Here is a 288358-nt window from a genome sequence, read left to right as displayed (position 1 = left end):
AGGTCACAGCTCCATGAGCTGCAGACAGCTGGCTGTGATCAGATACCTTGCATGTGACTCATACACACAGCACACACACAGAGCCTGCAGGAGGTGTGGAGGGGACATGCATAACTTCTCCCTATAACAGCAGAGGCAGTGCATTCCTCCCTGGCTCGACAAGGCTTGACAAAGAAAAGAAGATATATTACAGAGACAGTGAAACTAGAAAAGGCTGCAGTTATCCAGAGCACATTAGAGCAGGTATAGGAACTTATAGGATACAAGAAATAAGGCAGAAAATGTTGTTACAGAGTCTCTTTAACACACAGGACTAGGGGAACACAGGAGGGGGATGGTAATACATAGTGCTCTATTCACAAAACTTCTCATAAATTACTTATTTATCACTAATTGATAAAAATAACCTTTCGTCACACAAGCAAAATAATCGCTCAAAGTAAGTTGTTACTGATTAACTTAATTTCAATATTATTTTTCTTGTATTAATTATATTGTATTTTTGCTATTTGGGAGCTTAAAAAAGTAACATACGTAAGGTGAAAACAGGAAAAAGGTGAAAAAGCTTTGTGAATCATGCCTATCAAACGAGGCACAAAGGGGGTCAGAAGTAGGCACAGTGGGACAGAGGGAGGCACAGAGGGACGCATACAGAACCGGATCATCCACAAGGCAACTTAAGAATAGTGCATAGTTACATAGTTATTTGGGTTCAAAAAAGACATACGTCCATCGAGTTCAACCAGAGAATAAAGTATAACACAAGCCTGCACCCTCACATATCTCTGTTGATCCAGAGGCTTAGGGCACAGAGAGAGTCTAGGGGCCCGGTTTATGCTAACCCCCAATAAATCTTGCCAGAAAAGCTAGGTGGACATCAAGGTTGGGCACAAATTTGTTGCTTGCCTAGGGCACCATTTCACTTTAAACCATCTCTGGATACACAGGGGGCAGAGGTGGCACAAGGAGACAAAAGGAGGCACAAAGAGAGACAGAAAGAGGCACAGAGGGACTGAGGGATACATGGGGGGCAGGGATGGCACAGGGGGACTTAAAGAGACTCTGAAGCCTCCCTAAAATGAGGTTTTTATTTTAAAAACCTCATTAACATTATTGTCTCTCTTAAAAAGCCACAGAACCGCTGCTGAAAGCCCCCTCGATCACCCCAAACTCAAGGGAGTACACGGCAGGCAAAATCCACTACTTTTTTGGTCGTGGATTTTGCTGCCGCCTCTATGCACGTCAATCAGCGCGTATCTCTGTCTCTTCCCTGCCCCTCTCAGTGAAGGAAGACTGAGAGGGGCGGGGGAGAGGCGGCGATCCGTGCTGATTGAAGCGCATAGAGGCAGAGCTGCACTGCCTCTATGCGGCAGGAGCCCGCGATTGTACCCCGTGAGTTTGGGGTGATCGAGGGGGTTTTCAGCCGCGGTGCTACGGCGTTTTGGGAGGGACAATAATGGTAATGAGGTTTTTAAAATAAAAACCTCATTTTAGGGAGACTTCAGAGTCTCTTTAACCTCCCTGCCGTTCTGATTACATGCGGCGCACGGCCGTGGGAGGTTTTTTTTTTTTTTGCTGTTTCTTTTTTTTTAGCATGTAGCTAGTCTAGCGCTAACTACATGCTTCCCCCCTCCCTTCGCTATCCCGCCCACCCCTCCGATCCCCGCCGGCGCAAATACCCAACAGTTCTGAACGGGATTTCCTGTATGGGCTTCCCCGTCGCCATGGCGACGATCGGACTGACGTCATCAACGTCATTAACATCATGATGTCAGAGGGAGTCCCGATCCACCCCATAGCGCAGCCTGGCGCTGATTGGCCAGGCTGCGCAAGGGGTCTGCGGGGGGGGGGGGGCGGCCTCTTTCGCAGCGGGTAGCGGCGGATCAGTAGCGAGCGGAACAAACATGCAGCTAGCAAAGTGCTAGCTGCGTGTTTGAAAAAAAATTATGCAAATCGGCCTACCAGGGCCTGAGGAATCCTCTGCGGCGGCTTACCCCGAGCTCAGCTCGGGATAACCAGCAAGGAGGTTAAGGTGGCACAAGTAGACAGAAGAAGGCACAAGGAGACAAAAGGGGGTACAAACACTAGTGGGGGCATGGCTTAGTTTGGGAGGCATGGCTTAGTAGAGATGGCTCGATCCTCCGATTTTAGGTTCGCGAACCTCGAATGCGAACTTCCGCAAAAATTCGTATTCACGCGAACTTCGCGAACCGCAATAGACTTCAATGGGGAGGCAAACTTTGAAAACTACAAACATTTATGCTGGCAACAAAAGTGATGGAAAAGACGTTTCAAGGGGTCTAACACTTGGAGTTTTGCATGGTGGCGTGGGATACACGCCAAAAGTCCCAGGGAAAAATCTGGATTTGACGCACAGCAGCGTTTTAAGGGCAGAAATCACATTGCAATGCTAAATTGGAGGCATAAAGTGCTTTAAAACATCTTGCATGTGTATACATCAATCAGGTAGTGTAATTAGTGTACTGCTTCACACTGACACACCAAACTCACTGTGTAACGCACCGCAAACAGCTGTTTGTGTAGTGATGGCCTTGCTGGACTGGTGCGCACCATGGCGAGAGTGCAGGCCATGGCGGTTTTCAAGCCCATATGGTCGACGGGCTGAGGTAGCTCAATGATAGTACAACAATGACTGTCCAGCTGATCGAATTTGGTCTTTCCACAATGAAGCAACAACCTTATTATCTTGGGTGTGCCCCTCCCCAAACACTCATATAGCCGGCGGTCATTGCTTCATTGTGATACGCAAGCCCCTTCACCGTGGCAAGGTAATGATCACGAATGGGAATTGACACATGTACATGCCTTTTGTTTTGTTATTGCAACCGCAGTGCAGGCAGAAAAATTAGGCAGGCTTGTATATGCACCAGAAAAAATTGTTATTGTTTTTGTTAGCGGCCGCTGCTAGCAGCGGCCTTAAAAATTCAGGAATCCACCTGGAGTCCTGGACCCTGTTGGTGGTGGCGGAGAAGGCAGTCAAGCGGCCTGCGGGCAGAGATGCTGTGTGGGGACTGGGGACCGACTTAGTCTTGAGGCAGGCAGTCAGACGGCATGCAGGCAGAGATGCTGTGTGTGGGGACTGACTTAGTCTACAGGCAGTCCTGACCGTGCTTTGCAGACCACGTGGTCAGATGGACCCTTGACCCAACGCTGTGTGCCAGAGATGATACCACTTGCCTTTCAACATCACGGTACAGTTTGGGTATCGCCTTTTTTGAGAAATAATTGCGGCCTGGTATCTTCCACTGTGGTGTGTGGCTTTGCTTTTGTGTGCTGCTTTTCCTCAGGTGATCATCCCATTGCAGTTTGTGCTTTGTCATCATGTGCCTTCTTAAGGAAGTTGATCCTACGCGGGTCTTGATCTTTCCACGGCTCAATGTCTGGTGGCAGAGAGTACAGATGGCATTGTTTTCATCTGAGTCAGATACTCCAAAAAATTTCCACACCGCTGAGCCCTGGGATGATGGCACTTTGGTGGTGGCGGCCGACTGAGTGTTAAGTGGGGTGCCAGAATCAGAGCAGGAGGAGGAAGATATGTGATGGTTCCATGCGGAAGCTGAGGAAGATGAGGTGTTCTGTGTTAAATAGTCAATTACGTCCTGACAGTCTTGGAGGTTGATGGCCCGTGCCTTCTGAACACTGTACTTTGGTCCAGGGCCGCACAATATCACGACAGCATGACCTCGAACAGACCTGCCGGGTGGCCTGCCTCTGGCTCTGTATTACAAATGTGCAGCTGTCACACACACAGTTACCGTGAACAGGTATGCAGTGACTGCTATATAATATAACACTGCGTGCTGTGATGCAGGTGCACTAAACAGGTATGCAGTGACTGGTATCAATACAATGTGCAGCTGCCTGTCACACACATCGGTACCGTCAACAGGTATGCACGGTCGGACTGGTATTACAAAAGTGCATCTGTCACACACGTGCAGTGAAAAGGGAGTCACTGAATGTGCTGGAACTTGCACAGTATAGGAATTAGCAAGGGCCAGCTGCGACAGACTGACAGGGCTGTATATGCAAGTGTCAGTGGGCCACACACACAAAAAAAAAACAGATCACAAGAACAACATTAGCTCTCAAAAGAGCAGGAGGAGGAAGATATGTCACGGTTCCGTGCGGTAGCTGAGGAAGATGAGGTGTTCTGTGTTAACCACCTTAGCGGTATGGACGAGCTCAGCTCGTCCATTACCGCCAGAGGGTGCCGCTCAGGCCCTGCTGGGCCGATTTTCATGAAATAAAGAGCAGCACACGCAGCCGGCACTTTGCCAGCCCCGTGTGCTGCCCGATCGCCGCCGCTCTGCCGCGAGCAGCGGCGAAAGAGGGTCCCCCCAGCCGCCTGAGCCCTGCGCAGCCGGAACAAATAGTTCCGGCCAGCGCTAAGGGCTGGATCGGAGGCGGCTGACGTCAGGACGTCGGCTGACGTCCATGACGTCACTCCGCTCGTCGCCATGGCGACCGGAGAAGCCAAACACGGAAGGCTGCTCATTGCGGCCTTCCGTGTTACTTTTGGCCGCCGGAGGCGATCAGAAGAACGCCTCCGGAGCGCCATCTAGTGGGCTTTCATGCAGCCAACTTTAAGTTGGCTGCATGAAATAGTTTTTTTTTTATTTAAAAAAAACCCTCATGCAGCCGCCCTGGTGATCTTAATAGAACGCCAGGGTGGTTAAATAGTCAACTACGTCCTGACAATCTTGGAGGTTGATGGCCCGAGCCTTCTGAACACTGTACTTTGGTCCAGGGCCGCACAATATCACGACAGCATGACCTCGAACAGACCTGCCGGGTGGCCTGCCTCTGGCTCTGTATTACAAATGTGCAGCCGTTACACACACAGTTACCGTGAACAGGTATGCAGTGACTGCTATATAATAAAACACTGCGTGCTGTGACGCAGGTGCACTGAACAGGTATGCAGTGACTGGTATCAATACAATGTGCAGCTGCCTGTCACACACATCAGTACCGTGAACAGGTATGCACGGTCGGACTGGTATTACAAAAGTGCATCTGTCACACACGTGCAGTGAAAAGGTAGTCACTGAATGTGCTGGAACTTGCACAGTATAGGAATTAGCAAGGGCCAGCTGCGACTGACTGACAGGGCTGTATATGCAAGTGTCAGTGGGCCACACACACACAAAAAAAAACAGATCACAAGAACATCATTAGCTCTCAAAAGAGCTGTTGTGGGGTGCTTTTTAGCAATAAGTATCAGCAAGGAGCAAGCTAACAAGTCTAACTTTAGTCTAACTAAGCTTTCCCTATGTGTCTGCAGCAAACTCTCCCTTTTCTAATTACTGCAGCAACACCGAGTGAGGAAAATGGCCGATGCATCTGCCTTATATAAGGGGGGAGGGGGGCTCCAGGAGGGAGTTTAGCCTGATTGGCTACCATGTGTCTGCTGACTGTGATGTAAAGGGTCAAAGTTGAGCCTAATGATGTAGTATAGGGGCGGGTCAAACTCGCCATAAAGTTCGCGTTTCGATGCAAACGCGAACCAGTGATGTTCGTGCGAATAAGTTCGCGGTCGAACCATTCGGGCCATCTCTATGGTTTAGTTCTGGAAAGGGGCTTAATCAGGGGCATGACGCTCCCCAGGATCAATGGCACTCCAGGCAGTGGCCTGTAATGCCTATGCCTAAAGAGGTCCCTGATTGTCGATAGCAGCAATCATTCACTGTTGCGCACTATGCATGCGCACGTTCGTGGTGGTGGCTTTTAGTGCTGGACGTGAGTCCCTGGAAAGTTTAGAGGAGCTAGTTTGGATGTGAGACTCATGTCCAGGAACCATAAGTGGTTAAAGAGAATATGAAAATGATCTCCTAGGATATAACTCAGGAGAAAAAGTGAATTGCATATGGGACCCCCATATGCAATTCACTATTTCTCTAGATTTTTCTCCTAGGAGAAAATCCAGGAGAAAAAGTGAACTGCATATTTACATATTAGAGTAGGTTGTAAGTTGTGATAATATCACCTAGGAGAAAATGTAGGCAAAAAAAAGAATTAAATAAGGGCCCTTCTGCCAAGCCAGTCATAGACCAGCAACTTTATGAAAAGTGTATTACCTGGGCTAAGTAGAAAACAGGCTGGACTGTTGCACAGTGGTCCAAAGCACTGTTTTCAGTACATTTCATTTGGAACTCAAGGAGGTCTCAGACTCTGGAGGAAGACTGGAGAGGCACACAATACAAGTTGACTGAGGTTCCGTGTGAAATTTCCACAGTCAGTGATGATTTGGGAAGTCATCTGCGGGTGCTGGACCACTTTACTTTACCAAGTCCAATTCAGTGCAGCCATCTGCCAGGCAATTTTAGACCTCTGCTGACAAGCTTTATGGAGATGCTAATCTAATTTTCCAGCAGGATTGGCACCTGCCCATAAAGCCAAAAACACCAATACCTGCTTTAATAACCTTGGTATCACTGTGGTTGATTAGCCAGCATACTCACCTGACCTAAATCCCATTGAGAATCTGTTTTTTTTGTTATCAAATCATTCTGCGCTTCCATAACACCTCAGCAGTGCCGTAGGCTAATCGCCTCCATGCCATGCCACACAGTAGCAGTAATTCATGCAAAAGTATCCCTGACCAAATATTGAGTGCTTTACATGGACATACTTTTCAGTAAGCCAACATTTTCGTATTTCAAACCTTTTCTCTTTATTGGTCTTATGTAATGTTGCCTGTAGACCAGTTTTACTTCTTGAATTATTTTCGATGATATTCTAATTTATTGAGATGCTCTAATATATACCGTGTATACACACACACACACACACACGTGTATTTTTTAAAGGTTAGTATGCTGTTGCATATCTTTTAGAGCAGAGAGGACGTTCTGAGTTCAGGTCCGCTTTAAGGGAGTAAAAATGGCTCCATACTGTACGGACACAAGGGTACATATGCAATTCACTTTTTCTCCTAGGTCAGGGGTCGGGAACCTATGGCTCGCGAGCCATATATGGCTCTTTTCATGCCCGCATATGGCTCTCTGGCTCGTTAAAAGACGTGTGACAGAGCGGCCAGAGAGCCTGTGTTTACTTATGAAATCTGCGCCGCCGCCCCCTTCTTCCATGCCTGGTCTTTATATTTATGTGTGCCTCCTTCATCGGCACCGCCTCCCGCGCCAGAATTCCGCCTTTTCTGCCCGTCTGCCCGATCTCCTCCGAGATGATGCTGGCGCTGCCTTTAAAAGTGATGTCACACGTTACGTGTGACAAGTAGACGTCGGCGCAGCCAGCGGGAACAGAGGCTGCTTGGCGGGGGGGGCGGGAGGAGCCGACCGAGGACATGCGACCCAGAGGCAGCCGCACCCATAGCTACGCAGCCAGCCACCACTGCCTCCGGAGCGTGTACTAAGCCAGCAGCAGCGAGTGAGAGCCTGCCGGACTGCCGCCGTGGTCACTCCAGGTCCAGGAGGTCACTCCAGTCCACTCTCCTCTGGTAAGTTTATTTGTGAGGAAATCTTCTGCCAATTAGATTGTGGGGAAATCTGCCAATGACATTGCATTTGTGGGGAAATCTGCCAATGACATTGCATTTGTGAGGAAATCTGCCAATGACATTGCATTTGTGGGGAAATCTGCCAATGACATTGCATTTGTGGGGACATCTGCCAATGACATTGCATTTGTGGGGACATCTGCCAATGACATTGCATTTGTGGGGACATCTGCCAATGACATTGCATTTGTGGGGACATCTGCCAATGACATTGCATTTGTGGGGACATCTGCCAATTGATTGCATTTGTGGGGACATCTGCCAATTGATTGCATTTGTGGGGACATCTGCCAATTGATTGCATTTGTGGGGACATCTGCCAATTGATTGCATTTGTGGGGACATCTGCCAATCGATTGCATTTGTGGGGACATCTGCCAATGAGATTGTATTTGTATATTTAATAATGGTATGCAGTTGCTAACCATTAGCAACAGCATAACAATGTTATTAAAAAGAATGCAGACACTTATTGTACTTTAAAAGTGTTTGTTTTGCATAAAATGTACACATTACCTTGTATTTAGTTTTAAACATATTGTATGGCTCTCACAGATTTTCATTTTAAAATATGTCGTGTTTATGGCTCTCTCGGCCAAAAAGGTTCCCTACCCCTGTCCTAGGTGATATTTTCAAACAGTGTCATAAAATGCTTTTTAAACTACCAGCAAGCAAGAAAATACGCAAAATAATAATTGTGATGCTGTGTGCTTTTTCACCATCTGTTGGGTACTTTTTCAATTGTAAAATTCTGAAAACTTATTTTAAGAGAAGATGATGATTATCTCCTAGGCGAAAACTTAGGAGCAAAAATTGAATTGAATCATATGGCCCCTTGTCATAAAATGCCTTTTAGGCAAGCAAGAACATACTCAAAATAATTTTGATGGCACTTTTTCACCAACTTTTGGGTACGTTTTCAATTATAAAATGCTGAAAATTTATTTTAAAGCGAAGATAAAAATGATCTCCTTGGAGATAATTCAGGAGAAAAAGTTAATTGCATATGGGCCGAGGAGGCAGAAAGGAGCTTGGCTGAGGAGTCGGTAGGTGCCCTCCCCGTCGCACTCCCAGCCTGGGCCAAGCATGCGTGACGATACATGACTCAGTCAGGCTTTCGGGCTGAATTGCTGGGTAGACGGCAAAGGACGAGTGGCCTTAAGGGGGCTTAAGGAAACCCCCGGTAAGTATGGAACCTGAGGCGCTTCTTGTCTCAGGTTCCCTTCAAGGGTACTATTCTTCTACTCACCCTGCCTGCTCTGTTGTGCTCTGTGCCATCGGTCTTCCTCCCCTCTGCATAGCAACAGAACGTGTCATAGGTCTCTAAAGGCTAGGGACGTGTCTGTACAGGCTTGGCCCCAAACTGTCGCCCAAGGGATCGAGGCTCAGTCTCTCACAGGTGACAATCCTTGCAAATGCTAGATCGGAGTCGCCCCGCTCATTAGGGGCACACTGCAGTGTACAAGCACTGTAGGGACATGAAAAATATTTGTATGCCACAACTCTCCAAGACCTAAATCAATCTAAACTAACTAGTGATATCCCGAATGATCTCCTGCCCAACAACTAAAACAATAACCACAGAAAAAAAACAAGCATGGAGTATCCCCGTGGCTTGACATACAGTCAAAATATATAGCACATAAACATCAATTCACAATTATTATTAATTGATTTATAAAGCGCCGACATATTCCGTGGCAGTCAAATATATGCATGATTTTATCAAAACATACAAATACATGCATAAAAGCACCACTGGTGTTACTCTTATAACAGACCTATTAGTCTAACTTTGCATGATCAAACATAAATTTCATTGAGCAAGCAAAAAAAAACACATAAAAATATGTTGTTCTGTTGGGTGAGATACATGTGAAAACAACCAGGGGCAGACTCAAACACAATCCAGTCCCAAGGAAAGGGAGACTCCAAACCGCAGCGTCAGTTTGGTAAACAAAATAAGAGATGGTATGTGGGTTTTCCGCCTGATTTGGTTCAATCGAATTCCAATGCCCAATCGCAGCAGACGCACGCTTGTGTTGGAATGTGCCAAATGAATGGCAAGTCCAATCACAGCAGATATGTGTTTTCAATGTAATAGTGGTGGCTGCCCAATCACAGCATCCCTCTCTGCTGACATCTGTGGCCAGTGGCCTAATGTGACCCACAATATAATTGCAGAGTATCTGTTCTGTGTACAGAACCCACCACAACTGCAGTTCGGCGTTCAAAGGCAAAGATGATTCAGCAGCATGTGGTTGTCCTTGGTCATCCACCAGAGCATACAAAACAGCCACCTTTTCATTTTAATTTGCAGCCAGGGCCAGTTATAATTTTTACAAAACTGATTGAAGCAGAATTGTTCTTTTTAGGTTTGGAATCTGTATTCAGTTTGAGGAGCAAGGACTGACCAGAAATGCCTATCTTTCTGCATGAGTAATTTCAAAGGTCCATAAAAAGAAAAAGCTGTTTAAGCAAGAAACAAAACGGAGGTGACCCTGGTCTTTTTTAAAGGAGCACAGGCTGAAGCCGATAACAGAGGACAGGCAGATGACAGAGGAGACCAAAGCCTCATACACACATACAAAGCATGTTGCCTGCAAGGACCAGATCCCTCTGACAACCTTTCAAGGGCGAGACTGTACAGACATGCCTCTAGGCTGCAGGCTAGCGGCATGTTCTGTTGCTATGCAGGGAGGAGGACTGGCAGATGCGTCATGAATCCCACACGTGGGAGCCAGGTGAATGGGGAAAACCATGCTCTCAGCCAGCGCTCAACATATTACACGTTGGAAAATACATGTGCTAAAACAGAAACCCATGAGATAGTGTGAATAAGGCCTAAAACAGCAATCTTAAGCTTCACTATACTTTTTTTTTATCACCTTAGAGACAATCATTTGTAATTGTATTGATTCGAAACCTCGCCTTAATAAAAGTGTCCTGTGAAGCTGTTGAATATTGTTGATGATATTGTTAGAGATCCACTGATTGGAACACCAATAACCTACCACTATGCTTAGGCCTCTTTCAGACAGGCAACTGGCAGGCGATGAATTCACCACCTGTCAGCTGCTCTCCTGCACTGGCTGGGCTCTTGCTAGCGCTTGGTACCGGCGCTGGACAGGTGACCTCCCATAGAGCCACATCTGAGCACGGTCCTCCGCTGCCGGGTAACACCACTGAGTGCCAGCACCTGACATGTGGTGTTACTACCGCGAATTACACTGGCGGGCAGCAGATGAACTGCTTAGCAAGCGCATTGTTCAGCCTCCCATTTAAAAGGCTTTAGGCTATAGTGGTCCACATGGTAGAGCACCAACTTTTGTTATCCCTAGCAGCATTTTTTTTATTGTTCCCAAACAGTCACCTGGCTGACACGATCATTAACCACTTCCCAACTGAGGGGTTTTACCCCCTGACCACCAGAGCAATTTTCACCTTTCAGCGCTCCTTCCATTCATTCGTCTATAACTTTATCATTACTTATCGCAATGAAATGAACTATATCTTGTTTTTTTTCGCCACCAATTAGGCTTTCTTTAGGTGGGACATTATGCCAAGAATTATTTTATTCTAAATGTGTTTTAATGGGAAAATAGGAAAAAACGTGGGAAAAAAATTATTGTTTTTCAGTTTTTGGCCTTTATAGTTTTTAAATAATGCATGCTACTGTAATTAAAACCCATGAAATGTATTTGCCCTTTTGTCCCGGTTATAAAACCATTTAAATTATGTCCCTATCACAATGTTTGGCGCCAATATTTTAATTGGAAATAAAAGGTGCATTTTTTTCAGTTTTGCGTCCATCCCTAATTACAAGCCCATAGTTTATAAAGTAACAGTGTTATACCCTCTTGACATAAATATTTAAAAAGTTCAGTCCCTAAGGTAACTATTTATGTATTTTTTTTAATTGTAATTTTTTTTTTTTAATTACAAGAAAAAAAAAATTGGGCAGTGTGGCAGGTAAAGGGTTAATTTTGTGTGTTAAACTAATTTATTTCTATGTGAAAAATGCTTTGGATGTAGTTTTACTATTTGGCCACAAGATGGCCACAGTAACATTTTGTTTATGCGACCTGCAAGCGTCCGGAAGGACGCTTGCAGGAAGTAGAAAGAGGCTGAGAACTTTTTTTTTTTTCCACAATGGTTGCACTGCTCAGCCGAGCGGCAGCGGATCATTGCGGGGCTGAGATCAACGAACGGGAATGGATTTTCCCGTTCATTGATCTCCGGGCGAGCGGGCGGCGGCGTGTTTACTAGCGGCGGGTGGTGTGTTTACGAGCGGGAGCGCGGACAGCGGCGGGAGCGCGGAAAGTACGTATTTCTCCGTCCCTGGGGGTTAAAGGATGGAAAAAGGGACGGAGAAATACGTACACGCGGGGGTAAAGTGGTTAACAATCATTTCCAGTTCACTTATTGAGTGTCATAATTTCAGGATTGACTAAAAATAATTTCTAATAATAGTAGACTGACTAATAATGGTAGAATGTCGACAGTCACATGGAAAGCAATACTGATCCATCTCTGTGACTAGGGATACATTGTAATGACTGTACGGATCTTTACCATCAGATTGAGCAATAGTTTAAAGGTCTCATGAACCTTTTGCCTCCCCCAACATTATGAAAAAGAATGTAAACGACATACATTTTGCAAGCAAAGTACTAATAATACATTCATAAGTTGTATACAGAAATAATGTAGTTTTTCAAGATAAATCTATAAAGGATACACAAATTATTACCAAGCCAGATACACCTCACTGGGCCAGATTCACTGAAGGCACATAGCAAACCCTCCCTATAACTGTTATGACGGGTATGTAGCCACTTTATGAAAACATTATTCTGTTTATGTACAACCTGGGTCTTTATGGGTCAGATTACTGTCCTGGAAATCCAGAAGAAATGCAACATTCAATACAGACCATGTATAAAACAATTACTTAATTAACACATTAATAATAACACCTGCCATATCATTGTTATGTTATTCAGGCTTACCTTGCTATGCTAATCAGCAGTGCCCATTTAGGTGATAAAATCATTATCCATCCCTTTCTTAAAGTGTACCTGAGACTAAAGGAAGAAAAACATTTATACTACTTTCGTCTCAGGTTTTCTTTATTGGAACTAGTAGATGTGTATAAGAATTCCATAAATCACTGTGTGCTAAGCATAGTTCTGTGGTGCCCCCTCCTACAGGTGTCACCCTAGGCATCTGCTTGAGGTGCCTATGCCTGAAAACAGCCATGGTTTAATTTTTTTCCTACTTGAAGAATAGATATTGGTCACTCTGACATTTTTGGATGATCCCTAATGTACTCCCCCACAGCATGTTGTCCCACACCCTTATCTTTTCCTTAGAAAACAATATCGTTGCACGGTTAAGCAAGCCACATACATGCATAGGGATCATGTGTCAGATATAATGATTGTAATGACGTTGTAAATTTTATGACTGCTGATGGCTTATGAGTTTATGGCTTATGTGAGTTTAGACAAACTCGTCGGAGGACATTGTATTACTTATGTTATTTCCACATGTGATTTCTTATAAACATGACTCATCTCATGTCTTTTCCTTCTGCTTTTCACGTTTCACACAAGCGCTAAGTCACTATGCCAGTTTCTAAGTCACTATTAGTGATGGGCCGAAAATCAAATTTTGGGTTCGTGACTTTTCGAATATGAATTTCCACAAAAATTTGCGAATCTGCTATTTGCAGCGGGCTCCAAACACTTAAATGGCAGGCGAATGGCGACTGAATCTAGCAGTTAATAACAAAGCCCCCTTACATGCTAGAAACGCCAAATATTCTGGGTATGTGGAGGGGCAATAAAAATGTTTTTTTTTTTTTCAAAAAGACTTTATAGTTTTTGAGAAAATTGATTTTAACCACTTGAGGACCCACCCTTTACCCCCCCTTAAGGACCAGCGCTGTTTTAGCTGATCTGTGCAGGGTGGGCTCTGCAGCCCCCAGCACAGATCAGGGTGCAGGCAGAGTGACCAGATCGCTCCCCTTTTTTCCCCACTAGGGGGATGATGTGCTGGGGGGGTCTGATCGCTCCTGCCTGCCGGGTGTTGCGGGGGGGGGGGGGGGGGCACCTCAAAGCCCCCCTCCGCGGCGAAATCCTCCCCCTCCCTCTCCTACCTGGGCCCCCCCCCCCCCCCCCTGGTGACCGGGCTGCACAGGACGCAATCCGTCCTGTGCAGCCAGTGACAGGCTGTCCCCTGTCACATGGCGGCGATCCCCGGCCGCTGATTGGCCGGGGATCGCCGATCTGCCTTACGGCGCTGCTGCGCAGCAGCGCCGTACAATGTAAACAAAGCGGATTATTTCCGCTTGTGTTTACATTTAGCCTGCGAGCCGCCATCGGCGGCCCGCAGGCTATTCACGGAGCCCCCCGCCGTGAATTGACAGGAAGCAGCCGCTCGCGAGAGCGGCTGCTTCCTGATTAATCAGCCTGCAGCTGGCGACGCAATACTGCGTCGCTGGTCCTGCAGCTGCCACTTTGCCGACGCACGGTATAAGCGTGCGGTCGGCAAGTGGTTAAAGCTCTCCTTCTGAGTGTGGGAAATGTTTAAACGCCTGCTGACATTAGAGGTTAATAGCAAAGCTCCATTAGGTACTAGGAACACCAAATTTGCAGGCAATGTTAAGAAGAACAGTGGGAACAAGGCCTTATAGTTTTTGAGAAAGTCGATGTTAAAGTAAAAAAGTTGCTATGTAAATGCAGTAAAATGACAGATAATGTATTAACATCTACATAAATGTATATATTTTTTTAATATTCTGTGTGAAATTAAAAAAAAAAAGACGTGGGGGCCCCCCCTCCTGAGCCTCTTCAACCTCTTGTACCCCATGCATGCTGGGATAGTCAGAAAGCGGAGCCCTGGCCGCATGGGGCTTCACACCCTAGCTATACCAGCCTGCATGGTCCATGGTATGGAGGGGCTTTGCTGCCCCTCCCCGCCTCCCCAGAGTTCTTGTCCAATCCATGGAGAAGAGGCTCTTCCCCTTCTCCATTGCCCCAGGAGGAGGTGAGGGGTGACAACGCCCAGGGTGTTCACGGTGACATCTGGGAGTCCCCTTTAAGAAGTGAACCCCCAGATGCCCGCCTCTATAGGGGTACAAAGTACTCCTTACTCATTTCCACAAAGAGTTAAATGAAATAAAAACACAACAGAAAGTATTTTATTAATCCTAATTAACCATAAATACTTACCTGTACCCACTATTATCACCCAATATCCTCGGTAATCTCCCACTCCAATATCCTCTATGTTGCGAGCTTGATTAAAGATCAAAGACACGCACCCGCCGCCACTCCCGCTGTCTCTAGCTGTACAATGTATAGCTAGAGCTCAAAAGCATCTTTACATTTTGGCACAGATGCTCCCCATTGGTCTAATAACAGACCAATGGGGAGCCTTGGAGCCAAAATTCAAATATGCTTTTGTGCTTTAGCTATATAACGTATAACTAAAGCAGCTCCGTCTCCGAAGCTTCGGCTCCGCTCCCCGCCTAGCGCATCTATATCGCTCACCCACCATCACCCTGGAGCACCCATAGCACCTTGATATCATTCCTTTTGTACCCACTGTTCCTATTCACATATCCTGCAAATTTGGTGTTTCTAGCACAAAAGGGGGCTTTGCTATTAGCCGCTAAAGTCAGCGGCCGTTCACCTGCCATTAAAGTCTATAGGAAAAATGTGAAAACGATTTTTTTTTTTTTTGAATTGCCTTAAACGCAAATTTTGAATACCCCTTGTTTGCTGCAAACTATTTGCCGGCAGAACCGTTCGGCCCATCTCTAGTCACTATGCCAGTTTCTACACTTCCTCACCAGAGATGATCAATGGGATGCTAATTTTTCCATCTTAAAAATATATATAAATGAAGCATGGACTTGCATTGCATTTGCAACCCAAAAACAGCATTTAATTCAAAATCTCTATTGCTTATTCAATCTTTATTAATGCCATCAATTTTACATTCTGTCTTCAGGGCTAGTTCACAGTACTCAGTTGCTTTGCAGAATAATTCTGCATGTCAGTTCACTGCCCATACAATTTTTTGGGCCCGTTCACAGTACTGCGTTGTAATTGATTGTGTTATTTTAACTTGTTGCATGCAGGCTTTGTATTTGTCTATGTCCAGTCGCCATTGCAGTTCACACTCATTGTAACGCATGCAACTGTCCACTGTGAACCTAGCCTAAGATGTAAACAGCTAGAAGGATATAAAAAAGCATTAGTTTTGCAGGAATCATAAAACAGTTACTAGAAAGATGTCTTTATAAAACATGGTGGATAGTTTGAATCAAACGGAGACATGCATTTGCTCTTGTTCTGAAGTTAGGGCCCTTTTCATGACAACTTGTTAGTCGAGGCCAGAGCAGCTCTGCCAAACGTATCTTTTCTTTGCATTCCCCTCTACTATAGTGCTATTGCAGAGGGGAGTGAGAATAAAGGATACGTGTGGCCAGAGCCGCGCAGGCATTGTGGCCCGGCAGCGAAGCCGAAAGTAGCTGGCGGCGGTAGAACGGTGGCTCGTGGAGGACCGGCGCGGGACAAGACTGCTGCTGGAGGCTGTAAGCCCCAGGTAAGTGAAACAGTGTGTTTGATAGGTATCTACAGTTCCCCTTTAACTGTTTGCCACCATGGCCTAAAAACATAAAATGTGTGCCCACACCCACAATTGAGTTCCACCCATGAAATCCTTAAATGTGTGCTGCTGACTCTGCCCCCTGTCCGTCCAAAACTTGGTGTGCCCAGATTTTTGGGGGCTTTTGTCTGTAAAAAAAATAATCAGAAATTAGGTTGGCAACCCTGCTCTGGAGGCAATCAGTAACATGACTATGTACTCTGTAAAGTCCTGCAGAAGATGTGAATGCTATATAAATATATAATAATCTGGTAGGACATTAGACTAGGACTATGGTAGGGATTAGATTGTGAGCTCATCTGAGGACAGTCAGTGACATGACTATGTACTCTGCGGAAGATATCAGTGCTATGTAAATACTAAAGAATTACTATATAAATACTAAAGAATAATAATAATAATGCCCAGAGCTTAGCTCCACCCTCAACTCAACTTAAAAGTGCGCTTCTGATTCTGCCCCCGTCCGTCCAAAACTTTGTCCTGCTTTTTTGGGTCTTTTGTCTGTCAAAAATTAGAAATTAGGTTGGCAACCCTGGTTGTGTTCTCATGATTTCTCCCCCAGCCAGCCAGGTAGGAGCTGAACTCTACTCTGCAGCCAAGTGGGATCTGATGACACAGGATCCCTGTGTGAGGGGGACATAATGCAGATCCCTGACAGCCAGGCAGGGCTGCATATCATTAATATGTATTTATATAGCTTTGACCTCTTCTGCAGCACTTTCCAGAGTACATAGTCATGTCACTGGCTGTCCTCAGAGGAGCTCACAATCTAATCCTACTATAGTCATAGTCTAATGTCCTACCATATTATTATTATTATTATGTATTTATATATCACTAACCTATTCTGCTGCACTTCACAGAGCACATTGTCCTGTCACCGACTGTCCTCAGAGGAGCTCACAATCTAATCCTGTCATAGTCTAATATCCTATCATATTATGCATTTATACAACACTAACATCTTCTGCAGCACTTTACAGAGTACATAGTCATGTCACTGACTGTCCTCAGGGGAGCTCACAATCTAATCTTACCATAGTAATACTCTAATGTCCTACCATATTATTATTATGTATTTGTATAGCACTGACATCTTCTGCAGCACTTTACAGAGTACATGGTCATGTCACTGACTGTCCTCAGAGGAGCTCATGATCTAATCCATGTCATATGTATGATAACTAGGACATTTCTGTATATTGAAAGAGGAGACTCTATGCAAAGTTTTGCAGGGCAGCTGAGTTTCTGAATTACAATGCTGCTATGTACATTTGGCCCTGTCCATAATACCGGTCCAAATATGACCACACCCACCTTCAGATGCATGGTCACGCCCCTTTTTCACCACAGTCATGGGATGTGTGGGCCCCAGGTTGAAATTTTTCTGGTGGGCCCCCAGTGTCCCAGTCCGACCCTAGGGAGTGGTGAATGTCAGGTCATATATGTGATGATGGGGCTATGGCACTAATGTCCCATTCACACTAAGATACTTTTCTGGGAATTTACAGAGCTTTGCTGAATGCCAGCGAACAGAGAAGATCTATGACAAAGTTTCCCCCAGGAAGCATTCACACTATAATTGTGATGTATGTAAAATCAAATGCACTGCATACATTATTTTGGGATCGTTTGCAATGCGATTTTTTTTTTTTTTTTGGACGAGTTGTCTCGCGTTTCTTGAACGAGTTATCTCGCTCCTCCCACCAGCACCCAGCATTATGCTGACCTCTCCCCACCCAGCGTGATCCACTCCCACCCCACCCAGTGTGACCCTGTCTCTCCGTTCAGCGTTTCCTTACTTTCGCACCCAGCAGCACCCAGTGTGACCTTACTTCCCCACCCGGCTACTTTTTCATGCCTCCCGGCTGGAAAATATTTGTGGGGAGAACACTGCACAGTATCCCCACTCGGCATCACACTATCCCCACCCAGCACCCTCACATTACACACAATAAGCCAGCATTGCATTATCCCCACCCAGCACCACATTATCGCCACCCAGCCGTCATTGCATTATCCTCACTCAGTTTGCACTATCCCCTGCCAGCATTGCATTATCCCCACCCAGCATTACATTATCTCCACTTAGCACCCTCAGCCACAGATTAGATTATGGCTCATTGATACAGGAATTGAGTTCTGGGTGTGCTTGTCAAAAGTTTGGCCATGGAAACAGAAATTGTGTGCTTCGCATGAGGCCCAGGGATTCTTTATTCCTATTCCTAAAAGCATCTAGACCCCGTTTTTAAAACCTATTCAGGATAATACTCTTTTCATTCATTTCATGATTATTATTAGTATTTTTCTATTCAGCATATGTCATGTGACACAGAGATCTGAATGTTAGGCGCTATGGCCCGATTCATAATGCTTTACCGCATGTGGTAATGGCGAAATCATCAGCTGATGTTACTAAACCTTTTTTAAAGTGTCAATTTATAAAGGCGAGGAAGGAAGGTAGAGGACCGCTCACCCCAGAAAGAGCAGTGCCAGACCAGGATAGCTAGTCCTAGGGTATGCTTGAAAACGAAAGAAGGTCCGCACGATGCTCCTAAAATCCTATGTCTTTATTCATGGACGTATCCAAAAGGTCAACACATATCACCAGCTGACATGTTTCGGACCTACTGGTCCTTATTCATAGACCTATGAATGCAGCTATGAATAAGGACCAGTAGGTCCGAAACATGTCAGCTGGTGATGTGTTGACCTTTTGGATACGTCCATGAATAAAGACATAGGATTTTAGGAGCATCGTGCGGACCTTCTTTCGTTTTCAATTCATAAAGGCTGTTGCAGCATGGTAAGCAGAAATTACCAAGCAGTGAGGTAAATTACCGACTTGTGCGGTAAATACCTCAACACGTATCAGTAAATGTCAATTCATAAAGATTACAGCATGTGCTAAAGCCAAGTTTGGTATTTAAGACCAGTTCTGATTAGAGATGGCCCAAACCTCCGATTTTCGGTTCACGAACCGCGAACGCCCGCAAAAGTTCGGTTTGCGCGAACTTTCGTGAACCGCAATAGACTTCAATGGGGAGGCGAACTTTGAAAACTAGAAACACTTATGCTGGCCAGAAAAGTGATGGAAAAGATGTTTCAAGGGGTTTAACATCTGAATTTTTACATGGATGAGTGGGATAGACACCAAAAGTCCCAGGGAAAAATCTGGATTTGACGCAAAGCAGCGTTTTAAGGGCAGAAATCACATTGAATGCTAAATTGGAGGCCTAAAGTGCTGTAAAACATCTTGCATGTGTATACATCAATCAGGGAGTGTAATTAGAGTACAGCTTCACACTTGACACACCAAACTCACTGTGTAACGCACTGCAAATAGCTGTTTGTGTTGTGACGGCCATGCTGGACTGGTGCGCGCTATGGCGAGATTGCTTTTTCTCAGTGATATCAGTAATGTCTGACTGCCTTATCAACTTTTGATGGTTCTTTCTCTACCATTGTTAAAGCTTACGTCTATTTTTTTTAAAATTACATTTTCTGCTTGCTGTTCAGTACATTCAACGAGAATCTATTTTGGAGGGCAAGTCTGCCATTGTGACCACGGGTAATGGCCGGGGAATCAGGATTCGATTCTGATTCAGAGTGGGAGTCTGAGAACCGGCTACCACCCCCACACATCCAAGGACCCATTTGCTGTATAAGTAATGTACCTGCCCTGACCGTGCTTTGCAGACCAGGCATCTGTGGTCAGATGGACCCTTGACCCAGCGCAAGACGAACCAAATCGAAAGCATTTGCCAAGAATGTGTTATGGAGTGCAAGTATGCCATTCATTCAACTGTGTGAAACTTTCAATGGTACTTTCTCAGTACCATGGTGACCACTGGTAATGGCCGCGGAATCCTGGTTCGATTCCAGTCCGGAGTGGGAGCCTAAGAAACAGCTACCACAACCACACATCCAAGGAAGGCAGCAGGCACGCTGTGGGCAAAGGAGCAGGAACGGCTACCACCACACATCCAAGGAAGGCAGCAGGCACGCTGTGGACAAATTAGCAGGAACAGCTACCGCACATCCAAGGAAGGCGGCAGGCATGGCATGCACGTCCCAAAGTAGTGACCAAAAATAGCAATACAGGAGGACTTTCGAGGCCCTGCTGTATATGAGATGAATCAACTTTAAATCCTTTAAAGAGAACCCGAGGTGTGTTTAAAGAATGTTATCTGCATACAGAGGCTGGATCTGCCTATACAGCCCAGCCTCTGTTGCTATCCCAAACCCCACTAAGGTCCCCCTGCACTCTGCAATCCCTCATAAATCACAGCCGTGCTGTGAGGCTGTGTTTACATCTGTAGTGTCAGTCTCAGCTGCTCCCCCGCCTCCTGCATAGCTCCGGTCCCTGCCGCTGTCCCTTCCCTCCAATCAGCAGGGAGGGAAGGGATGCAGGCGGGGACTGGAGTTCTGCAGGAGGCGGGGAGAGCAGCAGACTGACACTATAGAGATAAACACAGCCAGCTCTGACAAGCTGTTTGTCAGCAGCGTGGCTGTGATTTATGAGGGATTGCAGAGTGCAGGGGGACCTTAGGGGGGTTTGGCATAGCAACAGAGGCTGGGCTGTATAGGCAGATCCAGCCTCTGTATGCAGATAATATTCTTCAAACCCACCTCGGGTTCTCTTTAACGAGAATCTGTTATGGAGGGCAAGTCTGCCATACATTCAAGTGAAAGGTATGCACTGACTGTCAGGTATAATACAATATGCAGTGAAAGGTATGCAGTGACTGCAAATAGCTGTTTGTGTTGTGACGGCCGTGCTGGGGTGGTGCGCACCATGACGAGAGTGCAGGTGATGGCGGCTTTCCAGCCCATATGGTCGCCGGGCTGAGGTAGCTGAATGACAGAACAGTGAATGTCCAGCTGATCAAATTTCGTCTGTCCACAATGAAGCAACGATCTTATTATCGTGGGTGTGCCACCCCCCGAGACACTCGTATAGTCGGTGGTCATTGCTTCATTGTGATACTCAAGCCCCTTCACCGCGGCAAGGTAATGATCACGAAGGGGAATTGGCACATGTACATGCCTTTTATTTTGTTGTTGCAGCTGCAGTGCAGGCAGAAAAATTAGGCAGGCATGTACACACACCAGAAAATATATTATAGCGGCCGCTGCTAGCAGGCAGAAATGCTGTGTGGGGAGCGACTTAGTCTTGGGGCAGGCAGTCACAGGACGTGCAGGCAGAGATGCTGTGTGTGGGGACTGACTTAGTCTTCGGGCGGGCAGTAGCCCTCAAGGATCCATGCCTCATTCATTTTGATAAAGGTGAGGTACTGAACACTTTTGTGACTTAGGCGACTTCTCTTCTCAGTGACAATGCCTCCAGCTGCGCTGAAGGTCCTTTCTGACAGGAGGCATGGCAAGACAGAAGTTGGATGGCAAATTGGGACAGCTCTGGCCACAGGTCAAGCCCACGCACCCAGTAGTCCAAGGGTTCATCGCTGCTCACAGTGTCTACATCCACACTTAAGGCCAGGTAGTCGGCTACCTGCCGGTCCAGGCGTTGGTGGAGGGTGGATCCGGAAGGGCTAAGGCGAGGCGTTGGACTAAAGAATGTCCGCATGTCCGACATCACCATGAGATTGCTGGAGCATCCTGTCCTTGCCTGCGTGGACATGGGAGAAGGATTACTGGCAGTGGTACCTTTATTGCGCTGTGCTGTGACATCACCCTTAAACACATTGTAAAGCATAGTTGCCAGTTTGTTCTGCAAGTGCTGCATCCTTTCTGCCTTCTGGTGATTTGGAAACATCTCCACCACTTTGTGCCTATACCGAGGGTCTAGTAGCGTGGCCATCCAGTACAGCTCATTCCCCTTAAGTTTTTTTTATATGGGGGTCCCTCAACAGGCTGGACAGCATGAAAGACGCCATCTGCACAAATTTGGATGCCGACGTACTATCCATCTCCTCTTGTTCTTCCTCAGTGACGTCAGGTAAGTCGTCGTCCTCCTCCCCCCAGGCACGAATAATACCACAGGAATGTTGAGCAACACAAGCCCCCTGCGACGCCTGCTGTGGTTGTTCTACTGCCGCCGCCTCCTCCTCCTCCAAAGAAACACCTTCCTCATCATCCGAGTCTGACTCCTCTTCCCCACACGACTCTTCCTCCTCCTCCCCCCTCTGTGCTGCCGTAGGTGTTGAGGAAACATCTGGGCCTGATGAGAATTGATCCCACAACGCTTCCTCCTGTAACTGTTCCTGTTCACGCTCCTCCACAGCTTGATCCACCACTCTACGCACGGCACGCTCCATGCATTTCTCATGTGTCCAGTTCTTGGGCCAGAACATCCCCATCTCCCCAGAGTGTGTCCTTCCACTGTAGTTGTAGAGGTACTGGGTGATGGCTTTCTCCTGTTCTAGCAAGCGAGAGAACATAAGGAGGGTCGAATTCCAGCGAGTCGGGCTATCGCAAATCAGGCATCTCACCGGCAACTTGTTTCTCCACTGAATACCGGCAAAGTTTGCCATGGCCGTGTAAGACTGCCTGAAATGCCCACACACCTTCCTGTCCTGCTTCAGGACGTTCTATAAGCCTGGGTACTTTGACAGAAATCTTTGATTGACTAGATTCAGCAAATGTGCCATGCAGGGTACATGTGTCAGCTTTCCCAAATTCAAAGCGGAAATGAGATTGCTGCCATTGTCACACACCACGTTGCCAAACTACAGCTGGTGTGGGGTCAGCCACTGATCCACCTGTTTGTTAAGAGCAGCCAGGAGAGCTGCTCCAATGTGACTCTCCGCTTTGAGCCAAGACATGTCTAAGATGGCGTGACACCGTCGTACCTGGCATGCAGCATAGACCCTGGGGAGCTGGGGCTGTGTAGCTGTAGAGGAGATTGCAGCACCAGTAGAGTTGAAATGCCACTCAGCCAAGAAGGAGGAGGATGACGACAGTGAAGAGGATGTAGCAGGAGGAGAGGAGGTGGCAGGAGGCCTGCCTGCAAGCCATGGAGGTGTCACAAGTTGGTCTGCTGCACAGCCACGTACTCCCTGCTTGTGAGCAGTCACCAGGTTGACCCAATGGGCTGTGTAAGTAATGTACCTGCCCTGACCATGCATCCGTGGTCAGGTGGACCCTTGACCCAACGCTGTGTGCCAGAGATGACACCACTTGCCTCTCAACTTCACGGTACAGTTTGGGTATCGCCTTTTTAAAGAAATAATTGCGGCCTGGCATCTTCCACTGCGGTGTCCCAATGGCCACAAATTTACGGAAAGCCTCAGAGTCCACCGGCTGGTATGGTAACAGCTGGCGAGCTAACAGTTCCGCCAAGCCAGCTGTCAGGCAAGGGGGTGACTGGCAGAAATTGGCTTCTTCCGCTCAAAGATTTCCTTCACAGACATCTTGCTGCTGTGGGCAGAGGAGCAGGAACCGCTCAAGGTCAGAGGCGGAGTGGAGGAGGGTGGCTGTGAAGGTGCAAGGGAGAAAGCGTCTGAAGATGCTGCGTCTGAAGGAGGAAGAGGAGAAGGAGGGTGGCTTTTCTTTTGTGTGCTGCTTTTCCTCTGGTGCTCTTCCCATTGCAGTTTGTGCTTTTTCTGCATGTGCCTTCGTAAGGCAGTTGTCCCTACGTGGGTGTTGGCCTTTCCACGGCTCAATTTGAGAGAACAGATGGCATTGCTCTTATCTAAAGGCAGACACAATAAAAAAAAATTCCAAACTGCTGAGCCCCCCTGGGGTGATGGCACTATGGTGGCATCAGCAGCTGACATTGAAGGGCATGTTGGCTGGCTGTCCAAAGGTGGCGATACATGGCGCCGGACACTGCCACCAGCTGTTTTTGACGACGAGCTCACCCTGCTTCTTTCAGGAACTCGTCTCCTCCTACTCTTCTCTGACTCCCCCTCTGAACTGTCCCCCTGTTCATCTCCTCTATTGGGAACCCACGTAGCATCCGTATCGTCATAATCATCATAATCCTGCCCAGCTTCACTTGCCTCAGACACCTCATAAACTGCACCAACAGCAGGTACTTCATCATTTCTCCTCCTCACATGTTACGTCCATAGTGTCGCCTAACTCAGACATATGAGGTGGTGTAACTTGCTTAACGCCTTCATCTTGTTGTTGCAGTAGTGGCTGTGAATCAGTTATTTCCCCACCAAATAACTCCTACGAAGTGCCAAATGCAGCGGATGTGGTGCTTGTAGTAGCGCTGGTGGCTGCGGAAGATGAGGTGTTCTTTGTTAAATAGTCAACCACGTCCTGACAATCTTGGGAGTTGATGGGACGTGCCTTCTTCTGAGCACTGTACTTTGGGCCAGGGCCGCACGAAATCACATCAGCACGACTTCGCACAGACCTGCCGGGTGGCCTTCCTCTGGGAATGCCTCTACCTCTGCCTCTACCTGTTTTGTCCATACCGGGGGGGATGAAGTGAAAGGTATGCACTGACTTGACTAATACAATGTGCAGTCACACAGGTGCAGTTAACAGTTATGCACGGAGTGGTATATTACACTGCGTGCACTCACGTAGGTAGGTGGGTGCACTGAACACAACAGGTAGGTATATGCAGTGATGGGTATTACAAATGTGCACCTGTCACACACACGTACCGTGAACAGGTTCAGTGACTGGTGGTATTAAATATCACACTGCGTGCGCTCACGAAGGTAGGTGGGTGCACTGAACACAACAGGTAGGTATATGCAGTTAAAAATGGAAAACAAACAAAAAGGAGCGCTCCGTAGTGCATTAACGTTATTTATTCCTCAAGCACGCAAAGATATAAAAACACGCGTTTCGGCGTATCCACGCCTTTGTCAAGACACTTGACAAAGGCGTGGATACGCCGAAACGTGTTGTGTAGTCACTGCATACGGGCATCAGAGGGAAGGCACCCATTGTCCATCACCAGCTGGGACACCCATCCACTGCAGGCCGCAGAGGAGGAACAGGTTGCCACCCATGATTGTCCTATTGGGCTCTTGCCCATGATATGCTCATATCCTATTGGTTTCTAGTAAGTGTTTTTATATCTTTGCGTGCTTGAGGAATAAATAACGTTAATGCACTACGGAGCGCTCCTTTTTGTTTGTTTTCCATTTTTATAGTCATTCCTTCAGCCAGGACAAAGGAGCTGTTAATGGTTGCAATTTATACCCGGTCACGCCTGGTGAGATTAGCACATCACTTTTTTCCTGCTAGGTATATGCAGTGATGGGTATTACAAATGTGCACCTATCACACACACACACACAGGTACCGCTGTGAACAGGTGCAATGACTGGTGGTATTAACAATGCGAGCGCTCAAGTAGGTAGGTAGGTGCACTGAACAGTGAACAGGTGCAGTGATTGGGATGGGATTACAAATCTGCAGCTGCCTGTCACACACACACACAGGTAGTCACTGAATGTGCTGGGCCTGGCAGTGGCACAGTAGGAATTACCACCAAGGGGCCAAAGGCCAGCTGCGACTGACTGACAGGGCTGTATATAATGCAAGTGGGCCACAAAAAAAAAAAAAAAAAAAAATAGATCACAAGAACAAGATCAGCTTTCAAAAAACTGTTGAGGGGTGCTTTTTTAGCGATAAGAATCAGAAAGGAGCAAGCTAACAAGCCTACAAGAGGCTAACTAAGTTTTCCGTATAGCTCTCTCTGCACAGCCGCTCTCCCTTCGCTAATTACTGCAGGCACACGAGTGAGTCCAATGCCTGATGCTGCCTGCCTTTTATAAGGGGGGGTGGGGCTCCAGGAGGGAGTGTAGCCTGATTGGCTACAATGTGCCTGCTGATTGTGATGTAAAGGGTCAAAGTTGACCCTAATGATGCACTATGGGGGCAAATCGAACTTCCGGAAAAATTTGCGGTTCTCCGCGATCGCGAACCACGGAAGTTCGCCGGGAACCGTTCGGGCCATCTCTAGTTCTGATCTGTGGTAAACTAGCTTCAGCATGCAATAACACATGACAGACTGAAGCAGAGAGCCAATAGGAAGAGCTTCCTCCTCTTGCTACTCTCTATTGGTTCTGAAGTTCTCGGGAGGGCCAAGATTCTCTCTCCCCCAGGCAGCAGAGAAGAGAGCTGGCACAAAATAGATTTCGTTATATAGAAGAAAACAGGATGGCGTGGCACTTCTCCTTTAAGGGGTGCGTTGCTTCCAGTTTTGGTGCGAGTACGGTGTGCCCAAGGTGGTCAATATAATAGCTGACAGGCTATACTTTCATATGCTTATAGACAATTGCTTATGCAAGACGTGTGCTCCGCTCCACAATTTAGAAGGAAGAGGCTTGAACATTATGCATATAGAAACAGAAAGCGTGCATCTTCCGTCTTAAAGGAGTACTATCAAACTTTACCAATTTCTGTCTGTAGCATAAATCAAAATTGCAACAGCAGTCTGTGCGAAAACAGCAGATCTTTCTGCTGTGCAGTGTAGCTTTTTTTTTTAAATTTACCTTATTGACACACTGACGGCGACGGGGAATGGGGCAGCTCATTACATGAGAGGGGATTCCTTTTTTACAGTGCGGCAGTGCATTACTTTCATGTTCCCCCCCATGAGAGCGCACAACAGCGAGTGACCCGCCGAAGCCTGCTATGGGGAGCGAGAGACAACCGCTCTCGCTCCTATTCTGCCCAGCCAATCCGCCCCAGAGGGAGACTTCCGTGTGTCGTGCTGCCTATGCTACGCAACGGCAAGCATAAGCTGGAGGAGGGCGCGTCACTGCTCCTGAATGCATCAGAAGCAGGAGCCGATGGCGAAGGATCATGACGCGCCCTCCTCCAGCTTATGCTTGCCGTTGCGTAGCATAGGCAGCCCGACACACGGCAGATTGGCTGGGCACTGGGCAGAATAGGAGCGAGAGCGGTTGTCTCTCGCTCCTCATAGCATGCTTCGGCGGGTCACTCGCTGTATAGTGCGCTGTGATGTGGGGGGACATGAAAGTAGGATAATGCACTGCCGCACTATAGAAAAGGAATCCCCTCTCATGTAATGAGCTGCCCCATTCCCCGTTGCCGTCAGTGTGTCAGATGCGTCTATAAGGTAAATTTAAAAAAAAAAAGCTACACTGCACAGCAGAAAGATCTGCTGTTTTCGCACAGACTGCTGTTGCAATTTTGATTTATGCTACAGACAGAAATTGGTAAAAGTTTCATAGTACTCCTTTAAGCATATAGATTTATTGTCAATGTTAAACATCAAACTTGGATTCCGTGCATGGCATATTCCATAACTGCATACAAAGTTTGCAAAGTATAGCGCATATATAGTACCTTGTGGTTCCTTGTGTGGGCCTGTCAGCATGGGAGGTGGGAGTGAGGGACTGATGTGGGCCTAGCGACGGCCGTTTCGCGTCCTCCTGGACGCTTGGTCACGCCGTGTTCCACTGCAAGCCGGCGCCGCCCCGCCACCGCATACATACGGGAAGACCCGCCTCCACCGTGGCGTCACAGCGCCGGCTGTGATTGGGGCTCAAGTTTCCACCAATAGGAGAGCCGGAGGAGCTACACTATGCGGACGGTGCCCGGCAAGGACCAATACAAGCGGACAAACAGTCGCATAAACACACGTCATTACTGACGCGTCTCATGCGGCTCGCCTCCAGCGCCTGCATACATTGACCCATAATTTTTGGGTTGAGCGGCATTAATTGGGGTACCGATATATGAGAAAATGGGGTGTTGCAGGGTTTGTGCCGAGGCTAGTACTAATTGTTAGTATTAGGCATAAGTATTCTTCTGATGAGCGCTGTATATGATTGTTCAGTCAGTATATGTATATCCATTGGTTTACACTTGAGTATAATTTATGTGTACGTCTGAGACGGCCAGTGTTGGCCGGTATACCTTCCCCCTGTCCCCTTCTCCATTTCGCTTTTTTTGTCTGCTTGAAGCTAAAGGCCACACAAATAGATGTAACTGTCCAAAGAAATAACGAATGCAATTGTAAAGGTCCTGCTCCACAGTCCCAGTAATTAATTTTAATGGTGTGCCACATGATGCACTATCACTAATTTTATTTTTCCACCGGTGGATGAGCTAGAGGCGCCTACCTAACGGTGACAGAAATATATGTGCCAGTTGTTGGCGATGTGCCGGCTGAGGAAAGGACATACAGCGTTGGCGCTCTCTACTGGTGATATTTCATCCTGTGCGCGAGTCCTCCAGCGGAGCGTGCGATGTATGCAGGCGCTGGAGGCGAGCCGCATGAGACGCGTCAGTAATGACGTGTGTTTATGCGACTGTTTGTCCGCTTGTATTGGTCCTTGCCGGGCACCGTCCGCATAGTGTAGCTCCTCCGGCTCTCCTATTGGTGGAAACTTGAGCCCCAATCACAGCCGGCGCTGTGACGCCACGGTGGAGGCGGGTCTTTCCGTATGTATGCGGTGGCGGGGCGGCGCCGGCTTGCAGTGGAACACGGCGTGACCAAGCGTCCAGGAGGACGCGAAACGGCCGTCGCTAGGCCCACATCAGTCCCTCACTCCCACCTCCCATGCTGACAGGCCCACACAAGGAACCACAAGGTACTATATATGCGCTATACTTTGCAAACTTTGTATGCAGTTATGGAATATGCCATGCACGGAATCCAAGTTTGATGTTTAACATTGACAATAAATCTATATGCTTAAGACGGAAGATGCACGCTTTCTGTTTCTATATGCATAACAAAATAGATTTCCCCTGCAGCCCTTTAGACAGTAATCCAATTTAGCCTGTCTGATTCCCCCCATCTGTGACTAATCAGGAGTGTAATTTGATCTCTCAGCTGTTTAAGCTGGCTGCCTTAGAGCAGCTACTTTGTAAACAGGATGTTAACATTGTCTGCTTCCATGAAAGAAGGAAGTAGACATACTATAGATTTATTGCAGGATTTGCATCAGCTGTAACAAAGTAATGTTTTTCTTTAAAGGTTATTATGCTGCTGCTTATCTTTTAGAGCAGAGAGGAAGTTCTAGGTTCAGGTTTACTTTAAGGCAAATAAAAAAACAGCTTCTTGCAGACCCCTGAGTCGTCTTGTGCCCACAACGTTGGTCCGAGTCCCTCCGGCAAGCAGCAGTAACCCCCTCAATGCAATGCTGGCCGGCCACGCGCCTCCTCACTGAACCTGGGAGCGTCCTGCGCAGTACATGAAAAACGCTAGTGCACATGCGCAGAACAAATCCTGGAAGCAGGAGTGCGATCAGGGTGTGTGTGGCTCGGGCCATGCTAGTGCAGTTGCTGCTGTCTGATGGGGGGCACCGCTACTAGCTGGAGGGAGTCGGACTGCTGATGTGGGCACAGGATGACTCTCTAGGGGGCTGCAATAAGCCCTAGGTAAATTAAACTCATTTTTGTTTTGTTTGACCTAAGTCTCCCTTTAAAGAGAATCTGTATTGTTAAAATCGCACAAAAGTAAACATACCAGTGCGTTAGGGGACATCTCCTATTACCCTCTGTCACAATTTCGCCGCTCCTCGCCGCATTAAAAGTGGTTAAAAACAGTTTTAAAAAGTTTGTTTATAAACAAACAAAATGGCCACCAAAACAGGAAGTAGGTTGATGTACAGTATGTCCACACATAGAAAATACATTCATACACAAGCAGGATGTATACAGCCTTCCTTTTGTATCTCAAGAGATCATTATACACAGGCAGTGTGCATAGAGGGGCCAGGAGGGGGGAGATGCATCACAGAACCACAACACTGAAGAACTTGGCAGCCTTCCAGACACAGGCTGACAAGTCTGACAAGAGAGAGATAAGTTGATTTATTACAGAGATGGTGATAGTACAAAGTGCTGCAGTAAGCCAGAACACATTAGAATAGCTTTTGGAACTTGTAGGATGATAAAAAACAGGATGTAATTTTTGTTACGGAGTCTCTTTAAGAAAGACTAATATAAGATTTAGAGGGACTAGAAGGGGACATATAAATCTAAAGGGATGACAGGGATGCCTCTTACTATTAAAAGCTGTAAAGCTGTCACAGCACATAAGTGGGAGAACATCACATCACAGTAGCAGAACAGAGACATTTTCCACAGCTTTCTATTTACTTTGTGAATTGAATACATGTTTTTCTGTAAATTACCGAACTTCATGAATTGAAGCATGCCATGTCTTCAGAAAGGTTGGGAGCCACTAAAATACAGTACTTTAAGAGCCTGTTGTGAAAACTCTACTGCTGTTTTTGAAATCAAACATATTGAGGGTTGTTTCACACTGGGGCGGTGCGGTCATTTTACTGCACCACACCGCAGATCAATGAGGACTTTCATACTGAGCCAGTGTGGCGCGATACGATGGAACATCCCAACGCTTGGACAAACCTATGTTACCGTGCAGTTGTGTAGCAAGCTGCGGCGACGAGCGGTGGACTGGAAGTAATGTAAGTCTATGGCGACCAGTGATGAGCTCCGGATCAAATCCGAATGGGTTTCATCCTCCTAATTAGTGTAGCTGAGCGGGTGTGTGGGGTTAAACTTACCCAGCAGCCTTCTTCTTTACCCATCCCACGCTGCGCTCCAAGCCGCATCACGTGACTACTACTACGCTTCCTCCTTCAACCCGGAAGGAGGAAGTGTTTGTAGTAACGTGACAGCGGTTTGAAACTCAGCGTGGGACGCGCCGTGTTGGGCGGGTTAAAGAAGGCTGCTGGGTAAGTTTAACCCCCCGCACGCACCGCTCAAGTGCACTAATTAAAGAGGGTGAAATCCAAATGAAACGCATTCGGAATTCATCCGAAGCTCATCCCTAATGGCGACGCAGGGGTTCTTGAAAAAGATGGTGCAGCCGTAGAAACATATTTTTACAATACACTTCCGTGCACTTCCGTATTTCCGAAAACAGGAATTAAGCGCAAGCGAGCGCCACTTCCTGTTTGGATGTCCACCAGAAGTGGATTAACGCCAATCAACAGTCTGAAACCTGCCAGATACAAATGATATTTATACTGAATCTGTATTGTAACTCAATGACATCAGTCCAGCATTGAAAGGGTTAAATTCTTTGACCAATGACCACTGCTTTCACTTTCCTTCTAAAGGGGTTTTCTTGTTATTTTCGCAATGTATGAAAATAGACTTCTGATTTGCAGCCTTCAGGATCCCTCTTTTCTGTAGATGCTGGTGATCAGAAAGCCCTGTGGTGTGAAACAGCCTTTATCTTCAGTGACGCGAAGATTTTCCCCAAAACTCTTGTCTGTAGGACTACAGGAATGTCGTGTGCTGCTGAGTCACTATCTTCTGACACCAGGGAAACTCCCACCAGGGCGTGACGTAAACTTATTCCTACGGGTTTATCGTTGAAGTGACGTTGCAGTGAACTAGGGCAGTTCAGTTCAGGAAGAGCTCTTATCTACTTCAGGGAGAAGTTTTGCCAGTTGAATAAACGCTCCAAACTTTTCCAAACCATCTGCTTTTGAAGGACAGAAAGAAGAGACAGTAGACAAGGCAAGTAATGCAGATCACCTCACCTATATACCTAGATTATACATAAATAATCTTTACCTATATAGTGCTGATTCTTTTCCACTGCGATCTTTACAGGAAACTGAATGGATCACGTTAGTCTGTATCTGAAAAAGAGCTCACTATCCCAAAAACACTTTGGGGTTGGAATCATAAAATGGATCCCTTGTATTTTCCTACTGTGTTTTTTTTCCACCATAGCTACAGTAAAAAATAGCTTTTAGAATTACTTTTGGTACATAAGTTTGCTGGTACACGCATGGCAGCAACGGATAGGTTAATTCCTAGCTACGTAACATTGGACTTTGGAATTCCCACCCTTCTCATCCTGTTTTTTTTTTTTTTCTGTCACTCTGCATGGACGAGTCTACTGGTTTTCCTTTTTTGCTTACTATATATTTTGTATGTTTTTCTTTTATTTACCTGAGCACCATTCCCCTCCCCTCCATAACTCTGTTATTTACTGTTCCTAATAATAAATACTCACCTGAAGATGTAGGAAAATGGATCACAGTGATGTCACTCGATGACAAGCGTTCTCTGATTCAGTTTCCTGCGTGCGGGGACATGCAAAAGCACATTTTGTGGGGGGGGGGGGGGGGCGGGAGGGGAGTCGTGGATCTTTAAGATCCGCTGTGCCGGTCATTATCGCCAGACATTGCAAAGCGTCATTCACCTAATCACGCACTCCTACCCACATTTTGAGATTGCAGAAATGATTGCTTGTCATGTAAAAAACAAAAAAACGCTGTTTGTTGGAAGAATCGCACACAAAATAGTGACCTGTGTACGACTCTTCAGAGTCTGCTACTCAGCAGTCGGGTTGGGGATAGTGGGCTTTGGATCGATTCTGCAGCTTAAAGTGGACCTGAACTCAGAACGTTCTCTCTGCTACAAACCCTAAAATAAATCTGCACTGTTTCTACTTCCTGATTCATGGAAGCAGACATCTTGTTTACAGCCTGTGCTTTCAAATGAGCTTATCTGCCATTGACAGTCATGTGACACAGGGGGAGAGATCAAGTTACAATTAGTGATTAGACACAAATGAGGGGGAATTAGACAGGTTAAACTCTCTAAATATATACAGGGTGCATTTATCTCTGTTTTCCTTCTGTCCTGTGCTATACGCTAGCTACATGCAATACGCTAGCTTTTGTCCTGTACTATATGCAATACGCTAGCTTTTGTCCTGTACTATACGCAATACGCTAGCTACAGCAAGAACAACATTTTTTTTTTTTTTTTTTAAACGGTAATGCATACTTATGTTCGCATTATCCAGAACGCCAGGGAGGTTCATGCCCCTAGAGACCAGCCATGTGATAGCAGGTTCTGTTTTTTTTTTTTTTGTATCATGCTGTTAGGCCCAGTGCTCACCAAAAACCTCTAGCAGATCTGCAAAACGCTAGAGGTTTTTGAAGCAGATTTCAGAGCGATTCTAGGCATGTTTAGAGAGGTTTTCTAAACACGCCTAGCGATTTTTGGAGTGTTTTTGTGTAGCAGATTTCATATATTGTTACAGTAAACTGTTACTGAACAGCTACTGTAACAAAAACGCCTAGAAAACCGCTCTGATCTAGCGTTTTTCAGAGCTGCTTTCCACTTTCCTATACGTTAACATTGAGGCAGAAACACCTCAGTAATCAAAAAAATGCTGCAGCCCCTGAGTTTGCGTTTGTGGAAAAAACGAGCCGCTCTGGTGTGCACCATCTCATTCACTTTCATTAGCCAAGCGGTTTTACCCCTGCAAGTGTTTTAAAAAACGCTCCAGAACCGCTCTGTTGTGCAGCAGCCCTTAATTTTGCACAGCCTGCTGGAGTTTTTTTTCTGAGTGATGGTTCATATTGATGCATGTTGGTGTAATACGTTTGGTGCAGTTTGCTTTCAGTACATTGTATTGCACACCCCATTCCCAATCGCTTTGAGTCCTATGAGAAAAGCGCTATAGAAATGTTATTGTTATTTGCCACTAAGTATACCTATAATAAAAACAGACATGATAATTGGAGAAAGTAGGCAGCCATTTATTGGGGAAACCAAGTATAACTATGCTTTTATTAATTTGAGCCATCAATTTAAGCACAAGCTTCTTTAATAATGTTTAATAATAAGGTACTTTTCCGTTAGCCGGGCGCATCTACTAGGTGGCGTTAATTACTATTTCCCCTCCAGGCCGCCATGGATAGTAGGGAAAGATGGAATTCTGGTGGAGTTTTATCGCCACCTAGTGGATGAGCCCGGCTAACGGAAAAGTACCAATAATAATAACCATCATCATCACCATTAATAATATCATCAAACACAAATGTCCGCTCACCCAATGAAACACGAATCCCCAATAATTGGCCAGCGACAAGGGGGGGGGGGGGGGTGTTGAATCATTCTTCTTCACGGGCTCCCAGTGACTTCACCTGCCAGGCTCAAATCTTCAGCACCTGCATGGATTGGCTGCTGCCTAAAGCCCGCCAAACCTCCAGCCAATTAGCTGCCGATCTGCTTCTTTCTCCCCAGCTACCTGGAGAACACACCTGCACCTGTAATTAGAAGAGGCGAGATCCAGCACCAAGGAATATTAACCCTTAGCGGAAGGGGCGGCAATTCCATGTGCTGACAGGTTTACCACCTGTCCCCTTACATGATATTGCACATCCCATTCCCTACTTATCACTAATTATACCTATAATAAAGACAGACACGATAATTGGAGAAAAGCTGTGGTTGTTTATTGGGGAAACCAAGTATAACCATTATTTTATTAATTTGAACCATCAATTTAAGCACACAATTGCTTAACCCCCTTGGTGTTATGATTCTATCCGGATTTTAGGGTCTAAAAGTGGTGGAATTTTTTTTTGCATGCTTTTAGATCCTAAACCTCGAAAAACCATGCTGCTAGGGAGTTCTGCAGCAGTCTCTGCACTCACTCACCACCGAGATCCAGCGCTGCAGTTTTCTCTCCGTCCTCTGGGTGGGGCTGTAACCCTATAGTGAGATTGTCCAATGGAGGACAGATTAACTCCATCTCACTGTACAACCCATGTCCATACCCTCCAATTCAATGTGGCGAATGGACATGCCACCCACTTCTTTCAAAACTTTCACCATGAATCTATTAATTTTCTTCTGTCCAAATACTGTCCGAATTCTGTCCTTACATTTTAAACTCTGGTTGAGCCACAAACGCCTTGGGACCAACTTGGAAATCTGATGTATATCCAATCTCATTCTGTCATCAGCTCAATTGTCTTCTACTTTCCAATATAATTTTCGCCAATGTGAATCAGCAGAAGACCGGCCAATAGTGTAACCTATCACAAATTAAAGGAATAAGGCCAGCGGAGGCCATGCGGACCTTGCCAAAAAACCTGGCATGCTTCCAAATCCAGGAACTGGTTCTCTGTATATGGCCTATTCTTGGCTCTTCTCTGTGCCCAGTAAATAAAGGAGTGACCTACTATCCAAATAATAGATCTACGACCTGAAACAAACGTTAAAGCGGATCCGAGATGAAAAACTAACTATAGCAAGTAACTTGTCTATATATCTTATCTAAAATTAAGATAGTTTGCACAGCAAATCTAGCTGCAAACAGTTTCAACAGTTTATGATTATTTCTTCCTGTTCAACAATGAGGGCAGCTATGTTTAGCTTGTCACATTACACAAGCAAGCTGATAGCATCTCCAACCCTCAGGTCAGCCTGTAACAAATTCACTCCCTTTCCTCCCCTCTGCCTCTGAATTCTCTGGCTAGTAACCTCCTCCTCTTCCTGCCCAGACTGAGCTCCCATAAGCCCTTGCTACATGGCTTATGTAGTGTCAATGCACAAAAGGAGCTGTGGGCGAGGCTTGTTTAGTTTTATAGAGAATTAGAGTATTAAAACAAGAAAAAAAGTATTTGGCATGAGGAATGCCCTATAAACTATATGACAAGAACCCAACTATGCAGTGAGTAAAAGTTTATCTCGGATCCACTTTAGGCCTCTTGCACACTGCACGCGATTCCGATTTTTAATCAGTTTTTACATCCGATTCAGATTCTGATTTGCAGTTTGTTCCCTGCACACTGCAAATCGGAATCTGAATCAGATGTAAAAACTGATTAAAAAGCGGAATCTGAATCTGAATCGCGTGCAGTGTGCAAGAGGCCTTAAAGGGGTTCTGTGGATCAGATAAAAGATCAAAAACTGACACTTACTTGGAGCTGGGAAACAAATCGACTCAGCAATTGCCCCCAATGTTAAAACTCCTCTGGCCATCTGGTCAGTCTTAGGCCTGGAACCCACTAGAGTGGGGTTATTTTTTAGCGTTTAGGGAACGCTTTCAATTGCTAGCGATTTCCCTAAACGCTCGGCCAATGCAAATGGATGGGACAGATTCCACTAGAGCAATTGCGATTAAGGAAATCGCAATTGCAGGGCATGCAGCATTTTGCAATCATCGCTTGCAAAACGCTATCACAAATCGCTAGTGATTGCGATAGCGCTTTGTGCTTTTTAGTGGGTTCCAGGCCTTAGACTTCCTGCTAAAACTTCAATCCTACCTTCAAACACCTTGATATCTTCCACTAAGTGCTGCATCCGCCCTCTTATTCACCACTACCAGCTTTGAAATTCTGAATGCTCCAAAAAAGCTAAAACAAATACTGCTCTCGTAAACATCCGAGCAGACTGAACCCAAAACAGCTATAATGTCCTGAAGAAGTTTAAATGATACATGCCTCCTATCATCCAGTCTTTGCGACTCTACTCTGTTCCTTCATGAACTGCCTCACAGGAGGGTATGAACTGCTAGTGGTAACCTGGGCTAAGCATCTAAAAAAATGACATCCCCGCCTAGGCCTTTGCAATTTTATTACATGAAAACCCCAATTCAATCCCCCTGACAAATGCCAGAAACCGCTTCAGCCCACAGGGTAAATTATAGTATTTCCATGTGTGCTCTGAAGCCGATCTCCTCTCCATATCATTATTGAAACAGGCAGCATTCTGCTTCTTGTCTCGCCTTGGGAGCCAGCGACCTGAAGGAGTCCCACTATTGGTGAGATAGGGAATCCGCAATTAAATTATTTTTACCTGAGAGATAAGAGGCCTTAATATTAAACTTTAAACATATCAATACTAAGTGCCTCAACAATCTAACTACTACCTCCGATTTTGCAGATAAAGAATTCACAGCGTACATCACACCTTTATTATCCTTTTGTAATTGAATTTGTTTATTAGCAAACTCCCCCAGATTACTAACGATACCACCACCACCGGAAACAATTTGAGTAGCAATATATTCCTGGTGACACCTCTCTCCACCCAGGATACATGCCCTGACTCCGCCGACCATCGTCCTTGCCAATAAGCCCCATAGCCTACAGCATCAGTGAAAAATTCTATATCAGTATCTAATACAAATTTTTGCTGCCACATTGATCTTCCATTATAACATGACTAGAATATGTACCATAGAAGGAAATCCTCCTTTACATCTCTACCCATCTGCATGTGCAATCTTGGGGACTTCGTACCTGCAGTGATTTTAGCCAACCTCCTAGAAAAGACTCTGCCCATTGGTATGATTCTTGATTCAAATGCCAGGTTCCCCAGCAAGGGTTGAATTTCCTTCACTGTGGCTTTTCAAAGACTTAATACAATTGATCTTTTGCTCTGACAAACTAAACAACATTCCTTCAGTGTCGATAGTAATGCCCAGAAATTCAAGCGAAGTTGTGAGGTACACTGTCTTTTCCCCTGCTAGGGGAACCCAAACTCGATCATCGTATCCACAAAAATATCCAAAAATATCTGACACGCCTGAGAGCTGTCTGCCTGGGCCTATTAACAAAGAAAATCATCCAAATAATGAACTAATACTCCCTCCTCAGCTGTCTGGGATACCACCCATTCTAGGAATGTAGAAAAAGATTCAAAATAAAAAGAAAGAAACATCCCATGGGCAAATAGCGGTCAATTTTTTTTTTTCAACAAAAACCAAATTGATTGAAACCTTCCAAACAAATGGGAAGCAACCTAAATGCGGATAGAATATCTGTTTTCGCTAATAATGCATTCTTACCAAACCTGCGAATAGTCTCAAGGGTATGCTCGAAAGTGAAACAGAAGTCAAACTTTTATCAACACTATCATTTAGGGAGGCATCCTTCGGAAATGAAAGGTGATGTATTAAACTAAATTCGTTTGGAGTTTCCTTGGGAACAACTCCTAATGGGGAAATGCGAAAATTAACAAACGAAGGGGACTCAAAGGACCTGGCTACTTGACCTGATTACAGCTCCTTACGACTCTTTATTTCCGCTGCATGCGGATAACGTTCCACCGATTTCAGATGCCTTACTATCGAACAACCCTGACCCACATATGGAGGGACATTAACAACCCTGACCTATATATGGAGGGAAATTTAAAACCTTTCGAAAAACCTTCAATTAGTAGCTGACTGGTATCCAGCCTTGGATATATTCTTAACCAGGGAAGCATTGTTTGCAGCATCACTGGGGTCTGTGCTCTTCCCGAAACAGCTCCTTAGTTGAGTTTTGCCCTTGAAGACCTGCTTAAAGCATCTTGAAGCAGAATGCACACCACCACAGAAGTCACACTCATGCTTATAACGTCAGTTATTTTGGAATTTACACTGGCCTTCGTTGAAGGCAAAGCAAAGACCCCTGTGAAAGGAACCTCCTTGTGGCGATGCATTCTGCTTTGCAGTGGGCATCACAGCAGGAATCACTCTCTTCCTCTCTGAGAAAGCATAAAACCCATCCACAAATCAATGATCTCCAACCTAACGATGGGTGCACTGCTAATTTCTGGCAGAAGGTATAAATAACCAGGCCAAGCCAAGGAATGACACTCACCAAGCAGGACAGGTTCTCTTACTTCCTTCCTAGGCTCCAGAGACACCTGCCGACTAGGACCCGCTTGCTCTTCCATCCTGTGTGGCTTCAGTGAAGGTGATGCCCGAGGCATTCCTGGCTGGACTCTGCTGCCCTTCGCTCTCGCTTTCTTGGTATTTGGCTGAGGTGGAGGCGGAAAGAAAACCCTTCTTGCCTTCCTGGGGCGTTTGCATAGCCCAGCCCTAGGCAAACTCCGGCCCCCGGGCTGGATCTGGCCTGCGTGCACTGTTACCCCGGCTCGCCGATAGGTGGTTGGATTCCCCTCCCTGTCCCGCGTTGCGTCTCCATGGCAACAGGATGTCACATTACGTGACGTCAGGAAGCACCAGCCTATTACATGCTGGCAGCCAACGTGTAATACGCTAGCAAGTTCTGACGTCACATCATGTGACGTCCTGTTGCCATGGAGACGCGATGTAGGACTTCCGTGAGTGAGTTTCAAATTCCCCGCTGCCCGCACACAATTTTACAGGGAAGGAAGGGGGGAGGAGGGGAATCCAGCCGCCTGTTGGCGGGCCGGTGTAACAGCGCACGCGGGTCGGATTCCCGCAATTGTACAGGGAGGGATGAGTGGAATTTTAAGAATGCGGCCCAAGTTGCGTAAACATTGCCCAGGCCTGGCCTAGCCCTTTTGCTCTCCTAGCTTCACCCGTCGTGTGCTGCTCACCGCCATGTGCCGCCTCCGCTACTTGCTTGTTGGCGCAGGACCTCCAGCCACTTCCCTCCTCCTCCTATGCCACGTGGCAAGATCCCGACTCCTGGCTGCAGCAACTCGCCCTCCTCCTCCGCTGCTCCGGATGGGCCTGCCACCGCTGCAACGTCACTGTCTTTTTTCACTGCTTTCTTCCTCACTGCCCTCATTCTTCACTGCTGCTGTACACCTGTCTCACTATCCTTCCTTTCCTCTCCTCTCTCTCTTCTTCAGGACAGACTTGGCGGGCATTTGATTCAAATTATCGCTGGAGAAGCGCTTGAGTGCCATGTACGGCAGCGGATGTCACCCTGGTTTTTTCTCCTGGGTCCTTTTCCTGGGTCCATTCTGACGGACCCCTTTAGCTATGCCTTTACTTTACTCTCTACTCTATGCCTTGTATATGCATTGTAACTATTGTATGTATATGTATGCACTGTGTATATACTGTATATCTACTGTACCTAATGTATGCTTACTGTACCACCACCGACCCTGTTTGTGCCCAAATCAATTACGGGTACAACTCACGTTGTACTTGGCGAAATAAATGATTCTGATTCTGATCCATCTTGGTAAGCATGAATCCTTCTTCACATGCTCCCAGTGATATCACCTGCCCGGCTTAAATCTTCAGCACCTGCCGTGAATTGGCTGCTGCCTCAAGCCCACCAAACCTCCCGGCCAATTAGCTCCCAATCTGCTTCTTTCTCCCCAGCTACCTGGAGAACACACCTGCACCTGCAATTAGAAGAAGGGAGATCCAGCACCAAGGAAGATTAACCCTTAACGTGAGGGGCGGCAATACATGTGCTGACAGGTTTACCACCTGTCCCTGTACAAATCATTTTGACTTGCTCAATCACTACTGCATTTTTTTACTGTGGTAGTGGGCTGTCATCTCTTACCTACCCTTTGGTGGGTGTTTTTTTTCTGTATATACTAAAGTGTCAATCATAGGATCAATGAGTTTGTATTTTTCCTGTTTTTTAAATCGGCACAGAGAGGATGAGAGGTATGCATGTAATGGAAGCAACAAAAACACTGCTCACACAAGACATCTGATTGTAGGGGATCTTATCACAGCAGAGGCCATCATAGTTCCAGACATTCAAGAAATAGATTTCGCTCCTGGCACCATACATCTAGATTAAGAGATCACACACCTCCCAACTTTTTGATATAAGAAAGAGGGACACTTAAGCCACACCCCAAGCATATGATGGGTGGAGGTTAGTTTTAGGTAGAGGATGGGTGGAGGCTAGAGTCAGGCAGAAGAGAGGTTAGGATAAGGATGCATACACACATAGCTGGCTGGCCTGTACAGGTGCTTGTCAGCAATGTTGCTGATGACTCATTCTGTTGGTATGCAGGGGGGTGGGGGGGGGCGGAGGGGCACGTGCGTAACATTACATGGGGGAGTAGCGCAGATAATGTGATCGGCTATCACAGGAGTTACTTCTTCCATAAGGCAGTACATAGGTGTTAGTATTAGGCAAAGGATGGGTGGAAGTTAGTTTTAGGCAAAGGATAGGTGGAGGTTAGTGTTAGGCAGAGGAGAGCTTAGTGTTACACAGAGGAGAGGGGATGTTAGTGTAAGGCAGAGGACAGGTGGAGGTTACAGGGAGTGCAGAATTATTAGGCAAGTTGTATTTTTGAGGAATAATTTTATTATTGAACAACAACCATGTTCTCAATGAACAAAAAAACCTCAATATCAAAGCTGAATATTTTTGAAAGTAGTTTTTAGTTTGTTTTTAGTTTTAGCTATTTAGGGGGATATCTGTGTGTGCAGGTGACTATTACTGTGCATGATTATTAGGCAACTTAACAAAAAACAAATATATACCCATTTCAATTATTTATTTACCAGTGAAACCAATATAACATCTCAACATTCACAAATATACATTTCTGACATTCAATAACAAAACAAAAACAAATCAGTGACCAATATAGCCACCTTTCTTTGCAAGGACACTCAAAAGCCTGCCATCCATGGATTCTGTCAGTGTTTTGATGTGTTCACCATCAACATTGTGTGCAGCAGCAACCACAGCCTCCCAGACACTGTTCAGAGAGGTGTACTGTTTTCCCTCCTTGTAAATCTCACATTTTATGATGGACCACAGGTTTTCAATGGGGTTCAGATTTGGTGAACAAGGAGGCCATGTCATTAGTTTTTCTTCTTTTATACCCTTTCTTGCCAGCCACGCTGTGGAGTACTTGGACGCGTGTGATGGAGCATTGTCCTGCATGAAAATCCTGTTTTTCTTGAAGGATGCAGACTTCTTCCTGTACCACTGCTTGAAGAAGGTGTCTTCCAGAAACTGGCAGTAGGACTGGGAGTTGAGCTCGACTCCATCCTCAACCCGAAAAGGCCCCACAAGCTCATCTTTGATGATACCAGCCCAAACCAGTACTCCACCTCCACCTTGCTGGCGTCTGAGTCGGACTGGAGCTCTCTGCCCTTTACCAATCCAGCCACGGGCCCATCCATCTGGTCCATCAAGACTCACTCTCATTTCATCAGTCCATAAAACCTTAGAAAAATCAGTCTTGAGATATTTCTTGGCCCAGTCTTGACGTTTTAGCTTGTGTGTCTTGTTCAGTGGTGGTCATCTTTCAGCCTTTCTTACCTTGGCCATGTCTCTGAGTATTGCACACCTTGTGCTTTTGGGCACTCCAGTGATGTTGCAGCTCTGAAATATGGCCAAACTGGTGGCAAGTGGCATCTTGACAGCTGCACGCTTGACTTTTCTCAGTTCATGGGCAGTTATTTTGCGCCTTGGTTTTTCCACACGCTTCTTGCGACCCTGTTGACTATTTTGAATGAAACGCTTGATTGTTCGATGATCACGCTTCAGAAGCTTTGCAATTTTAAGAGTGCTGCATCCCTTTGCAAGATATCTCACTATTTTTGACTTTTCTGAGCCTGTCAAGTCCTTCTTTTGACCCATTTTGCCAAAGGAAAGGAAGTTGCTTAATAATTATGCACACCTGATATAGGGTGTTAATGTCATTAGACTACACCCCTTCTCATTACAGAGATGCACATCACCTAATATGCTTAATTGGTAGTAGGCTTTCGAGCCTATACAGCTTGGAGTAAGACAACATGCATAAAGAGGATGATGTGGTCAAAATACTAATTTGCCTAATAATTCTGCACTCCCTGTAGTGTTAGGCATAGGAGAGCTTAGTGTTACACAGAGGAGAGGGGATGCTAGTGTAAGGCAGAGGACAGGTGGAGGTTAGTGTTAGGCATAGGAGAGCTTAGTCTTACACAGAGGAGAGGGGATGCTAGTGTAAGGCAGAGGACAGGTGAAGGTTAGTATTTGGCAGAGGAGAGGGGAGGTAAGTGTTTGGCAGAGGACAGGTGGAGGTTAGTATTTGGCAGAGGGGAGGTTAGTGTTGGGCAGAGGACAGGTGTGGAGGTTAGTGTTAAGCAAGTGCTGGCACAGCTCTTCTGATGATGTTCTCTCCCCGCTGCTAATAGCAGCAGTGACTATGTCCCTGTCCACCAGATCATTGTGTGCCTTGAGATCCAATGTATTGTGTGCAGATGGGATCAGCTGCCGGATCAATTGTTAGTGTGGCAGCAACCAAATAAGCTGTAAGGCTACTTTCACAGTGCTGCATTGTGGTGCGTTGCGTCAGACAGTATAATCCCATTGCTAATGCACTGACGTTTTATTGTAATAGTACTATTCACATTTAGTGCATTATCAGTGTGGTGCGATGGATCAGGCTGGCATAAGGCAGTGCATGCAGCAGGTAGAGTTGGAGGTTAGGTCTTGTTTTACCAGCTCTGTCACATTCTTCAGAGAACTATTACATACACAGAAGGAAGTAAGAGACACACTTTCACTTCCAGGAATAGCCATAGTTCATGTAGTCAGAAGGAGGACATGACAAGAGACGGTCACTACTCTGCCTTGAAGTAAAGATCCAAGGTACTGTTTACCAGTCTTGTGAGAAATATGGAGGGTAGTGTTCTTGATTTTCTTGTAGAAAATTCTAATGACCTGCCTGTCCTGTTGATCCTCTGACAACTAGAATCCTTAGTAAGGTATGCTGATTTGGTATTTTGACTTGTTGACCGGTAGTTCAGAAAGTATTAGAAACAAATGATCACCATTTTCAGCAACTGCAGGAGCACTTTAAGTCATAGTAGGGCAGCACCAGCTCCCAACTGTCCCTCTTTCGGAGCCATGCCCCACTGCCCCTCTTTCTTCCTCATTTGTCCCTCTTTTAGGACTGATGTACAGGTGTGTGTGTGTGTGTGTGTGTGTGTGTGTGTGTTTAGGGGAAAGATGAATGGGTGTAATGCTGGGTACACACGATTCAATTTCCTGTCTGATCGACAAGTAATCTGATGGGAAGTTGTATCGTGTGTACATGTCCAAACTGTTCCTGATCGATAATAGGAACAATTTCCCATTGATAACTTTGGAACATTGTTCCCGCTATCTATTAGAACAAGATCGGACATGTCGGAAATAATCGTCCGATTCCCATAGGTTACTAAGCATTACTTACACTGTGTGTGTGTGTGTGTGTGTGTGTGTGTGTATGCGTGGGTGGTAGGGTGAAACTTAATGTATGGGGGGGAGGGATGTAATTTACTGTGGGGAGGGGGGGATGAAGGGATGTAACTTAAAGCGGACCCAAACCAAACATTTTTTTTAATTAAAAATATTTAGTTACACCACTCTTGACACATACAAAGATAAATAAACAATCCTTCAAACCTATGAGCATTTCAGTGCATGCTTTTCACCCTTCTCTTAATAACTAGGGTTATACTGGGGCAGCCATTAGCGATTCCTCCATTGCCGGACACCATCTACTCCACCAGTTTGCCGGATTTTGTCCCGGCAATTTGAAAGGAAGGGAGGGGTTCCTCCAATAAATGTCAAATATTTTATATTTGTCATCATGCAGCTGAAAAAAGGCTGCTATTTATTATTATAGTTTAGAAAATAGATTTTTTTTCTGAAATCTTGTATTTTTAATTTGGGTCCAGTTTAAGGTGGTCGTGCATCTCTTGACTTGGATTGGCCCTCCAATTCGATAATTATAATGGAATGGTATGAAAATAGGTGCCGCCAAGTGCGCGCCCAATAGATGATGCGACCAATTTCAGGCCAAAATTTGGGCCAAAATTGGTCGCATGTATCGATCTGACATGCTGCAAGATGTCGGGCCCATTGTGGTCAATCAGGTGTGCGGCACTAACAGCGAGCAATATCGGGATGTGTGATGAAGGCGACGAAACCCTCGGCGCTGTTCCACCAGTGTATATATGTACATGTGTGCATGAATACATTATCTGTCCTGTATGGCGGTACCTATCAGTCTTCCGAATCCCCCGCTCTTCCATTAACGGAATACATGTGTACACCGGCAACGTGTATACTGCTAATGGAAGAGCAGCGGATTCAGAAGACAGATAGGCATCGCAACACAGGACAGGTAATGTATAAATGCACACATGTACATGCACATATATTCACTGGGGGAACAGCAACTTGTGCCTGGTACACACAACATTTTCCATCGGATCAACAGGAAACATCCCATTGTTTGATCATTTCCAGCGTGTCAGTACTGATCTCAAAAAACGATTCCTTTCTCTTGACCTCTTTTCCTCCTTCCCCCTTCCTTAGCTTCTCTCTCTGCTACCTTTTTCTTCTTTTCCTTTCTGACCCCTTTTTCTCCAACTTCCTCCCAAGGATACCTATGACCACAATCCTTCCTGTCCCGCCTGTTTATCGCTCGATGGCAGGCGTCCGGGAAGGTATTCATAAAATCTAACCCTGACCGGGCGCCCTCCTTCCCCAATCCCCAATTTTTCATCAGCAAGCCCCAGATAGCTGGACTTAGTCCTCTGTGGGCTCACAAAATTTTCCATCTGACAGTGGTATATGTACCTCAAGTTACTTTAATGTCTGCTATATTAAACTGCTGGTTATCTTGCCTGTCCCTCCCCACCAAGTTTAGCTACAAAGTAATGATACATGTATAAGCTATCCCCACTGTTTTTTCTATGTTATATGTATCTTCATGTACAATTTGAGTTGTTAAAAATTTAAAAATTTCAATAAAAAACTTTGAAAACAAAAAACGATTCCTTTCCTAATCAGAAGCAGATCAGATGTGACCAAGAGATCGATAGATCAATTGCCCATAGTGGAGCATTGCATTGATAAATGCAATGCTAGCGGTCTGATCGATGCTCCATAGATTTGTACTAAAATCTAGTAGAAATTGTAGGTAAAAATGAATTTGCCCTCCTGATTGCATCTCCTCCCCTCCTTCCAAGAAGCTGCCAGTGATGGTGGGGAATCAGTTGAGCCATCTGTATTAAAAGAGCACCTCCATAGACTTTAATGTTCTTTCTGCAAACATGGGTTACAAGGTGGTGAAAAGGGCGCCTGCGTTTTTTTCGGCTACAAGGTTTTCAATTTGGTTACAAAAGGGCGCCCCTTTGTAGCACATTTTTTTTATTCAAACACAAGTTTACGGGTACAAGCTTTTTGATTCTACTACAAAGGGGCGCCCGTTTGTAACCCATATTTTTAATTCGGCCACAAGATTTTCGGCTACAAGGTTTTTTGATTCTGCTACAAAAGGGCACCCCTTTGTAGCCCATATTTTGATTCAGCTACAAGGTTTGCGAACCTGTGTGAGAGTAGGGAGACGTTAGGTCATAGTAATCACCAGGGGGGTCTTAGGGTTAGGCACTGCCAGGGGGTGGGTTAGGCACTACCAGGGGAGGGTTTCTGTGTGAGAGTAGGGAGACGTTAGGTCATAGTAATCACCAGGGGGGTCTTAGGGTTAGGCACTGCCAGGGGGTGGGTTAGGCACTACCAGGGGAGGGTTTCTGTGTGAGAGTAGGGAGGAGTTAGGTCATAGTAATCACCGGGGGGGGTCTTAGGGTCAGGTACCACCGGGGGGGGGGGGGGTTAGGCTCCACCGGGGGGGGGTCTTAGTCTTAGGCACCACCAGGGGAGGGTTATGTGTGAGAGTAGGGAGAAGTTAGGTCATAGTAATCACCGGAGGGGAGGGGGGTCTTAGGGTTAGGCCCCACTGGGGGGGGGGGGGGTCCTGTGTGAGAGTAGGGAGAAGTTAGGTCATAAAATAATAATTAGGTGGCGCTTATGGATAAAAAACCTCACAAACAGAGAAATGAGAAAGGGATATCCTCCCTCCTCTACTGGTCTGCTGCTACCTCACTATGTTGGGGTACCCCTATCCCCAACTACACACACAAAGTTTTGCAATCAATAATGTGAGGAGCGCTGACACTTTCCACAGCAATTAACGTATCTTTTTATATTTAACTTTTTATTGATCAAAATAAAAATAAATGAATTAGAAAATGAATAAATTGAGTTGATAAAGATACATTTTTATTTTGATCAATAAAAAGTTAAATATAAAAAGATACGTTAATTGCTGTGGAAAGTGTCAGCGCTCCTCACATTATTGATTGCAGAAGTTAGGTCATAGTAATCACTTTTCTTGGCTATATCCAGAGCCTTTTTATAGCCCAACAAATTTTGCCTATAACCGCATCCTTTTTATAAACTAAAACTAGCTTTTCGGCTACACCAGGCACTCTTTACATAGTTACATAGTTATTTGGGTTGAAAAAAGACATACAGGTCCTTCTAAAAAAAATTAGCATAATGTGATAAAGTTAATTATTTTCTGTAATGTACTGATAAACTTTAGACTTTCATAGATTTTAGGTTCATTACACACAACTGAAGTAGTTCAAAGAATTTTATTGTTTTAATATTGATGATTTTGGCATACAGCTCATGAAAACCCACAATTCCTATCTCAAAAAATCATGAAAAGGTTCTCCAAACAAGCTATTAACCTAATCATCTGAATTAACTAATTAACTCTAAACACCTGCAAAAGATTCTTGAGGCTTTTAAAAACTCCCAGCCTGGTTCATTACTCAAAACTGCTATCATGGGTAAGACTGCCGACCTAACTGCTGTCCAGAAGGCCATTATTGACACCCTCAAGCAAGAGGGTAAGACACAGAAAGAAATTTCTGAACCAATAGGCTGTTCCCAGAGTGCTGTATAAAGGCACCTCAGTGGGAAGTCTGTGGGAAGGAAAAAGTGTGGCAGAAAACGCTGCACAACGAGAAGAGGTGACCGGACCCTGAGGAAGATTGTAGAGATGGACCGATTCCAGACCTTGGGGGACCTGTGGAAGCAGTGGACTGAGTCTGGAGTAGAAACATCCAGAGCCACCGTGTACAGGCGTGTACAGGCGTGTACAGGAAATGGGCTACAGGTGCCGCATTCCCCAGGGCAAGCCACTTTTGAACCAGAAACAGCGGCAGAAGCGCCTGACCTGTACTCGACACTGGACTTCAGGCATTTTGGCATTTCCCTCTCCCCAGTCTTCCTCCAGACTCTGGCACCTTGATTTCCAAATGACATGCAAATGTTGCTTTCATCCGAAAAAAGTACTTTGGACCACTGAGCAACAGTCCAGTGCTGCTTCTCTGTGGCCCAGGTCAGGTGCTTCTGCTGCTGTTTCTGGTTTAAAAGTGGCTTAACCTGGGGAATGCGGCACCTGTAGCCCATTTCCTGCACACACCTGTACACGGTGGCTCTGGATGTTTCTACTCCAGACTCAGTCCACTGCTTTCGCAGGTCCCCCAAGGTCTGATATCCTTCTCCACAATCTTCCTCAGGGTCCGGTCACCTCTTCTCGTTGTGAAGCGTTTTCTGCCACACTTTTTCCTTCCCAAAGACTTCCCATTGAGGTGCCTTAATACAGCACTCTGGGAACAGCCTATTGGTTCAGAAATTTCTTTCTGTGTCTTACCCTCTTGCTTGAGGGTATCAATGATGGCCTTCTGGACAGCAGTAAGGTCGGCAGTCTTACGAATGATTGCGGTTTTGAGTAATGAACCAGGCTGGGTGTTTTTAAAAGCCTCAGGAATCTTTTGCAGGTGTTTAGAGTTAATTAGTTGATTCAGATGATTAGGTTAATGGCTTGTTCAGAGAACCTTTTCATGATATGCTAATTTTTTTATAGGAATTTTGGGTTTTCATGAGCTGTATGCCAAAATCATCAATATTAAAACAATAAAAGGCTTTGAACTACTTCAGTTGTGCGTAATGAATCTAAAATATATGAACGTCTGTTTATCAGTACATTACAGAAAATAATTAACTTTATCACAATATGCTAATTTTTTAGAAGGACCTGTACATCCATCAAGTTCAACCAAAGAACAAAGTACAACACCAGCCTGCTCCCTCACATATCCCTGTTGAGCCAGAGGAAGGCGAAAAACCCTTATAAGGCATGGTCAAATTAGCAAATGGGAAAAAAATTCCTTCCTGACTCCAGATGGCAATCAGATAAAATCCCTGGATCAACATCACTGGGCATTACCTAGTAATTATAGCCATGGATGTCTTTCAATGCAAGGAAAGCATCTTAGCCCCCTTTAAATGCAGGTATAGAATTCTTAATCACCCTTACAGTAAAGAACCCTTTCCTAAATAAATGGCTGAAATGTTTTTCCTCCATGCGCAGATCATGTCTTTTAGTACTTTGTGAAGGCCTAGTGACAAAAAGCTCATCCGCCAAGCTTTTATATTACCCTCTGATGTATTTCTACATGTTAATTAGATCCCCTCTAAGGCGTCTTTTTATCTAAACTAAATAAACCCAGTTTATCTAACCTTTCTTGGTAAATGAGACCCTCCATCCCTCGTATCAGTTTTGTTGCTCGTCTCTGTACCTGCTCTAAAACTGCAATATCCTTCCTGTAATGTGGTGCCCAGAACTGAATTCCATATTCCAGATGTGGCCTTACTAGAGAGTTAAACAGGGGCAATATTATGTTAGCATCTCAAGTTTTTATTTCCCTTTTTAATGCAACCCAAAATGTTATTAGCTTTAGCTGCAGCGGCTTGGATTTGGATACGATTATTTAACTTGTTAATGAGTACTCCTAAATCCTTCTCCAAGTTTGATGTCCCCATCTGTATCTTGTTTATTTAGTATGGTGTTAAACCATTGGTGCGAGCAAAATGCATGACTTTACATTTTTAAACATTGAATTTCATATGCCATTTATGTGCCCATACAGCCATCCTATCCAGATCCTGTTGCAATATGTCACTATCTTCCTGAGAGTTGACGATTCTGCACAATTTTGTATCATCTGCAAAAATAGCAACATTGCTTTCTAATGCATCTACTAGATCGTTGATAAATAAATTGAAGAGCACTGGACCCAGTACAGACCCCTGTGGGACCCACTGCTAACAGTCACCCATTTTAAATAATATCCATTGACCTTAACTCTTTGTTTTTTGTCCATTAGCCAGGTCCCTATCCATGCACACCAGTCCTTGCATCCTCAACTTTTGCACCCGACTTTTGTGGGGAACAGTGTTGAATGCCTTTGCAAAGTCCAAGTATATCATATCTACAGCATTCCCAATATCCACATTAGCGTTCACTACCTCATAAAATCTGAGCATGTAAGTCAAACAGGACCTGTCTTTAGTAAACCCATGCTGATGCTGAAAAATAAGACTTAGTTTGCACACAACTGACAACAGGTCTATAGTTTCCCAGATTTGATTTTTTGCCCTTCTTAAATAATGGGAAAACGTGGGCTGCACGCCAATCTACCGGAACTCTGCCGGTTAAAAGACAGTCACAAAAGATAAGATACAGGTAGTCCCCGGTTAACGAACGAGATAGGGCGTGTAGGTTCGTTCTTAACCTGAATCTGTTCTTAAGTCGGAACAATGTGCTATCTCTGTCCCCTGGACCTCCTCTGTGCCCCCCTCTGTGTCACCTCTGCCCTTTGTGCCTGCTTATACAAATTTAAAAGCCATTTTTTCTTTGAATTTTTTAAAATCGATTTCTCAAAAACTACAAGTCCAATTTGAAAACATTTTTTGGGGCTTGTTCCCATGGAAACACTGAATCCATGCCGTTCTTATCGACAGGTCGTTTGTAAGTCGGGCGTTTGTAAGTCAGGGACTACCTGTAAAAGGGTTAATCGATAACGGAACTTAATTCCCTTAGGACCCGAGGATGTATGCCATCTGGGCCAGATGCCTTGTCTATTTTTAATTTATTTAGTCTTGCCTTCACTTCTTCCTGTGTTAAGTATTTCATATTACAATTGGAAGATTGAGACTCTTCTGCATCTGTAATTTGCAACAGTGATGTTTCCCTTGTGAAGACAGAAGCAAAGAAAGCATTTAATAACTCTGCCTTACCTTGGTCATCCACCATTGAGTTCCCACCCTGATGCTTTAGGAGTCAACCTTTCTTTTTTTAGAGTTGACTAGCTGATGACCCGGCGTTGCCCGGGTATGTATTTGGCAGGTGTTGTCTCTGCCCTCTTTTTCTAACCCTAACACACCAATACTCAATGACCAAGTTTTTGAGCTATTGGGTCTTTGGCATCAATTTGTATTTTCTCATTGAAAGGAACCAAATCTGATTGACTGTTCGCAGCTTCACCCCCATTTCTGAATTTGAACCCCAGTCACCCAATGACCGACTGTAGCAAGTTTGAAGCCTCTGCCGTTAACCGTGTAAAAATGGCAGCAGTTTAAATATTCCCCTTGAAAATTAATAGGGGAATTTTGATTGGCTGTTGTAGGCTCCACCCACTTTTCGGAATATGAATTCCAGTCACCCAGTGACCAACTGTGGTATGTTTGAGAACCCTGCGATTAACAGTGTCAGAATGGCTGAAGTTTACATTAAAAATGAATGGCTGGAATTTGATTGGCTGTTTTATGCTCCGCCCACTTTTCCTGGATTTGTAACTTCGATCACCAAGTGACCAACTGTGCCAAGTGTGGGGACTCCAACTTGATTACTGTGCGAATGGCTGCCTTTTACATTTTCCCATTGACATGGATGGGTGAAATCTGATTTGCTGTTCGTAGCTCCGCCCATGTGTGCACGGGAGGACGCGAGACCCCCAGAACATATCGTCCCAGGTAGTAAGGGATCTGTATACCAAGTTTTGCTCAAATCGGTCAGGGCGTTTTTGCGTGATCGCGGCACATGCATACACACATACATCCGATTTTATATATATAGATGTACTAATTTATTTCATTAGATTTGATATCCTTAGCGATTTGATTTTCAGCTTCAATCTTTGCCAGCCTTTGTAGCTGAATTTGGCATATGTGCTACACCATGGCGCCCTTTGTAGCCGAATTTTGTATATGGGCTACACCAGGCACCCTTTGTAGCCAAATCTGGCTGTTTTTGTCTATGTTACGGCCAGAACCCGAAGTCTGGCCACTTCGGGTTCTGGCCGGTCAAAACGAGAAGTGGCCGGCTGATGCGGCCAATGTGCAAAATGTACCCTTATTTCGGACTTTGGCCGGCCAGAACTCGTTGTGGCTGTATGTGGCCGGCCAAGTCCCGAAGTCCTGCTCCCTCGGTTCTCCCCCCCACTGCCTGCACTAATCAAACCTCAGATCAGGGCGACCGGACCGGAGAGGCGGAGAGAGGCAAAGCGCACAAGTCACCCGCAGGACGTGAACACTTCAGTGCGGAAGCGCCTGTCATTTGGCACTTCCGCATGTGAAGTGTACAGGTCCGGGCGGGTAGCGTGCGCGCTGCTCTGCCTCTCTCCGCTTCTCCCCGCCTCTTCGGTCGCCCTGATCTGAGGTCTGTGAGTAGTGCAGGCAACTCTCCCGGCCATGCAAAGCGCACACTAAAGGCGCCCCCCCAGCCAATCAAAGCACACAAAAAGCGCCCCCCCCCCCAGCCATGCAAAGCACCTCCCAGCAATGCAAGTGCCCAGTGAAGCCCCCCCAGCGATGCAAAGTGCGCAGCCCCCCCCCCCCCCAGCCATGCAAGCACCCCCAGCAATGCAAAGTTCCCAGTGAAGCCCCCCAGCCATGAAAATCACCTAGTGAAGCACCCCAGCCATGCAAAGTGCGCAGCCCCCCCCCCCCCCAGCCATGCAAAGCACCCAGCGAAGCCACCCCCCCAGCCATGCAAAGCACCTAGTGAAGCACCCCAGCCATGCAAAGTGCGCAGCCCCCCTACTTCCCCCCCCCCACGCTGCAAAGCGCCCAGGGAGCCCCCCCAGCCATGCAAAGCACCCCCAGCCATGCAAAGCACCCAGAAAAGCCCCCAGCCATGCAAAGCGCCCAGAGAAGCGCACCCAGCCATGACTAATCACCACTGTAATTTTATCTCTCCCCTGTGTCACTCGACTGCCACGGCAGAGCAGCTAATTTTAAAGCGCAGAATGATAACAAATTTGTCTGCTTCCGTTTTTTTTCCTGTGAAGGTTATTATGCTGTTGTGCATCTTTCAGAGCAGAGAGGAAGTTCCGAGTGCCATTCATAGTGACCGGACCCCCGCGATGTTCTGGGATTTGTGCATTTTGGACTTTGGCCGACTGACTTTGGCCGTTTCTAGAACTGGCCGGCCAATGTCAGAAATTCCCAGCATTTTGGACTTTGGCCGACGTCAAATCGGCCAGTTCTAGAAACGGCCGGCCAATTCTAGAATTGGCCGATTTCTGGTTTTGGCCGTAACATCTATATCAGGTGCCCTTTTTTTCCATGTACCATTTTGAAATGCAGGGGGGGGGGGGGGTAGTTCTAGTGCACAAAAAACAATTTCTATGGGGCCCAGTCCTTTGGTTTAGCAACTTTATCCTACTTTATCCTTTATCCTCCTGAGAAGGTTCAGCAAAATGGGAATTTATGTGGTCAGTGAACCACCTGACCAAGCATTCTTACTAATTGGGTGCCCCTAATTTTAGCAGGTCACTAAATATTGGGAGAATATACAACTATCAGATAACCCTCCTGGTGTCGACCTAGGCTTGGTCATCAACATCTGCCAGCAGAGCTGTGATTCATTTGTTAAAATCAAGTTTACTTCAACTGGGCCCCTTTTATGTTCTAGAAGTTGTTTTATCCCTCTTCCATGGCAGTTATTTGAGTGTCATAAGGTAATGCTGAGTTTGAGCACTAACCTTTCTGTTTTGTCTGATCAGTAGCTGACAAGATGGTTTCTGTCCCGGAGAACACAATGGATGAGATTCCATTGAAGGAGGAAGAGAACAGCATGGAGTACAGGTTGCTGATGGCCTATGCCCAGCGGGCTCTTCCCAAAAGCAAATTTGCCAGTGTGCAGGATCATATGCGGCCGCGAGAGAGTCACAAGGCTGTCAGCAAAGGGACTGAGAACAAAGCGGTGACAAATGGAGAGGTGCACAAAAAGAAAGCCAAAAGAAAGAACTGGCGAAAGCGACTGACACCAAAATGTCTACGATCACCAGAAAATGAAAGCATGATGGCCTCAGCATCTCTGAGAAACGGTTAGTAGTACTGAATGACTGTTAGGGCTCGTTCACACTAGGGGCGTTTTTGACCATTTTTTTTCAAAATCGCCCCGAAAGAGCTTGTGCAATGATTCTCTATGAGAAAGTTCACATCTGAGCCGCTCAGGTAAGCATTGCATGGCCCATTTTTGAGGCGATTCCGCCTCAATGGAGGGTATAGAAAAACGCGCACAAAATCGCCTTGAGCAGTGATTGCGTGAGCGGTTTTATTCTTTTCCAGAACAGGAAGTGAAAAAAACGCAATCGCTCTGCAAAAGCGCTTAGAAAGGTGCTTAACAAAAACGTCCAACTCACAGAAATCTAAAAAAAAAAAAGTGTCAAGCGCCCAACGTGGACGACCACGTGACCGGAACGCAATGGGAGCAAGGCCTAAAGCCTGGTAGACATGTTTAATTACGATTGGCCAATAACTGACCTATTTTACCACCTCCATGTAGTGTGAGTTTTTATCTACACAATCTGCTCATAGTATTCAATATCTGTTGACCCTCGTACTACATGAAGGTGGTAAAAGTGATTGGCCAATCATAATTGAAAGTGTGTACCAGGCTTTAAACAAAATTCTATGTTCACTGCTTACAGAAGATGCTATCAACTAGAGTTGGTCAGTGAGATGCTTATAATTTTGTCATGCATACAGATTTAATGCAAACTATATGCAGCTTGGAAGTTGGCCAATCAGAAGGAAGTGCATTTGACTGACTCAGTTCCTGGCTGCATACAGTGTGCAACAAGCAAGCAGTAATTATTTGCATACCATTGGCCATCTCTAATACCAACCATTATTTAGACGCACAGAATTTGCTTTACCAACATTCCTCTGAAGAGAAGATAGCTGGTCATTCAATCCTTGACTGGTGTTTATTATAATTTGTTTGCTATTTGCTTTGGAGTTTTCATCTGGACCACAGATACTTGTTGTGGTGCCGTACCTGCAGCATGATTCTTAGTTTATTACAAAAAGCCTAGTTAACTACCTTTTCAGCAGCCTTTGCTATGATTTGTTATGTGCAGGGTGGGAGGAGGTGGTTAGTGTGAGTGTAAAACTACCGATTTTGGAGTTAGTAAGGAACAGTCTTACCTCTGTATGGACACCAAAAACATACCGAGGTAAGACTGTTCTTTTTATCTACTCCAAAATTTGTAGTTTTACACTAACACTGGGGTGCCTCCTCCTACCTTGTAAAGTCTAGTCTCCCCTACTAGGGGTTATCTCTGCAACCAATATCCAGTGGTTCCAGTGTACCTTTTTGATTGGAGTGCAAGTCTGGAAGTGGACTTTCCATGCGATTGGTGAACATATTCTGCACATGCGCTAAACAGTAGTTGTCTAAAAGCAACCCGTTTTTTTTAAGAAGTATTATTGTGGATTTATTTTCCCTTTTGAGAAAATACTACACTATTGGCGCTCCTGGTTTGCTTGTGTGCCTTTTTTCTTTCTGGTCACTGAAGTTCCACGCTGACCTTGTCATATCAGACTCCCCCTTACTTATGATTCATATGGCTCGGGTGAGCTCCTGGTTTCTGTGCCTTTTTTTTTTTTCTCTTTCTAGTCACTGGAGTTCCACGTTGTCCTCGTCATATTGGACACCCCCTTACTTATGATTTGATATGGCTCGATTGAGGACTGAAAACTTGTTACCGATTTCACACAGCTTGTCTTGAGATCATTGTAGAAAAAAAAGTGATACTGCCTAAAATTTTTAGGGTCAGTTACAAAGGCCCCTATTACCACCACTGAAAGCGTAGCACGCGTTGCATAATTAGCGCGACCTGCGTTACCTAAGTAACAAGAGTGTTGCTATGATAACGCCTTATGGAACACAATATTATTGTTATCCATTTACATATTGGTGAACAATTCTTATCTCTAAAGCCTGGTACACACATCCAATTTTGATTGGCCAATGATTAACTGCAATCTTTTTATGGTATTCAAAAGCTGAATGTCTAATGTGTTTTAAACTGTCTAGGACCACTGTCAGTGGAAGCCAATTTACAATTACTCAAATTTTGGGGAGACATTGGAGGAAATCCATGCAAACTTGGGGATATCTTACAAACGCTATGCAGATAGTGTCCTGACAAGGATGCGAATCTGTGAGTCCAATGATATGAAGCCAGTGTCAGCCAGTATGTAACATGCATTGCATCATTCTTCACTGGGTACACATCGGGATTGAATGATTTTTAATACTAACCTTAATTTGCAATTACGTTTTTTGGAAAAGGTAAAGCAGATGTCACATTTTACAATAGCAAATAAATGTATTTTGCTATGACAGGGGAGAAACCAGTAGAGGAACGAGCCAGAACCATCGCTAGCACTTTACATGATATTGTGCAGAGGATCAAAAGGGCAGAAACGGAAGATGGTGGTTTCCGGGGGTTCACACGTATGCACAGCGTCCAGCCAGATGGAGGCAGCGGTAAGTAGAGGATTCTTTTCTGTTCTCAAATAAAATAAAAAATAGCTTTAATAGTTTGAACAAGATACATACAGCATTGCCAAAGCAAGATGAAATGGGGGACATGGAGTGAGGGTGAGTCCTGGGGTTTGGGGTAGAGGTACTGTGGGTAAGCAGTCTGTGGACATTTTTAGGTTTATAGTTCATTTATGCTCCTCACAGTCTGTGGCATGCTGTGGCATAGTGTGCAACGATTGTCACTCTGGATTCCTCTTCTCCCAGTAGAATGTAGTTTTCTCTTATTCTCTTGGTAATAGTTTCATCCTTGGCGGTAACCCCGAGTTAGGCTCAAGGTGGAACAAAAAAAGCTGGGAGCTGTAATCCTAATAAGGGTAGCCGCCTGGAGGTACGCAGAGACAGTGCAGTGTGTTGGTGTTTCAAGACCTTCTTCTTCTGGTCTTGGGAGGCTCTTGATCCCTTGGGTGAGATCAACGTTTGACGTCATGTTGACAGACACCAAACTCACTATAGGGGTAAATCACCACCCGGAGGACAGATGGAAAATTGCAGTGCTTGATCCCCGGAAGGCGAGTTCGTGCAGGGGCTGCTGCAGATCTCACTGCAGTATACACTTTGTTTTCCTGCTTAGAAGGGTCTAAAACTATGAAAAAATTGCAGCACTTTTATCTAAAATCCAGAAATAATCATACGGCCAGGGAGGTTAAAGAAAGTGTCTCTGGTGACAGTATATATAATTAAAATATATATATATAGCGGTGCTGCAAGAAGTGACTCTTCAGGCTCAGGCAATGGGCAGTGTGATAAATGCCCGAACCCATTGCAGTCAGTCAGAATATGTAGTTCACTTATTGACTACAGTAAATTGGATCTGATTGGTCATATTTGAGTTGCAAAATGTCTACATTGCACATATGTGTTTTATTTGTATGTAATTTTTGTGTATTTTCATCCCACAAAGTGTTGCATAAAGAGACAATTCTGAGTTTTGCACCTGCTGTGAATTGTTTTTCACTCCTTATTTTCCCAAGCCCAGCCTTTTACTTCCTGGAAACTGCTCAGCTCACCATACACCATGCCTACCAACTTTTTGAGATAAGAAAAAGGGACACTTAAGCCACACCCCTGCCACACCCTTAATCACACCCAAGCACACCCCTAGTCATGCATACCATAAAGATATTATAAGAAAAATATGTTGTTGTCATTCAAACACTGTTTTTTTCTGTCCTGGTTCATTTTCCTTTGTATTACAGTAGCAAGAAAAAGTATTTAAACCCTTTGTAATTATATGGATTACTGCACAAACTGGTCCTAAAATGTGATCTGATCTTCATCTAAGTCACAACAAGAGACACATCACATCAAAGTCTGCTTAAACTAATACCACACAAATAATTCAATGTTTCCATGTTTTTATTAAAAATTATCACACCATGTAAACATTCACAGTGCAGGTGGAAAAAGTATGTGTAGACTAATGACATCTCCAATAGCTAATTGGAGTGTGGTGTCAGCCAGCTGGAGTCTAACCAATGATATGAGATTGGAGGTGTTGGTTACAACTGCCCTGCCCTACAAACACATACACCAGTTGTATGCTTGGGTTTGTTGCTTGTTGGGTTTGCTTTTCCCAAGAAGCACTGCCTGATGTGAACTATGCCTCGCACAAAAGAGCTCTCAGAAGACCTACAATTTAAAAAGTGTTGACTTGTAAAGGGTTATAAAACTATCTCCAAAAGCCTTGCTGTTCATCAGTCCACAGTAAGACAAGTTGTCGATCAATGGAGAAAGTTCAGCATTGCTGCTACTCTCCCTGGGAGTGGCTATCCTGTAAAGATGACTGCAAGAGCACAGCACAAAATGCTCAATGAGGTGAAGAAGAATCCTAGAGTGTCAGTTAAAGCCTTCAAAAAGTCTCTGGCATATGCTAACATTCATGTTAGTAACTCTACTGTACGTAAAACACTAAACAAGAATGGAGTTCATGGGAGGATACCACAGAGGAAGCCACTGCTGTCCAAAATAAGATTGGAAGCTTTAAACGTGCAGCAAAAAGAGTATCTGGATGTTCCACAGCAGTACTGGCAAAATATTTAGTGAATAGATGAAAGAACTTGCTTCCAGGCCTCCACCCTCAGTCCCCCAAGATACCGAAATGCTGTCTTTTTTGCGCAGGAGAGCATAGTTTTCACACTTAAAGAGGAACTTCAGCTTAAACAAACATACTGTAGTTAAATTACATTAGTTATGTTAATTAAAATAGATAGGTAATATAATCTTTTACTCACTCTGTTTTAAAAGAACAGGCAAATGTTTGATTTCATGAGGGCAGCTATCTTCTTGGTTGAAAGGAGGTGACAGGGAGCATGAGACACAGTTCCAACTGCCCTGTATCCTGATCACCCCTCCCAGTTGCTAGGCAGCGTGAATAACAACATAGGAAATCCCATCATGCTTTGCACAGCATCAGGGAAAAAAAGCCCAGGCAGTTTTCTTTGATGGGTGGAGCTTAGCTAAAAATGCAGCTAAAAATGATGCTTTGGTAAGAAAAACAAAGTTCTAATGCTGTGAAACTGTTAAAGAAACGCCAAACCTTTTCAGTTCTGCTGAGTAGATTTTTAGTCCGGAGGTTCACTTTAAATGCAGTTCATACACTGATTTATTCATCTTCAGGGTCCAGTATATATACACCTTCAGACAAGCATATGCAAATACAGGCATTGTTTCCATTTACAACTTTCCCACAAGACAGTTTCAGGGAAGTACAACTTTCCCACAGGACAGTTTCAGGAAATCTTTAATCAATAAAAAAACATTTTAGCAGTGGGCAACCACTTCCCAGTTCCCCTAGCAGGGCAGCTGCATATACACCAGTGAGGTAGGCTAATTATAACATATTTACATGTGAGTTCATTTCCACTGCAGAAAATAAAATACCTATGTTACCACTTCCACTTTCCCTAGCAGGACAGCTGTGTATACCTATCAATAGGGTGTTATAGAGGATTATCTCCTGGTCCTTTGTAAATGATAATGGACATCTGTGTTACAATTCTGAGGTAATGAATGGATGAAAAGGCATTGGTGTTTGAACTGGGACATCTGTTCCCTGGAAAGAAGCATTCTTGATATGACATGATATACGATAAGGAGATGAATAATCAAAAACAATATATAACATTACAATAGATGAAACCAAAGTTGAGTTGTTTGGAAGAAACACACAACGCTATATGTGGATAAAAAGAGGCACAGCACACCAACATCAAAACTTCATCCCAACTGTGAAGTATGGTGGTGGGGGCATCATGGTTTGGGGCTGCTTTGCTGCATCAGGGCCTGGACGGATTGCTATCATCTAAGGAAAAATGAATTCCAAAGTTTATCAAGACATTTTGCAGGCTATCTATCCACCAGCTAAACACTCAGCAGGAGACTGGTGTTGCAACAGGACAACGACCCAAAGCATAGAAGTTAATCAACAATGGCTTAAACCAGTGATCTGCAAACTTGGCTCTCCAGCTGTTAAGGAACTACAAGTCCCAAAATGCATTTGCCTTTATGAATCTTTACTGTGGCTGTCAGACTCCCGCAATGCATTGTGGGACTTGTACAGCTGGAGAGCCAAGTTTGCAGAACATTGACTCAGGCTCAATGCACACCGAAACCGCTAGCAGATCCTCAAAACGCTAGAGGTTTTTGGAGCAGATTTCAGAGCGATTCTAGACATGTTTAGAGATGTTTTCTATATATACAAAAAGACTCGCACACCAGCATGAGATTCATCAAAATTATATTGTAAACATGAAAGCTGTTCATATACAAACAAGTGCAGATAATGCACTATGCACAAATAACATAAGTGTATTGGCAACAAGAGACCAAACCGGTCAAAAGAAATACAGCGTAATGGTATATGTCAGCAAAACATGAAGTAAATGACTGCACAAGCAGCAGTATTTACAATCATTGAACTGATTGCTTCATATAGGCTGTACATGCATACGGATTATATTTTGGTTATCCTGGGCTTGGCCAGGCCATGTTTCCCTTTTTCTTTCCCTTTTTTTAGACAAGGGCCCTGAATCACACTAGGTGATCAGCATTAGGGTGCATGTTGGTTGCATGAGTTGGTTACAGTGTGGTGGACGGCCGTCTTGTATGGGGTCTTGCTTTTAAATATATTGGCTTGTAGATTAATTGAATAAACTTTCATATTTTTATAAATTAATGTAGCTTATTCTGCTTCATTGTTGCACACACCTTGCTTCACCTTTTTCTCCTTACATTACGTGGCTTCTTGTTACAGTACCACCTAGTATGATGTGCTCTATTATACTTCCCCCACGATAGGGGAAAATGCCAAGGAACCCCTGCAGAGTCTTTAAAGAACCCTGGTTGAGAGAGCCTGGTTTACATGGTGTGTTAAAGAAAAACATGGAAAGAAACTGACTGTGATTGTCTGTTGCGACTTAGATGAAGATCAGATCACATTTTATGACCAATTTGTGCAGAAATCCATATAATTCCAAAGGGTTCTCATACTTTTTATTGCTACCGTAACTCTTGAAAATAAGAAATATATCAATTTAAAGAATGGGAATAAAGTTTAGAGTCAATTGAACGCATTATTCAGTAGAAAAACACATATTTACATAAATATGTACATCAGTCCTGAAAGAGGAACAGATGAGCAAGAAAGAGGGACTGAGTTCCCAAAGAGAAGTCCCTCCAAAAGAGGGACAGTTGGGAGCTATGCATACACACCGCTGTGCACCATCTCTCACTGCCACTGCGTTTTTACTCACTAACTTTTCCTTCCTTCGCAGATGAAGACGAGATAATAGCGAATATTGTCCAGATCCTCCGATCAACTGGAGACAAGCTGAATGATCAGGTGAGGAAGAAACTGTGCAGAAACTATAGACATCACTACAGATCACCAGATATTTGAGTCAGAAATGTTCCCTCTTGAATGGAGGAGTACTAGCCAGCCTAGCATGTAAAAACTCTGTGATACTAATGTATAGTATAACCCCCTCCCCTCCCCCCCCCCCCCCCCCCCCCCCCCCCGTCAGGTGCAGGGGCAAACCCAGGATTTTCAAGGGGGAGGGTTCCTGAAAGGTCACTCTCAGCCATGCACAATATGGTAGGACATTAGACTATGACTATGGTAGGGATTAGATTGTGAGCTCCTCTGAGGACAGTCAGTGACATGACTATGTACTCTGTAATGTGCTGCAAAGGATGCCTGTTTTATTCTAACTACTATTATGTATATATATATAGCACAATGTTGAAATGTTTTTTATTTTTTAAAGTGACACTAAAGGGAAGAAAAAAACTTGTGATATAATGAATTGTATGTGTAGTACGGATAATTAATAGAACATTAGTAGCAAAGAAAAGAGTCTTGTTTTTCTTTTTTCAGATCTATAACTTTTTTTTTATAACATTGCATCATTCTGTCATATTTGCAATTACAAGCCACATTCTGTATTTTAAACTATAAAACAAGCAGAGCTAATGACCCTTTCAACTTCCCTGCAGTAAAAATGTTATCTAAATCTGTCTCTGTATCTTTGATGTAAAAGTGCTACAGAAAACAGCACTATAGACGAGGGTTGGAGAGCTCAGAGAAGCTCTTTTGCATAGATAACTGAAGTTTCTTAACTCTTCCTGTACTGGAAACAATATGAGACCCAGACCTGTCCTAATAATAATGTTCTATTTCTCTGCTGTACTACACCTACAATTCATTAGATCATAAGTTTATTTTTACTTCAGATTAAGGGGGTGGAGGTGGGAGAGAGGTAGTGAGACAGAAGAGTGGGAGGAAGGGCTCAGACACACCAAAGAGGGTTTTGCAGGCTGTTTTTTTAACCACTGAAGTACCAGCGGTCTCTGCCCCCTTAAAGGGAACCTAAACTGAGAAGGATATGGATTTTTCCCTTTAAAATAATACTAGTTGCCTGACTCTCCTGCTGATCCGGTGTCTCTTTAATACTTTCAGCCACAGCCCCTGAACAAGCATACAGATCAAGTGCTTTGACTGAAGTCAGACTGGATTAGCTGCATGCTTGTTTCAGGCGTGTGATTCAGCCACCACTGTAGCCAAAGAGATCATCAGGACTGCCAGGCAACTGGTATTGTTTAAAAGGAAACATCCATATGCCTCTCAGTTTAGGTTCCCTTTAAGGACCAGAGACAATGACGGAATACCGACGTATCGCCGCATATACCCTCCACAACCGCCATATGCCGGGATCCTCAGGACATCCACACTGCCGTCTCTATGACAGCAGAGTCATGTGAGCCAGTCAGGAGCCGCTTTCATTGGCTCCTGACCGTGTCCATTTATGTAAGCCTGTGGGAGTTGCTGACATTGATAGACACGGCCAGGAGCCAATGAAATCGGCTCCTGACCGGCTCACGGGGCTCTGCAGTCATAGAGACAGGCAGAGCAAGTGACCTTCGACGGAACATGGCGGGGATTCAGTGGCGAGATTGGTGGGAGCGACAAACGGCGGCTGCGTGCCACGGGGGGGGGGGGGGGGGGGGGGGGGGGGCGTAGATTTCAACCACCTTGGTCCTTAAGTAGTTAAAAGCATCCATTGACTTACATTAAAATTGTAGCTGTGATCACGATTTTTTGAAAAATCGTGATCGACAATTTTGCCGCAGTTTTAATGTTAGCTAAAGGAGGCATTTTTTAAAAGAAGACCCACAAAACACTCTTTGGTGTGTCAGGGCCCAAAAACATAGAAGATAATAGGGGAAAGGTAGAGCGGGAAAAGTGGGGTAGACAGAGAGGACAGAGTTAATGGGGGGCAACACAGAAACAGGTGAGATACCTGATCAGGATTGCAATATTCTATTTTGTAGGGCCACAGATAGATAGAGATAATAAACAGAAAGGTTGTACTGTGGAGGCGAGAGAGGGTGAGAAAGTCATTGGAGATAGGGAGACACACACTTCAATGAGAAAGAGTTAATTGGATTTGAGAGGGCTATTACATGAGCAGCCCCAGACCAGGAACTATTCAGCTGGCTTATCGGTCCAGACCTCCATCAGTGCTTCTTCTATCACTACAGAAGTCGGCTGGTTGTAAGTATTGTTATCTGTACCCACTGGCCATTGCAGCATGTTCTGTTTGGCGTTACAGAAGCCAGTGAATGCAGATAAAGGTTAGGACAGCCAACATATTTAGGGAAGTGAAGCCTTCTGCAAGGTCCAGACTTCCTGCGTTACCAGCACACAGCAGGGTCACAGGGCTGTGTTCATATCTGGCTCTGTCAAGTTCCCCAGAGCCGCACCATGCTCTGTACACAGACTCCTGCTACAGCCACAGTCAACTGTAGCTGGGAAAGAAAGGGGGTGGGCTGCACATAGTGCAGGCAGCAGCATGGTGCTGTGAGCCGCAGGATGCCTGCAGACATCCTGGTGTCTCAAGCTGTGCCGGTCCCTTGGCACTGCAGCAGCCCTGGTCTGAGGGGGGATTCTGGCCACCATTAATCCCCCCCACCAAACTTGTCTATGACGTGATGTGTCATCACACTGTAGTGAACTTTGGGCACAAGACAGTGCTGCCCCCTTTACTGTACTATAATTAAGTTAATACCGAACCTGATAGTGGGTGATACAGTATTGTAGTGGATAGCAACTCTCACCTTGCAACATTGGGATCCCCAGTTCAAAGCTGGGCCAGGACACAATCCACATAGAGTTTGTGTGTTCATTCTGTGTCGCATGTGTTTCCTCCCACATCCCAAAAGCATATAGATGAGTATATTGGTTCACTCCCAACATTGGCCTTAGGGCTCTTTTACCCTAGGAGCTGATCCGTGCGTTTTGACAGATCGCTCCTAGGATGCAGTAAGCAAGGTAACATAAATCTATTGACTTTTATGTTACCATTCACATTACACAAGGCGTTCCAGAACGTTACGTTGTAATGCTTCTGGGAACTTTGATTGTCCGTCGCAAGCGTTTTCCTGTCTGGTGAATTAGAACTAGTGTCGCTAATCAGTGTCGTACTCCAACTTAACATCACGTGGCAGGTCATAACGCATGCACGAAATAGGGTTTGTGCATGCGCCTAGTGTGAAAGAGCCCTCAGACTATGGTATGGATATATGACTGTGTTAGAGATTAGCTCCTTTAGGGGACAGTCAATTGCATGACTATGTACTGCAGAAGATGTTGGCGCTGTATAGACCTGCAATAATAGTATTGCTGTGTCTATAGCACGGCCATGGCACATCCCTAGTGTGTACAAAACCTAAGCGGTAATATGTAGGTAAAATGAGGGATGGGTCATGCATGGGTGGGGTAGGGATTGGGGGATGGATGGTGCATGAATGGATGGGGAGGCATAGCAGATGGATGAGGGGGGGGGGGGGGATAGGGTATGGATGGGCGGGGATGGATAGCGGGTGGATGAGGAGGGGAGGGATGGGGTATGGATGGATGGGGGAGGGATAGCAGATGGATGGATGGATAGGAGGAGGTAAAAAGTGGATACATGGGGAAATGGATGAATAGATGGGAGGGGGATATGGCATGGATGGATAGGGGAGGAATATGGATGGATTGATGGTCTTTATCAAACAGTTTTGTTTCAATTCAGATTAATCAGGAAAAATCTCTTGTGGAGAAGATCCAAGATCTCTGGTCATACACTTTCTTCAAGAAGGTAGCAGACAGTTACCTGTCAGACGCCATCCCCACATCTGAGCCAGAGGAGGAGGAGCAGCAGACTGACAGAATTGCGCTGTGTGTTCATGCCACTGCTGCGCTCTCCACATTGGACAATCAGCCAATGAACAGAGTGTTGGGGTTTGGGGCCCGGTATCTCCAGGAGAACTACTCCCCTTGGGTGCAGAGCAAAGGAGGCTGGGTAAGTCCAAAATGAAAATGTGACTTTAATCTAATATTAGGAACTAGAGATGGTCAAAGAGATGCAAATACTTCTGGCTTGTATGCAAATACAGTATAATACGAATGTATGCAGGTTAGAGTTAGATAAATCAATCCTGTTGATTTTGATTGGCCCAGTTTCAAGCTGCTTACAATTTGGATGCATTTTTCATGCAATCCAAAACAGTTTTGCATCTCATTATCCTGGTCTACTAGAGATAAATTGCCTCACCTTTGTTACATAAAGGCACACTGCAGTAAGTGGAATATAGAGGCTGCCATATTTATTTACTTTTAGGCTGAGTTTGCACTATTGCAATTTGTGTTTCCCCATACGCAGATACAGATGTGATTTTACAGCCTATTGAAATCAATAGGCTGCATGTGGACTGGTGTGTGGAGGAAAAAAATGGATGGTCAGCAGCATAAAATGGCATCACACATGCAAATCTCCATAAGCTAGAGGGATTTGGATGTATTCTTGAATTACACATGATTTACTCTAGAATTCGAGTGCAACCTAGGCATGATCATGCTAGGCCCAAGCACAGTAGAACTTTAAGCTATCCAAAAAAAAGCTGATGCATGTTTTTAGAAACCTGCACAGTTGGGCGGCTCCTATCTGTCTCAATTTACAGAGGATCCCTCATACTTGCATTAGCACTGTGGCATTTCTGAGTGTGGGGGAGGCCTCTTTGGGGGTCTTCATGGGGCCTCGAGGGTGCTGGGTACCCCAAATTCTGACTGTAGACACACACTAGTGGCCTCTTGAAGCTGAAGGTTTTCTGTGGTGGTCAGCCCTTGGATCTCTGTGACCATAGCCCCTACTGACCCCAAACTTGGTGGGTAGATAGGAAACCCCCAAGCCACCTCTGTGCCTAATTGCAGACCCCTATCCCAGCTAGTTCTCCAGATAGATTTGTGCATCGTATATAAGTAACCAGCGGGGCTGAGGGTCTGTGATTCAGCACAGAGGAGAAGGGGGGGACAACCAATCACAGTGCTTGAATTTTAATCGCATTGTGCATGCTTGGAGAGCTCTGAGCTTCTGGGCAGCACAAGATCATCACTAGCACCCTACTTTGCATGTCTCAGAAATCAGCTGTTTAGGAGACCTAAAAGTTCTACTGCATTTGTGCAAAGTCAACATGAACCTAGCGTGATGACGCCTAGCTCGCGCTGACAATCTAGGGTATCTCTACATTACACCGACATGCCTTGCAGAAGTAAGCTTGCACAAGTGGTAAAAGAGCATTGGGCTTCTTTCACAATATATATGTTCTGAAAAATAGGCTCACAATATTCATGTAAAGTCGCTTTGCATGCTACTGCTGAGATGCAACTCACACAGTGCAGCCTACAGTTAGACTTTGCTTTTATTGTGCGGTAACACATTGCATGTTGTGCATTATTCTGACTGAAAAAATACAAGTATGGCCCATTGAAATATAATTGCATGGTGTTGTGATGCACCACGACGCAACAGACGTAGTGTGTACAGAGCCTAAGGGTCCTTTTACACTAAGTCTGTTGCATTGTGTCACAACAGACAATATCATCGCTGTGGGGCTTCCACATCTAGTGCATTGCGGTGGGTTCCGACATGCTGTGCGAGGGATACTTTTATTGTACTGTATGTCTTACTGTTTGGTTGCGCTGCAACGCTACCAAGCAGTGCAGTTTTTAAGCTCTATTGATTGGCTCTGGGAGACACCGCAGGCACATACAGATTTTCAAAGGTTTCATGCTGAAATTGATTGCATATATGTGTGTAGAGGGATTCAAGTAGATAGATCGCTCTCTGATCAGATAATGATCGGAAAGGGATCTATCTGTTGGCCATATCGGCCAGTGCATTGCCAGCTATACACACTGTGAAAAAGCATCATTCGAGCGCTGTGAGGAGATTTGGGCGCAGCCGGTGCCACCATAGGCCGTAATAAGAATTACGGTGTTATCAGCGCACAGTGAGTAACTTCCGCGCCGTCAGAAGTCGGAGCTGAAGTTGCTTCTAAAACACGAATTCGCCTTCCAGCAATAGCTGGATGCCGAATTACATTATTCCCCACTATCCACGTGGACCTAGAGGGGGTGTGCAACAGCAGGATAAGCCATACCAGCTGTATCCTGCGCCCACTTCATATGTATGTCCTTAATTGCCTGGCTGTCCTGTTGATCTCTTTGGCTGCAGTAGTGTCTGAATCCTACACCTGAAACAAGAATGTGGCCAATATGGCCAGACTTTAATCAGAGCACCTGATGTTAATACTTGTTATGGGTCTGTTACTAAAAGTATTAAAAGACAGTGAGAGGACTATGGAGGCTGCCATATGTATTACCTGCTAAAAATACCAGTTGCAAGACAGCCCTGCTGACTTATTTGGCTGCAGTATTGTCTGAATTACACCGGAAACAAGCATGTGGCTAATGTTGTCAGATCTGACAATGTCAGAATCACCTGATCTGCTGCATGCTTGTTCAGGGTCTATGGCTAAAAGTATTATAGGCAGATGATGAGCAGGATAGCCAGGCAACTGGTATTGCTTAAAAGTAAATATGGCAGCATCCATATCCCTCTTGCTACAGTTGTCCTTAAAAGGTGCTCATTAAAGGTACAATCTCCCTAACGATCAACCATATGAACGATCTGATCAAGTAGCGTTAGTGGTACCAACAATGAACGATCAATATATCAATTGTTCAATCAATCGGTTCTTTTGGAATGATCTTGCTGATTGAATTGTATAATATTTTTGGTCTCTGTATGCCCGAACGTAGGTTAATCAAATTGGTCGATCGCTGGGGAGATTTGGTACGTTAATTAACTTATTTAGTTTGTATGCATTTTGCTGAATAGCGGAAAACACAAGTGGTTTGCATATAATGTAAGTCTACAGGTCTCACAAAATCACATTGGTGTGCGATTCCCAGTGAGATGTTACTTGCTTTGCTTGGCAAGTTCCTTCTTCCTGCATACAATGCCTTCTTATTGAGCCACAAGAACACATGTGCTTCGCTTGCATTTTTGTAAAAAAAAAATAAAAAATAAATAAATGTAATAATAATAATTGTCATCGTAACATCACATCAGTAAGACCTCCTTTCAACAAACTGTTGAGCTGTGTGCTCAGCAAGCAGTTACCAGGCAGCAGTAAGCAGTTATCAGGCAGGAACAAGCAGTAGCAGTTACCAGACAGGAACAAGCAGTTACCAGGCAGGAACAAGCAGTTACCAGGCAGCAATAAGCAGTTACCAGGCAGCAGTAAGCAGTTACCAGGCAGCAGTAAGCAGTTACCAGGCAGCAGTAAGCAGTTACCAGGCAGCAGTAAGCAGTTACCAGGCAGCAGTAAGCAGTTACCAGGCAGCAATAAGCAGTTACCAGGCAGCAGTAAGCAGTTACCAGGCAGCAGTAAGCAGTTACCAGGCAGCAATGAGAGTTTGAGAGGCATTTCACTGCCTGTAAACAGTTCGTGGAAAAGAGGCCTAACACACAGAGATGACCGGTCAATGGATGCAAATACTTACAAATTAATACAGGATTATGCACATTTAAATGCAAATATCTGCAGCTTGATAATGGAGCAATCTTATATGCCAAGGTAGAAATCATTTGGTTTATTTTCAAGTGGTAAAAATTTGAAAACAAAATTTGCATAATCCTGCTAAACATTACTAAACAAAATTTACTAAACATTATTTTATTGACCATACCTAGTAGCAGACCTATTCAGACTTCCAAGTACACAACCCCCTTAGCATCACCCACAAAGGTGGTCTGACACTGCAGGCTGGGAAAGGGAATTACAATACAGTCAGAGAGAGAGGAGGGATTCATCCTGCAGTCTGCTAGACAAGCTTAGAACAATGGCTGGGAATTATCACACTGATTATAGTAAAAGGACTCAGAACCCCTCTCTGCTCTAAAAGATGCACAACAGCATAATAACTTTTAAACAAAAATGTCTGTTACGGCTGATACAAATCCTAAAGTAAATCTGTACTGTTTCTACTTCCTGCTTCAGACATATTGTTGACAGCCTGTGCTTTCAAATGAGCTTATCTACCATCTCTGCCGTGGCAGTCATGTGACGCAGGGGATAATCGGATTGCAAGTTGTGATTAGACACAGATGAGGGGGAATTAGGCTAAATTCTTTAAATACACACAGGGTGCATTACTCTGTTTTCCTCCTGTCCTGTGCAAAGAGTTCAGGTCCATTTTAAAAGCTGTGTGATATGTTGCCCGTTTAGATCTCTCCACAAGATGGCAGTATTTTACCATCTACTGAACTATAGTGTTCAGTACTGTACTAAAGATGATCACATTTTTCCTATTCAATTCAATTATTTTGCTGTTTTTATGCAGCATACCTTGCATCACAAACTGCAATAAATATAAGCATCTCAAAGATAATCTCTATTCAGTACCTCGCAGTATGGCATAATTCACTGCAGCCAAATAGATCAGCAGGTGCAAAGTTCCAAGGCAGCAGTTATAGGTATCCTATAACCTGAGAGATTCGCCGTTGCCAGGCCTTGACCGGATTGCTCCCACGGTCTCCGATACAGCCCAAAGTAATTGAAGAGGCAGAACACCACTGGCTGCACAGATGCGTGTATTGTGAAACAGAAGCACTACATGGTACAGATAAAAATCCTTCATTAGGCATGTGATGAAGGATTTTTATCTGTAACATGTACTGCTTCTGTTTCACAATACACGCATCTGCAGCCAGTGGTGTGCTGCCTTTATAATTACTTTAGGCTAAATAGATCAGCAGGGCTGCCAGGCAACTGGTATTGTTTAAAAGGAAAGAAATATGGCAGCCTCCAAATTCTTCTCACTTCAGTTGCCCTAATTAGAATGATTTGAAAAACAATCAATCAGTAGAAATACCTTATTGGTCCTGAGATTGGCCAGCCTGATTCAAGCTTAGGCAGAATGGATGTAAGAACTCAGATGATTGTGGTGAGTAGAAAAAACATCTCAGATTGCTCAACACATTTCACCACATTGGGTTCTGCTCTTATCAACCAAGAACAGAAAGCGGAGGCTGCAATGTGCAGAGGTTCACCAATATTGGCCAAACGTATAATTGGTAAGAATTTGGTGACAATCCATGCAACCAGCTTTGTGTCAGCAGTCCAGGTTAGTGGTAGAATGGGAGATTAGTACCATGAATGTGGAGTTGGTAAATCTGCAGGAACTGCAAGTTGCAATCATGGAGCAGAACCTCAACTGATTTTTTTCCATCACCTTGTGGAATCCATGCTACTACAATTTGGGTCATTCCTGAGAGCAAAAGGAGTGCTAGCTAGGATTACTACATTGTTCCTAATAAAGTGCTCAGCTGATGATTATATTTGTCACCCCCTTCAAAAGCCAATAATTACACTTACCGGTAATTGGATTTCTGTGTAGCCTCCAGGACGGGTGAACCATGAGATGGCCCCCCCCCCTGCCAAGGGGACAGGAAGCACAAGATACAATTAAATAGCCACATCCTCCTGCCTAGCCTCAGTGCATGGACTATTAACCTTGACTCAGTAGGATACTTACCGTTAGATTTGGGTGGGTATGTGCACCCATTGTGGAGGCTACGCAGAAGTCCAATTACTGGTAAGTGTAAATATTGGCTTCTGCTTGCCTCCACGCTGGGTGAACCATGAGAGTTAGACTATTACCTCTCTCAGGACAGGACCACCGCAGACAATACTTTGCAACCATTTCCCCAAGTCTTGGCGACTTGGTAAATCCAAACCGTAGTGCTTTATGAAGTTGTCATAAGAGGACCATGTGGCAGCCTTACAAATTTGGAGTACTGAGGCAGAATTCCTTTCTGCCCAGGAAGAGGAGACATCCCCAGTGGAGTGTGCTTTGACATTTACAGGAGCTGGCTTACCTGCCATTTCATAAGCTTTGCTTATACATAACTTTAACCAGTTACTGAGAGTACTCTTGGATGCTCTTAAACCTTTACAAGCTCCCTGAATCTGAACAAATAAATTATCCTCCCTTCTCCATTCAGCAGTTTTATCTAAATAAAACAGAATAATTTTCCTGACATCCAGGGAACTAAACGTCTCTTCTTTGCGGTTTGAAGGATTCAGACAAACAGAAGGGATAAAGATTTCCTTTTCTCTGTGGAAATCTGTGACATTTGGAGAAAAACTTGGAGGTAACTTAAAAGTGATTCTATCCGGCTGGATAGTCATAAATGGTGGCTTTATGTTTAACCACTTGAGGACCACAGTGTTAAACCCCCCTAAAGACCAGACCCATTTTAACTAAATGGGCCACTGCAGCTTTAAGGCTAAGCTGCAGGGCCGCACAACACAGCACACCAACAGAGCTCTGTTGGTGGGGTCTGATGCCCCCCCCCCTCCCCCAATGTGGTGTTTTTTTTAAATAAATATTTGTTCTTTTTTTAACCACTTCAGGACGAGAGCAATTTTCACATATCAGCGCTGATCCCATTCATTCACCAATAACTTTACACCTAAATGATCTATATAAATTAGGATAAATTAGGCTTTTAGCGTGTAATTTTGTTAAGTAATTACCTTATTTTCTATGCATTTTAAAGGGAAAATAAGGTAAAAAATAGAAAAGAAACACGATTTCTCCATTTACATGCAGTATAGCTTTAAATTAAACAGTGCTAACTATGAGTTAAACCCACACATTTTATTTGCTTATCCATCCTGGTTATTACAACATTTACATTAGGTTCCTAGTACAATGTATGATGACATTGTTGTATTTGGAAATAAAGGTGTCTTGTTTGTTTTTTGTTTTCTCATTGTACACTGATTACAAGACCCTATTTGCAAAAATATTAGTAATATACCCTCATGGCATACATACAGTATTCAAAAAAACAAGTTCCGAAGGTAAAAATATATTTTTTCTTTTATATTCTGTAACAGTTTTAATTTTACAAGTGTTATTTTGGTACAGAATATGCAAAAATGTATTTGCTTTTGATTTTAGTTTGTGACTAAAAAGAATACACAAGACATGGGCCTCAACCTTAAAACTCTTAAACTTTATTCTACTACCTATAACGGTTAAAATGTTGCCACATGTCTCTTGTAGTTTTCCTACAACTTTCCCAAGTGTGATCAAAATTTTAAAATGTACCTTTTCTGTTTTGATTGTGTCCCTACCTATTTTTTTATGTGACGTGGATCCAAGTTTTAAGACATTCCAAAATGTATTCTACAACTTGTCACGGTTAAAATGATACCACATGTGCCACATTTAGTAACAAACTGATGGCGCACTCTCCACAACTACACTGGACGTATATATACACGTCGTGTTCTCAGAGTGGTTAAAAAATGTTTTCAATATTTTTGTTTGCTGTTCCCCCGCTCCCTCCCCCTGCCAGCCAATCAGTGTGATCAGCTATCATAGGCTTCAAGGGGAACTGAAGTAAGAGGTATACGGAGGCCGCCATATTTATTTCCTTTTAATCAATACCAGTTGCCTGGCAGCCCTGCTGGTCTATTTCTCTGCAGTAGTATCTGAATAACACCAGAAACAAGCATGCAGCTAGTCTTGTCAGATCTGACTTTAAAGGATACCACAACTGACATGTGGCATAATGAGATAGACATGGGTATGTACAGTGCCTAGCACACAAATAACTATGCTGTGTTCCTTTTTTTCTTTCTCTGCCTGAAAGAGGTAAATATCAGGTATGTAAGTGGCTGACTCAGTCCTGACTCAGACAGTAAGTGACTACAGTGTGACCTTCACTGATAAGAAATTCCAACTATAAAACACTTTCCTAGAAGAAAATGGCTTCTGAGAACAAGAAAGAGATAAAAAAGGGGGAAATTCTTATCAGTGAGGGTCACACTGTAGTCACTTCCTGTCTGAGTCAGGACTGAGTCAGCCACTTACATACCTGATATTTACCTCTTTCAGGCAGAGAAAGAAAAAAAGGAACACAGCATAGTTATTTGTGTGCTAGGCACTGTACATACCCATGTCTATCTCATTATGCCACATGTCAGTTGTGGTATCCTTTAAAGTCTGTAACACCTGATCTGCTGCAAGCTTGTTTAGGGGCTATGGCTAATAGTATTAGAGGCAGAAGATCAGCAGGGCTGCCAGGCAACTGGTATTGCTTAAAGAGACTCTGTAACAAATGTTTCAGCCTTAGTTCTTCTATTCTATAAGTTCCTATGCCTGTTCTAATCTGCTCTGGCTTACTGCAGTCTTTCCTAACTGCACTGTCTCTGTAATAAATCAATGTATCTTTCCTCTGTCCTGTTTGTCGGGCTAAGGCTTGATTGTGTGGAATGTGCAGGGCTGCTTGTAATTGGTAGAAGCGATACACACCCTCTGCAGGCCCCCTGCACATTCTGAATGACTCACACACTATGCTTAGCTGAGCCTATTAGAAGCTGGTTAGTTTGTTTGTAAACACTGCCTAAAACTGTTAATTACAAGCCAGGATTGCAGCAGAGAGTGGCAGAAACAGCACAGAGGGGCACAGGAGAAAATAATGAATAGAATGGTATGCTTTTTATTGTAAGAATATTAGAGTACAGATTCTCTTTAAAGGGGAACTGAAGTTAGAGGTATATGGAGGCTGACATATTTATTTCCTTTTAATCAATACCAGTTGCCTGGCAGTCCTGCTGGTCTATTTCTCTGCAGTGGTCGCTGAATAACACCAGAAACAAGCATGCAGCCAATCTTGTCAGATCTGACTTTAAAGTCTAAAACACCTGATTTGCTGCATGCTTGTTCAGGGGCTATGGCTAATAGTATTAGAGGCAGAGCATCAGCAGGGCTGCCAGGAAACTGGTATTGCTTAACCACTTAACATCTCAGTCTTTTTCAGCTTATGCATCCGAGCAATGTTCACCTCCCATTCATTAGCCTATAACTTTATCACTACTTATCACAATGAACTGATCTATATCTTGTTTTTTCCGCCACCAATTAGGCTTTCTTTGGGGGGTACATTTTGCTAAGAGCCACTTTACTGTAAATGCATTTTTACAGGAAGAATAAGAAAAAAAATGAAAAAATTCATTATTTGTCAGTTTTCGGCCATTATAGTTTTAAAATAATACATGCCTCCATAATTAAAACCCACGTATTGTTATTGCCCATTTGTCACGGTTATTTCACCATTTCAATTATGTCCCTATCACAATGTATGGCGACAATATTTTATTTGGAAATAAAAGAGCATTTTTTCCGTTTTGCATACATCACTATTTACAAGCTTATAAAAAAAAAATAGAGAGAAATATTTCATCTTTACATAGATATTTAAAAAGTTTAGACCCTTTGGTAAATATTTGTTTTTTTTTTATAGTAATGTTTTTTTTGTTTTTTTTTTATTAAACATTTTATGTGGGCATTTTTGGGAGGGTGGGATATAAAAGTGTTTTATTTGGGGAAATATTGGTGTATTGTAATGTTTTTGGGAATTTACTTGTAGTTTTACTTTTTGGCCACAAGATGGCAATCTCGATTTTTTTTACATGACGTCACTCTAAGCGTACAATGTACGCTTAGGGCCCTTTTCCACTAGCAATCGCTAGCGTTCACGCTGAACGCTAGCGATTGCTGAATCGCAATTAGCGGCGATTCCCCGACGTTCGCGGCCGCGATTTTGCTATGCACTACATAGCAAAATCGCGGCAAAAGTCGCTCCGCGGCGCGATCGCGATCAAGTAAAAAACGAATCGCGGTAGTGGAAATGACCTACCGCGATTCCTATGTTAAAAAGCAAACCGTAGCGATTGTAAAATCGCTAGCGGTTTGCGTTTTTGCGATTCAGCCAGCGCAAACGCGCTGGTGGAAAAGGGCCCTTAGAGAGACACAGCTTCAGAAAGAGCGAAGCTTCCGAGAGAAGCTGTCGCTTTTTCAGCGGGGGAGAGGAATCAATGATCGGGCTCCATAGCCCGATAAATTGATTCCGTGGCTACTGACTCCGCGGCCGGGAGTGCGCGTGCACGCGATCGGCCGCGGGAGCGCGCCTGTCCTCCTTGACGTTTTTATACGTCAAGGAGGACAAAGTGGTTAAAAGGAAATAAACATGGCAGCCTCCATATACCTCTCTCTTCAGTTCCCCTTTCAGTTCACTCCCCAGTGTATGGAGGGGACAGCTGTGTCACACTGATCGTAGCGCTGTACTATAGGTAAAGACGGCGGTTTTGCCCGTCATACAGTCTCCCGAGCGGCAATCACCGCTCGGAGACTGAAGGCGGGGCAGAGCTCCGCCCCTCCTCGAGCACGAGATGCGCGTGCAGCCTGCGCGCGATCTCCTGCAGTAGCCAGCTCCAGGACCTAATGCCAATTGGCGTTAAGCGGTCCTGGGGCTGCTGCCGCTTTCACGCCCATTGGTGTGACGTGGTCGTTAGGTAGTTAAGGCTTGTATTTCCCCAATACGCCTGGCTGTAGCCACTGCTACAAGCAAACTTGTCTTTAGCGTTAAGTCCTTAATGGAAATGTGATCCATAGGCTTAAAGGGGAATGCGATAAGAGAATTTAGGACTAAATTCAAGTCCCAAGGCGGAACAGTTGGTTTCTTCAACACTATTTTCCTTTTAACCGCCTTGATAAATCTTTTAAAGTAGATCCGAGATGAACTGTTACTCATTGCATAATTGTGTTCCTTTCCTATTGTTTATAGGGCATTCCTCAAGCCAAATACTTTTTTGTTTTAATACTCCCTACTCCCCATAATTCCCTATAAACTAAACAAGCCTCACCCACAGCTTTTCAGAGAGCCTTGGCATTTTCAGATAGTAGCAAGGGCTCATGGGAGCTCAGTCTGGGCAGGAGGAGGGGGAGGTATTACTAGCCAGAGATTTCAGGCAAAGAGGAGGAGGGGGGATTAGATTTTTTTCACAGGCTGAGTGCTGAAGATGCAGCTAAGCTTGCCTGTGTGTAATGTTTACAAACAACATGGCTGCTGTCATTGTATCACAGGAAGAAATAATCATATTCTGTTGAAGCTGTTTGGAGCTAGATTTGCTGTGTAAACTATCTAAACTTTAGATAAGATAATAGACAAGTTACTTGTTATAGTTAGTTTTTCATCTCGGATCCGCTTTAATCAAAGAATTTGAAGTAAAAAGGGAAATCAAAGTATGCACCCAGGGCTGCTAACTGTACCTTAAAGAGAACCCGAGCTGGGTTTGAACATTGTGATCTGCATAGTGAGGCTGAATCTGCCTATACAGCCCAGCCTCTGTTGGTATTCCAAAGGTCCCCCTGCACTCTGCAATCCCTGATAAATCACAGCCGTGCTGTCGACACACAGCGTGTCGCAGCGGCTGTGTTTTTCTCTATAGTGTCAGGCTGCTGCTCTCCCCACCTCTTGCAGAACTCCGGTCCCCGCCTGCCTCCCTTCCCTCCTCGCTGATTAGAGGGAAGGGAGGGGGGGCAGGGACCGGAGCTCTGCAGGAGGCGGGGGAGCAGCCGAGACTGACACTACAGATGTAAACACAGCCACACAGCGCGGCTGTGATCTATGTCTGATTTCAGAGTGCAGGGGGACATTAGGGGGTTTTGGAATACCAACAGAGGCTGGGTTGTATAGGCAGATCCAGCCTCTGTATTCAGATCACATTCTTCAAACCCAGCTCGGGTTCTCTTTAAGGGTGTTCAATTTTAGACCCATATCCATCCCTTTCTGCAGGAAATCTAGAATATTTGGGATGGAAAACTTTACAAGATTTTCTGGAGTGTCTTTGTTGAATTCACAAAACACTTTCCAAATCCTGAGATAGTGGAAGTGAGAGGTTTCCTTGCATGAAGCAAGGTAGAGACCACTTTCTCAGATTGGCCTTGATTCAATAGTAAGCGCCCTTCAAAAGCCACGCCTTCAGGTTCAGACTGGCCACTGAGGGATGGTATACTTGTCCCTGATACAGCAGATCTTCCCTGATCGGCAGGACCATGGGTTCCTCTACTGCTAGGGAGAGTAACAGAGGATACCAAGGCCTTCTTGGCCAGTCTGGGGCAAGAAGAATTATTTTGGCCTGATCTTTGATCACTTTTTGTAGTACCCTCCCGATCATTAAGGGTGGGTGAACAAACGTTCTCTCCAGTCCTCAGTGAAGTATGAACGCATCTAGACAAATCGGAGAGCCTCTGGGATTGAAGGAGCATAATCTGGGAAGAAGTGCATTGTCCCAAGCAGCAAACAGGTCTATTGATGGAAGACCCCCACTTGCTGGAGATCATTAGAAAAACCTCTTTGTTTAGACACCAGTTGCTCTGATTTAGCTCCTGGCGGCTTAACCAATCCGCTAGAACATTGCCCTTTCCCTTGAGGTGAACTAACTTTAAGGAAAGAACTTTATCTCTGCAGATTTTCTGCTGAGCAGAGAACAGAGAGATTAGCAGAGGGCTGCGAGTCCCTCCTTGCTTGTTTATGTGAGTCACTGACGTCTGGTTGTCTGTGTGAACAATCACATTTTTGTTTACAAGCAGATTTTCCCATCTCTGTAGAGACTTCCAGATCGCCAAAAACTCTGTGATTGGATGAGGTGGTCTTTTCTATTGGAGACCACCTGCCTTGGATGCATTCTCGACCCAGATGAGCTCCCCATCCCCAGAGGCTCGCATCTGTCGTAATATTAACTGGATTTTGCGAGATCCAACTTACACCTTTTTGCAGGTTTTGACTGCAAGTCCACCAGTTCAGAGAATGAATCACTGGATCTAACAAATCGATCTTTTGATCTAGAAGGATCCTCCTGTCTGCCCGACCACTGACACAGTATTGTTAGTTGGAAGATTCTGTAGTTTACCTGAGCCAAGGCCACAGCTGGAATACATACTAAGAACTTGCCTAGGAGAAAACAGCTGGTCTTACTGTGACAGACTTTGCTCTCAGAAGTTCCTGAGTACAAGAGATCACTTGATCCACTTTCCTTTGTGGCAGACAGGAGATCTGGTTCACTGTGTCCAGTGACACCCCAAGAAATTATTTTCTCTGATCTGGTGTACTGCAAGGTTGGATTTCTTTAGATTCAAGATCCATCCCCAGGTCCTTCAGAACTGTCAGAACCATCTGAATATGCTCTTGGAGAGTATCCTTGGATTTTGCAGCTATCAGCAGATCGTCTAGGTATGGTACTAGAATGATCTTCTGCGTTCTCAGATGTGCTGCCACTGCTATCATGAAGTTTAAGATTCTGGGAGCACTTGAAATCCCAAAAGGGAGTGCCTTGAACTGCATGTGAAGGACCTGGGATCGAATGCAAACTGCTGCTCTCAGATATTTCCAGTGAGCCAGCAGAATGAGTACATGATAATATGCGTCCATAAGATCTATGATAGTTATGAAGTAATCCTTCCCCAGAAGCTGAATTGTGGAAGTAATTGATTCCATGCGAAACTTTTTGTGTTCAAAAACCGAAGACTTATAAACAGGCGAAACCCGCTGTTCAGCTTTGGAACCAGGAAAAGAGGAGTACAAACCCCTTCCTGGAATCTCTTCCACAGCCCCCTTCTGAAAAAGATTCTCCACAGCTTTTTCCATAGCAGACTGCTTCATTGGGGACTGCAAAAAACTTGTCACTCTAAACATTTTTGGAGGTTTCCTGTAAAATTGAATTCTGTACCTCTCCCTGATTGTCTTGCAAATGTATTTGCTTTTTGAATTTTTTTACCAAGCCGGGAAAAATGCTTTCAACCTGCCCCCCACCTGAACATAGTCATTGTTCAGTATTGGGTTGTTTTGGGGTATTTGAGGATTGTGGATTAACCACTTCCGGATACCGGGTGGTTTTGCTGATCGGTGCTGCGTGGGCTCTCCAGCCCGCAGCACCGATCAGCTAGCAGCCAGGCCGATCAGACTTCCCCCCTTTTTTCCCCACTAGGGGGATGTCCTGCTGGGGGGGTCTGATCGCCGCCGGCTGCTTGCGCTTGCGGGGGGGGCTCTCTTCAAAGCCCCCCTCCGCAGCGCTTCCTGGCCGCCTTCCCCTTCCCTCCCTCTACCTCCCCCTGTGAGCGGCGCAGGACGGAATTCCGTCCTGCGCCTGATGGGATAGGCTTCAGCCTATCAGGTGCCGGCGGTCCCCGGCCAATCAGAGGCCGGGGATCGCCGATCTCCGCCACGGCGCTGCTGCGCAGCAGCGCCGTACACATGTAAACACCGGGGAAGATCTTCCCCGTGTGTTTACATTTACCCTGCGAGCCACGATCGGCGGCTCGCAGGGTGTTCACGGAGACACCCTCCGTGAACTGACATGGAAAGCATGCAATCCACTTCAGGATTCAGGGGCGTAGTTAAGCGTACGCCGAATCCTGAAGTGGTTAAGGGCTCGTTTTCACTGTTGTGGTGCGGAATCGCCTGGATTCCACCGCAGAAGAAATCGCATGCGGCTGCGTTTCCGCATGCGGATTTAGCCGCGATTTCGCATGGCAAGGAGCCAGGCGAATTTAACCATGTCACTGCCTGAGTAAAGCTCCATAGCAAACCATGCGAAATCGGAGAAATCCGCATGACAAAGCCGCATGCGATTTCCCTATTAAATGCATTAGCGGTGATTCGCCCGCATTCCTCCCGCACGCGAAATCTGAAGGCTCTGCCGTGCAGATTTCTGCCGCACCGAAAAACGCTCCCGCCGCCGCACAAGTGGAAACTTGCCTCATCCACTTAAATTGACTATGCAAATCCGCATGCGGATTCGCTATAGTGGAAACGAGGCCTGAAGAGGAAGCCTTTGGTTTTAAGGCCTTTTTTTCTCCTGACAGATTTTATTCGGTTCTTTATTTCTATAATTTTTTTCTAGGACCCCGAAATCTCTTTCTGGGAGCCTGTTTTTTCTTTAAAGTATGAAAAGCCTTTTTCTTTTCAGCTGCCCTTTCTAGACCTTGCTCAAGGGCTGAACCAAACAACAGGTCTCCTTGAAACAGGAGGCCACAAAGTTTGACAGTTGCCATGTCACCTTCCCAATTCTTTAGCCATAAAAGTCGAACAGAATTGATCAAAGCTAGACTCCTAGAAGAAATTCTGACAGCCTCACTAGAAGCATCCGCATGGAACTTGGCGGATAATTTTAGGGTAGCAACTGGTAGGGAAATATTTTTAAGTGGAGCACAATCTTTCAAAGAGCCTGCATCTCCTGCAGCCACAGAATTAAACAACAAGCAGTGCAGGTGGCTGCTAAATTAGGAGATAATGAGGCAGAAATTCCCTCCCAGGCTTTTTTGAGCAGTCTCCATTTTCATATCTGAAATATCCTTTAATAATCCCGTATCCTCAAAGGGAATAGGTGAGTCTTTGGATAATTTTTGAAATGGCAGCATCAATTTTAGGGGATTTAGACCATTTGATTACCTCCTCCTCTTTAAAAGGATATCGCCTTTTAAAGGGAACCTTAACTGGTGGGAAAAAAAAAAATTCACTTACCTGGGGGCTTTCCCGACCCTCCTGCAGCCGTCCTGTGCCCGCGCCGGTCCTTCGGTGCCCTCCGGTCTCCCTCCGCGGGTAAGTTTCATTTTCGGACGACTGCCAGTCGTCCTCGGGCAAAGCGTCCTCTTCTTCCGCATTCCCCGTCGTAAAGAGCCATAAAGCGCGTCCGCATGACGCGTTCTGCGTCATGCGGACGCGCTTTACGGCTCTTTACGACGGGGAATGCGGAAGAAGACACTTTGCCCGAGAACGACTGGCAGTCCGAAAACGAAACTTAGCCGCGGAGGGAGACCGGAAGGCACCGAAGGACCGGCGCGGGCACAGGACGGCTGCAGGAGGCTCGGGAAAGCCCCCAGGTAAGTGAATTTTTTTTTCCCACCAGTTAAGGTTCCCTTTAAATGATTTTGAGAGAACAGCCCCTTATCTGGCTCTTTCCACTCACCAACAATTAAATCCACCATTGTTTTGTGCACTGGATAAACCACCTGTTTCTGAACAAGCTGTACTGAATACATATCATCCGGAATAGAAGCCGGTTTAGCGGTTTAGGCTCATCAATAGGCAGGGGCGGACTGGCCCGGGAGGACGGGGGGCGATCGCCCCCCCCCGGGCCGCCTCCTGTACTTTGCATCAGGGCCGATGCTTATGTTATAGAAGCAGCTCCCTCCCCCCGAACGCAGTGTTGCAACCGCCCGCTGTCTGGTGAGTTGGTCCCACAGCAGCACTTCAAGCTGCGGGACCTCGCTCCGGCTACAGATGCTGCTAGGCAACAGAGGTCCTGCCCCCTGCCAGCAGCGACAAACAGCCAGTGAGATGAGAGCAGCTCAAGCGCGTCATTTGAAGTGGCCGAGGCTGCTGGAGGATTCCAATCTTGCCTTGTGACAGGAAAGATGAAAACTTTCTCACTCATTCCCAGCCTCCTGCTTGAAGCTAGGACACTGATCACAAACAGAAACATCAGGTGCATACAGACCAGACAGATACTGGTTTTTGTAAGCGGACACATCCTTCCTATTTGTTTATTGTGCTTTGCAAAGGCCAGCTCTGATCACACTAGCCCTGCATTTCCCTGTCTCCTGTATACCTGTAACCCTTTCACTGCTGCCTGCTGGTGTTAGCTGATTTAGCTTTTTGCAGCACTGGTACTTTGTATCATGCATATTTATGTATTGTTGTACTTTGGCTGCACACTGATGTATTGTACTACCTCAATAGCACTAAGCACTTTACTTTTAAAGGACTTCCAAGGTAAAATATATAATCAGTTTTCTTACTCACCTGGGGCTTCTTACAGCCCTGAGCAGCTATCTAAGTCCATCGCCACAGCCCTGGTCCTTTGCTTTTTCCCTGCTGGCCTTCCACTGGCGGGTCAGTTCTTCTGCACCTGCCTGTGCATCCACGTCATCTGGCGCATAGTGCGCTTGCACATTAGTTGTGTACAAGTACAGTATATGCCAGATGATGTTGACGCACAAGAGCAGAAGAGCTGACCCCACTGGTGAAAGGCCAGCAGGGACAATGCAAAGGACCAGGGCTGTGGCGAGGGACTGAGACGGCTGCTCAGGGCTGGAAGAAGCCCCAGGTGAGTAAAAAAAAAATAGTATTTTTTACTTTGCGTCGGAAGTTCTTTAAAGGAAACCTTAAAGTGTACCTGTGTTGTGTATTTATACTTACCTGGGCCAGCCCCATGATGTGCTCCCTCGCTGTCCTCTCCGGTTGCTTTTTTGTCTTCTAATATTACACAACCCCACCCCCCAGTACTCTCGCCACTCACAGCCAGTCATGCGCTTCCGCACATGCCCTGCCACGCATGCACCAACGCTGCTCTCCTGTGCCCGGGAGTGCTCTGCGCCTGCACAGTATTACTCCCAGCTGTGGGAGCGGAATGGGGGGAGGGGGAAGAGGCGGTCATGCTGCACCTGTGCAGAAGAGTGCAGCCAGCCAGATTACCGTGGGGGACTACAAGACAACGGTGCGGGCAACCTCATGAGGCTGGAGGAAGCCCCATGTAGGTATAAATATACCACTTGTCAGGTTTACTTTAAAATAAACCTAATGTGGTCAGTGTAACTTACCTAGGGCTTCTTGTAGTCCTTCTGGTTCTGGTGATATCCATTCAGCAGCATAGGAAAACATGGGCATTACTTTGAAAATCAGTTTACTTTCAGTTATAACTGAGAACAACTGATTAGGTGGAAAAGGGGACTTAAAGAGAAACCGTAACCAAGAAGTGCACTTCATCCCAATCAGTAGCTGATACCTCCTTTCCCATGAGAAATCTTTTCCTTTTCACAAACGGATCATAAGAGGGCTCTGTATGGCTGATATTGTGCTGAAACCCCTCCCACAGGTACCTGTGAGGACCATAGTCCTGGCAGTTTCCTGTTTGTGAACCTTGTTGCATTGTGGGAAATAGCTGTTTGCAACTGCCAAAAAAGTAAGCAGCAGCTACTTCCACTGACATCACCTACCAGCAGTAAAAATGTCACCATGTAATACATGTCAGAATGTAAATCAGGGAGAGGAAAGATTTTACAATGGGCAAACACTGACTAAATCATTTATACATAATTATTGTAAACACAGGGGGGAACAAAAGTGACACGGGGACAAAAGAGATACAGGGGAACAGGTGACACAGCGGGACAACAGGCAGAAGGTTAACAGGTGACACAGGGGCACAAAAGAGACACAGATGTAACACAGAGGGGGACAAAAACGGCACAGGGGTAATAGGTGACTTAGAGGGGGACAGAAGAGGCACAGAAATGACAGTGTTCTAACTTAAGAACGAACCTACATTCCCTATCTCCTTCATTAACCGGGGTCTACCTGTATTTCACTAGCTTCTTTATTAGGCATGTCTTGCTAGTACTGAACATTTTTTTGCCATCAGAACTGCCTGAATATTTTATGGCATTCCTTAGAGTTTTTTGGTCCATACTGACATGATGGTGTCATGCAGTTGGCACCACCCACATACCATGGTCACGCCCATTTTGTCATTCGCCTCACTGTCATAGCCCCCCCCCCCAACTCCCCCCTCGGGCCTCTGGGTTGTGTTTTCCCCCCAGGCCAAAAGGTCCCAGTCCTCCCCTGTCAATAGGAATTCACTCTAACAACTCACTACACTGATCAGGTAGCAGTTTAAATTTTCCCCATTAGAGCGTCTGGGTGTCTCCTCTTCCAGAGCGGAAGAATCATCAACATGCTCTATTTCCTCTGAGGAGGAATCCACAACCCTTTGTGCCCCAAATACAGTAGTTAAAGTGATCTAAGCAGCTCCTGGCTTCAAATAGCTGAAAGGGCTGCCATGTTTCAGGAGTTCAGAACTCCTGCTGCTTTTACAATTATCCAGGCTAGGTGTGAAATTCTTCAAGTGTGTCTTATGTTTTCTGTTTGAAGTACAATGGGGAAGGCTCAGGGTTTGTTTGTGGTCAATTAAGTCTAATGAGGTGATTTCTTATCTGGCTTCCATCATCTGTAGCTCTGCGTCCGCAGTCTTTTCACGGACGCAAGAAGTGTGTATTTTAACCCTTAAATGTAAAAAAGATGAGGTAAAATGAAAGGTTTTTTTAATAAACCACATTTTTAGAATGCATTTTTAATTTCCTATAGAGCTGCACTGGGTGTTAAAAATGATGCTCGCTTCACTTTAAGTGTGTATCCAATATTGGTGGGACTACCTGAGGAGTGGTTGGTAAAGTAGGAGCTTCCTTTGCAGCCAAAAACCTCTCTGCTAATTGCTCCTGAAATTTAGATAACATATCATTAAACGTCATCCCTTTCATGTTTTACCACTTGCAGTACACAGGCATTGCACAGGGGTTTAGGATAGGAAGGAGCAAGCTTTTTCTGGCATATACCACATTCCCTTGTGGCTTTAAATGGCGTGGGGTTCTGAAACCGATAAGCAGAAAAAGAGCCCAAAAGCTTTAGCGTACAATCTGATAATAAAAGGCATTACCCCATAATACTGATTAAAAGACCGTACCTGGTCAGTAACAGCCTGAGTCAGTATCCCTGACCTGAGAGATATCCTCCATTGCAGATGGCAGAGGGAACACTGAATCCAGCACACTGCACTGCTGCGTCTATGCGATCAGGTAGACGTTTGCGGCGCTCCCACGAATCTCTATACAAATGTAATTATAATATTTTTCTGAACCACTGATACATCTTTAACTTTATTATAAGTTGCACTGTATGAATATAGCTGGAATCAATTTGTATTTCTTCATATTTTGCTTACATTTTGTATTTTACTTAATTTAAGGCATACTAGTGCAGCCACTAACATCAAATCTTGTCATTTCAGGAAAACATTATGTGTATCCAAGGTGAGGATGAGGTGGAATGAGGAAATGGTGACATGTTGGACTTGTGCGACTGTCAGGGAAGATACCGCCACGCCTTATGAGGCAAAGGGACAATGTGGGTGTAGAGGATCTTTTGATGAATAGAGCAGGACTCTTGCCTCAGACCTTGGGGCCATATACAGAGGAAGGTTTTCAGGCTGCTTATCTGTCATACTAGCAGAATGAGTGAAAATTACTTAATACTGTATAATGGTGTGAAACCATAAAATGGAGCATACAGTGATTTTTTTTTTTATTCGATTATAAAATGGTTTTAAAAATGTTTTGTAATCCTAAAAATAAATATGCCTGTCAAGGTGCTCAACGCTCAGCGATCATCTTAGAAGTGGCACTGAAACTTTGCCTGAAGTGAGGTTTGAACTCACAAAACACGTTGCCTAGTTCAAATACATTTTTTTTCCTGTTTCTAATGTTGGGCTCTGACACAGGAAAACTGGGTTCAAATCTTGGCTCTTCCTGTTCAGTAAGCCATAACCTATTCAGTGAGGAGTCATTGGGCTAGACTCCCTAAAACTGCCTACTGAGCTTGCCCTAGTGGCTGCAGCAGAAGTGCTTCAAAAAACAGGTCTTGATCCGAAGCTCAGGTTCAAAATAAGATACTTTAAAAGAACACATCCATGGAGCTAAAAAAAAAAAAAAAAAACCATGGCTTCCTCCAGCTGTCCTGTGCCCTCGCCACAGTTCTGCTCCCCGCAGTGGCCCAGGGTCCCCTCCGCCGCAAGGTGCCCACTGCGCCTGCACAAGCGGCTCTCAGAGTCGCACTGACATCTGGACTGTACTGCACAGGCGCAGTACAGCCTGGATAACATCTGTGCGACTCCTGGCGAGGTTGGCATGCACCAGAGGGTACCGGGAGCCACCAGATCTGTGGCAAGGTCACGGGATGGCTGCAAGGGGCTGGAGGAAGCCCAAGGTAATTAGATTTTTAATTTACCTGGGCCTTCCCTTTAAGGCTGTAAGAAATCTTTTAGAACAAAGAAGAAATGTTGAGTTTCAGACCACTTTAAGAGAGGGAAGCCTCAGGATTCTATTGAGGCTTCCCTCGCTACTCTGTTGTCCTGTCGCTAAGCACACCCCCACCGAAGATAAGCAACAAGGCATTGTCGCTAATCAGCGCAATAGCCAACTGAGTCTACCCACGCATGCGCAGTAAGCTGGAGCCGCAGGCTCTGTGAGGTAAAACAGACTCAGATATGGAAGCCTACACAGGGCTATTAACATTTGTGCTTAGGATTCAATACCCAACTAAACCCAAAATGGAATAAGGCAAATGTTCTAAGCAATCGTGTTGGTTAGTATACAGTAAAACTGTACTTCCTAAAGTTTACCATCACTGTGTATAATATAAATATAATTACAGTAGTAGGTTTCTTTTAGCAGCTCATGGTCTAATTGTTCACGGAAAATAGGAGAGCAATTCTGAGTCCTAATGAAGGCACATGAAGACACGATTTCTGCTTTTATGTAATGTATAGGATGAAATGCATCACTGTTCTTACTTGGAAAGTAACATGGTGGCACCAGACCTTGACAGACATGCCCACCAGCTGCTCCAGAGGGTTATGGCCCATACTCACGGGCAACTTTTTGGGCCTGTCGCCAGCACACGTGAGCGTGTGGGCGACAGCTCCTCGCCAGGTCCCTCCGCATACACACGCGGAAGAGGGACCAGCGGCGCGACGGAAGCTGTCGCCGATGTTCCTCCTCCTCCCCCCGCCGGAAGCTCCGTATTCCTCAATGGAGGTTGCTGTCGCTAGTCCGCGTACTCAGTTGAGCAGTCCAGTCACCTGGCGACATCAGTGACGAGCGACAGTTCGGGGTGCGCGCCCGTGCAACGGCGCATACTCATGGGCGACCTGTCGCCGCAACGACAATTGTAGCCCGTGAGTATGGGCCATTAGGATGAGCGCTCCACAAATCTGTCCCATTAAAAAGGTTTTCTGTCTATCGCTTTATGTCTATACACTGAAGCAAAATCATAGTTTTCTGGATATGTGTATTCAATTTGTAGTTTCATTGGGCTAGTTCACCATTCAGGACGGAATTAGTCACGACATGGTTTCACAAGCAGCAAACTTCCATCCCATAACAGCAAACATGATCTCTGACCTGACGTTAGCCGACATCAGCAGTCGCAAACCACCGTCTGCTGACATGTTTGTGGATGTAATCACCATGGCAAACAATATCCCTATTAGCCAGTTGACTACAGGTTGGAGATCACACTGGGGCATTGTGGGATGGAAGTCTGCTGCAGTGAATTCCATCCCAATTCACTATGTGAAAAGCAAACACGCCCACTGCTGGATTAATAAAATCAACACATTTTGTTTTAAGCTTTTGTTTTATTATAAAAATTAACTCTGTTACAATTCAGCTTACAGTAATAATGAAACTTTATACAAGGTCATTTAGATTTTGTTTTATTATACACAGCTTACAAAGTAAAGTCCATATTTTACAAAAAAAGAAATAATATAAAAAAGGACTATGAATGAGTGGCTCTGAGCTGACCAAATGTTGGCCAATAGCATAAAACAATAATACATCCTTGTGCAGGTCTGTTGTACCAGCAGCAGCAGGAGAGAGACAGGACAGAGCAGTGAAGCTGGGGACAGATGTAACAATCTTACAGGATCAGCACACTCCTATACAACTTTCACACGTACACACTCCGCATACGCTCCAATGAAGGTGTGCTACAGTCTATATGGCTGTTTCCCTGGTGGAGGGTGGCTTTTATGTACTCTGTCTGTAATACAAACTGAAGACAGGAAATGTTTGCACAGCGCCACCCTGTGGGCTGTGAATAAAGTTGAAGAGGAGAGCTACTGCATTGAGAACAGACTGGTATCTCTTAAAGTGGATCCAAGATAAACTTTTACTCATTGCATAATTGTGTTCCTTTCATATAGTTTTTAGGGCATTCCTCAAACCAAATACTTCTTTTGTTTTGTTTTAATACTCTAATTCCCTATAAACTAAACAAGCCCCGCCCACAGCTTTTCACAGTGCCTTGGCACTGTAGCAAGGGCTTATGAGAGCTCAGTCTGGGCAGGAGGTTGTTACTAGACAGATTTCAGAGGCAGAAGGGAGGAGAGGGGACAATTTACATATAGGCAAGCTGATAGCATCTCCAGCCCTTATGCTGGGGATACACGGTACAACCCGGCGGCTCGATTAGCCGCCGGATCGACTCCCGCCGCCGTCCGGATCGATTTCCGCTTGTCCCCGCGGGCGCTTCCTTATCTTCCGCTTGACTCCCAGCTATTGTCCGCCCACGGGGATCGAGCGGGTCATCGGACCTGTCAGGAAATTATCAATCAAGCCGCTGATGGCTGATAAGGGGGAAACCGTACCGAGCATCCCCAGCATTAGCCTGTGATAATGTGGCAAAGAACATGGCTGCCCTCATTGTATCACAGGAATAAATAATCATAAATGTTGAAGCGGTTTGCAGCTAGATATGCTGTAAACTTTAGATAAGATCTATAGACAAGTTAGTTTTTCATCTCGGATCTGCTTTAATATGCAACCACCACTTCTGCTTAAGGGGAAAAAACTGCACAGAAGAATGTAAAATACCAGAAACCCTGAGCACCAGCCTCAGGATTACCCAGCTACATTTTGAAGCTAATTAACTATATGGACTGAATTTTTAAAAATGGGTTTGTAATAGGAGGTAAAAGTCAGTACCCACTCTCACCTGGGTCATATCAGAACGGAGCTGACCAGGATAGGGCCAATGTGGATAGCATTATATATTGGCCTTTTATGTAGGGTTCAAATCCTGGCTCAAGCCATTACAAGGCTCTAATGCTCCTGATCACTGGCAGAGAGCAACCTAAGTGGCTGCAGGGCTTTGAGTCTGCCAGGAGGTATGTCTTGCCAAGTAAAAAAATGGAACTTTAACGATGCACTGTAGTAACATATAGTAGAAGTAAATTATTGAGAATACCCACTTTTATGGTAATTTTCCTGGTTTCGGCATCAGAAACACTTCCCACATCTATACATTGCTTTATATTTGAATGTAACCACACCCTCCTTGTGAGGCCCTTGGCTTATCAGTTATACTTTTTAACGGGTTTATCCGAAGCATTTCATCATTGGCAAGGGTACAAAGTTAGGATCACGTGACTTTCAGCTATGGAGGTGCTGGGAGGCAGACACTACCACACACCACAATGCAATTACATATAGTCTGTCTTCAAACAATACTTGGTGCCCAAAAAGTTTGCAAAATGCTAAAATGTCAGGAGTATAGAATGTTGGCAATAGAAGATCCATAAAAAAGTGTTCATCGCTTTTATATATGTGTCCATCATGAAATGAAAACCACTTATATGCTGGCATAAGCTGGGTGGAATGTTTCTACATATATATCAGCTGTATATGAGAAATAAAACCTGAAGAGAGTTAATTACAAGAGCTTTTTATACTAGTCCACAAGGCAAGCTTTAACCTCTTGCCGACCGCGTCACGCCGATGGGCGTGGCCGCAGCCCCAGGACCGCCTAACGCCGATTGGCGTAAAGTCCTGGGGCTCTGTTTTGCGCGCGCATCTCCTGCTTGAGGGGGGGGGGCGGAGCGCCACCCCGCTATTGCCGCTCGGGAGACTGTTAGACGGCGTGATCGCTGTCTATTTACATGGTGCAGCGCTGCGATCAGCAGCAGAGCTGCACTGGGGGACAGCCGGACAAGAGAGCAATCGGCTCTCATAGACAGAAGCCTATGACAGCCGATCGCCAAGCCCTGGCTGTGGGGAGGGTTAAACAACAATAGAAACAATAATATTTATTTAAAAAAAATAAACATGGGGGAGCGATCAGACCCCACCAACTGAGAGCGCTGTTGGTGGGGAGAAAAGGGGTGAAATCACTTGTGTGCTGTGTTGTGCGGCCCTGCAGCTCAACCTTAAAGCTACAGTGGACTATTTCACTAAAAATTGCCTGGTCACTAGGGGGATTTAGCACTGCAGTCGTCAAGAGGGTAAAAGCAGCAGCCCCCAATTTCTGCTGGCAGTGAGCACATAGCTCAAGACTGCCATGCAAATTTTTTTTTTTTTACCTCACAGTCATGGCATTATGTGCTCCTAGTAGTGTTCAAAGATAAATGTTAGTGTACTTTTATTTAAGTGTGTGATATTTGCCTCCATTTTGTAATACTGGCTTGTCAATGCCAAACAGTACCCTGTAAGCTGTTACTCTGTAGCAGTGTTTATACTGATAGTAACCAAGCTGCAGTGTGTACGGATTCCTGACGACCTATAAAAAAAAAAGTCCCCCTAATTGAAAGACCTTTCATTCTTCATTCTCACGCAGGTCTTAAACAAGAAGGAGTGAGTAATTTCTAATGTACACAATAGTAGTGTCAATAGTAGAAACATAAAATCTTAATAATGCAAGTGATAAACTGCATTACAGACCCATTTTAAGATATTTATCCACACAAAGTACTGTTTTGGTCTGCTAAAGGCTATATTCTGTATAATATACAGTTGTGTTCAATATTATTCAACCCCCACTGAAATTGAGTGTTTTGGCCAGTTTGACATTGATTTTGATCATTTCAGTCATCTTGTTTACAATTATATCAAAGAGGCACTTGTAAGTCAGACAAATAGAACATAACATTTATAATGAAATAACCACAAATGTCTTTTCTGTGCTCACATCATTATCAGTTTTATTCAACTACCAAATGACATTCATTCTTAGTACTTAGTACAACATCCTTTTCCAGTTAGAACGGCTTTTAAATGTGAAGAACCTCTGGTGGGAAAAGAAAGCAGTTGCAGTGCGCAAGCCTAAGGATGTGACTGAACTGGAGGCTTTTGCCCATGAAGAATGGGCTAAGATACCCACAGATCGCTGCAAGACACTTGTGGCAAGATATGCTTCACATTTAAAAGCTGTTATAACTGGAAAAGGAAGTTGTACTAAGAATGAATGTCACTTGGGGGTTGAATAAAACTGATAATGATGTGAGCACAGAAAGACATTTGTGGTTATTTCATTATAAATGTTATGTTACATTTGTCTGACTTACAAGTGCCTCTGATTTAATTGTAAACAAAATGACTGAAATGATCAAAATCAATGTCAAACTGGCCAAAACACTACATTTCAGTGGGCGTTCAATAATTTTGAACACAACTGTATGTGTCTGCGTAGCATACCTCTGTCCATTAAAAGTAAGTCTCTCAGTCAGAACCCACCCTATTATATCTGGCACTGGTTGTCCGTGTTATCAGTTGTTAAAAGCACAGAATAAAAAAACTGATACAAAATGTGGAGGGATCGACAGCTGCTGAACGCTCAAGAAAGCGCTAAAAATGACCAAGACAGAGTAGTTAAAGGCACTAAAATGACCAATACTCCGGCAATTTCTGATAAGGGGGATCATTAACCCAACTGGGCTGACACTGCACAGTGGATAGTGGGCTTAATTCTGTTCAGACAGAGGACTACAGGGACAACTGTTACAAAATTATTAAAAACTTCCGCAGTTGAAAATATACCTGGGGCTTCCTCCAGCCTCTTTGTCCTGATTGCTTCCGCAGCATCCTCTTCTTCCTCTCTGTTCGCCCGCTACTGGCCCTGGAAAATCTGTCAGTCGAGGCCAGTCAGTGCATGTACAGTCTGGCCAGGTGCACCCCCGTCGCCAGCAGCATTCTGCGCAGAACACTCCAGGCAACGTAAACACGGCGGGGCCACGCAGTTGGCCCCGAACTGGGGGACTTTCCTGGGTCAACTGCGGGCAGAGAGGACGTCATGGAGCGATCAGGCTGGAGGAAGCCCCAAGAATGAAGATTTTATTCCTAATCCCCCATCTCAGGTCGACTTTAAGGATAAAAAAAAAACTGTGAGCTACAAGTTCTAATACCCAATCCAATCTTGTTGCATTGAAGTAAACCTGTCATACGAGAAATGTGGGGCCACCATTTCTAACCGTTCTTTTGTAATAGTAGTGTTTGTCCCTTGAAGTGTGAGGAAAGGACGGTCAGGACATCTTATATGTATACTTGTTCCATTGTATTTATACTGACCAGTGTGCCAGTCAACGAATATTTCCAAAGTGGACACAATAGCCAGGATACTACAAAATTACACACATCTGGGAATAAAATACCACAGCCCCGGACAGGAACTGGTATTACAGAAAAAGGACATTATTCTCCATTTTGCCACAATGACATCCAATAACTTACTCTAAATGATTCTCACTTTAACCTGATTGTTCTTCAAATTGCTATGGATAAGTGCTCTCTTCTGCCGCCTGACACCGATTTCAACATACCGGTATGCTCCTTTAGGAAAATACAGGTCAGAGAGACACACGCCAAGATTCACCCCTGAATGTTTTCGTATGTATAAACAATATTCTGTTTTTTTTTGGGGGGGGGGGGGGGGGGGGGAAGAGAGATTTTAATGAATTATTTACGGAAAGACAAAAAAGGAGCAGTCAGAACATGGTTAATGAAGACAACACTTCCGCACAATTGTTTCTCAACTCCACTCACATGATACAATCATGATTTGGGGGTACCAAAGTAAAAATCTAAACTTTTTCCCCCTTTATTCCCACATATCCTTCATTTAATTTTCTTTATGCCTTGGGGTAGGGAACGGGAGGTATAATCTGGGCAAACTAGCCATATCCTTTAAACTGGTATATCTGTAGCATTCTAAGCTGGGAATATGAACTTACTGCCATTATGTGGATAGGAGCAGAGCTGGGTACACTAAGCATTCATCCCACGCAGTCCTGAAACATGCACAGACAGTCCACATCCTGCAAAGTACCTTCAACAGCCTCCATAAGCCCAACACTGCTAGACACACTATTCCTAACTCCTGTATCACGGCAACTGCAAGAACATACTGCAAGGATATATATGTGTGGAATACAAACATGAGGCTAGTAGGAAAAAAAAATTATACAATGTGTTTTTATAAATACAATACAATATCTACAGATTATGTGGTATAAAAACACTAAAATTCGTAGCTTCGGTAAACAGAAAATTATTTTTTCTTTTGGCTTCACCTGCCAGAAGATGACTGAGCAGAGCTCTCTGACTTGTGAAGGGTTAAAAAAAAACAACACAAAAACCAAACTACTTTGGTGAAGTAATGAGCGCAGGTGGATTGGAGCACCTTAGTCCTACATGCTGGTCCTAGTGGTTTTACCCAGCAGCAGTCTTTAATAAAGATCAGTGGTATGTTCCATTTACCTAACTGCAGAGCAGACATTGCAGGAAGTCTTCAACACTGCCATATAATAATGATCATCTTAAAATGGCTTCAAGAATATTATTTTCATATTCTTTAAAAAGCAGAAACAGATACACAATATCCTCCCTAACAAGCACTGTCGTGTGACAAAACCATTCTAGGATGCTGCAATCAGCAACACAATTAATATTGTCAGAGGATATTGTGCTTGCTTCACTCTGGCAAGTTCAATGTAAATCTTTTGATTCAGCAATGAAGTCTTGTAGTTTACAAAGTCAGTGACATGGCCCTGCCCAACGTCCAAATCTCTTCCTGTGTGACCAAGTGAGGAGGGTCGCCCAATAATTCCTGGTACACACTGGAGGCTTTGACTTCTCTAATGCAGCTAACAAGTGTTAAAATGGCATCAATTACTGCCATCCAGGCAGATGCAAACTGTAATTTTAATAATGAATGATTAATTGTGATAAGTATTTCTCCATTTGCATTGAACAGGAGAGCCTGACCATTTCAACATTGCACTGATTGTTTATAAATACAAACTTTTTTTTAATAGAATCTTACCTTCATTTGCAATTGTTTTCAAAACCTTGGATATAACCACTGCACAAAATTTGTGTCCAGCATTAGACCTTCCCCAGCCCCTTTCTGTCATTCACAATCAGTTAAGAGAATTTCTCCCGTCAGTAAATGTGCCTTTCTCATACTGGTGTGGATAACAGGAAGACGCATGGGTTATCCTGAAATCAGACATTTACAGTGGTTTGCAAAAGTATTCGGTCCCCTTGAAGTTTTCCACATTTTGTCATATTACTGCCACAAACATGAATCAATTTTATTGGAATTCCACATGAAAGACCAATACAAAGTAGTGTACATGTTAGAAGTGGAACAAAAATCATACATGATTCCAAACATTTTTTTACAAATAAATAACTGCAAAGTGGGGTGTGCATAATTATTCAGCCCCCTTTGATCTGAGTGCAGTCAGTTGTCCATAGACATTGCCTGATGCGTGCTAATGACTAAATAGAGTGCACCTGTATGTAATCCAATCTCAGTACAAATACAGCTGCTCTGACGGCCTCAGAGGTTGTCTAAGAGAATATTGGGAGCAACAACACCGTGAACTCCAAAAAACACACAAGACAGGTCAGGGATCAAGTTATTGAGAAATGTAAAGCAGGCTTAGGCTACAAAAAGATTTCCAAAGCCTTGAGCATCCCACGGAGCACTGTTCAAGCGATCATTCAGAAATGGGAGTATGGCACAATTGTAAACCTACCAAGACAAGGCCGTCCACCTAAACTCACAGACCGAACAAGGAGAGCGCTGATCAGAAATGCAGTCAAGAGGCCCATGGTGACTCTGGACGAGCTGCAGAGATCTACAGCTCAGGTGGGGGAATCTGTCCATTGGACAACTATTAGTCGTGCACTGCACAAAGTTGGCCTTTATGGAAGAGTGGCAAGAAGAAAGCCATTGTTAACAGAAAGCATTAGAAGTCCTGTTTGCAGTTTGCCATAAGCCATGTGGGGGACACAGCAAACATGTGGAAGAAGGTGCTCTGGTCAGATGAGACCAAAATGGAACTTTTTGGCCAAAATGCAAAACGCTATGTGTGGCGGAAAACTAACACTGCACATCACTCTGAACACACCATCCCCACTATCATATATGGTGGTGGCAGCATCATTCTCTGGGGATGCTTCTCTTCAGCAGGGGCAGGGAAGCTGGTCAGAGTTGATGGGATAAAGGGAGGGGGGACACCAAGAGCCCAATAGTGTGATATTGTATAGATGATAATTAATAATGAGTAATATAACAATTTAATACTCACAAACCAGGGTTACCATTAGGCAACCACTGTGAAGGCAGGTGGGGAGATTAACCTGACCCCACTCAGGATTAAAAGTCGCTCTCTGTAGATGGGAAGAAGATGGGTACAACCCTTCACCAAGGGTGGACTTAGCAATATGTAGAAGCTTTCCAGAGGCGTCAATAGAATAAAAGTCACTTAAACGAGCTTAAAACCGATGGGGCAGTGGTGGGCCTATCCCATCCATGCAGACAAAGCAAACAAAGGAAGGACTGTGGCATCAACAGTCAAACAACAATTTTATTTATACTCCACAGTAAAAATAGGCAACGCGTTTCACGTTTGAGCCCGTGAAACGCGTTGCCTATTTTTACTGTGGCGTATAAATAAAATTGTTGTTTGACTGTTGATGCCACAGTCCGTCCTTTGTTTGCTTTGTCTGCATGGATGGGATAGGCCCACCACTGCCCCATCGGTTTTAAGCTCGTTTAAGTGACTTATTCTATTGGCGCCTCTGGAAAGCTTCTACATAGAGTTGATGGGAAGATGGATGGATCCAAATACAGGTCAATCTTGGAAGAAAACCTCTTGGAGTCTGCAAAAGACTTGAGACTGGGGGGGAGGTTCACCTTTCAGCAGGACAATGACCCTAAACAAAGCCAGGGCAACAATGGAACGGTTTAAAACAAAACATACCCATGTGTTAGAATGGCCCAGTCAAAGTCCAGATCTAAATCCAAATCGAGAATCTGTGGCAAGAGCTGAAAACTGCTGTTCACAAACGCTGTCCATCTGATCTGACTGAGCTGGAGCTGTTTTGCAAAGAAGAATGGGCAAGGTTTTCAGTCTCTAGATGTGCAAAGCTGGTAGAGACATGCCCTAAAAGACTGGCAGCTGTAATTGCAGCAAAAGGTGGTTCTACAAAGTATTACCTCAGGGGGCTGAATAATTACGCACACCCCACTTTGCAGTTATTTAAAAAAAACAAAAACTGTTTGGAATCGTGTATGATTTTCGCTCCACTTCTCACGTGTACACCACTTTGTATTGGTCTTTCACGTGGAATTCCAATAAAATTGATTCAGGTTTGTGGCAGTAATGTGACAAAATGTGGAAAACTTCAAGGGGGCCGAATACTTTTGCAAACCACTGTATGACTGTTCAAGGGGAAATCCAAACTGGGGATCTTCCATCGTACACAAAAGTATCTGCTGTAAAGGTACACACAGGCACCTACCTGCACCTACACAAGACAGTGTCAGTTCATAAATACTGTAAACCCTGATGGATTTGCTTTAAGGAAACCTAAGAGGGTTTTAAATAAAATCATTTATACTTACTCCTGGGGCTACCTACATGCCCAAGCACGCGGGTGCCCTCCCCCATGTCCCGTGTTTAGCTCTAGTAAATTGTTCCACCGCACACTTCCGTCAGGGAGCCCACAGCCTGCACAGGGCTGGAGGAAGCCCCAGAAAGGTATAAATCATTCTGTTTAAACCCTCTCAGGTACACTAAGATTCTCACTCATGCTGAATAGGTATTCTCAGCAGGCCCAAGCCTCCCCCTCTAAGATGAGGGTACTAGCTGGCTGGATCTGTATACAAAAAGCACACATTTCAGTACCCATGATAAGAGTGCTGGCACTTCATGTTAGTAGGATGCACAAGTAACTGCACACAGCTTGGAAGTGTAATCCTTGACAAATCATTGTAGTGAACTCTGGCATTCTGCAACCTTGCAGAAAAATCACTTAAAAGCCATGAATAGAGATCTTAAAAACAATATAAAAAAAGCAAGCAGGCAATTGCTAAAAACAAAATTCAGGCACAGTACAGTAAAAACAACCCCCCAAAAAACAAAGCATTTGAATAAACCTTTTTGGCATTGATGGTCACTTCTTTTTTTGACTTGATGAACTGGGGGAAGGCAGTGAAAATGGCCAATGAAACACTATTTCTCTGCTTGCCTGTCTGCAGATATCAGACCCAAGAATTATTTGGGGGCATTTAAGGGCTCGTTTCCATTAAAGCTGCATTGCGCATCACTCCCGGCCGGCGAGGGAGGGGCTTAAGGGGGGAGGTTTGCAGGGGGTGGGCTTGCAATCTGATTCATTACTGAATGGGATCGCAGGCTGAAGCACACCCCCCCCCCCCCCCCAAATGCAGCACACCACGTGTGGCAATTTGGCGCTGAATCACCACCCATGCATGGAAACGGCAGACAGTGAAGTCTATGCGCTGTCTGCTGTCCTTGCGATCGCGTTTCCATAAGCGCACATGAAAGCGCGCTATATGGAAATAAGCTCTAGCTGTCAAGATAACGCATCACTACATGCATGAAACCGAAGTATGAACTTAGAGACACTGAAGTTTCGGGGTTTTTTTTACCTTATTTTGTTCTTCAGCAATACATTCTAAGTTGAATCGCCGCTGCACCCCCGCGGCAGAACGAGTTATTTATAGCCCTGCAATTGACCTGCAAAGTTCCACAACTTTGCACGTCTTAGATTTTGCTGCCTGGTAGAGGTAGAGCTTTGCCCAGTAGCTCTACCTCTTATACAGTCAATCTCCGCCTCTCCCCGCCCCTCGCAGTAAAAGAAGACTGACGGGACAAGGCGGAGATTGACTGGAGTAGAGGCAGAGCTACTGAGTACAGCTCTGCCTCAAACAGGAAAAAGAATAATGCAAGCCCTGGAACTCTTCAGGTCAATTTCAGGGCGATAAATAACTTGTTCTACCGCATGGATGCGGTGATTCAGCTTTGAAATTTATTGCTGAAGAAGGCTGAAGAACAAAAGGTAAAAAAACTAGATTTTATTGTATCTCTTTATGCCTCATACTTGAGATTAATGTTGCCCGACAGTGATTGAGAATCTCACTAACATTTTGTGGTTGAGGCTGTACAGACACATCGCTAGCCTGCAGGATAGTGATGCATTCTGTCGCAATAGAGGAAGAGGGGCACAGGGGGTAACAATGCAATAGAGCAGAGTTCAGGCGAGATAATCTGGACATGCCAGATCTTGACAGAGGCTTTTAGCAGCAGTCTCGCCCAAGTATAGTCTAGTGTGTGTAAGGATCTTAAAGGACATCCGAGGTGAAAAAAAATGATGAGAAACAATTGTATCTATCCTCCTCCTAAAAATGACTTTTTTAGCTATCCCACGGTTTTATTTTATACGTCAATCTAATTTTTAAGTGTTTACTGTTTCATGGCCTCTTCTCAATGACACATTAATTGAAGTATGCCAGAGTTAAAATCTATGAGCTATTGTCATTTTCTGCCAGGAATGTGTTGCATACATATTTTGTGGCTGGAATTCCTAATCAGTGAGTGTTACACTATAGTCCGCTTCGGTCCCGACCCGGACAGAAACTGTCACTTGCATACCTGATTTTTTTTTTTACTCTTTCAGGCAGATAAAGTAAAAAATGAACACAGACGTGTATGTACAGTGCCAATCACACACATAACTAGGCTATCTCATCATGTCACCTTGTGTGTCCTTTAAAGGGAAGATCCGGCAAGTAGTATATAGAGGCTGACATTTTCTTTTAAACACCAGTTGCGTGGCAGCCATGTTCATCTATTTGGCTGCAGTAGTGTTTGAATCCCACCATAAACAAGCCTGCAGCTTTGTTCATGAAGAGGTCATGACCAGAAGATGCTGGGTTGTTAAAGTTATTTTCCGGCTCTGTTGGAATGACTGTGGCTTGGATTGCATGTTAAGACTATAAGGGGCAGGTCACACACACCTAACACACAGCACCACTATGAATAATGTAGTGAAAGGCAAGGACAGCCTGTGGTGCAGGAAGTGGAACTTGTCTGAACTCCTGCCCAATTTCTTTTTTTTTTTATAGAAATTGCAAACTTTGCAACATCAGATCACTAGGAAAACACCTGTGCCTGGAGTAAAAAAAAAAACCTTTACTCACCCCATGTACAAGAAGTTTGCAAAGTCAGCTAACGCCATAAAGTTTCAAAGGTCATGCGTTTCAGCAATGCCAATAAATGGTATTTTACAGTTTTTCTTCTAAAGAAAATATTTTAAGGGTATTTTACTTTTTTTCCATCATTTTAATATTGTGCCTGGATTTTGATCAACCTTTGCCTGGAGCTGAACTTGATTGTATAAGCCTATTTGAGATCACTGCAGACCTCTTGACAATGGCTCCCACAGGGAAGGGAATTGTAGTCATCACAAACGGCCAATAAAAAAACCAGAGGCCACTTTCCTTACTGTCCAACCTCTTAGAACGTAAGGCGTACCCTCCAGAGGCCTGCTGTGTCCACCGAAGAACAACAGAAAAAAAAAAATCTCAGTTGAAGGATCTGCCACACCTGCTATGAAAATTCCATACGGATAATAAAGGGTGTTCACAGCTCCTTTATCTTTCTGTATGCTGGAAATGTCTAGACACTAAAAGGATGCCTAAGAATCCCATCTCATTAACCCTGGAGGTGCCAACGCCTGCTGCTCCAGGTACAGGAACATTACTGCCACGTGCTCAGACTGGGGTCTCCTTGTTACTTTCAGTCACTTGTCTTATTTGGCTTTAAAACTTCTTTGCTTCCTCGGCGTCTGTTTAAGGCATTGTGTGTGTTCAGTTTCCAAAAATAGATATTTATATATATATATATATTTGTACAATATACTGACTGAGCATTAATCCTTTATACAAAAAACTGTGAAAAGTGGGGGAATAAGCTGTGTGCAGGATTTTGGCACAGAAATGGAATGAGCTAAGAAAATATATAAATATCTTTTTTTTCTTAAATCTATGTACAAGTTCATCCAATGGCTGAACACCCAGCTTGCCTTGGAAGAAGGGTGGCTCTTAAAATTAAACTGTACATGGAGGTCTCAGCAGACCCCTCTCCACAGGGTTTCAGTATATACAGACTAGGATAGGTCAGGGCTCTCACGAAGAGTCTGTGCAAGGAGAGGGGGGTGGTGGGTATAAATGATGGGAGTAACTGCGTTCTGTGTAAGGCGAGGGCGGGCAGCTCTCTTCAGCAGACAAGTATTGGCTGCGTGGAGTTGGCGGTGGTGGAACCGGCTCAGAGTCATAGTTGAGATCACTGGTGTAGCCTTTGGCTGTTGCTGAGGTAAGACGATGGCTGGGTGTGTAGTCGCTGTCGCACACATCAGTACTGCATGGCGTGGTAGGAGGTGCAAAGTGCCGGTAGCTGTATGGCCTGTAACTACAGAGAAAAGGGAAAAAAGCTGACTAAATAAATTGATAGTGCCTCAATAAGCACAATGCCAAATACAATATACAAATACAATGTTGCAATATTAACCACTTCACCACTGAGGGGTTTTACCCCTTGAACACCAAAGCAATTTTCACCTTTCAGCGCTCCTTCCATTCATTCGTCTATAACTTTATTATTACTTATCGCAATGAAATGAACTATATCTTGTTTTTTTTTCACCACCAATTAGGCTTTCTTTAGATGGGACATTATGCCAAGAATTATTTTATTCTAAATGTGTTTTAATGGGAAAATAGGAAAAAAATGTGGGAAAAAAAATAATTTTTCAGTTTTCGGCCATTATAGTTTTTAAATAATGCATGCTACTGTAATTAAAACCCATGAAATGTATTTGCCTATTTGTCCCGGTTATAAAACCGTTAAAATTATGTCCCTATCACAATGTTTGGCGCCAATATTTTATTTGGAAAGAAAGGTGCATTTTTTTCAATTTTGCATCCATCCCTAATTACAAGCCCGTAGTTTATAAAGTAACAGTGTTATACCCTCTTGACATAAATATTTAAAAAAAGTTCAGTCCCTAAGGTAACTATTTATGGTTTTTTTTATTGTATTTTTTTTTTTTTAAATTACAAAAAAAAAATATTTGGGGAGTGTGGGAGGTAATGAGTTAATTTATTGTGTAAAACGAATGTATTTGTATATGTAAAATGCTTTAGGGTGTAGTTTTACTATTTGGCCACAAGATGGCCACAGTGAGTTTGTGTTCATGCGACCTGTAAGCGTCCGGAAGGACGCTTACAGGAAGCACTACGAGGCTGGGAAAATCACAATGATCGCGCTGTTTCTCATAGAAGCAGCAGATCATTGCGGGGGCTTAGATCAACGAACGGGAATGGATTTCCCCGTTGATTGATCTCCGGGCGAGCAGGCGGCGTGCACGAACGGCGGGAGCGCGGACAGCGGCGGTAGTGCAGGAGGTGCGGATTCCTCCGTCCCTTGATTTTTTTAGGGGGGGGGAGAAGGGACGGAGAAATTCGTACCGCGGGGGGTAAAGTGGTTAAAGAGAACCGAAAGCAATATGCGATCACTTTTGAAAAAAAACAAACACCTGGCTGTCAATTCTGGTCTTTTAGCATCAGGCAGGGAACACATTTAGGGCGTCAATTCATCAAAGGCTGTTCGATAAACAAAAACAAGTCGGCAAAATTCCGCAATCCGTATTTTAGACTTGTGTGCTAATTCATCTATATTTTAACAGGTGCGGTAGAAGTTCAGTAATTTACTGAAGCCCATTGTCTGTAACAGCAGAAGAGTGTGAGTTGTCTGTGTTACATGCAGTTCTCCATGCAGTGACAGCATTACAAGAGTAAAAGGCATTCCAACATCCCTTTAGATGTACATGTTTTGTTATACTGTTTGTTATACTGCCTCTGCTCACTTTGAATCTGTCCATTAGTCTTTCTTAAAATTGTATTTAATTACCACAGATTAGATGAACTTCGAGGAGACTTTACACATGTATATATAGCAGAAAGATTGAACCATCCGGCACTACATATAGAGGTTAAACATGCTTGTCATTTATTGTATCCATATTGTATCCATATACCTGTTCATGAAGACAGATCCATCAATTTTGTGCATACAATGACATACCCTTACTGTTCTTAGCTGTGGGGCGGTCCGCCTGACAGCTGTTTCGCTCAAAGATGAGCTTCTTCTGAGGCTCCGTGCGCACGGAGCCTCAGAAGAAGCTCAGAACCGCTGCTCCCACACTGCACTTCTTAGCTGTGGGGCAGTGTGGGAGCAGCAGTTCTGAGCTTCTTCTGAGGCTCCGTGCACACGGAGCCTCAGAAGAAGCTCATCTTTGAGCGAAACAGCTGTCAGGCGGACCGCCCCACAGCTGAGAACAGTAAGGGTATGTCGTATGCACAAAATTGATGGATCTGTCTGCATGAACAGGTATATGGATACAATATGGATACAATAAATGACAAGTATGTTTAACCTCTATATGTAGTGCCGGATGGTTCAATCTTTCTGCTATATATACATTTGATGTTCATTTCATCATCCTGAGCACACAGAAGGTTAATACCCTGATCCCTCTTGATCTAACTGTCACCTCTGTGTTTTGTCCCATGACTGCAGTGCCAGTCTATCTTTTTTTGATCAAGACTTTACACATGCCCTGCTTAACCACTGAAGGACTGCAGTCATAAAACCCCTTAAAGAGTAACTGTCAGGCTGCAAAAGCTAATTTAAACCTCTATTCTCCAGTGTTAAACAGTTTAGAAGGAAGCCAAAAAGGCAATACTGAAGTTAAAAATCTCTCTTACTATGATGTGTGCTGAACAGCAAGGCTCTTTATTCCCAAGCTCCTGAGGACGCAGGCCGAATAACAGATACTGCAAAGCATTCTGGGGCTGCCTCTTCTCCCCACTGCAGTACCTTGGGTCATCCCCCTTCATTTCCCTATCACGCCCTAAGGCTGCTTTCTCAGTGAGACGTTACAGGCTCATGTTACAGCAGCTTGTAACAGCAGCCTGAAAAATCACAGGGCATATGTTCCGTTAGAGTATACTGCATGAGTCCGCTATTGTTCCTAGCCACATGGCTAATTAATATTCACTGCACAGTAGTGTTGTCCATTAAGATCTTTTTTTGTGAGTGGAACCATCAGGAAGCAGGGAGGATATGACATCACAATTGGTTTCATAAAAGACAGACAAACATGGAACCTGCCATGAGCTGTCAGGAGCATCATTCTCTGCAAATCCTATATAAAAATTCTGTGAAATCCAAACGTGGACAGAGAAATGCATATGTAATGCAAGTACAGCCAATATTTAGCTACTGATATGTGTGTTTTTTTTCTCTGAGACCCTATACCTAACAGCTCCTCTTTAAGGACCAGACACTTTTTCCCATTCAGACCACTGCAGCTTTCACGGTTTATTGCTCGGTCATACAACCTACCACCTAAATGAATTTTACCTCCTTTTCTTGTCACTAATACAGCTTTCTTTTGGTGCTATTTGATTGCTGCTGTGATTTTTAGTTATTATATTCATAAAAAAAAAAAAACATGAATTTTGTAAAAAAAATGACTTTCTGTGCTGACATTTTTCAAATAAAGTAAGATTTTTATATACATTTTTGTCCAAATTTATTGTGCTACATGGCTTTGATAAAAAAAAAATCCAATAAGTGTAAATGTATTGGTTTGGGTAAAAGTTATAAAGTTTACAAACTACAGTGCAAAAAGTGAATTTTCCCATTTTGAAGCATCTCTGACTTTTCTGAGCACCTGTCATGTTTCATGAGGTGCTAAAATTCCAGGATAGTATAAATTCCCGCCAAATGACCCCATTTTGGAAAGAAGACATCCCAAAGTATTCACTACTAAGGCATGGTGAGTTCATAGAAGATTTTATTTTTTGTCACAAGTTAGTGGAAAATGACACTTTGTGACAAAAAAAAAAAAAAATTAAAAAAAGTTTCCATTTCTAACAAATGAAATCTGCCACGGACTCACCATGCCCCTCTCTGAATACTTTGGGTTGTCTACTTTCCAAAATGGGGTCATTTGTGGGGTGTGTTTACTGTCCTGGCATTTTGGGGGGTGCTAAATTGTAAGCACCCCTGTAAAGCCTAAAGGTGCTCATAGGACTTTGGGCCCCTTAGCGCACCTAGGCTGCAAAACAGTGTCACACATGTGGTATCGCCGTACTCAGGAGAAGTAGTATAATGGGTTTTGGGGTGTATTTTTACACATACCCATGCTGGGTGGGAGAAAGCTCTCCGTAAATGACTTTAGTATTTCACAGGTAATTTTGAGGCATTTGGTATCTAGACTACTCACGGTTTAGGGCCCCTAAAATGCCAGGGCAGTATAGGAACACCACAAGTGACCCCATTTTTGAAAGAAGACACCCCAAGGTATTCCGTTAGGTGTATGGTGAGTTCATAGAAGATTTTATTTTTTGTCACAAGTTAGGGGAAATTGATTTTTATTGTTTTTATCACAATGTGTCATTTTCCACTAACTTGTGACAAAATAAAATCTATGAATTCTCTATACACCTAATGGAATACCTTGGGGTGTCTTCTTTCTAAAATGGGGTCACTTGTGGGGTTCCTATAATGCCCTGGCATTTTAGGGGCCCTAAACTGTGAGTAGTCTAGATTTTTTACACACAATTGTCCATTTACAGAGATATTTCGCCCAACCAGCATGGGTATGTGTAAAAATACACCCCAAAACACATACTACTTCTCCTGAGTACGGCGATACCACATGTGACACTTTTTTGCACCCTAGGTGCGCTAAGGGGCCCAACGTCCTATTCACAGGTCATTTTGAGGCATTTGGTTTCTAGACTACTCACGGTTTAGGGCCCCTAAAATGCCAGGGCAGTATAGGAACCCCACAAGTGACCCCATTTTAGAAAGAAGAAACCCCAAGGTATTCCGTTAGGTGTATGGTGAGTTCATAGAAGATTTTATTTTTTTGTCACAAGTTAGTGGAAAATTACACTTTGTGAAAAAAAAACAATAAAAATCAATTTCCGCTAACTTTTGACAAAAAAATAAGATCTTCTATGAACTCACCATACACCTAACGGAATACCTTAGGGTGTCGTCTTTCTAAAATGGGGTCACTTGTGGGGTTCCTATACTGTCCTGGCATTTTAGGGGCCCAAAACCGTGAGGAGTGGACTGGAAACCAAATGCCCCAAAATGACTGTTCAGGGGTATAAGCATCTGCAAATTCTGATAACAGGTGGTCTATGAGGGGCCGAATTTTGTGGAATCGGTCATAAGCAGGGTGGCCTCTCAGATGACAGGTTGTATTGGCACTGAAGTGCAGGAAGCGCAGGATGTTCTCAAATCGTGACCTGGACATGGCAGCAGAGAACATGGGCATGTGATGTATTGGGTACGTAGACCAATAAGACCGCAATACATTCTTTTTGACTAGACCCATGTTAAGGAGAAGGCCCCAAAAAATATTACGTTCGAAAACTTGCAGTGGCTTCCACTGAAAAGGCTGGGCATAGTAGCTTCTTGGATTGGCATTTGCGTATTGTGGGGCATACCGGTTGGTCTCAGCCACAATTAAAGAGAGTCTGAAGCGAGAATAAATCTCGCTTCAGACCTCATAAATAGCAGGGGCACGTGTGCCCCTGCTAAAACGCCGCTATAGCGCGGCTTAACGGGGGTCCCTTCACCCCCAAATCCCCCTCGATACACCCGGGGAGCGCTTCCTGGTTGGGGCAGGGCTAACCGCCGCAGCCCTGCCCCACGCGCGTCTGTCAGCGCGTATCTCCGCCTCTCCCCCGCCCCTCTCAGTCTTCCTTCACTGAGAGGGGCGGGGGAGAGGCGGCGATGCGCCGCTGACAGACGCGACTGGAGGCAGGGCTGCAGCAGTTAGCCCTGCCTCCAGGAAGGGAAATTCTGCGACCTTTCTACGACACACTTTTGCGGGGGGTGGGTTGGGGGTGAAGGGACCCCCGTTTAGCCGCGGGATAGCGGCGTTTTAGCAGGGGCACACGTGCCCCTGCTATTTATGAGCTCTGAAGCGAGATTTATTCTCGCTTCAGAGTCTCTTTAAGTCGTACCGGCAGGGATCAGGGGAAAAAAATTCTGTCACTGCGGTGGGGCAGGTGAGTGTTTGTCAGGGTGATCAGAAGCCCACCGGGGGGCAGATTAGGGCCTGATCTGATGGATAGGAGTGCTAGGGGGTGACAGGAGGTGATTTATGGGTGTCTCAGTAGGTGATTAGAGGGGAGAATAGATGCAATCAATGCACTGGGGAGGTGATCAGAAGGGGGTCTGAGGGGGATCTGAGGGTTTGGCCGAGTGATCAGGAGCCCACACGGGGAAAATTAGGGCCTGATCTGATGGGTAGGTGTGCTAGGGGGTGACAAGAGGCGATTGATGGGTGTCTCAGGGTGTGAATAGATGCAAGCAATGCACTGGGGGAGGGGGGGAGATCGGGGGGGGGTTGAGGGCGAGCTGAGGGTGTGGGCGGGTCATTGGGTGCCCACAAGGGGCAGATGAGGGTCTGATCCGATGGATATGATGGGTAGCAGTGACAGGGGGTGATTGATGGGTGATCAGTGGGTGATTAGAGGGGAGAACAGATGTAAATAATGCACTGGGGAGGTGATCAGAGGGGGTCTGGGGGGCTAAGGGTGTGGGCGGGTGTTTGGGTGCCCTCAAGGGGCAGATTAGGGTCTGATCTGATGGGACGGGGTGACGGGGTGATTGATAGGTGAATACAGGGGAGAATCTATGCAAGCAATGCACTGACGAGTTGATCAGAGGGGGTCTGGGGGGGCTATCTGAGGGTGTGGGCGGGTGATTGGGTGCCCGTAAGGGGCAGAATAGGGTCTGATCTGATGGGCAGCAGTGACAGGGGGTGACGGGGTGATTGATAGGTGATCAGTAGGTGAATACAGGGGAGAATATATGCAAGCAATGCACTGACGCGTTGATCAGAGGGGGTCTGGGGGGGCTAGCTGAGGGTGTGGGCGGGTGATTGGGTGCCCGCAAGGGGCAGATTAGGGTCTGATCTGATGGGTAGCAGTGACAGGTGGTGATGGGGTGATTGATGGGTGATTAGCAGAGAGAGCAGATGTAAACAATGCACTTTTGGAGGTGATCTAAGGGTGGGTCTGCGGGCAATCTGAGGGTGATCAGGTGCCCACAAGGGGCAGGTTAGGGTCTGAGCTGATGGGTGGCAGTGACAGGTGGTGACAGGGTGATTGACCGGTGATCAGTGGGTGATTACAAGGAAGTGTAGATGTATACAGTACACAGGGGAGGGGAGGGGGCCTGGGGAGGATCTGAGGGTGTGGGGGGAATGATCAGGAGCCTCCAGGGGGCATGTTAGGACCTAATCAAAAAAATAGCGTTGACAGTGACAGGGAGTGATTGATGGGTGATTAGGGGGTGATTGGGTGCAAACAGGGGTCTGGAGTTGGGGTGGGGGGGGGGGGGGGGGAGTCTGAGGGGTGCTGTGGGCGATCGGGGGGGGGGGGGGGGGCAGATCAGTGTGCTTGGGTGCAGACAGGGAGGGCTGCAGCCTGCCCTGGTGGTCCCTCGATCACTGGGACCACCAGGGCAGGAGGCAGCCTGTATAATACGCTTTGTAAACATTACAAAGTATTATATGCATGTATTGCGGCAGACCGGGGGTTAATAACCCGCCGGGTTGACGTTGCGGGTGGGTGGAGCCTAATGCCAGCGGATGAGCGTGCATCTATGCGAGCGGTCCCAGGACCCAACGCCTGGCCGTACCACTTTGCCGCCACCCATAGGTAGTGGGCGGTCAGCAAGTGGTTAAATGATCTTCCCACTAGCTCCTCCTCATCTTTAAACAGTAAGGGCCCGTTCACACTGCACGCGTTTCCAGCCACGTTTTGGAAACGCGTGCAGGTGGCCAAAACGCACGACATCAGACATTGCATAGAGTGCAATGTCTGATGTTCACACTGCATGCGTTCCGGACCTGTGCGGTCCGGGAACGCATGCTGCACGCAGATTTTGCTAAAACGCGTGGCTGTCCCATTCACTTTTCAGTGATGGGATCAGCCCGCAACGCACACAAACGCGGATGGCCATGCGTTCGTACGCGTTGCGGTCCGCACGCATGGCCATCCGCATTTCTGATCTGAACGGGCCCTAAGCTAAGAGGTTAAACTGATGAAATTGTTCTGTGCTCTCTCTGCTGGCTGGGGGCAGGAAAGTTAGACCCGCCAGAGAAGCCTGCGGGTCCTATCAAAATGCATCATTGGGACTTGCAGGAGACAAGGGCTGTTTCGAATGGCTTCTGCTTTTGTGAATTCCACACTGATACAGACAGAGAAGAACTCTCTGTAATGGAACTGTGTTTTACCGCATGCTGTAACCTTGATGAATTACCCTTTACTGGGGTCGATTCATAAAGCATTACCGCATTTGGTAATGCAGAAAAAAAACTGACTTTACCGAGCACTGAGGAAAATGTCAATTCATAAAGGCTGTTACCGCATGAAAAGCTGAAATTACTGGGCAGTGAGGTAAATTACTCTAAAAATGTCAGTAAATATCAATCCATTAAGATTAGAAAACACGATTAGGATTAAAGGCACGAAACAATACAGTCTGGTTTGAAGCGAAAAGGAGTGCGAAGTCTATGCGGGACTGTGCTGGGAGCCGTGACTCACAAGCAGAAGCACTGAGATGTCCCCTCCAGGCAGCAGCAGAGCGGTAGGAACAAACCAGGCTTCTCCAGAATTCTTCCGGCTGTTTAACCTCTTGAGTTCTTGTGTGAATGATACGTAGGAGCTGGAGGTGAAAATCACCTAAGCCTCTTATATTGTAATGCTGTCTCTGCACGGTGAATAGCATGTAACAACACAGACAACTACTCTTCTGCTGTTACCAACAGTTGGGCTCCAGTAATTTACCACGCTTCTATCGCACCTGCGAAATTTTTTATGAATTAGCACACAAAAAAGTCTAAAATACTGAATGCTGTATTTTCCCGATCAGATATTTTTTTCGCACAGCCCTTTATGAATTGACCCCATATAGATTTATTGAGGTATTTATCGTACAAGTCGGTAATTTACCTCCCTGCTCGGTAATTTCAGTTTTTCATGCAGTAACAGCCTCGATGAATTGACACTTTCCCAAGTGCTCTGTAAAATCAGCTGTTTTCAGCATTACTGAATGTGGTAATATGCTTGATGAACTGACGCCTTAGCAGAATCACACGCGGTTCTGCTAAGGGCTCATTCACACTAGTTAGGCCTCTTTTCCACGAACTGAGCTGTGTGCTCAGCAAGCAGTTGCCAGGCAGCAGTGAGCAGTTGTGAGAGTTTGAGAGGCATTTCACTGCCTGTCAAGAAGTTCGTGGAAGAGAGGCCTTAGGGGGTTAAAATCCATTAAAATGCATGAATAAAAAACTAAATTTGGATTTTGAGTTGGGTGCATTTCGATGAGTTTTAATCACTCCTGACAAGTTGAAATGCACTTCACAGCAACTCAATGTTGTGGTATGAATGATAAAATGAAAGTCTATGGACTTTTTATGTTACCATTTAAAACGCACATAAACGCACACTATGTGCAGTGTGTCAAATTTCACATAGTGTGAATGAGCTCTGAGAATGTTTCCTGCCTCAGGGTCAGTAGTACCTGACATCAAACACTTGGAAAAAGCATGCAGCCAGTAGAGCCACAACACTTAATCTGCATACTCGTTCTAGGTCTGATTCAAAGCATTAAAGGGTAAGTGCACAGATAAAATATTAAAATTACATATTGCTCTATGTAGTAAAGACATTTTAGCTGGCTACTGATCACTGCTTCCCAGTATTTGTGCGTATTATCACTTTTTTTCTCATTCACTGCTTAACCCTAAACCACAATCTCTGACAATAAATAATTCCTGGTGCCCAACCCTAAACCAGCCCGACTATCTGCACACTACCTCCACATTAACCTTTTCCTAACCTCTGCCCAACCATAACCGTTTGACTATTTTTATATTTATTCTTTCTAAGTTTCAGAACACTTTTTTTAGATTAGTAGTACAGTGTCAAATAGGACCCATGATACAGTAGCAAAAGCATATTCTCATTTTAACAATGTAAAGACAAATGTGAAAGTTATGGTTACCAAAATATTCTAGCATCCTAGAAAATCTTATTACTAAGTCCTGTCGATTTTCACTAATTTTCGATTTTCATTCTAAATTGATAAGTATTTCTTAGTCCCATATATTTGTAATCCATTTACAGCATACATTATTCAAAATGTCCTAGCCTGACCCTAAGGCCTGGTTAACACATTAAAAAATGGTCCGTTCTCGGATCGGAAGGGAACGGATGCGAATGGATCCAATGTTAACCTATGGATCCGTTCACATGCACTCATCCCGCACGATCTGCTTAACGGACCGAAAGTTTCCTTCTGCAGCAATTTTTTCGGACCGCTGAGCCCAGCGGAACAGAAACGGATTGGGGGCAGTGAGACAGCAGAAACAGACGGTTCTATACAGTAAAATTCACTTTGCTGATGGGGGGCATTTTTCCCCTGATGTTGTGCAAAGCATGATGGGATTTCTAATGATGTTCTCCTGCTGTTTTGGCACAAATTAGTTTTTTTAATATTGAATTTGAGATTTGAAGCCTAGCGTGCACAGCTGGGTGGGGTGATCAGGACACAGGACAGTTGGAACTGTGTCTCATGCTCCCTGTCGCCTACTTTCAACCAAAAAGCTGGCTGCCCCCATGAAATCACAAACATTTGCCTGTTCTTTTAAAACAGGGTGGGTAAGTGATTAAATTACCTATTTTAATTAACATAACTAATGTAAATTAATGACAGTAGGTTTGTTTAGGCTGAAGTTCCCCTTTAACGCAAGTAAAAACTGGGCCTAACACTAGCCACTCTAAACCACTGCTAACCCCGATTTCCACCTCCCAATATATTCACCCCCAGTGCCAAATCCAAAAACTGAGGGCCAAATTCTTAAAAGTCACCGCTTTAGCTATCTATTTACATCTCATGACCAAACCAGCTTGTAAGCCGTTGGGCACCAGGCTACATCAGTGCCAGCATCAGGATTATTACAGCAAGTACAGAACAGAGCATGGCAACAGGTTCACATTAAATGCATGTGGTGGAAGGAAGTTGAATTATAGTCAAGTGACTTCTACCTCCACCATAACAAAGATAACCAAGAGGTCCTGCATAGGCCTCTCTGAAGGTCTGGCCAAGTAACACAAAGTCAGTCTACTGAGTAGAGGGGAGGAAAAAGCTCTGCCACCTGGACATTACCTGTATGATCTGTGCGTGGAAGGGCTATTGGACGAATACCCAAACTCCATGGTATAATGTGAGCGCTCTGTGGCAGGCGAAGGAGGCGGGTTTAGGATCTAAAATTTAAACAATAGATGTTAGTTCTGTGACCTCAGTATCAAAAGAAACCATGAATTCTTAAAGTGGAAAAAACTCACAGGAGGGAAGTAGGTGCCTTTAGTGCTGGAAGAACTGCTGGATGAAGCTCCGGTCACATGAGCCCGATCATATGGCGGCCCACTGCTTCCACCCATGATGCTCAGCGAGCTGATGACAGACTTGCCTCGTGACATGCCTGGGGAAGAGAATTAAAAGGCTCAGAAGATGGAGGAGGAGAAGTGGAATTGTCAGAAACGATATGGAGCAGCTGGGTGTTTAAAGGAAACATTCAGGGACAGGGATATCAGAATCAGAAGGAACCAATACCGACTAGTGAAGAAATGCTGATGACCTGGCTTTGGTGCGGATCTACTTTAACCACTTCCTGCAAATGGAGGATTATAAACATCCTATTTGTATATTTTTAGTGCAAATAAGGCATTTCTAAAAGTCAAACTATTCCAATAAACACACAAATGAGAAGCGCACACTAGCGTTTGAACCCTTCAACACATGGTATGAAGTGATTAATACTTTTCTTATACAGATCAGGGATACAAATGACTACTAGCTATTACCAAGTATGACTCAGATCTCACAGATACCAAAAGATTAGCACAGCAGTCGGGTAAATGGTATATTTTTTTAAAGGAAATGAAAAAAAAACAAAACAAAACCCGTAGCTCTCATATTTCCTCCAATTCAAGTTGTCCTTTAAAGGGATACTGTAGGGGGTCGGGGGAAAATGAGTTGAAGTTACCTGGGGCTTCTAATGGTCCCTCACAGACATCCTATGCCCACACAGCCACTCCCCAATGCTCCAGCCCCACCTCCGGTTCACTTCTGGAATTTCAGACTTTAAAGTCTGAAAACCACTGCGCCTGCGTTGCAGTGTCCTCGATCCCGCTGATGTCATCAAGAGCGCACGGCGCAGGCTCAGTATGGTCTGTGTCTGCGCAGTACACTCCTGGTGAAATCAGCGGGAGCGAGGACACGGGCATGCAGGCGCTGTGGTTTTCAGACTTTAAAGTCAAAAATTCCAGAAGTGAACTGGAGGCGGGGCCGGAGCATCGGTGAGTGGCTGCGCCAACACAGGATGTCTGCGGGGGACCATTAGAAGCCCCAGGTATGTTCAGCTCATTTTCCCCCGACCCCCCTACAGTATCCCTTTAACCGGTTCAGCACCGCAGTGCCGAAAATCCTCATGCATCCGAGCAACGTTCACCTCCCATTCATTCGCCAATAACTTTATTGCTACTTATCACAATGAATTGATCTATATCTTGTTTTTTCCGCCACTAATTAGGCTTTCTTTGGGTAGTACATTTTGCTAAGAATTATTTTTTTCTAAATCCATTTTAACAGGAAGATTAAGAAAGAAATGAAAAAAAATCTTTTCTCCGTTTTTGCCCATTATAGTTTGAAATTAATATGCGTTACTGTAATTAAAACTCATGTATTTTATTTGCCCATCTGTCCCGGTTATTACACCGTTTAAATGATGTCCCTATCACAATTTATGGCGCCGATATTTTATTTACAAATAAAGGTGCATTTTTTCAATTTGCATCCATCACTACTCATAAGCTTATAATTTAAAATAATATAATAGCATACTCTCTTGACATGCATATTTAAAAAGTTCAGACCCTTGGGTAACTATTTATGTTGTTTTTGGTTTTTGTGTTTTTTTTTTTATTTATTTTTTTTCCTTAAAAAATGTATGTGGGTAATTTTTAGTGTGGGAGGGAAACAGCCAATTTTAAATGTAAAAGATGATAATTGTTTATTGAAAATTGTATGTAGGTGCAGTTTACTATTTGGCCACAAGATGGCCACAGTCAAAAAAGTCCTGGATGCGAACGATCTCGCATCCAGGAACTAAAAACACAGGGAAGTTTCCAGGGGGCAGAAATACCGCGCTCTCTCAATAGAAAGCGTCGGTTTTTCTGCGGGGAAGGTAGATCGGTGAATGGGAATTATTTTCCCATTCACTGATCGGGGGGGCTAGCGGCGGAAGCGCACGCGGGAGTGCGCCCGATCGTGCGCACCATGCGGGGGCAGCAGCAGTGCCTATCTGGACGAGGAAGCTAGTCCAGATAGGCCGAACTGGTTAAAGCGAACCTTCCCTTTTGTTAGAAAATAGTTCAGCTTTAAAACTCCTGAAATAAGTTGCTAACATTTCAGCTTGCTTACTTTGTTATTATGCATATTAACCACTTAATGACAATCTGACTTATAAAAACGTCCTGCTAGAGCCTCGTAATGGCTCCAGGTCCAAGTCAGACAGTGCTGCTGCCGCCGTGCGCGCTCCCACGCGTGCACGTGCATCCACGTGCACGTGAAAATAGTGAAGAAAAAACACCAAAGAAAAAAACTAAACCTTTATTTCAAAATACTATATTGTCACTATACTTTGTACTAGGGACAATTAAAATGTTGCGATAACCAGAACAAATAGGCAGATAAAATGTGTGTGTTTTATGCACAGTAGCAGTGTTTAAAACTATAGGGGGTGACATTGGAGAAATAGTGTATTTTTTTATTTTTTTCTTTGTTATTCCCTTTAAAATGCATAGAAAATAAAGTAATTACTGAAAACAAATATAAACCCCCAAAAGCCCAATTGGTGGTGAAAAAAACAAGATATAGATCATTTCATTGTGATTAGTAGCGATTAAGCTATTGGCAAATGAAAAGGATGAGCACTGAAAGGTGAAAAATCTCTCTTGTCCGTTAGGGTAAAAACCACCTTGGGGTGAAGTGGTTAAACACAGGTAATTCCACAATGCTTCAGATTGGGAGTGTCAAATCAGCTTCCAGGCAGTCAAATTCATGTACGGCTAGGGAACTAATAGGTCACTGATAGGCTTCTGGTACGAAATAAATTTTAGCTTTTGCAGCTGCAGTGATTATATTTAAGGCCTGGTACACACCAAAAACCGCTAGCAGATCCGCAAAATGCTAGCAGATTTTGAAACACTCTTCTTTTTCTGTAGCGTTTCAGCTAGCATTTTGCGGTTTTGTGAAGCGTTTTTGGTGTAGTAGATTTCATGTATTGTTACAGTAAAGCTGTTACTGAACAGCTACTGTAACAAAAAACGCCTGGCAAACCGCTCTGAAGTGCTCTCAGAGCGGTTTGCGTTTTTCCTATACTTAACATTGAGGCAGAAACGCCTCCGCAATCCAAAATCTGCAGCAGCCCGGGAGTATGCGTTTCTGCAAAACGCCTCCCGCTCTGGTGTGCACCAGCCCACTGAAATACATTACTCAAGCGGATCCGCACCCGCAAGCGGATCGCAAACCGCAGCCGAAACGCTCTGGTGTGCACTAGGCCTAACACCCAATTCTACAATCAGAATAGGCTAAAATAAGTAAACTGCACCTTTAGCAACTGACTAGATTTGGAGTGAATGGAAAAGCATTAAAGCAACTAGAACACTCCAGGTGTCGAACTCCAGGCCTGGAGGTCCAGATCCATGCCAGCGTTTAGGACGGACTGACAGAGAGGAATGTGTCTTCCTGATGGACCACACCTTTCCTGATTCAGACCAATCAATTAATTTGAGCTGTGTCAAAAATGTGTGAGGACCTCAGCCCTTGAGTGAACCGGTTTGACATCCCTGAACTAGAGAAACAAGAGCAAAATGCACCATAGTAAACAAGTTATGGCTGGAGTTACACTTTAGAGTTTACTTTTTCTCAAGTGTATGCTTAGCTGGTCATGTGATTCTCCTCAAACCTGCAGCAGATGTAAATATCCCACCCCTTTCTCCCTTTAGCATCTCCTCAGTCGTGATTCTCAGCAGACCTGCAACATAGGTATAGGCCCCACTCCTTTTCCTCCCTCCCTCAGTGTCTATTGGCTGCTCAGCTGGTAATGAGATTTTCCTCACACCAGTAAGAATCTGCAAGTTTCCCTCACAGTGGACCACGTTGTAAGGCTTATTGTAAGCAGCTTACAGACACTAGTGTAAACACAGTGAACCAAAATACAAACATTGTTTGCAACTGTGGTGCATAAGAATTACATAATATAGAATAGCCCTGCTGCCAGTGTTTCAAACATGTTGCACCAGTGAGAAGTAGCATTTCCATTTAGGTCCGGTTCACACTTGCGTTGAAGTGAAACTAAATCTGATCACCGGTTGATCGAATCAGTTTTCACTCTGTTCAATCCGTTGCCACTCTGTTCCGCTGCTTCCATTCCACCCCCAAAGTGTATTTTTCTATTTGGAATGGTCCGTTTCTTCACTTGTGAGAAGAAACGTTCCGTTTTCTCATTGCCCCCAATGCAGCTTATGTTTCGCTGCGCTCATCGGTCCTGTAAAATTGGTGAAGCAGGAAACTTGTGGCCTGTTTAGCGGATCGTGCAGAATGGGTCAGTTCGAACAGATCCATAGGTTACCACTGGATCCATTCCCATCCATTACGATCCGTTCCCTTCCGATCCGGGAACGGACTGTAATGTGAACCGTGCCTAAGAAAAGGGTGGAAGAATTAGCATGTGCATGCACCTCTGCAGTGCTGTGTCCCAATACATCATTGTATAGGAAACCCTGGCAAAGAAGATGTTAAAGGAATGTTCTCAGGGAACAGAGCTCATCTCTGATCTCCCCACATTGTCCCCCAGAGCAGGGATGAAACATGAGCCCACATCTCACACAATAGGCTTCAGAGAGGGCCAGATGCCCTTTCATTGAAATCTGCAAAAGGATACTGACTACATCCTCACAGGAACGCCAGCGGCCAGAAAAGCCACAACAGAGTAAACATAACATCCACCCTCCTACCATTGAGAACGCTCAGACTAGATCCCTGTGTGCAAAGCTGTTCATGTAGGAGGGAAACCTTAACTATTTCTGAGGTGATCATACAGGACACTGCTGCATAGCACAAACATTTGAGGTAAACTGCAGCAATATTCCTATGCAGATATATGGTGGAATGGATCAGAGAAGCTCAAGAGATCAGCACTGTAAGCATTTAAAGAAGCAAGTTTTACTGTTTTGACTAATTTGCTATTCAGCTGTGCTGGTAAACCAGAGATAACCTGACACTCCCAAATGCTGTCCCAAAGGATGTAATTGAGGATTATGAGCATGAAAAGGACAATCCGCCCAAATCTGCTATTACACTTCACTGCAGACGCCAAACTATTATATTATTCATTTCTCTTAAAGCCCAACTTCAGTGAAAATGGCACTGGATATTGTGGAAGGAGGGTAGAACCCTTTTTGGTTATTAATTGGTCTGTGTGTTCTCACTGAGATTTTCCATCATTTCCTGTCCTTGGGACTTACACAGAAGTCAATGGCTGTTTTGTGAGCATTAGCAGTTCCAGGTGCAAGAAATGAGGGACCTTAACAAACCAGTGGGAAAGCAGCACCACATGTTATCTGTGTGTTGCATTGCATATGGTGAAGCATACAGTCATTGAAACGCATGCTTTGCTGTACACTGGCGTTATTCAGTTGTCAAACTGCAAGCATCATGACGCACTGAATTTCCAGTGTGAACCCAGACTTACCTTTTCTACATATACCTCCCCAAACCACAGAAAACTGACACACTGCGCTTGGAGAGGGGCTTTAAAGCGGACCTCAACTCAGAACTTCCTTTCTGCTCTAAAAGATACACAACAACATAACTTTAAAGCCAATGTGTACCGATTAAAAGAAAGATAAGTCAGATACTCACCTAAGGAGAGGGAAGGCTCGGTCCTAATGAGACTTTCCTCTCCTCTCCCGGTGCCCGGTCCCGCTCACGATCCCCTGTTGCAGTATTCGACCAGTTTGGTCAAATACTGCTGCTTCGAAAGTCTTCGGGAGCACTCGGGCTCCCGAAGACGGGCCGCTCCATATTGCGCATGCGCGAGTGCCCACTAAGATGCACTCGCGCGTGCGCTGTAAGGAGCGGCCTGTCTTCGGGAGCTCGAGTGCTCCCGAAGACTTCCGAAGTCCCCCGCGGCGGGGGATTTGAACGGAGGATCCACCGGGCACCAGGAGAGGAGAGGGAAAGCTCATTAGGACCGAGCCTTCCCTCTCCTTAGGTGAGTATCTGACTTTTCTTTTTTTTAATCGGTAACCATTCACTTTAACCACTTAAGGACCACAGGCTTACACCTCCCCTAGCGACAAGGATATTTTTTTACAATTCAGAGCTCTGCAGCTTTAAGGGTTTGTTCATACTAAAGGCGCTTTTGGGATATTTTTAAGCGCTGAAGATTTTGAAAATCGTCCTAAAAGCGATTGTGCAATGATTCCCTATGAGAGTGTTCACATCTGAGCGGTTTGATTCCGATCTGCTCACCAAAGTGCTACATGTACCATTTCTGGGGTGATTTGGCTCAATGGAAGGTATAGGGAAATCGCAAAATGCTTGAAAAAGCACTTTGCATATCGATTTCCCCAGCACTTTTCTGAATGAATACATTGTATTTATTCTTTTCCAAGTCAAAGAGTTCACTTCCTGACTTGCATCAGGAAGTGAAAAAACAAATCACTCTGCAAAAGCGCTTAGAAAAGTACTTTACAAAAAAAATAAAAATTGCAACACGCAGATAAGCACCAGAAAGCGCTAAAAATAATTGCCAAAACGCAATTTCGATTTTAGATGTGAACAAGGCTTAACAGTTCTGCAGGGCCATACAACTTAGCACACAAATGAATCTTGGTTCCTTTTTTGCCCACCAACAGAGCTTTCTGTTGGTGGGCTCTGATCGCTGCTGCCATATTTTGATTTTTAAAATTAATTTTATTTTTAATTAAAATACTGTATTTATCTTTAAATTTCCCAGCATCCCTCCCTCCCCCCGGAGAGCCAATCACGGAGATCCTTTCTCATAGGCATCAACCTATGAGAAGGAATCTGTTTCCTTGCCACTGGCGGGGACAGCTCAGTGACAGAGCTGTCCCCAGTACAGCGTTGCACTAGATCGCAGTGCTGTATAACTAAAAGAAATGGCCGTTTCTTTACAGTCTGCCAGCAATGATCGCCGTCACTCAGCGGGGATGCGTGCGCATTGACGCGCGTGATCCCCGCTGATCTCCTCCCCCAGGACTTGACACCAATAGGCGTTAGGCGGTCCCGGGGGAGCCACCTTGCGACCGCCAATTGGCATTAGGCGGTCATAAGGTGGTTAAAGGGAAGGTGGCGGAGCGGCGGCGAGGGCACCTCCTGCCTGCCACGGGCTTGAGGAAGCCCCAAGTAAGTGGAAATTGATTTTTATTTTTTCACCCCCCTCCCTGAACCTTCCCTTTAAAGAAAAACATGTTTGTTACAGCTGATACAAATCTGCACTGTTTCTACTTCCTGCTTGGAAGCAGACATATTCACATCCTGTGCTTTCAAATGAGCTTGTCTGCCGTAGCAGTCAGGCAACAGGGGTAAGATCAAATTACAACTTGTGATTAGACACACATTAGGGGGAATTAGACTAAAAACCCTAAATACATACAGGGTGCATTTCTCGTTTTCCTTCTGCCCTATGCAAGAGTTCAGGTCCACTTTAACTGGCAGAGTGCCAGATATGCAAACAAGAGTGTCCCAGCCAGAGGTGGTGGGGTCAAGGATGGCACGAGAAGCCTTTGGACCAGCCAGAGGCTTTCCTCTACATGGGTAAGTATCTTCTATATTTATATGTATACTTATGCCAGTTTAAGGACTCGTTCTGACTATACGCGCTGCCGTGCGCATTTTTGGCAGCACACATAGTGTGCGACACGCAAGAACAGTAGAAGGGCATGGAAAGCCCTTCTACCGATCCCATCATATGCACAGCGCAATGCGCTAATCGCACTGCTGCGTGCATTTTCAGGAATCACAGCGCAGATCCATTCACTGTAGTGAATGGGATCTAAAGCACATAGTAGCGCAGATGGCGTGCAATCGTACACGTTGCGTTACGATCGCACGGCCATCTTCGCTCAAATGATTTGAAAGAGGCCTAAGAGGTAAGAATAATAGATACAAGTGCAAACATTTATTGTTCCAGCTGCCTGGCTGAAAGGGAACCTGAAGCGAGTAAAATTATTTAAAACAAACACATGATGTACCTGTAAATGAATATTACATACTTACCTCACCGTCAGTTCCTCTCAGAAGCTCACCATTATCTTCCTATAGTAATCTCTTGCAGTTCTGACAATATTTTGTCAGAACTGAAATATACCATTTGCTGTCAGTTATATATCAGCAGCTGTCAGTTACAACTGAATGTGCAAGGTAATGTCCACATTTCCCTATGGCTCAAGCCAGTGATATTACAGTTTAACAGTGTGCTGACCAGGAAGCTGTTAGGCCATTAAGCCATTTTCAAAATGGAGGACTGAGAATTCCATTGATCACAGTGGACAAAAAGGATGCAGGAGAGCAGAAAGAGGTTGAGGAGTAGACTGCACAGGAGGTGAGTATGACCTGTGTATGATTATTTTGACTTGTTACTTTAAGTTCAAGTTCTCTTGAAGGTGGAAATGGAATCTAGAATATCTCAGTAAAGGATTTTAGTACAGCACTAACTTGCTGCTAAATGCTATACACAATGCGGTTTCAAAATCTTTACCAAGTTGTTTACCAAGACTAAAGACGCTTTCTTCCAGGAACCTTGTACCATTAAAGTGGATCCGACAAACTTTTACTTATTGCATAATTCATTGTGTTCCTTTCATATAATTTATGGGGCATTCCTCAAGCCAAATACTTTTTTTTTGTTTTGTTTATTCCCTATAAACTACAGCATCGCCCACAGCTCCTTTTGTGTCTTGGCAAGGGCTTATGGGAGCTCAGTCTGGGCAGGAGGAGGAGGAAGGTTACTAGCCATTGATTTCAGAGGCAACGGGGAGGAGGAGAGGGGACTGCATTTACACACAGGCAAGCTGATAGCATCTCCAGCCCTCAGCCTGTGACAATGTGACAAACAGAACATGGCTGCCCTCATTGTATCACAGGAATAAATAAACTTTTGAGGCTTTTTATGCAAAATATGCTGTGTAAACTATCTTAACTATAGATTAAATTCATAGACAAGTTACTTGTTATAGTTAGTTTTTCCATCTCAGATCCGCTTTAACCACTCTACCCCCGCCCGTACGAATTTCTCCATCCCTTTTTCCATCCTTTAACCCCCAGGGACGGAGAAATCCTTACTTTGCGCACTCCCGCCGCTGCCCGCGCTCCCGCTCGTAAACACGCCGTCTGCCGCTAGTAAACACGCCGCCGCCCGCTCGGAGATCAATGAACGGGAAAATCCATTCCCGTTCGTTGATCTAAGCCCCGCAATGATCCGCTGCTCTCCTATGGGCAGCGCGATCATTGTGAAAAAAAACTCACGTGTCCAGCCTCCTTATACTTTCTCCGAGTGTCCGGAAGGACGCTTGGAGGTCGCATTAGACAAAAAGTTACTGTTGCCATCTTGTGGCCAAATAGTAAAACTACACCCTAAAAAATTTTCAAACACAAATGAATTAGTTATACACAAAAAATTAACTCATTACCTCCCACACTCCCCAATTTTTTTTTTTTATTTTTTTTTTGTAGTAATGAAAAAAAAAAATTAAAAAATTTTCTATTAAAAAAAAATACATAAATAGTTACCTTAGGGACTGAACTTTTTAAATATTTATGTCAGGAGGGTACAACACTGTTACTTTATAAACTATGGGCTTGTAATTAGGGATGGACGCAAAACTGAAAAAATAAACCTTTATTTCCAAATAAAATATTGGCACCAAACATTGTGATAGGGACATAATTTAAATGGTTTCATAACCGGGACAAAGGGGCAAATAAATTTCATGGGTTTTAATTACAGTAGCATGCATTATTTAAAAACTATAATGGCCGAAAACTGAAAAATAATTAATTTTTTCCCACATTTTTCCTATTTTCCCATTAAAACACATTTAGAATAAAATAATTTTTGGCATAATGTCCCACCTAAAGAAAGCCTAATTGGTGGCAGAAAAAACAAGATATAGTTCATTTCATTGTGATAAGTAATAATAAAGTTATAGACGAATGAATGGAAGGAGCGCTGAAAGGTGAAAATTGCTCTGGTGCTCAGGGGGTAAAACCCCTCAGTGGTGAAGTGGTTAAACATTAATATTAACAAACAATAGAGAGCTCTCCTAGCATATATCAGTAGCTTTATGTAGGCATAACCAGGTGCTTGTGGTGACTGCAGCATTGTTTTAACACCTCATGCTCACTTAGAATAGACTCTTAGCTTGCCTGTAGATACCTGCGTGTTTCCAATGTCTAGAAATTTCCTTTCCCTCTTGATCTGAGGAGCCACTTGTACACACACAATAATGGTCAGACAGTAGATGTGTGTAATGTAGGCCCATAGTGCCACGTCTACTCACCTGGCAGTGATCCAGTAAGAGAGCTTGGGTGGGGGACATATCCCTGGGGCACAGAAGCTGGTCCATGTACAACATAGTCATTCGCCATGGTCTCTCCGTCTCCCTTCATGCGGGGGCACAGCACGCGCTGACAGACAAAATAAACTCCTCCCACCACAAAAACGGTGAGTATGACCCCGATGATAGAGCCAATGGTGTTGGTTGATGGTGGAGGTGGCTCCTCTGTGGGATCTAGGAAATTACAAAGGTCAGATTTAATATCAGATCATGAAGTAGTAATAATACTTCCAACCAAGCAACAACTACTGGTAAATTAACATGTATATAGCAATTGTGATCCTACAAAGAACTTAAAGTGAACCTCTGGACTAAAAATTTACTCAGCAGAACTGAAAAGGCTTGGTGTTTTCTTACCAAATCATCATTTTTAGCTAAGTTCCACCCATCAAAGAAAACTGCCTGGGCTTTTTTTCCCTGATGCTGTGCAAAGCATGATGGGATTTCCTATGTTATTCACGTTGCCTAGCAACTGGGAGGGGTGATCAGCACACAGGACAGTTGGAACTGTGTCTCACGCTCCCTGTCACCTGCTTTCAACCAAAAAGATCGCTGCCCTCATGAAATCAAACATTTGCCTGTTCTTTTAAAACTGGGTGGGTAAGAGATTATATTACCTATCTATTTTAATTAACATAACTAATGTAACTTAATGACAGTATGTTTGTTTCGGCTGAAGTTCTTCTTTAATATCTTGTGACCCTCCCACACCTGCTGCAATATAGACTGCACAGCACAAACAGGGATAACACTTTCTAAAGTCTACAATTATAAAGACCGAGTCACTTGCCCGCATTTTGCCTGCTCTTCAGTGTTTAAAGAGTACTCAAGCTGAAGCTCAGCTACAAAATCAGATACTTACCTTAAAGGAAATGCCCGAGCAAATGAAAAAAACGAAACAAACCCCAAAATATCTACTTACGCTAGTATTCCTCCAGCCCCTTTGCAGGAGTCATGTTTCACGCTGCAGCTCCGCTCTCAGGCGGCTTCTGCACCGCTATCAATCAAGTCCACATTGTCCAGAGTGAACTGTGCAGGCACAGAACTGCCTTTAAGAGTGGGAAGCAAACACTAGTGCACATGACAGGCACATGAGTGGGAAGCCTCAGGATCCTATTGAGGCTTCTCTCGCTATTCTGTTGTCCCTTGTTGCTGAGTGCGGCCCCCAGAAAGATTATCAATAAGGTATAGTCGCTAATCACATCGGGGCCGAACAGCTTCTCTCCCTGTATCATGGCCCCACAATAGCCGACAGAGCCCACAAGCACATGCGCAGTAAGCCAGAACTGCGGGCTCCAGGCCATGTTACTACACATGTGCAAGCGGGCTCAAGCGGCTTCTGTGCAGCCATGATCTAGGAAGAGGAGCCACGCAGCCCCGATATAGAGGGGGGCCATGCTCTGCAAAGGGGGGCTTCAAACGAGCGAGGGAAGCCTTGATAGGATTCTGAGGATTCCCTCTCTTCTGGGTACGTATCTGATTTTGAACCAGTCATACAAAACACCACAAGGTGTTTTGTTTTTCAACAAATTCGATATTCAATGCAGTATATTATACATTGAATCTACTGAAAATCTATGAAAACTATGGCATTTAGGATCAATATAACCACACCAGTCACCAGTACACAACGGAGGTTCACCTAGGTTTGTATTGCATCATACAGTTCAATGCTGGGAGCTGCAGCAGCAAGATGGAATGTAGACAAGATTTCTGTATAAGGGCTGGTTCACATTGGGGTGATTCTTCTGCACTTTGCTGATCGCCGCTGCTACAATGTATCCCTATGGATACATTCACACTGCAGCGGTTGCGACTTCGATTAATCGCAAACGCGCTGCATGCAGCGTTTTGGGGGCAAAAGTGCTGTGATTCCCGTTCTATTGAACGTGAATCAAAACCGCAAAGTGAGCAAGAACCGCAAGACTTTTTGTTAAAATTGCAATCCAAAAGCGATCGCGGGCTACCAGCGCTCTGAGCGCCAAATATGAACTAGCCCTAAGTCTGTAAGCAGGTCTTGAAGACTGAATCCCTACCTGATCCAGTAACATGATTAATTTTATACATTTTTATATAAAATGGTAAAAGCAGCAGATATTGTCCTGGGCGCAGTCCCACAAAACGCGTTGCCAGCGCTCATTAAAAATCATTAATCGTATGATAGCATCTTCATTTGAGGTAAGCCACTTCAACTTTTATTTTTAACTGGTTTTAACTTAGTTTAAAAGACCCTGGGCGCCTCTTTTCTCCTTGTGCCGCTCGCCCTCCTTTGGAGAGGTATACCACCTAGGTCTTATGTGGCATAGCCACCTCTAAAGCCCATAAGGTTCCTTTTTTTCACCAAGAGTACGACCGCACTTTGCTTGCCTAGACACCCGAGTGGAGTTGGGTTTATAGATCTTCACCTGTCTACAGCGGTTGGTTACCCTTCTGCAACCTTCCTTTGTGAGTACACATTTCTTTTTTGCTTAATCCTTTTCCTGTCGTGACTTACTGCCCCGTCGGGGCTCCGGTTGCCTCTGTTTTTCCCTCCAGGGGGTCATTTGACCACCCCCACATCTGCATCGTACAGTGATTACATTTTGTACACTACCAGCAGAACACAACACATGCTGTCAATGACCCATTTTTCTAGGTGACTCCAGCAGGCTGACTTGAGGTCAGAGAGGACAGCCCAATGACAGCATTAAACGAAATAGCCATAAAGGGGAAATGTAAAACACTTTTTAAAGGTATTGAACTAATGTTACTCCAGAATGTTCAACATAACTAGGATACTCATTATCTGAAGTTCACATATAAGTTCACTTACAGCAGCCCTGTTCATCAGAGCTGTCGCTGCAGTCTCGCTTGTGGTCACACCGCCTGTGCTTGCTGATGCACTGCCCACTGCTGCAGTGAAACTGCTCCGCTGTGCAGAGATCTAGGGACAATTAAAGGACAATTACAATTTCTGCCATCGCATACTCTAAACAAATTATTTTACAAGTAGGATGTTAGCCAATTAATTTAGGTTTTAAACTTGAAATAGATGCCAGAGATTTGTGTCTGAGAAGATCTAATGCCATATATAAAAAAAAAAATAGTTATTGGCCTGTAGAGCTTCTCATATGAGCAACCAGCAGATTTAGGCACCTTTTGCCATCAAGCTGTAATAGCTCCCAGGTAGCATGCTAGTGAAGGATTGTAAGCAATGCCTTGATGTGGCCAGGCTGTCTATTAATTAAAGACATACAAATGCATTTGGTTAAGATGAATTCACAGATAAAAGACAGATCTTTAGGGTTACATAACCCTGGAGACAACTGAAGGACAGGAAGTGAGTAGGGTATGGACAGTTTGTGTGCACATACCTTCACAGTTCTTCTCATCAGACTTGTCTTGGCAATTGACATCACCGTTACACCGGAGAGAAGAATCGATACATTTGCCGCTGGCACACGGATACTCGGTGTCAGAGCACTTGGGGCAGTTGTGTTCATCGCTGTTATCTACGCACTCTGTGAAGCCATCACAGCGCCACTCAGCTGGAATGCAATCTACCTCACCTGTATAGCAAGTGAACTGCTGCGGAGAGCATGTGGGGGGCTCTGCAAGAGAACACAAAGAACATTGTCTAGGAAGACTTATGGCTTATGAACATTCTAACAACAGTTACACATTTTTGGCTGCCTACCCGACCAACCATTCCCCTCTAGACTTGGAGGCTTAGTAAAAGCAGACCTGAACTGGGATGTTAAAAAAAAAAAAAGTTGAGTTATTTATCTGGGGCTTCTTCCAGGCCCCATAGTCTCCATTGTGCTGTGGCCAGTCTCTGGGTTGGAGACTTTAAATGGGGTGACAGCAGAACAACAGAAGGGACTTGGAGGTGACAGAGGCCTCAAAGACTACAGGGGGCTGAAAGAAGCCTCAGGGAACTAAAAGGCTACTTTTTAATTCCAGTTCAGGTGTGCTTTAAATGACACCTGAAGTGAGTGGGATATGGAAACTGCTGATTTCCTTTTGAAAAATCCCAATTACCTGGGAGCCCTGCTGATCCTTTTGGCTACAGTAATGTCTGAATCATACCGGAAACAAGCATGCAGCTGATCTTGTCAGATTTTACAAAACTGTCATAAACACTGATCTGCCGCATGCTTGTTCAGAGTCTACGGCTAAAAGTATTATCCCTCCTTAGCGGTAACCCTGAGTCAGGCCCGAGACGAAAATCTGCAGTTCTGAGCAGTAATCCAGAGTTAGATCCATTGGAAGTGTGGAATGTACAGGGCTGCGGCAGATGTATCTAGCAGTACGGTTTTTAGGGTCTGAAAGCTTGTGAAAAAATTGCACCGTTTTTGGGGAAAAAAAATATGGAAATCATACCCCCAGGGAGGTTAAAGACAGATTAGCAGGATAGTCAAGCAACTGGTATTACTTAAAGAGACTCTGTACTAAGAAAAAGCGCCCCTGGGGGGGGTACTCAACTCGGAAGGGGGAAGCCTCTGGATCCTATCGAGGCTTCCCCCATCCTCCTCCGTGGTGTTGCTGCAGCCCACTGAATGCAGAGCCGACAATTTGTCAGGCTGTGCAATATTTACCTTTTCTGGTTCCAGCAGGGGTGCCTTTGCGGCTCTCCGCTCGGAAATAGGCAGAAATAGCTGATCTCAGTCGGGTCCGCTCTACTGCGCAGGCAACTTGCAACTGCGCAGTAGAGAGGACCCAACTGGGATTGGCTATTTCCGCTTATTTTGGAGTAGAGCCGCTACTGCGCATGTGCTGGAGCCAGGAAGGTAAATATTTACATGGCCACCGTTCCTGGACCTGCAGTGAGACCATCGTGGGACAGAGGAAGCCTCGATAGGATCCAGATGCTCCCCCCTCCCGAGGTGAGTACCCCCCAGGGGCATTTTTTCTTAGTACAGATCCTCTTTAAAATCACATCAGGTTCCCTTTGATGTTCTATCCTAATCCCAGAGCTTGAAAGACTAGGTTATAGGATTCTGTATGTATATCCAAAAAATATTTGGATAATAGTGACAGATTTATCAAACTGGAAAAGAAGGTTAGTGCAAAACTAGAACAGACGTCTAAGATTCCAGTTTGTCACTGAGCACCTCTTCAACTTTTGCACCCTTTCTGAACCAGACTGAAGCCGATTTATTAAAACTATTGCTAAGGCAACCTGATGTTCAACACAAGTGGTAAAACAGTGTGGCATGGTGGCTAAAGACTTGTACACATACGAGATAAAACTCAGCCAAAGCACCTGATAAACTGTCACTGCTGCAAAGAATCTAGCGCAAGTACAGTGGCCCTCGATGCCATCTGACACATCCGTCAGCAACCAGCCAGGCAGATCGATTCACCTAGAGCAGTGTCCACCCTCTTTCCCCGGATGCCATGTGACATCACTCTGCTCCGTCCGCCTCTTTCACCTTCCATTGCACACAAGTAGATAGCCTACAGGCGTCTGTACAGCATCAGCCCTGCAATGTTGCCTGAAGGATCTGATCTTGATCCCTATCAGGCGACATGCTTCATACGTGCGCATGAGGCTTTACTTGTTACGCAGCTATTTGGGTTGAAAAAGAAGTCATACGTGTATCGAGTTCAATCAGAAAATAGAGTACAAAACTAGCCTGCATCCTCACATATCCCTGTTGTTCAGGAGGAAGGCGATAAACCCTTATAAGGCATGGTCCAATCAGTCTCAAAAGGGAAAAAAATTCCTTCCGGACTCAAAATGGCAGTAAGATAGAATCCCTGGATCAACACTACCAGGAATTGCCTGGTAATTATAGCCATGGATGTCTTTCATTGCAAGGATAGCATCTAAGCCCCCCTTAAATGCAGATATAGAATTTGCCATAACTACTTCTTGTGCATTCTACATTTTAATCACTCTTACTGTAAAGTACCCTTTCTTAAATAAATGGCTAAAACTTTTTTCCTCCATGCACAGATCATGTCCCCTAGACGTTTGCAAAAGCCTTGTTAGCTTTGTCGCTGTGCAATACTAATGTTTGAGGTTTTAAACCCGGGCCAGGACACTAACTACACAGAGTGCATATGATCTTCAAATGTTTACATAAGTTTCCGGTGAGTACTCGGGTTTAACCAATACTCACTGTGCTTGGAGCTAGGTCAAGCTGCAGATATTTTTAAAGTGACAAATATAAAATATGAAAAATCCCTTAATTTTTTTTATGAAGCATACATTTTCAACCAACAGTATAGAGCAAGTCCCAGAATTACGAACATCTGAAACAAACGACCCAACGATACACCATGATGACATCACATAGTTAGGGACCTCCCGGCTTTGTGCACCCTCAGCAATGTTCTTTCAGCATGCAGAGTACTTCCCACAGTGAAAGCAGCAGCAGTTATTTCACCTGCTCTCTGCACGGGCACCTCCATGATGAGCATTCTCCCCTCTCCCTCATGGCTTCCTTTAGTGCCGGCTTTTACAGATCACGCCATTTGCGACACCTGGCACAAGGAGAAAGCAGCGAGCGAGAGAGAAAAGCTCATCACGGAGGCGACTGCTCTCCGCCTCTGCAGGAGGCTTCTGAAGTTTTCAGGAGACCAAGTACTCCCGAAGACGGGCCGCTCTGTACTGTGCATGTGCAAGCACGCCCTCGCACACTAAAGCATTCGCAGTTCGAAGCCGCCAATCTTCGTTAGCACTCGGGCTCCCGATTCATCCCGCGGCTGGAGATTTGAACGGGGGAGCCAGTGCTGGAACAAGGCCAGACCTTGAACGAAACAGGAAAGCTCATTAGGACCCAGAGCCTAGAGGCCTGCAGCGGGTTGGGTACCCGCGGGTAACCCGAAATGCGGGTCGGGTTCGGGTACCCAAATCTTTTTAACCTGCGGGTAGCGAGTAGCGGTCTACGGGTAGTAAGGAGGGGAAGAAGCGCTAGAAGAGAACCCCCCTCCCTCCCTCACCTGGGTCATCTCCTCCAGCTCTCTCCCCCTCCAGAATACCGGCGGCGCTGTGGGCAGGCGGAGGATTACTCACCTTCTAACATCCTCGTTCCAAGTACTGGAGCGCTGCACTGGGGGCCAACTGTGCTGGCTGCACTGGGGGCCAACTGTGCTGGCTGCACTGGGGGCCAACTGTGCTGGCTGCACTGGGGGCCAACTGTGCTGGCTGCACTGGGGGCCAACTGTGCTGGCTGCACTGGGGGCCAACTGTGCTGGCTGCACTGGGGGCCAACTGTGCTGGCTGCACTGGGGGCCAACTGTGCTGGCTGCACTGGGGGCCAACTGTGCTGGCTGCACTGGGGGCCAACTGTGCTGGCTGCACTGGGGGCCAACTGTGCTGGCTGCACTGGGGGCCAACTGTGCTGGCTGCACTGGGGGCCAACTGTGCAAATGTGCATTTTAGAAGAACATTTTTAAAAGCGGGTCGGGTAGCGGGCCGGGTGTGGGTAGCGGTTCTGCAGGTGCGGGTCGGGTTGCGGGTATCAAATTCATCAGAAAGCGGGTCACGGGTCAGGTGCAGGTATGAAAAAGATGACCCGCGCAGGCCTCTACCAGAGCCTTCCCTCTCCTTAGGTAAGTTCTAAATTGACTTCAGATTCTCTAAGAACGGATTCAGATTAACGAACGAACCTACAGTCCCCCTATCTCGTTCATTAACCGGGGACTACCTGTATATCTCAACTAAGAAGATGTTACAGAGAAGCTAACTGATGGCAGTATATAAGAAATGAATGATTTATGAAATGACAGTGTCAAGTGTTAGGTCTCCCTTTATACAATGACATTCACTACTCATGTAGTCAGTAAAATGTCACGAAGTACACAGAATACAGACAATGAACATTATTCCAGGGAAAGGAGGAAGGATGTGATGAGGCAAGACAAGATGTGTGCGACTCAGAGAATGCAGGTCAGCATTTGTGGAGGTTGTATTTATGCAGTAAATGAAAACAATGACGTAAGCCTCATACACACACTAGAGGAAACTCTGCCAAGGTGGTCGATAACCACCTCTATAGTACCAAGAATCTGCAGCAGATGCCCGCTGGTGATTAGCTGTTATCTTGTGCACCGGGAAGAGAAAGCAGCAAGGCATGTGTGCCCTATACTGGATCTAGCACTTTGCCACAGTATTCAGCGGACCCAAAACACACTGCAGAATCTCTTCTGGGATGATAAAGCCAATATGTCATAGTATAGGACACTATTGTCAGGGCTGTGAATGGCCATATAAGGCAGCCAATTACAGACACAGGAAAAATGTCAATGCTTTGGGTTTCAAAAAGTTAGTTATCCCTTGAGCACCTCAGTTTGGCTCAGTTCACATCAGCTTTTAGCTGTGGATCCGGCCGTACGATTCCGGTTTCCGTAAAAATGCAGCAGGGCCCAATTTTCCGGACCGTTTCGCTCAGTGGAAAGGAAACGGAAGGTTTTGCAGCAAAATAGGAACCAATGAAAACAGACAGTTTACAGCTCACTGTAGAGGCCTGCGCGGGTCCACTTTTTCATACCTGCACCCGCTACCCGCACCCGACCCGCTTTCTGGTGAATTTGATACCCGCAACCCGACCCGCACCCACAGAACCGCTACCCGCTTTTTTACATTTTCTTCTAAAGTGCACATTTAAAGTAACATTGGGGAACTGTAGTTAATAAAACCTATTTTTATACACAAACCAAAGCTAAAGAAGGTTTACATGCTTGCTTTCACTACCCGCGACCTGCACCCGCAGACCGCTACCCGCAACCCTACTCGCACCTTAAATCAATTCGCATTTCGGGTTACCCGTGGGTACCCGACCCGCTGCAGGACTCTAGCTCACTGGCTGTAAAAACGGACCGTTTTCCAAGATCCAGATGGCTGGATCTGTACGGCCCGATCCAGGAAAAAACGCAGATGTGAACAGGGCCTAACACAGAGAGGCAGGGTTATTTCTACATAGTTCACATATCGAACATCAGAATGGATGTAATGGAGTACCGGTCACAAAGCTACAATGGGGATGGCCATTGCCTGAGCTGGCAAAATGTCACTGGCACAGAGCTAAAATGTTTGAAAGTAAGGATGTCTGACACATGCACATAAAGCAGGGAATTCAGTGAAAAAATTGAGTTGTCCTAGCTTAATTGTTAACAATTTATACAAAATTATCACTGCAGGTCTTCACTTGAGCCCAAATACTTGATATGGCAACAGAGGTGGTCAGTGTGATGCAAATTTTTAAACTTGCATACAAAATGGAATGCAGCTTAAAAGTAAGCCAATTAAATTTACTGATTGGCTTAATGCTAAGCTGCATACAATAAAATTAGTGTAATTTTTTTGCATGCAAGCTAGAACTATTTGCATCCCCAGAACTATCTCTATATGGCAAATAGCAGATACATCAGATTCATAGGTAACCATTTTATCTGGATGTGCCATAAAAGGAGGTCTCTTACCTCCACAGGAGAGCTCATCCTGGAGCAGCACAAGGTGCATGGGGCAAGAGCAGCGAGTTGTTCCATCTCCTTTCACAATACAAATATGTGAGCAACCGCCATTGTCCTGAGAGCAAGGGTGTTCCTCTGGAGAACAAAAGAGAAGGCATTAAAAGGGAAACTACAATCTTTGGCTGGTTTTAACAATGGGCAAAACAATGTACCTGCAAATTCATTCATACAGGGGCCCAATCCTGGACCTGTGCACAAAATGTAACTAAAGTGCCACACAGACTTGTGATTTGCCATACACACTTGCAACACACCAATAATGAAACTCCAAGCCCGTGACTTTGTACCTTGTACCTTGACTTTTCAAAATTGCAGATCTCCATGCATAGAAACTGTTACAATACAGATTGCCGTAACATCAAGCCTAAAATCCAAAAGTCAATTACTGCTTTTTGAAAGAAATGCTATGCTCTCTAATAGGTACAGACTAACCAGCAAGGTCATGGTGAACCAGAACTCATTGGAGTGTGTGAGGGGCTACAATGGTCCTAAAAGCCCCCTTACTAAAATAATCTAACATGCATACAGACTGTTTCGATTGTTTGATCTCCAATGAGTTCTGGGTCACCATGAGCTTGCTGGTTAGTCTGTACCTCTCGGTGTTACAAGCACTACTCCATAGAGCCAAATTAATCCATGCCATGCACTGATGAGGATCAAACAATCCGAAACAGTCTGTATGCATGCTGGATTATTATGGCTCTGTATAAATTAACAAGCGGACACATCATTGCATTCCAGCGGTTCTGGAGGTGTGTTTAGCTTTTAAGGGCAACAATGATGTGAAAAACTATTTGCCCCCTTCTTGATTTCTTATTCTTTTGCATGTTTGTCACACTTAAATGTTTCTGCTCATCAAAAACCGTTAACTATTAGTCAAAGATAGCATAATTGAACACAAAATGCAGTTTTAAATGATGGTTTTTATTATTTAGTGAGAAAAACTCCAAACTACTACATGACCCTGTGTGAAAAAGTGATTGCCCCTTTGTTAAAAAAATAACTTAACTGTGGTTTATCACACCAGAGTTCAATTTGTGTAGTCACCCACAGGCCTGATTACTGCCACACCTGTTTCAATCAAGAAATCACTTAAATAGGAGCTATCTGACACAGAGAAGTAGACCAAAAGCACCTCAAAAGCTAGATGACATGCCAAGATCCAAAGAAATTCAGGAACAAATGAGAGCAAAAGTAATTGAGATCTATCAGTCTGGTAAAGGTTATAAAGCCATTTCTAAAGCTTTGGGACTCCAGCGAACCATAGTGAGAGCCATTATCCACAAATGGCAAAAACATGGAACAGTAATGAACCTTCCCAGGAGTGGCCGGCCAACCAAAATTACCCCAAGAACGCAGAGAAAACTCATCCGAGAGGCCACAAAAGACCCCAGGACAACATCTAAAGAACTGCAGGCCTCACTTGCCTCAATTAAGGTCAGTGTTCACGATTCCACCATAAGAAAGACTGGGCAAAAACGGCCTGCATGGCAGAAATCCAGGGCGCAAACCACTTTTAAGCAAAACGAACATTAAGGCTCGTCTCAATTTTGCCAAAATGCATCTCAATGATTGCCAAGAAAATACCTTGTGGGCCGACGAGACAAAAGTTGAACTTTTTGGAAGGTGCGTGTCCCGTTATATCTGGCGTAGAAGTAACAGCATTTCCGCAAAAGAACATCATACCAACAGTAAAATATGGTGGTGGTAGTGTGATGATCTGGGGTTGTTTTGCTGCTTCAGGACCTGGAAGGCTTGCTGTGATAGATGGAACCATGAATTCTACTGTCTACCAAAAAATCCTGAAGGAGAATGTCCGACCATCTGTTCGTCAACTCAAGCTGAAGCGATCTTGGGTGCTGCAGCAGGACAATGACCCAAAACACACCAGCAAATCCACCTCTGAATGGCTGAAGAAAACAAAAAGAAGACTTTGGAGTAGCCTAGTCAAAGTCCTGACCTGAATCCTATTGAGATGTTGTGGCATGACCTTAAAAAGGCGGTTCATGCTAGAAAACCATCAAATAAAGCTGAATTACAACAATTCTGCAAAGATGAGTGGGCCAAAATTCCTCCAGAGCGCTGTAAAAGACTCATTGCAAGTTATCGCAAACGCTTGATTGCAGTTATTGCTGCTAAGGGTGGCCCAACCAGTTATTAGGTTCAGGGGGCAATTTCTTTTTCACACAGGGCCATGTAGGTTTTGAATTTTTTTTCTCACTAAATAATAAAAATCATCATTTAAAACTGCATTTTGTGTTCAATTATGTTATCTTTGACTAATAGTTAATGGTTTTTGATGAGCAGAAACATTTAAGTGTGATAAACATGCAAAAGAATAAGAAATCAGGAAGGGGGCAAATAGTTTTTCACATCACTGTATACAGCAGTGATGCACTGGGGACATCTCAAGCTCACTCCAACCTGAATTATTGCAAATTCTTTCTGTTCTAAGAAAGCAAACTTTTGTTTTCCATACCTCTCTAATAGGGATAGTCAATGAGGTGCAAATAAATTGAATGAAGCGGAGGTGGGATTTAATTATTTTTAAGATGCACACGTTTGCATAGTAAATTTGCATAACCCTGCATCATCTTGGAATTATCTGCATATCAACTCTAGAAAAAGCAGGTCAGAAAAAGGTCTCTTCTCTACTTGCTCTGCGTTACATACACCTGTTCAGCAGAAGGAGGGACCTGTATTGGCTTTCTTGTCCCTCATCTGCCCTGAATCGACTAAATTGGTGGCTTAAAAGAGCGGTTGAGGGAGGCACCCAGTGAGAGGATTCAAATGTATTTTGGAAACATAACCTATGTGTCCTTCATTAGGGGGTCTGCAAAAAGCTACTTGAGCACTATTCATGTCTGTAAATGTGAGTTATTTACGTGCATGGGGGGCGGTTGAGCATTTACCTATAAAACCTGGAAGCTGCCCATGCAGTTCAGGAGCTGGACAACAAGTGAATTATTGCTTAGGCACACACACAGGTCTGTGCAATCAGGCATGGCAAGTATACTTACTATATTCCTGCATGCTCAGCTCAGTCACCGCATGGATGTCAGTCAGGAATGGGATTCGTGCCTGGATTTTTGTGCGCCCCTCACGTTTTGTTTTTTCAATACGCTCTATCATCTGCTGCTGTCTGTCTATCCAGTACAGGTGATTGCCAAATACTGTGAGCCCCACTGGCTGCAAAACATTGGAGTCTTCAAGCACGATGCGGTTCCCACCTGATAAAATATTTGATGTATGTTACATGCAGCAGTAGACAAAACACAGAACATTAATATTGCTCTTTTCTCCTAGCAGACTCAAAGCACCAGAGCTGCAGCCACTAGGACATGCTATAGGCAGTACCAGAGTTAGGGAGTCTTGCCCAAGGTTAGGTGCTGGCTTACTGAACAGGAAGAGCCGAGATTCGAAGCCTGGTCGTGTCGGACCCCTTAGCCAGTACACTATCCAAACATGCAGCGGTAGATTAGTAAAACACTTCCAGCCTCCTCACAGAAGAGTACAGTGATAACTCAGTGTGCTGTTACTAATCACAATCCATTCAGCATGTCCAGACCAGTTTCCTGGAGCACCCAGAAGAAAGGTCAGGCTGGTGTGTTTGCTGTCCCAACGGGCTTGCCATCTGAATTAATGTGTACAAATCTGACTAGAGTTCAGCTTTAAATGGAAATATTCAGACATTCAATATGCAAACTCCAGTTTGGAAAAATCAAACAAAAGATGAATGTTCACAACAGATTACAGCCCCTTTCCTTATGATATAATTCTGCACGATTTTATTGCGATAGGTCAGGGCTAGCCTTTTCTTACCAGACAGATCACTGCTCTCAATCCGCCTTAAGTCTGAATCAGCCCAGAAAAGTTTCCCCAGCTTGTTGTCCAGAGCCAGGGCGATGGGTTTGCTGAGGCCAGTAAAGAACAGAGCTTCTCGCTCGGTCCCATCCAGTGCGGCCCTTTCTATTTTGGCCGACCGCTCCTGCAAGTTGGTGAAATACATATATCTGAAACGAGATGGCAAGTATTAGAGTTTCATTAAGTGTCCATGGATTAAATAACGATAACATTTATACAGATTGGTTGTCTTTCAGTAGTTAGCTGAAATGGTTCAACAACACAAGCAAATTTGTTTCTCTAGCCACAGTCTCCAGAGATATACACAGTGTTAAGAGGTGAGAAAAAAGAGGCGGCTGTGGGAATGCCTCCTTAACTTCCCAATATGGCAGCAGCTGTACTGTGGTTCACAAGACAACGTAGCACAGCCCAGAAACACCCAATGAGTCGATATTCATTTAACAGGGATATCTGACAGAAAGCTGGTTCATGGGGTGCACTCTTCTATTTCAATACAAGTACCCCCACCAAAAAATCCAGAAAAATTAAAAAACAAAACATTCTGTATTTAAGCAGTCTTACTGGCTACAAATTGCAGACCAAGTATGTGAGGGGGCCAGTGGCTTGACGATCGGTAGGTACTGCAAATGCGCTTGTAGCGTGCCCCGGGCCTTACACAACACAACGTGTCACAGTTGGATTGATATGGACAACTGCCGCTGTATTCCCCGCAGAAAGCGTCACTCTCTAACATAAGAGTGGTTCGGCAGTGAGCCCAGCAACCATGACCATACACTAGTTGCTGGTAAATTGTCAACCAAAGCCATCACAAAAGGAGATTTCAAGTGAATGTCATCTTAAAGTCTATAAAAAAACAAAAAACTCAAAAAAAAAACAAAAAAAAAAAGACTTTACCATTGCATCAAATTTTGCTTGACGTTCCACCTGAAATATTGAGTGCTTGAAAAAGTACAGCATGCTCCTCAGTACTTACCCCCTCTCTGGGTTAACAAGGATTGCCCTGGGCCGATCTTGTTCTCCTTTCAGGACCACACCCACAGCACGTCCATCCATACGGGTAACATTGATGACATTGGTAGCTTCACACGTCCAGTAGATGAAGCGGCTGTAGATGTCAATGCTCATATCATAAGGCTGCATGTCCAGGGTCGGGTTAGCGTTTGAGTTAGAGACCACAGTTACATTCTGCATAGAACAAACCAAAATTAAAATAGTTAAATTAACCTGCATATATGATTCATGCAAGCGAAAATGGAACGCCAAACAGACTTCAAAATATATTCTTGAAATGCCACCTACACAGGGCTGAAACATAGGACACAAGTAAAACTGTTATATTACTCTTAAAATAGAGCTGTCAAGTAGCATTTGCTACACACCGCTTCTTCCAAGTCCCGTTTCTCCCTGTAGAGCTCCCACACCCACTACTGCTCTGAGGAGATTACAGAGTTTCTCTAGTCAAAATATTTATTACAGCAGTAATATTTACGTGCACTGAGCATAACTTTTTTTTTTTTTTTTTTTTTTTTTTTTTTTAAGGTGGCTGGGACCCCCTGCTTTTGTAGCCCCCTTGTCGCTGTAAAGGTCGCCATCACTGGCCATACTGAAACCAGCTGTGAACGCGCTCCTTGCCGTAACGCATGCTGGGAACTGTAGTATGTAGGTAGGAGTACCTCCTCCGCAGGAAAGGTGGCCAGCTGTGGCTGACAACCTTCACAGGGGCTAGGGGTACATGATTAGCACATGATAGCTCTGCTGTTGGCTCTTTCTAAATACAATAAATGAATAATAATGATAGGTAAGGGTGGGGGAGGGGGGGCTCAGTGCCCTTTAAGAGGATCACAGTCATGCTGGAGAATAGTTTGCCTCCAAGAAATCAATATGTTGTCTCACCACACAGGAGCAGTAACTGGTGTTTTACTTGTGTCTCAGGACACTAAAGTATTCATTTCTGAATTCTATCTAATTTAGCCAGACTCCACCCACTAATCAGCAGAATACATTATCTGGAATGTTTATGCAATGCTCTAGGCACATCTCAAATAAAAAGGGAGCTGAATCCTACCCAGCAACATCTCCACTCATGTATTTTACTTCTGGGTGAACTCGATGGACGCATGTCTTTTTTTCAACCCAAATAACTATGTAACTTCCTTCTGTGACAAACTGCCTGTAGGAACTGAGGAAACCTCTGCATGATTGCCAGTGGATACAATTAAAATGCCAAGTGGGTATTATTTGAATATACAAGCACTTGCAATGCATTAGAGGATGTTTACTGGGGACTTTTTTTGGGGGTACATGGGACAACTTGGAACATATTTCATCTGCCATATGGAAAGTTTAGGGTTGGAAGTAATAAAAAAATGTGTTTATAATTCTGTAATAGTCATTTAGAAGTTTGCTTTAAGCTTCACTTCAAGGTCATACTGTTAGACATGAAATCATTTAGCCAGACCAAGGGGCTATGTGTGGTCATATGTGACCTCCATTACACAAGCTTATGGGAGTGTTACAAGCACATTTCTTGTATGGTTCTACTTCAGTTGAACTGCAAGTGTTTTTTGTTTTTTAATTTCTCTCAGTAATAATGGATCAATGAACAGACATAACACAAAACAAAGGATTATTCAATATATATCCGAGCTAATGTGATTTCAGCCCATCAGCAACTGATGTATAGTAGGGAGAGCCTCCACAGCACGGTTTCAATTCTTAATGAACAGTTAACTTTAAACAGTTTCATGTGAAGGCAACTGAAGGTTACAATTTTGATTGCCTTACTTGGCTGCCATCTTCCTGCGCCCGGCGAATTGTCTGCCGGGAATCAATCCAGTACAAATGCTTCTCCACGGGGTCATAGTCAATGGCACGCACATTGCGCAAGTTGTGAATTGGAAGAATGATGTCGGGACTCTGTTGCTCATCGATCACCATACGATTGATGGCATTTTTCTGACTGAAGAGCAGGAATGAACTGGGAGCTGCAAAAAATTGGAAGAGAGGGTTACGCAACTAGTGACTCAGTAGCGTTGCAATGACAGATGTCTGAATGAGTTACTTACGGCTGCAAGTCTTGTTGTCAGAATTCAGGGAAAAATGTACAGGACAGCCACAAGTGTATCCACTGACAGGAGTAGCCAGGCAAAGATGTGAGCAGTGGCCATTACTGGACGCACACTCATTCCAGCCAGACTGGCGAGAGGAATGGAATACCAAGATGTCCATAACATAGTCCAAGTGTCCTTGGATAATAGTTCGGTTCTGGCCGCTGGTTTTATTGGCTCTTTCAATACTTCTACGGCTCCAATCTGTCCAGTATATGAAGTCTTGGTACTGAGTGAGACCAAAAGGATGGGGTAGGTCATCAGCAATCACTTCCCGGTCTTGTCCTACATAAAAGAATGACAAACATGCATAAGCCTTATGAAAGTATAAGGGAATAAATGTTTTTATCAAAGAACCCAAGTGGGGAAGTGAAAACTGCATTAAAAAACTGGATATATTTTCATGTATTGATTTGTGAGCTTTAGCTAAACAATTATATTTAACATTAGCTAAATGTTAATTCAAATAAATTAGTAGAAATGAGCTGTTTTGTGAAAAGTACTTTCTGATAAATCTTACATGTATAATATGGCCATATAGAACCTCAGCCTGCCAGGATCATGAGGCTGAAGAGGTGACCTTTGGGGCCAGAACTATCAGTTTACTCGCTATAACTACACCTGGAATTCTCATTTTTGAGACATGCAAATAGGTGTTATGTCCAATATTTGAGGTACAATAAAAACCTTTAAGATCACAAAATCAAAACATTTTTAGGCAAGATCAAATTATGTCTTAAAAAGCAATAGCCATATGCACTTTGGGTCTACAGTATACAGCAGAATCTGAATGAAGAATTAAAAACAAACAACTGCAAGTGTTGATTCAGTAGAAGTTGTGACCTCGAGGTTTCTCATTGATAAAGTTACTGAATAATTAACATGCGTCCTCCAGTGACATGTGCATTGCGGAATGGAGATCTGTGCAAGCAGGAAAAGGTCCTTCAAACCCAGGCAAGAAGTGGATGGGTTCAAGAAGAGAACGATAGAAGGGAAGCTTTTATACAAAGCGGATCCGTTACTTAAAACAGCATGTTTAACATTTCCCCCTGCAGATAAATCCTTTTTGATGCAAATGAAGTAGTAGCGGCAAGTGGAGTTTGGCACCTGTCCACGGCACGGCTGACTTCCTCCACAGAAACATTCCAGCCGCAGGAAGACAGCAGCCTGACTGGCACAGCTGGGAGGCAGTTTATTCACCTGCAGTAATGGAGCTGGCTCGGGGCCCTGCCGACAGCTGCTCCCTCCACAGCCCCATTCACACACTGAGCTCTCTGCACTTCCTCTTGACAATCCCAGCATGGGAGGCCTGTGTCAGTCACTTATCAAGCTCCTACAACTCCTAGCAAGTCATTCCAAGCAAAGGTTGGTGAAATAGTCTCAGACTTGTTTCTTGGAAGCTGCAAGAGATGCAGGCCAAACAACTCTTACATACCTCTATTATAAAGTAAGTTAAATCCTGTAGTAGGTCAGGTTCTGGTCGCCAGCGGTGGGCTTTCGAGTCCAGGAGGATTCGAATTCGGAATTCTAATGACTTCAGATGTGACCAGAGGCAGCGGGGAGTTAACTTAACCAGAAGTCTTCGGGGATGCCTGCGTTCCATTAAGTGTCAAATGCGTAATGAAAGCAGTGTTCCATGACTCACTATCAAATTTATTTAAAAATTTAAAATTTTGAAATGAATGCCTATGACGCGTAATGGAGCACAGATGTCCCCGAAGACTTCTAGTCCAAAACCTATTGGTTCTGTCAGATTTCTACTACTTACTGTAAGTGACCGCAACATAGGAGAAAAGTAATTTATGGCTCATTTTACTCTGGAAGAAACGTACTTAACTGTATATGTTTACATAGATTAAAATTTTAAGATTTTCACAATAGAGGTCCTTTGATTACTTTATGGGCGAGTGGTTAAGTTGAGTGAAGTTTTGGATGCTAATTTTTTTAGTTCATAAAATGAGACACCTCTAACTCAAACAGGCGAGCCAGTCAGCAGACCAGAGCGTTTCAGACTTTTGCAGGCTATAGTGTGACGAACAAACCTTTTACAACAACAACAAAAAAAAAAGTATACATTACATACATTATTCCTATTCGATTCTTGATCCAATAATACTTCATGGAGTTCCTCTAAGTGCAAAGTAGGCCTTGGACTTTAAATATGCACAAGCTGGACTGCATGCCAGAACTTACCCATCATGTCAGATGACTCAATGAGGTTCGTATCCAGATCTGTCCAGTAAAGTCGTCTCTCAGCATAATCTATGGTCAGCCCATTGGCCCGTCCCACATTTGGCACCAGAGTAATCCGTTCTGTGCCATCCATAGCAGCTCTGTCTATCTTGGGCTTTCCTCCCCATTCTGTCCAGTACATAAACCTACAAAAAGCATTGAAACAGGTCACTGAGCAAACCATGATATGACTACAGAACAATTCAAGATCAACACCCAAAAAAAAAAAAAAAAAAAAAACTGCTCCCAGCCTCTGGTGATCAATAAAATGAATTCTGAACTCAAAGAGAAATGGAAGGGACCATTACAGATTTCCTTTTCAAAAATCTATGTGCCTGGGTTGTTGTGCTGATCCATCACTTTTTGGAAGCTGTACACAAGAATCAAAAATTGTAATGTAATGTTTTTTTGTTTTTTTTTTCAAAACAAACAAAACATGGCCTGCATATTCCACACACTTAAAGGGTACCTAAAGTAAAACGGCCCGAGTCCTGACTTGCACAGTTATTATCAGGGCTGTGGAGTCAGAGTTGGAGTCAGAGTCTAGGAGTCGGACCAATTTTAGGTACCCGGAGTCGGAGTCTGATTTCACAAACTGAGGAGTCAGATGATTTTGTACAAAATCCACAGCCCTGGTAAGAGACTAAGGAGTCTGAGTCATTTTGGGTACCCGGAGCCGGTGGTTTCATAAACTGAGAGGTCGGAAGATTTTTGTACCGACTCCACAGCCCTGGTTATTATTGATTTATAAAGCGCCAACATATTCGGTGGTGCTGTACAAAGAAAGAAACGAACATGGGGTACATAATACAGTTCATCTTTACTTGGGACAATGCGCTTATTCTGGAGCTGGTCCTCCAAGTGTACAAGTCTTTGCACATTTTAATATGCTGGACTGGGTACACCAAAATGCTTTGTTTAGATTTGTGGGGTGTTTTTCACCACTGCGGAAAGATTATCCTTGCTCCAATTCTGGAGACAGGGGCACAGAACAGGAAGTGAGATATTTCCTTAACAGGTGCCGAGACAGCAATGAAGTTCTAAACTTTCCCCACTATTTCCAAGGCTTCTGCCTATGTATTTAGAAGTCTCTGCAACAGCTCTTCTATATGTACCTAGATGTAACTGGAGATCCTCTACACTTTCCCCTGAGACTTTCCCTTCAATCCACAGGGCAGCTGAACGCTGACCTAGTTTACACGTGAGAAGGGAAAGGCGGAGAATGGAACTGCGCTGACACAGGAGCGTCTGGCTGAATGACGGGATAATATTTCAGGTCTGTGTTCCCAGAGAGGGTAATTATTGATAGCAGACCAGGACGCTGAGCGGATAATGTGCCTTTGTTATGGAGAACAGAGAGGGGGACAAAGAGCTACTGAGATCTGGAAAAATAGAGAAGATCTGCTATTTTTAAGGAATTTTCCATTTCCTTCTCAGGGTATAATATGATGAACACTTAACCCCTGGTTATACAGTGTGTATCCAGTCTAATTCTGAATTCAAACAAGGAATGGAACTGTGCATTATAACTGGTAAAAGTCAGATTTTTAGTGTTAAATAAAAGACCAGAAGATATTTGGGACTATGTGGGAAAACTGGTAGCGAAAGAAGTCCGGTTGTTATCTAGGTAAGGTTTATATTTATTTTTTAAACTGCAGCAGAAAATACAGTATTAGATTCAGTACTATTTTAATCTGTATTCTACCTATGGCATTCAGCGCTCCCCCATGTGTAGACAGTCACTCTGGTATCATAAAGCCAATTTTCTCACTTCATGTAGTATGAGAGCTTACCTATACAATCTATAGTATTCAAAATAAGATGGCCCTCTTGCTACATGGAGGTAATACAATTGGTCAATGACTGGCCAATCAAAAGAGCATGTGTGTATGCACCCTTAGACATGGTAAAGCTACATACTAACAAACTTAACGCCCCCCCAAAAAATTGTAATATCGTTTTGGGTGACTGTCTACTATATACAGGTGTCCCTGCAGTAAGATTATGCCACATAAGCCAAGTATGTTGATGGTGGTCTCGTGCTCGTCTAACAGAAATCCACCAAGCTGACTAATACCGTGTTTCCCTTAAAGTAAGGCATCCCCAGAGAATAAGCCCTAGCAGGAATCCCTAGCATGCTTGAAGTATAAGACATCCCCCGAATGTAAGCCCTAGCAGCAGCCCCACATGACACCAGCAAATCACGCTCAATACAAAGCCTGGACACAGGAGAGCAGCAGTGTAATGTGACTTCTAAAGTGCAGTATATGTGTCAGGCAATTTGTGTTTTTGTTGGAGCCAGCCCTCCTGATCTGTCGTGATAAGCAGCAGCAGCACTTCACTTCTTCTCATGACACACAGCTTATCCTATTATAGTTCTGGGAAGCCTAACAGAGTTCTCTGCCTGCAAGAAATAGATGCTTACCCACATGATCAGCAGAATCAATTTCTTCTATATAAGTGAGAGCCAATATCTGCAAACCACAAGCTCTGTGCATGCTGCTTGTGTTTCAGCATGGCATGCAGTACATACACTTTGTATAGGAAAACTACCAGTGTCCCCCCCCCCCCCCAAAAAAAAGTCATCCTTTGAAAATAAGCCCTAGCACACATTTTGGAGCAAAAATTAATATAAGACAGTGTCTTACTTTCAGGGAAACATGGTAGTTCCCTAAACACTACTACACTTCTCACAGGCATGAGGATATGATGCCTCCTAATCATGCCTCCCCGGTCTATAAAGCAGAACAGGTTGCACAGCCGAGAGACAAGCACCATGTGTTTACACTACAGCAAAACATTTTAAACCCAAAGGGATCAAGAACAATTATTTTTGGGCAACAGTTATCCAGCATCATTTTGCATCTCTAACAGCCATTTAAGTTTCTTGCTCATTCTTCTCGATTCCCCCTCCACAGGACAGTAGGTAGAAGCCCAGTGAGTGTCTGTGCACCACAACAGAACTGTCTTCCAGCCAATTATGAAATACTATTTTGTCTGAAAACTGCCAGTGTGTATGTGACATACATCTGTAAAAATGATACATAGATATTGCGTTACCTCTTAACGCAGAAACGTTGCGACTTTAATGTCGCATTAAAACGCAACGTCCCATTGTGAATACAGCCTAAATGAACATTTTTGCTCATTCACTCAAGCTGAATCGCTCCAAAAAAAATGCTACATGCAGCAGGTTTGCGATTTTAGAAAAATCACAACACTGCTATGGGAACACCCTCATATGGTTTCAGTAGCCAAGCGCTTTTCAAAGTGCTGGCGATCTGAAAACCGCTCAAAAGTGCCCTTGGCATGCACCAGCCCTAACATACATTCTCGTATCTCGTCACTCACCCCTCTGCTGGGTCCAGTGCAAGTGCCCGAGGGCTATCCAGATCTTTCCACACCAGTATCTGCCGATGCAGCCCATCCAGCTTGGAGACCTCAATGCGATTTGTACCGGTATCCGCCCAGTAAAGGTTCTTCCCCAACCAATCCACTGCCATGCCTTCTGGATAGTCCAAACCAAACTGGACCACATGTTCCATGGCGCTTCCGTTCATGAAGGCCCGGCTTATTGTCTGCAAAAGAAAAAAAATTAGAAAAAAATACACACAAAAGTGCTCAAGACAAGCTGTCTGATGCATAATAAAGAGGCAGCTGTGTTGAGGCTGGAGTGATATGCAGAGGGTCTGGGCGACAGTGGACTGATGTAGAGTTTCAAAGTGCATAAATATTCATTGATCACTGGCAGCATGTTTATAAAAAGTCACAATATAGCCGTGATAGGCATTTAATATAACTCAATTTTTCAGTTACTGCTGTGTTTCCATATTCATTAAGCGACGAACACTGCAGTCATGCAATTTACCTCTGTATTTTATTTGTGTTTGAAAGGCAAAGGTTTCTGTATTTTAGGCTTCTTTCACAGTAGGACGTTGCGGTTTGATGCAACTTTAACTATTTCAGCCGCCCGGACGTGATACTTACGCAAGGGTCTAGTATACAGTGCAGAAGTTTATTGACGTGTATGCACGTCAATACTGTTCACAGCATATTTTGTATTGACGTGTATATCCATCAATATCGCCAGGGAGGTTAAAAGCAAATATCAAGTACATTCCTACACATGTGCTTATTTAAGCCCGAGCAGGAACCTGCAGGCAAAAACAATGCGATTCCAGAGAAAAATCAGATAAGGGACCAGCATCCTGCCTTTTGGACCATACCCAAAACAAAATAAACCAGGGAGGTCAAAAGGAATATTGGGTCAGATGACCAAGTACCTACCTTTAAATTTATGTCTGTCCAGTAGATACGGTTATCTGTGACATCGAAATCTAGAGCAGATGCTTCCTTCACACCAGTCAGCGGAATGGCCACGTTGTTATTGTTGGTCTCTAGAGAAATGCGGCGGATGTCTGCCCGGCGGGAGAAAAGAAGGAATGCCTCCGGAACAATACAGGTCCTCATGTCATTGATCAGCTCCAATCCTATTGGACAAGCACATCGCGGCCCCTGGGGCCGATACAGACACAGATGGCTGCAGCCGCCATTGTCATCAGCGCAAGTGTTGTTCCCTTTAGATTAAAGCAAGAAGGATTAGACATTTTCTATGCAACCTAATATGGCAATAGACTTAAGTTTAAAAGCATTCCTATCCCAATAGTCTAAAAACTTTCCAGGTTCAGTTGGAAATATTTTATCATGGTGGCAGTAATATTTGAACATTAAGTATTCTGGCTGTGCTAGCATTGCAACAAAAGCGACTGAACATTTTTGATCTTCTCTCAAGCAAGGGCAAGTCTAAGAGGACGCTCCATATAATCCAAAATAAAACCTCTTCATGAATAATTGGTTTTATTGTAGAAGTTGTGTAGGAAGTGGACAAAATATCCTTGTATACATACATCCATTAGAGAAAGGTTTCTAAAGCCTGGCCTCACCATTCTGATGCTTTGATCCAATTCAGATGGGTTAATCACTAAAAACATTAACTCCATTTAAAGAAATAAGACTTTACTGCTTTCTAAGTGGCTGAGATAATGTCACGTTTGTGAATAAAAAAAAAAAAGTGAAAAGAAAAAATTTATATTTCATGTGTTGCCCTGTTGAACCTTAGGACTTCTGTATGAGTAGGTTTCAGCCACATTTGTCTAGCGCTGTAATTTTCCAAACTACGCACATGCTTTTTTTTTTTTTTTTTTTTACGATATTTTGAAAACGTAAATTGATTAAACACAGTAGAAATGCAATGCGTTCACATATTGCGTTTACTATGTGTTCATACTGCATTGCTGCTCCGGAGCATCACCCATACCAACCAAACCTATAACGGCACACCTACCATTCCCTGTGCTGGTAGGAAGGATACTAGTAAGCTGTGCCTATTGTGCTTCCTTGGTAGTAGCTGCCAGTACAACATTTGAAATAATATTTGAAAAACCCTTGTGATCTGAACACAGGATTGACGTTTTACAACAAGAGTGGAACTTTAAAGTGTTTCTAAAGGGGCCCATACACCTAACGATTTTCCCGCTGATATACAGCAGATTCGATCACTGTGATCAAATCTGCTGTGAAATAGTTGACCAAACAATCGATTTCCAACCGAAATCGATCGTTCCCGTCCCTGTCCGTGCGGAAGATTTTGCTCGATCGACGACGGGTCAGGAGTGCATCGATACCGGCGTTCGAATGCCCGACGCAATACATTACCTGTTCCGCCGGCGCGTGTACCTGCTGCTCCTTCTCCGCTGGGCTCAAGAGTCTGGCAGGCTTCACTTCCTTCCTGTCCCCGGACAGGAAGTTCAGTGAAGCTGGAGCCGAGTGCGGAGAAGAAGACAGCGGAGACTGGCCAGCCGGATCAGGTAATGTATGCGGGTGGGCGGTGGCGGCAGCTCCACAGATTGTGATCGGTTTCATGCTGAAATCGATTCACAATCTGTTTGCAGTAAAGGCAGCCATACGATCCCTCTCTGATCAGAGAGGGATCTATCTGTTGGTCGATCTGATGGCAAATCGACCAGTGTATGGTCACCTTAAGGTGTGCTTAAAATGATGCTTAAAGGGAACCTAAAATGAGAGAAATATGGAGGCTGACATGTTTATTTCCCATTAAATAATACACATTACTTTGCTGTGCTGCTGATCCCCTGCCTCTAATGATGGGAATACACAATGAGACTTTTCAGCATTTACTGTCTGATCGATTTTCCGAACGATTTCAGTTCACTTCTATGAGAAATCGATCAGAAAAACGATCGAAAATCAGATCAGACATGTCCAAAATTATCTATCGAACCATCTTTCTGCCAAAAAATCTAATGGTGTATTCCCAGCATAAAACTAAGGCTCAACACACACCATACAATCTTGGTTGTTCAATCTTACCACTTTCATGTAGTATAAGAGCTTATCCAATCAATCATTCAAGGTATTTTCAATCTGTTGGCCCTTATACTACATACATTTGGTAAATCTGTACAACCAAGATTGTATGGTGTGTGGCCACCTTAAGCCATAGACCCTGAACAAGCATGCAGATTAGAGGTCTGACAAATCTGACAGGATTAGCTGCATGCTCGTTTGAGACACTACTGATCAGAAAGATTAGCAGCATTGCCAAGCAACTGCTATTGTTTACAAGGAAATAAATAGGTCAGCTTCCGTAGGTCTCACATCTAGAGTTCCTTTAAAGTCAATGGAGCAATTTATCTGCATTTATGATTTTCAGCCCCACTTGTTTAGTAATCAGCCACTGAGAATCCCAATAGGCCCATCACAGCCTGCCTCCGCAGCTCACCTGATGTCCTGTGAATGTTTGTAGCCTTCAAACCCATCAAGTCAGGAAGCTGGTCAATTATCACCTCACGCTCCCCTGTATTCTTGTGGACTCTCTCGATGCTCCGTCTCTGCCAATCAGTCCAATAAACGTAATCTCCCAGGAGTGTGAAACCAAAGATGTGTGGCAACTTGTCCTCCACCAGCACTCTGCGCGCTGAGCCATCTACATTCATTACCTACAAGATGCAGGAAAGAAAAGACTGTGAATAAAAGGTTATTTCCACAATGCTGAAGGGTAAGAATACTGTAAATCATGAAAAGGACTTTTCACACAGAGAAAAGTCTCTGGAAGTAAACTTATTGGGCATTTAGACAATAATAATAACTACAGCATGCATGCAGCATTGTTTCAGACTTTCTGGCCCTCATGAGTGCATGGCATGGATATGTATGCATGTTGGATTGATGTGGCTCTGTAAAATGTATTGTGCTGGTAGATGGGTTTTAAATGCCACAATTTTATTACTCTAAAACAAATATTGTATGTACTCTGCCTAAGTACTTGTGAAATGTGTGTGATTTATCAAACAAGTGGTCTTATATACTGTATTTGTTATACATTAGCTAGCCTCCTGTGAGACCCCCCTGATGTTGTAATTAAGGAATCTAATGACATTTATTTATGATTGCAAAATAAGGTTTCACCTAATGTCCAGTGTAAATAAGCTGTGTGTTCTAACATCTTGTCAACACAGGAACGTCTGAACAAGGCTTATTAGCTGAATGCTTGCTTCTTTACTTCTTAGCCAATAAATTGTATTATCCTAACTCAATAATTCTTGTTCTAGTGGTCACCATGCACTATCTGGGTACTCCATACACTTTAATAACTCTGTTCCAAATTTTCAATAACTTGGACACACTGTTGAGCAGCCTGTTCTATTCTGCGGAGGGAGCAGGGGAAGGAGAGGCGATAGGTTACCCTTCTGCAGAGACAACATCTGAAGAACAATAGAGGACAATCACTAGTGATCCAACAATATGACTAACAGCAATGGCATCAGGGGACAGCTATATTTGTACAATTCCAAATGATATTTTCATGAAAGGTATTTCCCAGGAAAATGAATCTAGTGCATGTGTATTTGTGGACCATAGATGGCATCAATCAAAAGGGCACAATATCATGAGACTCCTGATCAGGTACTCTATTGGAAATGATAAATAAAATGACACTAATAAATGAGCTAACACAAACAACAAGCTCTGCCACATAGTGCTGCAGCTTCTGGAATAGGACTAAATTAAACTGATGTCTAGCATATGCATTAAAGGCATAAAAAGCGAGAGCTCTGTTTAAAGTCTTGCACAAGCCCCCTTTTCATCAGCTGAGGGAGGTTAATGTGATCTCTGGTGGTTTTTGCTCTGAGAACCGCCAATCGGTGTGGAGTTTCACGTTAAGGGTCAGAGTCTAAACACAGGGAAACCACAGAGAGGGAGAAAGTAGAGCAGAGGAAGCTTGTGGCTTCAACCACATCTACCCAGATCCCCAGGCTGAGCGCTGGCAGTGAAGGCACTAGAGGAACTGTGCAGGGTCTTTGCTATTAATCAGCAGCTGCACACCAGAAAGTTCACCGGCATCCTATGTGTTAAGAAAAGTATCTGATTGAAAAACCATGCAGGAGATTGGTGGTTGTTCTGACATTTTTCTGAATACTTGTCTGGGGTGAGGAAAGCAACAGCAGAGCCCTTCCCGTCTAAAATGGATGTTAAACACAGCCAGAGGGTTCAGTAACGTACAAGCCAACTTATCAGCGTGCAGAAACTGAATACAATTAGCATAATTGGAAAATCATTGTTTCATAGAAATCCAGCTTACATACCATTACACACACTCAGCCCACTTTCTCCCGATGCCAGAGAAACCTGCCCACACACAGCGAAAGCAGCAAGCACAATAGAGGCATTTAGATAGGGACAGAAACCAAAGACAGGCTGGGGTTAACGCCAGAAGCTGCAATATCGGGATTATGGCCAGAAAAATCACACTGTACAGAGATTTAAAGCAGACCCATTATGCTCTTATCTAAGGACCTATTTTGACTGCCACATAGGCAAGAATATTTTTAAGTACATTCACTCTTAAGCAGTAGCCTTTAATGTAATCCAGGCATCTCCGGTTCTGAATTAAGTTTCCAGGTTATTGTTCAGCTTAATAAAAAGGTTTTGGAGGAGAGAAAAAACTATTATAAAGATCGATAAATGTCCATCTGGGTCCATCTGCAGCCTCAGCTTGGAGAAAACTTTCCCAGCGTGCCTTTTAAGGAAGGCATACAGTACACAAGCTTTTAAGATGGTCTGACATTTGAATTGATAAAACCAATGGCTAGCACCATTAGAGTATGCCAGTGTAGTATAGGACAAGCTTAAAACCTTATTGGTCAAGATGCATAAAGGTACCCACTTATTATACAATCTTACTACATCTATAGAAAAACAAAAGTTTGCTTTCTTAAAACAGAAAGAATTTGCGATAATTCAGGTTGGAGTGAGCTTGAGATGTCTCCCAGGGCATCACTGCTGTATATATGCAAATTAACCATTGTACCCTTAGAAGCTAAACACACCTCCAGAACCGCTGGAATGCAATGATGTGTCAACTTGTTAATTTGTACAGAGCCATAATAATCCAACATGCATACAGACGGTTTCAGATTGTTTGATCCTCACCAGTGCATGGCATGGATTAATTTGGCTCTATGCTGTAGGGCTTGAAACACCGAGAGGTACAGACTAACCAGCAAGCTCATGGTGAACCAGAACTCATTGGAGTGTGTAAGGGACTACAATGGTCCTAAAAGCCCCCTACTACATCTATGTAATATTAGGAACTACCTAAATTATCTGTTCAATGTATACTCACTTCACCTTTCTAGTAAATGTACAATCAAAATTGCATTGTTGATGGGCACCTTTGCCCGTGGACAACTGGATTAGCCAAAAACTTCAAGTCCAACACAACAGCATGGCAGAGAGAACAGCTAAGTCAGTACAAAGCACACATTATAATACATGGCAATACAAGGCTCATTTTCTATCAGTTCTTGTGTTTTCTGTAAGATTGTGGAACAGAAGTTTTTATCTTTTTTAAAGGAATACTGTAAGGGGGGGGGTCGGGAGAAAATGAGTTGAACTTACCCGTGGCTTCTAATGGTCCCCCGCAGACATCCTGTGCCCATGCAGCCACACACCGATGCTCCGGCCCCGCCTCCGGTTCACTTCTGGAATTTTGGAATTTCAGACTTTAAAGTCTGAAAACCACTGTGCCTGCGTTGCCGTGTCCTTGCTCCCGATGATGTCACCAGGAGCGAACTGCGCAGGCACAGACCATACTGGTGTTGTGCTATACACTTCTGGCGACGTCAGTGGAAGCGAGGACACGGCAAAGCAGGCGCAGTGGTTTTCAGACTTTAAAGTCTGAAATTCCAGAAGTGAACCGGAGGCGGGGCCGGAGCATCGGTGAGTGGCTGCGCGGGCACAGGATGTCTGCGGGAGACTGTTAGAAGCCCCGGGTAAGTTCAACTCATTTTCCCCTGACCCCCCTACAGTATTCCTTTAACCACTTGCCGACCGCACGCTTATACCGTGCGTCGGCAAAGTGGCAGCTGCAGGACCAGCGACGCAGTACTGCGTCGCCAGCTGCAGGCTGATTAATCAGGAAGCAGCCGCTCGCGCGAGCGGCTGCTTCCTGTCAAATCACGGCGGGGGGCTCCGTGAATAGCCTGCGGGCCGCCGATGGCGGCTCGCAGGCTAAATTTAAACACAAGCGGAAATAATCCGCATTGTTTACATTGTACGGCGCTGCTGCGCAGCAGCGCCGTAAGGCAGATCGGCGATCCTCGGCCAATCAGCGGCCGGGGATCGCCGCCATGTGACAGAGGACGTCCTGTCACTGGCTGCACAGGACGGATAGCGTCCTGTGCAGCCCGGATCACTGGGGGGACAGGTAGGAGAGGGAATGTCGCCGCGGAGGGGGGCTTTGAGGTACCCCCCCCCCCCGCAACTAGCCTGCACGCTGGAGCGATCAGACCCCCCCTGCACATCATCCCCATAGGGGGAAAAAAAGGGGGGCGATCTGATCGCTCTGCGTGCCCGCTGATCTGTGCTGGGGGCCACCCAGCACAGATCCCATCAAACAGCGCTGGTCCTTAAGGGGGGGTAAAGGGTGGGTCCTCAAGTGGTTAAAGTAAAAACTCCATTTAAGATTTTTTTTTTTTTAATTTTTTTTAACCACTTCATGACGAGAGCAACTTTCACATATCAGCGCTGCTCCCATTCATTCACCAATAACTTTTTTACTACTTATCACACCTAAATGATCTATATATTGTTTGTTTCAGGACAAATTAGGCTTTTAGCATGTGAGAATTGTGTTTAGTAACTACCTTATTTTCTATGCATTTTAAAGGGAAAATAAGGGAAAAAAATAGAAAAAAAAAAACACTATGTCTCCATTAACATGGCGTATACCTTTACAATAAACAGTGCTAACTATAAATTAAACCCACAGTTTTGACAACTTGATAATGAGCTAGATTGCTCGAAACAGCGGTCTGTCGTATCCTCTGCCTTATCTGATGTGATCAATAAAAGAAGCTTTATCTACATCGGTGGTGCCTGCACGACTTGTTTTCTAAATTAAACCCACAAATTTTATTTGCGTATTCATCCTGGTTATTAAAACATGTAGATTTTGTTCCTAGCAATGTATGGTAACATTATTGTATTTAGAAAGAAAGGTGTCTTTCTGTTCTTTAATTTTTTTTTCTTTCTCATTATACACTATCTATGATTACACGACCTTATTTGCAAAAATAATAGCAATATACCCTCATGGCTTACATATTTAAAAAGCCAAGTTTCTAAGGTAACAAAATATTTTTTTTTCTTTTATATTCTGTAACTATCATTTTACAAGTCTTATTTTGGTACAGAATATGCGAAAATATTATTGCTTTTGATTCAGTTTGTGACTAAAAAGAATACACAAAAACTTAGGCCTCAACCCTAAAACTGTCTAAACTGTATTCTACTACTTATGACTGTTAAAAGTTACCACATATGTCTCTTGTAGTTTTCTTACAACTTTCCCAAGTTTGATCATAATTTGGAAAATTAATTTGTATGTTTTGATTAAGTTTGTCCCTAGCTATTGTTTATGTGACGGGGGTCCAAGCTGTTAGACACACCAAAATGTATTCTACAACTCGTCCTGGTTAAAACGATACCACATGTGCCACATTTAGTAACAAACTGGTGGTGCATTATCCACAAATACAATGGACGTATATATACACGTCCTTTGTCATGAAGTGGTTAAGGTTTCAATACTATACGAAAGGTTTATACCTTCTGCCCCTTTTAAACAACTGTCTGTGCCATGGCTGAGACATACACAGTCTTAATTTCCGGTCACCGCGTCAGGTATTTACCGTACTTGCCTGTTGTAAAAACATGAGAAATGCAAAAAACTCCTATTTCTGCCATCAGTGATACTTGAAAGACCGCCTTCAGGAAGGAGGCTCTGTGCTCATTAGCAGAAGCTACTGTGACATGAGGGTATCTGATGATGTTACTAGATCAGGTGACAGAAAGGAGCACAATTTGATAAAACCATAAGTTTTGAAATACCAGAGGAAGCAGCTCTGCTAAAAGCTAAAAGAAGGGAGTCTAGAAATACCTATGTGCAGCCAGTGGGTAGGCAAATTGAAGAGACCAAAAAAGGGCAAAGCAAATGAGGAGGAATATATGCCAAAGTCTTGCAAGACTGTTGGGGGAACCTTGACATCATATGTTGATAGCTCCCAGAGAGGAAGGAACCGTATTTGAAGGAGTGGACAAAGCAACTGAGCGCACACAAGGTTGAATTCTTGTAAAACAATGGACATGTGGTCATACTTCTCTTACTGGATCTATATACTTTAATTTTTGATTCTTCAAAGCAGAGGCATCTGTACAGTAATGTAGCCTACACATAACATTTAGAATATTCCTGCGGCTCTTCATAGGTGCAATTTCCACCTCTGTGTACATTTAGGGTTCTTTCTAAAGAACGAAGAAAACTGCACAATTTGGAATATAATAAAGACACCCTCCTCTGCACTACATTTATGGATGAGAAACAAGTCAGCATGTCTTCTAGTGCAGTGATGAGATCCAGACAATAAGTGCTGGCAGACATAAGGTTAAGCGTGTTGCGATGTGCGGTTCATAATAATTGCAACTCCTACACCCCGCTGGCGTGCTACAATGTGAAGCGGCCATCTTTTCTCAGAAAACTGAAGGAGATTAATGTCACTGCTGTAGAGACAGTCTGCTTCTGTCTGCTGAGGACTGCTAGATAAAACATGGAACAAAAGCCTCCTTCTGAACCCTCCTGCTGGGCTCCATTAACCACCACGGCCAGCTTATCGACTTCTCGTGGGCTGGCAGAGAACCCACAAAGTAATGGCATCGCTTAGAAGTAAAAAATATGTATACACACAAAGATATGCAGCTGACAGCTGAATGCAATTAACCCACAGGACATGCAGTTTCCTTAAGCCAACTGCACCCTATTGGGCTCATACAGAGCACCTGAAGAAAACCACTCTGCCATGAGAGTGGGATATGGAGTAAGAAAAAGACTGCATTCACAGGAGCCCCAGACGCTCATTCGTAGCACTGCAATTATGATTCCTACTGACAGATGATAGCACATCAGATATAAGGATCAGCGTGCACACATGATAAATTCAAGATACCTTATCAGACACTTATAGTGCTCAAGAGGCAACCAGGAGAATGAAAGTAGGAATTTACGTAAAGTTCGATACTGATCCAGTGCTGGGAGGAACACAATGCATAGACTAGATACCTATACACATGTATGAGCATGTGTATGTATCTAGAAAAACACTTTTTAAACCATATTTTGTGTTTAGCACTAATGAAAATATTTTTATTTAAGAGGCATATAGTGACATAGTAGAATGCACTAAATTATGAAGGATACTATTACAGGTTTCCGTATCAGAAACCTGAGAGACCAGCTGTTTGTACTGGCTTTGGAACTCTCAATAAACAAAAGACCCGCAGAGCTACATCGGAGAGGGCTTAATGCTGGGGCATACACGGCGAGGTGCGCTGTTATCAATCGAGCCGCTGATGGCTCGATTGATAATATCCGACAGGTCCAATGACCTGCCGGATAGATTCCCTGCTCGATCCCCGCTGGCAGACAATAGCAGGGAATAGAGCGGCTGATCAGGAGCGCCGGCGGGGACGAGCGGGTATCAATTCGCACGGACGAGTGGGGATGCGCCGGGAGTCGATACAGCGGCTAATCGGCCGCCGGATCGACCCGTGTATGCCCAGCATAAGATGTCGCCACCTTTAAACAGCACAGCAACGAAACAAGGCCTTTATTTTACTTACAAAGCTTGCCACATAAAGCAGCAGGTGGAGCTCTTAAATATTACATGGTGTGCATCTTTCTTCCTCGCCAAGCTGCTCCTATTAGCAATTACAGTATGAACACTTACTATATACCTAAGCTAGTAGTAATGTATGCTTATATCTGCTTCAATAAGGCTTTGAAACTGTTACCACCTAAGAGAGTGTCCTGGTCTAGAACCTAGGTTCAGCAAGACAGAAGACCAAAGCGCCATGCTGTACTCCACTATCAGCAAACAGCCTTGGGAAAATAGCATGCTGCGAGTAGATTGACAAGAACCAAAATGCTTTGTTATATGGCCATGATAGCCGAGGATCTAGAAAATACTACAAAGGCAACAATGGCAGCAGCATCCATGTTTTCATTTTGGCCAATTTTGTTTAATGTACCATGTGTTGAAAAAGAGCAAACCACCCACTTTGGAATCGCTTCTGGGAGAAACATCAAAGACAGCTGAGAGACACATGTGATTCCAGATCCTCTAATTCAGAATACCAACTTTAGATCAAGAGCTATTTGGTGCAATAAGTCTATTAACAAATAATGTCATTGCTGTCTACAAGTTATAATATAAAAGTCTGGAAAAGTGGAAAATACAACAAAGGACTTAAAAAAAATACATTAAAAAAAAACACTGTGCCATAATCCATAACCACATTGAAGAACAACCCACCTCTATCTTGTCTGTTTTAGCATCTCCCCAGTATATCTTCCCTTCTGTGTAGTCCAGAGCAAGACCATTAGGCCAGCCGAGGGAGGAGTTCACCAGAATCGCCCTATCAGAACCATCCATTGAAGCCCGCTCAATTTTTGGGTTCTCTCCCCAGTCAGTCCAGTACATGTAACTAAACAAAAGCAAAAGTAATTCTTGAAATTACAGAGCTGCTAAGGGTCGGTTATTTTTGATTTACAAAAGCACCAACATTTTCTGTGGCGCTGCACAAAGTAAAAAACAAACATGGGATACATGATACAGACAAATGGAATACACCAATATACAAAATAATTAGTGACAAAATACAGGATTGATAATGACCGTGACAAAAGTAACATGAATAAAATAAATAATGAATTCCAAGACACAAAAGGGGGAGAGTGGTTCACACTTCAGTGGATGCAATACGGGTACGTCAATACTGCATCCGCTTCATAATTTGCGCTGTCTGCTTTAAACACGATCACTACTCATGCGTCCTGCAGTCCTTTGCCGCCCCTCGGTTCAAAGACAGAGGCTGGTAGGGGCATGGGGTTCCCCATAGGAGACAATAGCCCAATTCTTCCTAGCAACAGGAAGAATTTTCATTGGTCCACCATGAACCATTGAGAATTCTCCCTGTTGAGGATCCCCATTGGTCTTTTGCAGCCCAATGGAGAACCCCATGCATCTTCCCGGCACTGATCTGAGTCCCGGGGGCCGAGTCGGCAGCATCGGAACCGGGATGACACATGAATATTCAAGTCATGGCGGAGATTGGACACGGCGACTAGTCTAGTGAGAATGGACACTGTCATAGGTTTTCACAGCATACATTTTACCGGCCAGCCCAGAAAAAAAGTTTGGATTCTCCACACCATTTACCACAATGCAGCAAACAGATCCTTTTTTTAACAAGTGGAAACCTATTTCTAACATTAGGATCCATTTCCTGCACTGGAGTGGACCTTAAAAAAAAAAAATCCCGAACAGGTACGGTTTTAAGCAATTGTGAACTGGCCCTAACACATATACAAAGTATAATGAAGAGGATGGCATTTCCATTGCACCAGCCACAAGATGGTTTATCCAACAGTTGGTTGCTTCCTGCAACCACAGTCCAGGGAAAATTAACCTCCACAAAAAAAAGATTTTAAAAAGCTTTATATGTTCTTTTAGAGAAATTTTGTATTAAGAAAAACGCCCCTGGGGGGTACTCACGTCGGGAGGGGGAGGCCTCTGGATCCTATCGAGGCTTCCCCCCTCCCCCTCCACCCCACGGCGGCAACGATACAGCTCGGCAGGGGGATGTAAATATTTACCTTCCCGGCTCCAGCTCAGACGCAGCTGCGCCTCTCGGCTCCGATATAGGAGGAAATAGCTGATCCCAGTTAGGTTCGCTCTACTGTGCAGCTTGAGAGATCCACAGAACTTCAGGGGTCCCAGCGCTGGATCAGAGAGGGATAAGAGAAGCATCTGTAGGATCCAAAGGCTTCCCTTTTCCCAAGGCAAGTATCCAAATGTTTGTCTTTTATATCTCCTAAATCTACTATAGCCTCCCTGGCGGTATGATTTCCAGATTTTAGGGTGTTTTTAAAAAGTTTCAGACGCTAAAATCAGGAAAAAAATGCCACCAGAGTCTCTGCAGCAGCCCCTGCACTCACTCACCTCCCTGAGCTCCAGCGCTGCAATTTTACCTCTGTCCTCCGGGTGGCTCTGTAACTGTAGTGAGATCACTGAATCACTCTGGTGAGATCGCGGTCAGAGCCTCAGAGGACAGGAAGGAGAACAGCTACCAATGTCTGGATCCCCCTGGAGGTGAGTAAAACTGCCCGCTATACTCTACATAGAGCTCCCGGCGGCTAGCTCGAGCTACACTCGGGATTACAGCCAGGGAGGTGAATACAACTGGCCGGAAAACAATGCAAAACAATGTAGTCAAAGCTGCGCAAAACAACCCACACCAACCATAGATCAGTTTACTGTTTTTGTCTTACCTGAGTGGGCATACAACTGTTTTAAGACCATGAAGAGTCTCAATCACACAGAAAGGCTATTTTTTCTCTCTTTTTTGTGTGTGAGGAAAGTCAAAACAAGGGAAACTCACCCATTGGCAGGGTCCAAGACAATAGCTCTGGGTTCATCTAGGTCCTCAGATATTAAAATTTTGCGCATAGTTCCATTCAACCGCGTCACCTCAATGCGGTCAGTCCCAGTGTCTGTCCAATACAAGTTTCGTGCCACCCAGTCCACAGCAATACCATCAGGATGAGAGACTTGGGACACAACCACAACCTGGCTTAAGGAGCCATCCACCTGAGCTCTGCGTATGGCTCGCACCTCATCATCAGTCCAGTAAATGTAACCATCTATCGGATCATAATCAATGGCAATGGCGTGGCGAATATCGTCCAGTGGAAGCACGATGTCTGTAAAGTCAGGAGTATCCAGAGATATTCGACGGAGATCTGTTCGCCGGGCAAGAAGCAGCAACTCTGTAGCACCTACAAAGCAGAAAACTTATTTTAAGAGGTGTTCTATTTTAAGAGGTAAAACTTATGCCAACCATTTTATGTACTGATGTTATGTGACAACAAGAAGTACATTTGGTGCTTTCCTGACATAATTGCATTGCATATTAATCTATTGTTCCATAGATATTCTGGCTTACAGAGTAAAGCTCACCAAGAAATAAAACTATTTTAGCTCTGAATAGAAACAGGGTACAAAGCATCAATGGGGTTTATTACTGTGGTCTTGCGTCCTCACTGAGGTCACATTTTGTTATTTCAAGAGATTTACCCATTTCCTATTAAAACAATGGGACAAAAATTTAAATAAAATCTAAGGATCACAAAATGTGAAGAAGCAGGACATTTTGGTTCCATAGGAACCTTAACTTTGCAAATGGGGAGCTTGATTAGTCAGCTGCCAGATAAATTGACAGCTCCCAAATCTTATAACCCCCCTGCAAAGCTCTATTTCAGTGCAAAAGGAAAAGACCACCACCATACAGGAAGCCCCGTTAACTATAGGACTGCAGCCTGACTGCCGATTAGCAGATAGTGTTCTAATATCAGACCTGAAAAGTAAAACTAAATAGTGAGACACTCACAAAGTTGGTGACAGATATTAAGCCCCATCTGCACGATACAATTCCACGTGTGATCGATCAAATTTGATCGGATCCAATTCGATTGGATCGATTAAATCCGACATGTCCAATTGGGACTCGATTTATAGTGTGGCCGATTTTGCATTGATAACTAACCAAAATCGATCCCCCTATCAATCAAGTCCTGATCGGACATGTCGGATTTAATCGATCCGATCGAATTTGATCTGATCGCAAGTGGAATTGTATCGTGTAGATGGGGCTTTAGAAGCTGCTTGCTATTACATTGTCTCTATGGAAAGTACACTGGTGGACATGCCTTTCCACTATTCCATTTCCATGCTGAAATGCTGGAAAATGTGCTACAGAATATGGCCTTACAGGACACTGTACACTGAAACTCAGTTCTAGCAAAGATAACGAAAGCTGGCTGCAGACCATTCCAATATTTTTAACAAATTAGACCCTACATTTCATAATACATTGAATCTAAACAAAAATCTATAATAATTGTATCAAGTATACATTGATAGGAAAAGCCATGCTTATCAGAATTGAGCTCCATGAGAGCATCTGATCATGGTGGAGGCAGGACCAGTGTGACAGTGATAACTGCACTGCTTTGTACTGCATTAAAAGTGGGATGACTACCACAAGAAGATAAAAAAAAAAAAAAAAAAAAGTGTGCGTTTGTTACATTACATTTCTACTACAGGTCTAAAGCCTTATGCTAGATCAGCGCTAGGCAAACTACGGTACACGGACCGCATCTGGTTCGTTGTGTTTTGAATCCAGCCTGCTGATAAAAGGGCCGGATTCCTCTCTTCCCCTCCCTACCTACAAAGTTGCGTGAGGAGCGTAATAAGTTTAACTCACCCCATCGAACTTTCTAGCAGCGAGCTCCAAGTGGATCAGCTGCATCACCTCAGATGAGCGAAGAAAGTGCTTTTTTTCTCCTCCTTACCCCTACTGATTTTCCATCTCTCTTACAGCCGCTCAAGGGATCAAGTCCTCATCCCTCCAGGTGACAAACTGTGAGTAAGTGTGCACCTTAAAGCGGAGATAGACTCCACTTCCTCTTGGCTCTTAACCACTTAAAGCGAACCTTAAGTCAAAAAAAAAAGTTTTACTCACCTGGGGCTTCCCTCAGCCCCCCTGCAGCTGCCCGGTGCCCTCTCCGTGTCCCTACAATCCTCCTGGCCCCGCCGGCAGCAACTTCCGGTTTCGCCGTCAGGAGCCGACAGGCTGGGAACGCGAGTGATTCTTCGCGTTCCCAGCCACAATATCGCCACCTATGCTGCTACAGCTATGTGCTATATGGTATAGCAGCATAGGTGGCGATATTGTGGCTGGGAACGCGAAGAATCACTCGTGTTCCCAGCCTGTCGGCTCCTGACGGCGAAACCGGAAGTGGCTGCTGGCGGGGCCAGGAGGATCGGAGGGACACAGCGAGGGCACTGGACAGCTGAAGGGGGCTGTTTGACGCCCCAGGTGAGTAAAACTTTTTTTTTTGTTGACTTAAGGACTGCAGTCATAAAACCCCTTAAGGACCAGAGCCTTTTTTTCCATTCAGACCACTGCAGCTTTAACGGTTTATTGCTCGGTCATACAACCTACCATCTAAATGAATTTTACCTCCTTTTCTTGTCCCTAATACATCTTTCTTTTGGTGCTATTTGATTGCTGCTGCGATTTTTAGTTTTTATTATATTCATCAAAAAAAGACATGAATTTTGTCAAAAAAATGGTTTTTTTTAACTTTCTGTGATAAAATTTTTCAAATAAAGTAAAATTTCTGTATACATTTTTGTCCAAATTTATTGTGCTACATGTCTGATAAAAAAAAAAACATTCAGTGTATATTTATTGGTTTGGGTAAAAGTTATAGCGTTTACAAACTATGGTGCAAAAAGTGAATTTTCCCATTTTGAAGCATCTCCGACTTTTCTGACCACCTGTCATGTTTCATGAGGTGCTAAAATTCCAGGATAGTATAAATACCCCCCAAATGACCCCATTTTGGAAAGAAGACATCCCAAAGTATTCACTGAGAGGCATGGTGAGTTCATAAAAGATTTTATTTTTTGTCACAAGTTAGCGGAAAATGACAGAGACAAAAAAAAAGGTTTCCATTTCTGCTAACTTGTGACAAAAAAAAAAAATGAAATCTGCCACCGACTCACCATGCCCCTCTCTGAATACCTTGAAGTGTCTACTTTCCAAAACGGGGTCATTTGTGGCGTGTGTTTACTGTCCTGGCATTTTGGGGGGTGCTAAATTATAAGCACCCCTGTAAAGCCTAACGGTGCTCATTGGACTTTGGGCCCCTTAGCGCAGTTAGGCTGCAAAATAGTGCTACACATGTGGTATTTCTGTACTCAGGAGAAGTAGTATAATGTGTTTTGGGGTGTATTTTTACACATACCCATGCTGGGTGGGAGAAATATCTCTGTGGCAGTGACAGGGGGTGATTGATGGGTGATTGACAGGTGATCAGTGGGTTATTACAGGGGGGATAGATGCATACAGTACACAGGGGGGGGGGGGGTCTGGGGAGGATCTGAGGTGGGGGGGTGATCAGGAGTCCCCAGGGGGCAGTTTAGGGAATAAAAAAATAGCGTTGACAGATAGTGACAGGGAGTGATTGATGGGTGATTAGGGGAGTGATTGGGTGCAAACAGTGGTCTGGGGGATGGGCAGGGGGGGGGGGGGGGTCTGAGGGGTGCTGTGGGCAATCAGAGGGAAGGGGGGGCAGGATCAGGGTGTTTGGTGCAGACTAGGGTGGCTGCAGCCTGCCCTGGTGATCCCTCGGACACTGGGACCACCAGGGCAGGAGGCAGCCTGTATAATACACTTTGTATGCGGCGATCATGGGGTTAACAACCCGCCGGCGCTTCCTAACGGCCGGCGGGTTGTCGCGGGTGGGCGGAGCCTATTGCCGGCGGATGCGCGCATTAATGCGTGCGATCCCCGGCCCGGAAGAGACCCAGGACCCGACGCCAATCTGCGTTACGTGGTCCTGGGTCTGCCACCGCCAATGTACAGTGGGCGGTCGGCAAGTGGTTAAAGGGACACTTAAGGCAACATAAAAAAATGTTTTACTCACCTGGGGCTTCTGCCAGCCCCGTGCAGGTGTCCGGTGCCCACGCAGTCTCGCTCTGATGCTCCTGTCCCCCGCCAGCAGCCACTTCAGTTTTTAGCGACACGTGCCGACAGGCCTGGGAACGCGAGTGATTCTTCGCGTTCCTGGCCGCAATAGCGCCCTTTATAATGCTATTGCGGCCAGGAATGTGAAGAATCACTTGCGTTCCCAGGCCTGTCGCCGAAAATGGAAGTGGCTGCCGGCGGGGGACAGGAGCATCGGAGCGAGACTGCGTGGGCACAGGACACCTGCAGAAGCCCCAGGTGAGTAAAACTTTTTTTGTTGCCTTAAGTGTCCCTTTAAAGATGCACACCAGAATAACAACCTTTAAAGAAAAACATTTTTGTTACAGCTGATACAAATCCTGCAATAAATCTGCAGTGTTTACATCCTGTATTCATGGAAGCAGACATATCTACATCCTGTGTTTACCAATCAGCTGTTCTGCCGTAGCAGAGAAGATTCCTGAGCTACCACAATTGACAGATCAGATTGCTATGGTGATTAGACACAGATGAGGGAGAATCTATCTATAATAGGCTAAGTGCCTCAACCTTCAAGCAAGAAGAAGTAGCGCCCTGCCCCCAGGGCCAGTCCAAGCAAGAAGTAGCGCCCTGCCCCCAGGGGCGGTCCTAGACTTGCCGCCAAGCTGGAGGGGGTAGCGGGCAGGAAGGGGGTATTGGGCACAGCGGCAGGGAGGGGGTCGGACCCCCCTTCACCCGGGTCCCCCCATCTGCGCTCCCCCTCTAGCTTAAGTTCAGCAGCAGCCGCCGCTATTAGTAAGAGGCAGTGGGCGGGGATGACTCACCTCTTCCGCGTTCCAGCGTGCGTTCCACTTTCCTCACTTCCTGCAATGCCGTCCACTTACAATACAGTGGGCGGCATTGCAGGAAGTGACAGTGGAACGCACGCTGGAACGCGGAAGAGGTGAGTCATCCCCGCCCGCTGCCTCTTACTAATAGCGGCGGCGTCTGCTGCTGAGCTTAAGCTGGAGGGGGAGCGCAGATGGGGGACCCAGGTGAGTGAGGGGGGTCCGACCCCCCTCCCCATCACTGTGCCCAATACCCCCTTCCTGATCGATACACTTATGCGGCGTATGCTATGCCACGGGTCCGCTAGTTGGACTAAGTTCTCTAAATACATATAGGGTGCATTTCTGTTTTCCTTCGGCCCTGTCTGTGCAAGAGTTCTGGACCACTTTAAAGAGGAGCTGTTAGGTATAAGGTCTCAGAGAAAATAAACACATATATCAGTAGCTAAAGATTGGCTGTACTTACATTACATATGCATTTCACTGTCCACGTTTGGATTTCACAGAATTTGTATATAGTATATGCAGAGATAGATGCTCTTGACAGCTCATGGCAGGCTCCATGTTTTTCTGTCAAATGTGTCGTCATGTCCTGCCTGCTTCCTGATCACAGATAAGCTCGGCTCAGTGTGCAGTGAATATTAATGAGCCATGTGGCTAAGAACAATAGCTGACTCCTGCAGTGTACTCTGCCCGGAGATTTATCAGTGCTACGCGCTGGACTGATTACAAGCTGCTGTAACGTCTCATTAGCAGCCGAGGGGAGGGCCCCAGAATGCTTTGCAGTATAGTATGCGGCTTGCGTCCTCTTGGGTTTTAACAGCCTTACTGATAAGGACACATCAAAGGTAACAGATTTTTATCTTCACTAATGGCTTTTGGGCTTCCTTCTAAACTGTTTAACACAGGAGAATAGAGGTTTAAATTAGCTTCTGCAGCCTGACAGTTACTCTTTAAAGCGGAATATAACCCTGCATTTCAACTTTGCTCTAAAACATTATTTACAGCATATTATATGCAAAAAGCATTTTTTTTTTACTAGACCAGCATTGGAAGGGTTAAACACAGAGGTTTAAAGTTCCGTGGAGAGATATGCAAAAGTTCAGATTGTTACATTCTATTTAGTTAAATGTATCTATTGAGAAATGTTACACACTCTTTGGCTGTCCTCCAGCTCCTTCTCAGTCAGAGAGAGTGAGTCACATTCGACACTTAGATACATTTATGTAAACAAAATGTATCTATGTCAGCTGCGGATGCCTCTGCAGAAATCTCCAGGAACTTTAAAGCCCTGTGTAACCCTTCCAATGCTGGTCTAGTAAAAAAAAAAAATGCTGGTTGCATATAATATACTGTAAATAATGTTTTAAAGCAAAGTTGAAATGCAGGGTTATATTCAGCTTTAATAGTGTAGGATAACAATTAGCAAGCAAACTTTGCCCCACATTTTTAGTATTAAGAGAAATTGTTGCTGGCTAAAGGGGCCCATACACCTATCGATTTTCCTGACGATATACAGCAGATTCGATCACTGTGATCGAATCTGCTGTGAAATCGTTGCGTTAACTGACAGAACGATCGATTTCCGTCCGAAATCAATTGTTCCCATCGATTCCCGTCAATCCGTCCGTGCGGAAGAAGTTGCTCGATCGCCGTTGGGTCGGGAGTGCGTCGATAGTGGTGTTCGAATGCCCGACGACCAACGCTAGTGGCAATACATTACCTGCTCCGGCGGGCGCGACTCCCCCGGTCTCCGCTGTCTTCTTCTCCGCGCTGGGCTCCGGCTGGCATGGCTTCACTGAACTTCCTGTCCCGGCAGAAAGTTTAAACAGTAGAGCGCCCTCTACTGTTTAAACTTCCCCCCGGCAGGAAGTTCAGTGAAGCCAGCCGGACCCGGAGACCAACGCGGAGAAGACGACAGCAGAGACCGGGGGAGTCGCGCCGGCCGGAGCAGGTAATGTATGCGGGGGCCCGGCAGCAGCTTCACAGATTGTGATCTGTTTCATGCTGAAATCGATTCACAATCTGTTTGCATTAAAGGCAGCCATACGATCCCTCTCTGATCAGATTCGATCAGAGAGGGCTCTATCTGTTGGTCGATCTGATGGCAAATCGACCAGTCAGTCAGTCATGACAGAGTCATCCTGCCAATCTTGTGCAAACCTTTTTGACAAGGACAGCAAACACCATAAGGTCAGCATTAGCCAGATCCATTGTTCTACTCTGCAAAGCATATATTATATGGAAAGTAAAAAAAAAAAAATGTACATCTGTGTTTTCATACTGAATGGAGGAGTGTGTTTGTAGCTCTAGTTAGTTGGTTTACTTTTTGTTGGGCTTTAACTCCCATGAACTTTGCACATTCCTATAACAAATTTTTCATTAAAAAAGTCTTGTATGCACACTATTTTTATTTATTGTATTTATAAAGCGCCAACATATTATGCAGCGATGACTAGAATAAACTTGGGTGAGGCAGCCAATAACGACCACTTTTGCTGAGAATCTGAGGTGTGTACAGCAGCTCCCAATTCCCCTCAGTGCATTGGTGAGGGCAAGGGCATTGTTCTGCTGCAAGAGGAATGGAGTCAAGATCCCTGCCAGGTGACAGTCATACTGTATGAGGTTTTAGTTACAATAACGGAGGACTAAAGGCACATACACACATGACTGTCACCCGTCGTGACTGAGCTTGATCCTGTAGGCATCACTGCAGAACATAAGCTTTGTACAGACATGCCAATTTGCTACAGCAGAGCAACATATACGGTTATGGGGAGGGAAGGAGGGATGGTGGCACGGAGTTTATACACCACCTTACCAGGGGTGGGGTAATGAGGGGGAACAGTGCACTCGAATACACCAGCTTACCAGGGGTGGGGCAAGTCAAAGGGTTGCTGTATCAAGCATTTTGCAGGGCACCTGTACACACCTGGATTCTTGGCTGAGTAGGCCCCAAACAGCCATGTTTAGTATAGTGTGTGTATGTAGTTTACCCATCTTACTGGCTTACCCATCAGAGAATTAGAGGAAACTGCCGCAAAGAACCCTCTTCTAGTTTAAAAACTTTACATTTTTCTTAACATGCTCAAAAAAATAAAAAATACACACAAAAAACACAATTCCAAGGCTGGCTATATATACACACACGTATTGATTATCCTTATCAGTTTCTTGATTCAATCACTAATCGAATCTGCCGGTAATCTGTTTCTCTGAAATTCTGATTGATTTAAAAAAAAAAAAAAATTTTAAACATTGCCTAGCTATGGTGTACAGACACTGGCTTCCCATAGTCCCATCATTCCCATATTTTGTTTGACTACCCTTAATTGATGTAAACAGCAGCTTTTAATAACCTGTGTACAATATTAGATGAGTTCCATACAAAGATCAATATTTCATAATAGAATCACAAAAAAACATAACACATGTACACGTATTATGTAAGTATATTATGGGTGGATATAGGGAGGTGGTGATGTATTGGAGATTTTCACCACAAATCCCGTAATGGAGGTACAGTGCTCATACGACATACATCCACCATTCAAACCTGAGCCACCCGAGTCTTTCCTCCAAGCAACGATTCACGCCGGAGGAAAGACAGGCTCTGGACTATGGCATTAGAGGGAGACCCGGAGGCACCTACACTAAGGCTGGTCCGGACCCCGCACTGGAGGGATAATCACAGTGGAAACAGGCTATCTACAGGAGCGTGAGTACCCCCGCATTCCGGGGGAAAGGCATAAGTGTTGTCATTTATACACCATCAGTACCCTACATAGACTGCTGCAAGTGGTATATGGGCATGATTATATGCAAGGCACCTTAACAGCTGGGATTACTGTGGTAAACCACTTGATTCAATTCTCTATTGGCATTGGAATGATAACTAAAGACTATCACAACTCTCCATTACCAGATAACAGACACTGCATTTATTAAACCACAGGCGGTATCCTGGAATTGTGCTGGCAGCTCATTGTGTTCCTTGTTTTTTTTATCCCCATTTTTCATTTTTTTTGCAACCGGTTACGGGTGGCTCAGGTGTGAATGGTGGATGTATGTCGTATGAGCACTGTACCTCCATTACGGGATTTGTGGTGAAAATCTCCAATACATCACCACCTCCCTATGTCCACCCGTAATAGACTAACATAACATGTGTAGTTTATGTTTTTTTATGTGATTTTATTATGAAATATTGATCTTGGTATTGAACTCATTGTACACAGGTTATTATATACTTTATATAACTGTATCACTATTCCCAGCGCGGTTTACTTCTATATATGTATTTAAATTGTATTACTAACCAGAGGTATATGAGAACCTCTGGCTATTGAGCAGCAGCAGGTGAAAATTACATTGTCCCCACTAGGGGTCACATTCCTCTATCATCTCCCTCCAAGCGCCTCCACTTTTTTATTCTTGCAAGAATGCTAACCAGGCAATCCAAAAGTAAAAAAAAAACACTTACCGTATTTTGCGGACTATAAGACGCTCCGGACCATAAGATGCACCTAGGTTTAGAGAGCAAAAACCAGGGGAAAAAAAATATTCTTAACCTGGTGCGTCTATGGTCCAGGGGCAGCTTGTGGATGTTCTCACCCCAATTATTATGGCCTTCTTGTACTTCTTGTGCCTCCCCTTGTACCTCCCTTTGTCCTATTCCTATCCTCCTTGTGACTTCCTGAGTCCCCATCTGTCACCTCCTCAGTTTGTGCCCATGTCCTTTGCTTGTCCCCGTGTCCTCAGCATGTCCCCCTGTGTTGTGCATGTCCCCCTGTGTTGTGCATGTCCCCCTGTGTTGTGCATGTCCCCGTGTCCTCAGCATGTCCCCCTGTGTCTCAGCATGTCCCCCTGTGTTGTGCATGTCCCCCTGTGTCGTGCTTGTCCCCCTGTGTCCTCAGCCTGTCCCCCTGTGTCCTCAGCCTGTCCCCCTGTGTCCTCAGCCTGTCCCCCTGTGTCCTCAGCCTGTCCCCCTGTGTCCTCAGCCTGTCCCCCTGTGTCCTCAGCCTGTCCCCCAGTGGGATCAGCCTGTCCCCCAGTGGGATCAGCTTGCCCCCCATGTGTTATGCATGTCCTGTGTCCTCTGCATGTCCCCCTGTGGGATCAGCTTGCCCCCCATGTGTTATGCATGTCCTGTGTCCTCAGCCTGTCCCCCTGTGGGATCAGCTTGCCCCCCCTGTGTCCTCAGCGTGTCCCCCTGTGTCCTCAGCGTGTCCCCCTGTGTCCTCAGCGTGTCCCCCTGTGTCCTCAGCGTGTCCCCCTGTGTCCTCAGCGTGTCCCCCTGTGTCCTCAGCGTGTCCCCCTGTGTCCTCAGCGTGTCCCCCTGTGTCCTCAGCGTGTCCCCCTGTGTCCTCAGCGTGTCCCCCTGTGTCCTCAGCGTGTCCCCCTGTCCTCAGCGTGTCCCCGTGTCCTCAGCGTGTCCCCGTGTCCTCAGCGTGTCCCCCTGTGTCCTCAGCGTGTCCCCCTGTGTCCTCAGCGTGTCCCCCTGTGTATAGCACACATAGCGCTTGTCTGATTGCCCCCCGCTGTGCAGTTAGTGGCAGCCATGTGTCCCCGCCTCCCGCAGTGTAATTAGCGGTGTCGGTATAATCCTATTAGGCCCCCGCTGTGTAGTTGTTATCAGCAATGTATAACCCGATAGTGCCCTGTGTATTCGCCGCACGCATCAGTAGAATGCCATCGCTCCCCGCTGTGTAATTAGCAGCCATTACTCACATGATCCTAGAAGTCCGCGCTGCTCAGAGACCACTCCGATGCGTCATTCTTCCCTCTAGTGCCGGCCACTTGTAATGACGCGATATGAAAAGCCGGCACTAGAGGGGAAAAATGACGCATCGGAGTGGTCTCTGAGCAGCGCGGACTTCTAGGATCATGTGAGTCATGGCTGCTAATTACACAGCGGGGGGCGATGGCATTCTACTGATGCGTGCGGCGAATACACAGGGCACTATCTGGTTATACATTGCTGATGACAACTACACAGCGGGGGCCTAATAGGATTATACCGATACTGCTAATTACAATGCGGGGGGGGGGGGCGGGGACAAGCAGAGGATACAAGAGAACAAAGAGTGGACTGCACAGGGAGTCCCCGACATTGCGGCGCAGCGGCGGTTCGTATCGGCGGGTGTTTGTAAGTCGGGGACTCCCTGTATTCGGACCATAAGACGCAGTGACTTTTTCCCCCCACTTTTGGGGGAGAAAAAGTGCGTCTTATAGTCCGAAAAATACGGTATTTTTCTTCACCATGAAAGATCATTCCCGTTTCCCTGGCTCTTATGTAGTACATCTGCCGCACAAAGGAAGTTGCAGGGCATGCTGTTTTTTTCTTCTTCTTTACTTTCCCCTAAGACATAGATAATGTAGCCTGATTGGCTGAAGCCTCTTTCCCTCCTGTTTTCCCCTCCCATACCTTTAAGCCAAATCTACACGCGTAGATGCGGCTCGATTGATAAGATCCGACAGGACGGATCTCCGCACCACCGATTCCCTGCTCGCTCCCCGCAAGGGGACAATGGCAGGGAATAGAGCGGAAGATAAGCGGCGCCGAGCGGGGAATCGAATCCGGCGCACGTGCAGCGAGAGGGGACGCGGAAGAGGCGATCCGGCGGCTAATCAAGCCGCCAGGTCGGAGCCGCGTCTACGCGTGTAGATGCGGCTTTACTCTCTGATTAGCCAATATTTCTCATGCTGAGACAATGCACTTTCTACTGCAGAACTGGGTGGGAGTGCCTGAAGACTAGGAGGAGAGCAGGCAAAGCATACACAGACCGAGTAAGGTAGGAAATGTCTGCTTTTTTTGCACTATAGAAAAAAAAAAAAATCACTAAAATCAAAATGGACAATACAATACATATGTTAAGTAGATCAAGTATTTATCTACTTATATATGTGTGTTTTTTTCAGAGATAGTATGGCTGACGACTCCTCTTTAACCACTTGCCGACCAGGGGATTTTTCACTGATCGGTGCTGCGTAGGCTCTACAGCCCGCAGCACCGATCAGGAGTGCAGCAGGGCGATCAGACTACCCCCCTTTTTTCCCCACTAGGGGGATGTCCTGCTGAGGGGGTTTGATCGCCGCCGGCTGCAGTTGCTTAGCGGGGGGGGGGGGGGGGGGCCTCAAAGCCCCCCTCTGCAGCGTTCTCCGCCGTCTCTACCGCTCCCTCCCTCTTCTGTGAGCTGCGCAGGACGGATTTCCGTCCTGCGCATTGAAGGATAGGCTTCAGCCTATCATATGCCGGCGATCCCCGGCCAGAGGCCGGGGATCGCCGATCTGCCTTACGGCGCTGCTGCGCAGCAGCGCTGTATGATGTAAACAGCGGGGATTTCTTCCCCGCCTGTTTAAATTTTGCCAGCGAGCCGCGATCGGCGGCTCTCCGGCTGTTCACGGAGACACCCTCCGTGAACTGACATGGAAAGGCCGCTCGATCGAGCGGCCGTTTCCATGGTAACCCGCAGATGACCAGTTTACGCCAATCGGCGTTAGCTGGTTGTCAAGAGGTTAAAGAGACACTGAAGCGAACTATTTTTGCCAATTTTACCTTATGATTCGCTTCAGTGCTTTTATCACAAGTAATCCGCCGTGTCCCTGCCGCTAAACGAGAGCTGCAGAGCCCCCAAACCCCTCTGTAAATATCCACGACCAACTTGGTTGTGGATTTTGCTGCGCTGAGGGGCAGAGCTTCCAGCTGTAGCTCTGCCCCTCCTGACGTCAATCGCCGCCTCTCTCCGCCCCTCTCTGTGAAGGAAGAGTGAGAGGGGCGGGGAAAGGCGGTGATGCGCTGCGATTGACGTCAGGAGGGGCAGAGCTGAAGCTGAAAGCTCTGCCCCTTCCAGGAAATGCCTGCCAGATTACCCCCCGAGGATATGGGGGCTCTGCAGCCCCGTTTAGCGGCGGGGACACGGCGGATTACTTGTGATAAGAGCACTGAAGCGAATCATAAGGTAAAATTGGCAAAACTAGTTTGCTTCAGTGTCTCTTTAATATCTATTTTTCTGTGAAAGTACTTTGTTACCGTGTACAATTATAAATGGTGTCCCTGCTCTTCTTTCCACTTTCTCCAGAAATTACCTATCCAGATGAAAAAAGGTTTCTACAATTCACAGAACTAGGGAGTGAGAAGTGGCAACAAAGAAGTGAAAATGGAGTAGACTGCAGAAATTTTATGTTCAAAGAAGTGTAAACAAGGATCAGTTAACTGAACAGGGAAATTAAATGTTGCAATGCGGACTTGGAAAAAGAGGCAGTTTTCCACCTTCATAAAAAAAAGAATAACTACTGTCCACAGTAGAACAAACAGAAGGATTGTGTGACAGGAATGCCAATACAGGAAACTCTCCCCTATTTTAAAAAGCACTCCTAATATTTAGCACTCATACATGAAATTGTAAAAGGGGTAGCAGAAAAGCAGAGGTCATAAATCAGGCAGGCTGCAGAATTCATCCAAGGATAACATGCCATATTTATAAGAACCTCCAGTCCTGCATGAGCAATTTAATAAGTCTGCAAGGAACCAAATCCGGTGTTATAAACTGTTTAGTCTGGTGACATTTCATTCCCCCTCTGCAAAGTCTCTGGGAATGACTGGACTTCAGCACCTCTACCCCCCTTTACACAAACATAGGGCCAGAGTAGAAGAATTCTTCAGTGTTGATCTAGGGGCAGGCCCAACATTCCAGTGGCAAACAAAGGAGGAAGACACAGACTAAGCTGTGGAGGACAGACCAGGGGGGACTGCAGTAGGTGACACACACACTTCTCACCTAGTGGCAAATTTGGTGACACATTCATGAGATACTCAGAGGATACTTTTTCTAGTGTGATGCTGCCCAGTAAAGGGCTGCCTGCTGACTAATGGCTGAGGCAGCTGCATTTGCGTGAGAGAAACCAGACAAAAGGCAGTCATAAACAGCTGGAGAACAATTCTTATCTGAATGTGCAAGACTGCACACTGATAGGTCCCCCTCTTATATACTGCACCTCGGGGTACCTGTGTTATGCCATATCTAGTCACAAAGCAAGACATAATGGCCTCAATTCACTAAGCTTTATCAAATACTTTATCAAACGTTTGATAATTTACCTCATGAGTAAAATCTAATTTTGAATTCACTTAGGTGTTATATATTTATCGAATGTTTTATCAATAAAACGTTCAATAAATCTATATCACCTTAGGGAATTCAAAATTAGATTTTACTCATGAGGTAAATTATCAAACGTTTGATAAAGTGTTTGATAAAGGTTAGTGAATTGAGGTCAATGTGTTACACAACTTCAATGTACAATACAGATACATAAACTCATGCCTTAACGGTTTATAGCCCATGTCATCGTCTAATTCAATCCTGAGTATAGTCAACTAATGCAATCAAACTCATCCACACACCATATATTAAAGTGCCTCCATAAGGTGCTGCCCCCATTATGGTGTTAACCAGTCCTTTTGTATTCATTATGGTAAAGCTTTGCAAAGGAACACCTCAAAGACATTACCATGTTGCTTTCCCCTCCTCTGGTGAATCACATTGTTTTTGATTTTATTACTAACAGTGCACATGGTTTAAGCTTAGCATCATCAGTGAACCCAAAAGATAATTCCATCAGATGCCAAATATTGGCATTATGTGAGTGATGCCAGGTGCCAAATCTTGCCTCATTTTCTCATTTCAAAACCATGGTGTATTCCTGCTCATTCTGGGGCATTGCCCCTCTTCCTGCTGCATTCATGAGAAAAAAATGGAAGATGGGGATGGCGAGTCCCTCTAAAGGCTCATATGCAGAATTGGGAACTTAACAGGGTCACCAAGAGATTTAGCAAGCTTTAATGCATGGTGTACACCATGTTTCTTTGAATCTTTTAGAGGTTTTGATCAATTTAAAAAAATTGAGTAATCAATTAAAATCTCAGTTAAGTAACTACAACAGAACTATTGACTAATCATGTCAGCTAGGAAAGGCAGTCATTTTTATAGATTGTACACTGAAAGGCGTGACAGTGGATGGACAGAGGGAGCTGCTAAAACCTGACTTAAATAGAGAGACTTTAAGACTGCACTGGGCAAACTACAGGTATGAATCCGGCCCAGACACTGGATAGCCAGCTTCCTCTCCTTCCACCAGAGTTGCAAGCGGGCGATAAGAAGAGGGTTAACTCACCTAATTGCCGCTTCTAGAGTCTCCATGATCACAGCAGTGTCATATGACACACAGTCTGGATGTGCCACCAAACTACTATCAGTTTTAGGGTAATAGATTTAAAAAAATCTCCGGATGATGGAATAACCGAAAAAACTACTGAGTAAAGACATCTAAGAAGTATAACTAATCTGACTATGGTCAATGAGCAACTACAAATGTCTATGTTCTATAGTCATATGGTAGACAATTAAGCAATATTCTGAATAACCATGTGCAGAAAATAAAATTCTTCTGAAAAGCTTATAGGACCTGCCAAATCAAAGCTTCTAGTAGCCGATCTATTTAATAGGCAATTGTTTTGCTCTTCTGTAAATCTGGACTTCAGTAATGTATCTGCATGCCTACAGATGGCAGATGAGATCGTTAGAATTAAGACAATGATAATTATATGATCATTTCTTTCAAGTATATGCAGCTTGAATTAATGACCAATCAATTGCAGCAGCAGTCTATTTTTAACCGGAATAAACTTGCATAAAATTACCATAAAATCTGCATCAATTTAAACTTTGCATCTCATTGACTATCCCTAGGGACCTCTCAGTCCATTGTGAACTGGTAAAAGAGAGGACCAATTTTACCCAGGTATAAAAAAAAAGAGCATTTTATTGCGGTTCCAGAAATGATGAAAAGCAAAAAAAACAGAAAAAAAAAATCTGCAGCTTGAAGTTATAAAGAATGTACATGCTATTACAAGGAATATTTCTCTCACACAAAATGCTTGCTGCATTCCTATTTTATCCTGCAATGCGAAATAGTAAAAAAACAGAAGCAAAAGCATTTCTAGGACTGCACGGAAACAGGAGGGAGCTAGTGGAGACATTAAGTCAGGACTATGTACACTGCCATATAGAACAGTGCCCGATCTCTTACCATGCATACAGGTCTTGCCATCCTCCTTTAGACGCACTCCTGTTGGACAGGCGCACTGATAGAAAGGCTTGGTCGGGGACATCAGGCACAGGTGAGAACATCCGCCATTGTGACCAGCACATGGATTGGTGGCTGCCAGATAAATAATGTCGAGGAGATAATTTAACTATTAGTTACAATGACATGGCACTCAAAATAATAATGCACTTAGAGACCAAGTTCTGTTTGTATTTTTAGTTCTGCATTTAGTAAGGTGTGGTTTTCGGTTAATAGTCGATTCATAGTTCATCTCCTCCTCAAACTGCTTTCTCAATCCCCACTAAATCCTAGGACATCTAGAATCACCCCTCCGTACTACAGACTGATTGACATTTAAGGTCGGTTCACACGGATGCTTGGCAGCATTTACCGCCAAGCGTCCGGGACTCGTCTGTAAACGCTCCCATGCAAGTGAATGGGAGAGTTTACATTACGCGGTTGCAGTCCATTATGCAAACGTGGCATTCCGACCCAGATTTACTGTGTCGTTTCAGCAGACTCTAGAAGCTTCATGTGGCTTCTAGTCGATTCACCGCTGCGCCTTCATGTCCCCTTGCAGGGATGAAAACCGCCTATCGCCGCAGAGAGCCCCCAAATGAGACAACATGGCGGAAGCCGCCCGTCTGAACCGGCCCTTACTGCCACATCTATATGTTTTACAGAATGAACCTTTACCAGTTATTTTACATTCAGCAGGAAAATTCACTTTCAGCTACAAGAATTGTCTTAGACACATGTAAGATTGTTATCGGATGTTCGTGAAATCAGTCATAAACGCACTATAATCCTCAGGATTCTGAACATGGCTTTGTTTCACCCAATCTAAAATGATCTTTGATAACGACTAAACAAATTAGGTGCGCTATAATACTGCTGACCATTTGGCTGTCTCATCTGGTTGAAGACATGGATATCCATGGGAGAGAATATATTAGTGTCTACTTCTCGCCGATCTTCTCCGCTGTTTTTGTTACATGCCAGGATGGAGTGTGTGGTCCAGTCTGTCCAGTAGATTGTGTCCTTGAACAGTGTCAGTGCGAATGGATGAGGGAGAGATCCCTTCACAACGGTTTGTCTGTAGAAGAAGGAAACAAAAAAGTCAATACAGCCACTGGCCTACAAAATGAATTACTGGTATTTTTAGGTTTACAGGGTGGTTAAGAGGGGTAACTGATACGGCCACTTTTGTGTGTCCCTTTTTCTACAAATTTTAGCAAAAATTAGGAAAGGTAACAGAGGCCTCTCCAATTGTACTGGAAAAGCTCTGTTGCAAATATATTATTGATTTATAAAGTGCCAACATATGTGGCGCTGTACAAAGTAAGAAACAAGGGGTACAACAGACAACGATGTACGCCAACATACACCCCCCCCCCTTTATAAATCACAAGCAAAAGGTCAGGTTATGAAAATCATATTTTCTATTTTTCCTGGCACCCGTATTTGATGAGATTATATAATAGATATAGGTATACAGTGGCTTGCAAAAGTATTTGGCCCCCTTGAAGTTTTCCACATTTTGTCACATTACTGCCACAAACATGAATCAATTTTATTGAAATTCCACATGAAAGTCCAATACAAAGTGGTGTACACGTGAGAAGTGGAACGAAACTCGTACAGGATTCCAAACATTTTTTACAAATAAATTACTGCAAAGTGTGGTTTGTGTAATTATTCAGCCCCGAGTCAATACTTTGTAGAACCACCTTTTGCTGCAATTACAGCTGCCAGTCTTTTAGGTATGTCTCTACCAGCTTTGCACATCTAGAGACTAAAATCCTTGCCCATTCTTCTTTGCAAAACAGCTCCAGCTCAGTCAGATTAGATGGACAGCGTTTGTGTACAGCAGTTGTCAGATCTTGCCACAGATTCTCAATTGGATTTAGATCAGGACTTTGACTGGGCCATTCTAACACATGGGTATATTTTGTTGTAAACCATTCCATTGTTGCCCTAGCTTTATTTTTAGGGTCGTTGTCCTGCTGGAAGGTGAACCTCCGCCTCAGTCTCAAGTCTTTTGCAGAGTCCAAGAGGTTTTCTTCCAAGATTGACCTGTATTTGGATTCATCCATCTTCCCATCAACTGTGAACAGCTTCCCTGTCCCTGCTGAAGAGAAGCACCCCCAGAGCATGATGCTGTCACCAGCATATTTGACAGTGGGGATGGTGTGTTCAGAGTGATGTGCAGTGTTCGTTTTCTGCCACACATAGCGTTTTGCATTTTGGCGAAAAAAAGTTCCATTTTGGTCTCATCTGACCAGAGCACCTTCTTCCACATGTTTACTGTGTCCACCACATGGCTTGTGGCAAACTGCAAATGGGACTTCTTATGCTTTTCTGTTAACAGTGGCTTTCTTCTTGCCACTCTTCCATAAAGGCCAACTTTGTGCAGTGCACGACTAATAGTTGTCCTATGGACAGATTCCCCCACCTGAGCTGTAGATCTCTGCAGCTCGTCCAGAGTCACCATGGGCCTCTTCTCTGCATTTCTGATCAGCACTCTCCTTGTTCGGCCTATGAGTTTAGGTGGACGGCCTTGTCTTGGTAGGTTTACAGTTGTGCCATACCTCTTCCATTTCTGAATGATTGCTTGAACAGTGCTCCGTGAGATGGTCAAGGCTTTGGAAATCTTTTTGTAGCCTGAGCGTGCTTTAAATTTCTTAATAACTTTACTCCTGACCTGTCTGGTATCTTCTTTGGACTTCATGGTGTTGTTGCTCCCAATATTCTCTTGGACAACCTCTGAGGCCATCACAGAGCAGCTGTATTTGTACCGACATTAGATTACACACAGGTGCACTAGTCATTAGCACTCATCAGGCAATGTCTATGGACAACTGACTGCACTCAGACCAAAGGGGGCTGAATAATTATGCACACCCCACTTTGCAGTTATTTGTAAAAAAAAAAATGTTTGGAATCATGTATGATTTGTGTTCCACTTCTCACATGTATAATACTTTGTATTGGTCTTTCATGTGGAATTCCAATAAAATGTACTCATGTTTGTGGCAGTAATATGACAAAATGTGGGAAACTTCAAGGGGGCCCAAATACTTTTGCAAGCCACTGTATACTCATCTACATATCCTAATGCCATTCCAAAAACAACCACCACCAAAAAAAAGGATGACTAGCAACACATTTATGAAAGGAGCACTGTGTGTGCTTTTAACACAACTACACTTGATTGTAACCATTGCACCAAACGGCCATAAGCAGCAACAAGCTTGGATTCTGTTATATGCAAACCGTGCAGACGTGCAGCAATTCTGTTACTTTTCACAGACATTTTGTACACAGGCATTTTGTTTCAGAACTGTTTGAACAATTTGCTTTAAGCATTGGAAACACACAAAATGGTTCTCTCCCAACAATCTAGTGTGCGTACAGCCTGTCTCAGGGTGTCACCGAGTGACCCGAGAGTGCGCACTGTCTCTGCCAAGTGCATTGTTCTCCTTACCCCTGCAAGCTGCAAAGTCCTGTGATGTGTTCCCACCTCCATAGCAACAGAATGTGTCACGAGGCTATGGCCTTGCAAACTTATGCTGGATACACACTGTGCGTTTCCGCACTCGATGCGCCGCTCGATTCCTGTCGATTCGATTATTTCCAATTCGCGTTTTGATGGATCGTTAGGTCGATTTAGCATACTTTACATGTGAATCGACCCATCAAAATGCGCTCGGAAATGCTTGGAAATAATCGAGCGGCGCATCGAGTGCGGGAACCATTAGTATATCCAGCCTTGCTAAAAGAAAAAACTGAAAATTTTTAAACCAATAGCAATATTTGTGTACGTAACATAAGGCAGCTCTGGAGGGGACCTTATTAAGTATGACTGGGTGAACATTTGCATGTTGATGTCTGTGTGCCAATTAAGGCTCCTCCTGCTACAAATGAGTCAGGGAAAGGTTCTATGTCATGTAGCGAGTCACAAGGATCTCTTTATGCAATCAGCCTGAGAACACAGTGAAACAAAGGGGACTTTATGGAAAATCATGGAAAGTAGGGCCTGCGTCTGCTGCCATTTCCTGCCTAGAGCTGGGGAGATTATCACAAGTGTAATCAGACACAGGGAGCAATGAAAAACACATCCCCCAGAGGTGAGTGGATGGCTAAAGTAAACAGGTTTGCCCTGAGCCTCAGAGTCCTCACAGCTGGAACCGTTTGGTACTTACAAATAAAACAAATTTAGGTTCACCAACCCCTGGGAAGAACAAAGGCATGGAGAAGGAATATGAAGACTAAACATGCTGATGTAACAGACCCTTATTAACTACTCTGGTGCTGGTGGTCATTATTGCCTACAGTGAAGCTGCGAACCATGCCAAAAATATTTCCAAGCCATAATTCCTCAGCATTATGCCATAAGGAAATAATTTCTAATCAGGACAGAGGAAAGGGCAAACCTGGTTTTACAGTGAAACTCCACTTTCAAAGAAAATTGCTAGAAACACTGGGGCTTTACAAGTCTTTATGCAAGTTTATTCCATTAACAATTGGCTTTTTAATTTAAATTTGCAGCTCCCTCCCACTATTCCTAACCTCCTATCCCCAACTACCTATACTTACCTTCCCACTCTCCAATAATGGTGACTGGCTATAGGATGGCTAAAACATCCTGCCAAAATTAAACCCACAGTTGATTAAAAAAAAAAATCTGTTTCTGTCCCTACAGATCTTGGCTTCTGTCTAAACTAAAATCTACAAAGCAAACTTTGTACTTCTCAATACTGGGCCTATGTGCCAATTCTCTGCCCCTGAAACTATGTACATTCAATTACTGTTGTCTGGAACGATCTTAAATGATCGCTCACGGTGACAGTTTTAGGAACCATGGTTGTGCAGAAACTCTGCTAAGCTACAGTCAAGTAGTCTGTACCGCTCTATGGCTACAGGAGCGAGAAAGACTAGTGCCAAATGAGCAAGTTGTGCCGCAAGGAATGAGGAACAATGAAACTACTGTGCCAGTCCATTGGTTAAAGCCATGACACATACTTAACCTTCTGGTACAGCTGTACTGAGATTTTGAAAACAACTGTCTACCAATGAAAATGCATTTTACTACCTTAAAATTTTATCAAAGCTACTGAAAATGAAGGCCTCTCGGTTGAAGGAAGGAGTGCAGTGGGTGGAAATATGTGGTTAAAACGGACCTGAACTCATAACTTCCTCTTTGCTCTAAAGATACGCAACAGCATAACCTTTAAAGAAAAACATTTCTTTGTTGCACCGGATACAATTTCTGAAATCTGCACGGTTTCTACTTCCTGCTTTGATGGAGACTGACATATTGCTAACATCTTGTGCTTTCAAATGAGCTTATCTGCCGTGGCAGTCAGTTGACATGGGAAAGATCAAATTACAACTTGTGATTAGTCAAAAATGAGGGGGAATTAGGCTAAACTCTCTAAATACATACAGGGTGCATTTCTCTGTTTTCCTTCTGCCCTGTGCAAAAAGAGTTCAGGCCCACTTTAAAGCTTATCATTACAAGAGATACCAAGCTAGAAACAGCAGTAATGGGATCAATACTAAATCAGGTCTTCTCTAATGCTAGGTATACACAATGCAATTTCCTGACAGATTTACTGTCAGATCAATTATTTCCAACATGTCCGATCTGATTTCCAAGCAATATTTTGGTTGACCAATCACTTCTTCGAAAAATTATTTGAAAAATCGATTGGACATGCTGGAAATCATCGATCTGACAGTAAATTGCATCATGTGTACCTAGCATAATATCTAGTGGTGTAAAGCCCCATCGACACGATAAGATTCTTTGTGCAATTCGATTACGGTTCTATTTACGATCCGATTAAATCCGATATGTCCAATCAGGATTCGATTCAATTTGATTTGCCATTGTTCTGCAATGGCAAATCGAATTGAATCAAATCCCGGTCGGACATGTCGGATTTAATTGGATCGTAAATAGAATGGTAATCGAATCGCACAAAGAATCATATCGTGTAGATTGGGCTTAAGGTTCTTAACTATTGCTATCTGGTAAAGATCAATAGCTTGTCAAATCTCAAAATGTAGAATGCTCTTCAAGCCCAGTGTATTGATAAGCTAAGACAACAGCACAGATCTCCTTTGCACAATAGAGTTGGCATACATTTGTGAGTTGAGTGAGTTTCTACACTGTGTAATGAGGCAGATTTCCTCCCAGCCTCCACCATCCAGGGGCGCTAAGTGAACTAGGAAATACAAATTTGTAAATGGTGCGTGTAATACTCGTGTAATCATTTCCTGCTGGGATGGAGGTGGCAGAGGCCAATGAGGACAGGAAAAGCAGCAATCACACATCTGTGTAAAGGTGTGGGAGTTCTGCTCACTTCAAGCTGTTCTGTTTTTTTCTGAAAAGGGAATCTATGGTAACTTTTACATACATTTGTCAATGTGATTAGGTTAAAGAGACCACACAGTCAAAAAAAAAAAAAAAAAACCCTTGGGTCTGCATGGCCTTCTAGTAAAAAGTTATACTGGCTTCTGTGGTCCATTCAGTTGTAACTTACAATCGGTGACCCTCCAGGTAGCGACTTCCAGCTGTTAGCCCCGCCCCTTGAACCCAATGCCATGGCATTCTCTGTCTTGCATACAAAACGCCACCAAAGCACCACAGCACTCGGTTGCAAGAGGGCAGAGCTTACCACCAGAAGTCACTACACAGGTGGTCACAGAGAACGAGTTATACCGAAAAGACAACGGGAGTCAGTATAACTTTTTACAAGAATGGCATGCACACTAAGTGGTTTTTGACCGTATAGTCTAATTGTTCCCTGCATTATTACAGTATTATGAAAGAAAATGTCTGCCAAAAACAATCTTAATTACCCCTTGATACAAATTTGTAATAAGTACTCTAGAATTATATACCGGATCTTTAGTCAACATCGCAGGGACTCTTTCACACACTCTAAATTCTTGGCTAAAACTGTTTTATTGACTAATCCAGTGCATACCTAGCTTTAAAATACTCCAATACACACAAAAAGCAATAATATAGATTCAGTAAAATCCCAATTACACGTTATACTAAAGATAATGAATAGCAGACAAATCCAACTGATATGTACTTAACTCCAACTAGCAGACAGCAATGCCAGGTAGATGCTATTGAAATACAGGCAAATTCCAATGATAAACATTATGGTGAGTGCCCCTCACTCATTCAAACAACAGGAAGAATGCCTCCCTCTGGGTAAACCGACAGATTGGCTCCCACCAAATAAAAGGTGGGGTTTCCACAAATTTGGCAAAGCACCTTCAAATAATGGTATTCAGCAGTGCCTGCAAAAAAACAAAACAAATACTTGCTAATAGAAGTAAGCCACCTTGCTCCTCACTGCATCACCATGAGCTTGCTGGGTAGTCTGGAACCTAGGTTCTCAACGTGTGGTACACGTACCCCAGGGGGTACTTCTGATGGTTCCAGCGGGTACTCGGGCTTGACATACTTAACCAAGAACAACATTTAGAGTTTTAGAAATAGATAAATCTTATTTAAACACCAGGTTAGTATTTTAGTTAATTAAAAGCAATAGTAAATGCTTGGAAATTTCTAAGAACCAAGTATCATGTACTACGATTAAATATATATTTGTCAAGGGGTACTTGTGATAATGTTTACTATGTTAGGGGGTACTTGGTGAGTACAGGGTTTTGAAAGGGGTACATACCAATAAAATGTTGAGAAACACTGCTCTAGAACTCTGGATGTTTCAAGTCCTAACCCATATTGAGCCATATTAATCCATGCCATACACTGATGAAGACTATCCAGTCTGAAACAGTCTATGCATGTTGGATTTTTGTGGCTCTGTATATTTAACAAGCTGACATCATTGCATTCCAGCGGAACTGGAGATATGTTTAACTTACAGGGACAGGGTTATTTTTTTTTTTACAAAAAAAGCCAACAAAAAAAAAAACACAATGTATTTCACAGGAGTCAACCCAGTTCAAGTATAATTATTATTTGTATTTATAAAGCAGCAACATATTACACAGCGCTGCATAATAGATAAATAGATAAATAGGTTAACATACAAAATAGGACATACAAGGAGCTCATCAAGATCATGCAAATGATTTGGTAACAGTAGTTCAGTGTCTGGTCAAAATAGAGACTGTTCTAGTCCACAAGAAGGGTGAAGGACAGTAAGATTGCATAACCAAGCTGGAAACACTAGGGAGGAGGGCCCTGCCATAGGCTTTCAATTTAAAGGGTGGGGGTCTAAAGGCAAGCAGTGTCTTGATACGGGCACTCCGAGACACTATTTACTGACTTGAGGAAGCAGGTTGACTCCCGGGAAACCCATTGTCTGGTGTTTTGTTTACTACCTTTTTTTTAACCTACACTAGACTATCCTGAGGCAAGTTCCCCTTACCTTTTAAACTGTTTTTAAGTGTGTTTTACTTTTTGGGACGCTTCCCTCAAGTAACATTTTTAGTTTAGGCTGCTAATGGTCTCCCCCCTTTGGTGACCTCAACTACACTTTTTTTTGGAGAGTGACATAACCATTTCAAGAGGTTTACAGCCACAAGTGTATCGTATTCATCACACCCAAAGCTTATATACTGTGGCTGTCATTCCACAACAGAGTTTGTGAGCATCATTTTTATTGGTCTTCTTTATACCATTAGCATAACATACTGCACCATAAGGGGCTCCTGGTCTCTCGTACCTTTTTCTGGAAGATGCCAGGTTTCCAGACCTCAACTGATGCACATTGTACTTTCATGAACTGCGGAAAGCACAGTAACACAGCCAGGGCAGATGGAGAGCAGTGGCAGATACATTTGCTTCTAGTTATGTTTTGAAAGTCTCCTTTGGATTTATTTTCTTAATGGGCAAATTAATTCCAACACACCAAACAGTTGGAGAACACTGGCAGCACTATACGGAGCACAGCTGGCTAACACTAAGCAGAGGAACATGGAACAGTGGAGAGAAGCGCCCGTAGGACGAGGGTCTTAGTTTATGGTAATGTTGACAATGCCAATTCACTTTCCAATTGCCTTAAAGTGGATCCGAGGTGAACTTTTACTCATTGCATAATTGTGTTCCTTTCCTATAGTTTATAGGGCATTCCTCAAGCCAAATACTTTTTGTTTTTGTTTTAATACTATAAATAATTCCCAATAAACTAAATCAACCATGCACACAGGTTTTCAGAGAGCCTTGGCAGTAGCAAGGGCTCATGGGAGCGCAGTCTGGGCAGGAGGAGGGGTTATGCTGGGCATACACGGTACTAGATTACACAGCCCTATTTTCAAACAGAAAACTGCTATATCTATGACACTACAGTGTAGTTAAAGGTCAAGACAATATCCCAGTGACCATTATGCATATGTGCAGTTTGCAGCCATTTTCAAGTTGGGTACCACCACTGCCAGACAAGGGGGGGGGGGGGGGGGGGGGGGGAATAACAGGCGTGTCTTCACTGGTAAATTGCTAATGCTAAAAAGCAGTCATCATCATTATCACGCTGACACACTGTGCAGCGTAGCAGAGGCTTGAATGACAGGAATTTGGGCGGAGTCTGCTGCCCATGTTACAGTTTGATGGACATGTGGGCTGAGTCTGTCGCCCGCCCAGCAAATGATGTGTAAGCATTGAGGAGGAGGGAGTTGCCTAGTGAGAGCCAGTGTGCTGCTCATCACACCACTTAATAAAAGTGACAAAAATCACAAAAGGTGATTGTCAGCAATCAGAAGACTCAGCCTGCCACCTCCCCAGCTTATGATGTGGAGGTCTGGGTGGGAGCGAGGAGTGAGACGCGGGGACAGTGTGAGAGCGGAGGTAATACAAGGTGATTATATAAAGTCAGCGCAGGTCTATAGTAATACAGCTTTCATCATTTTTTGGTATACAGGATCTTCGAACAAAAGGGTAAAGACGCAAGGCTTACCAGATTCCAACAACCCACATTATAAGGTTGTAAACGAGTTTGATAGGTGGTCCGCAGAACTTTCAAATGGTGTCGTTTCACCAGCGATGTTGCACACTACAGATTCCTCCGGAATATAGTAGATATCCTGAGATCGATCTCAGGATATCTACTATATTCCGGAGGAATCTGTAGTGTGCAACATCGCTGGTGAAGACACCATTTGAAAGTTCTGCGGACCACCTATCAAACTCGTTTACAACCTTATAATGTGGGTTGTTGGAATCTGGTAAGCCTTGCTTCTTTACCCTTTTGTTCGAAGATCCTGTATACCAAAAAATGATGAAAGCTGTATTACTATAGACCTGCGCTGACTTTATATATTCATTGCTTGTGTGGACTTTTGGACATTGTCCTTCTCGGCTGCGGTCGCCTTCTGCCTTGGCGCTGACACTTGTTTTTTTATTTATTTATTTTTTTTTAATACAAGGTGATTGACAGCCTTGTGGGCGGGGTCTGCCGCCCGCCCAGCTAATGCTCCGGAGATGTTGGGAGGAGTGAGCCGCACGAGTGAGAGCCTGTGGGCGGCGATTGTTTGCCGCCCTCTGCACTGATTGGCTACACGCTCGGTGGAAGTTAGGGGAGAGAGTGAGCCAGCTGCACTCGGAAAAAGAGTGACGAACGCTGGTGCTAAGCCGCCGCAAACCGCCGCTAAACAGAGCGGGACAGTGGACTGCTGGCCTGAATGCAGAGGGGGTAAAATTCGTTGCCATGACGATCACGAAATCGTCATTTCCGTGATCGCGATTTCGATCGAAAAGCGATTTATCGTTCAGCCCTAGTCTGGTGTATGGATGGCCTCCCAATGAACTGCTGGATGCTTTCTAACGTTAAGCCTCACATAGATCACCGTTTTCCAGGTAAGTATCAATTAGTATTTATTACATGTTACGTGCATTAGGACACCAATGCGTTTGTGAGGTACGCCCTCAATTCATTAGTGCAAGCATTTCATTTTAACTGATAAAGCAAGACAGCACCTCGCGAAATGAGTTTTGATGTATGTAACCTGGAATAAATATGAATTGATACTTACCTGGAAATCTGAGTGATCTGTGTAAGGCTTAAAGAGAGTCTGAAGCGAGAATATATCTCGCTTCAGACCTCATATATAGCAGGGGCAGGACTAACGCATCTGTCAGCGCGTATCTCCGCCTCTCCCCGCCCCTCTCAGTCTTCCTTCACTGAGAGGGGTGGGGGAGAGGCGGCGATGCGCGTCTGAGCAGGGCTGCAGCCGTTAGCCCTTGCCTCCAGGAAGCAAAATCAGCGACCAAGTCTGCGACCAAGGTTTGCGGGGGGTGGGTTGGGGGGTCAGGGACCCTCGTTCAGCCGTGGGATAGCGGCGTTTTAGCAGGGGCACACATGCCCCTGCTATATATGAGAGCTGAAGCGAGATTTAGTCTCGCTTCAGTGTCTCTTTAACTTTAGACGGCATCCAGCCGTTCATAATTGGGAGGCTATCCGTTCCGACACACAAATGCGGCACTTACCAGCGGACCTTTTCAACTTGACCAGATCTGACAGATGAGTGGATACCAAACATCCAACTACTAAATGCTTGATTGCTTATTTTGTTGCACAAAACCATAAGCCAACTCTCAAGGAAACTGCTCTTTAGTGTAAGCGATTTACCAAAAAAGACGTGACACAGGGAGCACTTGTTTATTTTCCTGCGTGGTTAAATGGAAACTGTAGTGGGTATTACGCCAAAGTATCCCCCTAATAAAATCAAATATTGGAATTAACATTACATATACATGTTGGTCAGATCACCCTCTCCTCCACTTAACCCAAAGGGAAATAGGTTGAGTGATAGGTCTGTGGGCTGCATGTAGAAACATCTTTAAAGACACTTTAAAGATGCTCCCTGGATCAACAGGGATATGTGAGGGAGCAGGCTGGTGTTGTACTTTATACTGGTTGAACTCGATGGACGTATGTCTTTTTTCAACCAAAATAACTATGTAACTATGTAACTTATGCTGGGGATACACGGTACGTTTCTGATAATATTCAGCTGGCCCGATCATGCCGCTCGATCAGCGCCCGCTCGATTCCCGACGGCGGACAATGGCGGGGAATCAACTGCTGATAAGGACCGCCGGCGGGGACGAGCGGAAGTCGATCCGGCGGCTCGACCAGTGTATGCCCACCATTAGGGGACAGCTAAAGAAAAAAAAAGAAAAGAAAAAGGCATGGCAATAGTTTGAGCAGGGCTTTGGAGTTTGAACAATTTGTGGGTACCTGGAGTCAGTGGTTTCATGAACTGAGGAGGTGGAGTTGAATGATTTTTGTACCAACTCCATAGCCCTGAGTTTGAGGATCCCTACTGTGCCAGATACTGCTTACCAAGATGCATGCTGGTAGATTTACATCAGCAAAGCTGCATGCAGCAGATATACATAATCAAATTCTTTTTACTGTCCCTTAGGGCTGGTTCACATGGGCTTCTGCTGAGCTTCTGCTCAGCGTTTCGTTCAAACGCTGTGGTTTTTTTCTTCAAGAATGCCAGTATTTAACAGCTTAGATTTTGAAGGCTTTTAATGGCTTTCAGGAGAACGTTGCATTTTATGGGCTTTTGGTGGCTTTTACAGGAAGTATATGGAAAGGCTGTGCTTTTATGGGCTCGTTGTCTTTTATGGGCTTTCATTGGCTTTTAGTGGCTTTTGCTGGCTTTCAAACGCCTTCTAGAAGCTGCGTGTTGCTTTTGAGATGAGACGAGACGCTGGGATCAACTGCCAGACTTTCATGAAAGCCTGCAAAGGCTTTTACTAAACGCTCCCATTCATTTGCATGGGAGGGCGGTAGATCCCTAAAAACGTTACTTTTAAAATGCTGCGTTTAATGCCAGCAAAACGGCTGTGTGAACCAGCCCTAAGGCATCTGTGAATGTGTTAATTTCTTCCCATCTGCTACTGTCTGTCATTCAGCACATTCGAAAGAGTCCTGGGTTACTGTGAGCTTGCTGGGGAATCTAGTCAACTGCATGTGTCACGTAAGATACCAGCAGCTCAAAGCTGGTCTTAAAAATGCTGTTTTATTATTGAGGTGTGTTGTGGACAGGTAAAGTGGGATACCAATACATATCTGGAATTGTTGGATTCAGCAGCATCAGGGCTTTTACAAACACTAACATTTTTTGTCAGTAAATGTAACGCTTCTTTGAAAAAATGATTATGAAACCTTTCATCATTACACGGCAGCCGCCTATCTTTCTCACATGCATGCTGCACAACATATTCATTCACACTCTTAATTGCCAGTGAGCTGTTTCTATAGCTTTGCAGAGCAACCCAGGAGTTTCTTTATAGCTCTCCATTCAAACAGCGCTGCCCGTCAGCCCTCACTGCCACAGTCTGTAGTGCAGCTGCCTATAGCAGAATAAGCATACAGACCAGGCAGATATTCAGAGGAGTACCTGCTGATCCTTGTTTTATCTAGGACAAAGGAGGATCAGCTAAATTGTCAAGCTCAGCCCACGGCTAGAGGGGCAAGAGGCCTGCTGCTGGACAAACCTATGTGGGATTGCCAGCTACTACACAAGGTGAGATTATTCCAGCTTTACTTGATCTTACTATTGTAATGCCCTCACTGCACTGAACAGCTTGTATCAGAGACACTCTATGGCCCGGTTCACATTAGCGTTCGCTGTCCGGATTCGCCGGGCCGGATCCGGACCGTATACTGTACAAACGGAACGGACGTTCGGCATAGCAATGCAAAGTCTATGCGACCGTACACACGTGTCAGTTCCGTACGGACCAGATCCAGACACTTTTCCAACATGCGCTATTTTTAAGGTCCGGATCATCCGGCCGACGCACCCGGACCGGAGCCTGACTGCACCGTCCGGCAATAGAAACCAGTGGGAAAAGGAAAGCACAGAACACACTGGCTATAAAAAAAATCGGACGTTCTACCCCACTTCCTATGCGTTTTCTAGCGGCCATTTTGGATGGGGACACATGGGCACAGCATTTCTGGAGTGGAGCAGCAGTGACTTTTTGCTGGAGCTGTTTGGCAGTATGTCGGACGTGGAGGTGAGGCCCTACACAGTGGAGGACCTGATTCTACAGGTGCAGCTGCTGCTGACCTCCCAGACCCCAGGAATTTGTATAGCGTTTTAGATCTTTAAAAAAAAGGATCCGGATCGCAGCCGTATTCATACCTGATTGAAAACGTATGCAAACGGACCAGATCCGGATAGGAACCGCACGGGTCCGGTCCGTATCCGGACATCCGGTCCGATTTTTCCCAAAAACGCAAGTGTGAACGGGGCCTAATGCTGTTACTTAACAGGTTTTTGTCAATGGGCTTCAGTAAATTACGAACTTCTACCGCACTTATGAACATTTTTTATGAATTAGCACACAAAAGTTTAAAATACCGAAAGCGGCATTTTAACCACTTGCCGACCGCCCACTGCACAGAGGCGGCCGGCAAGTGGATCCCGCAAGGACCGCCGCATGCACAGAGGCGGCGGTCCTTGTACGGGCATAGGCGGAGCGATCGTGTCATTCGTGACGCGATCCACTGCCGGGAACTGGCTCCGCCCACCTCGCGCTGTAACCCGCCGGCCGTTCTGAAGCGCCGGCGGGTTACTAGCACCCGGATCGCCGCATACAAAGTGTATAATACACTTTGTAATGTATACAAAGTGTATTATACAGGCTGCCTCCTGCCCTGGTGGTCCCAGTGTCCGAGGGACCACCAGGGCAGGCTGCAGCCACCCTAGTCTGCACCCAAGCACACTGATTCCCCCCCCCCTGCCCCCTGATCGCCCACAGCACCCCTCAGACCCCCCCCTGCCCAGCCCCCAGACCACTGTTTGCACCCAATCACCCCCCTAATCACCCATCAATCACTCCCTGTCACTATCTGTCAACGCTATTTTTTTTTTAGGCCCTAAACTGCCCCCTGGGGACTCCTGATCACCCCCCACCCCACCCCTCATATTCTCCCCAGACCCCCCCCCCCCCCCCCTGTGTACTATATGCATCTATCCCCCTGATCACCTGTCAATCACCCATCAATCACCCCCTGTCACTGCCACCCATCAATCAGCCCCTAACCTGCCCCTTGCGGGCAATCTGATCACCCACCCACACCAATAAATCGCCCGCAGATCCGACGTCCGATCACCTCCCAAGTGCAGTGTTTACATCTGTTCTCTACCCTTAACACCCACTGATCACCTGTCAATCACCCATCAATCACCCCCTGTCACTGCCACCCATCAGATTAGACCCCTATCTGCCCCTAGGGCACTCAATCACCCGCCCACACCCTCAGAACGCCCTCAGACCCCAGCCCTGATCACCTCGCCAGTGCATTGCTTGCATCTATTCCCCCCTCTAATCACACCTTGAGACACCCATCAATCACCTCCCGTCACCCCCTAGCACACCTACCCATCAGATCAGGCCCTAATTTTCCCCGTGTGGGCTCCTGATCACTCGGCCAAACCCTCAGATCCCCCTCAGACCCCCTTCCGATCACCTCCCCAGTGCATTGATTGCATCTATTTTCCCCTCTAACCACCCCCTGAGGCACCCATCAATCACCTCCTGTCACCCCCCCTAGCACTCCTATCCATCAGATCAGGCCCAAAAAAACCCGTCATCTAAAAGGCCACCCTGCTTATGACCGGTTCCACAAAATTCGCCCCCTAATAGACCACCTGTCATCAAAATTTGCAGATGCCTATACCCCTGAACAGTCATTTTGAGACATTTGGTTTCCAGACTACTCACGGTTTTGGGCCCGTAAAATGCCAGGGCGGTATAGGAACTCCACAAGTGACCCCATTTTAGAAAAAAAAGTCACCCCAAGGTATTCTGTTAGGTGTATGACGAGTTCATAGAAGATTTTATTTTTGGTCAAAAGTTAGCGGAAATTGATTTTTATTGTTTTTTTTTTTTTCACAAAGTGTCATTTTTCACTAACTTGTGACAAAAAATAAAATCTTCTATGAACTCGCCATACACCTAACGGAATACCTTGGGGTGTCTTCTTTCTAAAATGGGGTCACTTGTGGGGTTCCTATACTGCCCTGGCATTTTAGGGGCCCTAAACCGTGAGGAGTAGTCTAGACCTGTGAATAGGACGTTGGGCCCCTTAGCGCACCTAGGCTGCAAAAAAGTGTCACACATGTGGTACCGCCGTACTCAGGAAAAGTAGTATAATGTGTTTTGGGGTGTATTTTTACACATACCCATGCTGGGTGGGAGAAATCTTTCTGTAAATGGACAATTGTGTGTAAAAAAAAAAAATCAAACTATTGTCATTTACAGAGATATTTCTCCCACCCAGCATGGGTATGTGTAAAAATACACCCCAAAACACATTATACTACTCCTGAGTACGGCGGTACCACATGTGGCACTTTTTTACACCCTAAGTACGCTAAGGGGCCCAAAGTCCAATAAGTACCTTTAGGATTTCACAGGTCATTTTGCGACATTTGGTTTCAAGACTACTCCTCACGGTTTAGGGCCCCTAAAATGCCAGGGCAGTATAGGAACCCCACAAATGACTCCATTCTAGAAAGAAGACACCCAAAGGTATTCCGTTAGGAGTATGGTGAGTTCATAGAAGATTTTATTTTTTGTCACAAGTTAGCGGAAAATGTCACTTTGTGAAAAAAACAATTAAAATCAATTTCCGCTAACTTGTGACAAAAAAATAAAATCTTCTATGAACTCGCCATACACCTAACGGAATACCTTGGGGTGTCTTCTTTCTAAAATGAGGTCATTAGTGGGGTTCCTATACTGCCTTGGCATTTTAGGGGCCCTAAACCGTGAGGAGTAGTCTTGAAACAAAAATGACCTGTGAAATCCTAAAGGTACTCATTGGACTTTGGGCCCCCTAGCGCAGTTAGGGTGCAAAAAAGTGCCACACATGTGGTATTGCCGTACTCAGGAGAAGTAGTATAATGTGTTTTGGGGTGTATTTTTACACATACCCATGCTGAGTGGGAGAAAGATCTCTGTAAATGGACAATTGTGTGTAAAACAAAATCAAACAATTGTCATTTACAGAGATATTTCTCCCACCCAGCATGGGTATGTGTAAAAATACACCCCAAAACACATTATACTACTTCTACTGAGTACGGCAATACCACATGTGTGGCACTTTTTTGCAGCCTAACTGCGCTAAGGGGCCCAAAGTCCAATGAGCACCTTTAGGCTTTACAGGGGTGCTTACAATTTAGCACCCCCCAAAATGTCAGAACAGTAAACACACCCCACAAATGACCCCATTTTGGAAAGTAGACACTTCAAGGTATTCAGAAAGGGGCATGGTGAGTCCGTGGCAGATTTCATTTTTTTTTTGTTGCAAGTTAGAAGAAATGGAAACTTTTTTTTGTCACAAAGTGTCATTTTCCGCTTACTTGTGACAAAAAATAATATCTTCTATGAACTCACTATGCCTCTCAGTGAATACTTTGGGATGTCTTCTTTCCAAAATGGGGTCATTTGGGGGGTATTTATACTATCCTGGAATTCTAGCCCCTCATGAAACATGTCAGGTGGTCAGAAAAGTCAGAGATGCTGGAAAATGGGAAAATTCACTTTTTGCACCATAGTTTGTAAACGCTATAACTTTTACTCAAACCAATAAATATAGGCTGAATGGGTTTTGTTTTTTTTATCAAAAACATGTTTGTCCACATTTTTCGTGCTGCATGTATACAGAAATTTTACTTTATTTGAAAAATGTCAGCACAGAAAGTTAAAAAAATCATTTTTTTTGATGAATATAATAAAAAGTAAAAATCGCAGCAGCAATCAAATAGCACCAAAAGAAAGCTTTATTAGTGACAAGAAAAGGAGCCAAAATTCATTTAGGTGGTAGGTTGTATGAGCGAGCAATAAACTGTGAAAGCTGCAGTGGTCTGAATGGAAAAAAAGTGCCTTAAGGGGGGGGTAAGGCCCACGGTCCTCAAGTGGTTAAATGTCTAGATTTTTTTATTGCATAGCTTTTTATGAATCGAGGCCAATATGTCCTATTTCATGTAGGTTTTCTCGTAAAAAATCCTAAGTAAACTTACGGAGTGCAAAATGTCTAAAATCTGCAGTAGATGTTCGCATTAAGGACAAATCAGCTGGCAGGGAAAGGGTTAAGGGAAGAGATTAACTCGATTTGGACCAAAGGCTCTGGTCCATTTAAGGAACAGAGCCAGGTGTTCTTTTTGCACTTTCTGGTCACTATGGCTCACAGTGATTAGAGGGTCAGGAGCCAATGTGCCAGCTGGGATGCGCTATTGCATCCCATGCAAGGGATCGGGTGGCATTAAATCTAAGGCGCATCAGGAGTAGGCAGCCAGAAGTGCAGTGTAATTTTTACTAAGGACGGTGCAGGACTAGACATGGAGACAGGTGTCAGACATGCAGATCATGCATGAAAGGAGGGGGAGATCAAGTTAGACATAATAACAGTTAAGGTAGCCATACACTGGTCGATTGGCCTTCAGATTCGACCAACAGACAGATCCCTCTCTGATCGAATCTGATCAGAGAGGGATCGTATGGCTGCCTTTACTGCAAACAGATTGTGAATCGATTTCAGCATGAAACCGTTCACAATTTGTGGTGGTGGTGCTGCCGCCGCTCTCCCCCCCCTCCCCCCGCATACATTACCTGATACCCCATACACTAGGCTGATTCCCCGCCGATCGACAGCAGATTCGATCACTGGGATAGAATCTGCTGTTGCATCGTTCACGTTACACGCTAAATTTCGATCTATTTCGTCCCGAAATAGAGCGATCCCGTCGATCGCTACGTGCGGAAAATTACCATCGATCGCCCGCGGGTAGGGAGCGCGTCGCTAGCGGCTTTCGAGTGCCCGACGGCCGATGCAATACAGCTGCAATACATTACCTGCTCCGCCGGCGCGACTTCCCGGGTCTCCGCTGTCTTCTCCGCTCTGGTCTCCGGGTCCAGCATGCTTCACTTCTTCCTGTCTGGGGGAAGTTTAAACAGTAGAGCGCCCTCTAATGTTTAAATTTCCTGCCAGGACAGGAGGAAGTGAAGCATGCCGGACCCGGAGACCAGACCAGAGCGGAGAAGACAGCGGAGACCTGGGGGGTCGCGCCGACGGAGCAGGTAATGCATTGCAGCTGTATTGCGTCGATCGGGCACTCGAACGCCGCTAGCGACGCGCTCTTTACCCGCGGGCGATCGACGGTAATTTCCCGCACGGAGCGATCGACGTGATCGATCTATTTTGGGACGAAATAGATCGAAATTTAGCATGTAGCATGAACGATGTGACAGCAGATTCGATCCCAGTGATCGAATCTGCTGTCGATCGGCGGGGAATCGGCCTAGTGTATGGCCAGCTTAAGTTTGGTTGGAAAAAAAAAAAAAAAAAAAAAAAGGACATTCATCCATCCATCAAGTCCAACCAGAAAAAAATAAATAAGACATTGGGAAGGATATTGGCAAGCAATTTTGTACAAATGACATTCAATAAATAAAGGGAATGAAATAAGGGTTAGCAATAGGGAACGGACAATGTAATACTATGTATCCAACAGGGCTTTATGGTATTTTCCTGCTGTAAAACTGGCTATACACAAGAGGGGGTCTGGCTACCCCCACAAAATATAAGACCTCCCAAAAAATAAGCCCTAGCACATCTTTTGAAAGAAAGATGAATACAAGACGGTGTGTTATTTTCAGGAAAACACTGTATATGTAGCTGGCATCTAAATCCAATGTGCCAAAACCAAATGTACACCTAGAAACCCATAGGAAGCACTGAAAAACACAGGTTCAACAACCGTTTGCCTTTCTCCATTCTCAGTACACTGCGTACCTTTAGCATCTGGACAACATATGCTGCCATTGCTAATTCTACCAGGACAGAGTTTTAATTTAACAAGCATTGTACATCAATGAGAAAACAATATGAATCTTATTTACTGTACATATTTTAAAAGCAAAACATACGTTTATAGAAACACTCACGGATTAACAGAAACCAGCTGGACAAGAAGCAATAAAATGAAAGCAAATGTTACAATATGGCAAACTGTCGCTAGCCGCGAGGATGCAGACCGCACGTGCCCTTCAACCTCCCATACACAATCTACACTAAATGGCAAAATACAAATTCTGACAGGAAGCCCAAAACAAAAGCTACTGGAGGGAAACTGGTAGCCTGGGGGCTGAGAAGAGATCAGGAAATGATTGCTATCAGCATAATATCCTGCAGCTGTGTAAACAGAGTCAGGCAGTTACACAGGATTACCAGTGCTGAATTTGTCACCCAATTCTGCTCCCAACACCATCCTTCACAGCAAAACCCTGAGAAGGCCCCATCCTAGCATCAGCAGTATGCTGCAGTTATGAGACAGGAGCAAACAAACACAAACAGGGCTACAGTCAAGCGTGTTCCCACTTGAGCTGAGAACGGACAATTCTTGTCAGTGTTCTGCTCATCGCAGAACTGACAGTGAACGGATCCTATTTTATACAGAAGAGCCATTCACACCAGGGCTGTGAAGTCGGAGTTGGAGTCTGGGCAATTTTGGGCACCCAGAGTCGGAGTTGGAGTCATGGTTTCATAAACTGAGGAGTCGGAATCGGGTGATTTTTGTACAAAATCCACAGCCCTGATTCACACAAGTCTTATTGGAGGGCATGACCAATTTTTTGCCCTCTAAAATTGTAAGTGTTGCACTCCAGCTCTTTAAAGAGACTCCGTAACAAAAATTGCATCCTGTTTTTTATCATCCTACAAGTTCCAAAAGCTATTCTAATGTGTTGTGGCTTACTGCAGCACTTTCTACTATCACAGTCTCTGTAATAAATCAATGTAGCTTTCCCCTGTCAAACTTGTCAGCCTGTGTCTGGAAGGCTGCCAAGTTCTTCAGTGTTGTGGTTCTGCTATGAACTCCCCCTTCCAGGCCCCTCTATGCACACTGCCTGTGTATTATTTAGATTAGGGCAGCTTCTCTCTTATCTTTTACAAGCTGGATAAATCCTCCTCTGAGCTGGCTGGGCTTTCACATACTGAGGAAATTCAGACAAGGGCAAAGCTGTTTGCAGGAAGAAAAGAGCAGCCTGAAACTTCAGTGCATGAGAACTGAAGGGGGAAAGAAACACACAAATGATCTTTTGAGATTCAAAAGGAAGGCTGTATACAGCCTGCTTGTGTATGGATGTATTTTCTATGTGTGGACATACTGTACATCAATCTACTTCCTGTTTTGGTGGCCATTTTGTTTGTTTATAAACAAACTTTTTAAAACTGTTTTTAACCACTTTTAATGCGGCGAGGAGCGGCGAAATTGCGACAGAGGGGAATAGGAGATGTCCCCTAACGCACTGGTATGTTTACTTTTGTGCGATTTTAACAATACAGATTCTCTTTAAAGTTAAAAGTCCCTTACAGACATTAGATATTTGATAGCGGAGTTTCTGCTGGCAGTCTGATTTCTGTACAGACATCCTCCATCTCCTGCACCCAGGGTGTGTGGGTCACCATGAACTACTGCACCCATCAAAGCACAGGTGACACAAAAAAAAGCTGAGCGTTTGTCAATGCTCTGCACCCATGTACAGAGTAAAGCACCTTTCACACACAACAGAGTCTGCGTGCAATTTGATTAGTTGCAAATTCGCTGCACATCTAATTCAAGTCAAGGACATTGCTTTTGACCTACTTCATGCAATTTGTCAGAACCAAATTTTCTGCCCTTCCCCCATGAAAGAAGGGAGGGCAGCATGAATGCAAGCCAATGGGAAAAATGAATGCAAATTAGAAGTAAATGCTTTATGTAAATTAACTTGGTACGAATGAAAAAAAGTTCTATTCCGAAAACTCACAAAAATCGCACACAAAGATTTGGAATGAGGGCCTGAAGCTTCTTGCCTCTGAACAGGACATGTGGTCTCCTGCAGGGCTGTGGAGTTAGAGTAATTTTTGGATAACTGGAGTCGGATGATTTTTGTGCTAAGCCACAGCCCTGGTCTCCTGCCTCTTCACACCTCTGTACAGGACAACACGCGTAAGAGTAACATACAGTACATGCAACATCCAACTCCACCCCTTCTTCAAGGGACACCAGAAGTGAGAGAAGTATGTAAGCTGCTTTCTGACCATGTCCAACCCTTCATGACCACCATGTACCCATCCTCTGATGGCTACTCCCAGCAGGATAATGCACCATGTCACAAAGCGCAAATCATTTCAAATTGGTTTCTTGAACAGGACAATGAGCTCACTGTACTAAAATGGCCCCCAATGTCACCAGATCTAAACCTAATAGAGCATCCTTGAGATGTGATGGAACGGGAGCTTCGTGCCCTGGATGTGCATCCCACAAATCTCCATCAACTGCAAGATGCTATCCTATCAATATGGGCTAACATTTCTAAAGAATACTTTCAGCACCTTGTTGAATCAATGCCAAATTCAATGCCACAAATTTTGCCAGTTCTGAAAGCGAAAGGGGGTCAAACACCGTATTAGTATGGTGTTCCTAATAATCCTTTAGGTGAGTGTATAAGTAGATAAATACTTGCTCTACTTACATAACATATGTATTTCACTGTCCACATTTTGATTTTAGTGATTTTTCTATAGTAAAACAAAAAGAAAATCCTTCTTAGGATTCTCCATTTTAACTGTCTATCTTGAAGCCAATCCTGATGTCATTTCCTCCCTTATTCTCCTCTGCCTGATTGTGTATGCATTGCCCGCCCTCCTCCCAGTCTTCAGGCACTCCCACCCAGCTCTGCAATAGAAAGTGCATTGTCTCAGCATGAGAACTACGATTGCCCGTTCAGAAAATCAGAAACCTGAGGATTCCAATTGTTAATCTTTAATGTACTTGCGTTTGGAAAATCGCAAGTTTTCAATAACCAAATGGAACACAGCTGGTGTGAAATGGCCCTTAGAAACACAGGATCAGCAGGAAAGCTGGGAATTAACAATACTTTATAGCAGAAAAAAAAACCAGTTCACATCCCTCTAAAAACAGTGCATCTCTAAAAACACAGTGTTATGCAAGCAATTTTGTTCAAATGATGTTCAATAAATAAAGGGAACAAAATAAGGGTTTGCAGTAGGGAACTGATAATGTCATCCAACTGGGCTTTATGGTATGTATTTTCCTGGGGCAAAATGTACAGCACTATTTTATCAATATTAAACTTATACAACCATACAAAGAATACATGTTAAAAAACAAACAATGTTTTGTAAACTGGATAGGTGAACTCAATGACAGCAGCAAATACATTATCTGTCTGCTTGTGTACATATCTTCACAAGAGGAGGACTTCCCTTTTACAGGATCAAAAGCATCTACCATATTTTTAAGACCATAAAACACGTACCTAGGCTTAAAGAAAAAAAAAAAAAAACAGGGAAGAAAAAAAAACTAAACCTGGTGCGTCTTGTGGATATTCTCCCCCCCCCCACACCCAGTTTACTATGCCCCCCCCACCCAGTTTACTATGCACACACACCCCCCCCCTTGCACCTAGTGTCAATTTTGTACCTTTAGTGTCTCCAGTGTATCCTCCTCTGTCCCCTTTGTGTTCTCCTCTGTCCCTTTGTGTTCTCCTCTGTCCCTTTGTGTTCTCCTCTGTCCCTTTGTGTTCTCCTCTGTCCCTTTGTGTTCTCCTCTGTCCCTTTGTGTTCTCCTCTGTCCCTTTGTGTTCTCCTCTGTCCCTTTGTGTTCTCCTCTGTCCCTTTGTGTTCTCCTCTGTCCCTTTGTGTTCTCCTCTGTCCCTTTGTGTTCTCCTCTGTCCCTTTGTGTTCTCCTCTGTCCCTTTGTGTTCTCCTCTGTCCCTTTGTGTTCTCCTCTGTCCCTTTGTGTAGCCCTCTTAAGAGACACCTATGTCCCAAATGCAATTAGGTGCCCCCTGTACTCCTCTGTCCTGTCCCCGTCATATTTCTGTCTTCTTCTGTCCCTGTGCGTGTCTCTCTATGTAATTGCTGGGGAGTGTACAGGCAGTGGCTTACTGCTTAAGAACGGCAAATTGCAGAGGAGAATCGGTAATACTCTGTAGAAAAGACGATGGTAGCATCCATGCTCGCAGCGAAAGTCTCTCTCCCTTCACTTCCGCATTGGTGACATATGCGGAAGTGAAGGGAGAGAGAGGAGTACTGGGGACACAGAGGGCACCTAATTGCCCCTGGGATGCGGGCACCACAGGGATTCCTATGTATGGGGGGGGGGGGACATGGCAATTACAATTCGGACCATAAGACGCATTGACTTTTCTTATGGTTCGAAAAATACGGTAATAACTTAGTCAACCCCCAAGTTTATCTCAAAACATAGTTGAGCCTGCAACAAATTATTAATCTGAGACCTATGTTTGAGTTTTGAGTCCTATGGGATTAAAGCGCTTTAAAAATGTTAATGTATTGTATAACCTACTGCTGATGTGCAACGTAATTTGATCGGTTGATTGCACATGTACATGCTGAGAAATGAGCAGAACCAATTTATATTTACAACCACAACTGATCGCTGACTAAACGAGCAATGCCGGTTTCCAGGTAGTCTGCAGCAGAATTCATTGCCATCAATGGCTAATCCTATCATTTTGCTCAGCTTTTCTGATCCTGATTGAATGGACCACCCTACTAGCTACACTTCACACCACTAAAGGTGGCCATATATCAGACTACTTGGAGACCGGTCGACCTTCAAATTCGCTCACTCTAAGTGCATTTCTATATTTTTTCCTTCTGTCTAGTGCAAGAGTTCAGGTCCACTTTAAGGTCCCTAAACATAAAGCAGAGCACGTGCATCAGCCAGGCAGAGTGCTTACCGTAATGAGCCATCCAAGTTGGACTTGTGGATGAAACTGAGCTTTGCATCAGCCCAATAGAGTTTCTGGTCTTCATAGTCCAAAGTGAGGCCATTTGGCCAATAAATGTCAGTCTCTATAATAATAGATCGCAGTGAACCGTCCATTCCGGCACGCTCAATTTTTGGCACCTCACCCCAGTCTGTCCAGTACATGTAGCTGCAAAGGGAGAAAAAGAAACCATCAATTAAAGATATCTGTAATCAAACAAAAGCACCATCACTGCAATAACAAAGCATTCCCTCACAACAGTAAAGAAATCATATCCTGAACCTAGCAGAGGTTTCCAAGATAAAGGAACTGCTTTTACCATAGTTTCTGAGCAGGTCAAACGGCTTTATTTTCTCCTGCGTGTAAATTGTCCAAAAAATGAAATGTCAACCTTTGCATGGTGCTTTACTCCCATTGTACTCAAAGCACTTGAGAGCTGCAGTCAACTCAGGGTGCACGCAAGTAGACCACTGTGGAGCCTTGTGGAGTCTTGCCCATAGACTGGTTGAAATCCTGCTACTGGTTAGGTAGCAGGATTTCACACCTGGTCTCCTACATCAAAAGATGGTGCCCTTTAAGGGAACTGAGCACCTGCTCATGAAAAAATATAAAATATACCTCCCCATAAATGAGGTTCATGATAGAGTAACATTAGGTTGGGGCAGGGGATAGGGTGACAGGTATTTATCCATGTTCCTCTAACACACCTCCCCAAAAGTAAGCAAGCAATAGAGCCCCATCAGACAGAAATAAAACGTTCACAGGTTATAGCATTTCTCATGTTAAATAAAAATCAGTTTGATATGGTGTGTGATAAAACTGCTAAGAGCTTTGTGAAAGCCATTAAAACGGAGCAAGACCAAGACAGAGACCTGACAATGGTTGTAATCCTCTCTCAGTTATCCAAAATCATAATGAAAGTTTTGGGAGGAGTAAGGGTTTAATATATAGGAGGCAGTATATTCCTGATATAGTATAGTGGTTAACAGGTTACAGTCATAAGGTGTATCCTGGCAAGAACACTACTTGCATGGAGTTTGAATGCTCTCTGTATTTGTGGAGGTTTCCTTTAAGTACTCCAGTTTCCTCGCACATCCCAAAAACATGCTATAAGGTTCACTGGCTCCCTACAAATCAGCCTAAACTGTGCAGGGCTCATCTGCGTGTGACCCCATTGAGGGACCATTTGTGATGTGAACTATGTGAGGTGAACTGTAAAACACTACAGAAGAGGCAAGTGGGGTATAAAAAAATAAAAAAAAATAAATAAATAAAAATGCAGAGTGTTAAGCTGCCCATTTACTGGTTGACTTTTTTTTTTTCAACGGTCTAATACGGTGCATACACGACTCGATTTTGCAGCTCGATTGATTCCGCAGGCGATTATCTTATCTTCCGCTCGTTTTTTCTTATCTTTTTCCATTGTGCTCAATGCGGAATCGAGCTGCGAAACGATCGGGCAGGAGATCGGACATGTCAGAAAGTATCTATCAAGCTATCTAAATGGCTCAGAATCGAGCCGTGTATTCCCAGCATTAGACATGATGTCAACATTGAATCTAATGAAAATCTATTGAAAGATCACAGCTTCAATACAAAATATTGATTGTCATACCGATCAGACATAGAATGAACATTTCCATTCCTTTATGCGACTGCTCCGGTACCAATGTATACTTGACCGACCTACTAATCACGTAGTTGTGGGTACCTTTAACTGACAACTCCAAAACCTCCAGTAATCCTAATTGGAAACCTGTTAGTAGAATATGCAGATCAAACTGGCACCTTCCTGACCTGGCTGGACTTGTGAATGTAAGTCTGGGACATACATTGGATATTATGAGCCCCAAGGCACCTCAGTTTATACATCCACATTTTTGACAAATTACTTAAGGGATGTCACAGTACAGTGCCAGTTGGATAAGCCCACAAAAGCACACAAGGAGTTAACTGCCCTTCTATAAGAAGAAAGGGGTTTGTGTTGAGCTGGAGGATTATGTTGCAAGTAAACGCCACAGACAATTCACCTTTGTAGTTGACAAAAGTTCAGCCTTGGGAAGACAAGTTGAAACAGACAGCTGTGCCACCTCCAATTAGCAAGTCATTATATAAAATCACACAGCTTGTACAGTAAACCACAAAATTTGTTCTACTAGGATGCAAAGATAAACACAAAAAAGGACCCCTCCAACACCATCAATGACAGATCAATGGAGCCCAACACACTCAGAACAGGTATTTGACATGTTAAGTTTCCAGTATACAGGAACATATTCATTGGTTGAAAACTGGTAGAGGTGATCAACAGACTTCAATACAATAATACAATGCAATAACATTTGTAAAGCGTTTTTCTCCCACAGGACTCAAAGCACATACATATGTCTCAGATCAACAGGGTTGCAGGCTGGATTGTGTTACAGAGGAAATAGTCAGGTGTTCATAAATGCTAGACTAAAAAGGTGGCTTTTCAATTGGGATTTCAATGCTTCCACGGATGGAGATGTGCTGATTGGGTGTGGCAAAGAGGTCCAAAATATAGGGGCAGCATGATAGAAGTCTCAGTCTTTCAAATGTTTTGAAGTGATTTCAGGGGGTGACCAAGTTATTAGATTCTTTTGATCTAAGATTGTGGGGGTTGTGATGCAGTTGCATCAAGTCCTTCAGCTATCCAGGGCTCCTATTGTGCAACATCTCTATAGATTCCTTGAAGTGGTTCTCTCAACTCAGTCATAAACAGTCATTCTCAATGATCAATCTTTCTAGTCTGAGGCAAAAAAAAAAACAGAATCAAGTTCAATCACCACGGGTCCACCTAAAATATACAGTGGTCATAGCGGGTTATATCATCTCAAAAGCACCCAGAAACATGTTCATTAGGTGTGATTCTCAACCGTTTCAAACATTTCTTTAGGCATTTAACTAAAACACTTTTTGACCCGTAATGCTTTTACTGATTAACCGCTCTTTTTAAATTTCAATACTAACTTTGCTGGCTTGTTTACACCTAGGGCGTTTTTTGCATTTATTTTTTTAAGCGCCGGCGATTTTGAAAATTGCCCTATAAAGCTCTTGTGAAATGATTCCCTACGAGAGTGTTTACATCTGAGCGGTTCGATTCCGATCCCCTCACCAAAGTGCTTCCTGCACCATTTTTGGGGCAATTTGCATATAATGGCTGGTATAGGGAAATCGCAAAACGCTTGAAAAAGCTCTTGGTATAGACATTTTTCCAGGGCTTTTAAGAATAAATACATTGAATCTATTCTTTTCAGGGTCAAATAGTTCACTTCCCGACTTGCATCAGGAAGTGAAAAAACAAATCGTTCTGCAAAAGCGATTTAAAAAGTGCTTTACACAAAATCGCAACGTGCAAGTAAGCGCTGGGAGGGGAGAAAAAATCATGCAAAAATATTGAAAATCGATGGAGTCAGCGATTTTAATTTTAAATGTGTACAAAGCTTAACTGATTGACAGAAGTTCAAGTACCCTCTGAACCCAACACAAGTACCTAACTGAGGTAAGCAAGTGTGTGTTGATAAAGCTGTACGGTAACGTGCTACCAAAGGTGAGAGTACAGCATAAATACATGATACATAGAAACATCTGTCTGGTATTTACTTATGTCACTCCATTACAGGGGTTTTTCTCAATACCTGCTATATCATTAGGGGAAGAGAGCAAAGTTCTCCAGTCAGAATAGTAAATTGTTTATCCATTGTGCCTACTATGTGCTAAAGCCTGGTTGCCATGGGCGAGTCATTACCCATTGGCCTCAGCGCCAGTCGTTAAAACCATGCCCATTCAAGTTAAATGCTCACTCCTGGCTATAAAAATGGTAACTATAGAATCTATGGTTTGCTGGCTGATGTCTAAATGCAGAGCCAACCAAACAATGCCAGCACTAGAATACAGATGCAGAAAGTTAAAAAGCATTGGTGTCTTATGTTCTTGAGTCTGTGCAGCTATTTCCACTAAAGAAGCACATTTTTTGTAGCCCCTTGCCACCCAAGGGCACAAATATTGCAGCCAGGGCTGTGGAGTCGGAGCCGTTTTTGGTACCCGGAGTCTGTTTCATAAACGGAGGAGTCTGAGTCGGAAGATGTTTGTACTGACTCCACAGCCCTGATTGCAGCTATCCAATTTTGGATATCAGCCTTGCCCTTTGTGTATGGAGAGCTCTGAATCTTTTAAATGGATGTGTTTTAGATAGGGCCCCTATAATTCACTGCAACTTTACATTCAGAAATGTTATTCTTAAAGCAAGTCTGAAGTGAGGAAACATCCAGGTTACATACTTACCTAAGCAGAGGGAAGGCTCCATAGAGCCTTCCCGGTCCTTGCCCCCATCACGGCATCCCTGCGCCGTCCCTGGTTGAAGTTATGCAACTTATCAGGTTGAATAACTTCAATGGGACGGCACAGGATGGCAAGGACCGGCAAGGTTTAATGGTATCCAGAGCCTTCCAACTACTTAGGTAGGGATCTAAACTGAAGCTAGTTTCCTCACTTCAGGTTTACTTTAAATTGTAGTACTATTTAGCTTCTCAATCAATCACTGTATTCTGTTTAATTTTCATATAGAAACCCAATGGTGTTAAAAATGGAGTTGTAAAATGTGGTAGGAAATTTGGGGGCAGGCTGGGCTATCACAGAATTTTTAGGATGCACTTCGGTGCCAACATTCACTGCCTTCGTTTATCCAACAATGTGTAAAACGTGGAATAGATAACAGACAACATGCCAGAACATGCAATCATGTGAGCCAGCCATTTGAGCACACCTGTCCTTCACATATACTCCACAACATGAGTTAAACGTACAAAAAAAACTGCACAGAAAACATTGCTGATTCTATCAATAAAAGGAGCTCTATTTTATGCTACAGTTGCTATGCTTATTGCTATACTAAGCTCAACAACTACCTTCCCATTAATTCAAGCCAGGGTTTTGACACAGGAAATTATAAATGCATCATTCACAACCTTTTCCAATTTAGAAGTCACCTGGACAAGGATGCATAATGTCATAATAGATTAGCAACAGAGTACCAAAATGGGTGACACCTCAACAGTAAACTTGTTTTCTGATAAAATGTTATGCTGGGCATACACTGTACGTTTTTGTACCGCTCAATCGAGCCGCTGATGGCTCGATTGATAAAATCCGACGTGCCCGATCACCCGCCAGATCGATTCCGCGCTCGATACCGCGGGCAGAACAATAGAAGAAAACGAACAGAAGATAAGTGCCCGCGGGGGACGAGCGGGAATCGATCCAGGCGCCCGCGAGGACGTGCCGGAACCGAGCCAGCGGCTCGATTCAGCAGTACAAAACGTACCGTGTATGCCCAGCATTAGAGCTTTTCAGGAGTTCTAAAGCAAACAGGTTCAGCTGTTTTATTCAGGATTGATGAGATTTCATATCGTGACGAGAAGCAATTTGCAGGCTATATATTCAATTACTAGTGCGGTTTTTTTTAATTGCATAGGGTATTAACATGAAAGCTTCACTGCTTTTTGGTGGGCGTGACTTCTTTCAAGATATAAGACCAGAGTGGTTCCAATTTTTTGGTTGGAGCACCCAGGGCTGCAACTTAAGCCCAAACACACAATGCATGTCGCCAGAGAGATCAAGTCTCAATCCCTATAGCTACAGTTTGAGGCAGACACTTATACAGATGTTTCACGACTGGCAATGAAAGTCTATGTAGACTTTCATACTGCCACGTTACGGCGCAATGGAAGGGATGTTTTCGCAAGTTCCCTGATGCAAGTCCAGAACTACATTACCGCATGGCTACTGTGGTGATCTGCAGCACCCCGGAAGTTAGTCCATTGCGAGGCAGGGATTCTTAAATTACCAACGAGACGTTGCGCAAGTGTATTTTTACAATACGCTTCCGTGCACTTTCGCATACCCCCAAATGCAGTAAGTGACCGCAAGCATGCTTCACTTCCTGCTTGGCCCAATGCCAGATGGGCAATACCACGTAGAAAAGCGGTATTCCTCAAAAGGCCCATCTTTGGTGGTGTGGCACAGCTGTCGCACCGCCAGCTTGCAGTGTGAAATGGGCCTAAGGGTAGCGACACATTCTGTTGCTATGAGGACGGTAAAGGAGGTCGATAGAGGGGCACACTATGGAGTGAGGAGGGCAAGGAAGAGAACCTTCGCAGCACTCCATCTCAGCTGAGTACAAAGGTCAACTTGGAATGGATCTCTGGAAAATGATAGTCCTCTCTTCAGAAGAATGCAGTGGTAGAAACAAAAAAATAATGTCCATAACTCCCCATCTGCTAGGTCTTGATACAGGTTTGAGAAAGGGATAGATCACACAGCCTTACCACCTGCTCATGACAGCCAGAAAGCTCCATGCATACCTGAAAATCTGCAACACTGAGAAAATGTGTCCGCAAAAGGAAAAAAAGACAGTTGGTGTAAAGTTTACCATAAATTCATACACAAGTATACAACTGAAATATAAGCCAGTTTCACATAGGCTTTTGGTGGCTTGGTGGAATGGCGTGCAGCAGAGAAGCATATGGCATTCATTCCCGTAGTTCAGTAAACGGTTGCATTTTGACTCCTGCAGGGGGGACATGGAATATGGCATAGGCACAATAGAAAAAGCTGGTACCAAGGTTTAAAAAGCTAGGGAGACAAACAGCAAGTGGCGCGATTAACACCCATTCAATGTCCATGTGAGCCGGCCCTAAAGGATTGTTATTTTTTCCTCTCAAGTGAGAAGTTAAACTTTAAAATGGAGAGAACCAGAGACGAAGCAACCTCATGTATTTTACCATATATATCAATGGGAACATGACAGTAAAAACCTACCCTGCTCTCTGAAAGATACTAAGGAATATGGAGATATGGTGGAGATGTAGGGGAAGGAGCTCTCTGTAATTTGAAAAGAAATGTTTATAATGTTTGTAGTACTTTGGAGGGTAATGGAGGGAGGGGATCTTTAAGGGAGAATTCTTATAATGTGGAATTTTTTGTGAGATATGGATTTGAGGATGGGGGAGTGTAGAGGGTGGTTTTTCTTTATGAGTTTGTTTATTGCGTATTTGTAAAACTGAAAATTGAGGAAGCGAATATGATGATATGTTGTATTGGAATTGATACGAGTTGGAATAAATTATATGAAAAAAAAAAAAAAAAAAAAAGGGAGGGAGGGAGACAGCAGTCAAGTCATGTACATTACTGACATTGCTGCGGATTATCCACTAGGGGAATGTAATTGCATGCAAAATTATGTGCAATGTCAGCACTCTACCCTCTATTTCCACTACCTGGTATTGTGCCGCTATCCATCGGGTAAGATAGCAAATTCACACACAAAAAACAAAACAAAAACAGGCCGGCGATTTGGGGAAAAACAAAACGAGCTACTGGAAAATCCCAGTGCTCTTGCGATTGCAAAAACACAGGCATTATGCTTTTTGAAGCTGATCACAGCTAGTGCAAAAGACCTAAGACTATAGGTTATGCAACCTGAGGCTCGGTTCACATTACCTTTTGCCAACGGAACTGGCCGTAGGGTTCCATTGTCCGTTCCGCTTAACGGACAAAAAAAAAAAATGCAGCAGGGCACAATTTTCTGGACAATTTCGCTCAGCGAAACGGAAGGTTTTGCAGCTACATAGGAAAAAACAGAAAACTGACAGTTTACAGCACAGTGGCTGTAAAAACGGACAGTGTTTACCCGATTCTGATGGCCGGATCTGTACAGTCAGCTCCACAAAAACGCTGATGTGAACCATGCTTTACCGTTAGATAGGGAGGCAATGACCCACTGCAGGGTCACTTAACCATCTCGGCATTCTGATTCCCCAGGATTTCCATGCAAAAAGTGGTACAATTAATTTTCAGAACCTTTTTTCCTGTAACTAACCAAAATGAGGCAAGCAATAGTTTAGTATACATTATGAGTATAATAAAAGTGTCAAACAAATTCGTGTCAAAAATAAAATGCATTAATGACAAACAGAAATAGCTTGCATTTTTAATCAATACAGAAATATAAAGAAAATGCAGATATAAATATTTAAGGCAGAAAAAAAAATACAGTACAGAGGTTTACTCCTAAAACACCTGCTTTGTATGGTACACTTTGAAGCATGGTATTGCACAAAGTTCCACATCACAGTCCGGGCAATAGACAGGGGTCACCTTGCGCATTTTTTTTGCCGTCTTTGCCCTTTTTTGCGCAGCAGACCACACACCGCCTTATAGGGGTTTGTTTCAGTGCGGTCGGTGGCAAGTGTTCTAGAAAGTGGTGTCCAGAAAGTCGTGCCGGGTTCACGATGTATGACGCCCTGCGCCCCGGTCTAGCTGCTGACTCCGATGGGGGATGCTTCACGCATGTGGCTTCCGTAAGCTGCCAGACAAAGTCGTGGTGGGGTACAGGCCTTTCACAGTTCTACTTATACAGTACATAGGAAATCCACAAACACTTTTTTGTAATACTTCCGCTGCTGTTTGCGGACAGCCGGATAGAATGTCATTGCTCCATCAGCCCTGTCCACACCCCCCATCGTACGGTTATAATCCAACACCGCTTTGGGCTTGGCCACCTCCTGTCTACTTCTCGTAGTGGTGCGGACAGTCTCTGCATTGTGCACCGTGCTGAGGATGCACACATCCCGCTTTTCCCTCCACCTCAGAGCCATCATTTTGCCCTTCTGCCAGGCAACAACCTCTCCCTTCTTCAGTATCCTGGCAGAGAAGGCCGGTGGCATATGGCGACGGTTAGCCCCAACCGTACCATATGCGTCAATCTTGTGCTGGATCAGGTGGTCAAACAGTTCCGGGGAGCTATAAAAATTGTCCGTCGTAAGGCAGTACCCCTGATCCAGCAAAGACTCTATAAGTGTTAGTACAGAGGAGGTAGCACAACCAAACTCTCTGTACTCTCTGTACTGAGGTGCAAATTTGGTGCCTTTACCTGTAAAAAAAAGCATGAAGGATTTCACCCCAAAACGTGCCCTTTTGGATGCAATAAATTGCACCCAGCTGAGTCTCCCCATGAGGCTTTCGTCCACAGTGATGTCCTGCTCCGGAACGTAGACCCCCTTGAAGTTGGCAACAATAAGATGATAGATCTCCCATATCTTCTTCAGCTTGGGAGCGGGATGGGTGGCCTCATCAAAGTCCTCATTGTTGCTGAAGTGCTTGCTGAAGTGCAGGTACTTCATGATGAGGGTGAAGCGGGGCTCGGACATAACGGATCCAAAGAAGGGCGTACTGAGGATCTGGTTAGTGGTCCAGTACCACTTCTGCAGCGGCTTACCGACAACTCTATGGAGGACGGTGAGGCCCAGGAACACCCATATGTCGTCGCAGGTGACAGGTTCCCACTTCCTGCTCCGAGAGAACCTGGGTAGAGGAGCACCCTGCTGCTGCTGCGCTGCATACCGATTGGTCTCCTCGACGATTTTCTGGATGACCTCATCGGTAAGAAACCGCTCCAGGTAGGACAGCGGGCTGTGGTCACAGGCGATCTTCTGCCCAGGTGCCCCTGTGAAAGGCAACCTGGGTGGCGGAGCCTGAGTGGGGCTCTCCAGCTCACACCAAGTGCGTGCGACACTCACTGGCTCCTCGGTTTCACCGTCACTGCTCTCAGACTCCGAAGACAGGTCACCTCGTTGTCCGTAAACTCCTCAACGAGCTCCTCCTCACTGTCGCTTCCCTCCAGGACATCCAGCAGCTCCTGGTCACACAAACACCTCCGGGAGGATGAGGCCATGACCCCAAAATGGATAGGGGTCAAAGGTCAGCGACAGGGAAAAAAAATCCAGCAAAAGCAAGCACACAGGGATCACAGCGTCTTGATAAAGACTAGCAAAACTGCAATATTTATGTAGCAAAGGCTGGAAAAGGCAGGAAATAAAAGCAGAGCTGACAAGCAGACTTAAGGTGGGTACACACGTCAGATAAAAGCCTTTGGAAAATGAAAGATCACATACCAATTTTACCCCCTTCCATGTAGTATGAGAGCCATACCTACACAGTCTATTCTATGGAGCTGAACTCCCCATCAGATAAAAATGTTTGCAAGATGTTGCACACAAAGTTGCTGTACACATGCAACAGATCAGTATCTGCAAAAGATCTGTTTCTGCAAAAGATCCATTCCTGCAAAACGCATTCATAGTCTATATCTGCAGATCTCGTACACACCTTGTTTAACGGACAATTATCTGTAGATCAGATCCACCAGGTTGGATCTTCAGATCGGCAGATAATTGTCTGATCTGCAGATGAATGTCCATTAAACAAGGTGTGTATGGGATCTGCAGATGTCATAGACTATGAATGCATTTTGCAGGAATGGATCTTTTGCAGGGATTGATCTTTTGCAGATACTGATCTTTTGAATATACTGATATTTTGAATGTGTACAGTATCTTTGTGTGCAGCATCTTGCAAAGATTTTTATCTGATGGGGAGTTCAGCTCCATAGAATAGACTGTGTAGAGTATGGCTCTCATACTACATGAAAGGGGGTAAAATTGGTCTGTGATCTTTCATTTTCCAAAGACTTATCTGACGTGTGTACCCACCTTAAGCTATTGGACACTGGGACTCTGAAAGAGGGAGAATCTGTAACGGTTCTGCACTTTTATATTGTGTACAGGTGTTTGCAAATAACTTTACTATAGCATGATTGGATTACATTAGTTTTGTGTACTGATGTATGATGCAATTTGCGCGACGGCCAGCAGGGGGCGCATGATAGAAGTCAGAGGAAGTGGCTGGGCAGCGCCATCTTCCCTGCACACACGATCAGCCCGGGGGAGAGGGAAGGGGAGAACGGGAGGGAGAAGCCTGCAGCCCGAAGAGCAGGCTGGAGGTGGCGAAAACCACGCATGCGGCAGCGGTGAGTGTGGGAACTGCAGGACGAGCTGAGTTCGTCCAAAACGTTTCCAGCATGTTTAGTCTGGACGAACTCAGCTCGTCCATAACGCTAGGGAGGTTAAGCATCATACACATGCTTGACTTGGTCGATAACGACCACCTCAGCCGATCCACTGCAAGCGATCTGCCCAGTGGATCAATTCACCCCCCATTACAGCCATTCTCATTGTGCACGCCACTTATGCCCCTGCATAGCAACACAATGCGTCGTCAGCTATACAGCTGACTCACGTCTGTGCAGCCTCGCCCAGTAACGTCGCTCAAGGGGATTAGATCCTGATCGCCGACGGTGGACTTTAGCAAAAGGTGTGTACGCACCTTAAGAGCAGAGGATTGAATCTTACAGGGGAAAGAAAACCTTAGATATGTTCATAGCTCAAGTTAGACAAACAGAGGGAAGGCTAGCTGGTTACGATGAACAAAAACAGTTCATGCAGGCCTGGATACATCACAGTAGAAAGATAGCTAGAGTAAAGAAAAAAATGTAAGAAAATAAAAACACCCCTACTGCTAACTGGATTGGAAAGGCTGGCTTCTGAATTCTATATTTCTTTGTTCACCCCTGAAATCGCTTTGAACACTTACTACCTTGAAGCCTGTAGTTAGAAGCTTACAGGTACAGTTGCTCTAGCCAAACATTGCTGGGACCAGCAGGTTGGACTTAAAGAGAACCTGTACTAAGTAAAATTATTTAAAATAAACACAGGAGGTAACTTCAAATGAACATTACATAGTTACCTTGCCATCAGTTCCTCTCAGAAGCTCACCATTTTCTTCTGACAATGATCCCTTCTAGTTCTGACAACATTTTGCCAGAACTGAAATATATCAGTTGCTGTCAGTTATATATCGGTTGCTGTCAGTTACAGCTGAGAGGAGAACTGATGTGTCCATGTTTCCCTATGGCTCAAGTGGGCGATGTTACAGTTTAACTGTGTGCTGACCAGGAAGTTGTTATGGGGTAATGGCCATTTTCAAAATGGAGGACGGAGAATTCCATTGATCACAGTGGACAAACAGGACACAGGAGAGGAAAAAGAGATTGAGGAGTAGACTACACAGCAGGTATGAGGAGGAGTAGACTACACAGCAGGTATGACTTGTGTATGGCTATTTTGACTTTTAATTTTCAGTACAGGTTTTCTTTAAACAAATTGTGATGGAGGGGATACAGGAGGGGTGGAATGTGAGAACACAGGCACATCAGGCCTCAGCTGTACATCAACACATGCTCCATTTCATGCTTTGTATTTTGCAACTCAAGTTCAAAAGCATTCCACCATGGGACAAGCCCAACCTCGGCACCTCCCCCTACAGAAAACTCAGAGCCATCAGCTTCACACGAACATGTAAATACACAGAGCCCTGCTAATAGCTTTTGTTACAAGAAAAGCTACGGCGCTCTTCAATGAAGAAAATAGAATGAATATTTCAAGACTTCCAAAGATATGCAGCTCTGCTTAGAATACATTTAAGTCTATACAGAATCTAACATATCAAGCCTTTAAAGCTAGGTTGTGAATACATGTGTAAGCAGCTGCTATTAAGCCTGTACTGCTCTGCTACTATCATATGCAGTGCTTCATTTAACAAGCTCAAATATAGGTTATACCTCGAACATAGTGCTTTTCACTCCTAACACTGTACAAATTTAAGGATCTCATGAACACATTCCCCCCTACTACTGATCTATTAGGCTGGCACGCTAGTCTTGCAGTGCTAGAGACCAGGGGTCCACAGTCTATATCTTAAAAGCCTCGTATCCACGAGGCAATATTTGCCGGGGGGGGGGGGGGGGGGATTTGAGTGGTAGAGGAGTGAACATCATGATAAATAATAATGTTGAACAATGTTGCATGCCCCCCCATTCATGAAAATGCATGAATAAAAACTCATGAATGGGTGTGAATGGATTTGTGAGTTTTGTGCATTTCCAGGAGCTTTAAAGAAAACCTGTACTGAAAATTAAAAGTGAAAATCAACATACACAGGTCATACGTACCTCCCATATAGTCTACTCCTCAATCTCTTTTTCCTCTCCTGCGTCCTGTTTGTCCACTGTGATCAAGGGAATTCTCTGTCCTCCATTTTGAAAATGGCCATTACACCATAACAGCTTTCTGGTCAGCACACAGTTAAACTGTAACATCGCCCACTTGAACCATAGGGAAACATGGACACATCAGCTCTCCTCTCAGCTGTAACTGACAGCAACTGATATGTAACTGACAGCAACTGATATATTTCAGTTCTGACAAAATGTTGTCAGAACTGGAAGGAATTATTGTCAGAAGAAAATGGTGAGCTTCTGAGAGGAACTGATGGCAAGGTAACTACCACATTTTGGTTTTCCTTTTTTCTTCAATTTTATTTAATCTCCTGGCAGGGGCCATCTTGTGCCCTCCAGTTTAACCACTTCGGCGGCTGGTCTTTCCTGTATTTCCATGGAAACGACCGAGCTCAGCTATTTCCGCCTGAGCCCGAAGAAAAGCCACTACTGCTCCTGCACGAAGTTCACACAGGATTGTTATGATCCAGGAGTCCGCAAGCTTTTTCGGCGGCTGACAGTGCTGGGACAGAGGAGTACTGGGGGAAGCCTCAGACTCAACCACACAGTAACAATTACTTTTTATTGTGCTAAACAGCATAGATTCAACTATGGTGAATATATGCTGTTTAGCACAATAAGAATCTAATCCAATTCACTTTTTCTTCAAGGTTTTCTCTTAGGAGATAATTTTTCATCTTCAGTTTAAAATAACTTTTCAGCATTACAAATGAAAAAAGTACCAAAAATTAGGTGAAAAAGTATTGCGGAAATTATTTTCCAAATCTTTTCTTGCCTGCTCAAGGTGGCTTAAAGAAAATCTGTATTAAAAATATTTACCTTCAGGGCTTAAGCGCAGGCACAGTAGTGTCTCTCGACTCCGAAATATACAGAAGTAGCCGATCCCGGTCGAGCCCCCTCTACTGCGCAAGCACAAGTCTCCTGCTCAGTAGAGCGGTCCCAACTGGGAACGGCTATTTCCGTATATTTATGAAAGGAGAGTCGCAACAGCGCCTCCCGCTGGAGCCAGGGAAGGTAAATATTGCACAGCCTGATAAATTGTTGGCTGTGCCTTCCGAGGGGCAGAGAAAGACCACCGTGGGACAGAGGACGACAGGGAAACCTCGATAGGATCCAGAGGCTTCCCCCTCCCGGATGAGAGTCCCCCCAGGGGCATTTATTTTTTATATAGAGTCTCTAAAAGGCATTTTACGATAAGATGAGAAAATTACCTACGAGTAAACTTTAAGAGAAAAAGTGAATTGGATCAGGCCCTAAGGATGGTCTCTTATATACAACCTGAAAATCTGAACAATGAGATGGCGACTAGACAGCTGAAATTTGTAACCAGATACTATAGTAACAGTTCCTGTAGTAGAAAACCCTTGCATTTATAGAATACTAATACAACAGTGTCAAACAAAACCATCCCATTTTCATTTCAAGGCAAGGAATTTTTGAAAGTCTCCCTTTGGCTGATAAAAATAAAAAAACCTTATGGCTGGTACACACCATGCAATTTCAGGTCAGGTCCGATCTGATTTCCAAAAAAATTTCTGATTGATTTTCCAACCACTTCTTTACAAAATATATCAGAAAAAGGATCAGAAATCAGATCAGCCCTGTTGGAAGTTATCGATTCGACCAGTCAATCTGACGGGAAATTGCGTGGTGTGCCAAGCATTATGCTAGGACAAAGGGGATTTATCAAACCGATACAAGGAGAACTGGAGGATATCAGTGGCAACACAGGAAAATAAGTGGAAAAGTTGCTCAGAGCAACCAATAAGAATTCTGGATTTGGACATCTTGTCTGCTACAGACTGGGTAGATCATATGATTTGGTGCCTCGAGACGGTAAAGGAGATGCTACCAATTCCGTGTTATACTGTATGCAAATTTAATACGACTTGTAAGCAGCTTAGAATTGGGCCAATCACAACTGAAGACGCTTATGTGCTGAACGGGAAAAAAGGAAATGGGGGAAAAAAAAAAGTGTATTTTCCCCCAGAGGTTCTTATGTCAAACGTTTTACTTCAGGGTCAACATTTAAGTCTGTATCAGAGGAAAGGTGAAGCCACAAACTACAAAGCAAATATTCTACCCTTTTCTGCTTTAAAGGGAACCAGAGAGGATGACACATACATACCTGGGGCTTCCTCCAGCCCCATACGCACGGATCGCACCCACGCCGCCGTCCTCCGCTGCCTGGATCCGCCGCCACCGGGTCCCCTCATTGCCGCGAGTCGGCGAGTCGGCCGGCGGACGCGGCCAATTGTCCGCATCACAGGGTGCTCTCTCTCCATACAGATACGCATGTGGCTGCCTACTGCGCAGCCGCATGCGTACGTGTATGGAGGGAGCCCCTGTGATGCGGACAATTGGCCGCGTCCGCCGGAAGTGACGGGCCCGGTACCGGCGGATCCAGGAAGCTGAGGACGGCGGCGTGGGAGCAATTCAGGCTTATGGGGCTGGAAGAAGCCCCAGGTATATATGAAATATTTTCCTTTTTTCACCCCCCCGTTCCTCTCTGGTTCCCTTTAAGAATTCAAATGAATGAGGAATTTTTAAATTTTACCTGTTACAAAACACTGTAAAACAAAGAACCTCTCTGAGTCGCTCACATCTGAAGACTTGCCAAGATCAGCTGTCAGCAGTATTATTTGGTGGACTGGTTGTGGAATTTGTTTACTCCCGGTTTTGTCCTTTTAGTACAAAGCACAAACAAAGAACTATTTAGCAAATTTTAGGCCCCGTCCACACATTTTACCCTCGGGTGTTAGAAGGAGCGAAAGGGCAAAAACATTACAAACGTCTGACCAAACCACTGTAGTAAAATCTCTCTATACCTGATGGATTTTTAAGCCCTAGTTTAAATCCATCCTTCATTAATGCCTATAGTGGTTCTTATTTTAAAACGTGCGCACGTACGTACGGGTGCATGTCCATGGTGATGCAGTCCATGTACCTAATGGCAGTGGGTCAGGGACAAAAGTGACGGACTAAAGGAAGGTGTGATTTGAGCAGGTAGGCCCTACACTACACAAGCCATGTGTCTGCAGTTCCCTTGTAACAGTGTCTGACTGCCTCCAAGGAGAGGCCCTGTTCACAATGGTCATTTGTTGTGCAGAATAATTCTGCATGTCAACTCACTGCCCATTATAATTCTATGGGCCTGTTCACAGCACTGCATTGTAACTGAGTACATTCTACCTCGCGGCATGTAGGCTTTGTATTTAATCTATATCTCTCGCTAGAGGGCACCGCTCAGGCCCTGGTGGGCAGATTGATAATTTTTTGTTCTTTGCTAGCTGCGCGTTTGCTCCGATCGCCGCCGCTCGTCGCCGATCCGCCGTGAAAGAGGGACCCCCCCGCAGACCCCGCGTGCAGCCTGGCCAATCGCTGCCAGGCTGCGCTTTGGGGTGGATCCTGAGTCCCTGTGACGTCACGACGTCGCTCTGTTCTTAGCCATGGCGACGGGGGAAGCCCTAAAGGAAATCCCGTTCAGAACGGGACCTCCTTATGGGCGTGATCGCCGACGGCGATTGGAAGGGTGGGAGGGAGGTAGCGGGAAGGGGAGAATCATGTAGCTTGCGCTAGGCTAGCTACATGATAATAAAAAATTAAAAAAAAAAAAAAACCTCAGAACGCCCAGCGGGTTAAACAATACCAGTTGCCTGTCAGCCAAGCTGACCTATTTGGTGCAGTAGTATCTGAATAAGATAATCTTGTCAGATCTGACAAATGTCAGAAATACCTATTCTGCTGTGTGTTTGTTCAGGATCTATGGCTAAAAGTATTATGCCTGGTACACATGAGATTTTCTGCCAGATCGATTATTTGCAACATGTCCGATCTGATTTCTAATCAATTTCCCATAGAAGTGAAATGGAAAAATCGATCGGAAATCAGATTGGGCATGTTGGAAATAATCGTTCTTGCAGTGTAACTCTTCCAGAAAATCTCATTGTGTGTACCAGGGATTAGAAAGCAAAGGATCAGTAGGACAGACAGGCAACTAGTATTGCTTGAAAAGTAAATAAATCTGGCAGCCTCCATTAGGGTTGCAACGGGATGAAATTCCACGGTATGTTAACCATCAAAAAAAAAAATACCATGGTATTATACAAATGTTTGGATCTGCCCCCCCTTACATTAAATAATGTGCTCGCACCCCAGTGTGGGGTACCCCACTCCCTCGGCATAGCGCTGCGTAATATGTTGGCGCTTTATAAGTACAATAAATAAATAAAGGGGACTCCGAGCAGTGCAGTAACTATGGAAAGATGCATATTATTTTGTAGCTCTCTTTTTCCTCTTTCCAATGATATATAAACCGCCGCCCTACGCCTTTTAGTTTTCGCTATTTTCACTTCGGTTGCACTTTATTATAATTTGCTAATGTTATCTTAAATTATACGGGCAGCCATTTCCTATTAGCAGGGATGGCATTTATTTTCAGATCTCCAAAAACCATGAAAAATCCATGCGTTTAGAGCTGTGATCTGCAAACTCATGCCAGGTGTCTGCCTGGTTCACTTGATTTAATTAAAATAGGGCTTATTCTAACCACATTTTAAAAAGTGATTCACAGCTCCCAGGCTTCCCAGGGTGAGTGGCAGAGGCTCTTCACTGACTTGCATGCTCTGGGGGAAGTGCTTGGGAATAACACAAACACTGGGGGAAGGGTGCTTTATTCAAGAAGACCACAAGTTAGCAGCTGTGCAATCCTCAGCTCAGCAATATATACTTTCCAGGCTTCTTACAGGGCTTTCAATTGAAATCAGAATCAAGAGTTGTACCCGGAATTGACTTTGGCACAAACCGGGTTGGTGGTGTTACAGTAGCAGAAAGGTGCATTTTGCATACAGTAAGTATAGTATAAGATGTACAGTTAAAGACATTCGCCAATTAGATAGGCACTGATTTTTAGGGAGTGTTCAGCCAGGGATTATGCAAAATGAAACTACTAGTTCTATTTCCCCCCAACCTCCTACCTCCAGCAAAAACCTGCTTATGCAGTTCATTAGCTGCCTGCTGAGCGCACTGCTGGAGCTGAGCACAATCAGAATACAGCATGGCATTTCCTGCTCATGCGGAGACTACACACAATTTCCTAACTGGGAGGCCATTAGATTTTTTTTTTATAAACCACTGTGATGCTGTAAAACACGACCATACATTGCATTCATAGAGCCAAACTAATCCATGCCATGCACTGATGAGGATCAACCAATCTGAAACACTCTGTATGCATGTTGGATTATTATGGCTCTGTACAAATTAACAAGCTGACACATTGCATTCCAGCGGTTCTGGAGGTGTGTTTAGCTTCTAAGGGCAACAATGGTTAGTTTGCACTGGGAGACATCTCTGAGCTCACTCCAGCCTGAATTATCGCAAATTCTGTTTTAAGAAAGCAAACTTGTTTAACATAAAGGATGGTTATTATCCCATCCAAGCATTTGCAGTTGGGAATGTATGTACACACATTACTCACAAAATGACTCCTCGCCACAGTTGTGGAATGATTGGTGTAGAACTATTGCTTGGCTCCCACCCAAGCAGCCTGTTCTATGGAGAGGGAAAATGGGAGGACTAGCATCAATGATTTAAAAAGATGCATTACAATAGCCTTCCCTACAACAACATCAGGGGAAACCTGAACACGCTAGATTTTCACAAGCAATTGTTTAAAGCGGACCCAAACCAAACATTTTTTTAACCTCCTTGGCGGTATGGATGAGCTCAGCTCGTCCATGACTGCCGGAGGGCGCCGCTCAGGCCCCGCTGGGACGATTTTCACAATTTTTTTTTTTAAACAAAGTGCTGCGTGTTGGTGACGATCTCCGCCGCTCGCCACCGATGCACCGCGTAACGCTAGCTAGGCTAGCTACACGATTTTAAAAAAAAATTGAAAAAAACTGCTGTGCCGCCACCCTGGCGCAGTTAGTAGAACGCCAGGGTGCAAAATTTTTAGTTGCACCAGTGACATATACAAAGATAAATAAACACTCCTTCAAGCCTATGAGCATTTCAGTGCATATTTTTCACCCCTCTCTTTTCAGAACTAGGGTTATACAGGTGGCAGCCATTAGCAATTCCTCCTTTGCTGGACACCATCTACTGCACCAGTCTGCAGGATTCTGTCCCGGCAATTTGAAAGGAAGGGAGAGGTTACTCCAATAAATGTAAAATATTTTATATTTGTCATCATGCAGCTGAAAAAAGGCGGCTATTATAATTTAGAAAATCGATTTAATTTCTGAAACCTTGTATTTTTAATTTGGGTCCACTTTAATGAAAACCTGAAGCGTATGTGTAGCTTTTGGCCTTGTGCACGAGGTCAATTGTGAACAGTCATTAAAGCCAGATCACCTACACGTGTATAATGGTGTTTCTAACTGATTTATTGCTCCAAGCAGCTTCCTACAGGTTTTGGTACTTGACATCAGTCATTGCCAAAATCATACAGGGTGATGTGCACAATCGATAAATATATACACAGCAGCCTGTCTGATCCCTAATAGTGATGTTACGAACATGCAATTTTCAGTTCGCAAACGTTCGGGAACCGCCCTAGACTTCAATGGGAAGGCAAATTTTAAACCATATAGGGACTGTTTCCGGCCCCAAAAGTGATGGAGAAGTCGTTTCAAGGGGTCTAGCACCTGGACCGTGGCATGCCGGAGGGGGGTCCATGGCTAAAGTCCCACCAAAAATTGTTGTGTTTTAATCTCTAAAGGGCAGGGAATCGCAGTACATTCCTAAATTTCTGTAATTTAGGGCTCGCTCACACTAAGGGTGTTTTTGGCCTTTTTTGAAACACTGGCAATTTTCAAAATCGCCCTAAAAATGCTGGTGCAATGATTCCCTACGAGAGTTCACATCTCAGCGGTTCGCTTCCAATCCGCTCAAATCAGTGCCTGTACTTTTTTTGAAGCGATTCCGCCTAAACGGAAGGTAGAGGAAAAAACCCAAAACACTCACAAAAATCGCTTTGTGCAGCGAATGCGTTCATGTTAAGAATAAATACATTGTATTTATTCTTTTCCGGGTCAAAGAGTTAACTTCGTGACTTGCAACAGGGAGTGAATTAAAAAAAAACTTCTGGAAAGGCCCTTAGAATATATATATATATATATACATATATACATATATACATATATACATATATACACATACACATATATACATACATACATACATACATACATACACACTGTACAGCGCTGCGTAATATGTCGGCGCTATATAAATACTAAATAATAATAATAATCGGTATTGTAGCAGCAAGAAACTCCACTGGGGACACAGAACACAGGCCTAACACATTCCCTAATAGCAGTACAGCTCTGTCCCTAGTCTCCTTCACAGGAGCCACAGTCAGAGTGTAAAATGGCTGCTGTGCTGGATTTCTGATAGGTGGAGGGGTGGTCCAGGTGGGAGGGATAGCCGATTGGCTGCCATGTGTCTGCTTACTCTGGGGTAAGGGGTCAATTTTTGGCTCAATAATAATGTATAGGGGGCGGGTCGAACATAGACACGAACACAAACACTCATTCACCGTGAACAATTCGGGCCATCTCTAATTGCTAAACCAATGAGAAAATGATCAATTACAGATTATTTTGGATTAGTCTGCAGCAGAATTTAGTATGAGACAATTATTTAGACTGGATCATTAGTTGAAGTAAATTTTTGCCTTTGTGTACTAGACCTTTACCACTTCATTCTACAGGCTGTTTCAGCCTTCCCGCCAACAATTTTCACCCTTCAGCGCTCCTTCATTCGGCAATAACTTTATCACTGCTTATCACAGCTAAATGATCTATATTTTGTTTTTTATCAGCACAAATGAGGCTTTTGTGGGGGTGATATTTGTTTTCAGTAAATTACTTTACTTTCTAAGCATTTTAAAGAGGGAAAACGAGAACAAAATATGAATAAATAATTTGTTCCAATTCCTTCCCCTATAGTTTTAAAATAAACAATGTCGCCGTAGAGAACACATTGTATGTGTGCAGATGTTATTTGGAAAGAAAAGTATTTTTTCAGTTTGGAGTTTTTGTTGACTCATTGTATCCTAACAGTTATTACAAGCCCTAACTAACTAAAAAAAAAAAAAAACTCAGTCCCTATACTCAGAGCACACAGGCAGTGTGTTTCTTACAGGAAGGATCACTGGCTTCTCGCAGAAGGTATGATCCTTCCCTTACAGGCACTTTGATTGGCTCAGGGAACACGTTGCCATTCCCCAAACACAGAAGTGTCAGTTGATGTGTGCGAGCAGCGAGAGAACACATGCATGGAGGCACGAGGTTCAAGCAACACATTAAAACTGTTTGCCGTTAACAGCTGAAAACGTTTTAATGCATACCGATTGCTGCAAGAGGTTAAAGCAAACCTGTGGGAAAAAAACTGTTAAAATTTAAATTCTTGCCTTAGCAGTGGGAAGCCTCTGTTCCTAGATACTCAAGCCCACCGCTGCTCTGGACCCTCTTCTTGTGGCCCTGCTCTAGTACCAGTTTTTCCGTTCTGGGCATGCACAAGTAAACTCTGCACACATCCAGCAGTATTAAGCACTCGCACACAGAGGAAAATAGCCATGCTCAAGCAGTTTCATTCTATTGGCATGCACAGTGCAAAAGATAGCCAGGCAACTGCCACTGTCTATAAGAGAATGAAGATGGCAGCCTCCATCTTAGCATCACTTTAGGCACCCTTTACAACAAGCCTTTCTATATGCACACTAATAACTGCCCAATTATTAGTCTTACTAGCCATTGTTGTAGCGCATCTCATAAGTATTTCCTATACAGTTATGAAAAAAAAAACAACCAAACAAATGAAGTCATTTCTAAACGTTTCCTACCTTTAATATGAACTACAGTATAACCTATTATGGGAAAAACATACAAAAAATGTACAATAAGATGGTTGCATAAGCGTGCACCACCTAAAGGCTGATTTACACTGAATGCACTGTGCCAGCATTCTCTTTTGCCACCCAATGTTGTGCCAATCAGTCAAATGGTAGCCACTAATGAGCCAACCTTTTTCATCCAATCTTACCAAATCTATGCAGTATAAGGGTACATTTACTGCATATGCCGAATGTATAATTTAGGCGTCCCTTATATTACATTGAACTAGTAAGATTGGATAAAAAATAAAAATAAATGGATCATTATTGGCTACCATTAGTCTCGGTTCACACTGCCAGAATAAAACACTATTAGAACTGAATGGAGGATTCATTCACTCAGTCCATTTAGAGTGGGTCCGTTTAGGTCGTTCCAGAGAGTGAACACAAGTTTGGGTCACGTATGATGTCTTTAGATCATCTGGAAGAAGTAAATGGCTATGTTAGCCTATAAGAATGGACCGTGCTCATTCTCACTAGGCAGCTCGCCAAATAATTTTTGCAAAATACTTACACATGCCACCCATTCCTGCTGCTGCAGTCTATGCGGGTTCCTCCACAGAAAAAAAACCTTTTCCACTAGCAATCGCAATCACAAACACCAGCAATTGCGATTTGCCATTAATTTTGTTATGCGATTTTCATTTGCATTGCATTATCCCTCTGAAAAATCGCTCCAGAAAGCGATTGCGATTTATAACTCAAATCACTAGTGGAAAATACTTCATGATTTCTATGATAAAGTAGCAACCCTAGCGATCCAAAAAACACTAGAGATTTGCGAATCAGCTATGTAGTGGAAAAGGTTCAAGCTCCTAGAGCCCAAGCGGAAGCATTAAGGCTCATACACACATCAGACCATAGTCTTTTGAAAATGAAAGATCACAGACCAATTTTACACCCTTCCATGTAGTATGAGAGCCATACCTTCACAGTCTATTCTATGGAGCTGAACTCCCCATCAGACTGAAATTTTTGCAAGATGCTGCACACAAAGATGCTGTAGACATTCAAAAGATCAGTATCTGCAAAAGATAAAAAGATCTGTTCCTGCAAAAGATCCGTTCCTGCAAAATGCATTCATAGTCTATGATATCTGCAGATCATCATACACACCTTGTTTAACAGACATTCATCTGCAGATCAGATCCAACAGGATGGATTTTCAGATCTGCAGATGATTGTCTGATCTGCAGATGAATGTCAGTTAAACAAGGTGTGTATGATGATCTGCAGTTCTCATAGACTATGAATGCAATTTGCAGGAACGGATCTTTGGCAGGAACAGATCTTTTGCAGATACTGATATTTTGTGTCTGTACAGCATCTGTGTGTGCAGCATCTTGCAAAGATTTTTTTCTGATGGGGAGTTCAGCTCCATAGAAAAGACTGTGTAGGTATGGCCCTCATACTACATGGAAGGGGGTAAAATTGGTCTGTGATCTTTCATTTGCAAAAGACTATGGTCTGATGTGTGTATGTGGCCTTAGGCTTTAACTAGTTTGCAATGGACCAATTTGAATTGTTCTTCCTCAGAGTATTCTCACTGGTTCACTGAGCAGCAGGGCTGTGGAGTCGAAGTTGGGATCGAGGAGTCAGAGCAATTTTGGGTACCCGGAGTAGGAGTCGGAGATTTCATAAACTGAGGAGTCGGATGATTTGTGTACAAAATCCACAGCCCTGGTAAGTATTAGACTAAGGAGTCGGAGTCATTTTGGGTACCCAGAGTCGGAGGTTTCATAAACTAAGGAGTCAGAAGATTTTTGTACCGACTCCACAGCCCTGCTGAGCAGTGGACCAGTGAAATTCCTCCCTGGTCTGCAAGGAGAATTCTCAATCTTTTGCAAACCAACGGAAGCCTGGTGCGTCTACTGGAACTCTGGGAGCTGTATACCGGCACTTCTAGCATGCAGAGGTGAACAGCAGTGGCTGCGAGGCTAACAGAAGTGACAGGTGGAGTGGGTGGCAAAAAAAATGAAAATGGAAATGACAGAAGCGGATAGAATACTGATGCCATTGTAAGAAACTGATCAGTTTAAAGGGGTTCTTTCGTGAAAAAAGTAGGCAGTTAAGAAATGTGACAGATGACAGGTTTTGAGCCAGTCCATCTTTTTAAGGGGGATTCTCAGGGCTTTCTTTGTTTTCAACAGCGTTTCCTGAACAGCAGTTTAACTGCCAAAATAGCAAGATACCAGCCGGCCTCCCTAATCACTTGCACACTATTATGTCAGATAGATTTTGCAACTGTTCAGGAAATGCTGTTGAAAACAAAGAAAGCCCTGAGAATCCCCCTTAAAGAGAACCCGAGGTGTGTTTAAAGAATGTTATCTGCATACAGAGGCTGGATCTGCCTATACAGCCCAGCCTCTGTTGCTACCCCAAACCCCACTAAGGTCCCCCTGCACTCTGCAATCCCTCATAAATCACAGACGTGCTCTGAGGCTGTGTTTACATCTGTAGTATCAGTCTCAGCTGCTCTCCCCGCCTCCTGCATAGCTCCGGTCCCTGCCCCCCGTCCCTTCCCTCCAATCAGCAGGGAGGGAAGGGATGCAGGCGGGGAACGGAGTTCTGTAGGAGGCGGGGAGAGCAGCAGACTGACACTATAGAGATAAACACAGCCAGCTCTGACAAGCTGTTTGTCAGCAGCGTGGCTGTGATTTATGAGGGATTGCAGAGTGCAGGGGGACCTTAGGGGGGTTTGGGATAGCAACAGAGGCTGGGCTGTATAGGCAGATCCAGCCTCTGTATGCAGATAATATTCTTCAAACCCACCTCGGGTTCTCTTTAAAAAGATGGACTGGCCCAAAACCTGTCATCTGTCACATTTTTTAACTGCCTACTTTTTTCGCGAAAGAACCCCTTTAAAAAACGAAAAACTGCAGTTATTACAGGACCAGTTTTTCATCTGGTACAGATCGAATCCAGCCCAATAGCAACACATGCAGTAGTGCTCAACACAGCTTAAAAAGGACCATTATCACGAAAAACTTAAAATACATGAAAACACATTAAAATGTAAAAAATACATGTCTTCCAGACTATAATGAGCCATAAATGGTTTCCTATGTTGCTGTCACATATAGTGGTGAAGGAAGGGGGGGAATGGGGGAGGGTCTCAGGTCTTATTTCTCAAAAGCATTTAGCAAATGACGGTTGCTCCATCCAACTGCCAAAAAAGTGTGAAGCCAGCAGGGAGGCTGGCCAGCATCTTTGTATAAATCAATTTCAGGGGAGTGTCTTTATAAAGAATAAAGGCCATGCTGAGAATCCCCATGAAGAAATAGACTGGCCCAAAACCTGTCGGTTCTGTCAGATTACTACCTACTTTAAGTGACCACAGCATAGGAGAAAAGTAATTTATGGCTCATTTTACTCTGGAAGAAATGTACTACTTATTTGTATGTGTTTACATGTATCTTAATTTTTTTTCCTTTCCTTTTTCCTTTAACCACTTGCCGACCACCCACTACCTATGGGCTTTGGCAAAGTGGCACCCCCAGGACCGCGTAATGCCGATCAGCGGCACCTGGGGGACTAATTAGCCGGGGATCGCACGCATCCACCAGCATTAGGCTCCGCCCACACGCGACGTCAACCCGCCGGCTGTTTAGAAGCGCAGGCTGGTTGTTAACCCCCGATCTGCCGCAAACAAAGTGTATAATACACTTTGTAATGTATACAAAGTGTATTATACAGGTTGCCTCCTGCCCTGGTGGTCCCAGTGATCAAGAGCAGGAGGCAGCCCCCCTAGTAAACACCAAAGCACACTGATCCTGCCCCCGGATCGCCCACAGCACCCCTCAGATCCCCCCCCCCCCCCCCCCTCGATCACCCTCTCAGACCACTGTGTGCACCCAATCACCCCCCTAATCACCCATCAATCTCCCCCTGTCACTATCTGCCAATGCTATGTTTTAGATTAGGTCCTAAACTGCTCCCTGGGGGCTCCTGATCACCCCCCCCACACACACCCTCAGATCCTCCCCAGACCCCCCCCCCCCCTAATCTATTCTCCTCTTTAATCACCCACTGAGCACATGTCAATCACCCATCAATCACCCCCTGTCACTGCCACCCATCAGATTAGACCCTAACCTGTCCCTTGCGGGCACCTGATCACCCGCCCACACCCTCAGATCACCTCCCAAAAGCATTGTTTACATCAGTTTTCCCCTCTAATCACCCATCACCCACCCAGTCACTGCTACCCATCATATCAGACCCTCATCTGCCCCTTGCGGGCACCCAATCACCCGCCCACACCTTCAGATCGCCCTCAGACTCCCCCCTCCGATCACCTTGCCAGTGCATTGCTTTCATCTATTCTCCCCTCTAATCACCCATCAATCACCCCCTGTCACTGCTACCCATCAGATCAGATCCTAATCTGCCCCTTGCGGGTACCCAATTACCCGCCCACACCCTCGGATCGACCCTCAGACCCAGCACCCCCCCCCCCCCCCCCCTTGATCACCTCCCAGGTGCATTGCTTGCATCTATTTCCCCCTCTAATCACCCCCCGAGACACCCATCAATCACCACCTGTCACCCCCTAGCACTCCTATCCATCAGTTCAGGCCCTAATCTGCCCCTGCGGGCTTCTGATCACCCGGCCAAACCCTCACCCGCCCCACCGCAGTGACAGAAATTTTTTTTTCTGATCAAGCTGGTCTCTACGACATAATTGTGGCTGAGACCAACCGTTATGCCACACGATACGCAACTGCCAATCCAAGAAGCTACCATGCCCAGCCTTTTCGTTGGAAACCACTCCAGTGTTCTCCCCAGAAATTTTTTCCAGCCGGGTGGCATGAAAAAGTAGCCGGGTGGGGCGCAACAGGGCGAATGCAGGGCCGTGTAAGCTCTGCTGACAGCATAGGAGGAGGAAACGAGCCGATATCAGCCGGGTGCTTACCAAAATTAGCCGGATAGAGGCCTGGGGAAAACACTGAGCCTCCATATGACTCTTGCTTTAATGCTAGGTACAGAGATGCTAGGTGAGATTTTCTGCCCGATTTACTGTCAGAACGATTATTTCCAACATGTCCGATCTGCTTTCTGATCAAATGCCGAGCATTTTCTGATCGATTTCCGTTCACTTCAATAGGAAATCGATCGGAAAATGCTCGAAAATCGATCAGAAAGCAGATTGATCATGTTGGAAATAATGGATCTGACAGTAAATCAGCCAGAAAATCTCATAGTGTGTACACAGCATTAGATATGCACCATCTGTCTTAAAGTGAACCTGCCAAGTCAAAACCAGGAAAACCGGTTGTTTGGTTGTTTTTAATGTGCTATTACAGTGCTTTTTGTTTGCGTTTGAAAAAAACTGAACAAAAATAGGCTTGATTTGCAGTACACAAATCCGGTTCACAGTGCAGGTGAAACAGACATCATATTGTTATACGTATTGGGCATCATTAATGGTTCCGATCAACCACTATTGTTCCGTCAATGTTTTTGGGGTTGGTTCCTCTACCAATCATCTGATTGGTAAGGTTTTCATTTGTGGACCCCATTGTTGTGGAACCACAAGGCTCAGCATGTCCTACAGATTTAACTGAGAAGCTGCAAATTCACACATAGGTATGAACTGTTTTTTTTTTTTTTAGAAAATGCAAAGCTCAGCATGGTCTGAAAGGACATGCTGGCCCCTTGAGATTCCAGAGATTAGTGTATCCTAAGGGTTAAAAAAGAGGGGGTGGGAATACACTTCAGGACAGAGCTTTATGTGTGCAAGCTGACCTAAGGTCACAGCTTTTTTTTGCCTGTACCTATCAGATCAGACTGCTTTTTTTCCCCTTCAGCGCTGCTGTCTGTGTGCTCTGTTCTCTGGGCAGCCAGGACATCCCGCTCTCTGCAGCTAGTGGAGATCTGCTCCGTGCGTCTGACACCCGGGGAGGAAGTGAGTGATTACCTGCACTCCCCTCTTCAAGTGGTGTAATTCAGAGATAGGAAAGTTAGTACTGCACGTAAATGTACAACAATTGTACGGTGGGGAGGGAGAGAGACAAGTGACACAGCCGTGAGGGGGAAAGGAGTCACTAAATACCCGGATTACAAAGCCAGACGGGCTGTAGTTTGCCCAGCTCTGCTTTAGTCACAGGCTCCAGCATCCCTTCACGATCCTGCAGGCAGAGTGAGAGACTGCTTGTTGTACTGTGCCCCGTTCCTGGAGGAGGAGCACTATGCAGTCAGCAGCATGGTCCCGCCTATTGCCATGCTGAGGCAAGGAGTGTAGGAGCCCGCCAGAAAGCGCGAGATCTTGTACGTAGAGGAACTGAGCTTGCTGGGCAATCTGCTACAGAGGCGTCAGCGCTGAGTGCAGAGAACAGCGCTGGCTTTTGTAATATGCAAAATAGCAGCCGGGCGGGGCCTTAATTCACCCGGGCGGCGCGCCCACTTAATTGATCCTGGGGAGAACACTGCACTCCAAGTTTCTGAACTTAACATTTTTTTGGTGCCTTCTCCTTAATATGGGTCTAGTCAAAAAGAATGTATTACGGGTTTTATTGGTCTACGCACCCAATACATCACATGCCCCATGTTCTCTGCTGTCATGTCAGTGCCAATACAACCTGTCATCTAAGAGGCCACCCTGCTTATGCCCGGTTCCACAAAATTCGGCCCCTCATAGACCACCTGTCATTAAAATTTGCAGATGCTTATACCCCTGGCCTAAACAGTCATTTTGAGGCATTTGGTTTCCAGACTACTCCTCATGGTTTTGGGCCCCTAAAATGCTAGGGCAGTATAGGAACCCCACACGTGACCCCATTTTAGAAAGAAGTCACCCCAAGGTATTCCGTTAGGTGTATGGTGAGTTCATAGAAGATTTTCATTTTTGTCACAAGTTAGTGGAAAATGACACTTTGTGAAAAAAAACAATACAATTTCTGCTAACTTGTGACAAAAAATAAAAATCTTCTATGAACTCACCATACACCTAACGGAATACCTTGGGGTGTCTTCTTTCTAAAATAGGTTCACTTGTGGGGTTCCTATACTGCCCTGGCATTTTAGGGGCCCTAAACCGTGAGGAGTAGTCTAGAAACCAAATGCCTCAAGATGACCTGTAAAATCCTAAAGGTACTCATAGGACTTTGGGCCCCTTAGCGCACCTAGGTTGCAAAAAAGTGTCACACGTGGTATCGCCGTAGTCAGAAGTAGTATAATGTGTTTTGGGGTGTATTTTTACACATACCCATGCTGGGTGGGAGAAATATCTGATGTCTTCTTTCCAAAATGGGGTAATTTGGGGGGTATTTATACTATCCTGGAATTCTAGCACCTCATGAAACATGACAGGTGCTCAGAAAAGTCAGAGATGCTTCAAAATAGGAAAATTCACTTGTTGCACCATAGTTTGTAAACGCTATAGCTTTTACCCAAACCAATAAATATACACTGAATGGTTGTTTTTTTTATCAAAGACATGTAGCTCAATAAATGTGGACAAAAATGTATATATGAATTTTACTTTATTTGAAAAATTTCAGCACAGAAAGTTAAAAAAATCGTATCTTTTTTGATGAATATAATAAAAACTAAAAATCACAGCAGTAATCAAATAGCACCAAAAGAAAGCTGCTTTAGGCCTGGGGAACACCAAAACCCGCTAGCAGATCCGCAAAATGCTAGCAGCTTTTGAAATGCTTTTTCTTATTTTTCTGTAGCGTTTCACCTAGCATTTTGCGGTTTTGTGAAGAGTTTTTGGTGTAGATTTCATATATTGTTACAGTAAAGCTGTTACTGAACAGCTTCTGTAACAAAAACGTCTGCAAAACCGCTCTGAACTGCCGTTTTTTCCTATACTTGACATTGGAGGCAGAAATGCCTCCGCAATCCAAAAAATGCCTCACCTCAGGAGTATGCGTTTCAGAAAAAAACGCCTCCCGCTCTAATGTGAACAACCCATTGAGATACATTGACCAAGCGTATCCGCAGCCGCAAGCGGCTGCAAAAACGCCAAAAAACCCGCTCGGTGTGCCCCAGCCCTTAGTGACAATAAAAGGAGGTAAAATTAATTTAGGTGGTAGGTTGTATGACCGAGCAATGAACCGTTAAAGCTGCAGTGGTCTGAATGGAAAAAAAGTGTCTAGTCCTTAAAAAGAGAACCCGAGGTGGGGTTCTAAGAATGAAATCTGCGCTCAGAGGCTGGGTCTGCTTATATTGCCCAGCCTCTGTTGCTATCTCAATCCCCCCTAAGTTCCCTCTGCGCTCCGCTCTCCCCCATAAATCACAGCCACGCTGTGCGGGCTGTGTTTACCTTTGTCCTGTCAGTCTGCGTGCTCCCCCGACTCCTGCAGAGCTCCGGTCCCCGCCTGCGTCCCTTCCCTCCGCACTGATTGGAGGGAAGGGACGCGGGCGGGGACCGGTGCTATGCAGAAGGCGGGGGAGCGGCAGTGAGTGACAGGACAAAAGTTAAAGAGACTCCGTAACAAAAATTGCATCCTGTTTTTTATCATCCTACAAGTTCCAAAAGCTATTCTAATGTGTTCTAGCTTACTGCAGCACTTTGTACTATCACAGTCTCTGTAATAAATCAACTTATCTCTCTCTTGTCAGACTTGTCAGCCTGTGTCTGGAAGGCTGCCAAGTTCTTCAGTGTTGTGGTTCTGCTATGAACTCACCCTTCCAGGCCCCTCTCTGCACACTGCCTGTGTATTATTTAGATTAGAGCAGCTTCTCTCTTCTCTTTTACAAGCTGGATAAATCGTCCTCTGAGCTGGCTGGGCTTTCACATACTGAGGAATTACAAACAAGGGCAAAGCTGTTTGCAGGAAGAAAAGAGCAGCCTGAAACTTCAGTGCATGGGGGAAAGAAACACACAAATGATCTCTTTAGATTCAAAAGGAAGGCTGTATACAGCCTGCTTGTGTATGGATGTATTTTTCTATGTGTGGACATACTGTACATCAACCTACTTCCTGTTTTGGTGGCCATTTTGTTTGTTTATAAACAAACTTTTAAAAACTGTTTTTACCCACTTTTAATGCGGCGAGGAGCGGCGAAATTGTGACAGAGGGTAATAGGAGATGTCCCCTAACGCACTGGTATGTTTACTTTTGAGCGATTTTAACAATACAGATTCTCTTTAACACAGCCCGCTGTGACACGCTGCGTGTCGGCAGCGCGGCTGTTATTTATGGGGGAGAGCGGAGCGCAGGGGGAACTTAAGGGAGATTGAAATAGCAACAGAGGCTGGGCAATATAAGCAGACCCAGCCTCTGAGCACAGAATTCATTCTTAGAAAACCACCTGTTTCTTTTTAGGGGTTTTAAGACTGCAGTCCTTAGGTGGTTAAGGCTGGATTCAAAGTGGTCATTTGCATAATATGCGTTATGGGTGTGAACTGCAATGGGGACTGGACATAGACTTCAATACAAGGCCTGTATGCAGTGAGTTAGAATTACATGATTTGTTACAACACAGTACTGTGAACAGGCCCATAGAATTGTATGGGCAGTGAGTGGACGATGCTGAATTATTCTGCAACACAACTGAGCACTGTGAACTAGCTCTCTTTGTCCACTCTTTGTGGATCCGAGATGAACTTTTACTCATTGCATAATTGTGTTCCTTTCCTATACAGGATCTTCTCAAAAAATTAGCATACTGTGATAAAGTTCATTATTTTCTGTAATGTACTGATGAACATTAGACTTTCATATATTTTAGATTCAAATACACACAACTGATTTAGTTCAAGCCTTTTATTGTTTTAATATTGATGATTTTGGCATAGAGCTCATGAAAACTCAAAATTCCTATCTCAAAAAATTAGCATATTTCATCCGACCAATAAAACAAGTGTTTTTAAAACAAAAAAAAGTCAACCTTCAAATAATTATGTTCAACTTCAATTATGCACTCAATACTTGGCCGGGAATCCTTTTGCAGAAATGACTGCTTCAATGCAGCGTGGCATGGAGGCAATCAGCCTGTGGCACTGCTCAGGTGTTATGGAGGCCCAGGATGCGTCGATAGCGGCCTTAAGCTTTACTGACCATGGTATTTCTGTGCTCAATTGGCCTGCCAACTCTCTTGACCTGAACCCCATAGAGAATCTGTGGAATATTGTGAAGAGAAAGTTGAGAGACGCAAGACCCAACACTCTGGATGAACTTAAGGCCACTATTGAAGCATCCTGGGCCTCCATAACACGTGAGCAGTGCCACAGGCTGATTGCCTCCATGCCACGCATAATTGAAGCAGTCATTTCTGCAAAAGGATTCCCGGCCAAGTATTGAGTGCATAATTGAAGTTGAACATAATTATTTGAAGGTTGACTTTTTTCCCAGCCTCCTACCCACGGGAAGAAACAGCGCACACGACGGGCACAAATGAGAGGTCAAATGACCCTGTTACTTTGAGCAGGAATCGTGCCTGTCGTTATCGCTGCATGTCGTCAAACATTCATGCAATTGTGTGCCTGTACCAACACGGTGAGATCGCAGAAACGACCACTTGTTTAAGAAAAAACGCTGGTCGGCTGGGGGAAGGGGGGGGGGGGATGTGTCTTAGCGTGAAATCGCATAGTGAGTACGGGTCTTTTTAGGCTGTTGGTCCCTTGCACTTAACTGAATCGTGCTCAGAACAAACAAAAAAAAATTGCATTCTCAGCTCAAGTGGGAACACAGCTTTACACCAACATATTTTAAAAATTACAGGTTTTTTTTTTTTGTTTTTTTTTACCAGTGTGTCTCACAGTAAGGAAAAAAATATTGAAAGGGAAATGGCAATCTTCATTACACACTTCAGCAGAGAAATGAGAAATTGCAGCACAATGGAAATATTTGCATGTGGCATTTCCTGCTATCAGAAGTGCTTCATATTGCCCAGAAAAGGAGTCCAGGTTTGGCCACCCACTTGTTACATAAGGCATCCTGTGACTGCAGCAGTGATCTTCTGTAAAAACAAGTGTTTCACAGACCAAGAAAATGCAAAAAAAAAAAAAAAAAAATGTAAGAGATACTGAAGTGATAGATGGGAAGCTGCAGGGAGAGCAGGAGACACCACATTTATCGTGACATAATCATCTACCCTGGAGGCCCAGGGAAAAAGATCCCAATTAATTTGTCTGTATGTGATGAGGCTCGGAGCTTTGGCAGTGATCTGCATCTGATTGCATGCTGCTGTGTACACATGGCTGCGCATCAAAGAAAACATTCTTCTTTTCTACAAGTAAATAGAAAGCAGACCTCTGGATTAACGCCTGTGTCTAGTGCCAAGGAACCTCAGCCCCAAATCTGACACAAGAACAAAAATCTAAACTGGGGAAGATTATCTTCTTATGGGCTACAAAAGAATAAAAAGCAGACAGAGCAGCCCTTGTAATGAGGGGCATATAGAGGTATTTACACATTAGCCTGGCCTAATATGGCCAACAGAGTGCATTTTTACGGTAGATAAAATTTAATTCTAGAGTTGGTTGGCACACATGAGCAATATGAGTTTCCCATCAGATTGACAGGAAATTTCTGGTTGTTTGATTATTTACAATAAGTCTCATCTGCTTCTGATCGATAAAGGGATTGGAGTAATTTTTGGAATCCTGGAGATAGGAAAATATGCACAGACTCCGACCAGTAATACAGTTAAAAGGGAAGGTTCAAGCAAAATAAAAAAATGAGTTTCACTTACCTGGGGCTTCTCCCAGCCCCATGCAGCCATCCTGTGCCCTCGTAGTCACTCACTGCTGCTCCAGTCCCCTGCTGGCAGCTTGCCGACCTCGGAGGTCAGCGGGCTGCATTGCGTACATTTTTACGCATTCCCGCTAGTGCAGGAACATTAACACATACATTTTTACGCATTACTGGTTCAATGCGTAAAAATTTACGCATTGAACCAGTCATGCGTAAAAATGTATTTGTTAATGTTCCTGCACTAGCGGGAATGCGTAAAAATGTACGCAATGCGGCCCGCCGACCTCCGAGGTTGGTAAGCTGCCAGCGGGGGACTGGAGCAGCAGCGAGTGACTACGAGGGCACAGGATGGCTGCACAGGGCGCGGGTGAAGCCCCAGGTAAGTAAAACTTTTTTATTTTGCTTGAACCTTCCCTTTAAACTGCAATTAAATGAAAAAAAAAATTGACGTTCTATTTCTCAGATGATAGTCCTCATAATTAACATATATAATAGTAATAGCAGTGCTCAGTCCACAAATATGAAAAACCAATCTGAAGTTATTTGTGCTACTGCAATAACACAGTCACCGTGTTTTTAAAGTCAGATAACCGTCTTCTACATTTAATACCGGTAACATCTCAGATTAATGCCTGATGTGTAGTTGTGTCACTAATGGACGGAGGAGTGACGTGTGCATGACGTCACGCACAGACAGGGGAGCGGCGTGCACAATGGGATTGATTGCTGCTGTGGGTTGGGGGCCTCTGTAAACACGCCTGATTATCTCAGTCGACTTCAATCAAGCGTGTGTATGAATCTTAAGTCTCCCTTTACCCTAGGCCTCCTGGTAATCTTCAAATAAATATTTAACTTAAAGGAGAACTGTAGTGAGAGGAGTAAGGAGGCAGCCATATTTATTTCCTTTTAAACAATACCAGTTGCCTGGTTATCCTGCTGATCCTCTGCCTCTACGGTAATAGTTTTAGCCCTAGACCCTGAACAAGCATGCAGTAGATCAGGTGTTTCTGACATTTGTGTTAAATCTGACAAGATTAGCTGCATGCTTGTTTCTGGTGTGATTCACACTACTACAGGCAGAAAGCTGAGCAGGGCTGCCAGGCAACTGGTATTGCTTAAAAGGAAATCAATATGGCAGCCTCCATGTATGTCTCACTACAGTTCTGCTTTAACAGTTTAGTCTGCTCCACAGCACTAACCACCACCATCCTTCATAATCTTCCTGAACAACCCAACCACACAAATCTCATTTAGATCATCCTTCTCTCTTGGCGGACTCAAAGCGCCAGAGCTGCAGCCACTAGGACGCCCTCTATTGGTAAAATGCTGGTGAAATTTGCCTTCTAAAAGGAGAAGGAAACAGTGTAAAGGGGCCCATACACAATGATTTTCCCGCCGATATACAGCAGATTCGATCACTGTGAAGGGAGTCTTGCCCAATGTCTCCTACTGTATAGGTGCTGGTTTACTCAACAGGAAGAGACAAGATTCAAACAAAGGTCTCCTGTGTCAGAAGCAGAGCCCTTAACCAGTACACTACTCATCAACTAAAGCGCCAGGCGCACAAACAACCACTGAGAGATGGCTTAACCAAGCACTGGTACCAAAACAGCATTAGCAGCACCTGTTTTGTGAACTGATTTGCCAGTTACAGCTCACCATGTAAGCAAAAATAAAAAATTCTGAATGTTTTAACGTCAACCTGCAATGCGACACAGTTTTCGAAGAAAGTTTCCAATATATTATGAGTTCTCAGGGAGGCAACCATCATTTATAAGGGAAATAACCCAATTAAATATCAATTATACCGTCTGGCATCTGTATTTTAAAATGCACACCAAATCACAAATGATAAAAACACTTACCCTCTGGTAGGGTCCAGGGCGATTGCACGAGGTTGGTCCAGTTCTTGCCAGAACAATACTTTCCGTAAAGAGCCATCCAAATTAGAGACTTCTATTCGATTTGTCTCAGAGTCCGTCCAGTATAATTTTTCTCCCAACCAATCACAAGCCAGTCCGTCTGGCGATACCAAACCAGATATAACCACATCCTGATTGCTGCCAGTTTTGTTTAAATCAATCCTCTTTATCGCCTCCTCACTCACATCACTCCAATAAATAAAGCCTCGGGAAAATACAAAATCCACAGCAGCTGCATCCTCCAGACCGCTGACTAGAACGGTAGAGTTCCCCTTTGTTCCTCCAGCGTCCACCAGTCGTAGATCACGCCGGTTGGCGTACAAAAGTAATGGAGACGCTAAGAAAAAAATGTAATCAAACAAGTAGGTTAGTCTCCTGAACAAAAAGGGGGGGGGGGGCATGCAAATGCTGAAAAACAACTAATAGGGTCAGTCCATCTCAAAATCTCTAGGAAAAAAACACTACAGATGTGGCCATCTTGAAACTGTAGAAACTTGAGGGGGCTCCTACCAGTTTTCTTTTTGCTGCATTGTGTTTAACAATACAGATTCTCTTTAAGTTGTGTTTGGGTCACACCTGCAACAAGCATGCATCCAGTGGCGTTAGAGCATCTGATCTGCATGCGCACTCTGGGCCAGTGACTTATAGCATTAGAGGCAGCATCAGCACAGAAGTCAGGCAACTGGCATGGTCTATTAGAGAATGAAAATGTCAGCCTACGTATTCCTCATGTCAGGTTCCCTTTAACTTGGGGGAAGAAACCCTAAACAAAACTCATTCTTTGTGAACTCCAGTAAATCCTGTACATTAACTGCTTTATTAACCCCCCTGGCAGTCTGATTCTTTCTGGATTTTAGGGTCTAAAAGCAGTGCATTTTTTGCAGGCTTTTAAACCCTAAGGCTCCCTGCACACTGCAAATCCGATTTGCGATTCCGATTCCTTTTCCAATTTGCAATTCCAATTTTCCCTGAATGCCATCAACAGAAAAATGCTGAAAAAAATGCAGCATGCTGTAACGATTAAAAATCAGAATCGCATGCAGTGTGCAGGGAGCCTAAGGGCTGGTTCACACTGCAAGAGCTTTTTAAGCACAAGTGATTTGAAAAGCTCTAGCTAATGCAATGCTATGGGGGCATTTTACAAAATCACATTGCTCCAGTGAGAGCACTCACATAGGATAACAAGCGCTAGAGCTTTCAAAATCACAAAGCGCTTAGAAAAGCTCTTGCAGTTTAAATTAGCTGAAAAAAAAAAAAAAACACCACACCAGAGATCTGCAGCAGCCCCTGCACTTACCACCCAGTGCTCCAGTTCTCAGTTCATACTCCGGGTGACGCTGTAACCCTGTAGTGAGATCACCATCTGTTATGACAACAAATGGCAATCTCCCCCTAGAGATGCAGAGACTGAGGACAGGAAAGAGAATGGCTGCCGGCATCCGGATCCCTCGGGAGGTGAATGAAAACACCTACTAAGCGCTATGCTCCGCACAAGGCTCCTGGCGCCTACCATGAGTCACGCTGGGGGTTGTTTTTTCCACCCCGAGTCTGACTCGTGATAACCCCCAAGGAGGTTAACAACAAGTTATAAGCAAAAGTCTTGTATGCATATGTCCATTTATATAAAAGCTTTAACTCCCTATAAGCTTTTTCAACCTAAAGTCCTGTACAGATGCTAGATAGTCCAGGGCCACCTCTGCCAAGAATCCAGCATGTGTACACAGATCTGAGATAGGCATTTTGTCACAGCCTGACACAGGCAGGTCCTATCCCCCTTTACTCATCTGCTCCATGCTACTCCATCAGCCCTCTCCATATCAACAACACGTTGCCTGCAAATTGTCCCCCTTGCAGGTTAAAGGATACCTTAGTCCTAAATATAATTGGAGGGAGGGGGAGAGGGAGAGTACAAAGACTAAGGGCTGGTGCACACCAAAACCCGCTAGCAGATCCGCAAAATGCTAGCAGATTTTTAAACGCTTTTTTTTATTTTTATGAGGCGTTTTGCTAGCGTTTTGCGGATTGCTGCTGCGGTTTTCAGTATAGTAGATTTCATATATTGTTACAGTAAAGCTGTTACTGAACAGCTTCTGTAACAAAAACGCCTGCAAAACCGCTCTGAAGTGCCGTTTTTCAGAGCGGTTTGCGTTTTTCCTATACTTAACATTGAGGCAGAAACGCACCCGCAATCCAAAAAATGCCTCACCCAGGCATTTTTCGTTTCTGCAAAACGCCCCCCGCTCTGGTGTGCACCACCCCATTGAGATACATTGACCAAGCAGATCCGCAGCCGCAAGCGGATCTGAAAACGCCCAAAAAGCCGCTCGGTGTGCACCAGCCCTTACTGCACCTCCCGTGGCCCGGTGTCTCCTTCCAATCATCTGTACACAGCCCCGTTGTAAAGCCCTGGTCGCCTGGGTCAGTGCGTACGCAGTAAGTCCCCAGGAGTATGCGCACACTCCCGCAGGAAGACGCACTCGGTCACCTGACCCGGACATACTGTACGCACAGAATGTCCGCTATGGAACCTGTGCCCACGCATGCCTGCTACATCCTCCAGCACTCCCGGGGACTAACTACATATGCGCCAACCCTGCCAGCCAGGACTTTTCAACAGGTCCGCTAACAGATGATTGGAAGGAGACACCGGGCCATGGGAGGTGCGGTAGTAAGTCTATGTGAATCTACTCACAGACTCACGGGTGTAAATTTCCGATTATATGTAGGACTAAGGTATCATTTAAAAGTACCCCTGAACTGGAGAAAAATACTGAATAACGCCCATGGTGCTAGGTCAGGGTTTCTCAACTGCCTCAGCATTAGGGATCTATGGAGGAGGGAATCTAGCCAGCCATAGGCTTCATTCAATTTTGTCAATTTTGAGTATGTGTGTTCTCCCCATGTCCATGTGTTTTCTCTGAGCACACATGTCAAAGACATACAGATAAGTTGACTAATGGACATTTGACTGTGGTAGAGATTCGCTAGTGAGCCCCACTGAGGACAGTTTGTGACACGACTATCTACTCTGTAAAAGCACTGAAGAGATCTGCGCTATAAAAATTACTAAATAGTTTGGATTTACTTTAAAAAGGAAACAAACATTTGCTCTCTTCACAGACCTTTATGTTTTGCTGTAACAGGTATATACTATCCCAACAACAGCCCAGATCCTGACAAGTGACCAGAGGAGACACCAGACCAATTGTATCAACCTGACATCTGCACCCCATTACTTTTTAAAATGTCTACGAATCTTGATTTCAGCTCCATGTCAAACTCTTTAAATACACTTGCCACTTCCAGGCCTGAAAAAAAATGATGTAAATCTAGATCTTGTGAAGGTTCCTGGTGAGTTTCACAAATCAAAGTATTATTAGCTGTTGGTTTCTGGAGGAGGGTGCCACTGTGAAGGCACATAAAGACTTCCAGGTGTACGCAGAGCATCAGCTGAGCCACAGCTGTGATCCACAAGCCATGCACAGCGAGAAGCATCTCTATAAAGAGCCGTGAAACGACTGGCATGCTGTCTGTCCTAGGATGACCCTGATGCATGCAGACTGCACACAATTCTTGCAGCAGCTGTACTTCTTACTGACGGCACAGACAGTAGTAAAATTTCCATAGATGCCTGAATATTTCAAGTTAATATAAAGCACATTTCTTTGTAGTAAAACAGCCTTTTACACGTTAACTATACACTAACCAATGGAGGACATAACATTAAAGTAAGCTTAACGTGACACTGAAGAAAAAAAAAAAAGGGAAAAAAATAATCATGAGATAATTGTATGTGTAGTACGGATAATTAATAGAAAACTGGTAGCAGAGAAGAGAGTCACATTTTTATTTTCAGTTATAAAGCTTTTTTTTTTGTTTTTGTTTTTTTGTTTTTGTTTTTTTTTTTAACAACTATGTATCATTCTCTAATATGTGCAATTTGCAAAATACACTCTTTTAAATGATGAAACAGAGCAGAGCTAGTGACCCTTTGAACTTCCTGGCAGTAAAAGCTTAAAGGAATACTATCGATTGAAACGACTTTTTTTTTTAATACTCTATATTAGTGTACACATTACCATTAGTGCTAGGGGCACTTTATTCACCCAGGTTTCTCTCTCGCTATCCCTGCTTAAAAATTCATTTCTCACACAGCTCATAGTAGTTTGTGTCACCCTGAGCTGCTTGGTTACTCTGTCACACAGCTCACAAATATATTTCACTGTGTCACTCACAGCATGCAGAAGACATGAGGAGAAATAGGCTGATCCGAGGTGGTAGCAGGTAACTAAATGAGCTGTAATATTGCTGAAATATAACTAGCTATAACAATAGTCTGTGTTTACACTCAGACTGGCTGCCTGCTTGAGGTGATTCACTCCAGGCTGCATCCACTTTACAAGCTGCTGAGAGGGGCAGACCACTGTCTACAATTAGCATTATTAGTATCTTTATCAGTAAAGAGAAGCAAAGATAATAAACACACATTGCTAGAATCTTTAACCCCTTAAGCCCCATCTACACGATCCGATTCTTTGTACGATTCGATTACGATTCTATTTATGATCTGATTAAATCCAACGCGTCCGATCGGGATTCGATTCAATTCAATTCGATTTGCCATTGTTTTGCAATGGCAAATCGAATTGAATCGAATCGAATTCCGATCGGACATGGTGGATTTAATCAGATCGTAAATAGAATCGTAATGGAATCGTACAAAGAATCGTATCGTGTAGATTGGGCTTTACCACCATATCAACAAGATTCTTTCAGCAAGGTGATAATTAAACTATAAACTGAGGAGTTGATAGCATCTCACCTTTGCAGAGACATGGTCTAGTCCTCTGGGAGCTCAGTATTAGATACATTTTGTATCCAACACTGACGCCAAAACTGATGGAGGATTTTACAGCTGAGAGGAACAGCTGTGTGAGGAATCAAATTGCTCCTAGTACTTGCCCTAATGTGTGCTACAACATACAGCATTTAAAAATAAATGCATACATCGATAGTATTCCTTTAAAAACTTAAACAGTGAGATACAAGGTTGAAATAAGTGCTTCAGAAAACAGCACCATAGTCGACTCAAGTTGGGTCTGAGAGCCCAGAGAAGCTCTTTTGCATAGAAAAGTGAAGTTTCTCAACTCTTCCTGTACTAGAAACAATAGAAGACATATCTGTGCTACTAATATTCTATTTCTTAGCTCACTGATTCCAAACCCGTGTGCCATGACACATCCATGTGTTGCAGCAGCATCGAGTATGTGTCGCCCCTCTGTCTCTCCCCGCTTCTCCCAGCCTCTGCTCCGCTGTAATTAGAGCCTAGCTACAAGAAAATGTCTGCCGATGTCCATAAATGCTGACATCGGCGACCATTTTCTTGCAGCCATCTTACTACAGACGGAGAGGAGGCTGGGAGAAGCAGGAAGAGAAGATGCCTGTGATGGAGGAGGTGGGACGCCAGGTACAAGCATAGAAGAAACGGCCGCCAGCTCAGAAGGATACACGAGCGGCGGCCACGGGAAGGAAGGGGGAAACATGCTGGACACTACCTGGGGGCAGCTATGCTAGCTACCTATACTAGCGGCAACTATACTACCTATGCTGGAGTACCAAAAAAAAAAAAAATTGGGGGGACCATTCAGACCCCACCAGCAGAAAGCTCTGTTAGTGGGGAGAAAATAACTTGTGTGCTGACATGTTTGGCCCTGCAGCGAGGCCTTAAAGCTGCAGTGGCCTATTTCTTGAGAAATGGTCTGGTCTTTAGGGGGGGAAGGGGGGGGTAACACTGTGGTCCTCAAGTGGTTAATCTATAATTTGGCCTTTAAAAATAAAAAAAAAAAGTGGCCCTTCAAGGGTTTAGATAAATGTATTAACCTGCCTAAATGCATTCACTGTTGGATGCGGAGCACCTCCATTTCCTGCCTGAGCAGCAACATTCCTGCACTGTCAGTTAGCAGTGTCTTCATTGCCAGCAATGCCTCAATTATCAGAGGGGCATAGCAAAAAATAACGTGCCACACCACCACATGTAATTACCCTGATTATTTGGGAACAGCTGTTTTAATCGACTCAACAGGTGAAAAACAGCAGCTCTCTGCAGTTGGTTTGTGGACAGTCATGGCTGGGACAAAGGAGCTCAGTGAGGACCTGTGGCTGCTCACAAGTCAGGAAAGGGCTGCAAGGACATCTCTAAATGTTTTCAAGTTCCAGTAGCTACAGTTCAAAGTAGTATCAAAAACAAAAACCACAAGATGTTCCACGCTGTGGAAAATCTCAGATGATGTGGTCGGAAGCCAAAAGTGACACCTGTGCTGGCCAGGTGAAAAGGATCCAAGGATCACCACCAAGGCCATACTAGTGAATCTGAGCTCTGCTGGTGGCAATTTCTCAAGGCAGACAATCCAACGGACACTTTATACTGCTGGGTTTCACGGATGCAGACAGAAGAAGCCACTTCTCCAGATAAGGCACACAAAGGCTCACTTGGCCTCTGCAAAAGTGGTGGAGAAATGGTTAGACAACATTATTAATGTTTTAGAGTGGCCCAGCCAGAGTGACTTGAATCCAATTGAGAATCTGTGGAGGAAGCTGAAGATCGGGGTGATGGCAAGAAGACCCTCCAACCTGAAAGATTTGGAGCACATTGCTAAAGATGAATGGACAAAAAAATAACTGAAGACATGCAAAAAGCAGGTCTGCAATTATAGGAAGCGTTTGATTGCTATAATAGCCAATAAACGCTTTTCTATTGATTATGGAGAAGGATATGAATAATTTTGGACTGGACACTTTTTGCTCAAATGTAAATAAAAGCTAAGAACTGTACACCCATGTCATTTCCGGTCAAAAAAGTACTTGCTGGTTGAATAAAACATTTGCTAGGGGGTATACATTTATACATATACATATACATATATATCCCACACTGGTGAATCAGTGATATGGTATTAGTATATTAGAGCTTACATTAGGGCCTACAAGAGTTGCTTTTTTTTCTCTGCACCAGATTTCTTAGAATGGTGAATGGTGTTTTACACTAAAACTGTTGTTTCACAGATGGCTAAAAGGAGTTAAAAAAAAAAAAAAAAAAAAAAAAAAAAAAAAAGGTGCAGGAAGTAGAATAGAAAAAAAAAATGCCCCTAGCACTAATTGTCAGAGTTTTGATGGAAGTGAGAACTAATTTCATTTTTGCACACTGATAGTGAAAAAAAACAAAAACAAAACTGCATTATGTTCCAACTTTACGTTTCCTTTCTGGTAGATTAATCAGATTCACCCATGCGCTGTTCTCAGTGGAAGAAATGACTTCTGGTAGAAGCATTTACAATTAGACATCTGAAAAGTGTTTTCATCCCCACATCATACAGGAATGCGGGAGCCTTTTGTTAGTGACTTTTAACCTTTGCATTGCTGGTAGGGTGCACAAAAGAAAGGGGCACCGACTTGGAGCTCTTCAGAACAATACTGTGGGATTTAAAAAGAGCTTCCTTTTACTTTTTTCCTCCAAGTTGTATTTTTTCATATATTTACAGAAAAAAAAATCACTACATGATCTTTCTAATGTGCAAAGGCAGAGCCCTTAAAGTGAACCAGAGACGAAGCACCCTTGTGTATTTTACCATAGAAATCAGTGGGAACATTAGAGAAAACATTTACCATGCTCTCTGTTCCATCCTCACTGCTAAAAGTGTCTGTTATCTAGCTGAGATAAGAATCCCGGACTGAGCATTGATTCTGGCTTTGCTATAATGACTCAGCTATAATGATTCCTGAGCAAAGCCAGCAGGGGGCAGGCTTGGACTTGAAGACAGCAAAGAACACAGTCTCAGCTATAATTATTCTGTAGCAAAGCCAGACCGACTGCTTAGTCGGGATTCTTATCTTAGAGGTGATAACAGGCAAATTAAACAGAGAACAATGTAACAAAGAGCAGATTAGGTGTTTACTGTCATGTTCCCACTTATTTATAAGGTAAAATACATGAGGTTGCTTCATCTCTGGTTCTCTTTAAAGTGTACCAAAGATGACAAGTAAAGATTTGATCATTACCCGGGGCTTCCTCCAGCCCCATGAGCTCATCTGAATCCCACGCCGTCCTCCCACAGTCTGCCGTTCAGCCCTGGTAACAGCTCAGTCGCGTCTAGTATAGGTCTTCTGCGCATGGGCGGACTTCAGACGAGCTTATGGGACTGGAGGAAGCTCTGGGTAAGTATCAAATCTCTAGTTAATGTCATCTCTGGTTCACTTCAACCAGTACCCTAACCAGCTAAAGCAACCCCCCCCCCAAACAAATGTTACTTGTCGAGCAACATATCAAGGATTTCATTTCAAGCTGAACTATTAACCAACTAGAGAGAAAGGATCCGCAGACCAGACTTGGCTTAGTGAAAAAGCGTCCGTTCTTTATTAGAAAAATCCACATGACAAAAAGTAGTGCAATAAAATCACAGGATCGACTAACGCGTGTCGGGCTTACAATCTGCCCTTAGTCATAGTCAAAGTGAACCTGTTAAGGAGGCGGCTTATAAAATGGCTGTGAGGGATGACTCCACCCCTATGAAGCCAACAGCCAGGTCCTTAAAGGGAAACATTACATACAAGCAATAAAAACAAACTTGCAATCTACAAGATATTACAACAATGTATAAAAAAGGTAAAAGCAATGTAAAAACGATTACCACTGGAACATCAACATTATTACAAGAAAGCGTCAAAAAGGAGAAGAGGTGAACAATGCTTGTATGTAATGTTTCCCTTTAACGACCTGGCTGTTGGCTTGATAGGGGTGGAGTCATCCCTCACAGCCATTTATAAGCCGCCTCCTTAACAGGTTCACTTTGACTATGACTAAGGGCAGATTGTAAGCCCGACATGCGTTAGTCGATCCTGTGATTTTATTGCACTACTTTTTGTCATGTGGATTTTTCTAATAAAGAACGGACGCTTTTTCACTAAGCCAAGTCTGGTCTGCGGATCCTTTCTCTCTAGTGTGTGCTTAAGGACTGGCTCTCTAGATCCTGCACCGACTGGTATGTGTTACAATGGGGGTAGAGCGTTCATGAACTTGTTCTCTGCTTGCCTTTTACTATGCTCCTCCCTGAAGTCCATCCACCAGCAATATATTTTTTCCACATAAATGACAGTGTGCAATATTTTCTTCTAAGTTACCACTGGACATCTCTCATGTTCATACATTACTATGGAACTACGTTCTAAAAACATGCTTCCAAGCAGCACTAAAAAGGAGAATATCATCACCACCAATCCATCTACTGAGGAACCTATATCCTCTATGACTGGTACCTCATCGTCTGTTGTCCAGGCTGTTTCCCCTTTGGGATTGCGATTGGAGCGGAGGGGTGTTGGAATCCAGTGTGTGGTCGTTGATGGAGTGGATGGAAGGACGCTGAGCACACGTGGTGAGCTTCCTGACTCCCAGACGCAGCACCGCATGCCTCTGGTGGTGGCATCTGCTGGCAATCATGCCGGATATTAACATAAACCTCACAACTCCCAGGCGGAACTGTCCGTTCTATCTGCTGTTGCAGGGGACACCCTAGCTGAGCACACCAGTGTTCAGGATGTGATGTTATTCCCTCCATACAAGGAGAAACAAGGCTGGCATCTTGTGCTCCTGCAGCACACAGCTCTCCCAGTTCTCCACTCCGGTCACAGCTGACCTCACAGGACATTCTTGAGTTGGCTTGTCAGCGTTATGAACTTTATCCGGCCACTGCCTCCATTGTCTCTGATGTCAAGTCCTCTGCTATGGTGACAACCCGGGATATTACGGAGCTGCACAAAGCGGTGAGTCAGCAGTTCATTAGACGGGACATATCAGATGTAAACACATGTACACCACAATGTCTGGGTGCGATTCCCAAAAATGGCACACATGCTTTCACCAGTAGTTTGGCTGGTACTCATATGTCCTCTGCTTCTATGCCATTGCATACAACCTATATGAGTACATCAGGGACTGCAGCTTTTCCTCATTTATTGTCCCAGAATTTTACATCTGTTCCATTAATGCAGGCTGGGGTTCAACCGACATATTATAATGCGCATGGAGTTGGATATACTTCTGCTTTACCCCCCAGCATGCCTTCCTATACCAATAGGATATCACAAATACCGCCTTTCAATCCATTTCCTGGCTCTTCTTCTATGATGCCTCCGAATTTGATGCGGACAAATATCTATCCTGGACATAATGCTGTAAATCCCCAGGGTAACTTGATATCTGGGAACTTTTCCGAACACTCACAATATGCTGCAGATACCCTACGATACAATACTGATCCGATATCCCTTGATAAGACTCATGTTTTACTGCAATCCCCAAAAATGTCATTGAGGTTGATTCATCGCCCAATGGCACTGTATATAATGATATTGCAATAGATTTATCTGTTGCTTCTTCCAAGCCTGTCGAGAATTCAAATGTATCTAACTATCATTTTGATCCCTGTGAGAATCTTGATTCTTTTGGTAATCTATTACAGGATTCAGATCGTAGAAGCAAATTTATGTCTGTATTTTCTAATGACAGTAACACCAGAAGCTTACAACCTGAGCTCACTTTACATTCTTTGCAGACTACGTTAGAATGTTTAATGGATAAAGAGGTACGCATCTGGTGGGATGTTACCAGTCTAAAGCATTACATCAGCGAGGGTATTATACCCAGGGGTCTACGCATTAAGAAGGTGCCTACCACATTATATTCTGACAAATTTGTTCTGGAATGGAATCCGATCCTGTCGGATTGTTCTCTGCAGCTTATGAGACTCATTGTATCCTATGAGGAACAGAAACTCACAGATCTCAGGCTGCAGATAGACAAAACCAATCAGGATCTTAAAAACTTGATTCCTTGCCTGCTTTTGATGATTTACACTCTAAGCTTAAAAACAATATTAATAAGTTAGAGAAAATTATAATGGAAACCAAACGGGTCAAATTTTTGAGGGATATTAACGACTATAATCGCAATGTTGTTTATGAGTGGGGGAGGTGGGAATCCTTTTATAGGTCACCCAAGTCCATTTTGAAAAAAATTTACCCCACGGAAAAATGTGAGCTTTAGCTCTCCAGAAAATTCAGGGTCCCAGTCAGACAATTCTGAACCATCAGAGACTAACCGCCAAAATTTACAGTCAATTTTCCCTAATACTACTTATTCTTCGGCGGTCCCTCCAATTCTCCAGACATCTGGGGTCCTCATTCCTCCCTCATACTACAGAACCCCGAAGAAATCAATCAAGAACAAAAAGTGCAAACCAAAAAGAAACGTACCAGGAGAGCAGAGCGCAAACATAGAAAATCGCAGAGTCATCTAATTGTAGATTTACACCCTGCCTCCACAAATAATGTCGTTAATCTCTCTAAACATCAACTTTCGCCTGAGGAAAGGGGGATTCTATCTAGAGGCTTATCCTTTGCTCCTTATCATTTTGATATATTCAGAACTATTTTAGATTTGAACAAATTTGTCAGAAATTTGGTAGTTAAAAAACATTTTCTTACAGAGGATCTTGAAGTGTTGGGTTCCGCTGCGCCACAGTCCTTGTCTTCGAGTGAAATTGAGGATGTTCCCTCTTTTCGAGACATTAGGACTTTAATGGCGCTGCGAGATCTAGACACGAATGGTGTTCAAGAGGTGGGAATTGATCGGGTAGTTCCAGTTAAAATTTCGAACACTTCATTTTATCCGGTCAATGCCAGATTCCCAGAGATAGACACCTTTCAGGACCTCATAGAGAAGGAATTAACCACTCTTTCTAGGCATTCCAGGGCCCCGTCTGACCTTATCCCTTCCGAGCGTCAGGCTCTTTTATCTCTTCAAAGTAACAATGATATAGTCATACGCTCGGCGGATAAGGGGGGTGCGGTTGTGGTCCTGGATGCCTTTAAATACCAACAGGAGGCCCTTAGGCAGCTGGGTGATGTGGATGTGTATCGGCCCTTGCTCCGGGATCTCACGCAGGTTTTCCTTGTTGATCTTCGGGGCTGCTGGATCGCGGGCAGGACATGGGTGTTTTATCCAAACGGGTGGCTGAGTACCTTTGTCCTCTTCATCCGGTTGTGCCCGTGTTCCACCACCTCCCGAAGATCCACAAATCAGGCGCTCCCCCCCGGGGCCGCCCCATAGTTGCGGGTATCGGCTCCGTGGGCGAGCGCCTGGGGGAGTGGGTCGCCTCACATCTGCAGCCCCTTGTTTCTAGGTTACCTGGATATTTGCAGGACACTCGCCATGTCCTTTCTAGTTTTAGGGATTTCGTGTGGGATGGTGGATATACATGGGTGACCTTGGATGTCGCCTCTCTTTATTCATCGATCCCACATGAACGTGCACTCCAAGCTTTAGAATTCCACCTCAATAAATATTCCTCGTTTGATGTGTCCTTGCAGGTCTTCCTCCTGGAGGCTGTGAAGTACCTCCTCACACACAACTATTTATGTTTGATTCAAGGTTTTTTCTCCAGAGATGTGGAGCTTCTAGGGGGGCCAAATTTTCCCCCCTCTCTTGCCAACCTCTATATGGAGTGGTGGGAGGAGCTCCGCATCTTTGGGGACTCTAACCCTTATGCCTCCCATATCATATGGTATGGGAGGTTTATTGATGATTTGCTGTTGGTGTGGGGGGGTCCTCCTGGTCTCCTGGGGGAATTCCTGATTTATGTTAACAAAAATGAGTTGAATCTTACATTCACAATGAATTCAGATATCACTAAAATTGACTACCTTGATTTAACTCTGGTTGGCGACTCCACATCCTGTTCGGTCTCTACACGTACATTTCGTAAAGCTACAGCAGGCAATTCGATCTTACTTGCTAATTCATGTCATCCTAAACATACGATCAATGCTATCCCTACGGGAGAGTTAATCAGAGCAGCCCGCAATTGTTCCGATCCTCATGATTTACAAACTGAATTTAATCAGGTGGAAGACAGACTCAGACAGAGGGGAGTACACGAGTAGACAGCTGGAGTTAGGACGGATTAAGGGAACCAAGAGAACACGTTCAGATCTATTGGGGACTGCGAGACAGGATGGAGTCAGGGCTGATAAGGTGACTTTCGTCACAGAATACAGCTTGGAATTTACAAAAATCACTAACATTGTGAGAAAATATCTTCCAGTTTTGTATTCAGATCCCAAACTGAAAAAAGTTCTTGATGGCGGATGTCGTTTCTCTGCCAGAAAGGCCAGGACTCTGGGCTCCATCCTCTCGCCCAGTCTCTTTAGATCCCCTTCTTCATTACATACCCCTACATGGTTGGCCACGGTGGGTTCATACCCCTGTGGCTTTCGAACCTGCAATTATTGTCACTGTCACAAGCGAGGGACCATAGTGCCTTCCTATTCGTTTAACACTAGTTTTCCTATCAAACAATACATCAACTGTGATACGAAATATACCATTTATGTTTATATTTTGTTCAGAGTGCAAGTTCCAATATGTGGGTTGCATGACTCACAACCTAAGAGCATGAATAGCTGAACACTATTGTGGAACACATTGGAACACTTTCCAAAAGTCAGCAGTCTCTAAACACTTTGAAACTGTACATAAAGGTAATCTGAAATCATTTAATTTTCAGGGAGTGGAACGAGTCACCTGTTCTATTAGAGGTGGTGACATACAGAGACTCTTACTGAAACGGGAGGCCTATTGGATCCATAGGCTAGGCACTCGCATACCTCTTGGTTTGAATAAACGTTGGGATTTAAACCTAGTATACGATTGACCAGTGCAGCTTTTTTCTGTCCTTTTATTCACCTCTTCTCCTTTTGACACTTTCTTGTAATAATGTTGATGTTCCAGTGGTAATCTTTTTTACATTACTTTTACCTTTTTATACATTGTTGTAATAGCTTGTAGATTGCAAGTTTGTTTTTATTGCTTGTATGTAATGTTTCCCTTTAAGGACCTGGCTGTTGGCTTGATAGGGGTGGAGTCATCACTCACAGCCATTTATAAGCCGCCTCCTTAACAGGTTCACTTTGACTATGACTAAGGGCAGATTGTAAGCCCGACACGCGTTAGTTGATCCTGTGATTTTATTGCACTACTTTTTGTCATGTCGATTTTTCTAATACAGAACGGATGCTTTTTCACTAAGCCAAGTCTGGTCTGCGGATCCTTTCTCTCTAGTGTGTGCTTAAGGACTGGCTCTCTAGATCCTGCACCGACTGGTATGTGTTACAATGGGGGTAGAGCGTTCATGAACTTGAACTATTAACCAAGAAGCTACTAATCAATTAACTGACAGCATAATACATTTATTTTCAGTCTGTTGTCCATAAGTAAAGGATCCAAGCCCAAAATAAAATTGTAGGTTTTTGCAAAAGCAATTAGAATGTAGACAGACTGTGTGGGAAGGAAGCTTTTAGTGAAGCATAAAGTACTGCATGGGAGGACAAAGCCAACAAAATCACAGTTGCTTGTGGATCTCCAGTGGCAATGACAACATTCTTCTATCTTCCGCTTCCGCCTCCACCCCCCCCCCCCCCCCCCCCCCAATAAAGAAAGAATTAACAAAAAAAACACAATGGGCTCTAGTCACAAAACTTCTCATAAATGACTTATTTATCACCTGATTGGTAAAAATAACCTTTCAGCACATTTATAATCACTCAAAAGTAAATGGTTCCTGGTTGACTTCATTTCAACTTTACTGGTTTTATATATATTATATTATACTAGTAGACCTAAGCACGTTTAAAAACGTGCTCTAGGGCCTGGTGCACACCAAAAACCGCTAGCAGATCCGCAAAATGCTAGCAGATTTTGAAACGCTTTTTCTTATTTTTCTGTAGCGTTTCAGCTAGCATTTTGCGGTTTTGTGAAGCGTTCTTGGTGTAGTAGATTTCATGTATTGTTACAGTAAAGCTGTTACTGAACAGCTACTGTAACAAAAACGCCTGGCAAACCGCTCTGAAGTGCCGTTTTTCAGAGCGGTTTGCGTTTTTCCTATACTTAACATTGAGGCAAAAACGCATCCGCAATCCAAAATCTGCAGCAGCCCGGGAGTATGCGTTTCTGCAAAACGCCTCCCGCTCTGGTGTGCACCAGCCCATTGAAATACATTACCCTTTCGGATCCGCACCCGCAAGCGGATCGCAAACCGCAGCGGAAATGCTCTGGTGTGCACTAGGCCTAGGTCTGTGTTTCTCGGCGCACGCGCGCATGCCACCCGCCAATTTTCTGAGCGTTTAGGGAGCGATTCAAAGCGATAACGATTTCGCTAAACGCTCAGCTGATGTTAATGGATGGGCTAAATTCCACTGTAGCAATTACGATTACCAAATCGCAAAACATTCAGCATTTTTTACGTTTAGCATTAACGTTTCTGCAATGTAAAGTGTATAAACACTGGCATAATTGCTCATCAAAACCTGCACAGAGCGATTTTGCTAGCGTTTTGAAGTTACTGCACACTAACAAAATTAAAAATAATTGAAAGGACCAATCAGAATTAAAAACGCTAATCGCTACACAACCGCTGGCAAATTGAATACACTTTAAAATCGGTACTGAAAACGCTCATGAAATCGCTTGCAAGCCGCTCATACAAAACAGCGTTTTGTAGTGGGTTCCAGGCCTTAAGCTGTGTTCCCACTGATTGGAGGGAAGGGACGCGGGCGGGTAGCGCCGATACAGAGGATGCGGGGGAGCGGCGCTAACAGAAAGGCATAGGTAAACATTGTGCTGGCGACACTAATGTCTCATACCATTATGCCAGATACACACCATACAATTTCCCGTCAGCTCTATGGGTCGAATTTCCGACAGGTCCAATTGTTTTTCTGATCAATTGTGTATAGAAGTGTTTGGAAAATGAATCAGAACAACATTTGGAAATCAGATCGGACCTGTCAGAAGTAATCAAATAGATCTGTCTATCTGACAGGAAATCACATGGTGTGTACCAGGCATTGCTCTACAGTCTACAGACTTTGAATGAATGTCCACCGATACAGTTTTATAAGGCGATAACTGGAAGTGCACCAAATACTTCTGACCTTCATCTGTGACCATGCTGTGGGTGAAGAAAAATAATCTTCCAGATACAGAACAATCAGATACAATGCAGACAGGTAATTAGTGACTTCATTTCTAAAATTCCCCAAGTTATTAATTGATCCAACTCCAGTAACTAAACTTTTCCTTCAAGTTATAGATACCACTCAAGTGCCTTCTGACACCTTTAACATGAAGAACCGTTACTCTGTAGCTGAAAATAACCAAAACCCAAGAAAAAATAAAAAAAGGTAAGCAGAGTTTGTTGCCAAACTGAGCGATACCAAAAATATCTTCCTCTGTGCCCTGCCTGGAACAACATCTGCTCCACACTGAGGCCTGGAACCCACTAGAGCGTTTTTTGAGGGTTTAGGGAGAGCTTTAATTCGCTAGTGGTTTCCCTAAAGGCTCTGCCAATGTAAATAGATGGTACAGATTCCACAAGAGCGATTGCACCAATCGCAGGACAGGACATGCAGCATTTTGGGAGCATTTCTATTCAAATGAATTGTATAGGAGCAGGCAAATCGCTCCCATACGCTATAACAAATTGCTAGAGATTGTAATAGCGTTTGCGCTTTCTAGTGGGTTCCAGGCCTTAAACCACTTATCTCCTATGCGGTACATACAATAAGACAAGACAAGACAAGACAAATAACATTTATATTGCGCTTTTCTCCTTGCGGACTCAAAGCGCCAGAGCTGCAGCCACTAGGGCGCGCTCTATTGGCAGTAGCAGTGTAAGGGAGACTTGCCAAAGGTCTCCTACTGAATTAGTGCTGGCTTACTGAACAGGCAGAGCCGAGATTCGAACCCAGGTCTCCTGTGTCAGAGGCAGAGCCCTTAACCATTACACCATCAGCCAACTGCTTTAATAAGTCCCCAACCACAGCCTACAGCAAAGCCTGACCACCATTATGAAATGCTTTGTAATTTCCTTTGCAGTCCCAGTATCACCAAAATCATTACCAGTAGTAGCTATGCTCATAACTTCTCTGCCCCACAGTATTCTCACTCCTAAAACACTATAACTCCACCCCCTTAATTTTCTAGCTACTTCTACATAAAACCCTATCACCACTTCAGTACCCTGCTACAAAGTCCCCATAACCACACTAGCAATCCTTTCCTCAATATGTATGTTAAAGTAGACCTGAACTCTTGTACAGGGCAGAAAGAAAACAGAGAAAAGTGCAACCTGTATGTATTTAGAGAGTTTAGCCAGTCTAATTCCCTCATCTGTAACTAATCAGAACTGTAATTTCATATCTCAGCTGTGTCAGCTAGCTGCCTCAGTAGAACAGCTAATTTGAAAACACAGGATGTTAACTCTATATCAGCTTCCATGAAAGCAGGAAGTAGACACTGCAGATTGATTGCAGGATTTGTACCAGCTGTAAGAAAGAAATGTTTGTTTTTTTCTCAGGGAAATGACCTAAAATGAGCTTTACTCACCTGGGGCTTTCTCCAGCCCCTTGCAGCAGTGTCTCCCAAGTCAACCGCTCTGCGTAGTTCGCCACGGCCCACGTGACGATTGGCAGCGGCGCTTCGCACAGCCGCAGTAAGGCCGGCCCCGCGGTCGGCCTTAATACCGAACGGCGAGAAGGGACAGTGGCGGGGAGCAGAGCGGTCGCCATGGGCCAGTCTGCTGCAAGGGGCTGGAGAAAGCAAACTGAATCAGAAGAAAACAGAGCTGGAAATGTGGGTGCCGCCATAGGCCGCAAAGTGAATTATGGATATAGCAGTACTCGGTCATTAATTTGGGAACCGTCAAAACACACAGCCCAAATTACGATAAAAACTGCATAATGTGGCCACCAGAAGCAGCAGGAAGACGAATTACGTCTTTCTCCGGTGTCAATGGCGGCATGGAGGGGGTACAGAAGGCAAAGCCTTTTTTTTAGCTTTATTTGACGCCCAAATTTCACAGCACCTGAATTACAAGTATGCGTGCAAATATCTTCTGCATTGCTTTACATAGTATATGTAACGAAAAGAGGCGCCCACAGCTGTGACTGTTATAGACTTAGGCACTTTGTTATTGACCTGAGGAAGCAGGCCAGTACCCGTTAAAGGCATAGGCCTCAATTCACTAAGATTTATCAAACACTTTAACGAACGTTTGATAATTTACCTCATGGGTAAAATCTAATTTTAAATTCACTATGATGTTATATATTTATCGAATATTTTATCGGTAAAATGTTAAATAAATCTATAAAACCTTAGTGAATTAGATTTTATCCATGAGGTAAATTATCAAACATTCGATAAAGTGTTTGAAAAAGCTTAGTGAATTGAGACCATAGTCATTTTTGTGCACCATTAAAAACTTTTACTCATATGGTTGTCCATTTATGGAGGCAAGACCGAATTACTCCTATACCTTATGATTTAAGATAATTATATTTTGGGCGCTTCCAACAAGTTTTCTCTGTCCCTCACAGGGGCTCAAATATAATCCTAGTGCTAGTCTGTTTAATGCTGGGCATACACGGCTCATTTTATATTATCAATCGAGCCATTGTTGGCTCAATTGATAATATTCAACCTGTCAGATACCCCGCCGGATCGATTCTTCGCTCGATACCGGCGGGGAGAACAATGGGAGCAAACGAAACGCTGATTAGCAGCACCCGCGGGGACAAGCGGGAATGGATCCACGCGGACGAGCTGGCTCGATACTGGCACATTCTCGAGCCGTGTATGCCCAGCATTAGGGGACCCAGCAGGAAACCTCATATGGAAATTCAGCTAGCATAATTGGGTGGACAACCCTCACGAACTGCTAGATTTCCAGTAGGTTGTAGTAAACTTCATCTACATTATTTGCCCAGTCACAACGCTTTGTGCTATAAGAGGGTACTGGGATTGGAGAGCTGTTCTTAAAGCCTCATCTACACGAGTAGATGAGGCTCCGATGTTTACTTATCAATCAAGCTGCTGATGCGGCTCGATTGATAAGATCCGACAGGTCGGATCTTGCTACCGCCGATTCCCTGCTCGTTCCCCGCGAGGGGACAATAGCAGGGAATCGAGCGGAAGATAAGCAGCGCAGGGACGAGCGGGTATCGAATCCGGCGCACGCGCAGGGACGCGGAAGAGGCGATCCGGCGGCTAATCGAGCCACCGGATCAGAGCCTCATCTACTCGTGTAGATGAGGCTTAAGAGGTTTCCTGCTGGGTCCCCTAAAGTAGACTAGCACTCTAATCGCTACAATAGGCATAATATGTAGGTGCTACATAAATACTTAAATAATTAAATACAATAGTCGCAGGTCCTTTCTTATTTAAGGCCATTTTTTTTAATGCATGTTTTTGGGATGTGGGTGGAAATTGAAAAACTCAGTAGAAACCCATGCAGACACAGGGAGAACATTACAAATTCCTTGCACATAGTGCCCTGTCTTGGATTCAAACCGGGGACCCAGTCACCTCCAAATACTGCCATGCATCATCACCTCTAAAATCCCCCCCTTTCCCCTACAATATCCCTATCACTACTACAATCCCTGACCCCAATATTCCCATATTCCATGCAATACTCTGTGTCCCCTTTCACCCTCATTACCATGACTTACATCAAAATCCTCCGCTCTACAACCACTCACCTCCACATGAAACATGTCTAACCCTGCAATAATGTCTCAACAATACCATCACTATACCCTTTACCCCATCAAAGTGGCTAACTCACAATCACACATCCACTTTCTCTGAATTATTTCACCACTACATCTCTGACACTAAACATCTTCCTCCATAACACCACCAGATTATTATTAACAACTTGCCCCCATCCAAAACTCCTAATAATATTCAGTGTGTCAACATCAGTGCATGGAAGAAAAAAGAAAAAAAAATAAGAAAGATGCCCAGGTGAAGGGTTCAGACCAACCATTATAAACAACTGCTCCCAGTTTATCACCAGTTGGTTATCTGTACCGATTTTTGATACATCTGACCCTCTGTACCCCAATACCATATCACCATTACAAAAGCATTTGCATCCACTCCTTAACACCACACATAACTGAAACCAAATCACCAGTACAATGCTCTAGCCCCCACTACTACAGCACCCATTCCCCAGTACCCCTATCACCATGACAACCCCAACACCCCCACAATATCCTCAACCCCCAATGTCTCCAGCACTACTACAACATCCTAAAAAAACAAAACAAAAACTTACCACCACCATTACCCTAGTAATACCTCCGAACCTCCTGCCCCTTCCCCAATTCCACTACTGTATCCATTCCCTCGCCTCCCTATGCACTCTATAAACAATATAGCACACCCAGCCCCCAATACTGGGGACCCTTTTCTCTCCCACACCCGGGGTGCTAACTACCCCTCCCCCCACTATAGCAGGCGGAGATCATTCTAGCCTCACTGCCGCTCTGTCAGCTGGGCGTCCCTCACCCCAAACCCCCCTCTTAGAGGCCCAAGACTCACCCCTCAGCAGGCAGCCCAGGCCGCAGAGCAGCAGGCTCCTCAGGACGGCGCCCCCCATGCTGTGTTACCGGCGGGGCCCGGACATGGCGGCGGTGTCACCGGTTGCCCCTCTCCGGCCCCTCCATCATGCTTCGTGTGTGACTGTGTGTGTATGTGTGCGGCTCCTCTCCACTCCTCCCCTCCTGCCGCGCAATGATACGGCCAGCTGCTTGCCGCGGGTCACGACTCCCCGAGCTTGGGGGTAGGTGATCAGAATCCAAGTAAGACAGTCACGGCTCCAACTCCTTCACCTCAGCCACAGCGCCACCGCTACGCCGCGCCGAGCGGAATTCCACAGGGACTATTTTCCCTGTGCGTCTTTACGCGGCTGGAACTACATCTTTCCAAGCCCGACCACAGCGAGGAGGAATCCCAAGCACCGCGCGGAGGTGATGCGGTGACCAAAGAGGAGGGGGAGGGGGAAGAAACGGCTGCAGAGTCAGTGTGTGTAACCCTTATGTGACCAGTCCACCTACCTACACAGTATGTAAACTGTAGCAACAGCCACCGTTCAGGCTGCTTGCACTGTGTATGCTGAAACCAACCTCGCTGGATAATACTAACCTCACCATATAGTCAAACTGCTGTAATATAATCCATAATGTCAATACAGTATAGTACACTGTACATTTTATATTCCGTATGTAATATATGTTGTACTATAATTTAATCCTACCTAAATTGCCTAGTACACATCATACAATTTTCTGTTACATTTTCTGTGATTAGATTATTTTCTGTAAAGTACTACCGGTAGTATAGACTGGTCATTATCTCTGGTGCATTGTCTTCTGGTTATCTCCTGCTGAGTAGAACAATGCTTAATTGCAGGCAGATAGATGGTTAGATAGATAATTTCCAACATGTTGGAAATTATCTATCTGGCAGGTAAATTTAAAGGTGCACATACACTTACTCAATTTCCCGCTGATACACAGCAGATTCAATCACTGTGATCGAATCTGCTGTAAAATCGATGCGCAAATGCTAACCGATCAACCAATTTCCGTCCAAAATCGACCAATCCCGTCGATCTGTCCACGTGGAAAATTGCACTTGATCGTCGGCGGGTCGGGAGTGCATCGATAGCGGCATTCAAATGCCCGACAATCAACGCTAGCGGCAATACATTAACCACTTTGTCCTCCTTGACGTAGTTATATGTCAAGGAGGACATGTGCGCTCCAGCGTCCGTTCACGCGTGTGCACGAACGTTCCCGGCCGCGGATTCGTTAGCCCAGGAATCAATGAATCGGGTTATGGTGCCCGATCACTGATTCCTCTCCCCCGCAAAAAAAGCGACAGCTTCTCTCGGAAGCTTCGCTTTTTCTGACTCCTATGTCCCTCCAAGCGTACATTGTACGCTTAGACTGACGTCATGTAAACAAACTCAAGGTTGCCATCTTGTGGACAAAAAGTAAAGGTGCCCATACACTCGTCAGATTGGCAGCAGAAAGATAAGAAATGCATCTGATGATCTATCTGATGCGTTTTTAGAAAATTTTTTACCAGGATAGAATTCCAACAGATTTCAGTTTGAAATCTATTGAAATTCGATCTGATGGCATTTTTTTGCGATCAGATTTCCATTAAGGCCAATGCAAACTGATAAGCAATCTCATCAGATCGACCTAAATTTTCCACCCTGCCAGTTCGATGGAAATCCATCAAAATCGATTGAAATCGGCCATCGATCTGTCGATTGGCCAACCGATTTGTAAACGATCAATCGATCGATCGGGATCAATCGGTCGGCCAGAAAATCGGCTGAGTGTATGGGCCCCTTAAAACTACATCTAAAAGTAAAAAAAAAAATAAAATGTACATATATTTCCCCAAATAAAACACTATTTACATCCCCCCCCCCCCCCCCCTCCCAAAAATACCCACATAAAATGTTTAATACAAAAAAAAACAAAAACATTACAATAAAACAAAAAAACACATAAATATTTACCTAAGGGTCTAAACTTTTTAAATATCTATGTAAAGATGAAATATTTCTATATATTTTTTATAAGCTTGTAAATAGTGATGGATGCAAAACGGAAAAAATGCTCTTTTATTTCCAAATAAAATATTGTTGCCATACATTGTGATGGGGACATAATTTAAATGGTGAAATAACCGGGACAAATGGGCAAATACAATACGTGGGTTTTACTTATGGAGGCATGTATTATTTTAAAACTATAATGGCCAAAACTGAGAAATAATGATTTTTTTCAGTTTTTTTCTTATTCTTACTGTTAAAATGCATTTATAGTAAGGTAGCTCTTAGCAAAATGTACCACCCAAAGAAAGCCTAATTGGTGGTGGAAAAAACAAGATATAAATCAGTTCATTGTGATAAGTAGTGATAAAGTTATAGGCTAATAAATGGGAGGTGAACATTGCTCGGATGCATATGTTCCGCCGGCGCGTGTCCCCGCGGTCCCTTCTCCGCGCTGGGCTCCGGCTGGCTTCACTTACTTCCTGTGGGCGGAAGTTTAAACAGTAGAGCACCCTCTAATGTTTAAACTTCCCCCGGCAGGAAGTAAAGTGAAGCTGAAGCCCAGAGCAGGGAAGAGACAGCGGAGACCGGGGGACTCGCGCCGGCCGGATCAGGTAATGTATGCTGGGGGCGGCGTTGGCACTGGCAGCTCCACAGATTGTGACTCAATTTCATAGTGAAATCGATTCAAAATCTGTTTGCAGTGTATGCAGCCAATAGATCCCTCTTTGATCAGATTAGATCACATAGGGATCTATCTGCTAGTAGATCTGGTGGCAATCGACCAGTGTATGGCTGCCTTAACAGAAAATGTTACAGAAAATTGTATGGTGTGTACTAGGCATAAAAAAACGTGTGTGCACGTGCGTGCATGCGTACAGCCGTTGCGAGGACGGGAGCAGTACAGCCAGGGGGCCGGGTGGGCGTTATTAAAAGGCATCACAGCGCCCAGCATGGCACCACATACCCATTATGCCCACATAAAGGCACCACAGCACCCAGCATAACCCCGATTGATGCACCACAGCTCCCAGCATGCCTGCCATTGAGGCACCACAGCTGACTCTGCCTGGGGGACATCCAGGGCACCCCAGAATAGATTCGGGGCAAGTGCCATTGATCTTTGGGACTAGCAGCTCCCCTGATGCTGGGTACACACAATGCAATTTCCCATCCAACTGACAGAATCTGATGATTATTTCCAACATGTCCAATCTGCTCCCGATCGACAATAGGATCGATCAGGAGCAGTTTGGATACAGATAATAACGAGGACAGCCAACATTTCTAATGAAGGGGGAAAAGAAGCATTCACACAGCAGGGCTGTGCTCATACCTGACTTATACCCCAGAGCTGCTCAATCCTCTGTACACACACTGCTGCTCCATGCTCTGTACACACGCTGCTGCTCCATGCTCTGTACACACGCTGCTGCTCCATGCTCTGTACACACGCTGCTGCTCCATGCTCTGTACACACGCTGCTGCTACATCCAATGGCAACTGTAGCCCCTCGCGTTAGCCTATGCATTTATAGAACAAGCTGTACCTCACATTAGCTTGTTCCGATTATTTTATATATTATAGTAAACTGGGGGAATGTGGTGTTAGTAGCAGCATTTAGCCTCATATATATACTGTACATTCTGTAGAGTCATACTAAGCCAACAATTATACAGCCAATTTAGATTTATTACTCTAGGGCTCTTTAACACCAAAAATGCAAACACATTTTGTGATTTTCACAATGTTGGCCTCAATCAAAACGCAGAAAAAAATGCAGTAAAACTAAGTTTCCCTTTTAAGAAAATTGGAAATGTATACAGTGTGAATGCATTCCCACAATTCCTGCAGTACTTGCGTTTGCATAATCACAAACCTTTTCAAAAACCAAACAGTAAGCAGCTAGTGTAAAAGAGCAAAAATTAAACTTAGATTGGTATGGCTCTATAACATGTGTAGGCAATAGACATGTACACCAGTGGTTCTGGATGTGTGTCTGGCTTTTAAGCTACGTAATTACCCCCGATGGGTCCAGCGACGTCCACTTGACGACAATCATCAAGCCACGCCTTATCCTGCTCGTGGCATTACACAACGGGTCACAAACGATCGTGGTACTTGGCGCTGAGTCATTGTGGAACTTAAAGATCTGATCCGCTGTGTCCATTGCAAAACGACACGCAATTAACATGCTTTTGTAAAACGATGTTGCCCAATGTTGGGTAACATTGCCACAAATATACATTTGGGTATGGGCCTTTAGGGAGCATAAAGAGATGATTTTCATATTCAGCAGCGATGCAGCTTAGGAGAGCTTTCTTGCTCAAATACCATCTGTTTTAGAATTTTAGAGGATTCAGGTTTCTTGGTATGGATGCAACATGTAACCACAGTGGCACAAACTAATACACTGACCTTTCAGCAAGCCACATAATATTCGGATATGACCTGAGAGGGGCGGGCAAACGCTTGACCCCAAGGAAATGTTACTTCAAGTTTAGGTGTCCTGGATCCTTTATGTTCTCCAATGTAACTACCAGGGCTGTGGAGTCGGAGTCGGGGCAATTTTGGGTGCCTGGAGTCGGAGTCGGGAAAAAATGCACCGACTCCGACTCCTAATGAATTTAAACTTTAATTAAAATAGAAAACATGATAAAATGTTCTATTTCTCAGATAATAGTCATCATAAATAATTTATACATACAGTAATAGCTGTGCTTAGTCCACAAAAATGAAATAAACCAATCAAAATTAGTTACTTGTGCTGCTTCAATAAAGCAGTCCCCGTATTTTTAAAGTCAGATATACATATCTGATTGTGACTGTATATATGATGTGTACACAGGAATCTCTTATATATACTAAATAACATCTATGCTGTAAGTATAAAGCCTGATGTGTAGCCGTGTCACTAATAGAGATGGTCAATGAGATGGAAATAATTCTGCGTTGATTCTGATTTATGCAAATGTACTTTTTTTACTCTTTGCTCATGAAATCAAATAATTTGATATGTTGTTAAAATTTGGTTTGGTGACTACGAATTAAATGGTACCTGAGAAGGATGAAAAGAAAAGTTTTATACATACCTGGGGCTTCTTCCAGCCCCCTTCAGGCTAATCAGTCCCTCGCTGTCCACCTCCACCACCTGGATCTTCTGCTATGAGTCCTGGTAATTCAGCCAGTCAGCACAGTCCGGCCGCATGCCGCTTCCACAGCCAGGAGCGTTTTGCACCTGCGCAACAGTGCTGCGCAGGTGTAGTACGCTCCCGGTGGCGGAGTGTGTGCATGTGTACTACGCCAGACTGGCTCAAGTATCTGGACTCATAGCAGAAGATTCAGGTGGCGGAGGAGGACAGCGAGGGACTGATTAGCCTGAAGGGGGCTGGAGGAAGCCCCAGGTATGTATAAAACTTGAATTACATCTGTCTCAGGTTTACTTTGTTACACAGTAGTACTATACTCTACATATGCACTCTCCACAGAGCTGCAGGGAATCCACTGAGAATGTTGTGCACATTGAACACAGAGGTGTTGTCTATCACCCATAAACCTGGTTCAGATTGTGCATGAAGAATGTGTAATAGAGGAAGAATCTCCTTATTCCCCTGCAGAGTACCTGCACATCACTCTTACATGTACCCACAGTCACATTGCCTAGGGCCTGATAGATGTTATTTGTTCTGGCCTGTACCTTTTACAAGTACTCTTACCAAGGACTAGTTTTAGTCTATGACTAAAGGGAATAAATATTGCAGTCTACATATCCTTCTCACTTCAGTTGTCTTAGAAAATTCCTAAGCGTTGGCAGTTAACCCCCCTGGCGGTATAATTCCCGCGACTGCGCAGCCGTGGGAGGGTTTTTTTCGCCATTTTTTTTTTAGCATATAGCTAGCCTAGCACTAGCTACATGCTTACCCCCTCCCCGCGGCGTCCGCCCGTCCCCTCCGATCGCCGCCGGCGCCGCTTGCCCATAAGGCAATCCTGTTCTGACGGGATTTCCTTGAGGGCTTCCCCCGTCGCCATGGCGATGAATGGAGTGACGTCATCGACGTCACGGACGTCGTGACGTCACAGGGAGTCCTGATCCACCCCATAGCGCAGCCTGGCGGCGATTGGCCAGGCTGCGCAAGGGGTATGCAGGGGGGAGGCTGTTTCCACGGCGGGTAGCGGCGCATCGGCGGCGGGCGGCGGCGATCAGAGCAAACACGCAGCTAGCAAAGTGCTAGCTGCGTGTTTGAAAAAAAATTATGTAAATCGGCCCAGTAGGGCCTGAGCGGCACCCTCCGGCGGCTTACCCCGTGTCACACACGGGATTAACGCCAAGGAGGTTAATAGACGAATTTCATGTTACATACTTTCAATCAACATGATTGTAATATGCAAATCAGAGGAGTCGGAGTCGAGGAGTCGGAGTCGATGGAATCCTAAACTGAGGAGTCGGAGTCGGTGGATTTTTGTACCGACTCCAAAGCCCTGGTAACTACAGTAATTAATGCCAATGTGCCTGTGATATCAATCCTATGCCCCTTAATGCCTATGTATTCTAAGAATATACATATATATATATTTCGTGTTCAGTTATATTACATTAGACTGCACTACTTATTCAATCATCTTTTGCTAACTTAAGGCCCAAACACACGTCGGATTTTTCTGAACGACGGGTCGTTTGAACGTCCCGTCGTTCAGTCGTTCGCACGCGGAATCAGACGTGTGTACGGACTATCGTTCGCGTGATAAGACTGGTTTCGCTGGAAACCAGTCTTATCACCCGAACGATAGTCTGTACACACGTCGGATTTGACGTGCGAACGACTGAACGACGGAACGTTCAAACGACGGGTCGTTCAGAAAAATCCGACGTGTGTATGGGCCTTTAGAATTTTATATCATAAAGCACTATATCTTATGTTGCAGATTAGAAGTAGTGGACACATTTGTATATAATTTGTGTAGAACACATGGCATCCCTGCTAATATGTCTGTGTGACGCATCTTCATCTGCAGTGCAGATAAGGCGGCCATTCTCAAAATAGCTGAGACCACTTAGCACACATCTGGGGGTCAGATAAGGCTAAAGTAGACCAGGAATCCAATATCTGAGTTGTTTGTATACTGGAATTGCTGGCAAGTTATCAGGCTTTGCTGTGGCAGTGATAATTCAGATGATATAGCCTGGAATGTAGTTGGAGGAGGTGGATGGTAAAAGAACAAAAGAAAAATCTAAATGCTTAGTAAAATAGCCTTATAAGGCTAATGTAATAATAGATATTACATCTAATGTAATATCCATTATATTATTTATCAATTCGCTTTCATTGCTCTCTCTGTACTTATAACAGGTATAATAAATATGCCAGATCAAGTTCTAATTACCTCTTGAGCAATATGCAAAATCAACACCAACAGCCCCCTGGATCACTGGATCAATAGTGCATAGCGGATGTGTATAAATAAAGACTTCAGAAAATCCCCAACTGTCTGTTGTTTACAAAGGCTTCCTCATAAATAGTAGGCTGTACATTATTATTATTATTTAGTATTTATATAGCGCCAACATCTTCTGCAGCACTGTACAGAGTATATATATATATATATAGTCTTGTCACTAACTGTCCCTCGGAGGAGCTCACAATCTAATCCTACCATAGGTGTGAGGTCGTGTGTGTGAGAGTTCCTGGAGTTCCAGAGGAGGGTCTTCAGACTTGCTCGATCAGTCCGATTTCAGCGCTTGATCTCTGGGTGAAGTTGGACTTGAGGCCCCTGTTCAAGGCCTAGGCCTTACAGGGACCTTCCCTAAGCTAGCCGGCTGCTCCGGAAATGGAGCAGCCGGCTCATACCCCCCCTAGCCTGGATTACCTGGAAGGAGGATCCATGGATGGCAGAGACATTGCCCAGGACACCATCTGTTGGCTGAAGTCAGTGAATGACTGCAATACAAAGCTCGGGAAATTGAGGTTAGACTTCATTGAAATTAAGCACCGATATGGAGTTTCATGGAACAATAACCTCTTACATACTAACCAAGAGCTGGTGAACATCAGAGCGGAGTATAAGAAGCAAAGAGGTGTCCTAAAACAGCTGGAATCGTGCGGTGGTCCCTTCGCAGAAAGGCTATCGTGCCAGAGGCGTTTCAAGCCTTTAGTGCCTACAGAGGGCCTGGATGAATCGGAGAGTGATGGGGAAGACGACTTTCCCAGTCAGGCCATCAAGGAAAGTGCTAGTAAAGAGGAAGACGCTGGGCAGGAACAGAGGCAAGCTATCTGTGCTCTTGGGGCTTCTAGCCATGAAGAGGTGGTGGAAAAAAACCCTTTGCCCGAAGTAAATGTGACGATGACAAAAACAACCCCTGCTCAGGTACCTGTCACTGAAGTCAGAGTAACTAAGGGCGCTAATGGTTTGGGTGCTTCTGGGAGCTCTGGCTCTGGTGTAGATGGTGCTAGCAGTGTGGTTAGGAGAACATCTCAAAGGTTGGCTGAGAAAGAAGGGAAGATGGTTGCACAGCGTGGGATCCCCTCCCAAGCTCCTGTTGCTGGTGCTGGAGTAGCTGGGGGTACGGTGTCATGCTGTGCCTCGGAAGCTTTGGTTCTAGTATAGATGCTGCAGGGAGTGTGGAAAAAAAAGAAAATGATGATAAGGTGGTGAAGCTAAACCTACCTGATGTGGACATGGGGAATCCTTCCATTACTGGTTGTGGAGAACGCCGGGGGGATGTGATTTCAGGATGCCACGAAATGAATGATACTGCCAATATAGATGCTGGGGCGCAGCCTGGAGTGGAGAGAAGCATGTCGCTAGTCAGAATTCCTGAAGTGCCTGACGCCGTACAGATGGATGGTGTGTTGTCAGGCAGTGTGAAGTCTCAAGATGGAATGGGATGCCAGCGAGAGGGTCTTTCTGCACAACCGGAAGTGGCTTTTCCGAAACCGGAAGTGACTTTCCCGAAACCGGAAGTGGCTTTCCCGAAACCGGAAGTGACCTTTTCTGAACAGGAAGTGACTTTTTCTAAACCAGAAGTAACAACCGCTGAATTACAGCTTGAATTTCCGTTTAGCGGTGTTGGGACGCAAGAGGAGAAGCGTCCAGAAGAGGTCTGCATAGTGGATGAAACGCAAAGAGAGAGCGGGGAAGTTTCTATAAGCAGTATTGGCATACAACATGAAGGAGGATGTGGACTTCACTCTCTGCAGGTAAACGCAGTCAGTGGTGGATCAGAGGCTGTTATATTAAGTATGCAGGAGCCCTCCTCCTTTCAGATAGAAGGTAGTGGCTCTAATGTTACAAGAGAGAGCGTATTCATGAAGGTTAAGAATGAGACTCTGATTAATGAGGAAATGGAAGTACAGCCCTCGGTTGGTAAAAACGAGAATGCAACTAATTTGAATACTTGTGATGATGACTTTTATTTTTCCCAAGACACAGTGAGTACGGGAAGGAAAACTAAGTCAGCAGAGACTTTATCGCTTTCTAGTGGAAAAGAGGAAAATATGGATATAAATGCATCTGATGCAGCTGATCTAGGTGCAGATGAGTCTGTCCTCCAAGAAGCAGTGGGAGAGGACAAGAAAACTAAATTGCCTACAGTTCTTCCCCCTGGTGGGAAAAAGGCAAAAATGAAATTAAAAAATAATTTGTCTCTCGTGGTAGAGGGAAGTGAGAAAAAGAAACATAAGGGCCACAATAAATCAATAAAACAAAATGAGATTTTCTCTAATACTGAGAATATGGAAGGGGAGGATAGTGTTACTGGTGCTGCCAAAGGTGGGGAGGAGGGAGGGGAGGGTGAAGGTAAAAATGATGGCAATACCAGTGACACTAATAAAATCAACAAAGATGTTGTTGACACGCCCTCTGACCAGGAGGCAGTGGTTTACAATGCAATTGAGCAGGGCCTCTTGAATAGAGTTGAGGTGTTGCAAAAGATGTTTGAAAAAGATCCCTTTCAGGAGCGTAGGGAAAAAAAAAGGCTGCACGTAGAGAATATGCATGTGAAGAGGATGAGCAGGAGTCATGTGAGGAGCTTTGTGAACCTCCAAATGTAATACCAGAGAATGTAGTTACTGAATTTTGTTCCTTTGATAGGATTTACAGAATAGAGAAAGACAGGTTTGTTATCCTTGATGGCCATTCAGATGAAGTGCTCATTTACACTTTGGAGGCTGGCACGAATTTTGAGCGGGTTCACCTGATAGGTGCGGGCGATGTAGACTGTGGCCTACAGGTGGATTTTAGGGCAGGAGGTAGGAGGTTCATTGTAAGAGGTAAAACAATCTTCTGGCATGATTTTTCAGGGAAACAGAGCTTTCGTGATCCAATAATCGGCCTGGGCAAACATGCCCCTGATTCGATTAGGACCTTATGCAAGACACATGCTTCTGTTGATCCTCTTCAGATGGTACAGGTGGCACGAACTTTGGAAGCAGTACAGACTGTAGAGGTTGTGCAAGAGGCTGTGGAGCCTGGGACATCGGAGGTACCTGAGGTGGAGAGTGTTCTCAGGTGTGGTGACTTCCCTCCCCTGGGATCGCCCTCCAACCCTGCGGCTCTTGCCTCCTCCGGTGGCCAGGGTCAGAGGGCACAGCCTTTATCATATGCCAGGGCCGCACGCAGTGTGCCCAGTGGAAGAAGGGTCTTGGCTCCCCTGGAGTCGGGATCAGAGGTCGCCATGCCGGGGAGGAGAAACGTGGTGCGCCTCAAATGGGAGAGTGGAGAGGCAGTCCCAAACAAGAGGGCATTTGTGGGCCTCCTCCTTGACATGGGGATCAAAGCGGTTGATTTATTCGCAATCCTGGCTCCGGGGGACCCTCCTGCGTATTATGGTGTCAGTTTCGTCTCACAGCATGGCCTTGATTTCTTTTTAGAGGAGAGACTGAAGCACACCATAAATAACAAGTGGCACGGGTTCACAGTAATTCCTTTATCCAGACAGTCTCTGTATAAAAAAGCCCATGTTGTGGTGACGAATGAAAGCATCCCTGTACGGGATGTTGTCGCGTGGGTCCAGTATTTCCCAGACATTATGTCCCCTCCACAGCGGGTCCTTGATGATCTGGGTATTTGGTGGGGGGAATATGAGGTGGCCATCAAGCTCCGAATTAAAGAAGGGGCGGTCACCCATATTCCCCGATCCTCTTTAATTGGTAAGGATCGAATCACCGTTTACTACCCGGGTCAGCCAAGGACCTGCAACCGTTGTGGTAGGAGGGGGCATCTTGCCAGCAGCTGCCCTGACCCAAGGTGCAGCCTATGCCAGGAGTTCGGGCATTCTGCAAAAGAATGTAAAACAATCAAATGCAACTTTTGCTTTGAGATAGGTCATCCCTACACGGAGTGCCCGAACTCCTGGTGGCATATGCCCTTGGAGTTAAGGAAGGCCGTGCTGGTCTCTATGGAGGAAGAAGCCCGGTCGTCTGTTTCTCCCAATGTCCCTGTCCAGTCTGTTTCCCACGTGTCCCCTCCTGAGCCAGAAACCGTGTCCCCTTCTTCTGTGTCTCCTTCTTCCGACATTCAGACTGGTGTGGCCTCAGCGAAGACTGGACCTGGGCGGCAGTATCACGTCAGGGATGCGGCGGGAGGGGCTACGGACCCTCCTTCTACTGGGCAACAGCCTAAACCTCAGAGGGGGTCTAGGGGTAGGGGTGCTAGACAGCCCATACCTTCTAACTCCTCTAAACCAATTTTTTCCCCTTCTTCCCATCCTAACACCCGTTCACACTCCCTTCCCAGATCCCTTCCCTCTTCCCAGCCCACCCTTCCCCCTGTCCCCCAGCCCAATCCTCAGCCTATCCCCTCCTCTTCCCTTCCTACCAAAGATGATTTTCAGCCTCCCTCCAGGGTGTCCCTTGATTCTCGGGCCGAGGATTCTCGGTCCCGGGATGATAGGGAGGAAAGGCTGAAGAATGTAAAAAAGAAGAGAACTAAGTCAGTGGATGACATGAGATCTCTGGCGAGAGCTGAGGCTTCTCGCAAGAGATCTGACATTAAATTGTCAAACAGGTTTGAAGCCCTGGAAGGGGCGACTTTCTCCTCTGAGGAGGAAGACATGGAAGTTAGTGGATCAGTGCCTGACCAAGGGGGTACTGTTCAGGAGTGTTAATGTTCTTTTGTTTACTGTTAATGTTGTGCTTTTATTTTTTTTTTCTGTATTTGTCTAGGGAAGACAAAGGGAAGCCTTAATTACTCTGATGGCTGCTCCCCCACCACTTATGCTGGCAACGATCAACGTTGCCAGCATCAAAAACCCCAGAGCTCGAAGTTTGGCTTTCTCAATTCTGGCTAGCTTTGATGCTGATATTTTTTTTCCTGCAAGAGACTAGGCTCACCTCTGTGGCTGACCTTTGGTTGGCTGAGAGGGACTGGAGGTCTGGTCTGAGTTACTGGTCCCTTGCGGGAGAGCCTGGTAGTGGTGTGGCAGTTCTCTTTAGAACTGATATGGTAACATGCCGGCGAGTAATTGAGGTAGAGATGGGGAGGTGTTTGGTCTTGGACGTCTGTGTGGGGAGGCAAGACCTCCGGCTTATTAACATCTATGCCGACCCGAGGTCCTGTGGGGCGAGGAAACGCCTCTTCACACAGATCAGGCCTTTCCTTTTTTGTGCCTACCCTGTGATCCTAGGTGGTGATTTTAACACCATCACTAGGGCTAGGGACAGGTCAAGTACCTGGGATCAGGTAGGCACTGATGGTAGGTACTTAGTTAGATTGGTTAGTGAGGCTGATTTGGTGGATGTGCACATTCGTCATTCACCAAATCTCACGGGGTTCACCTTTACTAGAGGTAGTCATAAGAGTAGGATAGATAGGTTTTTTGTTTCCGAGAATGTCACTACCTCGTCCCCTGGGTTGCTGGCGGTGGAATTCTCTGATCACCTTATTCTGTCGGTGTGTTTGAATACTTCAGATGCTCCTCCCAGAGGTAGGGGTATTTGGAGGATGAATTTTTTCATGCACAGGTTTCCATCCTGGACTGCTTCAACAGTAGGTCTGAGTGGTGGGAGCCAGTCAAGAAGCGTGTGATAAAATTTTTCAAGGGTCTAGCATTAAGTAGAAGTATTGATAAGAACATTGCTTACCAGCAATTAAGGGAGAGGTTAAACATTCTCGTTTCTGAGGGTGGAGATCCGGGGGAGATCTCTGAGGTCAAACTTCGCCTCAAGCAACAGCAGTATGATCGGCTGGCTTCTTTGGTTCTGGAGAGGGATCATGGGAAATACCACTCACCTGACCCTTACCAGAGCTACAAACAAAGTTCAGCGCTTAAGACGGTCAATGGTCTCAGGGATAGATCGGGGTCTTTGGCAAAGTCCAGGTCAGAGATCCTATCTATCGCTAGAGAGTTTTACGCTGACCTGCTTGGAGAGAAGCCACTTGACCAAACGAGAATGGAGAACTTCTTGGCTTCCACACCTGGTCTGGGAAATGTAAATGTTTCTGCTACAGATTTGACAGGAGAGATTACTGCAGAAGAAGTCGCGAAGGCCATTGGTGGTCTCGCACCAAAAAAAACCCCGGGTCCGGATGGGTTGACGGCCGAATTTTACAAGGCTTTCATATCCATCTTGGCCCCTCAATTGGCTGGTGTTTTTAACGACTGCCTTGCTGAGGGCCAGTTACCGCCCTCCATGAGGCAATCTGCAGTTATCCTCTTGTCAAAAGGTCGTGATCCTGAGATGATTGAGAATTGGCGTCCCATCAGCCTTCTCAACATCGACAGGAAGATCCTGGCAAAAGTTTTATTCGGGCGTCTGTCCCAGGTAACGGATGTACTTTCCTGCCATCAGCACTGTTCTGTTTCGGGTAGGAGCACACTCTCAGCACTATTAGCTGTCCGGGAAGTCCTGGAACGGTGCAGGGCTGAAGGTTGGGGAAAGTACCTGCTGACTTTGGACCAGTCAAAGGCTTTTGATCGAGTCAATCACAAGTATCTATGGCGTTTGCTTTGCGTTTATGGTTTGCCGGGTGGGTTTGTTAATTGGCTGCAGACATTGTACAAAGGGGCTGAAAGTTTCATGCTCATCAATGGATGGATCGGCCAGCCTTTTGAGGTGAGTTCTGGGGTCGGCCAGGGTTGCCCTTTGAGTTCTCTACTATATGTGTTTGCCATTGACCCCTTCGTAAGGAGACTAGATGGCGGCACGCTTAGTGGGGTTCCAGTGGGCGTCCCTGGTGTCTTGCCTCTAAAGGTGTTGGCGTATGCTGACGATGTTACTGTAGTGGTCTCACAGGCAGAGGAGGCGTTGGTGGTTGCCGAAGAGATCACTCGGTACTCGTTGGCATCAGGTTCAATGATCAATCCAGATAAATGTGAAACTTTCTGGATGGGAAAGGATGGAGAATCCTTTGAACTTCCTGGTTCCTTCCCTGTGCCTCAACCCGAAAAGAAAAACCTTGGCATCCGATTCGGCCCAGGCGATTATGGCCTGCGAAATTGGGAAAGCAAACTAAAGGATGTCAGCGCAAAAGTAGAACGTTGGAAGAGTTGGAGTTTAACTCTTAGAGAAAGGGTTGACTTGATCAAAACCTATCTGGTTCCCATCATGTTATACGTCAGCTACGTTACAATTTTGCCAGCATCCCTGTATACCAGAATCAATGGCTTGTTCTTCCAGATGCTCTGGGGGAACAAGCTGAACCATGTACGCAGGAACATTACTTTCAGAACTAGGCGGGAGGGTGGCCTAGGGATGGTCAACCCGATTGTCTTTTTCTCTCTGATTTTCATTAAGTACAATGTTGGTAACATGCTTGCAGAGAGCCCGCCTAGTTGGGTTAGTATTTTTCAAGCTTGGTGTGAGCCTTTCCTTGGGAGTTGGAAGAGCGGTGGCCCAGTGAAAAATTTGAGAGCACGCCATGGCTATCTTCCGGCCTACGTTATACCTTGTATGAAGAAATTATTGCAGTGGGGATTGATGGTGGAAGATATCAGATTGGTCGAGAGGAAAGCCCTCTTGGCTCGGGTGATAGATTCTTACTCTCATGACACACTGGCCTTGAGGGATTGCCCAGGCACAATTTTGGAGGAGGGGTTACGAGTGCTTAACTCACCGCGAATTCTGAATAAATTGTGGGACATCGCCTGGCTTACTTTTCAGGGCAAGCTTTATGTTGGGGGGAACATGAGGTGCAGGAGTGTGGTGGAACGTGTTTGTCCTCGACAAGGATGCGGTGTTGAGGAGAGCATGGACCACTTCCTGGTGTCATGTCCCTTCAATGTAGAGGTGTACAAACAGGTGGGTAGGGCCCTCAATATCCCATTTCTGGAGCATCTCAGTTATGCTGAGTGGGCATATGGAGCCTTCAACCAACGCCAGGGTTATGATTTGTGCACTTTATATATAGTCAGTTTAGTGGTTAGGCGATGCACTTGGTTAGCACGGTGTGATTTAGCTATTAGACAGAAAATCTTGCCTGTCCAGGTGGTGGTGAGCAACATACTCGGTGAGGTTGGGCAAATTCGGTACTTAGAGAGGCGTAAACTGGGAAGAGGAGCTTGGGCTCTGGTGTGGCAGAACATCAAGCCTCCTTGACCTGGTGGAGTCTCTCTTGGTGATGGGTCTTTTCTGTCTCTTACTCTTCCACTGTAGATTTTGATCTTTTTTATACTCATTTTTTGAAGATAGGCCGCAAACACAAGGCAGTTGTCCCTTTGTGTTCCTGTATATATGTGTTTTGGTTGAGGTTTTTATTATTTTCCTTTTATTTCTTCTTTGCACTGTCCTGTAATTTATTTTTTGTGTCTCGTTTCTTTGTTTGTCTTTAGTCTTCAGTGTTCATTTCTCAAATTCTGGACATAAAAGCTCCATAATTGCCATATGAGTGGTCTGAATGTAGTTATGTTGGTGGTTTTAGTTGTATGACTGTTGTAATGTAGGTGTTGTCAGTGTAGTTTTTGTGGTGGTTTGTGTTATCTGTTAAAGTCTTGTTAGTATGAGTGTGAGTGCATGAGTACCTCCTTGGCAGGCTATCCGTGTTCCTTATGGTATAATTTGTTTATTTCTTATGCTGAGGCATTTCCTTGTGTTGTGTCATACTGATGTGCATACTTTTATTATTTATTTATGTGTATGCTTATGTATTTTTGATTATTTTTAATAAAATATCACAATCTAGTCCCTACCATAGTTATATGTCTATATTGTGTAGTGTATGTATTGTAGTCTAGGGACAATTTTAAGCCGGGTCTACACGGCACGATGTGTCTTATCAATTGAGCCGCTAATGCGGCTCGATTGATAAGATCCGACAGGTCCGATGTCGAGCGGAAGATAAGCGGCGCCGGCGTGGACGAGGGGGTATCGAATCCGACGCACGAGCGGGAACGCAGCAGGTTCGCGCGGGGATGCGAAAGAGTCGATCCGGCAGCTAATCGAGCCGCCGGATCGCTCCGTGTAGATTAGGTTTTAGGGGGGAAGCCAATTAACTTATCTGTATGTTTTTTGGGATGTGGGAGGAAACCTGAGTACCCGGAGGAAACCCACACAGACACGGGGAGAACACACAAACTCCTTGCAGATGTTGACCTGGCTGAGATTCGAACCGGGGACCCAGCAATGCAAGGCGAGAGCACTAACCACTACGCCACCGTGCTACCCATACATATGCCCTACTGTATGTAAGAAGTACTGCAGGTCTTTCTGTTCAACTGACAGGTTCCCCGCTTACATATAAAAGCACCACATGTTGAACTTCCGGTTCCGGCGCCGAGGGAGATGGTTGTGTAACCCGACAGCTCCGTCTCGCCCGCTAGCCTAACGCTTAACCCCAGCAGCAGCGTAACTCCCTTACCCCACCATCGATGTCGCACGTGTTGGAGGAAACCGCCATGGACCGATATGTGCTCCGGGGCCCACGAGAGAAGCGGCAGCCGAACACAGGAAAGGCAGGCCCTAAAGCCGCTACAACTAAGATGGCGGAGGAGGATACTGCGCAGGAGAATACAGAGGAGGAACAGGCGTGTCCTGCCGCTCCACAACCGGAGATGGACTACAGCTTCTTAGCTCAAGAGGTTGTGAAACTACTCAAGACTGAATTGACTGTTACGATTGCAGAGGTGATGGGCATTCAGCTGAGAGCCTTTCAAGAGGAGATGCAGGCACAGTCAGATCGTCTCGATGAGGCAAAAAAACTAATTAGCATGTTGGAAGACAAGTCTGAGGAAACAACTAATTTGGCACAGCTAACCTCCAACAGACAGGTCATTTTATTTGACAGAATTGATGATATGGAGAATAGATCCCGTAGGAACAATCTCCGTGTTATTGGGATCCCTGAATCTATAAAAGCAGCAGACTTGCCTCAGATCTGTGCTACTGCGATTCCTAAAGCCCTAGGTATTGATGCCACATTTAAAGTAGAGCGTGCACATCGTATTGGACCTGTCCGATCAGACCGTAAAGGCCCCCGCCCAGTCATGGCACGCTACTTGGACTTTTCTGAAAAGATACAGGTCCTGAGAGAGCCTACAGGAGTCAACGATCGTTGGAAGTGGATGGCAAAAAAACGTATTATTTGCTGACTATTCTGCCGAAGTAAATAAAGCCAGGAAATTGTTCAACCCTGTATGCTAACAACTGGTGCAACACAAACACAGATTTTCACTTAACTATCCGGCGACTCTTATAATCTACGCAGACGACGGATCCTCGACGTCCTTTACCTCTCCTGCAGAAGCAGAGAAACACCTCAAATCTATGCTCTCTGCCAGCTCATAGCCAGAGTTCATCGAAAAGCACTCAGAAGAGTACTCCTCACTCTCCAGACAAACCGGGAACTCTTCTCCTTAGCCAGGAATCGTCTAACTGGGATGAATGAATAATGGGGTTGTATCTCTAAAAGCTATTATTAATAACTTCATAGCTTCTGATAAGACAATATAAAAACATGTCTTATTTTGGTAATTATTTGCTGGGGTCTATTATTATACTCTGTTTTATTTTATTTCCTCTTTCATTTTTTCTTCTTCTTTCTTTTTTCATAAAACAGAGTACTGTGGTGTTCTTAGTGCTCTATGCAATAATGTTGATATATTAAGGTGGCCATACACTGGTCGATTTGCCATCAGATTCGACCAACAGATAGATCCCTCTCTGATCGAATCTGATCAGAGAGGGATCGTATGGCCACCTTTACTGCAAATAGATTGTGAATCGATTTCAGCCTGAAACCGATCACAATCTGTGGAGCTGCTGCTGCTGCCGCCCCCCTGCATACATTACCTGTTCCGGCCGGCGCGAGTCCCCTGGTCTTCTTCTCCGCTCCGGGCTCCAGACCGTTCCTGCAGCTACTGAACTTTCTGTCCAGGGGAAGTTTAAACAGTAGAGGGCGCTCTACTGTTTAAACTTCCTGCCGGGACAGGAAGTTCTGTGTAGCTGCAGCCGGTCCGGAAGACAGCGGGGACCAGGGGACTCGCTCCGGCCGGAACAGGTAATGTATACCCGCTGTATCCCGTCGGTCATTTGAACGCCGCTATCGACGCATACCCGACCCGCCGGCGATCGAGAAAAATCTTCCGCACGGACGGATCAACAGGAATCGACGGGAACGATCGATTTCAGACGGAAATCGATCGTTCTGTCAGCGGTGTGCGCGGCGATTTCACAGCCGATTCGATCACTGTGATCGAATCAGCCGTATATCGGCGGGAAAATCGTTAGGTGTATGGGCCCCTTTACAGGGTTTTTTTGTTCAACCGGGTGTTCATGCAGTCGGATTGGCAAGAATCAATTGGATGTCTTGCCCTGATGTTATCACCATGACTTGCAGGCTTTTTATTGTAGCCTGCTTCAGTTTATGGTTCTTATCGAGGCCATGTACCCAGGTCTTCTTAAGATCTGTCGTACAGGCCCTCGACACTTTATCTCCTTCTGAAAAAAGGAATCAATAAGGGTTTTAGGTTATATCCTGAAATTGGAGAAAAGGGATGACTCGGGGCGAATTAGGTGATCCTATAATTCGCACCCCACTATTTATGTTTCTTATATGTTTTTTAAGGCACTTGCTCTCTATGGAACATCCCCCCACCCCCCTAATTCGGAAGCTTATTTACCTTAATCCACCTCACAAACCACCCTTGGAGATGCTCCCTGCTCGTTGGGACAGGAAGCGTCTCAAGATTTTCATATTACTTATTTTACAACTTGAATCACTCTGTTTCAGCGGAGTTACATGAAAATATTAACTTGGTATGTCAGAGGTCTTAGAACCCTCCAAAAACGTACACAAATCTTGAGACATTTAGGAAAATTAAAAGCCGATTTGGTTATTTTACAAGAAACCCACTTGAAAGAGGACATAGCACTTGTGTGTAAAATGTGGGTAGGCCAAGTTCTGGGATCCCCATCAGTGCTTCTCAGCAAGATTTCAGATATCCGAGTTACCCAGATAATCCAAACTTTTTCCACTATCCGAACCAGATTTGGATTCCGGATACCTGGGCCAAATCCGAATAGCACTATCCGAGTTACTGCAGATATCAATCTGAAAATCCGGAATCCGTCGGATACTAAGGTCAGATATCCGAATCGGGTATTGTAACCATGGAGATGACGTCCATGACGTCGTTGAGCCAATCAGAGGGCTCCCAGTCTAAGCCCAAGCAACCAATCACAGAGGGGAACCTTGACCAGTCCCTCCTGTATATAAGGAGGGGGGCCATGATGAGAATCTCGTCCTTGCTTTGTGACTGCACACTGAGAGACACTCCAGTGCTGTTTGGCTAAGCAAGTGCACTATCACACTGTGAAACCCATCATTTTTACACAAACACCTTCACTACACTACTGTTATATTGTGTAGTTAGCTAGTCTGTGTAATTTGTTAGTGTCAGTCAGTCAGACTTTGAGCTGCAGCATCTGCCTGCTAGTTAGGTCCTGTGTCTGTGTGTGTGCTCTGCACAGTTCAGGCCTCCTGCTGCTGGCTGGCCTGCTATTAGCCTTAGCTAGCTAGTAGTTACAGTATAGATAGGTAGGATTACTGTGTTATTGTGTAGTTACTGCAGTGCTATTAGTTGTTAGAGAGTCAGAGTAGTATTGTGTTAGCTACTACAGATTATTGCAGTGCTGCTGACTGAGCAGTGTCAGTGTGTCTTGTTCTACTCTGCTGTCTGTCACTCCATGCTGATTCAAAGTCCAAGCCCGCTATTAATAATGTACAAGTACCCCACACATCATCTGTGACATCACATATCTTGTACTATGTCTGGCACTGCCAGCCGTGGGAGGGTCAGCAAGGCCAAGACGAGAGGGAGCAACATTGCGGCCTTTGTCAGCAGTTCTGCCACCTCAGTCTCCATTCCGCCGCTAGCCACTGGCCGTCCGGCTGTTAGGGGGAGTCACGCTGCAGAGACGCAGCAGCGTGTAGTGGCCATTTTCAAGCAGGGTCGGCGGCGCAAATTGGAGGAGAAAGATGCTGCGCCTGTGAATCAGCTGATGGTGATGATGAGCAGGCCACCACCAGCCCTACAAAACACATTCTGGAAGTAATGGGCTTTGTGGAAGAGTCTGAGATGGTCATGGTGGTACCTGGGAGGGGGGGGGAGTCCGTCCATGATGTGTCAGCAGAAAAGGAGTTTGAGGCGGGCTCATCATCCCAGCAGTTGTTCGAGGAGGGGGAGTATGATGTTGATGACGAGATGAAGGACCAGAACTACCATCCACAGGAGGGGGATGTCAGCTCTGACTGAGGAGGAGAATGCGTCGGTGGCTCTGGCACGGAGGATCAGCATCGCTGACATTGGCAGGAGCAGCAGTGGGCATGGAATATGTGACCCACAATCTGCTGCTTCATCTGCCACCACTACCACCAGCCGCACCACTCAACCCCAGGCCCCAACCACCACAGGGATAAAATCAGCAGCAGCATCCCATTCTGGGTGTAAGGGAAAATTGCACTCCCCAATCTGTCAGTTTTTTCATCTGCCCTCACTGGAAAGCAAGTTTGTGACTTGTAATGTGTGCCATGTGACGCTGAGCAGAGGGTCTAACCCCTCCAACTATGGCACCTCCAGCTTCATAAACCATCTGGAAAAAAAAAAAACAAGAGCACGAGGCATTCAAGAGGCTGAAGGAAGGTGGCGCTGGCCCTTGCAGTGGTCAGAGCACCATAACCCTCTTTGCCACTCCAGCCGACACTGAGGTCTTTTCAGGCAGCCAGTCCTCCTCAGTGGTCTCCTCTGCTCCCTCCTTGGCTAGCCAAAAACGCCACCAGACCCTGCTGAGCGAGTCCTTCGTGGTCAGGGCTCAGCCACCCAGCAGCCGTTGCATACGCCAGCTGAACGGCCTGCTTGCACAGGCCATGTCCTTCCAGCTCCTCCCATACTCGTTTGTGCAGGAGGGGAGCCAGATGCGTGCGCTCCTGCAGTGCGCAGCACCGGATTGGCCAATCCCCAGCTGGCACTACTTTGCACGCAGGGCCATCCCAGCACTGCACCAATTTGTAAAGGCCAACGTGGAACGTGGCCCTGACCATGCGGTGGGTGAGCGGGTCCATGTGACTATGGACTCATGGAGCAGCCGGTTCGGGACAGGCCCCAATTTGTCCTTCACCGCACACTGGGTCAGTTTGGTGGAAGTGGGTGAGGAGGGGTCAGCAGCAGCATCATCACCCCAGTGGGTGTTGCCACCCCGCAGCAGGGTCAGGGGAAGTCCAGCAGGTTCCAGCTCTGATCCTGTTCCATCCTCTGGCAAACCCGCCACCAAACACCCCTGCCGAAAGCCCACCACTGCCAAGCGCTGCTGGAGATGGTCAGCCTGGGGAAGAACAGACTGACGGCAGACCACGTCCTGGCCAAACTCCAAGAGCAGGAGAGGAGTTGGCTGACCCCAGAGGCCTAAAAGTCGGAGAGGTTGTACCCGACAATGGGGCCAACCTGGTTGCCACCATCCACCGGAGAAATCTCAACCACATCCCCTGTCTGGCCCACGTCCTGAACCTGGTGGTGCAGAAATTCCTGCACACCTACCAAGGGATGGACACTCTTTTGGGATCGGCAAGGAAAACCGTGGGTCATTTTTGCCTCTGGGGTGGTGCCACAGCGTCCCTGGAAGCCGTGCAGCTGGAGCTGCACCTCCCACGGCACCGGCTCATCATAGACGTTCCAACACGCTGGAATTCCTCCCTGGCAATGTTGGAACGTCTGGTTAAACAGAAGCGGGCTGTCAACCATTTTCTGGTGAAAGCCACCATGGAGGCCACCTTGTCCGGGACCGGCACCCACCTCCATCATCCTCAGCGCTGACTGGGCAAAAATGCAGCTGGTGTGCTTGGTGCTGGCACCCTTCCTGGAGGCCACCAACATGGTCTGCTGGGACCGTGCGTCACTGTGTGAGTGGGTGACCATTGAGCGCATGCTGGACAAGGCCCTTTATGCTCTGCTGGAAGTGGGAGAGGCAGAATTGATCCAGCAGGAGCAGCAGCCACCTGCACAGGCCACCTTTGTGCGGCAGGAGGAGGTGGTTGAGGAGGACTTGCAGTTTGAGGAGTTGGAGGTTCCTGACCATGAAGATGAGGGGTCACAGCAGAGTGCAGCTGCAGTGGTGCGGGGTTGGAGAGAGCAGGAGTCAGAGGAGGAGGACAGCACTGTTATTTCTTGGGGGGGGGAATCGGTGCCGAAGATGTGTCAGCAGAAATGGCGTCCCTGTTCCCCATGGCAGCGCACATGCTGCAGTGCCTGCACAGTGACCCAAGGGTGAAGTTGAAGCAGATGCATGCTCGGGAGGACATCTGGATCACCCTGATGCTAGACCCACGGCTGAAGGGGAAGCTGGCTCAGCTCCTGCCTGGAGGAGGAGACCCAGTGCGCCGAATCAGGAACTTGCAGCGGATTCTGGTTCAGCGCTTGGAGGAAGCCTTCACCCAGACTCCCACCCCCCTGCTGTCACAGTCCAGCCAGCACAGCAGCAGGTGCCTGCATTCAGCAGCAGCAGTTTCCCAACAAACCTGCTGTCTCTTACAAAGGCGCTCTACACCATGCCAGTACTGCTGCCTACAGAGGAGGTGCCTGCAGCAGCATCCGGCTCTCAAAGCCAGAACCAGCGCCTGACCCAGATGGTGGCAGACTACATGGGGTCCTACAGCGGGCTTAACACAGACACCCCTGTGGACCCCTTGGATTACTGGGTCAAGCACCTGGATATCTGGAGCGAGCTGGCGCAATACGCCCTGGAAGTGCTGTCCTGCCCGCCTTCCAGCGTGCTTTCAGAAAGGTGCTTCAGTGTGGCCGGTGGCGTGGTCACCGAGAAGTGCTCATCTGTCCCCTCCAGTCTGTGGACAGACTGACGTTTCTGAAAATGGACCAGGCTTGGGTGGTTGGTGAGTTCCTGGCCCCTGTTGTGGGCAAGAAGGGGAAATGAAGTGGCTGAGTGGGAATCACTATGCCTGCCTTACCACCACCCTTTACCACCACAACCTTCTGGCTCCGTCTTCAGTAATAAACCTGGTTCAATTTGTTTTTACAGCCATGGTACCAACACTAGGTGCCATGGTGATTATCTGAACACAATTGCTGTGTAATTTTTTGGAGGTGTCTGGTATGATAACTGTGCTGCCCCAGTTGTGGGGAGGCCCCAACTGCAGCAGTACGACCGCTTCTGGAATCTCTCCTTTGTAATATTTTACCTGTGCCGTGGTACCCATGGTGATTATTATCTTATTACAATTGCTGTGTAATTTTTTGAAGGTGTCTGGGCTGATAACTGTGCTGCCCCAGTTGTGGGGAGGCCCCAACTGCAGCAGTACGACCGCTTCTGGAATCTCTCCTTTGTAATATTTTACCTGTGCCGTGGTACCCATGGTGATTATTATCTTAACACAATTGCTGTGTAATTTTTTGGAGGTGTCTGGGCTGATAACTGTGCTGTCCCAGTTGGACTTGACACACGTTGGACTTTGGACACAATGTGGGCTGCATGACCGCTGACTGGAACCAAGTCCTGATGTTAATTGGCTCCCTGCACGCCTGCCCTCTGGTCCAGCTCCACTCCAGTAAGCCCTCCACTCAGCATACACGTCTCCAGTTATCTGGATCTTGTTTTCACCAGGGCTTCCACTGCCCCTTATGCTTCTTTGGCCATCACCTCTCACTCACTGGCCACAGTATCTGAATCATCCTCCATAATCCTTCTTCATCCCCTCAGATACACACCTTGTTAGAGGCCACCCACTTGCACATTCAGGCCTGTTTCTTTCACATCCCCCCCCTCCCTGCTCCCGGTGTGTGCAGCTGCGTTCAGGTTACATCTCACATATGTATCCTCATGGTTGATACTAGCAAATTTGTGCTATTGTGAGGGCATTATTTATATTGTGCTTGTTTTTATGGTTTTATTGTTATTTGTATGGTTCAATAAAGGCTATTTTTGTACATTCTACAATTTGTGGTGCGGTTTATGTGGGGCCACACGCTTGTCTTGTTGGTTATCTGATGTTAATTGACAGCCATTTGTTTTTTGGGGGGGGCGGGATTTTAAGTCCCCACATCATCAATTAGTGTTTCCCTTAAAAAAAAACATGATGCTACATGCCTCATTTACCCTAAAAACGTTTTAGAAGCAATTTAAAGGCCACTTCTGGTTTTCTACTCGGGTATCCGAATCCGAGCGGATATCTCAGATTCTGGTTCGGATATTCAAATCCGATTCGGGTACAAAAAAGTTTGAATTCGGATATCCGATTCGGATCGGATTTCTAGGTATCCGGATCCGAATTCTATTCGGATTTTGAAAAGAGGTATCCGAGCAGCACTGATCCCCATCACAGGGAAGGAAAGCGGCAGTTTTATTACTTATACGTAAAGGCTTTCAAGCCCAAATCTTATCTCACGACTATGACTCTTCAGATGGCCGTTGGGTCAGGGTCCAGATCCAATATCACAATCAACTCTTTGTGGTTTGGGGAGTTTATAGTCCGAATACCAAGAATCTGGAGTTTCTTAATAATTTATGACAGCATATATGTAGAGCCCCTCAGCATACTTATTGTACAGTGGCGGGAGATTTAAGTGCAGTCCCCAATCCGGAAAAAGAGACAAAAGCCCAAACAGGCAGAATTCTGGATAAGTCTACAGGATAGAAATTTAAAAACTTTCCTTGAAGTCACGAATCTAAAGGATGCTTGGCGTCATCTTCATCTGCTCGATCGGGATTATTCCCACTTCTCAAAAGTTCACTCTACCCACTCCCATATTGATTTAGTCCTAGTCTCTGAAAATCTCCTAACTTCTTTACATGATGTAGATATAAAAGCTATGGTGATTTCTGACCATGCACCAGTAACTGCTACCTTCAGAATTGCCACCAGAAAACAGGGCAGCACTTGGAGGTCTACCACTTTTCTGTACAAAGATGAATAATTTGCAAACGATTTAATCATGTTGTGGAGGGAGTTCCAAACCACAAATGCACAACATTTGAATCAACCTGTCCTCTACTGGGAGTCCTCAGAGGGCAAATCCTCAGAGGGCAAATAATCGCTTATGCTAGTACATTTAAAAAGAAGGCCTTAGCTCAAGGGTCAGGAACCTTTTTGGCTAAGAGAGCCATAAACGCCACATATTTTAAAATGTATTTCCCTGAGAGCCATACAATATGTTTCAAACTGGCACAGTGTGCATGCACAGCAGAGGGCTCACTTCCCTGTTGCTATGGTGATGTGTATACAGTTTATCCGCCGGGCAAATGACAGGCAGCCTATTGGGCCAACCAAAGTGTGGGGATCTCGTCCTACAAAGTCACTGGACCTGACAGGGTCCAGAGTGGGACAATTGGAGCAGCTGTTAGTTTTAGGGGGAGTGTGAGTAAGTTAGTGGTGCATGCTACAGCAGTAGCATGCTTATTTTTAAAATTTTACTTGCGTTGCCACATTATGTTGTGCTGCTTGAGCGGTGTAGCTTAGTGGATCAACCTCTACTGATTTGTATGTGAGCCAGATGCAGCCATCAAAGGAGCCACATCTGGCTCCCGAGCCATAGGTTCCCTACCCCTGCCTTAGCTAATGATATGACTGCTTGTCAAAAAGCAAGGGACTCGTATATCGTATATTATCGGGACTCGTAATACAATGTAACTATGAAAAGATGGATATCATTTTAAAGCTCTCTTTCTCCTCTTTCTGGCGACATTGTCGCCCTACGCCTTTTAGTTTTCTCTATTTTCGCAATTGAAATCGCAGCCGCTGCAATTTCAATCGCAAAAATAGCGAAAACTAAAAGGCATAGGGCGACGATTAATATATCATTGAAAAGAGGAGAAAGAGAGCTTTAAAATGATATGCATCTTTCCATAGTTTCTGCACTGCTCGGAGTCCCTTTAAGTCTACTATCCCACAAGTTGGTCTAAATTTCCCTGATTTGAGAAGTTACAACTTGGCCGCGATCTTTAGACATATTCTGGATTGGATTGGTGGAACCAGTTACTATACATCTATTGAGGTTGATAGGACCTTAGCTCTTCCATACTCTCTACTGGGAATCTTACGCACTCCCCTCAGACTTCTACCACCAAAGATAAAAAGAAATGCTCTTAAACGGGATACCTTAATAGTCTGGCGAGAAATTAGGAAAAAATATGGCTTATCTGGACACCTTTCACCACTGGCCCCGTTAGTGGGGAACCCTTGCTTTACTCCCAGATGCATGTACAAGGTTTATTCTAACTGGGCAACTCGGGGCGTTAATACACTGGGTGATCTCTTAAATGCTGAGGGCAGGTTAATCTCTTTTCAGAAAGCTGTAACTCAAAAAAATACCCCCCAACCAGTCCTTTTACTATAATCAAGTGATGAGCTTTGGCCAGGAATCCCTAGGAAACGAGGGCAGAATTCAATTAAACCCACAATTTAACAATCTTTTAGTCAATCCCAAAGAAAATAAATCCTTGGGCTTTATTCACAAAAGGGTGCTAACATAGTTAGCACGCCTAAAAGCTTTGCACGTGCTAACTAGGGTGCTAAGTAGTTGGCACATACAAACTGCTTAGCACTGTAGTTAGCACATGCAAACTTAGCACCGTAGTTAGCACATGCAAACTTAGCACCGTAGTTAGTACATGCAAACTACTTAGCACCGTAGTTACCACATGCAAACTACTTAGCACCGTGCTAACTAGGTTGCTAAGTAGTTTGCACGTGCTAACTAGGGTGCTAAGTAGTTTGCATGTGCTAACTACGGTGCTAAGTAGTTTGCATGTGCTAACTACGGTGCTAACTACTTAGCACCTTTGTTAGCACGTGCAAAGCATGTGCTAACTACTTAGCACCCTAGTTAGCACATGCAAAACATTAGCACTACGGTGCTAAGTAGTTTGCATGTGCTAACTACGGTGCTAAGTAGTTTGCATGTGCTAACTACTTAGAACCATAGTTAGCACATGCAAAGCATGTTAGAACATGCAAAGTGCCTTTTCACTGGCGTGCTAACACTTAGCACCTTTAGTGAATCGAGGCCCTTATCTTGGCTCTACCCTTTTATAAGGGAAACGCAGAAGCGGAACAAGAGTTTCAGCCAACACTTTCAAAAATGGGCGGAACTAGCGGGAAGGCAAAAAGAGGATATTATTGAATGCATCAAAAAAAGGGTGTGTAAGATATGGACTATACAGGTCGCAAAGCTTTTGTCTGTGTGAGCAGCCATTTCCAATCACACAGGTAAACAATAGTCTGGGTGCTGGATTCTTCTTCCACAAGCAACAGTTAAACAAAAGCCCTAGAGACAAAAGACTCACTTCCTGCTAACTGACCCTAGGCGGAGATAAAGTTCAAATCTGCATCCTTTTAGCCAATCACACTGAGCCTTCTCACAGGGAAGTGATGTATGGTGAGGGGGTGGAGTCAAGGGGTATATTGTCTTTGAGCATGCTGTTTTCTACTCTCTGTCTGTTGTGGTCTGCGGTGAGAGCTGTTTCTCTTGGCTTGGGTAAGATAAGATCATGTAATGGTTCTGGGTGATGTGGGTTGTATTTGTAGGACATATTGGGAAGCTGCATTCAGGTTACCTGTATTAATGTATACATTGTGTGCATTGGTTTCTAAGCTTTATGCTTTATACTGTTGAATTTCACTGTACTTGTTGCTTACTGTAATACATCAATGTCTGTACCTGTATCACAAATATCACATGCAATATAAACTTTATGAGATGCATTTCCACCAATTTGAGTGTTGCGTGGTGTCTGTACCTCTTAGCTAGACAGAGATGCTGTTCCATAGACTTGAGTGTTGTGGTTCTGTCTCTTAGCTGGAGAGAGATCATTCACTTAGAGGGGGGGAATTTTACCTGGGTGGCAGATCTGGGATCTGCTAAATTATCTTGTAGCTGCCTCCGATGAAATTGAGCTAACAGTTTGGTGTCAGAAGTGGGATCCGCCATATACAGTATTGGGTGATTAATTATATTTTTATTACCACCCTATACTGTCAGAGCGGATTAATAGAACTCGGAAGGAAAGCGCTTCTGTAGGGCCTCTCCCAGGAATCTGATATTCCTAAAGAAAATAGATGGGTCTGATGCCCAAGAAAGCTTTCCAGGAATCTGATATTCCTAAAGAGGGTTTGATGCCCCAATTAAGAAAGCAGTACTGTGTGAAATAGTGAATAGTCTCTCTAAACATTGTGTATTGCATGTTGGATTTGTGTTTGAGGTCTGAAGTTGATGTTATACTTCAGACAGATTTTGGGAGCAATTGAGCAAGCAGCATGTGGTGAAGCAGCCACATTGTTTAAGTGTAGATTCTGCCAATTGTGTACAGAGATCAAAGTGTTTGCATTGAATAGAGTGGCCATTGTCTTGTTTAGGGGTAAACAAAATGGAGACCCTTGTGCAACTGTTCCTTGTGAAAAAGACTAAAGTAAAGGATCTAGAAGGTATTGTTAATATAATGCAAAGCTCTATAGATCCTTGGAAACAAGCCCAAATGTATGTGTGTGATCTGATAAATAATAAGAAGCTGAAGAAAAAGGAGGGCAAAGCTATGCTTATTTTTGCAGCCCAATGGATAGCAGAGCAATACAGAGGTCTGGTTGAACAAAAATCAAACCTAGAAAATGAGGTTCAGAGGCTAAAAGACAGTGTGAAAGACTTGCAAAGTGCAATCTCCATTTTAACAATTGCTGCTGAAGAGGCAAATGTGGTTGCCATTACCCAGCAACAAATTGTTGAGGAAAATAAAAGATTGCTTCTTCAGAATGCAGGTCTGACTGAGCAGTTGAAGATTGCACAATGCAAGATTGAAGCATTGTCTGTGTCCACAAGTAATGAAACAATTAATCAGTGTCCAGGTGAAAGTGATGCTGGTTATAGTAGTTCTTCTGAATGCAGTGGTTCAGTTTTTGAGTTGCCAGAAAGTAAGCAGGAGCATGCTCTGGCAAGGCCCATTCAGAGGAACAGGACTTTAGAGAGTCCAAGAGATGATTTGAAAAGGAACTCTTTCAAATTATCAGTGCAGCACAAGAGAAATTTCAATGGAGTTTTTGCTGTGCAGCCTGTAAGGGACAGAGCTGTACATATAGTAAATAAGCCCCAGATTAGTCATGTGACCCGGCGTTGCTACCACTGTGGAGAACAGGGACACATGAAACGGTTTTGCCCGTTACTTGGGAGAGACAGGCAGAATTATTTCAGAGATGCCAAATTCCTTACCGGGAGGAGAGAAACTGAGGTGTACTCTCCTAGGTGGGGGAACAGGCAGAGGGGCCAGGATAGGTCCTGGGTTCCTTACAGCGTTAGGGCACAAAAGGACAACTTACAAGCTGAGGTAAGATGGTTTCCAGGAAAACGTACTTGTGAGGTCAATAAAATAAAGCAGGAGATACTGGAATATAGGAAAATGAGGGACATTCCAGAACACCGTTTGTGCAGGGATCTTGTTAGAGGTTAATAATGGTTTTCCAGTTTCTGTTCCATAGGAAACCGAGGAACAAAAGAAGATCCCAGCTGTGTTTTGTTGTTTGTCTGTCTATGTATGTGTTTATGTATGAAGAGGATCCTAACAAATTTTTAGTTTGGAATAAGCCTCTTATTTAATTGATCATTGTATCTACAGTCAGAAAAGTTAAATTCTAAATCACTGTTGTAGTTTCAGGTGCTGACTGTAGCTATGTAAATTTGAATGGGTTGCCTTTGTTACTTTACTTAGTAGAGGGTTTTGTGAATGGCCTGAAGGATCCATGCACAAAGTTGCGGGCCATTGTGGTGTTTTTAATTTTGCGTTTTGCAAGGCAACAATTTATTTCGGGTGAACCAGATTTAACATGTCTTAAAATTTGTAATTTAAAGTTGGTTATAAAAATTAACATACGCAAAGGCATGTTCAATCTGACGTTTTTTGTTTTTCATGTGGGTTTTTTTTTGTCAGGTATTTTGCATTAACCTGAAACTGCAAAGCACACAACAGTTTTACTTTTATTACTTTTACTGTGTTGATGGGGGTTTGTATATAGCCAAGTGGGGGATGTTTGCTCTGTTTGTTTTGTTACAGAAAGCACAATTTAAACTGTTCCTACTGTTATTGTAGATGCCCAAATAATTGTACAGTTTCCATATGCAGTGTCTTTGTATATCATAGTCATTTTCAATCAGGAGCCTTATCAAAACTGCCTAAACTAAATAATAAGACTTGTGAGTCTGTGAATTGTGAACTAATAATTGATCTAGTGAATGCATCCACACTGGAGTCATTATGAACTTTAAAATCTGCAACCTGGAAAAACATTTAAACAAAGGACAACTTTATGGACTGTTTTACTTTGAACTTTTATGGACTCTTTATATGGACATTGGATATTTAATCCCATTCATGGATATATGGACTGTTAAATTTTGGTGAAGGTTCTCTCAAAACTTTTGATCACCTTCAAGTGGGGGATTGTAAGATATGGACTATACAGGTCTTAAAGCTTTTGTCTGTGTGAGCAGCCATTTCCAATCACACAGGTAAACAATAGTCTGGGTGCTGGATTCTTCTTCCACAAGCAACAGTTAAACAAAAGCCCTAGAGACAAAAGACTCACTTCCTGCTAACTGACCCTAGGCGGAGATAAAGTTCAAATCTGCATCCTTTCAGCCAATCACACTGAGCCTTCTCACAGGGAAGTGATGTATGGTGAGGGGGTGGAGTCAAGGGGTATATTGTCTTTGAGCATGCTGTTTTCTACTCTCTGTGTGCTGTGGTCTGCGGTGAGAGCTGTTTCTCTTGGCTTGGGTAAGATAAGATCATGTAATGGTTCTGGGTGATGTGGGTTGTATTTGTAGGACATATTGGGAAGCTGCATTCAGGTTACCTGTATTAATGTATACATTGTGTGCATTGGTTTCTAAGCTTTATGCTTTATACTGTTGAATTTCACTGTACTTGTTGCTTACTGTAATACATCAATGTCTGTACCTGTATCACAAATATCACATGCAATATAAACTTTATGAGATGCATTTCCACCAATTTGAGTGTTGCGTGGTGTCTGTACCTCTTAGCTAGACAGAGATGCTGTTCCATAGACTTGAGTGTTGTGGTTCTGTCTCTTAGCTGGAGAGAGATCATTCACTTAGAGGGGGGGAATTTTACCTGGGTTGCAGATCTGGGATCTGCTAAATTATCTTGTAGCTGCCTCCGATGAAATTGAGCTAACAGGGTGTCAGGAAGTAAGAAAAGCAATCTTGGAGAGAGATATACATAAAAACAGTTTATAGAGCATATATACCTATAATGGGTCCGTATAAACACCAAGGGGAGAAACAACTATCCAGCTGCCCAAAATGTTCAGATTCTGCCTCTAATCTGGATCATATGCTTTGGAACTGCCCCTCTATTCAAAAATTTTGGACGGAGGCTCTGACTTTCTCGGACTCCTTAACCGGAAAGAATAGATCATTAGACTTAACTTACTGCCTTTTCCATGGGTCAATCCCCCCCCCCCACACACACACACACACCAATGGTGGTATATCCTCTATATCAAAATTTGAACATCTTGTTTTGCATGCGGCCAAAAGGTGGTTATGAAAAAGTGGCTGGATAGTTCCCCCCCTGTGTTGGACGATCTCATTATTTTACTAAAACATCTCCTTCAGCTAGAATGTTTAAATTTGGAATGACTCCAAAACTATCAGTACATTTTTCAAAACATGGCAGACCTTTATTGAAAAAGTTTATGATAGAAATCAGATAATCAGCTTGATGAAATTCTTTGAGAATACTACATGGTATTTGAAAGGGAAAATAGGAGGATGTCTGGGAAAGCTAGAAAATTGAGCGAGGGACAGTGAATATCTGAAATTTTCTGATGATGGGGGGGAGGGAGGGGATGGAGATCCAGAGAGGTTATTACTAAAGATGTAAGTGCCTGTTTTTGTTTGTTGGAGTTTTATGTTTATAGTTTAGTTTTGGTCTTTATTTGTCAAAACATGAAGTCATTAAAGCAGATCTGAGATGAAAAACTAACTAGTCTATATATCTTATCTAAAGTTTAGATAGTTTACACAGTATATCTAGCTGCAACAGTTTAAAAAGTGTATGATTATTTATTCCTGTGAAACAATGTTGGCTGGAAACAAGGACAATGTTTATATCACATTATTCGTTCTTTCTCATGTTAAGTTAAACATGTATGCAAACATGGATCCAGATGCTATGAGCAGCAACAGACCTGTCTCCAACCTCCCCTTCTTAGGTAAAGTTATTGAAAAGGCTGTCTATCGGCAACTTGAAACCAAGCTGTCAGTAAACAACATCCTGGACCCTCTACAATCTGGCTTTAAGAAACACCACAGCTGTGAAACAGCCCTCATCCAAGTCTGCAACGACCTGCTCATGGCAAGGGACAGAGGGGAATGCTCCATCCTAATCCTGTTGGATCTCTCAGCGGCTTTTGATACAGTTGACCATGAAATCCTGCTTAACAGACTGCAGGAGTACTGTGGCATCAGTGGATCAGTCCTCCAGTGGTTCAGATCATTCCTGACTGACAGAACATAGAGAGTATCCCTAGGTCCTATAATGTCCAAACCTGCACCTCTACAATTCGGAGTGCTACAAGGATCAATCCTATCCCCTCTGCTGTTTGCAATCTACATGTTGCCACTCGGTACACTTATCCTACGTCATGGCCTGACGTACCACTGCTACGCCGATGACACACAGCTATACCTGTCCTTCAAACCTGGTGGAACAGACCCTACCCCAAAAATAAACTCTTGCTTAGCTGAGCTACAGGCATGGATGAATGATAACTGGTTGAAACTGAATGCTGACAAAACTGAGGTCCTGTTTGTCCAAAGCCAGCACTCGCCATCAAAACAGCTCTATCCTAAAGCAACACCAATCAGGATTGGGAATTCAGACATAAACAGCTCCAACCTTGTGCGCAGCCTTGGAGTACTAATCGATGGGGAATTGAGTTTCAGAAACCAAATTTCATCTGTAGTTAAATCTTCCTTCTTTCATCTGAAGAACATTGCAAAGATTAAACATCTGAATCCCCCAGAGGATCTTCCAACCCTAGTCCACGCCTTCTTCACATCACGGCTGGACTACTGCAATGCCCTTTATGCTGGCCTCCCCAAAAAGGACCTGCGTCACCTGCAATTAGTGCAGAATGCTTCTGTCAGATTGCTAACAAACCAGCCTCGCCACTGTCACATTACACCGATCCTTCGCTCACTGCACTGGCTACCAGTAGAATGGAGAATACTCTTCAAGATTGGACTGCTGACATTCAAATCCCTGCACAATCTGGGCCCCGGATACATGAAGGACCTGCTGAAGCTGCACCACACCTCTCACAACCTCAGATCAGCAAGTTCTATAAACTTGGTCACTCCCAGAGTGCACCTCAAAAAATCTGGAGATACTGCCCCTACTCTTTGGAACTCCCTGCCACACCCAGTAAAGACAGCACCATCCCTGGAGCTATTCAAATCCAGACTGAAAAGTCACCTGTTTAGCCTGGCATTTCCAGACTTATAAAATTCTTCCTCTGTACCACGATGGTCGGAGCCATGCTTATGCGCTTTGAGTCCCATGGGAGAAAAGCGCTTTACAAATGTTATTTGTTGTTGTTGTTGTATGCCTCTTTATTTGTAGTTGGCCAAAATTGTTTGTTTAAGCAAAGATGATATGGCATGGAAGTTCTGTTACATGATATTTTATGCAAATGTATATGTGTAATTGTTATGCGATATCATCAATAAAAATTATGTTAAAAAAAAAAAGCACCACATGTTAAAATCAGAATCATTTATTTTGCCAAGCATAACTGGGTCATGCT

At 44.5% G+C, this 288358-nt stretch overlaps 2 protein-coding genes across 13 annotated transcripts in view; one reads left to right on the top strand and one right to left on the bottom strand.

Annotated features, from left to right (window-relative positions):
- The window catches only part of BCL2L14 (BCL2 like 14), a 126649-nt gene extending 39519 nt beyond the window's left edge, over window positions 1-87130 (top strand). For 7 of the 12 annotated variants that reach the window (XM_068277330.1, XM_068277327.1, XM_068277322.1 and 4 more), the window contains 6 exons: window positions 31304-31633; window positions 53313-53636; window positions 55946-56089; window positions 60919-60986; window positions 64720-64989; window positions 84734-87130. In XM_068277330.1, coding sequence (XP_068133431.1) covers window positions 53324-53636; window positions 55946-56089; window positions 60919-60986; window positions 64720-64989; window positions 84734-84775 — 837 coding nt within the window. In that variant the 5' untranslated portion in view covers window positions 31304-31633; window positions 53313-53323 and the 3' untranslated portion in view covers window positions 84776-87130. Of the gene's footprint in view, window positions 1-31303; window positions 31634-43187; window positions 43207-53312; window positions 53637-55945; window positions 56090-60918; window positions 60987-64719; window positions 64990-84733 lie in introns of those variants that run through there. The other 5 variants (XM_068277325.1, XM_068277328.1, XM_068277333.1 and 2 more) reach the window with 5 other exon arrangements.
- An 8819-nt stretch (window positions 87131-95949) lies between these two features.
- Window positions 95950-254417, bottom strand: LRP6 (LDL receptor related protein 6). The gene is made up of 23 exons (XM_068277320.1): window positions 254074-254417; window positions 233517-233910; window positions 198072-198269; window positions 174172-174368; window positions 173255-173386; window positions 157203-157599; window positions 155075-155246; window positions 146926-147142; window positions 144411-144700; window positions 143475-143701; window positions 140085-140269; window positions 137850-138176; window positions 137569-137768; window positions 135758-135969; window positions 134743-134933; window positions 133941-134150; window positions 130870-130995; window positions 124812-125048; window positions 124271-124381; window positions 121402-121632; window positions 111097-111233; window positions 110918-111015; window positions 95950-100060 (listed from the first exon to the last, which is right to left on the bottom strand). The coding sequence occupies exons 1-23, from the start codon at window positions 254129-254131 to the stop codon at window positions 99778-99780; spliced, it is 4830 nt and encodes a 1609-aa protein (XP_068133421.1). The 5' UTR covers window positions 254132-254417; the 3' UTR covers window positions 95950-99777.
- Between the last annotated feature and the right edge of the window lie 33941 nt (window positions 254418-288358).

Source organism: Hyperolius riggenbachi, chromosome 3 (genome assembly GCF_040937935.1).
Source record: "Hyperolius riggenbachi isolate aHypRig1 chromosome 3, aHypRig1.pri, whole genome shotgun sequence".
Taxonomy (NCBI): Eukaryota; Metazoa; Chordata; class Amphibia; order Anura; family Hyperoliidae; genus Hyperolius; species Hyperolius riggenbachi.
Note: the sequence above shows the minus strand (reverse complement) of the source record. Positions and strands in the feature narration are given on the sequence as shown.

Excerpts from the sequence above, each read along its gene's own strand:
- LRP6 (XM_068277320.1), bottom strand. The coding sequence starts at position 254,131 with ATGGGGGGCGCCGTCCTGAGGAGCCTGCTGCTCTGCGGCCTGGGCTGC. Across the intron at positions 233,911-254,073 it reads CCTGGGCTGCCTGCTGAGGG|CGTCTCCATTACTTTTGTAC; the intron begins GTGAGTCTTGGG and ends TTTTTTTCTTAG. Across the intron at positions 134,934-135,757 it reads CTTGTTAACCCAGAGAGGGG|ATATATGTATTTCACCAACT; the intron begins GTAAGTACTGAG and ends ATCTCGTTTCAG.